This window comes from Pipistrellus kuhlii, unplaced genomic scaffold (assembly GCF_014108245.1).
Source record: "Pipistrellus kuhlii isolate mPipKuh1 unplaced genomic scaffold, mPipKuh1.p scaffold_m20_p_1, whole genome shotgun sequence".
Taxonomy (NCBI): domain Eukaryota; kingdom Metazoa; phylum Chordata; class Mammalia; order Chiroptera; family Vespertilionidae; genus Pipistrellus; species Pipistrellus kuhlii.
In genome coordinates this window covers 9,320,444-9,555,081 of record NW_023425404.1, presented here as the reverse complement: position 1 = coordinate 9,555,081, position 234,638 = coordinate 9,320,444, and the positions used below count along the sequence as shown (strand labels likewise).

At 44.9% G+C, this 234,638-nt stretch overlaps 5 protein-coding genes and 3 pseudogenes across 11 annotated transcripts; 7 read left to right on the top strand and 1 right to left on the bottom strand.

Annotated features, from left to right (window-relative positions):
- The first annotated feature begins 7,623 nt into the window (after window positions 1–7,623).
- On the top strand, window positions 7,624–8,940 carry LOC118709243 (F-box only protein 31-like). The gene has a single exon (XM_036421193.2). It carries the CDS (start codon window positions 7,651–7,653, stop codon window positions 8,923–8,925), a length of 1,275 nt encoding a protein of 424 aa, XP_036277086.1. The 5' UTR covers window positions 7,624–7,650; the 3' UTR covers window positions 8,926–8,940.
- A 5,152-nt stretch (window positions 8,941–14,092) lies between these two features.
- LOC118709237 lies at window positions 14,093–15,450 on the top strand (annotated as a pseudogene).
- Window positions 15,451–20,424: 4,974 nt separating this feature from the next.
- On the top strand, window positions 20,425–21,220 carry LOC118714802 (annotated as a pseudogene).
- Window positions 21,221–27,513: 6,293 nt separating this feature from the next.
- Window positions 27,514–35,191, top strand: LOC123651566 (F-box only protein 31-like). Its single transcript, XM_045574796.1, has 2 exons — window positions 27,514–28,995; window positions 34,406–35,191. Exons 1-2 carry the CDS (start codon window positions 27,514–27,516, stop codon window positions 35,189–35,191), a joined length of 2,268 nt encoding a protein of 755 aa, XP_045430752.1.
- A 3,015-nt stretch (window positions 35,192–38,206) lies between these two features.
- Window positions 38,207–38,965, top strand: LOC118709231 (F-box only protein 31-like). Its single transcript, XM_036421169.2, has one exon. It carries the CDS (start codon window positions 38,207–38,209, stop codon window positions 38,936–38,938), a length of 732 nt encoding a protein of 243 aa, XP_036277062.2. The 3' UTR covers window positions 38,939–38,965.
- Window positions 38,966–53,413: 14,448 nt separating this feature from the next.
- ADCK1 (aarF domain containing kinase 1) lies at window positions 53,414–163,057 on the top strand. Of its 7 annotated transcripts, none has more exons than XM_036430162.1 (10): window positions 53,414–53,594; window positions 62,744–62,827; window positions 88,418–88,621; window positions 120,848–121,006; window positions 130,604–130,762; window positions 137,115–137,231; window positions 148,769–148,918; window positions 150,023–150,220; window positions 159,417–159,610; window positions 161,307–163,057. In XM_036430162.1, the coding sequence occupies exons 3-10, from the start codon at window positions 88,577–88,579 to the stop codon at window positions 161,476–161,478; spliced, it is 1,194 nt and encodes a 397-aa protein (XP_036286055.1). In that variant the 5' UTR covers window positions 53,414–53,594; window positions 62,744–62,827; window positions 88,418–88,576; the 3' UTR covers window positions 161,479–163,057. The 7 variants fall into 7 exon arrangements, with proteins under 7 accessions (XP_036286055.1, XP_036286020.1, XP_045432661.1 ...); XM_036430127.2 differs by lacking the exon at window positions 53,414–53,594 and adding an exon at window positions 59,868–60,002 and having other exon boundaries at window positions 88,418–88,585; XM_045576705.1 differs by lacking the exon at window positions 53,414–53,594 and adding an exon at window positions 59,868–60,002.
- Window positions 93,243–93,607, top strand: LOC118714767 (ATP synthase membrane subunit K, mitochondrial-like). Its single transcript, XM_036430172.2, has one exon. It carries the CDS (start codon window positions 93,328–93,330, stop codon window positions 93,502–93,504), a length of 177 nt encoding a protein of 58 aa, XP_036286065.1. The 5' UTR covers window positions 93,243–93,327; the 3' UTR covers window positions 93,505–93,607.
- A 56,355-nt stretch (window positions 163,058–219,412) lies between the features above and the next one.
- LOC118709224 lies at window positions 219,413–222,950 on the bottom strand (annotated as a pseudogene).
- Between the last annotated feature and the right edge of the window lie 11,688 nt (window positions 222,951–234,638).

Genomic DNA, 234,638 nt, shown 5'->3' with positions numbered 1-234,638 from the left:
ACACTCTGAAAATATTTACACTCAAATTTTTCTTTAAATTTTATCCCTTACCACAAGACTCCTCTCCCGCCCACCCCCCCCTCCATTCTCCTGAGGAGGTATTGTGTAATCCTTATTAAGTTACCTTTCTCTAACCTGAGAAAGAAGACACCAACTAAAAAGGGCTCCCATTGGTTAACTGGGCTCAAATTTAAAAACAAATAAAGAAACCAATTTAGCCTCCATTTCTACCCAGGGGGCTCTCACGAAAGTGCACTTCAGGAAGATGGTTTCTTATCCTGAGATAGCCCTTAAAAAGGAGTTTCTGGAATTCTGTTTGAACCAATAGGTCTGAGGCTTCTCCCATCTAATCAGAGCTGCACAGTTCTGACCAACCAGAGTGACTCTATTCTGACTAATCAGAACAGTGACTTTCAGACCAATCAAGCTTCGAGAATTTGGAGTCCTCATTTGCATGAGGACAGACCAATCAGAGCCCAGATCCAGGGACTTCTGTCCATATAAGTTAGCTCACCTTGGCAGTAGAGAAAGGGCAAAGCAGACCTACAAGGAACAAAGCTGATGAGTCTAATGGGAGAGGGACCTAACACCAGGGCTGTCTCACAGCTGTGCTCTTTGCATAGGGGTGCTGTATCGCAATTTAGTTGTCTTACACTTAATAATTTCCCTTTTAACTGCACCCCAAGTTAGGCATTCTTGCTGGCATTGAATTGATGCCAATGGCAATCCATTAACATTCATGTATTATTTATGTATGTTTTTATGTATGAATGTATGTGTTTTAGATAGTGTTTTACATAGATAATGGGTCAAACATAATCTTTGATGAAGTGATAGGATAAATGGCATCTGCTTCAAAATATTGGGAAGAGGAAAGTGGGTGAAGTATGGATGAAATGAGAATTTTGATCACTGTTGAAGCTGGATAATAGGAACATGGATGTCAACTGTAGTGTTCTATTTTTGCATACGTTTGAAATTCTCTATGATAAAAAATAGAAACAAACTTTTAATTGCAGCATAGCACACATATCGATAGAAAGGTGCATACACACTAAGAGTATCGCTCTTTGAATTTTCCTAAACCAAACACTAGTCTGCGCAGAAGCAGCACCTCCTTTACACCCACTGGGATGATTCCATTTCTGGTGTGATAAGATTGTTCTAGGCCAGTGGTGGGCAAACCGCGGCTCGAGAGCCACATGTGGCTCTTTGGCTCCTTGAGTGTTCTAATGCCCAGGCTGAAAACTGACTTCTGTGTATGGGCCATGAAGTTTCAACTGCACTGTATGTACGCGTCCTCACATGGTATTTTGTGGAAGAGACACACTCAAGGGACCAAAGAGCTGAGGTTTGCCGACCACTGTTCTAGGCTCATCTAGTACTTTTTTCTGCCCCAGAACTGCAATCAGTCACTCCTCCAAGGAGTTCTCCTTAAAGTGGTAAAGTGATATTTAGAGGAAACAATCTGGATGCTGCAACTGCTCGTCATGTTACTGAGTTGATTGTTGTTTGTAAGGCTTTTCAGTGGACAGAGCTAAAAAATTCACACACACATGTTTTTGAGAAAATGCATCATTTTTTCATACCAACATTTCCCAAAATGCAGATTTAGGATTACACAGATTTTACTTAACTTTGATTTTATGTGTATCTCTTCTGAAAATCTTGGTATTTAATGGCATAATTGTGAATATAAAACCCTGGATAAGGGGAGACTACTGTAACATAAACACAGTTTGGGGATTGATATTCCATCCTGTTCACATCCCCAGGGATTATGAAGGACATATAAACAGGAAGTAGGGGGTTGAAAGGAGGGAGGGGAGGGAAGAGATCTTGGGAGAGATCTTAGAATCCTGACTGCCACAGATTTAAACCAAAAAAAATATATACTTTTTTGTTGTTTTGTTTTCTGTTTTTTTTTTTTTTTTTTTTTTTTTTTTTTTTTTTTTTTTTGGTAAATGCAGAATTGTTGATCACATTGTGTAGGGTAATGAGCATGATCTTGGAGTCTGAAGATACATAGTCAAGCTATCTATAATAATAAAAGTATAATATGCTAATTAGACCTGGCAGCTGAACAACCGTCCAGACATCATTCCTGAAGAAGCCACAGTGGTGGGGGCCAAAGCAGAGCCAGTTAGGGGTAATCAGGAAGGCAGGCGAGTGGTTTGGAGAATCAGGTAGACAGTCAGACTAGCAGTGAGGATTGCCAGAGGGATATCTGAAGGGTTCCCGGATTGAGAGGATGCAGGCCTGGCTAAGGGATTCCTGACTCCTGCCCTGCCCTGTGTACAAATTTCATGCATCAGGCCTCTAGTAGCTTCATAATAAGCTTTGCTATCAGGGTCTAGACACTTAACTTCTTTGGCGTCAATTTTTTCTTTTTTCTTTTTTTTCCTTTTTTAAAAAATATATCTTACTGATTTTTTACAGGGAGGAAGGGAGAGGGATAGAGATCTAGAAACAACTATAAGAGAGAAACATTGATCAGCTGCCTCTTGCATCTCCCCCCCCCATTCCCCCCCACAGTACCTGCAACCAATGTACATGCCCTTGACCGGAATCGAACCTGGGACCTTTCAGTCCGCAGGCCGATGCTCTATACACTGAGCCAAAACAGTTTTGGCATTGGCTTCAATTTTTTTTTTTTATCAAACTAAATGCTTATCCCGTTAACTGCTTGATATGTATATTATAGCATGATTATGACAATCAATTCTAAAATACTATGTAAATATACTAGTTATCACAGTTAATATTATGGTTGACAGTGATCTGTCTTAATTCTGCTCCAGGAGCTTAATATTTCCAAAAAGAGAATAAAAGAGGAGCAAATTAGATAAGATCCCAGAAGCCAAGATTAAGGAGCTTAGATTTAATTCAGCAGGTATTTTGAAGCAGAAGGAGGACTTAACTGGAGCCAAGAAACTGGCATGAAAGATGATTCTTAAGACAGATGGGTTTCTATGGTGATGAGAGACAAAAAAGGCCACTGAGGACAAGGTTAAAATAATTAAGATGGGAAGTCAGTCAGATATAGACCAAGACCTAGAATTAGATTGAAAGAAGGTGAAAACGGGCTTTTATTTATTTTTGATTCTTTATTGTTTAAAGTATTACATATTATCTCCTTTTCCCCCCATTGACCTCTCCCTAGTCATTCTCACTTTCCCAGCACATGCCCTCATCCCCTTACTGTTTGTGTCCATAATTATTCTTATATGCAGAGCTTTTATTATTTTTAAAATTAATTTTATTGTTGAGAGTATTACAGATGTCCCCTGTTTTCCCCCCTTTGCTCCCCTCTACCCATCAACCCTCACCCCCATCCCAGGCCTTCACTTGTCTATTGTCTGTGTCCATGGGCTATTACTCATTTGTGCTTCTAAACTCATTCACTTTTTTTAACACCCCCCTCCCCCAAGAAAAAAAAAAATCTTGCAACCGTCAAAATGTTCTCTTTTCCACGAGTCTGTTTCTGTTTTGCTTGTTCATCTATTTTGATTTTTAGATTCAATTGTTGATAAATATGTATTTATTGCCATTTTATTGTTCCTCTTCTTGATCTCTCCTCCTCCTTCGCCTTCTCCTCCTCCTCTTTCTTCAAGAATACCCTTTAACATTTCATTTAATACTGGTTTGGTGGTGATGAATTCATTTAGCTTTTTCTTGTCTGTGAAGCTCTTTATCTGATCTTCAATTCTAATTGATAGCTTTTCTGGACAGAATAATCTTTGTTGTAGGTTCTTGCTTTTCATCACTTTAAATATTTCTTGCCACTCCTGTCTGGTCTGCACATTTTCTGTTGAGAAATAAGCTGACAGTCATATGGGGGCTCCCTTGTAGGTAACTAACTGCCTTTCTCTTGGAATTTTAAGATTCCCTCTTTGTCTTTAACTTTTGGCATTTTAATTATGATGTGTCTTGATGTGGGCCTCTTTGTGTTCCTCTTGTTTGTGTTTTTCTATGCTTCCTGGACATGTATGCTTGTTTCTTTAACCAGGTGAGGGAAAGTTATGGTTCATTTTTTCAAGTAAGTTCTCAATTTCTTGCTTCCTTGCTGGAGAAGAGCTTTTAAAATCCACTCTCATTTTTCACAGAGGCACATCCATGTGAAGCATTTCTACCAGTCCTGGTCCCTCACTGTCCTTGGGGCATATAGAGAAAAGCAACTGACTTTAATAGCAATCTTAGCAAAACATAAGTAAGAAAGCAAATCTATTGCAAAAGTAGATGCTATTTTACCCCAAGGCTAAGTTCTTTATTAATGTTTGTGGGGATGGGGTTTTTCTTGTGACTGGCCACTGCCATCTTGTGGCTCTGGGCTCCACCATCTTTGAGGGCGTGACAGTTTATTAGCATATTCCCTCCTTATTGGCTGTGGCCATTGGCAACTTTGAGGGTATGATAATCAATTAGCATATTCCCTCCTTGTTGGCTGCAGGTGCTGCCAGATTTGCAGTGGTGTGAGGGTCAATATATCTTCTTTTTATTAGATAGGATTACTGTACTAGAGGCCTGGTGCACAAATTCATGATTTGGTTGGGTCTGGCCAGCAAATCCTGAGGGGACCGATTTGGCCAGGCGAGCCAGGGGAAGGGGTCATTGGAGGTTGGCCAGCCAATCCGGCCCCTGATCAAGCCAAGATTCAGAGTGTGAAGAAGCTGGACCCACAGGTGACCAGTCTGTGCCCCCTTCCCTGATTCTCAGTTTTGCTCAAGTGGATTGAGCCAAAGCCTGCTACCCGAGACTGGCGCCACATGGAGAGGGTTACAGTGGGGAGAGAGGTGTCCTGACCTGCCAGCCTTGGTGATGATCATCTCGGTGCCCAACTGATTGAATTTGTCCCATAGAGCCTTCATCTCAAGCTGCACACTCATGCTGATCACCTTTGTGTTCTGCTTTACTGGTGTCTCGGCGGAGGACATGCAATTGGCCGAGGGCCCTTGGGCTCAGCAGCAGCAGTGCTGATGGCAGCCCCTGCAGCCAGCGCATCATGGGGACCAATTGTTCTGGTTGTTCCTCCATAAATAGTCGCTGAGCTTTTGTTATATAGACCAAAGGCTTGGTGCAAAAAATTTGTGCCCTGAGGGGGGTGTCCTTCAGCACAGCCTACACCTTTTCCAATCTGGTACCCCAGACTTCTGACTGCCTTTTTAGGCCCAATCCTGCAGTTGAATATCCCTCTCACAATTCATGACTGCTGGTTCCTAATTGCTCGCCTGCCTGATTGCCCCTAATCGCTCTGCCTTTCAGGCTGATCACCCCCTAACCCATCCCCTGCCAGCCTGATTGATGCCTAACTGCTCCCCTGCAAGCCCAGTCACCCCCAACTGCTCTCCCCTGCTGGCCTGGTTGCCCACAATTGCCCTCCTTTGCCAGCCATCTTGTGACGACATGGGGGCAGTCATCTTGTGATGATGTGAGGGTGGCCATCTCCTGATAACACGGGATTGGCCATCTTGTGGTGGCCATCTTGTGATGACATGGGGGTCGCCATATTGTAATGACAGGAGATGCCACCTAGGCTTTTATTATATAGATCAGTAGTTGCCAAAATCACTAGTCAACAGAGCCAAATATCAATAGTACAACAATTAAAATTCCTTTTGAGGGCCAATTTTAAAAATATATATTCCATTGAGTTTTTACAGAGAGGAAGAGAGAGAGGGATAGAAAGCTAGAAACATCCATGAGAGAGAAACATTGATCAGCTGCCTCTTGCACACCCCTACTGGGGAATCTTTGAGATCCTGGGTAGACGGCCCTAAAAGACGACATGGTCTCAGCTGGAAGTAGTTACCTAAGATAGACCTCCACTCCCTAACCCCCTGCCTGGACTCTCAATTTTTCAAATACAATATATCAAAGAATCTGGAATTTGAGATTCCCTCTCCCTGAAGCCCCATGCTTTCCATGGACCCCAATTCTAAAATATTCCTAAGCCTGCCTATGTTCTCCTAAAATTCCTGCTTCTTAGAGACTGAGAATATTTTAGTGTTAAAATGACCAAAGTCAGTGTCTGTGGTAGATGGAATTTACACCCCTGTACCAAATAAACCACCCTAAATGTCTATTCCTCACAAAAGGCAAATCCAATTCCTCCCAGGGCACGAAGAGGACCCTCTAAAGGTGAGAGCGTTTCTCTGGTAGGAATCTAGAAAAGAGGAGAGAAGGAATCTAGCTGCTCTCAAAAAGCCTGTCTGACTGGGCAGGGCCATCCCAGCCCATAGTGGGCAGATCCTGTGAACTTTTCCTTTTGAAGGCATCCATTCACCCAAGGAACTAGCAAGGCTAGTCACTTGAATGTGAAGAACTAAGGTCAACTGAAATTTAAGAACTCGAGTCCATCCATGCTCATATGTAGGAGCCCATTCCTACCAGGGGCCTGAGAGTTTTGGCAGAGGGTGAAGGCTGGGTGAAGGCTGAGGATAGAAGAGATTTATTTCCCTTATGGAGTTCAAGGTCAAGTCGATCTACAGTCAAGAACTCTGCTCTAAATTACAATAAAATACCACTCAACACTCACCAGGATGGCTATAATATATATTTGTAAAAAGCATTCATGAGAATGTTTAAAAATTGGCTCCCTTGTACATTGCTGGTTGAAAACGTTTTTGGCAGTTTCTCTACATGCTAAGCATAGAGTTATCATATGACCCAGAAGGTCCACTTCTAGGTCCATACCCAAAAGAAATGGAAACACGTTCACACAAAACCGAGTACATCATTGGTTGTGGGCACATCCCCGGTGAGGGGTGTGCAAGAGGCAGCTGGTCAATATTTCTCTCTCATTGATGTTTCTAGCTTTCTATCCCTCTCCCTTCCTCTCTGTAAAAAAAAAAAAAAAAAAAAAATCAATAAAATATATATTATAAAACCAAAACTGTACACAATGTTCTTAGCAGTGTTATTCATAAGAGCCTCAAACTGGAAACAATCCAAAATTCATCCATCAACTGATGAATGGGTAAACAAAAGGTGGTATGCCCATACACTAGGTCCTAGTGTATGGGAATATCACATTTTGTTTATATATACATACATAAGATATAACATATAAAACTTGAAAATGTTATGCTAAGTGAAAGAAGCCAGTCACAAAAGACCAGATGTTATAATTGCATTTACAAGAAATGTCCCCATAGGCATACCCCTGGAGGCATAACCTTACAGAAAGCAGATTAGTGACTGCTTGGGGTTAGGGTGGGATGACAGGGAGGGGGCACTGGGAAAGGGTGGCTATTGTTAATTGGTTGTGGGTTTCTTTGGGAAGTGTTGCTGCTTAAGTCCTACAATTGGATCATCTGAGGGGGCGTGGCTAGGCCTTGGGGGGCGTGGCGGGACTCTTGGGCGGGACAGTGCCAATATAAAGCCAGGCTGCTGCAGTTCAGGATACCTTTGGCTGTCACTCTGTTACTGGACCAGATGGAACAGAGCGCTTTCTTCAGCGACATGTGCTCTTCCTTGCGAAGCCAGTGTCATCAGCCGCGCCTAGTTCCAGGTGAGATGGCAGGGGCCAATAACATTCAGCCCCAGGCCCCTGCCCCTGCCCTGTCCCCCGCCCCTGTCCAGGCAGAGGAGCAGGTCAAGGCAGCTGGGGCCACCCAATCCTGTGCTGGGAGTGGAGGGATCGCGAGCCCCATGCAGCCCTCGTTGCCTCCACGCTGCTCGCTGCAGGACCTGCCTCCAGAGATGCTGTTGGAGATCTTCGCCTTCCTTCCCTGCACGGACCTGGCCAGCCTGGCCCAGGCTTGCACCCAATTCCGCAGCATCCTGCACACCGACAGCATCTGGAGACAGCGCTGCAGGGAGGAGTATGGCGTTTGTGAAAACTTTCAGGACTTGGAGGCCATGGGTATGTCTTGCCGAGAATTCTATACGAAGTTGCTCCACCCATACAGAAACATTTTGGGATTGTGGCTGCTCGATGTCCGGAGAGACCTGCTGAAGGTAGCGGTGGACGGCTTCTGCATTACTGGTTGGAGGTACATGCCTCCTTACTATTACCTCTATGTGGATGTCCCAAAGCCATGGAAGCCCTCGTTTAGAATTCGCCTGACGAGGAAATCTGCCCAGGTGGAATGCATGGAAGACTACTGTAGGGTCCATGACGGGCACTACAGAAGGCCCCACATATGCCACCTGAAGATTCAGAAGGATTGGTTCACCATCACAGATGAGATTATCCAAAAGTATTTCCCAAAGTCTGTGAGTTACCGTAATCCTGACTGCCTAACCTACAGCCGCGTCTACCTCCCACCCAGCCACCCTGATGACCTCATCAGGCCAGGCATCTTCCAATGCAACTGTAATGCCTACAGTCTAAAGATTGCCCTGCTCAGCTTCCATGGGAACTATGCCAGGGCCACAAATTTCGCGGGAGACCCCCTCAATTCTGCCCGGAAGGAGACTTTAAAGATCCACCTCCTGCACCGCATCCAGGTGCTAAATGTGGAGATCCTCCGCAACTTCGACATGCTCTCCTCCATCGTCCAGGAGATTCGGGAGCAGGTGATCCAGGAGCAGCTTGAGAACAGCGAGGGCCATGGCTGGCAGAGCCCTGCCCAGCCCAGCGCCAGGGAGTCCAGGGCTGCAGCTTTGGAGGAGCAGCCTGCCCACAGCTTTGTTCTGCCTGTGGGTGTGGACTCAATAGACCAGAACTACCCCCGAACCTACAGGATGTGTTTCTATGGCGAAGACATTGTTTACTATCCTGACTCCTTCCACCCTCAGCGTTTCCTTGGAATCTTCATCCTGTTTGATGAGAACCAATTTGGGTTCCTCTGTGTGGAGCGGAGATTCTTCACCCTGTACAGCAGAATCCGGGACACCTTCAAGAATGTGGAGGCACCTTCGCCACAGGCCTTCCTGGAGATGCTCAGAAACATTGAGGCCCTACCCCCGGGAGAAATATGATTTTCACTTTGAAGATTTAACCTGATCAGATCACATTATCCACTTTCTTATGTTTTTTTTTTCTGACCCCCTTTTTTCCCCCTCCCTCCCTTCCCTCTTTTTTTTTCTCCCTCCCTCTTTCCTCCTTCACCTCCTCTTTTCTTCTTCTTCTTCTTCTTCTTCTTCTTCTTCTTCTTCTTCTTCTTCTTCTTCTTCAATCCTCACCTGAGGATATTTTTCTCATTGAATTTTAGAGAGTGCAAGAGAGAGGAATACACATAAATATACCGTAGTCCTTTCAATTTGTAGATCCAGGCTCTATCCACTGAGCCAAACCAGCTAGGGCTGAGCATGTCTTTGAAAAAATCCTAAAATTAGATAGTGGTAATTGTTATGTCTTACATGACTCTGAATATAATAAAACCATTGAAGTGTACATTTTCAAATGGATTTTATAGTATGTGAATTGTATCTCAATAAAGCTGTTATTAAATATAAATGTCTGGTCCAAATTTCTGTTTAAAACAAATATTTTATTTTTTACAGAGAAGAAGGGAGAGGGATAGAGTTAGAAACAGTGATTAAGTGCCTCCTGGACTGCCCCTGGATGTGCCCACGAGCAAGATACATGCTCTTTGACTGGAATCAAACCTGGAACCCTTCAGTCTGCAGGCCAATGCTCTACTGAGCCAGATTGGTTAGGGCTGCTCCAACTTTCTTAAGCCTCCCTCTGAGATAACTGGAAGCCACACTGCACTTGGGGGGGGGCCTGCCTCCCCACTTTCTCTCTCTCATTCTTTAATTCCACATCTTATTTACTCCTTATCTGTTTGTTTTTCTTAAGGTTCCATCTTAGACCCATATATAGTGCTTTTGCTTCATAAAGGCAGGCTCCCACCTTTACAACTAACTAGTTCTGTGATATTGAGAAAGTGACCTAACTTCTTGACCTCAATTTCTTCCCATTTGGAAATTGGGGATAGTAATTGTACCTCTTCATAGGTCAATTGTGAAGACAAAAATGACATTATTAAGCCTGCTTAGAATGGTACCTAGTATAGTACATGTATAGTAAAATCTGTATTAGTATTTGTGATAATTGCATATTAAAAACTTAGAAGAGTATTTGGCATATAATAAGTGTTCTATAAGTATTCCATATTTTTATTTATATATTATTATTTGTCCAAGACATGATCTGTTCTGCTGTTGAAGGTTTAGACTTTCCAATTTGGGATTATTCTATTAAATAATAATGCCAGCAGTATTGGAGAACAGAAGGTCATCCACAAAAATCTGCTCTGCAGCCACCTATAAGCCAGCTGCTTATTTGTGGGAAGACAAAGGTTACATGGGGATGTAGGGATTACAGGCATGGAGAAGTAGGAGGAAGGGTGGGATTCCATTGTTTGGGCAACAGCTTTGTTAATCTTTCCATGATAATAGGCTCTTCTTTTTTTTTTTCTTTATTGATTAAGGAATTACATATGTGTCCTTATTGCCCCCCTCACACCTCTACTCATGCCCTGATACCCCTGTTGTGTCCATTGATTTGGCTTATATGCATGCATACAAGTCATTTGGTTGATATCTCCTATACCCCCACCCTCTCCTACCTTCTTTCTGAGGTTTGATGGTCTGAACAATGCTTCCCTGTCTCTGGATCTGTTTTGTTCATCAGGTTTTGTTGCTCCTTACATTCCACAAATGAGTGAGATCACGTGATATTTATCTTTCTCTGACTAGCTTATTTACATTAGCATAATGCTCTCCAGTTTTATCCACAATGTTGCCAATGGTCTGAATTCTTTCATTTTTAGTATTCCAGTGTGGAGAGGCATCTCTTTTTTTAATCCACTCATCTGTTGATTGGCACTTAGGCTCTTTCCAAATCTTAATTTTGGTGAATTGTGCCGCTATGAGCATAGGGGTGCATATATTCTTTCTGACTGGTGTTTCTAGTTTCTTGGGATATATTAGGTGAGGATGTAGAGAATAAGGAACCCTGGTACACTGCTGGTGGGAATGCAGACTGGTACAGCCACTGTGGAGAACGGAATGGAGTTTCCTCAAAAACTGAAAATGGAACTCCCATTTGATCCAGTGATTCCATTTCTAGGAATATATCTCAATAGGCTGTTCTTGAATGAGAATGGACCACATTCCAAGGTTGATTCCCTGGTCCAAGATTGACTCCCAGGTCCCAGGGGCATACAACTCCTAGCCAGGTCAGAATGGTCCTTTCTTTAACCAACACAAGGCAATCATGGTTAACAGAGCACAGTTAATATTTCCAATAAACATAACTAATCCCCAATATATTTTTTGGCCTTTAACCATAGCAGCAGCCTCTATCTCTCTTTGATATATTGACTTGTCTTTGTCCTTCCTACACAGATTTCTTCCTAGGGCAGTGATATCTCTGATTTTCTCAATCCTGGAAGAGAAAAAATGATGGAACCTCTTCACTAGCTGATCAAGCCCTTCTAGAGTCATAGAATATCTCTACTCACATTCCTAGGTTCTTCACCCACCAGAGACACAAGTACCTTGGAGAACATCCCTCAAAATCTCATCAATACAGGCTTCTAAAAGAGTCTTTACATCCATTACCCAGTTACGTACCAATAATAATATAGGTTTTTCTTCAGAGGAAGTGAAACTGAATTTTGGACTAGAACACGAATTCTTTGCTGGGAACTAAGAATGAACCCAATGGTATAGCAAAGGTGGAGATTTATTGAAGAACAAGTACAGACTCCAACGTGGGGAGGGGAAGAGTCCCACAATGGACTCCCACATGGGGAGTGGGAGAAGGGTCCCTCTGAGTCCCTCTTCCCTACAGTTTATAAAGGCTGCAAATCCTGGTGCCTTGATATCCCCTCAGATTGGTCACTATTCCTCTTTAAGTTGGTTACTATAGTAACTCCTGGGCTCAAAGGTGAAACCTCACATGGGACATGGGAGGTTCTTCCCCACTCCTTTTTTCTGAATAAAGGGCTTCTTTCTCTTTATTTTCTAAATGTGACCTGTTTTTTTGGCTATTTCCAGTTCCCTCATCTTCTGTAAATATATCTGTTGCTGCTTCCTTGTCTTATGTAAATATAAAATATAATATCCTGGCATCCTTGTGATATAAAGATGTAACTGTACCTGGCTTTCATGTTATGAAAATGTCTCCCAGTCTGCAGCCCTGTGTTTCCCAAGGACCCCAATTCTCAAAAATCCCTAAGCCTGCTTATGTTCTCATAAAATTCCTGCTTCTTAGAGACTGAGAATATTTTAGTGTTAAAATGATCAAAGTCAGTGTCTGTGGTAGGTAGAATTTATACCACTCTACCACATAAACCACCCTAAATGTCTATTCCTCACAAAAGGCAAATCAAATTCCTCCCAGGGCACGAAGAGGACCCTCTAAAGGTGAGAGCGTTTTTCTGGTAGGAATCCAGAAAAGAGGAGAGAAGGAATCTAGCTGCTCTCAAAAAGCCTGTCTGACTGGGCAGGGCCATCCCAGCCCATAGTGGGCAGATCCTGTGAACTTTTCCTTTTGAAGGCATCCTTTCACCCAAGGAACTAGCAAGGCTAGTCACTTGAATGTGAAGAACTAAGGTCAACTAAAATGGAAGAACTCAAGTCCATCCTTGCTCATGTGAAGGAGCCCATTCCTACCAGAGGCCTGAGAGTTTTGGCAGAGGCTGAGTGAAGGCTGAGGATAAAAGAGATTTACTTCCCTTATGGAGTTCAAGGTCAAGTCAACCTATAGTTAAGAACTCTGCTCTAAATTACAACAAAATACCACTCAAGGCCTGTCCAGTTTGGCTCATGAATGGAGCATCTGCCTGCAGACTCAGGGGTCTCAGGTTCGATTACGGTCAAGGGCATGTACATTGGTTGTGAACACATACCCATTAGGGAGTGCACAGAAGGCAGCTGATCTATGTTTCTTTCTCATTGATGTTTTTAACTCTCTATCCCTCTCGTTCTCTAAAATACATATAATTTTAAAAATATTAATACCACTCAACACTCAGGAGAATGGCTATAATATATATTTGTAAAAAGCATTCATGAGGATGTTTAAAAATTGGCTCCCGCCTACATTGCTGGTGGAAATATAAAATATTGGGGCCACTATGGTAAACTTTTTTGGCAGTTCCTCCACATGCTAAGCACAGAGTTACTATATGACCCAGAAGCTCCTCTTCTAGGTCCATACCCAAAAGAAATGGAAACATATTCACACAAAACGTGTACACAATGTTCATAGCAGTGTTATTCATAAGAGCTTCAAACTGGAAACAACCCAAAATTCATCCATCAACTGAGGAATGGGTAAACAAAAGGTGGTATGCCCATACACTAGAATATAACATACATAAAACTTGAAAATGTTATGATAAATGAAAGAAGCCAGTCACAAAAGCTGAAACTGTTTTGGCTCAGTGGATAGAGGGTGGGTCTGTGGACTGAAGGGTCCCAGGTTTGACTCTGACTAAGGGCATGTACATTGCTTGGCACACATTCCAGGTGTGGGGAGTGCGGGAGGCAGCTGGTCCAAGTTTCTCTCTGATGGGTGTTTCTGGCTCTCTATCCCTCTTTCTCCCTTTCTGTAAAAAAATCAATAAAACATATTTTTTTTAAAAAAAAGAGAGACCAAATATTATCATTATTTTTATGGGAAATGCTCCCGATAGGCATACCCCTGGAGGCATAACCTTACAGAAAGCTGATTAGTGACTGCCTTGGGCTAGGGTGGGAGGACAGGGAGCGGGCACTGGGAAAGGGAGGGACTGTTAATGGGTGTGGGTTTCTTTGGAAAGTGTTGCTAAAGTCCTACAATTGGCTCCTTTCTGAGGGGGTGTGGCTAGGCCCTGGGGGGCATAGCTGGACTCCTGGGTGGGACCATGCCAGTTTAAAGCCAAGCTCCTGCTTTTCAGGATACCAGGATACCCTTGGCTGTTCCTGGACCAGATGGAGCAGAGCGCTTTCCTCAGCTGTGTGTACTCTACCTGGGGATGGCAGTGTCATCAGCCATGCCAGGGTCCAGGTGAGAAGGCAGCAGCTGACAGCATGCAGCCCCCTGGACCCTCCTATAGCCTCCACCCCATCCCCTTTCCAGGCAGAGAAGCAGATGGAGGCGGCAGCCACCACCCTGTCCTGCCCGGGGAGTTGAGGGATCTAGATCCCCATGCCGCCCTGGTCGCCCTCAAGCTTCTCGCTGCAGGACCTGCCTCCAGAGCTGCTGGTGGAAATCTTCGCCTCGCTCCCTGGCAGTGACCTGGCTAGCCTGGCCCAGGCTTGCACCAAATTCCGCAGCATCCTGCGCACCAACAGCATCTGGAGAAGGCGCTGCCAGGAGGAGTTTGGCATTTGTGAAAACTTTCAAGATCTGGAGGTGATGGGTATGTCTTGCCGAGAATTCTATATGAAGCTGCTCCACCCATACAGAAACATTTTGGGATTATGGCAGGTCTATGCTGAAGGCCTGTAAAGAAATCTTGAAGGTAGTGGTGGACGGCTTATGCATTACTGGTTGGAGGTTGGAGCCTCCTCCCTATTACCTCAATGTGGATGCCTCAATGCAATGGAAGCCCTCGTTTAGAATTCGCCTGAAGAGGAAATCAGCCAAGGCGGAGTGCGTGGAACACTACACTAGGCACCACAAATGTTATCTGAAGATTCAGAAGGATGGGTTCACCACCAAATGTAACCATTGGATGTCCGCGTGGAACCAAAAGCATCTACCACAGTGGGTGAGTGAAGCAGGGGGTTCTCTGGTGCTTCAGGACACACAGTTGTTAAACTACAGTTTAACAACTGTCTGCCTGACGAACCAAGGCATCTACCTCCCGCCGAGCCACCCTGATGACCTCATCAGGCCTGTCATCTTCCAAGGCACCTATGATGACTATAGCCTAAAGATTGTCCTCCTCAGCTTCCATGGGAAGTTAGCCAGGGCCTCGAAGATCGCGGTAGACCCCATCATTTCTGCCTGGAAGGAGACTTTAGAGGGTACCTCAAGCACCACACCCAGCTGCCAAATGTGGAGATTCTCCAGGACTTCGAAGTGCTCTCCCGCATCGTCCAGGAGATTCATGAGCAGGTGTTCCAGGAGCAGCAGGAGGAAGAAGGCGGGCTTGAAGACAGTGAGGGCAATGGCTGGCAGAGCCCTGCCCAGCCAAGCACCAGGGAGTCCAGGGCTGCAACTTTGGAGGAGCAGCCTGCCCACAGCTTTGTTCTGCCTGTGTGTATGGACTCAATAGATCAGAACAATCCCTGAACCTACAGGATTTGTTTCTATGGTGTGGACATTGTTCCCTTCTATGACCCCATCCACCCCCAGCGCTTCCCTGGAATCTTCATCCTGTTTGATGAGGACCACTACGGGTTCCTCTGTGTGGAGCGGAGATTCTTCACCCTGTACAGCAGAATCCGGGACACCTTCAAGAATGTGGAGGCATCTTCCCCACAGGCCTTCCTGGAGATGCTCAGAAACATTGAGGCCCTACCCCTGAGTGGAGCGGTATGACTTTCGCTTTGAAGATTTAACCTGACCAGATTACATCACCCATTTTCTTTTCTTTAAAAAAAAAATATATATTTTATTGATTATTTTACAGAGAAGAAGCGAGAGGGATAGAGAGCTAGAAACATCTATAAGAGAGAACCATCAATCAGCTGCCTCCTGCACCCCCTTTCCCCACTGTGCCCGCAACCAATGTACATGCCCTTGACCGGAATCGAACCTGGGACCTTTCAGTCCGCAGGCCGATGCTCTATACACTGAGCCAAAACAGTTTTGGCATTGGCTTCAAATTTTTTTTTAATCAAACTAAATGCTTATCCTGTTAACTGCTATATATATATATATATATATATATATATATATATATATATATATTATAGCGTGATTATGATAATCAATTCTAAAATACTATGTAAATATACTAGTTATCACAGTTAATATTATGGTTGATAGTGATCTGCCTTAATTCTGCTCCAGGAGCTTAATATTTCCAAAAAGAGAATAAAAGAGGAGCAAATTAGATAAGATCCCAGAAGCCAAGATTAAGGAGCTTAGATTTAATTCAGCAGGTATTTTGAAGCAGAAGGAGGACTTAACTGGATCCAAGAAACTGGCATGAGAGATGATTCTTTTTAAAAAAACAAACATATTTTATTGATTTTTTACAGAGGAGGAGAGAGGGATAGAGAGCTAGAAAAGTCGATGAAAAAGAAACTTCGACCAGCAGCTTCTTGCAAACCCTTCACTAGGGATGTGCCCGCAACCAATGTACATGCCCTTGACTGGAATCGAAACTGGGACCTTTCAGTCTGCAGACCCGACGCTCTACCACTGAGCCAAGTAGGTTTTGGCGAAAGATGATTCTCAAGACAGATGGGTTTCTATGGTGATGAGAGATAAAAAAGGCCACTAAGGACAAGGTTAAAATAAGTAAGATGGGAAATCAGTCAGATATAGACCAAGACCTAGAATGTAGGATTGAAAGAAAAATGTGAAAAGGGGCTTTTATTTATTTATTTTTGATTCTTTATTGTTTAAAGTATTACATATTGTCTCCTTTTCCCCCCATTGACCTCTCCCTAGTCATTCTTACTTTCACAGCCCATGCCCTCATCCCCTTACTGTTTGTGTCCATAATTATTCTTATATGCAGAGCTTTTATTATTTTAAAAATTAATTTTATTGTTGAGAGTATTACAGATGTCTCCTATTTTTCCCCCTTTGCTCCCCTCTACCCATCAACCCTCACCCCCATCCCAGGCCTTCACTTGTCTATTGTCTGTGTCCATGGGCTATTACTTATTTGTGCTTCTAAACTCCTTGACTTTTTTTTTAACATCTCCCCCCCTCCCCCAAGGAAAAAAAAATCTGGCAACCATCAAAATGTTCTCTTATCCACGAGTCTGTTTCTGTTTTGCTTGTTCATCTATTTTGATTTTTAGATTCAATTGTTGATAAATATGTATTTATTGCCATTTTATTGTTCCTCTTCTTGATCTCTCCTCCTCCTTCTTCGCCTTCTCCTTCTCCTCTTTCTTCAAGAATACCCTTTAACATTTCATTTAATACTGGTTTGGTGGTGATGAATTCATTTAGCTTTTTGTTGTCTGTGAAGCTCTTTATCTGATCTTCAATTCTAATTGATAGCTTTTCTGGACAGAATAATCTTTGTTGTAGGTCCATGCTTTTCATCACTTTAAATTTCTTGCCACTCCTGTCTGGTCTGCACATTTTCTGTTGAGAAATAAGCTGACAGTCATATGGGGACAACCTTGTAGGTAACTAACTGCCTTTCTCTTACAATTTTAAGATTTCCTCATTGTCTATAATTTTTGGCATTTTAATTATGATGTGTCTTGATGTGGGCCTCTTTGTGTTCCTCTTGTTTGTCTTTTTCTATGCTTCCTGGACATGTATGTTTGTTTCTTTCATCAGCTAAGGGAAAGTTATGTGTCATTTTTTCAAGTAGGTTCTCAATTTCTTGCTCCCTTGCTGGAGAAGAGCTTTTAAAATCCACTCTCACCGAAACTGGTTTGGCTCAATGGATAGAGCATCGGTTTGGGGACTGACGGGTCCCAGGTTTGATTCTGGTCAAGGGCATGTACCTTGGTTGCGCGCATATCCCCAGTAGGGGATGTGCAAGAGGCAGCTGATCGATGACTCTCTCTCATCGATGTTTCTAAGTCTCTATCTCTCTCCCTTACTCTCTGTACATAATCAATAAAATATAATTTAAAAAATAATAAATAAATAAATAAATAAATAAATAAATAAATAAAATCCACTCTCATTTTTCACAGAGGCACATCCATGTGAAGCATTTCTACCAGTCCTGGTCCCTCACTGTCCTTGGGGCATACAGAGAAAAGCAACTGACTTTAATAGCAATCTTAGCAAAACATAAGTAAGAAAGCAAATCTATTGCAAAAGTAGATGCTATTTTACCCCAAGGCTAAGTTCTTTATTAATGTTTGTGGGGGTGGGGTTTTCCTTACAGCATTCATCCCTCCTTACCACAGTTAGCAGCTGCTTGCTCATAAATAGATAGCCAGTGTAGGCCAGAATTGATGCTGCTCCATGTTGCTTTTAGCAATCCACTGATTCTACTTTCAGTAGTCCAGAAAAAGGGTGAAATTTGCCCTCAAAGAGCCTGGGGTATAACTTGAATCCTAACTAGTTGTGACTCTGTACCCATAAGTGAGTTTTAGTAGTAGTGTTACTGGGAGGCACAAAACCTCTGTTTTTATCTTCTTGAAGGAAATATTTCAATCAAGAGACAAAATGCAACAAAGCAGTAAGAATTTATTGGCTGCAGCAAAAACACACTTAGGCCAGTGAAACAAGAAAGGGCATAGAAGAAGCAACAGGAGAGCCTAGGAGGAGCTGCTCTGGCTCACTGAGAAGTCAGAGAAAAGGGGCCTTGGAGTCAGGTTCAGGGGGTTAACATAGGACAAGCTGCCACTGACCACTGCTCTCCTGGTTGCAAGTCTTGTGAGCTCCTTTAGTGGGAAGAAGAGGAGAAGGAAATGGCGTGTGCATGCTCCCCTAGGGGAGACTGAGGTCCTTTGTGTTGAGGGTATTTATCTCTCTCTTTTGGGTGAGAATCTTAGCGCGGGGGGGAGTGTTAGGGGAGAGCCTCAATAGAATATTCATCAGCTGTCTGTGTGTGTTCTTTCAGGGTCTTGATCTCCACTGACTGGTTTGCATCAGGGCAGGTGGTCATTAATGCACCTGGTCCTAGGGCAGCCATACATTTTGCTGCTTTTTGTGTGGTGTAGAGTTGAAATATAACTGAGGCCTAGATGTTATCTTTAGGGAGAAAAAGAACAGGAGGTCAAAATTGCATGACCAGCCGAAACGGGTTTGGCTCAGTGAATAGAGTGTCAGCCTATGGGTTGAAAAGTCCCAGGTTCGATTCCAGTCAAGGGCATGTACCTTGGTTGCAGGCACATCCCCAGTGGGGGGCGTGCAAGAGGCAGCTGATTGATGATTCTCTCTCATCAATGTTTCTAACTCTCTATCCCTCTCTTCCTCTCTGTAAGAAATCAATAAAATATATTTTTAAAAATTAATTAATTAATTAAAAAATTAAAAAAAATAAATTGCATGACCAGCGACGTGCTAACGGAAGGAAAGTTACCTTTGGCATGAGGTTCTTATTTTGCCAGTTTTGCCCCTAGATAGGCATCTGGGGCTCTCTGCCCTGGTCAGTTTCTGTACCTGGCCCATGGTCCTTGCTCAGCTTATGTCTATCTAACTGCCTATAACAGTACTAGTAGGGTGGAGTAATTTTACACACACATTCCGGAGTCAGTGTTTCTGGGTTCCCTTCCCAGCACCCTAATCTGCTAAGTGTGCATCCTGAGCAAATCACTTAACTTTTCTCTCAAAAAAGTCACTTAACTTTTCTCTCTGGCCAAATAAATCAATAAATAAAAATTTTAAAAACGGCTAAAGTAATTATAATCTATTCCCACAAAGTTGTTGGAATAATTAAATGAGTTAGTCATGTAAAGTGATTAAAACAGGCCAGTATAGAGTAAGCATTCAAAAAGTAATTATTTTCTGGCCTTAATTTAATTGGCCTTAACAACATTTATTAAGCTTCTTGGACTTCAGATTTTGTAGTAAAGTAAAGCAATTACACTCAATTTTATTTGTAGGTTACCTTCCAACCTACATTCTTTTCTCCTGTATGATTGTATGTTTTTATTTACTGTAATGTCAGTATTTTATGCTCTGATGCCATTATACTTTACTTATTGCTGCTTTTTTATTTATTACCCATTTATTTATTATATTTTTATTTAAGTTTATTCTCTGGTGAAAAATGGTACTAATCAACTTCACCGTTCCTCCTTATTAGAAGTCTTTCATTGGCCTGTACAATCTTTAAAAAAAAAATGTAGCCGAAACTGGTTTGGCTCAGTGGATATAGTGCTGGCCTGTGGACTGAAAGGTCCCGGGTTTGATCACAGTCAAGGGCATGTACCTTGGTTGAGGGCCCATCCCCAGTAGGGGGTGTGCAAGAGGCAGCTGATCAATGATTCTCTCTCGTCTATGTTTCTAACTCTCTATCCTTCTCTCTTCCTCTCTGTAAAAAATTAATAAAAATATATTTTAAAAATGTAAAAACAACATGTCTGTTTCTATTAGAGGCCTGGTGCATGAAATTCATGCACAGAAGGGAGGGGTTCACCCCAAGCCCAGCCTGCACCCTCTCCAATCCAGGACCCCTTGGATCTTGTGAGGGTCTGAGGGTCAATTTGCATATTACCCTATTATTATATAGGCTGTCTGCCAATACCTGGTTTAGACATGTATCTTCACCTATTTACAATCTTCAAAATAATCTCTGAAGATCAGGCCTAGGTCTGCCACGGGGGGGTGGGGGGGGAGAGAAAGGGGGAGTGCGACCTCCCTTTGGCACACCTTAGATCCGCTGGGGCAGCCCCCAGGCAAGTTCGTCCCAGGAGTGGGTACCCTGGGTCGAGATGCTGCTCTAGGACCTGGTGCTGCTCCGCGGCTTCTGCTGGCCCTCCCTGCTGCTGCACTGCACGCTCCACCCACTCTGGGGCTTTGTGCAGGTGACACAGGGCGAGCCCAGAAGTCCTGCTCCAAGGTACTGGACAGCTGTCAACACATCTGCCAGTGCCGGCCCCCTCCTCCGTTGCCCCCGCCACCCCCACCTTCACCGCCTCCCAGACTCCTCTCTGCCCCAGCTCCCAGCTCCACCGCGTGCTCCGCGGAGGAGAGCTGATGGTCTGGATTGGTGATGGTCATCGCCCGTGTGCTGTGCCTCCCTGCTGTTCCTCACTGTGCTGGTCGTCATTTGTTACCAAAGCCTTCAAACGGAAACCCCTGGGGAAGGAGGAGAAGGGCAGCAAAATGGCAGAGTACCCCATGGCGCACTCGCAGAGCAGCCAGGGCATGGATGTGAACAACGCTGTGGTGTGAGCGCGGCCAGACCCGCGGGCCGGAGGGCGACTTGGTGGCGTTGATGGACAGGAGCTGACACCGCACTTTTCCGGGATGGACTTCATTGCCTTGCCTGCCTTGAGCCACTCAGAAGAGAAAGCATTCTCTTCCAGCCACGCCCCTGGGCAGGGACAGCTGAACCCCCAGGCTCCCCGCACCCTCATCTTGTGTTCCAGCTGCTGTCTCCCAGCTACTGTCTAAAGCACGGTTCTGTCTAAGGTAGAGGGCCTGTCGGTCTGCTGCGTGGGGGGAGGCATCCCCCTTTAGCCCAAAGAAAGGCAATCCAGGGGCCACTTCCCTGCCTCCCTCCCGTCCCCCCCTCCCCCAACCCGCCTGCTGCTGTGGTGACTGTGCCCTTTCCAACAGAAGCCATCAGCATGGCCAGGAGCTGTCCCCTTTCTAAGGTGCTGCCCACTCACCTGTCTGCTGCCCACCCTGCTGTCGTCTTCAGTCTTCAGGGACTGCGTTCTCCCCTGGTCCCCACCCGCACCCTGGGCGCCTGGGTTCTGCCTGACTACCCGGCCCCTTCCACAGAGGGCAGTGGCCTGCAAAGCCCCCTCCCTAGGAATTGATGGATTCCTGGGAGCCAGGCCCTGCCTTCCCTGGCAGGGGCCACCTCCCTGCCAAACCCACCGCAGGTGTCCGGGCTGGGCCCAGTAGCCTGGCTCCGGGTCTCTCCTATGCTTCCTCCCTGCAGCCCTGACCAGGGACTCAGACCCTCTCCCGAGAGCCCAGGCCTCCCAGCACCCAGGAGAGGGTGTGCCTCCAAGGGCTCCCCTGAGTGTCCCTTTCCGAGGCCTCGTGCTCTGAAAGTGTCGAGCCTTCCACAGTGGTTGGTGGGTGAAGGGAAGGAAAGGGGCGACAGGGGAGGGATCCTGCAGGCCTGTTGCCCAGGAGGCCGTCCAGCCCTGTGGGCCCATCACGAAGCCTGGAGACAGTGTCCCTGAGGGTGTGACTCCTCTGGTGGGTTGGGAGGGCGCCCCTGACCGTGGTCCCCTCACTACTACACCCTTGCTAGGAAGGAACCAGACACAGTAAATGGTTCCTTGGTCTTGACTCAGGTGGACCCAGGTGGACTCAGTCTGCCTTCCAAAGCACCCGTGGTTCCGTGGAGGGTTTGGGGCTGTAGGTGAGACCTTCACATGGATGTGAGACGGACAGACTGGATGCCAGTCCCCACTGGGGTGAACCTGGACACCCCACTGTCTGGAGCCCTGTGCCCATTAAGTTGTCTGTTCCGCTCGCTGTCTTTCAGAGAGAAGAGGGCAGAGGTGAGTGTCTCTGACCCTGACCCTGACCCTGTCTTGCTCCAGGCTGGCGGGGTTGGGCTGAGGACAGGCCAGGGATACCCTCCAGAAAGGGTGGTTTCTTCCCTGTGTCCCTTCTGTGTGAGGATTTGTTTGGGGTTTGGATTGGTTCTGCTTTCCCTGCACAGCCCTGCATGGCACGGTGCCACCATGGCCTTCATTCTTACCCCAGCCTAGTGAGCACTTCCCAGTTCTCCCGCTTGATGCCATCACTTTCCCCAGGGATGCACCTCTGGGTGACAGGCCAGAGGATTCGGGTTCTCACCAGGGCAGACCCCATGCCAGCGCACTCTGCCCACCGCCGGCCCGGCCTCTGAGTCCCCTGCCTGGTCCCTGAGCACATGACTAGCAGGATCCCGGCCCTAAGCATGTGCCACCCTAAGTTTAGACGTGATGGAGGGGCAACTTTGGCCAGAGCGGGGATCCTGGCTAAGGGGTCATGGAGAAGATCTAGGAGGGCAGGCAGATGCACTGACCCCAGCTTCCCTGACCTTGACTTATACCTAAGAAGCCCAGATTTTGCGATCAGCCTCATCTGCCGACCCCCTGCGAACCATCCCCCAGGCTCTGGGGCCCGGGTCTCCTTCCCTGGGACACAGCTGGAGCTCTGAAAAGCTAACCTTGGAGAGTAAACTCCTCCAAGTTGGGTTTGTAATGTCTCTTCCCTGAGGTGTACAGGGAAACCAAGAGAAGAGTTGGTGTGTTTTTTTTTAAGGATTTTTTTGAGAATCCCCCAACCCAAGAGCCAATCATTCATGGTCCATTGAGAGAGCCCCGCCAGATATTAAAGTAGGCGATGGAAGCGCCCACCACACTGCACCAGCCTGGCATCGAGCTTAGAGCTTTTACATAAGGCACGTGCCTGTGGTCCCCAAACAGACCCATCCTCAACCTCCTCCAGACATGGAGGCAGAGAAGGAGACACCTTCCTTCTCTGCATTTTCCAAGTAGACCTTCCTCAGCCACCCGCGTGGTGGGGCCCAGCTTCAGAACCGCACGGAGAGCCTCCCAGAGTCCTCAGGTGGTGACAGGAGCTTCTAGGTCCAGGGTGGAGACCCTTCTTCCCACCCAGGGCCATATGGAAATCTACAACATCCTTCACAGGCCATCCAACATGACCAACCTGAACAGGAGCCTGCTCTATGTGGCCAGACATCTAATTCTTTCACCCCTAATGCCTTGGCAGGGCCGGACGGTTTTGCCGGTTTTAATAGCTCGTGGTGGAGACATTCCCCACCCCTGTTCTAAAGCAAGTTTTGGAAGAAAGCTGTAAAAATATAAACATATATAGTTCTATATATTTAACGAGATACCAATATATAAGCAACATTAATGTACTCTAGGACCCCGTGCAGAGTGTGATTTGTGTGGTTCCCAATGCATGAGTGTACTTATTTGCCACCTGCCTTTCTACTGGTGCTACCGGGGCATAGGGGAGCTGGCTCCTGGCCTCATGCCATCTTTGTGGGTGTGTGGGTGCCCATCTGTCTGCTGAGCAGCCCATGATGTCGATCCTGTGCTGAGATTTTGCACGTGAAGTAGGACAGGCAGGTTCAGGGGGGAGGGCAGCTGTTTGTTCATTACATGGAGGAAAGCAAAATGTCTTTTTTATTTTCAATAAAAACATACTTGTAAAAAAAAAAAAAAGATCAGGCCTAAACCATCAATTGGACATCCCTCTCACAATCCTGGTCCGCTGACTCCTACTCACTCATCTGCCTGCCTGCCTGGTTGCCCCAACTGCCCCCACCCTCACCAGCCTGGTTGCCCCTCATGGCCCCCCTGCCAACCTGGTCTCCCCACACAGCCTGCTTGTTCAGTTGTTTAGTTGTCCTTCACTAACCCCCCTGCTGACCTGACCATAGGCAACCAAGATGTGAGAGCCTGAGGGTCAACTTGCATATTATCCTTTTATATAGGACTAGATACCCAGTGCATGAAAATTCATGCACTGGAGGGGGGTCCTTCAGCCCAGCCTTCTCCCTCTCACAGTCCAGGAGTCTTCAGGGGCGGGAGGCAACCCAGTGATCAGGGAAAGGTGATGCCCCCATCATACCTCTGCTGCTACCACTGCTGGAAGTGCAAGCCTCCGCCAGCTCTGGTTACCTGAGCCTCAGGCGGCCCAGGATGGTTGAGCAGCCAACATCCAAGTCTTGCTTGCACCTACCTCAGCTGGCACCTGCCACCCCAACAGGGCTGCTGTGACTGGTCACTGCCATCTTGTGGCTCTGGGCTCCACCATCTTTGAGGGCATGACAGTTTATTAGCATATTCCCTCCTTATTGGCTGTGGCCATTGCCATCTTTGAGGGTATGACAATCAATTAGCATATTCCCTCCTTGTTGGCTGCAGGTGCTGCCAGATTTGGGTCAATTAACATATTCTCTTTCTATTAGATAGGATTACAGTACTAGAGGCCTGGTGCACAAATTCATGATTGGGTGCGGTCTGGCCAGCAAATCGTGATGGGACTGATTTGGCCAGGCGAGCCAGGGGAAGGGGCCACGGGAGGTTGGCCAGCCAATCCTGCCCCTGATCAAGCCAAGATTCAGAGTGTGAAGAAGCTGGACCCACAGGTTACCAGGCTGTGCACCCTTCCCTGATTCTCAGTTTTGCTCACGTGGATTGAGCCAAAGCCTGCTACCCAAGACTGGCACCACATGGAGAGGGCTATAGTGGGGAGAAAGGTGCCTTGACCTGCCAGCCTTGGTGATGATCATCTCGGTGCCCAACTGATTGAATTTATCCCATAGAACCTTCATCTCAAGCTGCACACTCATGGTGATCACCTTTGTGTTCTGCTTTACTGGTGTCTTGGCGGAGGACATGCAATTGGCCCAGGGCCCTTGGGCTCAGCAGCAGCAGTGCTGATGGCGACCCCTGCAGCCAGCGCATCATGGGGACCAATTGTTCTGGTTGTTCCTCCATAATAGTTGCTGAGCTTTTGTTATATAGACAAAAGGCTTGGTGCAAAAAATTTGTGCCCTGAAGGGTGTGTCCTTCAGCACAGCCTACACCTTTTCCAATCTGGTACCCCAGATTTCCGACTGCCTTTTTAGGCCCAATCCTGCAGTTGAATATCCCTCTCACAATTCATGACTGCTGGTTCCTAATTGCTCACCTGCCTGATTGCCCCTAATCGCTCTGCCTTTCAGGCTGATTACCCCCTAACCATCCCCTGCCAGCCTGATTGATGCCTAACTGCTCTCCTGCCAACCCAGTCACCCCCAACTGCTCTCCCCTGCTGGCCTAGTTGCCCACAATTGCCCTCCTTTGCCAGCTGTCTTGTGACGACATGGGGGCAGTCATCTTGTGATGATGTGAGGGTGGCCATCTCCTGACAACATGGGATTGGCCATCTTGTGGTGGCCATATTGTGATGACACAGGGGTCGCCATCTTGTAATGACAGGAGATGCCACTTAGGCTTTTATTAGTATAGATCAGTAGTTGCCAAACTCACTAGTCAACAGAGCCAAATGTCAATAGTACAACAATTAAAATTCCTTTTGAGGGCCAATTTAAAAAATATATATTCCATTGAGTTTTTACAGAGAGGAAGAGAGAGGGATAGAAAGCTAGAAACATCCATGAGAGAGAAACATTGATCAGCTGCCTCTTGCACACCCTACTGGGGAATCTTTGAGATCCTGAGTAGACGCCCCTAAAAGACGACAAGGTCTCAGCTGGAAGTAGTTACCTAAGATAGACCTCCAGTCCCTAACCCCCTGCCTGGACTCTCACTTTTTCAAATACAATATATCAAAGAATCTGGAATGTGAGATTCTCCCTCCATGAAGCCCCCTGCTTTCCATGGACCCCAATTCTAAAATATTCCTAAGCCTGCCTATATTCTTCTAAAATTCCTGCTTCTTAGAGACTGAGAATATTTTAGTGTTAAAATGATCAAAGCCAGTGTCTGTGGTAGGTAGAATTTACACCCCTCTACCACATAAACCACCCTAAATGTCTATTCCTGACAAAAGGCAAATCCAATTCCTCCCAGGGCACGAAGAGTACCCTCTAAAGGTGAGAGCGTTTCTCTGGAAGAAATCCAGAAAAGAGGAGAGAAGGAATCTAGCTACTCTCAAAAAGCCTGACTGACTGGGCAGGGCCAGTCCCAGCCTATAGTGGGCAGATCCTGTGAACTTTTCCTTTTGAAGGCATCCATTCACCCAAGGAACTAGCAAGGCTAGTCACTTGAATGTGAAGAACTAAGGTCAACTGAAATGGAAGAACTCGAGTCCATCCATGCTCATATGTAGGAGCCCATTCCTACCAGGGGCCTGAGAGTTTTGGCAGAGAGTGAAGGCTGGGTGAAGGCTGAGGATAGAAGAGATTTATTTCCCTTATGGAGTTCAAGATCAAGTCAACCTACAGTCAAGAACTCTGCTCTAAATTACAATAAAATACCACTCAACACTCACCAGGATGGCTATAATATATATTTGTAAAAAGCATTCATGAGAATGTTTAAAAATTGGCTCCCTTGTACATTGCTGGTGGAAAACGTTTTTGGCAGTTCCTTACATGCTAAGCATAGAGTTATCATATGACCCAGAAGGTCCACTTCTAGGTCCATACCCAAAAGACATGGAAACATGTTCACACAAAGTTGAGTACATCATTGGTTGTGGGCACATCCCCGGTGAGGGGTGTGCAAGAGGCAGCTGGTCAATATTTCTCTCTCATCAATGTTTCTAGCTTTCTATCCCTCTCTCTTCCTCTCTGTTAAAAAAAAAAAATCAATAAAATATATTTAAAAAAACCAAAACTGTGTACACAATGTTCATAGCAGTGTTATTCATAAGAGACTCAAACTGGAAACAATACAAAATTCATCCATCAACTGATGAATGGGTAAACAAAAGTGGTATGCCCATACACTATGTTCTAGTGTATGGGCATACCACCTTTCGTTTACATATATATATACATAAGATATAACATACATAAAACTTGAAAATGTTATGCTAAGTGAAAGAAGCCAGTCACAAAAGACCAGATATTATGATTGCATTTACAAGAAATGTCCCCATAGGCATACCCTGGAGGCATAACCTTACAGAAAGCAGATTAGTGACTGCCTGGGGTTAGGGTGGGAGGACAGGGAGGGGGCACTGGGAAAGGGTGGCAACTGTTAATTGGTTGTGGGTTTCTTGGGAAGTGTTGCTGCTTAAGTCCTACAATTGGATTCTCTGAGGGGGCGTGGCTGGAATCTTGGGCTGGACAGTGCCAGTATAAAGCCAGGCTGCTGCAGTTCAGGATACCTTTGGCTGTTATTCTGTTACTGGACCAGATGGAGCAGAGCCCTTTCCTAAGCGAGGTGTGCTCTTCGTTGGGAAGCAAGTGTCATCAGCCTCGCCAAGGTCCAGGTGAGATGACAGCGGCCAGCAACATGCAGCCCCCGGCCCCGTCCCCGACCCCCGACCCTGTCCAGGCAGAGGAGCTGGTCAAGGCAGCCGAGGCCACCCAATCCTGTGCTGGGAGTGGAGGGATCGCGAGCCCCATGCAGCCCTCGTTGCCTCCACGCTGCTCGCTGCAGGACCTGCCTCCAGAGATGCTGTTGGAGATCTTCGCCTTCCTTCCCTGCACGGACCTGGCCAGCCTGGCCCAGGTTTGCACCCAATTCCGCAGCATCCTGCACACCGACAGCATCTGGAGACAGCGCTGCAGGGAGGAGTATGGCGTTTGTGAAAACTTTCAGGACTTGGAGGCCATGGGTATGTCTTGCCGAGAATTCTATACGAAGTTGCTCCACCCATACAGAAACATTTTGGGATTGTGGCTGCTCGATGTCCGGAGAGACCTGCTGAAGGTAGCGGTGGACGGCTTCTGCATTACTGGTTGGAGGTACATGCCTCCTTACTATTACCTCTATGTGGATGTCCCAAAGCCATGGAAGCCCTCGTTTAGAATTCGCCTGACGAGGAAATCTGCCCAGGTGGAATGCATGGAAGACTATTGCAGGGTCCATGACGGGCACTACAGAAGGCCCCACATATGCCACCTGAAGATTCAGAAGGATTGGTTCACCATCACAGATGAGATTATCCAAAAGTATTTCCCAAAGTCTGTGAGTTACCGTAATCCTGACTGCCTAACCTACAGCCGCGTCTACCTCCCACCCAGCCACCCTGATGACCTCATCAGGCCAGGCATCTTCCAATGCAACTATAATGCCTACAGTCTAAAGATTGCCCTGCTCAGCTTCCATGGGAACTATGCCAGGGCCACAAATTTCGCGGGAGACCCCCTCAATTCTGCCTGGAAGGAGACTTTAAAGATCCACCTCCTGCACCGCATCCAGGTGCTAAATGTGGAGATCCTCCGCAACCTCGACATGCTCTCCTGCATCGTCCAGGAGATTCACGAGCAGGTGATCCAGGAGCAGCTTGAGGACAGCGAGGGCCATAGCAGGCAGAGCCCTGCCCAGCCAAGCGCCAGGGAGTCCAGGGCTGCAACTTTGGAGGAGCAGCCTGCCCACAGCTTTGTTCTGCCTGTGGGTGTGGACTCAATAGACCAAAACTACCCCCGAACCTACAGGATGTGTTTCTATGGCGAAGACATTGTTTACTATCCTGACTCCTTCCACCCTCAGCGTTTCCTTGGAATCTTCATCCTGTTTGATGAGAACCAATTCGGGTTCCTCTGTGTGGAGCGGAGATGCTTCACCCTATACAGCAGAATCCGGGACACCATCAAGAATGTGGAGGCACCTTCCCCACAGGCCTTCCTGGAGATGCTCAGAAACATTGAGGCCCTACCCCCGGGAGCGGAAGTATGATTTTCACTTTAAAGAATTAACCTGACCAGATTACATTATCCACTATCTTGTGGATTTTTTTTTTCTTCCCCATTTTTTCCCCCTCCCTCCTTCCTTTTTTTCCCCTCCCTCCCTCTTTCCTCCTCTTTTTTTTTGTTGTTTTTTATGTTTTTTATTTTTATTTTTTATTTATTTTTTTTATCCTCACCTGAGGATATTTTTCTCATTGAATTTTAGAGAGTGCAAGAGAGAGGAAAACACATATATATCCATGTGAGAGAAACACATCAATTGGTTGCCTCTGGACCAGGGCCACACTGGGTAGGAGCCAGCAAGTGAGGTAGAACCTAACCTTAGTCCTTTCAATCTGCAGATCCAGGCTCTGTGCACTGAGCCAAACCAGCTAGGGCTGAGCATGTCTTTGAAAAAATCCTAAAATTAGATAGTGGTAATTGTTATGTTTTACATGACTCTGAATATAATAAAACCATTGAAGTGTACATTTTCAAATGGATTTTATAGTATGTGAATTGTATCTCAATAAAGCTGTTATTAAATATAAATGTCTGGTCCAAATTTCTTTTTAAAACAAATATTTTATTTTTTACAGAGAAGAAGGGAGAGGGATAGAGTTAGAAACAGTGATTAAGTGCCTCCTGGACTGCCCCTGGATGTGCCCACAAGCAAGATACATGCTCTTTGACTGGAATCAAACCTGGAACCCTTCAGTCTGCTGGCCAATGCTCTACTGAGCCAGATTGGTTAGGGCTGCTCCAACTTTCTTAAGCCTTCCTCTGAGATAACTGCAAGCCACACTGCACTTGGGGGGGGCCTGCCTCCCCACTTTCTCTCTCTCATTCTTTAATTCCACATCTTATTTACTCCTTATCTGTTTGTTTTTCTTAAGGTTCCATCTTAGACCCATATATAGTGCTTTTGCTTCATAAAGGCAGGCTCCCACCTTTACAACTAACTAGTTCTGTGATATTGAGAAAGTGACCTAACTTCTTGACCTCAATTTCTTCCCATTTGGAAATTGGGGATAGTAATTGTACCTCTTCATAGGTCAATTGTGAAGACAAAAATGACATTATTAAGCCTGCTTAGAATGGTACCTAGTATAGTACATGTATAGTAAAATCTGTATTAGTATTTGTGATAATTGCATATTAAAAACTTAGAAGAGTATTTGGCATATAATAAGTGTTCTATAAGTATTCCATATTTTTATTTATATATTATTATTTGTCCAAGACATGATCTGTTCTGCTGTTGAAGGTTTAGACTTTCCAATTTGGGATTATTCTATTAAATAATAATGCCAGCAGTATTGGAGAACAGAAGGTCATCCACAAAAATCTGCTCTGCAGCCACCTATAAGCCAGCTGCTTATTTGTGGGAAGACAAAGGTTACATGGGGATGTAGGGATTACAGGCATGGAGAAGTAGGAGGAAGGGTGGGATTCCATTGTTTGGGCAACAGCTTTGTTAATCTTTCCACGAAAATAGGCTCTTTTTTTCTTTTTTCTTTATTGATTAAGGAATTACATATGTGTCCTTATTGCCCCCCTCACACCTCTACTCATGCCCTGATACCCCTGTTGTGTCCATTGATTTGGCTTATATGCATGCATACAAGTCATTTGGTTGATATCTCCTATACCCCCACCCTCTCCTACCTTCTTTCTGAGGTTTGATGGTCTGAACAATGCTTCTCTGTCTCTGGGTCTGTTTTGTTCATCAGGTTTTGTTGCTCCTTACATTCCACAAATGAGTGAGATCACGTGATATTTATCTTTCTCTGACTAGCTGATTTACATTAGCATAATGCTCTCCAGTTTTATCCACAATGTTGCCAATGGTCTGAATTCTTTCATTTTTAGTATTCCAGTGTGGAGAGGCATCTCTTTTTTTAATCCACTCATCTGTTGATTGGCACTTAGGCTCTTTCCAAATCTTAATTTTGGTGAATTGTGCCGCTATGAACATAGGGGTGCATATATTCTTTCTGACTGGTGTTTCTAGTTTCTTGGGATATATTAGGTGAGGATGTAGAGAATAAGGAACCCTGGTACACTGCTGGTGGGAATGCAGACTGGTACAGCCACTGTGGAGAACGGAATGGAGTTTCCTCAAAAACTGAAAATGGAACTCCCATTTGATCCAGTGATTCCATTTCTAGGAATATATCCCAAGAGGCTGTTCTTGAATGAGAATGGACCACATTCCAAGGTTGATTCCCTGGTCCAAGATTGACTCCCAGGTCCCAGGGGCATACAACTCCTAGCCAGGTCAGAATGGTCCTTTCTTTAACCAACACAAGGCAATCATGGTTAACAGAGCACAGTTAATATTTCCAATAAACATAACTAATCCCCAATATATTTTTTGGCCTTTAACCATAGCAGCAGCCTCTATCTCTCTTTGATCTATTGACTTGTCTTTGTCCTTCCTACACAGATTTCTTCCTAGGGCAGTGATATCTCTGATTTTCTCAATCCTGGAAGAGAAAAAATGATGGAACCTCTTCACTAGCTGATCAAGCCCTTCTAGAGTCATAGAATATCTCTACTCACATTCCTAGGTTCTTCACCCACCAGAGACACAAGTACCTTGGAGAACATCCCTCAAAATCTCATCAATACAGGCTTCTAAAAGAGTCTTTACATCCATTACCCAGTTACGTACCAATAATAATATAGGTTTTTCTTCAGAGGAAGTGAAACTGAATTTTGGACTAGAACACGAATTCTTTGCTGGGAACTAAGAATGAACCCAATGGTATAGCAAAGGTGGAGATTTATTGAAGAACAAGTACAGACTCCAACGTGGGGAGGGGGAAGAGTCCCACAATGGACTCCCACATGGGGAGTGGGAGAAGGGTCCCTCTGAGTCCCTCTTCCCTACAGTTTATAAAGGCTGCAAATCCTGGTGCCTTGATATCCCCTCAGATTGGTCACTATTCCTCTTTAAGATGGTTACTATAGTAACTCCTGGGCTCCAAGGTGAAACCTCACATGGGACATGGGAGGTTCTTCCCCACTCCTTTTTTCTGAATAAAGGGCTTCTTTCTCTTTATTTTCTAATTGTGACCTGTTTTTTTGGCTACTTCCAGTTCTCTCATCTTCTGTAAATATACCTGTTGTTGCTTCCTTGTCTTATGTAAATATAAAATATAATATCCTGGCTTCCTTGTGATATAAAGATGTAACTGTACCTGGCTTTCAGGTTATGAAAATGTCTCCCAGTCTGCAGCCCTGTGTTTCCCAAGGACCCCAATTCTCAAAAATCCCTAAGCCTGCTTATGTTCTCATAAAATTCCTTCTACTTAGAGACTGAGAATATTTTAGTGTTAAAATGATCAAAGTCAGTGTCTGTGGTAGGTGGAATTTACACCCCTCTACCACATAAACCACCCTAAATGTCTATTCCTGACAAAAGGCAAATCAAATTCCTCCCAGGGCACGAAGAGGACCCTCTAAAGGTGAGAGCGTTTCTCTGGTAGGAATCCAGAAAAGAGGAGAGAAGGAATCTAGCTGCTCTCAGAAAGCCTGTCTGACTGGGCAGGGCCATCCCATCCCATAGGAATATTATGTTCATAGTGGACAGATCCTGTGAACTTTTCTTTTTGAAGGCATCCATTCACCCAAGGAACTAGCAAGGCTAGTCACTTGAAAGTGAAGAACTGAGGTCAACTGGAAGGGAAGAACTTGAGTCCATCCTTGCTCATATGTAGGAGCGCATTCCTACCAGGGGCCTGAGAATTTTGGCAGAGGGTGAAGGCTGGGTGAAGGCTGAGGATAGAAGAGATTTACTTCCCTTATGGAGTTCAAGGTCAAGTCAACCTATAGTCAAGAACTCTGCTCTAAATTACAATAAAATACAACTCAACACTCATGAGGATGGCTATAATATATACTTGTAAAAAACATTCATAAGAATGTTTAAAAATTGGCTCCCACCTTCATTGCTGGTGGTAATGTAAAATAAGGGGGCCACTTCGGAAAAGGTTTTTGGCTGTTCCTCCACATGCTAAGCATAGAGTTATAATGTTAACCAGAAGGTTCATTTCTAGGTCCATACCCAAAAGAAATGAAAACATGTTCACACAAAAACGTGTACACAATGTTCATAGCAGTGTTATTCATAAAAGTCTCAGACTGGAAACAACCCAAAATTCATCGATCAACTGATGAATGTGTAAACAAAAGGTGGTATGTCCATACACTAGAACAGTGTTTTTCAACCTTTTTTGGGCAAAGGCACACTTGTTTCATGAAAAAAATCACGAGGCACACCACCATTAGAAAATGTTAAAAAATTTAACTCTGTGCCTATATTGACTATATATAAAGTAATTCTCTTGAATAGGAATCAAATAAACACAAAGAAAGTATTTTATAATTACTTTATTATGAAATATTAAGTAAACAAAATAGTGAAAAATTATAAAATTCTTGTCTTGTCTGCACCTACGGCACACCAGGCAACATCTCCTGCGGAACAGCGGTTGAAAAACGCTGCACTAGAATATAACATATACAAAACTTTAAAATATGCTAAGTGAAAGAAGCCAGTCACAAAAGCTGAAACTGGTTTGGCTCAGTGGATAGAGCATGGGTCGGTGGACTGAAGGGTTCCAGGTTAGATTCCTGTCAAGGGCATGTGCATTGCTTGAGGGCACATTCCAGGTAGGGGTAGTGCTAGAGCCAGCTGGTGGATGTTTCTCTCTGATGGATGTTTCTGGCTCTCTATCCCTCTTTATTTCTCTGCCTAAAAAAAGGAAAAAGAAATCAATAAAACATATTAAAAAAAAAAAAGACCAGTTATTATCACTACTTTTATGGGAAATGCTCCCTATAGGCATATCCCTGGAGGCATAACCTTACAGAAAGCAGATTAGTAACTGCCCTACAGAACACAGATTAGTGACTGCCTGGGGCTAGGGTGGGAGGACAGGGATGGGGCACTGTTAAAGGGAGGGACTGTTAATGGGTGTGGGTTTCTTTGGGAAGTGTTGCTAAAGTCTTACAATTGGCTTCTCTGAGGGGCAAGGCTAGGCCCTGGGGGGGGGGGGGGGGGCGTGGCTGGACTCTTGGGCGGGATTGTGCCAGTATAAAGCCAAGCTGCTGCTTTTTAGAATACCATGATCCCTTTGGCTGTACAGGACTAGATAGAGTAGAAAGCTTTCCTCAGCGACAAGTGCTCCACGGTGGGATGCTGGTGTCGTCATCTGTGCCAGGGTCCAGGTGAGACAGCAGAGGCTGACAGCATGCAGCCCCTAGACCCCACTTTAGCCCCCACCCAGGCCCCTGTCCAGGCAGAGGAGCAGATGGAGGCGGCTGAGTCCTCGCTGTGCTGTGCTGGGAGTGGAGGGATCCAGATCCCGATGCCGTCCTCTTGACCCCCACGCTGCTCGCTGCAGGACCTGCCTCCAGAGCTGCTGGTGGAAATCTTCGCCTCGCTCCCAGGCACAGACCTGGCCAGCCTGGCCCAGGCTTGCACCCAATTCCGCAGCATCCTGCACACCGACAGCATCTGGAGAAGGCGCTGCAGGGAGGAGTATGGCGTTTGTGAAAACGTTCAGGACTTGGAGGCCATGGGTATGTCTTGCCGAGAATTCTATACAAAGCTGCTCCACCCATACAGAAAGATTTTGGGATTGTGGCGAGTCGATGCAGATGCCCGTAGTAGAGAGGTACTGAAGGTAGCGATGGACGGATTATGCATTACTGGTAAGAGGTTCGTGCCTCCTTTCTGTTACCTCAATGTGGATGCCTCAAAGCCATGGATGCTCTTGTTTAGAATTCGCCTGAAGAGGAAATCAGCCAATGTGGAGTGCATGAAACACTACACTAGGCCCCACATTTGCCGCCTGAAGATTCAGAAGAAGGGGTTCACCACCAAGAGTAACCACAGGATGTCCGGGTGTATCCAAAAGCATTTACCACAATGGGTGAATGAAGAACGGGGTTCTCTGCTGCTACAGGACACACACGTGTTAATGTACTGTAATCCTGACTGCCTGACTTACCCCATCTGCCGCCGCAGCAGACTCTACTTCCCACGGAGCTATCAAGATGACCTTATCAGGCCAGGAATCTTTGTAGACGTCTATGATGTCTACAGCCTGAAGCTTGCCTTCCTCATCTTCTATGGGAATTACGCCAGGGCCACAAATATCAGGCGAGACCCCATCTTACCTTTCTGAGTCCCTCTTTCCTACAGCTTATAAAGGCTGGAAATCCTGGTGCCTTGATATGCCCTCAGATTGGTCACTATTCCCCTTTGAGTTGGTTACTATAGTAACTCCTGGGCTGTTACTATAGAAACTCCCCCACTGTTTCCTCCTAAATGATGGGCTTCTTTCTCTTTATTTTGTAAATGTGATCTTTTTTTTTTAGCTACTTCCAGTTCCCTCATCTTCTGTAAATATACCTGTTGCTGCCTCCTTGTCTTATGGAAATATAAAATATAATATCCTGGCTTCCTTGTGATATGGAGATGTGACTGTACCTGGCTTTCCTTTTATGAAAATGTACTTTCTCCCAGTCTGAAGCCCTGTGCTTTTCATTGACTCCAATTCTAAAAAATCCCTAAGGCTACCTATGTTCTCCTAAAATTCCTGCTTCTTAGAAACTGAGAATATTTTAGTGTCTGTGGTAGGTGGAATTTACACCCCTCTATCAAATAACCCCCCCTAAATGTCTATTCCTGACAAAAGGCAAATCAAATTCCTCCCAGGGCACGAAGAGGAGCTTCTAAAAGTGAGAGTGTTTTTCCAGTAGGAAGCCAGAAAAGAGAAAAGGAATCCAGCTGCTCTCAAAAAGCCTGTCTGATTGGGCAGGGCCAGTCCCAGCCCATAATAATATGTTCATAGTGGGCAGATCCTGTGAACTTTTCTTTTTGAAGTCTTCCTTTCACCCAAGGAACTAGCAAGGCTAGTCACTTGAATGTGAAGAACTGAGGTCAACTGAAAGCAAAGAGACCATCCTTGCTCATATGTAGCAGCCCATTCCTACCAGGGACCTGAGAGATTTGGCAGAGGCTGGGTTAAGGCTGAGAATAGAAGAGATTTATTTCCCTTATGGAGTTCAAAGTCTAGTCAACCTACAGTCAAGGACTCTGCTCTAAATTACAATAAAATACCACTCAATACTCATGAGGATGGCTATAATATATATTTGTAAAAAACATTCATGAGAATGTTTAAAAATTGGCTCCCTCCTTCATTGCTGGTGGAAATTTAAAATAAGGGGTCCACTTTGGAAAAGGTTTTTGGCTGTTCCTCCACATGCTAAGCATAGAGTTATGTTAACCAGAAGGTCCATTTCTAGGTCCATACCCAAAAGAAATGGAAACACGTTCACACAAAAACGTGTACACAATGTTCATAGCAGTGTTATTCATAAGATCCTCAAAGTGGAAACAACCCAAATTTTATCCATCAACTGATGAATGTGTAAACAAAAGGTGGTATGCCCATACACTAGAATATAACATACATCAAATTTGAAGTTGTTATGTTAAGTGAAAGAAGCCAGTCACAAAAGCTGAAAGTGGTTTGGCTTGGTGGATCGAGCATGGGTCTGTGGACTGAAGGTTCCCAGGGTCGATTCCGGTCAAGGGCATGTACATTGCTTGGAGGCATATCCCTGGAGGGAGGGTGTGGGAGGCAGCTGGTGAATGTTTCTCTCTGATGGATGTTTCTGGCTCTCTATCCCTCTTTCTTCCTCTCCGTAAAAAAAAAAAAAAAAAAAAAAAAAAAAAATCAATAAAACATATTTTTAAAAAAAGCCAAGACCGGTTTGCTTCAATGGATAGAGCGTTGGCTTGGGGACTGAAGGGACCTGGGTTCGATTCCGGTCAAGGACATGTACCTTGGTTGTGGGCATATTCCCTGTAGGGGGTGTGCAAGAGGCAGCTGATCAATGACTCTCTCTCATCGATGTTTCTAGCTCTCTATCCCTTCCTCTCTGTACAAAATCAATAGAATATATTAAAAAAAAAGACCAAATATTATGACAGTATTTATATGAAAGGTCCCCGATAGGCATTTCCCTGAAGGTATATCCTCACAGAAAGCAGATTAGTGACTGCCTGGGGCTAGGGTAGGAGGACTTGGAGGGGACATTGATAAAGGGAGGCGACTGACAGTTAATAAGTGTGGGTTTTTTTTGAAAGTGATGTTGCTGAAGCCTGTTTGGCTCAGTGGTAGCTGGTCGATGTTTCTCTCTCATCGACATTTTTATCTCTGTATCTCTCTCCCTTCCTCTCTGTAAAAAATCAATAAAATATATATACTTTAAAAAAAAAAGAGAAAGTGTTGCTAAAGTCCTACAATTGGCTTCTCTCTGTGGGGGCTTGGGTAAGCCATGGGGGGAGTGGCTAGACTCTTGGCCAGGACTGTGCCAGTTTAAATAAAGCCAGTCTGCAGCTTTTGAGGATACCAGGATACCCTTGGCTGTTACAGGATGAGATGGAGCAGAACGCTTTCCTCAGCTGTGTGTGCTCTTGGGGATGCTGGTGTAGTCAGCCACGCCAAAGTACAGGTGAGAAGTCAGCGCCAACAGCATGCATCCCTAGGCCTCAGCCTTAGCCCAGCCCTTGTCCAGGCAGAGGAGCAGGTGGAGGAGGCCACAGCCACCCTGTGCCGTGCAAGGAGTGGAGGGATCGCGAGCCCCATGCAGCCCTCATCGCCCCCACGCTGCTCGTTGCAGGACCTGCCTCCAGAGCTGCTGTTGGAGATCTTCGCCTCCCTCCCCTGCACTGACCTGGCCAGCCTGGCCTAGGCTTGCACCCAATTCCGCAGCATCCTGTACACTGACAGCATCTGGAGAAGGCACTGCAGGGATGAGTATGGCGTTTGTGAAAACTTTCAGGACCTGGAGGCCATAGGTATGTCTTGCTGAGAATTCTAAACAAAGCTTCTCTACCCATACAGAAAGATTTTGGGATTGTGGCGGCTCGACGCCCGTAGTAGAGACCTGCTGAAGGTAGCGGTGGACGGCTTATGCATTACTGTTTGGAGGTTGGTGCCTCCTCCTTGTTACCTCAATGTGGATGCGTCAATGCAATGGAAGCCCTCGTTTAGAATTCGCCTGACGAGAAAATCAGCCAAGGTGGAGTGTGTGGAAGACTACACTAGGCCCCACATATGTCACCTGAAGATTCAGAAGGATTATTTCACCATGAAGTATGCGTTTATCCTAACTTATTTCCCCAAATGGTGAGTTACTATAATCCTGACTGCCTGACCTACAGCCGCGTCTACCTCCCACTGAGTTACCCTGATGACCTCATCAGGCCAGGCATCTTCCAAGGCATCTATGATGCCTACAGTGTAAAGATTGTCCTGCTCAGCTTCCTTGGGAACTATGCCAGGGCCTCGAGGATCCCAAGATACCCCATCATCCCTGCCTGGAAGGAGACATTAGAGATCCACCTCCTGCACCGCATCCAACTGCCAAATATGGAGATCCTCCTTGACTTCCACGTGCTCTCCGGCATCGTCCAGGAGATTCAGGAGCAGGTGATGCAGGAGCAGCAGGAGGAAGAAGGCGGGCCTGAGGACAGCGAGGGCCATGGCTGGCAGAGCCCTGCCCAGCCCAGCGTCAGGGAGTCCAGGGCTGCAGCTTTGGAGGAGCAGCCTGCCCACAGCTTTGTTCTGCCTGCGGGTGTGGACTCAATAGACCAGAACTACCCTCGAACCTACAGGATGTATTTCTATGGTGTGGACATTGTTCCCTTCTATGACCCCATCCACCCCCAGCGCTTCTCTGGAATCTTCATCCTTTTCGATGAGGACCACTTCGGTTTCCTCTGTGTGGAGCGGAGATGCTTCACCTTGTACAGCAGAATGCAGGAGACCTTCAAGAATGTGGAGGCACCTTCCCCACAGGCCTTCCTGGAGATGCTCAAGAACATTGAGGCCCTACCCCTGAGAGGAGCAGTTTGATTTTCAATTTAAAGATTTAACCTGACTAGATTAGATTACCTACTTTCCTGTGTTTTTTGTCTTCTTCTTTTTTTTGTTGTCTTCTTTTCCTCCCTCTCTCTCTCTCCCTTTCTTCTTTCTTCCTACCCTCTTTTTTTTTTTTTTTTTTTTTTTTTTTTTTTTTTTTTTTTAATCCTCATCCAGGGATATTTTTCCCATTTAATTTTAGAGAGAGTGGAAGAGAGGGAAACACAGAAATATCGACATGAGAGAAACACATCAATTGGTTGCCTCTGGACCAGCGCCAGGCTGGGTAGGAGCCAGTATGTGAGGTAGAACCAAACCTTAGTCCTTTTAATCTGCAGATCCAGGCTCTATCCATTGAGCCAAACCAGCTAGGGCTGAACATGTCTTTTTAAAGAAAAAAAGAAAAAATCCTAAAATGAAATAGTGGTAATTGTTATATTTTATACAACTCTGAATATAATAAAAACCGTTGAATTGTACATTTTCAAATGGATTTTATAGTATGTGAATTCTATCTCAATAAAGCTGTTATTAAATATAAATGTCTGCTCCAAGTTTCTTTTTAAAATAAATATTTTATTTTTTACAGTTATGAAGGGAGAGGGATACAATTAGAAACATTGATTAACTCCCTCCTGCACCGCACCTGGATGTACCCACTTCGAAGATACATGCTCTTTGACCGGAATTGAACCTGGAACCCATCAGTCTGCAGGCCAATGCTCTATCTACTGAGCCAAATCGGGTAGGGTTGCTCCAATTTCTTAAGCCTCTCTCTGAGATAAATGGACTTTTGTGTGCCTGCCTCCCCTGCTTCTATCTCTCATTCTTTAGTTCCATAGCCTTATTAACTCCTTATCTGTTTTTTTAAAATAAATCTTTATTGTTCATATTATTACAAATGTTCCTCATTTTTTCCCCCCTCCATTGCTCCCCTCTACCAGGTTCCCACCCCACCCTCTGCCCTTTCCCCAGCCCCCATTGTCCTCATCCATAGGTGCAGAGTTTATGTTCAGTCTCTTCCCACACCCCTACTCCTGATTCCCCCGAGAATCATCAGTTCATTCCCCTTCCATACCTCTGATTCTATTATATTCACCAGTTAATATTGTTCATCAGATTTTTTAATTCCTTTGGTTTTTAGATTCACTTGTTGATAGTTATGTATTTGTTGTTCATAAGTTTTATCTTTATTTTCTTCCTCTTCCTAAAGAACCCCCTTCAGCAATTCATGTAATTCTGATTTGGCAGTGATGAACTCCTTTAGTTTTTTCTTATTTGTGAAGCTCTTTATCTGGACTTTGATTCTGAGTGATAGCTTTATTTGGTAGAGTATTTTTGACTGTAGGTTCTTGCTATTCATCACTTTGAATATTTCTTGCCATTCCAGTCTGGCCTGCATGATTTCTGTTGAGAAATCAGCTGACAATTGTATGGGTGCTCCTTTATAGATAACTACCTGCTTTGCTCTTGCTGCTTTTAATATTCTCTCTTTGTCTTTTTCTCTTAGAATTTTAATTATGATGTGTCTTGCTGTGGTCCTCTTTGGATTCCTTTTGTATGGGGTTCTGTGCTCTTCCTGGACTTGTAAGTCTGTTTCTTTCCCCAGGTGGGGGAAGTTTTCTGTCACTATTTTTTCCAATATGTTTTTGGTATCTTGCTCTTTCTCATCTTCTGGGACCCCCATAATTCTGATGTTGGTTCTCTTGAAGTTGTCCCAGAGGTTTCTTATATTATCTTCAACTTTCTGGATTCTCTTGTCTTCTTCCTTCTGCAGAGGAGTGTCCCCTGGCTCTTTATGTTCCAAATCTTTGACTTGATTCTTGCTATCTTCCATTCTGTTTTTAGGACTCTGTATAATATTTTTTATTTCAGACAATGTATTCTTCATTTTTAGTTGAGTCCTTTTCACATCCTCATAGGTGTCGTTTATTTTATTGGCCTTTTCTACGAAATTCTTGAAAAATTTTATAAGCGTGGTTTTGAACTCTATATCCAGTCGCTTGTCTTCCATTTCTTTCATTTGTAATCTGTTTCCTTGTCTCGGCACTTTCGCTGCTTCCCTGAGTTGGTAGGGTGTCTTTATGTGCTAAGATGTTGGCTGTGAGGATCAGCTGTGTCTATGCTGGGAGACAGCCTTATTCAACTAGACTTGAAAAATTGCAAAGGCCTCTATGCTCAGCTTGGATGGGCCAGAGTTTCAGGGTGGAGCCTACAGTCTTGGCTTCCCATCAGTCCAGCCCTATGAGGTTCCTGAGTCTCAGTGTTCCTCATTGTCCTTTGGTATTCACTGCAAGCACCTCTGAGAGAAAGGTACCCTCAAGTTTTGCCCACTACCAGACAGTCTAGTCTCTCCCTCAATGAACCCGGAATTGGGGTTCAGTGCAGTTGGAAGTGGGGTTGGAATTGGGGTAAGAGCTGTCCGCAGCTTTTGTCTCTTTCCCGCTAGGGCAATCCAGTGGCATAGTCAACAGTTCGTCCTCTGCACACATCGCGAGTGCCTTCGGAGCTCTGACTTTCACTGCTCCCCTGAGTTTCCGCCTTACACCCCAGATTTCCTCTGTATGAGTCTGAGCCCAGAATTGGGGCTCAGCACTGTCTGGAGCTTTTGTCTCCTTCCAGCTAGGGCAATCTAGCAGCACAGTCAACAGTCCATCCTCTGTGCTCACCGTGTGCACCTTTGAGACTCTGCCTTTCGCTGCTCCCCTGAATTTCTGCCTAATAGCCTAGATTCCCTCTGTATAAGGCTGGGTCCCTAGGGTCTCGCTCAGAACTGGGGTTCAGTGCAGTCAGAACTTGGGTTCAGTGCAGTCCGGAGCTTTTATCTCCTTCCCGCTAGGGAACGCCAGTCAGGCACTCAGCTGCCCCCTCCTCTCCAGCTCTGTCCTCTTCCCACATGTGTACCATGTCTCCATACCTTAGGCTTTTACAGCTCCTCTGATTTTTCTTCTGGTTTTCTCTTTCCTTCTAGTTGTAGAATTTCCAGTCAGTCAACTTTCCTATAGTTCTGGATGTCCACTTTGTATTTTAGTTGTATTTTTTGAAATTGTTGTGCGAGGCTGCAGTTAGGCGTTTACCTATGCCAACATCTTGATTTCTCCTCTACAGCAAGTATCTTTTGATGAATAGAACATTTTAAATTCCTAAGTAAGCAGATTTATGAATCATTTCTATTATGATTAAGTGCTCTTTGTTTCTTGATTAAGAAATTCTTTCCTATTCCAAGGTCTTGACTATGCTTTCCTATTGTAAACATTTTATAGTTTTTCCTTTTATATTTAGGTCAATTTCACTTGGAATTGACTATTGTGTATGATATGAGATAGGTGTGCAATTTTAATTTTCCTACATAGATGCTTGATTTTATCAGCACCATTCATGAACAAGATTGTTCTTTTCTTACTGATTTGCAGGCCACCTCTGTTGTGTAGCAAGTGTCCATATGTGTAGATCTGTTTGGGGCCTCTTCATTCTATTCCTCTTACAGCAACTCTTATCTTACCTTTATTTATTCAATAATGTGTTTTGTCTTGGCCCTTTACTTTGAAAATCAGTAAAAAATTGTAACTAAATAAATAAAACACTTTTCTGAATTAGTATACATCTCAGGATCTAATTGAAGGATAGTGGGTAGGGACTCTTTTCTTTTTCACCTGGAAGTGAAGGAAGAAGAATGTAGATTTAGTTGCTTTTGAAAGTTGCCTTATTCTGGGGACATCAGTATAAGTTTGAAAACAGAAGTCAGAGAAGGACAGAGCCCCAGGAATCACTAAGGACAGAGTCAGACCATGTCTTTTGAGTTCCTTTTATCTCTGAGTGCTGCAGCTCTGTCAATTTGACTTGGAATTTCTGTTACTTGCAACCAAAAGCATCCTTAAATACAGACTCAAATGAACAAGCAAGTAAAAAGGCCTCTTCATGAAAAGGAAAACAGTTGTCCTCAAAACTATAAATTTAATTTTATAGGAAGGCAATATGTAATAATAATGATAATGAAGATGGTTGAGGCTAACATTTACTAAGCCATGCACTGTGCTAAGCAATGTACAGATAATATATCATTATATTTATTATCTTACCCAATGGTAGTGACCTCCCAATATTGTTTTTTTTTCCAGACCCAGAGATGTTAAGTAACTCACAATGTCACACAGCTAACAGGGTTCAGATATACTAGTAGGTCTGTGATTCCACCACATGTCAATTTTTTTTAACATAATATTCTTTATTAAATAGGGAAAATTAAATGCTTTCAAAAGGGTAAGAGTAAGGTTTTGGGAAAAGGAATCCTATTTCACTACTGGTAGGAACATAAATGAATATAAGCTTTCTAGCAGTTTGGCGTATGTAATAAAATGTTTATATTCTGAAAATATACTATTTTAACGACTAACTCTACTTTTGAAAAAAATGAATAGTACCCCAAAATATTTTCAAGGACATTTATAGTAGCAAATTTTTTAGTAGCAAAAATAGAGTTTTGATTAAATATATGTTAGGAACTAAAATACTAATGCAACTATTAGAATAATATTTTAGAATTTTTAATGACAAAGAAAAATATACGATTTAAGTGAAAAAAGCAGATACAAAACAATAATGACAGCAGGACTTCTTTTACGTATTTAAAAGGCTAGACAGATGTAGTGTAAAATGATAATGATTATCTCTGCAGGGTGGGTTTATGGATAATTTACATTTTTTTTCTTTACTTTTCTGAAATCTTGAAGTTTTAATCATGAATTTGCAGAATACTTTATTTATGGAAATTTCAAACATATTCTAAAGCAGAGAGAATAGAAAAACCTGAATGAATTCATCACCAGTTTTAACAATTTTCAACTCTGAGCCAGTCTTGTCCATCTTACCCTCTCTTACTCTCTCTGTCGGATTATTTTGAAACAAATCTCAAACATCATATTTCATATTGCATGTGTCTCTAGAAAATAAAAACTTCTTTTAAAAAACCACAGTACTGTTATCACACCGAAATTTAAAAATAATTCCTTAAAATCATAATATCATCACATATCCAATCAGTGTTGCATTTCCGTTTCTCAACATTTTAATGTTTTACGTGTTCTTGGTTTTGCTTTTTGCATATATACAGTTGGCTTATTTAAATTGAGATCCAAATAAGTTTTGTCTATTGTGATTGGTTGATATGTCTCTTATATATCTTTTTTAAAAAATATATATATTTTATTGATGTTTTACAGAGAGGAAAGGAGAGGGATAGAGAGTTAGAAACATTGATGAGAGAGAATCATCAATCAGCTGCCTCTTGCACACCCCCTACTGGGGACATGCCCGCAACCAAGGTACATGCCCTTGACTGGAATCGAACCCAGGACCTTTCAGTCCGCAGACCGACGCTCTATCCACTGGGCCAAACCGGTTTCGGCTCTTATATATCTTTTCTTAAAGGTTCCTTCTATTTTTTTTTCAGGCAATAATTTATTGAAAAAATTAGATCATTTGCCTTGTAGAGTTTTTCATAGCCTTGATTTTATCTTTGTGATGTTTTCCCCTTCTCTTTCATTTCTTGTAATTTTCTCCATTAGATCTAGAAGCTTGATCAGATTCAGAGTTTTGTTTTGCTTTGTTTATGAGGTGGGGTATGGGAAGGATAAAGAAACTTCAGAGATGGTGGTATTGCTATAAAAGATTCTAAGTCTGGTGGTCTTTCTTTTCTTTTTTAAGATATTTTATTGATTTTTTTTTTACAGAGAGGTAGGGAGAGGGATAGAGTTAGAAACATCAATGAGAGAGAAACATCGACCATCTGCCTCCTACACACTCCCACCAATGGGAACGTGCTTGCAACCAAGGTACAAGCCTTCGACCGGAATTGAACCTGGGAACCTTCATTCTGCAGGCCAATGCTCTATTCACTGAACCAAACCGGTTTAGGCTGGTGGTCTTTCTTATGAGGTTAGCAGCCATTTATGATCATTGCTACACTTATAAATTATTAGGAATTACAAATTAGTGATTCCTATCATTCCTTTTCCATTTATTAGCTGGAATATTTCTGTAAAGGAGAAGTTTTTCTTCATCAACTATTTGATTACTATTTGGGACAGACAACAAAGAGAGAATGAATGCCTGATTTTTTTCTATTTAATGATTATAATTTTAAAAATAATTAGGTCATTTCCTAGCATTCTTCAGAAGTGATTTAATTTTTTCCAGAGTATAATTATAAACTCATGAATTTAAACATACTCGATGTGCTTTAATTCATTGATGTTTTTAGCTGATTGATGAGCAAAATGGTCGATCCCACTTGCTAAAAGGCTCTGCATGTTGACTTCTGAGTTCTTTTGACCCAAGTCCAATAGACTTTGATAACTTTCATGTCTTCTTTTATAACAAGATATTCTAGGATTATTATATTCATTTCTATCTTCAGATCTGGAATGACTCATTTCTTTCTTTTTTTAATATATTGATTTTCCACAGAGAGGAAGGAAGAGGGAGAGAGAGCTAGAAACATTGATGTGAGAGATACATCAATCAGTTGCCTCCTGTGCACCCCCCACTGGGGATGTGCCCAAGACCAAGATACATGCACTTGACTGGAATCGAACCTGGGATCATTAAGTCCACAGGCTGACGCTCTATTCACTGGGCCAAACCGGCCAGGGCTGGAATGACTCATTTTTCTAAATAGCCCCGTTTTCTCTTAGTGGGACAACCTGTATATTAAAAGTAGTAAATAAATGATGTTTTATAAAAGGAATAATAGTAGTGGGCCTTGAGTGACAGGAGGTGAGGGAGGGGTGCTCTCTGAGCTGAGTGGAGGGGTGGTAGGGGGAGAGGAGCACAGGAGCACAGAGAGCGACAGTGCAGGAGGCTCCAAGAGGCAGTGGGCAGGGGAGCAATGAAAAAAAAGATTAAAATAAAAGGAATAACAGACACTGGATAGTTAATAAAAGTAAAAGATAGCCGAAACCGGTTTGGCTCAGTGGATAGAGCTTCGGTCTGCAGACTGAGGGGTCCCAGGTTCGATTCCGTTTAAGGGCATGTACATTGGTTGGGGGCACATCCCCGGTGGTGGTGTGGAGGAGGCAGCTGGTCAATGTTTCTAGCTCTCTGTCCTTCTCACTTCCTCTCTGTAAAAAATCAATTAAAAAAAAAAGTAAAAGATAAACTATAAAAGTGTCATAATCCAGGATCCTTTTAGAGGACATAGTTCTATATAACTCAATAGGAATGCCCACTCCATATCATGGATATGACCTCCAGTCACCAAGAAAACACACTGTTCAGCAAACTTACTTTACAAAAATGTATAAAAATTAAAAAAGGTATACATTAGATAAGTCCTAGTTACCTTGAAAATTAATGTAAATAGAATACTCCACGCACCCTAACAATGGTTCTCAGGCTTATGGTACAGAAAGGAATCATTTAGGGAATTTGTCAAAATACAGATTTCTTCCCCCTCCTCTCCACCTCAATTGTCTGAATCTGGGATGAGAATTTGTATTTTAATAAGACTTTTAAGTGGTTTTGAAGAAGGTGGTCCTATCAACCTTTTGAAGTACACTGCCAGATAGATATATTCAGAGAGACAAAGTATAAGGAGGAAGGATATGCCTCAGAAGATTGAAACTTGGAGCATAGTTCTGAGAATTACACCACATTAAGATAAGAAAATTTAGTGAGTCTCTTTTTCTGGTTTCAAAAGGAAAATTTTTTAAAATAGGAAGGGCAGAATAAATGTTAAAAATAGGAAAGCAAACAGAAGAAAAAACCACCTGCAATCCTCTTACCCAGAAACAATGCCCATTGTGTTGATGTATATCCTTCCAGATTTCTAAAGGGCATTTCAATTGTTCTCTCTTTCTCTTTCTCTCTCTCTCTCTCTCTCTTAATATATTTTATTGATTTTTTTTTTAAAGAGAGGAAGGGAGAGAGATAGAGAGCTAGAAACATCAATGAGTGAGAAACATCTACCAGCTGCCTCCTGCACACCCCCCACCGGGGATGCGCCCGCAACCAATGTACAATACATGCCCTTGACCGGAATCGAACCTGGGACCTTTCAATCCGCAGAACAACGCTCTACCACTGAGCCAAATTGGTTTCGGCTCTCTCTCTCTCTCTCTCTCTCTCTCTCTCTATATATATATATATATATAATCTCCAACAGACACCATGAGTGACTTGCCTGGGGTCTCTCAGCTAGTGAGTGGGAGAAACCACACTGAACCCAGCTGTTGGATCCTGAACTTCATTATGGAGATTTCCCAATCACCCCGCCCCCGGTATTACTGTACACAATATCTATACTAGAAGCTCAGTGCACAAAAATTTGTGCACTCAGGAGGCGGGGCTCAGCCTGGCCTGTGCCTTCTCACAGTCCAGAACACCTCAGGGGTTGTCCACCTGCCAGCGTAGGCTCTCTCTCCAGGGATCTGGCCTAAACTGGCACTCACACATCCATCTGGCAACCCAGGACCTCTCAGGGGATGTCTAACTTAAGCCCACAGGGATTGGGCCTAAGCAGCAATCAGACATCCTTAGTGCTGCAGAGGAGGTGGGAGAGGCTCCCGGCACACCACTGAGCTTGCCAACCATGCGCCTGGCTTTTTGGTTGAGTGGAGCTCTCACTGTGAGAGTGCACTGACCACCAGAGGGCAGCTTCTGTGGTGGTTGGTGCACATCATAGCAATTGGTCATTACACCATTAGGGTCAATTTGCATATTACCCTTTATTATATAGGATAACACTTTAAAATTAATTGTAAACTTTAAAAAAAATTATCTGTGTCTACCACCAGACTATGGATTGCTTAGCAGAACATGAGTATCTTTTTTTTTTTAAATTTCTTTATTGATTAAGGTATCACATATTTGTCCTCATCCCCCCATTCCCATCCCCCACCCCTCCCCACTCATGCCTCCAACCCCTGTTGTCCTTGACCACTGGTTAGGCTCATATGTATGTACACAAGTCCTTTGGTTGATCTTTCCCTTTGAGTATCTTCTTATTTATACTAGTATTAGTATCCTTAAAACAAGGCCTGGTGCTCAATAGTGGCTCAGTACTTGGAACACAGTAGACATCCAATAACTATTCCTTCCAGTTACAGACACAACTAGGTCTCCATGTCCTCTCATGGAACTGAATTGCAGGTGTTCTTTATTTTCCAAGAGTGACCTGGTTTTCTCCCAAAGAAACTGTAACATCCATGTGTTCAAGAAACAGAATATATTCCTAAAAGCATAATGTGGGAATGGGGAGAGTGTGATTACCCAGGCATTTCTTGATGAGACAGTCAATTTTCTGGAGAATGGGGCAGCTGTGAGATGTGAGCTATGAGCTATCAGTAGCCACCACTCACAGCAGTTGAGTGGTGGAGGTACTGGCCTGCTAATGGGGACTGGAGCAGGACACTAACCGTGTGTACCTCACCACTTAAAAGTATCCAGTGTACCACCATGACACTTGTACCAAACTCACCATATAGAGAACAGCATTGTGGATATGTCTTAGGTGGCTCTTTGAGGGATGTATTTGAGGGGATGGGTTCTGGAGGAAGGGGGGCTGGATGGAAGTCTGTGGAAAAGACTAGGCATAAATGTATGGGGAACTTGACAGTGTTTGTGGTAATAGGAATGGGGAGAAAGGGAAAGATGGGAAGGGAATATAGACAGAAGTGTAATAGGCTGAGTTAATTAGCAGTGAGGGACTGAGAAGAATGAAAAGGATGACCCAAAATTGGAACCTGAGGCCCTGGAAGAATAGTGCCTGGGTAGGCACAGAGATTCAAGGCCAGGAAGCTAGCATAGTCCTTCTGGGAAGACCAAGAGGGCAATTCTCTAGCACTAATGTTTGTGGGAATCGTTTCTCCTTTGCTTTTGTCTAGCATATCCATGGTTAAAGATAAGGATTTGCTCTTCAGGTTTTAGCAAAAGAGGTATGATAGGTGGATGACAAAACCTATGTGCCGCCACTTGTAACCGAAATGCTTCCCCTCTCCCACACCTGCCCTATAAGCAGAGTAGGACCTGGGTGTCTGTCAGTAGCTCTCAGGGGAAACCATAAAACCCTTTCCTTTTTCAGGATCAAATTAGCCGCTAACATGAGTCACACTTCCAATTGCTTTTCTTTTCTGATGGGAGGATGCTCAATGCCTCCTCTGCCCTCCTTTCCTGGCAATAGAAGGGTGGTGTGAGATTTAATTTATCAAGAAAACTAAAAAAGGCACAAAAATCCCCTCTCTCCATTTTACATGAGCCAAGACTGTTGGGTGTAAAGGGTCAGTGCAGACAAAGGCACTTTGATCACTTGTGATGGTTTCTCACTCTAATTATAGAAAGTATTTAGCTATTGTTCCCTAATTGCTTGCTGCAGTTGGGTTTGAGCATTGTTGTGTGTGTGTGTGTGTGTGTTTTAAAGAAAAAAAGAAAAGAAAAAAACTCCAATGAGTTGTTCTTTTTTCTTTTTCTCTGCTTTGGTCCATTGCCATTCCAGCTCTTGGCTATTTCATTGGAGAACTGAAGGAGGTGGTATGGTATTTCTGGAGAAAATTTACCTTACCTAATTGTGTTCATGGCTTCCCCTTTCTTCCTCCTAGTTGTCTAATAGAGAGGGAGGGGATGAACATTTCCTGAGCTTCTATTTAGTATGTGCCAGGCTAGTATGTACTAGCCCTCACTTAGGTTGTCTTATTCAATCCTTGCAGCAAACCTGAGAGGCACATACTGTTATCTTCATTTTACAGATGAGGAATCTAAGGCTCAAGAAGGTCTCACAGCCATTAAGTAGCTGACCTAAAATTTAAACCCAGTGAATTGGAGCCAGGGTTGAAACCCAGGTCTCTCTGACTCCATGTGGTCTTTCTCAAGAGAGCTTGAGAGCTTATGTAGACTTTGATTAATAGAACATGGGTATTGATGCTCCTACCACTATGGAAGATTTGGGGAATCCTGCTCCTTTACCCAGAAAGTACCTATTTCTAGGTTCTCTGCTGGAGGTCTGGGATTCCCATGTTGTTTCATGACAGGAGGAGAGATTTTCAATATCATGGTAGCAATTACAAGGAGGAAAGCCACCTCACGATTAGGGGGCTATGGTAGTCAGGGTCCCACAGGAAATAAATAGGGTTTCAATGCAGGGTTGAATGAATGGAGTGTGTGGAAAAGATTTGGGCATTTAAGGAAACAACAGGGGGGTTGGGAAGCAGCTGGAAGGAAGCCATTGCCACCCGTAGGCCTAAAGGGGTACCATATGAGCCCAGCAAGAACTGGGGCTAGGGCAGAGGTACCCCAACAGGAGCTGTGGCAGGAGAGGAACCCAGCTACTATTGCAATGCAGATAGGCAGGGCAGATTATGCAGGAGTCTCTCTCTCTCTCTCTCTCTCTCTCTCTCTCTCTCTCTCTCTCTCTCTCTCTCTGTCTCCAAACATCTAGACTTTTCTCTCCTTTGCCTTCCCTGTCTCCTGGTCATAGACAGCTTTGGGGAAGCAAGCAGTGCCAGTCAGCATCCTGGGCGTAGGGCAGAGCACTCAGGGAGGATAGAGAGGATATTCAGCGGAGAGGATTACTCCCTGTCAGTCCACCCGAGGTAGGATACTGCTTACAGACTAAAAGAATCATGGAATATGAGAATGGGAAGGGCCCTTTGAGTTCTGTCCACAAAGACCCTTTATTTTGCAAAAGAGGATCGTGAGGTCCAGGGAGGGAAAATGACTGATAGGTCAAGGGTTCAAGACTGGCAGCTCACAGTAGCATAGGCAGGGTTGGAACCCAGCTCGCCCAACTCCCAGTCCATTACACCTCTTAATTTGAGAGGTGTGGCCAATAAATGGTTGATAATAAAAGCTTACTGCTGAGCCAGCTTGCCTATTTCCTGTTGCAATTGCTCAAAGACCTCAGGGCATAGTTTACTTTGGTCCCAGATACTTGCCTCAAATGATTCTCTCTCTAAATACATCTATGATTGGAGTGGGCTGCCCAGTCCAGAATCTGGGCTGCCCAATCCAGAATGCCCATATCAGAATCATGGAGTAGAATACCAGCTCTGCCTTTATGGAGTGATCTTGGACAAGTTAACTCTCTGTGCCTCAGTTTGCTCAATTATAAAATGGGGATATGCCGAAACTGGTTTGGCTCAGAGGATAGAGCGTCAGCCTGCAGACTGAAAGATTCCAGGTTTGATTCTGGTCAAGGGCATGTACCTGAGTTGCGGGCACATCCCCATTAGGAGGTGTGCAAGAGGCAGCTGATCGATGATTCTCTCTCATCGATGTTTCTAACTCTCTATCCCTTTCCTTTCCTCTCTGTAAAAAAATCAATAAAATATATAAAAAAACAACAACAAACAACCCCCCCCCAAACAAAAACAAAAACAAAAACAAAAAACACCCCAAAACACAACAACTTAAGGATATGTCAATAATATTTCAATAAAGCTGAAAATGGCCCTTGGGGTAGCAGAACCCTGACCTCCAGCCTGAAGTCTGGGGTGGACTGCCTTGGTCCTGCTGGGACATTCTCTGTCCTGAGCAAGTACTAACACAAGCTTCCTAGTCTCCAATTCATGCTTCCTTCTGCTGCTACTTCTCTGGATGCAACCTCTGCAGGGTTTTTCTCACCTTTGAGACCCTGCTGAACTAAATTCCGCTTTCCTGCTTCCCTTACCACAGGCCTCAGGCTTGTCTCCTACATAGAATACAGTTCCTTTATTATTTCCTCTGCAGGAGCTTTTTCTCCTTGCCTTAAGGAGGAACTGTGCACTTTGGTTTTTGCTTTTCCTCTAGTTGGCTACCTGTTGTTAAAAAAAAATAAATAAATAAATATATATATATATATATATATATATATATATATATATATATATATATATATATTTGATTTTAGAGAGGAAGGAAGAGGAAGAGAGTGATAGAAACATCAATGATGAGAGAGAATCATTAATTGACTGCCTCCTGCACGCCCCCTACTGGGGGATGAAGCCCAAAACCCAGGCATGTGCCCTTGGCCGGAATCAAACCTGGGACCCTTCAGTCAGCAGGCCAATGCTCTATCCACTGAGCCAAACCAGCTAGGACATGTTCTTATTTAAAAAAAAAATATATTTTTTTGATTTCAGAGAGGAAGGGATGGAGAGAGAGATAGAAACATTAATGATGAGACTCATTGATTGGCTGCCTCCTGCATGCCCCTTTTGGGGATTGAGCTCACAACCCTGTTTGTGAAAGTCCTGGCCCTGGCAGTGGATGTTTCTGGACTCTCTAGGCTGTTTCATTCTCCCCCCTTCCATCCCCGCCCCCTACACACACATACACTCTGTCTATTCCTATTCTAATACCACCTGTGTTGATTTTTATAGTTTTATAATAAACTGGAGGCCCGATGCATGAAATTTGTTCCTTCTCCTGGCTGCCAGCACCGGCTTCCCTCTGGCATCCAGGACCCGGGCTGCCCTCCAGCTGTACTTGCTGTTTCCTTTGATGCTTTTATTTTTATTTTTTAATATTCACCTGCTATAAATATATATATTTCAGAGAGGAAGGGAGAGGGAGAGAGAGATAGAAACATCAATAATGAAAGAGGATCATTGATCAGCTGCATTCTGCAGGCCCCCCACTAGGGATCAAGCCTGTAACCCCGGCATATGCCCTTGACCGGAATTGAACTGGGACCCTTCAGTCTATAGGCCAATTGGCTAGGGCATCATTGATGTTCCTATCTCACTCTCCCTCTCCAAAATCAATAAAAATGTATTTACAACACACACACACACACACACACACACACACATACACACACACATCAAAATACATCTTACGAAGCTGTCAGTAAATGAATAAATCGGGGCCAAAGATAATTAAGATTACTGAGCACCTCTGTACTACTTAGCAACTGCCAGTAAATTTCTTCTGCAACTACTTGTTCTAATTTCTTATTAAAAACACAACAGCCCACAACTCCATATTCCACTGAACACTTTCCTATTTGGAAAGCCTCTTGAGAAACAAGTTTTCAGGAAGATTCTGTGTCCGCGGCCCAGGCAAAGAAACAAGGCCACCAACTATCAACAAGTGAATCTAAAAACCAAGGGAATTAAAAAACCTGATGAGCAATATTAACTGGTGAATATAATAGAATCAGAGGTATGGAAGGGGAGTGGACTGACGATTCTCGGGGGGGGGGAAAAGGGGAGTGGGGGATGTGGGAAGAGACTGAACATAAACTGTGCACCAATGGATGAGGACAATGTGGGGTGGGGAAAGGGCAGAGGGTGGGGTGGGAACCTGGTGGAGGGGAGCAATGGAAGGGAGGAAAAAAAGTGAGGAACATTTGTAATAATGTGAACAATAAAGATTTATTTAAAAAAATTTAAAAAAGAGTAAAACAGAACAAAATAATAATAATAATAAAAAAAGAAACAAGGCCATCTAACAGGTACAGTGTCGGTGACCCCTTTGCCTCCTCCAGTTCAGGGGACCTCGGTGGCTCTTGGTCCGGGGTCCATGCGGCTCAGGGAACCAAGAACTACAAGTCCCGGCAGGCCGCGCGGCGCCCGGCTTCACCAAACGCAATCAGGGGTGGAGGAGAGCGACGTTTCCTGACACCTCGGGTTCCCGGCTGCTGCGGGAGGCCGGGCGCCTCGGCTCCGCTTCCTCCCGGGTGAGTAGGGCGGTCCCTCTGAGGCGGGCGCAGAGCCGGGGCCGCCAGGGTCTCAGGGCGCGTGGGGCGCGCGGAAGCCAGCGTGCACGCGCCGTGCGCTCTCCCCAGCTCCGGCTCCCGCAGCTGCCTAGGGGAGCCTGGAGGAAACCCCTGCCGTGACCTTGTCACCCCGGGCGGGCGCGGGCACGTGGCTCGGGTGACTGGCAGTGCCCCACCCCCTCGGCGGTGACGCTCCTGCCCGGCTTACATCAATAGTTATCAATCTATTGAGAAGCGTGGACTGGCTTCTTCGGTGGCGCAGTCTGGCCAGTAGGTACAGCTGGAGCCAGAGGGTTAGCAGGGTGCTCCCCCAGACGTCCTCGGCTCCAGGTGATCTGTGAGCTTGCAAGGCGCAGGCAGCTGGGACTGCAGCGTGTTCTGGACAAAAGCAGGGGCCCAGCAGAAGCCGGCCCTCCCGCACCTTGTTTCTGGCACCTTGCCAAGATTTGCATTTTTGGGTCGCACGATAAATGAGTGCCCGGGACAGCCCGTGTGCGGAGAGCAGCCTTTAGAAGACACCTGGTGCAGCCCTCTCCCCAGTTGAAGTGGCATTTACTTTCGACTGACGAGGAAGTCATTCAATTCAACAAGTATTGATTGATTACTTCCATGACGCTTGGCACTTCGTGGGTGCTCAAGCTGTATTTGCCTGGTTGAAAGTGAATTAGAGTTTTCCTGTGCCTTCCCACATGTTCTTGAAGCATGTTCCTATTGCAGTGATTTTCAAATTTTAGCTCGAATCAGAGTACCTGGAGGGCTGGTACAAAACAATGCTGGATCCCATCCCCCAAAGTTTCTGATTCAGTAGGTCTAAGTGGGAGCGAGAATTTGCATCCCCTAGGACAGTGTTTCCCAAACTTTTGACATATATGTACCCCTTCTATAATTTTCGTAACGATGAGTAACCCTCGTAAAAAGAAAAAAAAAAAAAGAAAAAAGAAAAAAAAAAAGGATGTAATAGGCGCAGCTAAGCACAGTGCAGTGCATATTCCCACTAAACTCCAGTGCAACCCATACCCCCACCAAACTCTTCCCGTACTCCTGGGAGTACGCGTACCACACTTTGGGAAACACTGCCCTAGGACATGGGGATGTTGCTGCTCTGGAGACTTATTTTTTAGTTCTACTGATATATGGGGAAAAAATCCTATGTACTTAAAACTCTTACCCTTTACACCTGGCTATAGGCCTTTGTGTTCTTGTTTGCTGGTTTAATTTTGTAATTATTACATCATTATGTCATTACTGGCTTAGCTATTTCTCAACAGCTTTCATGGATGCCAGATTTGATCTCTGCTGGGAGAGTTTGCATTTCATTTCTTCCTGATATACACATTTTCTTGCAAGAAATATATACACTTTGTCTTGCAAAAAAACAAGACAAGGGATTTGTAAAATAAGAATAGCGCTTGATTCAGATATCCATTTCTTCCCTCTCTTCTCTCCCCCAACTCACTGAGGGACTCCAGTGACCCACCCCAGGGTCCAGCGAACCACTTGTTGGTCTTTTCCCTGTGCTCTCTTAGTTGGAAAGACACACCTGCATTCAAGTTCAGGCTCCATTGCTTACTAGCTTCCCTACTGAGTTTCTTACGTTTTCTAAAACTCAATTCCTTATCTGTAGAATGAAGCCCTAATAGTGTGCACCTCAGAATACATTGTGCAAGTTACATGAGATGTTTAAGCCCTTGGCATTCTACCTCTCACTTAGCCTGCTGCTGACTCTTGGCACTTGGTTTTCCACTGTTCTTCCTGAGGCCCTCTTTCCCAGGAGAATGAAGAACCTCTATTCCTTGCTTGGATGAGATTTATTTTCCCTGTCATCTCTGGGACCTTGGCATCAGTCAGGGATTCCTTTATTTAATCAATATTGACTCAGCCACCTTCTGGGCATCAAACCCTAGGAAGTGGGGTGTGGTTACACTGGGACTGCATCACTCTCTATAGGGCAGAGCAGATGATAAACCTGCCAAGGCCAAACCCTCGGCATTGACTCAACCCTGGGCATCAACTCAAAGACATGATGGAACCCTCCACCTTGTTTGCTTTTTATCCTTGACAGTCACCAGGAAAAATAAAGCTCGTTTGTCTAATAGTCTGTCTAGGAAATGGGAGGAGGCTGTGATCATTTTACAGGCTTTAATGCAAGTAGGGCCCTAAGTGCCTTTCCTCTGTGACCGTTCTCACCTGTGCACCAAGCAGGGTTAGATGATTCCAGGCTTGTTCTCACAGAATGTGATGTGGGGAGGGATGGTAACTGAAAAGATCTAGCCACTTATTGGCCGGTGAACAGTAAGTGTGAGGTTCCCCATTTAGTTCTCTCCAAGGAGTGGATATTTCATTTGCCCATCAACTTCCAGACTTCCCTGTTGCCTCATTTCATCACCCACTTGGTGGTCCAATGAGATGGGCTCTTATTTTTTTATTTTTTATTTTTATTTTTTTATATATATATTTTTTATTGATTTTGTACAGAGAGGAAGGGAGAGAGATAGAGAGTTAGAAACATTGATGAGAGGGAGTCATCGATCAGCTGCCTCTTGCACACCCCCTACTGGGGATATGCCCGCAACCAAGGTACATGCCCTTGACCGGAATTGAACCCGGGACCCTTCAGTCCCCAAGCCGACGCTATATCCATTGAGCCAAACCGGTCCAGGCAATTAAAAAAAAAAATATTTTATTGATTTTTTACAGAGAGGAAGGGAGAGGGATAGAGAGTTAGAAACATCGATGAGAGAGAAACATCCATCAGCTGCCTCCTGCACCCCTCCCACTGGGGATGTGCCCACAACCAGGGTACATGCCCTTGACTGGAAATGAACCTAGGACCCTTGGTGCTCTATCCACTGAGCCAAACCGTTTTTGGTAAGAGGGATGGGTTCTATTCATAGTTTTGACAATAACACAGCTCTCCTAAATGTTTCATAGGCTGGAATCGTTTTCTAGAGAGGCGCTTTGGTTGCTCTTGTGACACATTGATTTCCAGGGCTCCAAGTAGCATCTTCCATATGCCAGGCATTGCTTGCATGTGGTAGAGGGTCCGAAATCATAGTCCCTGCTCAGAGTGGCTGATTCAGTTAACGTGTGAACAGTGGTAAGAATGTTGGTGAACAGAGGTTTGGGAGAGCCTGTCAAAGAGGTCACCTGTCATAGGGCCCACGCTCTTACTTAACCGTTTACTGTCTGAGCCGCCTGGGCTAAATCACTCCCCGTCTGTGCTCCTCGGTTTCCTCACTTAAACATGGGGCTGGTAATACTATTTCTCACCTCCTGGGATGTGTGGAAAATCAAATGAGATAATGAGTGCAAAGGGCTTTGTAAAGGTTAGTTATTGCTAGTGTTATTTACCTAATGATTTGGTTTAGGGTCTTGGTGTCCTCAGCTGCCTCTCCCCCTTCAAGTGTATGTTGTTATGAGAAGTAACTCAGGTGAAAGTAAAAAGTCAAGTAAACAGAAGAGAGCAGGTGATCCGTTAGCAAAGGGTTTAATAATGAGAGGTGTTTTTCATGGACAGACATATTTCATGGCTGACAGGGCTTTTAAAAATACCCCGAGGGAAGCAACTCATTTGCATGTTAAAGGCTCCCTGACACCTTATGGAAAACTCCAGCTTCAGTCTATTTAGACACAGTTTGGCTCCTATATCATCTATTTTATGTTTTTCAATTTCCACTTCTTTCATTACTGCGGACATTTGCATGAAAACCAGGTCTTGGGAGTTGTGTCTATTTTGAAGTTGCTTCCTCACCCAGAGATTGTCTCAACGCAAGGGGTGGCCTCGTCGCCTACAAAGCCCGATGTGGAGGATGGTGCACTAAGAGATGGGGTTCAGAAAAGACGAGGGCTGGGAGCTGGTGCTGGGATGACCAGAGGAGGATGGCTATCCAACTGGCAGCCCTGGTACGTGATTCTCACCTGGGGACATATGTTATTACTGGCTCTGCACAGGCTCATGGGATATTGTTTATTCAGTAAATACTTTTGGAATACCTACAATGAGCTAAGCCAAGGTTTGGCAAATGATAGCTGTTGAACCAAATCTGGTCACATCCATTACTTTACATGTCATTTAGGCTGCTTTTTGCCTTGATCTGCAATGCAGGGCTGAATAGTTCTGATATTGTAGCCTGTAAATAAAAAAAATTTAATGTTTGGCCCTTTATTTATTTAAAAAATATTTTATTGATTTTTTTTTACAGAGAGGAAGGGAGAGGAATAGAGAGTAAGAAACATTGATGAGAGAGAAACATTGATCAGCAGCCTCCTGCACACCCCCTACTAGGGATGTGCCTGCAACCAGGGTACATGCCCTTGACCGGAATCGAACCTGGGACCTTTCAGTCCGCAGGCCGACGCTCTATCCACTGAGCCAAAGCAGTTTCAGCTGTTTGGCCCTTTAGGGAAATAGTTTGTTAACTCCTATTCCAGGCAGGACAACAGCATGTGCAAAGGCTCTGAGGCCAGAATGTGCCTGGCATGTTTGAGGAACAGTAAGGAGATCAGTGCCCTTGGAATGAGGTGGCAAGGGGTAAAGTGCTGAGACCCTGGATGGAATTGGGCAGTCAGGTCAAGTAGGATCTTGTTAGTCATGTCAGGGCCTTCTCTCTTCATCCAAGTGAGGTGAGACCCACTGGGGAGTGCTTTGCTGGTGCACCTCTCCTGGGTTCCCCTCTCCTTTGGGAGCTGCAGCTGTGATCAAAGACTAGTCTGATTAGAATTCCCTGGAGAAGCAACCCACTGAGTGCAGTAGCCCCAGAGAGTGACTGTGTAGCCACGTGGTGGACTGAGTAGGTACAAGTGGGGTGGGAGAAGGTATCATGGAGTCAGGAGCCCACTTGGTCTCACTGACTGTGAGTGTGTGGGTTTGGTTAAACCTCTCAGGTCAGGTGGACATTGAAACCCTAACCGTAAAGCCCCCCTGCATCACTGTGAGTACCAATTAATGGTGTTTGCACTCAAAGAGCTCACAGTCTAGGTAAGGGGCAGTCTAGTCTAATGAAAATCAGCCAAATGTGGGAGGATTACCTGGCTGCTTCTGACCCCTTCTGACCTGGGCATAGAAGCCTGATGATGCCTGTGTGTGCATGGTGGTATATTAATAATTACAAGTAATGATTGTTGACATGCTCTGCCACTTTTCCTATAGAAAAGCCGCCTCTCGTCACATATTCATCATCTTTCCTTTTTCCCTCTTTTTCTTCTTAGCACTTCATACCAGCTGGCATTCTAACATATTACGTCTATTTGCTTAATATCTGTCATCCCATCTAGTATGTAAACGACACATGGGCAAGGGCTATGTCAAGAGTTGACTTGTGCGCTGGGTACTATGCTGAGCTTATTATATACACTAGAGACCTGGTGCATGAAATTCATGCACAGTGGTGGTGGTGGTGGTGTCCCTCAGCTCAGCCTGCACCCTCTCCAATCTGGGACCCCTTGAAGGATGTCTGACTGCCCGTTTAGGCCAGATCCTAAATGGGCAGTCAGACATCACTCTCACAGGACTGCTGGCTCCCAACTGCTTGCCTGCCTGCCTGCCTGATTACCCCTAACTGCTTCTTCCAGGCATGGTCCCCCTAACTGCCCTTCCCTGCTGGCCTGGTCACCCCCAACTGCCCTCCCCTGCAGGCCTGGTTCCCCCAAATTCCCTCCCCTGCAGACCTGGTCCCCCCAACTGCCCTCCCCTCCAGGCCTGATCACCCCCAACTGCCCTCCCCTGCAGGCCTGATCATCCCCAACTGCCTACCTCTGCCAGCCCGGTTACTCCTAACTGCCCTCCCCTGCAGGCCTGGTCCCCCCATGCCCTCCCCTGCAGATCTGGGTCCCCCCAACTGTCCTCCCCTGCAGGCCTGATCACCACCAACTGCCCTCCCCTGCTGGCCTGATTGCCCACAAGTGCCCTCTTCTGCCGGCCATCTTTTGGGGGCCATCTTGTTCCACACGGGGGGAGGCCATCTTTGACCACTTGGGGACAGCCATCTTGTGTGTTGAAGTGATGATCAATATGCATTTTACCTCCTTATTATATAGGATTATATAGGATGATCTCATTTTTTCCCAACAACTTTTGAGTTGGGTATGATAGTGTTTTACAAACAGAAAACAGGAGCAATGAGATTAAGAAAAGGACCCAAGATACAATCTATTAAGAACCTAGATTTGAATCCTGGTCTGTTTATGAAACTCAGTTGTTTCTCTCTCTCTACTTACCTTCTGCAGTTTGGGAACATGGCCAGAAGGGCTCTCAAGCTCGCTTCTTGGACCAGCATGGCTTTTGCTGCCTCTGGCTTCTACCTCTACAGTAACAAGTACTTGGACCCGAATGACTTTGGTGCTGTCAGGGTGGGAAGAGCAGTTGCTACGGTAGGTGTGCTTTTTTCCCCTTCAATTGGGGGTTGAAAGAAACTATCATATTAAATGCAGGCATTCATATATGTAGCAGATGGACATGGTGGTCACACATTTGTGGAGATACACATGTACCTATCTTTACATGTGCAAAGCTCCCTCTACACTGTTATGCAGGCATGGATATATACCTTCTCATTCCGATATCCCTGTATACACAACCTCTGCCATCTTGAAGTTAAGGAGAGTAGGACTGCATAGGATCTTTGTGTTAAAACCTACATTTTAAGTTCCATATCTCATTTTAGTGACAGACTCAGAGGGCAGCACTCCTCAGCGAATACCTGAAAAGAAGGATTTGCCATTTTAAATTATATCAGAAAACTTGGCCTCTCTCTCTCTCTCTCTCTCTCTCTCTCTCTCTCTCTCTCTCTCTTTCTCTCTTTCTCTCTTTCTCTTTCTCATTTCTATCTCTGTTTCTGTCTCTCTCCCTCTTTCCCTCTCTCTGCAATAAGCTAGTGTGAATGGCCCTTGATGCAGGGCTCATACTCAGCATCTAGGCCTCAGAGAACTTTGGGGATTCCTTCCAGTCCCCTAACTGACTGAGAATCTGAGTGTACAATGTGACCATTGATGGTTTTGCCCACTGGCTCAGGACCGTCATTCTATTGTGAGTGTGTCCTCTGTGGAAAGCAGCCTATATCACTGTCCCATTTGCTATGGGTAGATTACTACGTGCTTCATGCTTTCTTTTCTCCTCTGTGTCCTGCAGGATGAGCTCATCCTTACTCCCCCTGGAATAGCTGTATTCTGATGCACAGTCTGTTTGGTTGTTTTCCAGCCATTTCTTTAATACTTGGCGTTATCAAATCTTCTCCCTGGCCTGGCTCAGAGGGGAGGGAGGCTGCTGTAGGGCCTACCTTCTAGGGAAAAGCCAAGTCAGAGAATCACAACAGACAATAGATAAACAGAGCATGGACTATGAAACGATTTCTATGTCTTCTGAGTGTCTTTTTGGGGTCTAGCATTGCCTTATATGCTTTGAGGAGTAGAAGCAAACTGTCCCACTTAGATAAAGCTTTGAAGGAGTTTCTGGTTGAGAAATACTCATCTGAATGGGTCAGAAAACAATCTACAGCCCTGCACAGGCTCAAAGTAGTGTGTTGGACTACCACCACTGTGGGACCTCAGACACAGGAGTCAGGATGAGTGCTATAGGGAGTGCCATAGAACCTTAGGGATTTGAACAGTTGGACAGAAGGGAGGAAGGTCTTTATCAGTGCTTTATAAATCAGCCTCTAGGCTGTGCATTCTTTAAAGCAGTGTTTCCCAAACTTTTGACATGTGTACCCCTTCTATAATTTTCGTAACGCTGAGTACCCCTCATACTCATGAGAACGTAGAATTAGGCGCAGCTAAGCACGGTGCAGTGCATATCCCCACCAAAATTCCAGTGCATCACGTACCCCCACCAAACTCTTCCCGTACCCCTGGGGGTATGCAAACCATACTTTGGTAAACACTGCTTTAAAGGTTAGGGTTCCGTCTTGACTCTTCTGCACTGCTTAGTGACCAGGTCTTGGTTGTGGCTGGCGTTCAACAAGTATATGTCAAATGGAATAAAACTTTGGGGTGCAGACGAAGGAACAAACTCCTCTCAATATCAGCTTTGTAAGCCCCTTTGTTGTGGCAGAATGCACAGGAGAAAGATCAGCTAGCACTCCGAGGGAGGAAAGTTTAACCTTTATTTAGAAGATCTGCTAGTCCAGAGGAATTCTGGATCCAAAGCCTGAACTGAACTCATGGGGAAGCTCTGACCTATATATCTCCTCCTGTGGCGGGCCCCTGAGGGTCCCCCCAGCTCTGCCCAAGTCAGTCTTGGTGGGGACTTAGGGGCATGCTCCACAGCTTCACCCAAGTGGGCTGGGGTGGGGCCCTGGCGTTAGCTCTGCAGCTCCGCCCAAATCAGAGTGGGGAAGTAAGACTACAGTTTTAATCAGATACTGAACTAGATTGCAAGCCCTTCCCGCCTCCCCACCCTCCCCCCCCATTTTCCTTTTCACCTTAATCTCTAGGGGCCTCAGTTGCTCAATTCTAAAAGGGGATGTTTGGGTAAGGCAATCTCAATAGTTCCTCCATGCCTGAGATATCTGGGAGATTGTTGTCTTCTGATTCACCAGAGGTAATGGAGTTTTGGCCAAGGGACTGAGAATCAAAACTTACATTATTAGAGCAAACATAAATATAAAATGATGTTTATTTGTGATTCAGAGAGTGGGATAAGCTTACCCAACAGTCCTCATTCAATTAGTATTTACTGAGCATTTACCTGTATGCCTGACACGGTAAGGACAAGCCCCTGTGCCCAGAGAGCTGAAATTCTAGCACAGGGGAGACAGTCCATGTTCAAGGAAACAAATGAGCACGGTACATTTGGATGGTGGTTTGTTATGACAGACAATTGAGAGTTGGGGGCAGGGGGAGGGTAACTTTAGATTGGAACTCTGCAGAAGTGGCATTTGTGCAAAACTCTGATTGACAGGAAAAAGCCAGCCAGGTTAAGATCTGGGGCAGAATTGGGGGTAAAGGATACATATGTAATTCTCTAAAGAGTAAAAGAAAGAAAAGTCTGGGGGCAGAGCATCTGAGGGGTGGGATTACCTGTTCCCAATGTCAGGGGCCTGCAGCTTTAGTTCTTTGGCAGAGGAGTCATATTTGAGGCCTGGGCACTAAGTTTCTCCTTCCTTGCTTCACAGACAGCTGCCATCAGTTACGACTATCTCACCTCCTTGAGGAGAGTTCCCTATGGCTCGGAGGAGTACGCACAGGTTCGCTCCGAGGTAAGGACCATGGGACCCCTCTGAGCCCTACCAGGACTGAGTAAGTCCCGGTGGCTGCAAAGCCAGCACACTTCCTGTATGCAGGGGCCAGTGTGGGGATCGAGGATGAGGCTGGGGAGGAAAGAGGGAAGGACCACCTCCTCATTGGAGGTGCTGTGGCTGCCCAGGAGGAGCTGGGCTGCCAGGCTGACATCAAGCTGGATCCTGTAGTGCCAAGGCCATGGATCTTCAAGGCACTGCCAGGGGGGTTGGGGTGTGTTTCTGGGATGACTCAGGAGGAAGGATGGCACTGTCTCTGAGATAACTCAGCTGGCTTCCAAACTGCTTTGTCAGGCAAAACCCAGTTGAAAGAGATTAATTGTTTTTTTTGTCCTCTGAGGATGACACTGGGGCCTCTTGTGGGCCTCTGAGTGGAGCTGTCCACCCCTCACATTCTGTTCTCACTTGGAATAGGGTGGTTGATTTTGATGCTGTGACTAGATATCCCAGAGAGAGTTGGGGCATCAAGTAAGAGGGCATCTTTTTTGAATGTAAGTTGAGTTTGGGGTCAAATGTAGATACTTTTGGTTCCTCCAGAAAGATGTCTGCTCAGCCCTTTGCCCTTTAGAAAATTCCTAGTCATCCTTCGAGACTCAGCTCAACCACCTCCCCTAAACAATCATCTTTGGTGGATGGAATAATTAATTTAAAAAAAAATGTATTTGACATTTTTATTATGGAAATTTCAGCCATTCATAGGGGTAGAGAGAATAGTGTTATGAAGTCCTGTGGAACTGTCATTCAACTTCAGAAATGATCAATATTTTGCCAATCTTGTCTGTTCCCCATTTATTCATTCCTTTATTTATTTATTTTTAATAATTATTATTATTTGTAGAAGTATTTAATAGGAATTCTCAGGTTTCATATTATTTCATGTTACATACTTCAGTATGTATTTCTAATAGATAAGGACCTTTAAAGAAACCATGATCATACCTAACAAAATTAACAATAATTCCTTAATAACTTCTAATAGTCCACATTTAAATCTTCCTTGTTGTTGCCAAAATATATTTTTAAAGTTGGTTTGTTCAGATCTGGATCCAAATAAGGTACAAATATTGCATTTGGTTGATGTTTCCTGAATTCTTTCAAATCTCTATTTCCCCTGCCTCTTTTCTTTCATTATTTTTTTGAGCTTTCTTGCTTATTGAAGAACAAGATCATTTATCTCCTAGAATTTTCCACATTCAGGATTTGGTTGATTGCATCCTCAAAGTGTCATTTAATAGGAAATAGTTTTGCATGGCACACAATTCAAAATATATAATATTTGAACATACAAAATGATTCTCAGATCCCCGTTCCTCAGGATCCCAATTTTCCTGCCTGAAGGTGGTCATTATTTCCTGTGTATTATTTTAGAGATAGATTCCTCTTTGAATTTAATCAGTCTACCTTTATTCCTGCCACAAATGATAGTTGGTCTTTTTCTCTCTTAAGACTATAGCTTCTATTCAATCAGGGATTGGGTCTTTTTTTTATATCTTCTACCTCTCGTGATGACGCCTGGGACTGAGTTGATTGAATGTCTGTTTCAATGCCAGGCGGCACCTTGCTAGCCACTTGCCTTGAGAGAGTAAGGTTTGGGAAGAGAGTAAGGTTTGGAATCAGAAGACCTGAGTTTGTGCCTCAGCTTTGGCGAGGTCCTTTTGGGAGCTGCCATTTTCCTTGTCTGTAGGCTGGAGATGGTTATACCCATCACTAAGGGATATTTTGTGAAATGTAAATGTAAATAAGTCAGATGGCTAGTAGAAGGTGTGCTCCATGAGCACAGGGACTTGTCTGTGTTGCGTTTCTCCACGTCTGAAGCACCTACCACAGTACCCCGGGCATAGTAGGTTCTGAATAAAGGTTTGTTGAATGAATGAATGAATAAAAGTTTGTATTGGAAGGTCTCAAAGTCTGTAGCACTTAATGCCCCTCCCCCCCACTACTTTTCTCTGTTCTCCTTTGTTCATCTAACTAATGCTATGGGTCTTGGAACCCATCAGAGCCACATTCTGCAGAGAGGTCCAAGGGCAGAGCAGGCAGGGGTAGGGGTGCCATGGAGACAGTTGCCCTCTATGTGTAAGTTACCAGGAAGGCCGGGGTGCCACAGCACCTGGGGAAATTGAATAAGGAAAGTGAAGCCTGGCATTTGACAAGAGGGTAGCACATGGTAGTTGGCACCAGAAAACAGGGGTGTGGGCTGGTCCCGAAGTTGTGCCTTGGAAGGAGGAGCTGGCTGGCACTGAAGAGAACTAACAGGTAAATACTGCAGGAGTGTGTTCTTCCACCGGAACACTTATCTGTTCTCATCCGAGTGACTGATAAAGGAGTGAGCGGAGGGTAAAACATAATTATCTCACCTGTCAAGCCAGCGTCCTCAGGTCCTGGAATACGCCAGAGCCAGGAGACGAGCTTGGCAGGCACTTTCAAGGTTGGTGCTCAGCTGACATGGATCTCAGTGACTCAGCCCTGAGTCAGGAGGGGGTGGGACCCGATGCAGAGTGTTCCCTCTGTGTGCAGTGGCACTTTGCTAGGCAGCTGAGGGTGTGGGGTGGGGCCCAGGGGCTTTGGAGAATGAGATCCCTGGTGCTCAGGATGCTAGTAAACAGGGAAAACATGTGTGAACTGGCCTGTCCACAGGGCAGAAAAAAGTCATAGCTGATGCAGACGTTCAGACAACGGGCTGGAGGTTGTAGGACAGATTATTCTGAGCGAGGGGTTGGGGTAAAGTGGACATATGTTAATTCAACAGTGCAGGAACCATTCTCATCAAGAACCATTGTCATCCAAACTTTGCTTTGGGGAATTAGTCATATCTTAGGTACTCACCATGAGGTATGAATGGGGCTCATCCCATCCTCAGCTACAAGAGTGGGCATCTGACTTAGTCAGGCCCATTCCTCTGGCGCTAGAGATTGATTCAGGGTGGGCACCTGTGCCAGGCAGGGCAGTGAGCATCAGCTCCAGGACTTTTGGGGGTGTCTCCCATAGGACAATGTTTTTTTCTGCTGGATGAGCAGAGAGTGTAGGATGTTGGCTTAGGGCTTCTGGTAGCCATCTTGCCCCCTTGAGGGGAAAGCCCATCTGTGAATACAGCCAGTATTGTGGAGAGATGTGTCATTTGAGTCCCTGGACCTAAGAGGCTAAAGCCAGATGACTGCTAGACTTTTTAGTTATGTGTGCCAGGAAATCCTCTTTTTGCTTAGCATGGTTTGAGTTCAGTTTTCTGTTCCTTGCAACCAAATGAGTCCTGATACACTCTGGATCTTAAAGCACAATCAGGGTTTTGATAGGTCAGAGAGGAAATTTTCTCTCAGGAAGAAATGAAATTCAGAAATTCCAAGCCAGAATGAGGAGAGGTTTGGGTGGTGCTGGGTAGAGTTTGAGCCATTTTGGCTTCTGGCTCACCACGAAGCACCCCTATCTGTAAAGTGGTAGCAGTGGCCTTTGCCCCAACTGAGTTTGTAAGAACAGAGACGAGAGGCTTTGCTTAATTAAACATGGAGGTTATTTATCCCAGACAGAGAGACGACCCAGAAGCACAGAGTTTGCCTTGTTGGCTCCTTATCATTTTAACAGACAAGTTAATGATTTCTGTTTTCCTTATTTCTACGTTTTTTAATTGGAATTCTACAAGGAAGAAGTGTCCCTTCTCCTTCAGTTCTTTATTGAAGTTTTTTTTTTTAAATCATTATGAACTTATGAACTTTTTATCATTCTGAACTTGTTTTGAAATTCTGAGTTAGAACCCAATACAATTATTATTATTATCATTTTTTCAAAAACAATTATTATTAATTTTATTGCTGAAATTGTTCAAACTGTGGCCATTGGGAACTCATCAGGGTTCTCCTGTCTTTTTTGTAATATGTTTTCATTGATTTAAAAAAATATATATTTTATTGATTTTTCACAGAGAGGAAGGGAGAGAGATAGAGAGCTAGAAACGTCGATGAGAGAGAAACATCGACCAGCTGCCTCTTGCACACCCCCTACTGGGGATGTGCCTGCAACCAACATACATGCCCTTGGCCGGAATCGAACCCAGGACCTTTCAGTCCGCAGACCGATGCTCTACCGCTGAGCCAAACCGGTTTCGGCTTCATTGATTTTTTAGAGAGAGAGGAAGAGAAGGGGAGAGATAGAAACATTGGTTGGGTGCCTCCTTGCATGCCCCCTACTGGAGATTGAGCCCCAAACCTGGGCATGTACCCTGACTGGGAATCTAGCCAGTGACCTCTTTGGTGCATGGGATGATGCTCAATCCACTAAGTCACCCTGGCCGGCTCCTATGTCTTTTTGATATGCCTTATCATTTTTGAACACCATCTCAATTATTGTTTGGTATCACAAGATGCCCCAGGCTCTCCTTATATTTTCCTTGTTCCAGCCTTGTAATCAATAACTTCTCCTTTTATTAGAGAATGATATTTAGAAACCAAGATGTGGATGCATATTACTTTTGGGGTGTTATTGTTTCTAGACTTGCCAAAGAGACAGAGCCAGGAAATATCTGTATGTATACTTATTGATGCATACACATGTCCATCTTTATCTAGCTGTCAATCCATCCACTCACCCATCCATTAAAAACCATGAATTCATACCTATATCTTCAATTTCAATATAACATTACAGATTTCATTTAGCCTTTTCCCTTTCCTTACATTTACCTTATTTCTCTGACAGTGAGATACCTGCCTCTAATTATCTACAATATATTAACTGATTTGTTCAGCCCCAGTGTAGTTAAGACTCCCCCCTCCTCCCTCCCGCCCAAGGAACACAGAAGCAGGAACAGTGGCCTAAGATGGGTGAGACTGAATTAATTAAGGGGTATTTGAGCTGGGTTTGGAAAGGTGGTTAAGATGGAAACCCATGGCACTGGGGACAAGATGATTTTGGTTGATGGGTAAAATTTTAGAGATCATCTGTAAGAAACAGACATTAGTTCTGTGTGTGGAGACTAGGTTAAGGGTGGATGAATAGTCATACTGGCAGATACAATTAGAGCTAGATCATAGAGGGACCAGATGCCAAGTTTTTTGCCATGGAAACTTCTGGAGCGAAGTTTTACTAAATCTTAAATGAATGTGAATGCTTAAAGTTACCAGTTACTGAATATTTTTTGAACTTTTACTCTGTCAGAGGTCAGACAGTGAGTAGAAGAGTGAGCATTAGCATTTGGGCTTGAGGAGGAAATGATTAATGCTCTTTTCCTCCTTACCCGAGTTGCAGAACTCTGCCAGGTAGGGAGCAGACTGTCAGCCTGTTACCGATAAATGCTGGGCTGGAGCATGTGGCCTGGGTCCCTGAGTGAGTGGGCTTTGAATACTCCCCTGAATTTGTTAGACTTACCTACCAGGCATAGACTTGGCAGGGCAAGCCTCTCAGATGGGGGCCTGTGTCCTAGGTCAGGGAGGCGCTGAATACCAGTGCTCTGCAGGTATGAAGGTCCCAAAGAGGAGGAGAGAGGAAAGAGTGAGTCCACCATGCTGTGCTTCTCCCAACTCACCAGCTGCAGTTCCTCCTGCTACAAGGAGTGAGGGAGAGGGCAGAAGTATTACACCTCTATGGCACTCTCTCCACGTGCTTGTGTGAAACTTAGAGATAGGTTAACCTGCAATACATACCCTCAGAATGGGAGATAGTTTTATTTATTTTTTAAAAATATATTTTATTGATTTTTCACAGAGAGGAGGAGAGAGGGATAGAGAGCTAGAAACGTCGATGAGAGAGAAACATTGACCAGCTGCCTCTTGCACACCCCCTACCGGGGATGTGCCCGCAACCAATGTACATGCCCTTGACCGAAATCGAACCTGGGACCTTTCAGTCTGCAGACCGACGCTCTACCACTGAGCCAAACCGGTTTCGGCAAGAGATAGTTTTAAATGTGCTGCAAGGACCTTTTGTGCCTGCTAAATTCAGCTAGCCTTTACACCTGACCGACCTTGTTGAAGGACACAGGTGCTTTGGGCTTGAGTAGGGGATAGCAATTTTGGCATTACTGAAATCTGCATTAAGAGGGAGGGTCAAATGTTGGCACTCTCGAGAACCATGGCGTATGGGAGGGTGTTTACAGGGGAAAGGGACTTAATATGACCAGTGGATGTTGCCCAGAGGAGTAGAGTAAGGGGGTGATGTTTCTGTTTATAATTATTCCATTGAACTTGAGAAAGCCATCTTTGGCATCAGCTAGCTCAAGCCTTTGATGTACAGATGCGGAACCGGAGGTCCAGGGGCTTGATGCCACTCCTTAGGCCCCCGCAGGTTTATGGCAGACCATGGGCTTGGATATCCAGGTCTTGTCCAATCGATTGTTCTTTGCATTTGATAGTCGATTGTCTCCATTTATCAACTTCCAACTTGGGGGAAAGCCAAGTTGGATGGAAAGTGGAACCAAAGAAGCTTGGGTAGCTTTTCTTGCCAATTAGCTGCCTTGGCTGGTGTTGTTTCTCCTTGGGGTCTGTCCCCCCTGGTGTGAGCTCTGAGGCCGACGTGCTGCTTGGGGTAAGATTGGGAAAACAGGGGAAGAGGAAGAAGGGCAATGGAGCCTCCTCCCTGGGATACCTTTAGACATGTGCTTCATCAACCAAACAGTTAATTCAACAAATAATTGGAATTTGTGCTCCTTGGTAGAGGGGAGTGTAGACCCCAAAGGAATTGGTAGATACTACCGTGTTTCCCCGAAAATAAGACATCCTTCAAAAATAAGACCTAGTGCATGGAAAGCTAAGACATCCCCTGAAAGTAAGACCTAGAGCAACTTTGGGAGAAAAATTAATATAAGATACTGTCTTATTTTCGGGGAAACAGGGTAGCTCTGTGGTTTGGGAAAACGCTTCAACTCTTAAAGTTATGGAAAAGCTGCCAGTTTGTAGGATAACCATGCTACCATCTTAATGAAGGCACGGCAATTCAGTTGGCAGTTTAAAGAGCTTGTTGCTCTCTGCAAGGGGAACTGTAGCAGTGTGTGGCTCTTCAGGAATATTCTCTGAAAGCTGGGACTACCCTGGCCAAGTCAGGACATTTCTTTACCATTTTCCATCAATTTTTTAAACATATTTTTATTGATTTTGGAGAGGAAGAGAGAGGGAGAGAAAGAAACATCAATGATGAGAGAGAATCATTTTCGGCTGCCTCCTGCATGCGCCCTACTGGGGATCGCGCTCCCAATCCAGGCATGTGCCCTGACCAGGAAGTGAATCATAACCTCCTGATTCATAGGTCAATACTCAACCATTGAGTAACACTTGCTGGGCTAATTCTTCCATCCATTTTAACCCACATTAATGGAGCGTGCTGTGTGCCAGGTCCTGTGTGAGGCTCAGGCTCAGAAGATATAAAGGAAAATAAGACGTGTCCTCTGCTTTCCAGTTGCTCACAGTCTAGTGGGGAAGTACAAGTGAAATCACAGCTGCAGGAAGGTTGATTTGCCTTCATTCCATCTCTGTCCCTGACAGCAACTAGCTCCTGGGCCATGAAGAGCGGGGACAGGAGCCCTGCAGGAGAGGGTCTCCTCACCCAGCCGGGGGTGGGGTGCATGCCAAGGAAGGCCTCCTCCAGGGCAGTGGTGTCTGTGCCACAACTCTTTTGCGTGCACGGTGTCTGTCAACCTGAGCTTCTGTGCCCTCTGTGCCTCTTTTGCTGGTCATTAGGGAACATTCGCCTGAGAGGGTTCTGCCTAGAGGAGGAGGGGAATTGAATCCTTTCTCTTTTGGTGACTGGCTTTTTCAGAGTTTGTGATAATTCCTGCAGGAACATGAGCTGCATTTAATTTGCTCTGGTTGGGTCATCTCAGAACCAGGCCTCTGGAAGAGGATGAGAGACTGTGATGGAATCTAGCATGTCCTTTTTAGTTTCCTGTGTACCCAAAGCTCTCTGAGTACTGCATTGCAAAGCTGCACAACTTTCTGCAGTGGCCCTGACCCCACGGCCTTCTAAATTAGGGGAACATTCCCTGGGAGTGGGCTTTTGGGCCTTGGTGTGGTCTGGGGAGAGATCTGGGGGTTCATTTCCACCAGTGGGGACGCTGGAGAAAATCTGGCATTATTCAGCTTATTTGTATTTCCTAGCGGACCATTCAAAGCCCTTGATTGCTGTGGACTTGTCGGTGACCTGTAGACCATGGTGAATAGCAATGTCCCATCTTGCCAGGTTTGCATATCTCTTGTCTTTTTAAAAATGTGAAATATATAATACCTAAGAAAAGGTATAAAAATAATGTAGTCATTGCCCCTGTACTCACTATGTCAGAAATAACACCTTACCCTTACAGTTGCAGTCCCCAGGTACTTCTGCCCCTACTTCAGCCTTCCTTTTACTTTACCAGACACAAGCTCAGTGTTGGTTTCGTAGTTTATCATTGCCATGCACTTCCTTGGCACGGCCAGCCATTTTTGTGTTTGTATGATATTCTTCATCCTGTTGACTCTTTTTCCATTACTTGGTTTTGTTCTGGGGGAAAATATCCATGAAATTGCAGATTTGATAGGCTAGCTCTCTCTTTTTAGGGGGTCTAATGCATATGCAAATAAGCATTCTGGGTACCACCCCCATTTGCCTCTTATACCACATTAAAAATAATTTTTTTTTATTGGTATTTTACCAATAAAGGGATAGAGTTAGAAACATCAATGAGAGAGAATCATCGATCAGCTGCCTCTTGCACACTCCCTACTGGGGATGTGCCCGCAACCAAGATACATGCCCTTGACCGGAATCGAACCTGGGACCTTTCAGTCAGCATGCCGACGCTCTATCCACTGAGCCAAACCAGTTTTGGCTTGTACCACATTTTTACACACCATCATTGGTGCCGCTCACCCTGTTTATCTCCTGATGCTGGTCCAGGCTTGATGCTGCCTGTTGGGGTAGTGTTTGCTGCTGCTGTTCAGAGGCAGTGATCACTTTCCAAAGGCCACAGCTGAAATGAAACAGAATAAGCCCCCGGGTTTCAGGTGATGGGAGGCCGTTGTTGTGTGCGGTCTCTCTTCATCCTGTTCAGCACGAGCATCACATTAGCTGATTCCTCCTTTGCATGTGTCTGCAGTCCCCTTGCCTGCACAGGCTGCCTGGACACACAGGGTTACCTCCTCCTGCCGCAGAGCTGCTCTCCAGCTGCCGGGCCACCTGGTTCTTGTACAGTGGGTGGAGGAGGGCAGAGCGCCCTGCTCCCCAGAGACAGTGTTGTGTCGAGGTACTGCATTGACCCACACCTACTAGGGCAAGAGCTGGAGAAACCATAGCTGCTGCCTGTTCTTACTTGTCTCACACTATGTCTCAAAGACTAACCACAGCTGGCTTCCCTGTGCTGATTACATTTCCCACTGGAAAGCTCCCAAGTGGCCTCTATCTCTGCTGAGGGTAGTGAAGGGCAATGGGCTGAAGCTGTGTGATGACGGATTCAGGTGGGCATAAACTGGGACGTCCTTACCACCAAGGTAGGTTATAGTACTGGAATGGCTTACCAAGGACAGTGGTGACATCTGTATCTGGAAGGGCAGCTTTCCCAGAACAGGAGAGATTCCGTCTGTCTGTCTGTCATAGAGGGAAGTGTGACGACTCGCTGGTGGTTCCTAACCTTTAGGCAATTAGAGTCACCAAGGAAGCCTTACAAAGTGCAGACTTCTAGACCATACACTCTAAAGATTTATTTTCCATGATCCTGGGGTGAGGCCTGGAAAACCATATTTTTAATGGCTTCTGTTGCTAAGAATATGTGTTTACATGGACTGAACACTAAAGGACAGGTGCTACACTAGGATCTCTCTCTCTATTATCTTCTTGAACTTAATAGCAACCCTGTGTGGTAGATACAATTGTTATCAACCTTGTTTTTTTTTAAAAATATATTTCTCTTTATAACATATTTTGATATTTTTACAGAGAGGAAGGGAGAGGAATAGAGTTAGAAACAAATATCAGCTGCCTCCTGCACACCCCCAACTGGGGATGTGCTTACAACCAAGGCTCATGCCCTTGATTGGAATCGAACCCGGGACCCTTCAGTCCTCAGGCTGATGCTCTATCCACTGAGGCAAATAGGCCAGGGCTATCATCCCTGTTTTACAGATGAAGAAACTGAGGCAGTTTGCTTGACTTGTCCGAGGGCCCACAGCTAGTAATTAGGTATGTTTCCTGTGATTACTATAACACATGGCCACAAATCAGTGGCTGCTGACAACAGAAATGTGTTCTCTCATAATTTTGGAGCCTGGAAGTCCAAAATCAAGATGCCAGCTGGGACACACTCCTTTTGGAGGCTCATGGGAAGGATCCTTCATTGCTGTGTCTGGCTTCTGGTGGCTCCCAGCACTCCTTGTGTCCGCACCACTCCACTCTCTGCCTCCACCTTCTCTTCTCTTTCTTATAAGGACACTTGTCCTTGGAATTAGGGCCCACCCAGCCAGTGCAGGGTGATCTCTTTAAGATTCTAAATAAGGCCCCGCCAGTGTGGCTCAGTGGTTGAGCATTGACCTATGAACCAGGAGGTTCACGGTTCAATTCCCGTTCAGGGCACATGCCTGGTTTGTAAGGCTCAATCCCTAGTAGGGTGCATGCAGGAGGCAACAGATCAATGATTCTCTCTTGTCATTGATGTTTTTATCTCCCCCTCTCCTTTCCTCTTTGAAACCAATCATTCTAAATAATGTCACAATCACAGGTTAGGATATGGACATGTCTTTTGGGGTGCCAGCATCCAACCCACCACCAGGTCTTGGATTTATCCGCAATAGTGTGGCTCCTGAGCGGGTGCCTGTGACCACTTGACTTCCTGGCTGTCTCTTCTGGCCTGGCTGATCCTGGGTTCCTCCAGGCGAGCTGAGGTGTGGATTTCTTTGCTGTATCAGGGAGTTTGAACCCTTTGTCAAGCCTTGAGAAACCATTGATTTCTGCCATCTCTCTCCCATCCTCTCAGCCCTCGCCAGTTCTCCCAAAGCCCTTTGATCTCCCGAATTCTTACAACTTCCTGTGCTCAGAAGGATGGGCCACAGGGGCCATAAGGCCAGACTCATCTGGGTCTGGCCAAGCTGCATTTCTCTTGCCTTGCTAGTCCTGTCTCCAAGATGGGAATCGCTGGAGTAGCAAGTATGGAGGGAAGGCCATGGTATACCTAATAAAGTTGATGGAAAGCGCTGTGCAGCTGTAAGGGTGAGCGAGGCGCTTGTTAATAACAGTAATAATCGAATAGCCGGTTCTTGATTTCCTGCTTCTTACTGTCTTGGCCCCAAGCAGCTATTTTCTAACAAATTAAAATCTACTCAGCTTCCTTTCTACCCTCAAAGCTCTAGCTGGCGACAGCAAGCCTTTTTAATAGACTTTTCCTTGTAGAACCGTGAGACATATGTCCAATTAGCAGAATAACTTCCCTTAAATATACAAATAAACTGTTGACTGATAGTGGCGGGACATATGTGAGGCTAATTTAAGGCGGCGTGGTTCAGGATCTGGGGTACCGCCTCCTCCCCCAGTCTGTTTCCAGGCCTCTCCTTCCCTGCCGTTTCTTGCTAACGGGACAGAGCTTCATGCCCCACATGCTAGAGGAGGAAGAGGGGCATCTCTGTGCTATGCCCCGTCACAGCACCAAGTACCTAAGCCACTCATTCATGTGGACAATTGTTCAGTTAATATTTAGTGAACACCCACCACACTACTTGTCAGGCACTGTGAGAGATGCTGGGTATGTAATGGCCTTTTTTTTTTTTTTTTTTAATTGAGTTTTTTTTTTACAGAGAGGAAGAGAGAGAGATTGAGAGTTAGAAACATCGACCAGCTGCCTCCTGCATACCCCCCACCGGGTACGTGCCCGCAACCAAAGTACATGCCCCTGACCAGAACCAAACTGGGGACCCTTCAGTCCGCAGGCCGACGCTCCATCCACTGAGCCAAACCGGTTTCGGCTAATGGCCTATTCTTGAGGGGACCAGAGATAACTATCAGTTGATGGAACTCCGAGCGTCCACTCTAGGAGGCCAAGGACTCAATCTGATTGCTTGCTGCTTTATCCACAACACTTGGAACAGCACTGGGCACACATGCCAGGCTCACTAAGTACTTGGTAGAGGATCAGGGAGGTTAGTAAACAAGATAATGTCAGCTCTTGCTGAGCGCCCTAAAAGAGATAAAATGTGGTCATGGGATAAAAAGTGACTGAAGACTGGTTGGGAGAGGGCTCTCTGATGGGGGCTTTTCAGTTGAAATTGGAAAGTGAAGCAAGAACCAGCAAGAAAAGAGTGGAGGGAAGACTGTTAGAGGAAGAGGCAGGGGGGGCTACATAATTTTCAGGGCCCACTGCAAAAGCAAAATGTGGGCCACTGGGGGTAGGTAAATCAGCATCACCTTCCTGTGGCCCTACATCCTAACCTGCAGGGGTCCCTCAGGAGATGGCAACCTCTGTGCTGGGACATGCTTGGAACCAGGATGGGGGTGGGTGAGAGGTTTCTTGCCAAGTTTCTTGTTGAACTTGTGGGGGTGATGAGGGTCTGGAATAGGGAGAATTGCTCAAGGCAATTCCCTAGCCTGATAATCCTTTGACTGTTTACCAAATTTTACCTTTGCTATGTACGTATGCATTGCTAAAGGGAAAAATGTGTATTCAAATAAATAAAGGCGGACCAGGCCAGAGGTTTGTGTGTTTCTTCAAGAAAGAGGCTCCACCTGTCCCCCACCCCCCACCCCCCCATGCCTTCTAAACTCAGATTTCTTGTAGCATTTTCATTTGTTCATTGGCCCCTCCTTCAGATCCTGAATCCTGCCGTGAAGGTCACGGCAACTGGGTCCACCTAGATAATCTGAAATAACCTCTCTATCTCAAGGTCAGCTGATTAGCAACCTTAATTTCATCTGTAACCTTAATTCCCTTTTGCCATGTAAGTAAAATACAGGTTCTGTGTCATGGCCATCTTTGTTGGAGGGGGAAGTTGGCATTATTTGGCCTTCCATATTAAATCACCAGTGTGGGGCTCAGTGTGGCCTCACATGCCCATGAAGCTGGTCCTGGGAAAAGGAAATTGCAAGCCTAAAATCCCTGAGATGGGAATCCTTGGCTTGTTCACAGACCCAAAAGGAGGCCAGCGTGATGGAGTAGGGTGAATGACAGGTCATGTGGTACAAAATGAGATGGGAGAGGCTGACTCAGGTTGAGAACACAGGAACAATGAAGAGTTAGGGACAGCAGGCTGTGATCTACCTTTTAATCTTTTAAAAAATATATTTTTATTGATTTCAGAGAGAAAGGGAGAGAAAGAGAGAGAGAGAAACATCAATGATGAGAGAGAATCATTGATTGGCTGTCTCCTGTATGCCCCCTACTGGGGATTGAGTCCGAAACCCAGGCATGTGCCCTTGACCAGAATCGAGCCTGGGTCCCTTCAGTCCACAGGCTGATGCTCTATCCACTGAGCCAAACAGGGTATGGCTGCCTTTGAATCTTAAAAATATATATATAAATGAAAAATTTCAGATGCAATTAAAAAGTAGAGAGAATAATATAAAAAGCCATATACCTGGCACCTAGATCTAAAAGATGTTGCTATAATTAATGCTGAAGAATTTTAAATAATAGAAATCATGGCTTTTCTCCTGTCGTTTCCCTGTGTATTTCTAACAACGGGTGTTTTCCTAAGTATTCATGTCATAATCACCATGAACAAGAAAGTGGAGGTGACCACATGTCACATAATGAAATTAACAGTTTTTTTTTTTTTTTTTTAACGTCATCTAATTCCTATTCATGTTCAGTTCCCCAAATGCCCTGCCTGTTGATCTTCACATTGCACCTGAGTTTGTACCTATTCCCTCTCAGCATCAGGCCTCTTTCTCTGAATCTTGCTGAGTTTTGTTTTGTGTTCCTTCCCACCAGCCCCCAACATCTCCAGGCTGGGAGGAAGTGAAAGAGACTCCTGTTCCACACCCAGGCCCATGGCCTGGACAGAAATGATGGGGAAGGGAAGAGACGGAGAAGAAAAGGAAGGGATGGAAAAGGAAGGGAAGGGAAGGGAAGAGGACTGACTGCATATTATTCTGCTTATGGACCAACACTGGTTTTTCTTGTCTGTAATTGTCATTCTAGAAGTGCCATCATTCTTCCAACCGCAGAGTAACTGTTGAGAACAAATTAATTATGTATCTTCTCAGTATGTATGATTAAGGGGCACATGGAAGGAAGGGTTCTCTTTAGTTTTTCTGGCAACGAGGCTCCCAAATGGATGCTTTCCAGACTGAAGCGTGCGTGTCCTAGGCTCCTGTAGGCATCTGGGTTTGTCTGTACGGTGGCAAGCAGAGTCACAAGTTGCCAGTAATATTATTAATCTCTTACATTTTCAGCATGTGCGCTGTTTGCTGAGGGCTTGCACACTCACGTCAGCTCACTCGTTGGGATTTCAGGGATGCTGGAATAACTTTCTTTCCTTAATACCTCCCTAAATCATTGCTGATGCTTGTAATTCCATCCATTAGAGATTAATTTCTTTGGCCTAAAACTTGTTCCCTATCAAAATACACGTATTCTTGGCAGCTGTGTGGCATGTTTTATTCATTAAGCTTTCTCAGCCATTAGCAGCTGCCCTCCCCAAATGCCCCCTCCTGCAACTTGCTTTTTGCATGGCCTTCTCTGAAACAGAACCTATATTTTGGAAACTATCCCATTCCACAGAATTCTACAACAAGTTCCTGCGTTACCAGCTCTAGGGAGTATTTGCGTTTGAACTGAAGTTTTCTGGATACCGAGTGCTTAATGCACAGCAACCTGCACCCCTTCATTCTATCATGCCTTACTCTTAGCTCTCTCCTTTATTGGGCTCCCTGATTGAGGCAGAGGCGAGAGAGGGTCCTGGCTGGACCACCTTGAGAGTAGATCCAGTTTTTGTAACTCAGATTGGGCATTGGCTTGGAGTGGTGTTCACTGTGGGTAGCAATGAAAGTGGAGTGGGCCACATGTAACATAATGTCCATTCTGCAGAAGCAAGACTGAGGTGTCAGGACAATCCCAGTTGGAGTGGGGCTAGAATGAAAATGTCTTTAAGAAGCTCAGTAAACACAGTTGTAGATTATTAGGGTCAGAAGACACCCTAGAAACAATCTAACTCCGGGCAAGCAAGCATATTTCATTTGCCAACTCGGATTGATAAGTAGTGGTTATCTTAGTGCAGAGTGGAGAATAAGTGAGTCTTCACCTGGGCTCAGTGACTGCATGTTGTGGTAGATTAGTGATGTCTGATGTGTGGTCATAGAGGAGAGACACAGTGCCTCATGGTCTGTGGTCTTGCCCAGAGTTTGCAGTGAGAGGCCTTAAGCCTCCTGGGCCTTCCTCACTTCCTTCTTCCAGTGGTTCACTGATCTTAGTTTATTTGTGCAACTGGTGCTTTCCAGGCCTCTGTATGTTCATGAATTTGTTCCTAATCTCCATGCTGTTAGCTGGCTTATTGGAACAGCTCCTGGGAGGCCAGACATGGCCAGGCACCATGGTGGCTCTGTGGCCCAGCTATTGGATATAGCTGAGGCTCAGCTGGGGCAGGAGGGGGGTTGTGAGTGTGTGGGGAGGGCAACACAGTGGGCCCATAGCAAGCACTGGCTGCCTGGATTTTGTTTTCTTTTAGTTCATGAGGAATGCTTAACTGTGTTCGGAGGGGCAGCAGATTTTAGTAGAAAGGGACAGGTTTTGGAACAGAAGATAATGACTCAAACCCTGTATCTACTCCTTATTGGCCGAATAACCCTGGCAAGGCCCTAACTTTTTGGAGCCTCAATTCCTGCATCTGTGCAATGGGGAGAACCAACTCAAGGCTCTTACCTGGATCAGGTGAGATAATGTGTGTCCAAGGTTTCATGCACTGTAAGTGACTGTGAATTTACTACTGAGGACCATTATCACAGTGTCTGACGAGCAAGAGTTGTTCCCAGCAGCTTATATCGTATGCTGGTACAGTGAGCCAACAATTCAAATAGAAACTAGTGATTATGGAGAAGAGTATGTGAAAATTACAAATCAGGGACCTATTTATACTTGTATTGTGCTGACAAGTCATTTGGCAACTTAAGTTTGATTCTCATTTTAATATGAAATTATTAACTGAGCTTGAGTGTTAGTAAAACGTAAGATGATAGGAAACACATGTACGTGGGCATTTACAGCCTTTATCATCTATTAATGAACACATAAATTGAATGAAGACAGGAATCTTTTGTTTAAAAGATTCAAGATGGATATTTATATAAAATGTGTCTAAAATAGTATAATTGATTTTAAAATAAATAGTTTATATATTCTGGAATTAGATAGTGGTGTAGTCACACAACTTAGTGAATATAGTAACCACTATTGAATTGTACATTAAAAAGTGGTAAGTTTTATGGTATGTGAATTATATATCCATTTAAAAAACATTTTATTGATTTTTTACAGTGAGGAAGAGAGAGGGATAGAAAGTTAGAAACATCGATGAGAGAAAAACATCAATCAGCTGCCTCTTGCACACCCTCTACTGGGGATGTGCCTGCAGCAAGGTACATGCCCTTGACCTGAATCGAACCTGGTATTTTTCAGTCTGCAGGCCGACACTGTATCCACTGAGCCAAACTGGTTTTGGCTATATATCCATTTTAAAAATAAAAAATAACTAAAGCAATAACTTTATTATAAAAAATTTAGAGTCAAGAAAAAATTACCTAGCCTTTTACCAGTTCAAACAGTATGATTTTTATATACTCTCATCTAACCCTTTTGTATTATATCAATAACTAGAGGCCCAGAGCATGAAATTCATGCATGGGGGGGAAGGGAGGGGGTTATCCCTCAGCCCAGCCTGCACTCTCTCCAATCTGGGATCCCGGTGGGATTGGGCCTAAATGGGCAGTTGAACATTCCTCTCACAATCTAGGACTGCTGGCTCCCAACTGCTCACTTGCCTGCCTGCCTGATTGACCCTAACTGCTTCTGCCTACCAGCCTGATCACCCCCTAACCATTCCCCTGCCAGCCTGATTGATGCCTAACTGCTCCCCTGTCAGCCTGTTTGCCCCTAACTGCCCTCCCCTGCAGGCCAGGTCCCCCCAAATGCTCTCCCCTGCAGTCCTGGGTTCCACCTCTCCCCTCAACTTCCCTTCCCTGAAGGCTAGTCACCCCAACTTCCCTCTTCTGCTGGCCTGGTCTTCCCTATCTGCCCTCCCCTGCAGGCTTGATTGCCACCAACTGCCCTCCCTTGCAGGCCTGGTCCCTTCCAAATACCTTTCCCTGCTGGCCTGATCGCCCACAACTGCCCTCTCTTGGAGGCCTGGTCCCTTTCAACTTCTCTCTCTTGCTGGCCATCTTGTGGTGGCCATCTTGTGTCTACATGGGGGTAGGATCTTTGACCACATGGGGGCAGCCATTTTGAGTGTTGGGAGTGATGGTCAATTTGAATATTACTCTTTTATTAGAAAGGATAGAGGTCTGGTGCATGGGTGGGGACCAGCTGGTTTGCCCTGAAGGGTGTTTCAGATCAGGGTGGGAGTTCCCTTGGAGCTTGGGGTGGCCTGGGCGTGGTTTTTTTCAGGCAGGCCACGCCCCCTGGCAACCCAAATGGAGACCCTGGTATCTGGGGTTTTTATTTGAAACTTTGAAACTTTGTAGCCTGGAGCAGAGCAAGCCGCCTGCTCGCTCTGGCTCTGTGGCTGCTGCCATTTCTGTTGGAATTTATTTATCTTCTATAATTGAAACTTTGTATCCTTGAGTGGAGGCCTGGGCCCACCAGGGTGTGTGGAAAGCTTGGCTTCCTCCATTGCCAGGGAAACCCAAGCCTTCTCCCTGCTCGCTCTGTGGCCACAGCCATCTTGGTTGGGGTTAATTTGCATACTTTTATTGGCTTGTGGGTGTGGCTGGTGGGCATGGCTGGTGGGTATAGCAGAGTGATGGTTAATTTGCATATTACCCTTTTATTAGGTAAGATGTTCTATTAATATAATGAACTGTTTTTCTCATTTACCATATTATTCTTAGCATTTTTACATGTTGTTATATAGTGTTCATTCAAAATGGCTACCTAGCCAAAACCGGTTTGGCTCAGTGGATAGAGCATCAGCCTGCGGACTGAGGGGTCCCAGGTTCGATTCCTGTCAAGGGCATGTACCTTGGTTGCGGGCACATCACCAGTCTGGGGTGTGCAAGAGGCAGTTGATCGATGACTCTCTCTCATTGATATTTCTAACTCTATCTCTCTTCCTTCCTCTCTCTAAAAAATCAATAAAATATATTAAAAAAAAGATAAAATGGCTACCTAATATGCCATTGTATAACTGTTACACAATTTACTTAACTATTCTCTTTTTCATGCCTTGGATTATTTTTTTAGGAGAAATTTCTAAATGATAGATTTTATTTATATATATGAAAAGAAAGACAAACTGCAGACTGGGAGAAAATATTTTCAAGTCATATATTAAATAAAGTACTCGTATATGGAATTTTTAAAGAATTCCTACAACTTAATAATAAGAAACCAAACAACTCATTAAAAAATGGACAAAGGTTTGGGTAGACATTTCACTAAAGAAAATATAAAGATGGCAAATAAGCAGATGAAAATATGCTCAACATCATTACTCTTAGGGAAACATAAGTTTAAACCATAATGAAGTAACATTACACATGCATTAGAATGACTAAAATGAAAAAGACTTACTATATAAACATTGGGAGGATGTGGAGGAACTCGCTACTCTGTTGATTTGAATTTAAAAATGGTACAGCCACTTCACAGAATTATTTAATTTCTTAAAAAGTTAAACATACCTATCAGCCAGGACTGGTTTGGCTCAGTGGATAGAGCGTCAGCCTGCGGATTGAAAGGTCCTGGGTTCGATTCCAGTCAAGGGCATGTACCTTGGTTGTGGGCACAACCCCAGTAGGGGGTGTGCAAGAGGCAGCTGATCGATGATTCTCTCTCATCGATGTTCTAACTCTCTATCCCTCTCTCTTCCTCTCTGTGAAAAATCAATAAAATATATTAAAAAAAAAGTTAAACATACCTATCAAACAGTTTGAACATCACATTCCTAAGTATTTACTCATGAGAAATGAAAGCATATGTTTATGTACATGAATGTTTATAACAGTTTTATTTATACTTAACAGATAAATACATGAATTGTTATAGTCATACAATGGAATACTACTCAGTAAGGAAAAATATTCCATTTTATCTCTTTGTTTTGGCTTATGAGTTATAATTACTTTTGTTATTTTAGTGGTTATGTTAGTTTATAGCATACAGTTTTTACTTGTCACTGTATACATTCAAATGACATTATACTATCAATACATCACAGAATATAAGAATTTTAGAATATTATACTTTCTTCCAGCCTTTATGATGCAATACATTTTGCTTTTATATGTATTATAAACTCTACATTACATTGTTTTATTTTTGTTTAATTGATTACCTTTAAAGAGACAGAATATTAAAAATAACTCTTGTATAGTTACCCATGTGTGATGTTAGTGGGTAGATGGTATTTACAACTGTTATCCTGAATGAGATCCCTGAAGGAATATACCTAGAATATTGCATTTATCATGTTGTTTTCCCCTGTATTTTTTGGTCCTTTGACATCTGGGGCCTTGTTGACACTGGAGGAACTGATTCATAGAGATAGCAAGCACCTCACCTGGAAGCATGCCTTTCAGAGGCACACCCATCAGTTCAGAGCCCATGCCACCAACCACCTCCTTTTTTGAGCAGTTATTCTCTGGGACACTGTTCACCTGCCCCTCTTACGCCAGGACCAGGTACCGAACAATGAGGGACATGCCCTGTCCTCTAGGCCTACTGCAGTTATTTAATCTTGTCAATCCTAATCTTGCTTACTCTCCCTCACCTATTCTTTCCCATGGCATCTACAATAAAAGCTCTTGCCCACATTTTCTCCTCCCTCCCGGTACTCTCAGCCAACCCTATTGCTTCCTGTGTTGCCCTGCATGGCCTGCTGCTGGGAACTGTGAGTGAAACTTCTTCCTTTGTGACTGTGTCTGTCTTGCAGTATCTCATTAAAACAAGTCCTCAGTGCCCTTACAACAGTACAGCAGTGCCAACCCTGGCTGCCTGGAGTACCTCATTTAACCTTCCCAGGAACACTATGAATATAGCTGAGAAGAGAGATAGAGGACACTCTGAGGAGTGGTCAAGTCTCCTTCAAAACATTTAGAAACTGCAACCTATTCCTCCTTTCCTCTAAGACATGATGAATTTTATTTTGTTTTCTAAATGACAATTTAAAGCAAAGGGTGACTTCAGAAAGGAGACCTTCCAGGCAATCCTGTACTGATTTCTTGGCATGAGGGGAGAGTTGCAATTCCATGTTCATGATGAAAACACACATGTGGATCACAGTGTCCTATAATATTAGGGAGGAGGTGCTGGAGTCCTCCCTCGGCACCAAAGTTTGTGCGGCAGAGTCTTGTACATTTAAGGCTGAAGGGAAAAAAAATCAGATGGACTTTTCTGTTTCCAGAAGGTGTTGAAGAAGGAATGATTAAAAAAAATGGTCTCCCTCATTATTGATATAATATATATTAATTTAAAGAAATTTGGAAAATACTGAAAAAGCTATAAAGAAGGAAAAATACTCATGTAATCTCACAGCCCAGAGATGCCACTGTTAATATATCAAGTGTATTTCCTTTGGGTCTTGAGTTTTTGACTAGAAGAATGAATTAAAGGTCCTTGTCTGTTTTGGGATCTGTCTGTCACCTTCTCCTTCACTGACTCTTCCTGTGTTTGTATATATGTGTGTCTGACTGTCTCTTTCCACTCCGTTCACACTCACCCCTAAATCCCATTGGGGATATCACCCCATTCTGATGGGGAGCCCCGTTGATTCATTCTGACTTTGGTAACTTTCTGCCAAGGTTGGGGGCCGAGACCCTTGCTCTTGGGATTTAGACACAAGTCAAGAATTGCCCTCCTTAGGCCTTGGCTCTATCCCTCCCAATCAATAACTAATCAACAGTGAGTTGATTTTATTAGCTATTCACTGCCCCCTCCCAAACCCCAAACCAAGTTGACTAATGAGAGTGTTTTTAATTAATGTAAGGCAGATTAAAACTCATTACAGCAAGGTTATTGGTAATGAGATAATCATAAGGCAAGTTATTGAGCTGGGAGTAAAAATGAAGCTGGAGGAGGGGCAGAGAGACCATACCAGCTGTTTCTGCCATTTTTGGGGCAGAGATGGGTGGGGGAGTGGGAGGATACACTGCAGTGACACACCCAAACCAGTCAGTGAAGCCAGGTGCTGGGTAAGGGCAGCACTCAGTTCTAATGAGCAAAGGGTGGTCAGTATTAGGGTAGTAGCAGAAGTAGGGAGATCTTTGGGGAAGAGAACCTGAAATTGGTGTATTTAGAATAGGCCTTAATAGCTACTCTTATGCACGGATGCTTTACAATTTAGATGACACAGCTTGAAATTAACTATTATTTCTGTCTATTAGATTGTGGTCCAGACTTGTTCAACTGAATAAAGTATAGAGAATAGATGGGCCTCAAGTTATTATTTTTTTAAATTTCATCTTTCAAGGAAGATTGATTCCTTTCCTCGCTGCGCCACCCCCCCCCCCCCCCCCCGGTCTCTTTTCTTTATTCATCTATTGAGCACTGATTATATATACATGAGGCCTGTGTTAAGCTTTTTAAAAAAAAATATATATATATATTTTTATGGATTTTTTTACAGAGGAGGAGAGAGGGATAGAGAGCTAGAAACGTCGATGAGAGAGAAACATCGACCAGCTGCCTCTTGCACACCCCCCACCGGGGATGTGCCTGCAACGAATGTACATGCCCTTGACCGGAATCGAACCTGGGACCTTTCAGTCCGCAGACCAATGCTCTACCACTGAACCAAACCGGTTTCGGCTGTGTTAAGCTTTTAATTCATTGCTCCATTTGGTCAAACCAGTTATCACGTTTCTTTTATTGATGAGAAAACTGAGGCTCCAAAGTTTAGTAACTTGGCCCTGGTATATTGCAAGTCAGTAGGAAATCAGGATTTGAACCCAGGACTTTTTTATTCCATAGCCAAAACTATTAATCATTATGTTTTATGATCCCCCTCTTCTTGTATTTAAGACCAGCTCCTGCTTGCATTGGACTTTTATACCGCCTGTACTTGATTCAAGTTCCACGGCCACCTTGGTGACCTCTCCAGCACCCATCAGACCTGGGAGAGCTCGGCAGTACCTTTCCTGCCTGCCCTTGGTGATTTAGTTTCATGGGTGCATGTGCATCTCTTGGTCTACATTGTAAACCCTTGGCCCATGAGGACCCTGGTTGTACTTCTTGCCTCCCCACAATGCTTGTACACAGAGAAATTCAATTGATGCCTCTTCTTGGCGCCTGGGTGAGCACACCAAATGATTCACCAACTACTGGCTCTGGGACCTGGGGAATGTCCCTGAACCTCTCTGGGATTATTTTTTCATCCTTAAAGATACACATTAAGGTCATTTTACAGAGATATTATACAGATTTAAAAATGATAACCACCACCACAACCTACATTTGAATGTTTACTGTGGGCCAGAAATAGTACTTAGAAGGGGCACTAAATAAATGATTATCCCAGTGTTGGTGAGGATGTGGAGAAAAGGGAAATTTTGTGCACTGTTGGTAGGAATGTAAATTGGTGCAACTGCTATGGAAAACATTATGGAGGTTCCTAAAAAAAATTTAAAATAGAACTACCTATGACCCAGCAATTTTATTTCTTGGTATTTATATGAAGAAAATGAAAACTCTAATTTGAAAAGATGTAGGCATCCTCATGTTCATTGCAAGATTATTTGTAATAGCCAAGATATAGAAACCACCTAAGTGTCCATGGATGGATAAATGGTTAAAGAAAATGTGGTACATAAACACAATGGAATATTACTCAGCCATAAAAAAGAATGAAATCTTGCCATTTGCACTAACATGGATAGTGAGGGCATTAAATTTAGTGAAATAAGTCAGACACAGAGAGACAAATTCTTTCTTTTATGTGTAGAACCAAACCAAACCAAACCAAAACAAAACAAAACAAAACAAAACCAAGCTTACAGATACAGAGAACAACTTGGAAGTTGCAAGAGGCAATGATAGGAGAAATGGGTAACTTTTTTTTTTTTTTTTTTTTTAGTTTAAACGAATAATAATTTTAAAAATGATTATTTATTTACTATAGTTGTTACTAATTTATAAACCTGAGCTGTTCAATATGGTAGCCACTAGCCACGTGTGGCAATTTTAATGTAAATGATTTAAATTTCAATAAAATGAAAAATTCAGTTCCTCAGTTGTACTAGCCACATTATAAGTGCTCAGTGGCCACTGAGGCCATGGAGCTACTGGCCGCATATTGGACAGTGCAGGCACAGAACACCTGCATCACTGCAGAAAGTTCTGTTGGACAGAACTGTTATAAACTGACTTTTGTTTACCTGCATGTCCTTCCTGGTATGAATGCCTGTGTAAGTGCTCAGAGAGATGCATAGTTTGAAGGGTATGCAGAGGTCGGGAGACCCTGGAAGCTGTGCCTCTCACTGAGCACACTTGCATGGTCATGGACCGGATCCTGGGTAGGAGAGAATGCCTGTATGTTTCCTGCTCCCAGCAGGCTTAGCTCTTTAAGGTACCAAATTAAATGATGCCAAAAGGCGGGGGGGTGGGGGGGAATGGGTTTGCACTGAGCCAGTAGTTTCTTAAAATGCTGAGTGGTACCTGCCTTCTGATTCCAAAAGGACAGTGAAGCTGCAGGAGCCGGAGCTGGAAAAGACCCTGGAGAGCAGAGGGCCTGCTCTGGTTCTCTCTGGTGTCATTTGGCCTTAAAAGAGCATTTTAATTTTTTGGCGAGTGGCAGTGTCCCTCACCCTCATGTGACTGTGTGTGTTTATTTAGAAGCTGGCTGAAGGTGATTTTGGGGCCTCTTTAGTTGAAATATGAGTAGCAAGTAGATGCTGACTCATTTTCCACGGATGATGGCTTTATGTGTGTTTGACCTATAGTCACCATCAACCCACACTATGACACATGCAGGGCTTGCCCTGAGGTACACAGAGCGCACAGGGGACACACATGATTTACCTTAATGGCGGATGTGCCAAGTATCTGGTGAGTCAGTAGACTGGCCTTCCTGGGCTTGTGTCACAAAGATGGCAGAGATGGCCCACGCAGAGCATTACCTAGACACTGTCCTGAAGGTGACCATCACTTTGTGCCAAGAGACACCCTACCTGAGACTCTTATGCCACAGATGAGGGGCAGCAGAACCCTGGTTCTGTTCCCTGGTGGGAAGGCTTGCAGGGTGACACTGATGCTTTCTGAGGGTTACCAAAGGCAGACAAATGCAGATGTGCATTGTCAAAAGAAAATGGTAAAAGTGTTCAATATACATGCACATGTACACAAACACACATACATGCCTGCACACAAATACACATGCACACACATACACATGCATGCACTCACTTCCTTACATACAAACCCACACACATGCACACAAATGCCCACACCATACACATGAATACACACACACACATGCATGTGGTTATGTTCTCTCATTCTGAAATGCCCTTCTTTTTTACCCTAATCTATTCAAATTCAATTTCAGGGGCTAACCTTTTATATACGCCAGAGTGTAGTCATGCCAATAATTTGAATGGGAAAAATTTAATAAAAAGGATCATTAACTAGTGAGAGGCAATTTACTCCTAAAAGGAGTAAACGGAGATTCTAAGGGTACAGAAGTAGCAAACGCACAGAGCAGCTGCTCCCGCTAGGGTCAAGGGTAGTGAACCAGGACAAAACTGAAGACTCAGCCCAGGGCTTCCCACCTGCAAGATTGCACTGCCTGGGTGGTGAGGAGATGTGGTGGGGGAAGCCTGCCTGGTGGTGGAGAAATATATTTTATTGATTTTTTACAGAGAGGAAGAGAGAAGGATAGAGAGTTAGAATCATTGATGAGAGAGAATCATCGATCAGCTGCCTCTTGCACACCCCCCACTGGGGATGTGTCCGCAACCAAGGTATATGCCCTTGACTGGAATCAAACCTGGGATCTTTCAGTCCGCAGGACGATGATCTATCCATTGAGCCAAACCAGTTTCAGCAGTGATTATGTTTTATAAATTGTAGGCCCCCATATGGATAGTATTATTAATATGTCTGAGGGTTGGGTGGCAATGCACCTTTGAATGAATCATTAGTAGATGAGATTTGGTTAAAAGCCTCGAACAAACACTCGTTTCTGAGGCAGTGGGGTCCAGACCAGGTAAGTTTGATGGAAAGGAGATCGGAAGCATCCGGCCATATGCGAAGGCCAGCCTTGGTATGAGATTGCAACTGAGTGCTCTGGGTACCATGACTGAAGGAGAACACTGCTAGAAGAAGTGAATGAAGGTGTGTGTGTGTGTGTGTGTGTGTGTGTGTGTGTATGTTCTGAGGGTAAATTAGGGTTCCCAAGCAGAGGGACAAGAGGGTCAGTGTCCACTGGACAGGGTCCACTCACACCTCTCTGGTCTTGGCCTGCCTCCCTGCAGGTGCACCTCCGTTCTGCCCGGCGTCTCTGTGAGCTCTGCTGTGCCAACCGGGGCACCTTCATCAAGGTGGGCCAGCACCTGGCAGCCTTGGACTACCTGCTGCCTCAGGAGTACACCAGCACACTGAAGGTGCTGCACAGCCAGGCCCCGAAGAGCAGCATGCAAGAGGTCAGCCAGGTCATCCGCGAGGACCTGGGCAAGGAGGTACCCGCCGCTGCCAGGAGGGCTGGGCCCTGGGACGGTATGCTTTGGAAAAGGCCCTGGCAGATTCTCGCTGCCAGGTGCTGAGGACCCACTACTAGTGTGGAACCACACTTCACACAGCTTTCAGTGCTCAGATCAAAGAGGTTAGAAGGAACCAGTGTTTCTCAGTAAAAAATATCAGTTGGACCATATGAAAGAAGTGATACTCTACTGCAGCCTAATATGTTTGGTTCAACCTAATATCTATCAACTATTGAGGGTTTCTCATGTGCTGTGTTCATCCCATGCACTATCTCACTTAATTCTCTCGCAAACATAAGAGTAGGTACTGCTATTGACCCCATTTGGCAGGAGACGGATGAAGGCTTAGGTGCTAAGGTAAAATGCCCAAGGGCACTTTAATACGTGATGCCAGCATACTGCTCTGTAATCCTGTCAGTGGGCTGGCCACATCATTAGGTGGATTGGCTTTCCCGGAACATTTCTGGCAGGCAGCCATCAGCCCCTGCTTGATTACTTTCAGCGATGGGAAGCTCATGCTCTCATCTGCTGCCCTTAATGGTCTCTTCTTTTGTTAGTCATCTCTCATTATAAACGTTCTTCCTCCTAAGGAAGAACCTACCTCCTCCAACCTCACTTTTCTGATCTTTATTCTGATGCTTAGCGCAACAGAGAAGGGGCCTGGGGTCCTTCTGTCCACAGCCCAGATCACATTTTGTTGGACTCCTGCTAGTGATCTGCAGGATGTGTGGACCCTGAACTGGGCGCAGTGGCACGGGCCCTCGCTGGCCTGTTCTGGTCGTCTTGCTTCTGGGGACAGGGAGGGGCTTGAGCAGCTGTCTTCAGGTTGCTGAGCTGTGGGTTAGGCCCAGCCCTACAAATTGTGTAGGCTACCTCAGATATATCTACTAAAAAGACTTCCTCTCCGCCCTCACCTATTACTCTCTTTGCAATTCTCCTCTTTGATAGAGAATCCTTTGGGTCTTCTAGAATTTTTTTTCTGAGCAAAATAATTTTAAAGTCAAGCCCCGAGCAGCTAATACCTTTGCTGAGATGAGTTTACAGCCTTTGATGCCTCCCATTTGCCAGGTCCACCTCATCCACTTTCAACTTGCCCATCCATTTCATGACTATGTCTGGGTCAGGCACAGTGGCTTTAGAGTTTAGGCTCTGGAGCCATGGGTGTGGACCATGCACAAATTATTTATCTGGCTCCTCACTTTTCTCATCTGCAAGATGGGAGAGTATGTTCTCCTCATAGGGTTGTTGTGAAGATTAGACGTGGTAATGAATATAAAGTGCTGTAGAGCCATCCCTGACCTGGAGCAAGTGCTCGACAAATGCTAGTTATTACTCAGACCCAACGTGTACCCTTAGCCCTCTGCCTATTCATGGTCTTCCTTCGGCCTGCAATGTCTTACCCCATCCTCTCCCTGTCAAGGGAGTCCTTGTGTTTCTTGATCATTCATCCATCTATCCTCCCTTCTACCAAATGCCAGTACAGTGCTGAGTATCCTGACCAAACCCAGCTCTCCTGTGAAATCGTCTATGATCTCTGCACAACTTTGCTTCCTCTACTTGTGCACCTTGTGGCTTGGTTAATTATATTTAGGAGGTTCCACTGCAGGCACTAAAGTTTTTGGGGAGAAGATTCTTATGGTCCTTTTACTCTGTATCTACAGAACAGGATCTGGTGTCAGTGAGTGCCAGCGTTTGTGTAATGCACCATTGGAGGGACAGCTTCCTCAGGCTACTCCAGATGGAGAGTCGGGGCAGAGGCTTCATAAAGACCAACTGTTCCATTTCTTTGGTCTGCATGGAGCTGGCCTGGATATTTGTCTCTGAATGTAGAGCTGGTATCGGATGCCTAGCATCCAGCCAGAGATGTCCCACTGGCCTAGAGGAGGCCTAGATCACACAGGAGGGGGAGCATAGAAACCTTTTGGATTTCTTTCCCATTGAGGAAAATGGGGGAGATTGAGCGAAGAGCTGGAGTCAGGAGCAGGCTGCAGGCTGGGAGGAGCAGGGTTAGGGTGGAGGGACCCCAGGGAGAGGGGAAAGGATTAGCACTGCGGAGGCTCATGCAAGGCTTTGCTTCTTGCAAAGATTCTTGGCTTCCCGCTTCCAATAGCACGAGATTCACCCCCAAATTAAAACTAAATAAATCACTGTAATCACAGTGTGAAGAGCATCATTGCTGGCATGTGGCAGCTCAGAGAGGGTGGCTGCGAGGGAGGAAAGCTAGCAGATTAACCCTTGGAGGTCGACTTGCCTGTGGATAAAGACCCTTTACCGTGTACCTACAGCACCAGAACAGTATCTGGTGTATAGTAGGTGCTAGTGTTTGTTTAATAAAGCAATGGATGAATAAGGGACAAGAGGGAGGCTAGAGCAGGTCAGTGGCTCTCTCTAAGCCATGATGGAGTGAGATGAGAAGAAGTTTAGGGTGTCAGTCATGGTGGTCCCACCCAGCCGGCCAAAGGATGCTTGGGGTTGGAAGATGTCACTTGCATCTTTGGGGCCTCTTCTCCAGGCCACCTGGCCAAGTAGTCCTGAGTGTGGTGGCCTGTGACTCTGCCCATGGGTTGTCTTGAGCCCTCTGAGAAAGGGCAGCTGATGACAAGGTCACGGTTCTGAGGGGGCATCCCTCACAGCTGGGAAGCTCAGAAACCTCTGGTTTCTTACCCTGGCCTCCACAGGCACACAATCAAAGCCTTTCCTCCCATTCCTCCTCCTCCTCCCACCCGGGAAGATGGCATTTGTTCCCTGTGACACACTTTCTCAGTCTGTGGGTGGAGGGAGGGGAAAGGGGCTGGGCGGGGAGCAGGGTGGGTGGGTGTGGGGGTGGAGGGCGGGGAAAGTCACTCACTTCGCACTTCCCTCCTCCTCAGCCCCTCCTGTGACACTTCTCAGGGAGCAGCTCTTCCCCCAGGAAGATGTTGGAGCGGCCCCACTGACCCTGGGCTCCAGGACTGCCCTGGGACCCTCAGTGGGAAGGTCCATTTCCTCCCTGGTTTCAGGAGCATGGTTAATGGAAGCTGATCCAGAGTTCTTGGATGAGCTTTGAGGTTACCTGGAACTCAAAGACGACGTAGCATCCTTAGATCTCAGACTGGAAAGAAGAGCGGGTGGCTCTAGGCTGGTATGTTCCAGCCTGGGCTGGTTGGTCACAGCTATGCCTCTTGGGGACTCTCCCATTAGCAGCGATCTTAAAGAGTCAATAGTGCCCTCAGGCCAATCCCTGTCCAAGGTGGATATGGCTGGCCCTGAGAAGTGTCCAGACTTGGGAGTGGGGGGTGAGAGTGAGGTTGCATGATTTAGAGTCAGCTCTGGATCAGTCCAAGTCCCTAGGCTGCAGCCAGTGCCCGCAGTGTAGAGGTGCGGGCAAGTGAGGGGATGAGGGAATACCATCCTGGCACAAGGATTGGCGTGGACAGGAAGTATACAGCTGGGAGGCAGGAACCATAATAAGATCTCAGATCTTCTGATACCCAGGCCAGTGCTCTGTCTTTTATGTAACAAAACTGTTCGGCAGAAATCCTTTTGGAAATCAGTTTTCTATGTGTTTGCATGTGTGTGTCTTAGAAGTTTCTCAGCTAATGTTACTAGAAATAATCTTACTCTTTTTCTTTTTCTTTTGAATATTAGGCTTACATTTGGATGGACAGGTTCTGGGAAGCAATCAGGAACCCAAACTCTAGGAGGTGGGGTTGTTTCTGCAGCCTCAAAAGTGACCTGGGTCTGGAGTGGGTTGGGGATGGCCTCAGGCTTGGTGCCCTGACTGCCCTTGGGGCTGCGGGTCCAGATGTGGTGCTGACCTTGGCCAGCAGATGGCGCCTGAGCCTGAGAATCAAGGAGGGGTGTTTAGGATCTGGCCTTCCCTGCTGAGGGGAGCCCTGACCAGTGGATGAGACTCAGGTTCCTTCTACTCCTGGGCATGGTCCATGCTGTGGAAGGAGCCCAGGCCAATGCCTCTGCACCATGAGTGGGAAAGACACAGGCCTAAGTCATGAGGCCTTTGGCTCTGAGCTGGAAGGCCTGGTAGAGTTCTAGCCATCCTTACACCTTCCCTCTCTGGATTAGGCATCTTCTGAGGTCCCCATCCAGACTCAGCCTGTAGTTCTGTGGTTTAACACCATTCCCTTGGTTCTTCCATTTCTTGTCTCTCTTTGTTATACAAGCAACTGGCATTTAGTGAGAAGAGCACATTGCTGAAAGCTGTGGGTACAGCCAGGACCTACTTATGTCCCCTGTAGTCTGGGGTCATTGAGAAGTACGTTCATCTCTGTAATACTTGGCCATATAAGTACCCATGGAGTTTACAGGAGAGAGAGAGGGAGGGTGTGTGTGTGGAGGGGGAATAGGAATGGGACAAGAAGAGGGAGAAAGATTACGTTTGGGTGGATAGGGGCTTTCTAGAGCAGGTGGCATCTGACCCAGGCTCTCAAGGATGGGTGAGATTAGAGGAGATGGAGTTGGGAGGAGAGGATTGCTGAGTAATGAGATGGGCTAAGCAAAGGTGTAGGCACGAGAAAGCATAAAGCACAGAGAGTGCATGGAGAATGGTCTTGTTGACTAGAATTTGTGGAGCTGAGGTTGCAAAGTTGGGGCTGAAGTCACATTATGAAGGGTCTTAGAATGTTCTTTTCGTGGTACGTTGAAGGACACAGCCTGCGGAGTTCGTGCTTTTGAGCGAGATTGAAATCATGGCAGGTCCAGAAGCTGATGCCCAATTCCAGTTCACTGGTATCAAAAAATATTTCAACTCTTACACTATCATAGGTAGAATGAATTGTGTAATAGCCACATATGGAAGCATTGCTTTGCTGGTTATGTACTTCAAGTTACGGTCCAAGAAAACTCCAGCTGTGAAAGCAACATGAAAAGATTATAAACTGTACCTCATCTATTAATTTCCCATGCCTGGAGAAGCTAATGTCAACTCATCATGTGATACTCAATTTGTACAATAAATTATGAACCTGGGAAAAAAAAAGAAAAAAAAAAAAGAATGTTCTTTTCGTAACGTAAGCCCGAGGAAGAGGAAGACTTGGAGAAGGATCTGAGCTAAGTAGGATGGAATGGGACAGATTTAGTAATATCGGAGATGAGCTCATCCTTCATAGGTGGGGAAGGTGGAGGCAGGAGGTTTGTGGTTTGGTGGAGAGCTAGGGAATAGGAGTCACAGGGGGGATTTAGGAAGAGATGATGGAATTGTTGACTGCGCTGGTACAGTTATCTTTGGTCAGGGGACAACATATCCCTCCTTCTTTCCTTCTTTCCCTACACATACAGAAAGCCCAATATCACTACAGTACATTTTAGTAAACGATTCAGTTTTGTTTATTGTTCTGGAATATTGTTGTATTAGATAAGGTTCTTTCTAGCTTTGAAATTCTATGAAAACACACACACAAGGAAATGAGGTCAGCTACTGGAGTGGAACATAAAAATACCTTTGTTAGGGGCACTGCTTATACTAGTGATGGGATATCAGGGTTTGAGTTGTGTACTCTGAAACATGTTTCCTTAGTCTTTTACCCCTGAGTTTCCATCGGGTGGGGATCTAGAATTGACCTTGTTTGTAACTTCCAGTACTACCCAAGGGCAGTGCTGGGTGTTGTAGGGCTCAGTATTCTTGATGCACCCTTTGACCGGGATGGCTATGAAAATGTAGAAGAGAACTACCACTCATCATACTACACACCCTGTTGTTTCATATGAACCTGTAGGTACAGGTGGAGGCTGACATTTTTGTCTTGTTTCAGTCAAGGTATAAGCAAAAGTTTAGAAAAGACAAAAAGAAGCTCTTCCTCCAAGAACACCAGTAATTTATCAAGCTTGGCAGGGTGGCAGAGAAGACACTCATGGCATCAGGACTAGCAGGAGCAAAGGTGGATGGTGGGAGGTGTCACAGGAGGCTGCCTGGTCTGTTCAAGGGGTTCCTGGTGGTGGGAGCACTGGGTGAGGGCAGTGTAGAGACTGGAGCAGGGACTTTTGTGGAGGCCTCAGGGCCAGGGGCCAGGGTGGCAGAAATAGAACAGGGATGGGGAACCTTTTTTCTGCCAAGGGCCATTTGGATATTTATAACATCATTTGTAGGTCATACAAAATTATCAACTTAAAAATTAGCCTGCTATATTTGGTCAGCCATTTAATTAACTCACTCTTGATGCCTTGGCAGAGCCTGACCAAATGATTTCGAGGGCCAGGCATTCCTCACCCCTGGCATAGATAGTGATGGCAAACCCTGGGATGATACTTATCATCTCTGCAGGTCCAAGCACAGGGTCTTTGATGGAGAACTGTGTGAGAACTAGGAGAAGTTGGCCCCTCTGGGCATCCCTTCCTCTAGGCTCTGGCAGCTCTATCAGAGCTGTATTTCATTCTTTTAGAGAAACAAGAACCAACAAGGGGTGTGTGTGTGTGTGTGTGTGTGTGTGTGTGTGTGTGTGTGATAAATAAGCAAAGGGAGAGAGAGATTGATTAATTGATTTTAAAGAATACACTTATGAAGGCTGGCAAGTCAAGGCTTCAGAGGGGGCCATCAGACTGGAGACTCAGGAAGAGCTCATGTTGCCCTTCAAGTCCGAGGGCTATTGAGAAGGCAGGGTGGGGCGAGGATGGACTCCTGACTCCACTGCAGGGCAGGGCGGAGTTATCCTCCATTCTGTAACTGAACCCTAGCCCTCACCCAACCAATCAGGGTTAGCCGAGGCAGTGACATCACCACCGACCAAGTAAAACCCCTGGACTGGGCGAAATTCGCTCTCTCTTCCGCCATGCTGCTGGTGTGAGTGGGACAGAGCCCATGCTAGCATGGAAAAGGCTCTTTTGTTTATTGCATTGGACTTGGCTCTCTGGTGGTCCTTGGGGATCACGAAGTCTGGGTGTAACATATGGGGGAATTCATCTGGGATCCCCAGCCAGGACCATGAGGGATCCCGATCCAGAGAGCCTGACTGGCCGCGGTAGGTGTGTTTGTCTGTCCTTGTGTGAGCGCTCTGGAGGGACGTAAAACCCCTCGTGGAATTGGTGCCCTAATACGTCTGGTGGACGCACCATAAGACCACGGGCAGGAGGGCTCAGAAGATGTTCTGACCTCCTGGGAGGGCCCTAGAGGGACCTTCACATGAGGAGAGGGATGGTAGCCTCTCCCAGGACGTGGTGAGCAGCATGAGCCATTGCCTCACCTGCAGAAAGTGACGGGAACCTTTCCCAGGTCTGAGTTTGGTATCTGCGGGCGACATGGCACCCCAGGATGGAGCTGGCGAAGTGTGGCCGGCGTGGTGGTGCGGGGCCCCCTGGCGGCGTTGGGTCGGAGGGGGCTCTTCCGCGGGGCTCAGTCTGCGCGTTGGAGCGCAGCTGGGCAGTGGTGGCCTCGCTCAGGGAGCAGGCACCTGGGTTAATTTTGCTGGCTGCCTGGAGAAGGAGAGGCGGAGCCGGGAAGCCGCTGGGGCGACCCATGCTTCCTCCTCGGGGGGCCGCCTGAGCAGGGTGGCTGGGGCCGCGGCTGGCCAAAGCAGCCTTGTTCGGGGGGGGCTGGGCCGGTCTGAGAATTTCTGTGCTCATGTAAAGAGAAAAGGCCAGTTCAAAACGAGTGGGCATAGTTTTGGGCTGTGCTTAAAACTCTTTTCTGTGTACAGAATGAGTTTTAAAAATGGTGGAGATTAACTGGGAGATAAATTAAAACTGGTTTCCCAAGTCATTGTAAGCAGCTTTTGAAATTCCCCACCGTGAGGTGGAAACTAGATGGTAATTGTAACAAGTTTACCTGATTGGCTGGGAATCTTCAGCTAAAGAATGTGTTCATTTGCATTTGAGTGCTGCTCCAGTGATCTGCAGGGAGTGGCAGGTGATTCCGTGGTGAAGCTGCCCAGATGGCCTTGCTTACAATGTTTAGTCTTTGTTATTGGTATCACCTAAGCAGAGTCATATAGCTACTTAAGTATGAATTGTGATTGACCTATGAACAAAATTCATTTCTTCTGACATTGTCTTAAATATTAGTAAAGTGCCTCTGGTGCAGAGAGGTCTAGGGGAGGCTGGAGAGCGCAATACTATTAGCTCTTCTGCAAAGAGATTATTCAGTGCTTTGTTTGAATTTCAGAAACAGTTTGAGATCTGAAAAAAATGTGTGACCAGATCTGTTGCTGAAACTTTACCCTAAGTAAGCAGGATGTATTAGAAATGTAATGTTATTAATCTAAAAAAATGCCAAATATATTTGACTTGCCAGCTTTAAAAGTACAAAGTATAAATTGAATTAGGAAAAGTTAATTACAGTAACTAAATGCCTAGAATATGGCAGGCTAAACTGTATAACATGTGTTAAGAATAAGCAGTATGCAGTATTTTTTGAAGTCAGTTTTTCTGAAGTAATGTTTAATGTAACATATGAAACTTTTATATTTGATCTGTTTTGTTTTGCTTTGCATTGTAAGCTTGAATTTGGGCTTGTACCTGCATCTTGTATTTTGTACATTTGGTTGTTTAAACTTTGGGAATCATTTTTGGTTTCAGTCATGTGTGTCTACTTTATAGATTCATCACAAAGGTTTATAATTTATTTAGAATTGTGTTAAAACAATATGAAAACAATTATTTGTATGATTTAACCCCCCGCGATTGCTTGGACAATTTTCACTGATGTTCTGCGGGGGGGAGTAGAAGAGGGCTTAGAAATGCAGATAAATCTGTATCTGTAGGAAAAATGTGGCTTTTTAAATTTCAAGCGGTTAGAGGTCTGGGAACAGGTACTGGACCTGCTCCCTCCTCCCTTGCCTTTTCTTTAAAATCTGAGGCATGGTTATATATTTTTGGAAGATAAGATTTTTATAAAAGTTATAAAGAGAATGTCCTGACAGGTTAGCTAGGAGAGGCAAGACTGTTAGTTTCCTGATGGGCATTGGGGCAGCCTATTTAATCTTGAGAGAGCCGATAGGACCTGTACATCAGTCCAGGAAGCCACCGGACAAACTGCCTGTTTTCCTTGGACATCAAGAAGGACTGTGGTCCTCAGAAGGAACACATACTGGGGGAATGCAGCTGTTGAACTGGTCCAAAGTGGAACAACGGGCCTTTGAGGAGCTAAAGAAGGCTCTCATCTCAGCAGCTGCCCTAGCCTTGCCAGACGTCGCGAAGCCTTTCCACCTCTACATGAGTGAGGTAAAAGGCATTGCCAAAGGGGTTCTTACTCAGACTCCAGGTCCCTGGAAGAGACCTGTTGCCTATCTGTCTGAGAGACTGGACCCTGTGGCAGCAGGGTGGCCAGCATGCTTCCAGGCAGTGGCCACCACAGCATTGCTGGTGAAGGAGGCAGATAAGCAGACTCTGGGCCAGGAGCTAAGCTTTTCTCCTGGACCAGCCCTGTGTCCGGATTCATAAGACTCTGGCCATCAACCCTGCCAGCCTGCTTCCAGAGGATGATGGAGGAACCCATTCATGACTGCATAGAGGTAACAGACAACAAGGTACTGTTCACGGATGGGAGCAGTTACATTCAGGATGGGACCTGATATGCAAGGGCAGTGGTAGTCACCCTGGACCACACCATTTGGGCACAGTTCCAGAACTTTTGGCCTTAATCCAGGCCCTTTGATGGAGACACTGTGCCATCCACAGAGAAAAGAGGGTTACCAACTGCAGCCAGAAGGAATCGGCTGAATAGAAGCAAGCCACTGAAGGACCAGATGATTGGTGGACCCTCCAGGTGACAAGACTGTTGGTCCCAGAGGCTCTAGGTCAGAGTTGCCCAGTGACACCAGGTTACCCACTTAAGTGTCACCAAGATTTCTGAACTTCTGTGAGGCAGAGTTGCTAGAAGTACTGTCTGTGCACAGGTAAATGCTAAGCAAGGTAAGGGGGTCCCCCTGGGAATTCGGGTCCCAGGGAACTTCCCCAAGAGAGCATTGGTAGGTGGATTTCAGAGATTAAACCACCAGCATTAAGGTCTAATTTTTGTAGACACTTCAGATTAGGTTGAAGTATACCCCACTAGAATGGAAACTACCTCTATAATGGTCAGGAGATTACTCCAGGAGATTATACTTAGATTTGGGCTGTCAGTATCAGATAACAGCCCCACCTTTGTAGCCAAGGTATCTCAAAGTATGGCTCTAGCCTTAGGACAGGCAAAAGTGAGACTCTAGAAAAGGGGTTTAACTAAATGTACCCTAGAATCGGTGAAAATTGGACCAACCCACTGTCCTTTGCCCTTTTAAGGGCCAGGTGTACCCCTTACTGAGACAAGTTTCCCCCTTTTTTTGCGGGGGGGGGGGGGGGGGAGATCATGTATGGTAACCATTCCCTTGCTCAAGTCCTTACAGGCTCTGCAGTTTGCTTGTTCCAGATGCACTGCCAGTGCCTACCGCAGACCCTGTAGCCCAGGAACTCAATGTGGGTAAAGAAATTCACTGCCCAAGGACTCAAAGGGACGCTACACTGTTAATCCTGAGCACGCTCACTGCTGTTGAAGTAGATGGCACCCAGACCTGACTACATGACTCCCAGCTCCTGCATGGCCTGGATCTGGCATCTAGTGGCCTCACCTGTGAGATCCCCAGCCTGGGCTCCACACAGGCCAGGAGGAGAACTGACGCCTGCAGGAGGGGAACTGGACTTCAGTGAGGACAGTACTGGTGGGAACTGTGGTACTAAGGGTCTTGGTAACTGTATTTGTTGTTTATGCTAAAAGGAAGTAGGCTGAGTCAATGATTTGACTCAGGTACATTAGACAAGGGGGGAATGGGAGGGCAGGGTGGGGCGAGGATGGGCTCCTGACTCCACTGTGGGGCAGGGCGGAGTTATCCTCCATTCTGTAACTGAACCCTAGCCCTCACCCAACCAATCAGGGTTAGCCGAGGCAGTGACATCACCACCGACCAGAGTAAAACCCCTGGACTGGGCGAAATTCACTCTCTCTTCCGCCATGCTGCTGGCGTGAGTGGGACAGAGCCCATGCTAGCATGGAAAAGGCTCTTTTGTTTATTGCATCGGACTTGGCTCCCTTGTGGTCCTTGGGGATCACGAAGTCTGGGTGTAACACTATCTGCTGGCAGAATTCCCTCTTGCTCCAGGAGGTCAGTTTTGGGTTCTATTCAGGCCTTCCATCATGAGGCCCATCCACATGATGGAAGGCAATCTGCTTTTTTCAAAGTCCATGGATTTACATGTAAATCACATCCAAAAACATAGAAACAACTGAATAATGTTTGACCAAATATCTGGGCTCTGTGACCCAGCCAAGTCCATACATAACCCACATGGTTCCCCACACAGCCCTTTGTCAGAACTACACATGTGTATCCTTGGTCCCGCGTCCACGTGACATTCAGGCTTCATTCATATTGACCCTCTGAAGTGGGCAGGAGCCAAACTGCTTGTTTCTTTATTAGCTTTGTGACCTTGGGGATGTTTCTTATCTTCTGTCTCAGTTTCCTCATTTGTAAGATTGGGATAATAACCACACCTGCTGCAGGGGTTAAATAATTGATACCCGGCACAGATCATATCAAATGGTGAGCAAATATTAGCCATTATTTCTGTCTTAATGTAGGGTGCTTTTTCTTTGGGAGGAACGAAGGTTCTGAGACTATACACGGTAGAGTTGGGTCTTTAACCAGGTTTCCTGATACCTGGTTTGGTTCTCTGTTCCAGATACTACTATTTTGCCAGAACCATCTTCCTTTCTCTTCCCCTCCCTGATGGGTCCCCAGCGTTCCATCCAGTGGCAGCCCCTTTCCTTCCACTGTTAGAAACCTCCATGGGCTGTCCCCTAACTTCTGGACATCCCCTGCTTCCTTCCCATAATCCTCATCTTGGGGGGCTACTGGCAGCTCCTCCAAGCAGTTTTGACATCTGTGGTTTCCAGAGGTCCATCAGCAGCACCTGCTTTGTGTGCTTGGTTCCCAGGGCTGACTCCATGGAGGAGGGGGTGGAGGAAGAGCACTTGGTGCCCAGGGTGGCTGTGCTATGTCAGGATGGCAGCTGCTCTCAGCTTTCCTTGTCCTGGAGTAGCTAGGTGTGGGGCATAAGCAGGGATGACTAGGGCTAGGGAAGTGCTTAGGGTAGAGGGGTCAGTTCCACCCATGGGGCCTGTGGCTAGCAGAACACTTTCCCTGTCCTGACAACAGGTGCCTCCAAGGCACAATCCTTGCTGCCTTCTCTTATTCACTCACAAATATCTGTTGAGCCCTCCTCTGTGCCAGGCACTGTGCCAGTCCCCCGGGGTCCCCATTCTTCCACACTGGAAAGGGCCTGGTCCAGGCTGGCTCACCCTTTTTATTCTCCCCCTTTCCTCCCCCACCCTCCCCGGGCTGTCCCACTGGCCTGGGCTGAGGACCTCCTCAAGGGCTTCAGCTGTCTGGATTTGCTTCCTTTGATCCTCAGCACACTTGCTTGATCTAGTACCCAGTTTCTTTGTCTCTCTAGGCAGTGTTTCCCAAACTTTTGACATATGTGTACCCCTTCTATAATTTTCGTAACTCTGATTACCCCTCGTACTCATGAGAACGTAGAATTAGACACAGCTAAGCACGGTGCAGTACATATCCCCACCAAACTCTGGTGTAACATGTACCCCCATCAAACTTTTCTGTACCCCTGGGGGTACGCGTACCACACTTTGGGAAACACTGTGAGAGTTTCCAAAAAGGCTACCTTGTGAGTGTTTTGGGAACAGGAGGAGCCTGTGGCCACAAAGCCGTGTGGCCGGCCTGGGGCAGAGGGAGAGAGATGACCCTCCCTCCCGACTTGGCCTCATGTGGCCTTCCCAGCAGTTCTCAATAAAAAATACATTTATATTAAAAACATAATGAAGAATAAAAAAACAGCTTTTCCCCAGTAATGCCAAACATCAAAAGAAGATTTTAATCAATTATGAGAGAGCGATTTTGGCCATAAATGGTAATTTAAGGACTGGAGATGACTGGCAGGAAGCATTAGTCACTGGAGGAGACTGTGGTCCGTGGCCACTGGTTCTTCCCCAGGCCCGCCTGGCCCAGCCCCATGCGGAACGCTGCCCTCCCTCAGGCTCTGCAGCCCCAGTCTCTGAGTCCCCCTCCATCAAGTGCTCTGTGGCTTCTGGATGAATCTGCACAGCTTCAGGAGCATCTCCATCGTGCCTGCAGGATAGACACCCAGAGAGTGACCTGGAGCTGCTCCCACTTTCTTTGCAGCCTCGTACCTTTTCCACTCATCACTCAGTGCCATCCTGGCTGCACAGGACTTCACTCCATGAACCTGCTTTCCTTCTTTGCTCATCAGACATCTTCTCATTAAAAAAAAAATAAAAATAAAAAACATTTATTGATTTAGGAGAGGAAGGTAGAGGGAGAGAGAAATAGAAACACTATGAGAGAGAATCTTTGGTCAGCTGCCTCCTGCATGCCCCCTACTGACCACATGCCCTCCCTGGGAATCTAACTGTGACCTCCTGGTTCATAGGTTAATGCTCAACCACTGAGCCACACTGGCTGGACTCTTTCTCATCTTTTAAACTCCAGGTCTAACAACAACAACACACGCACACTCTGACTGCTTGCCAGGCGTCGGGCCTTGTTTACAAGTTGAATCAGCTTCTCAATAAAACCCTTTGTAATAGGCACTGTTCTCTTACAAATGGGAAACTGAGGGACCATTTCTGATAACTTTGTCTCTCCTGGCCCCTCACGACCCCAGGGAGGATTAATGGCTCTTTCGTGTCCCGGGCACTTCTGTCTCCTGCTGCAGCTCTCACGCACTGAGGTTGGTTGCTTCCTCATCTTGAATCTCATGTGGGCTATAGTGTGGACTCTGCACGTGGTAGGTGTTAATAAAAGTGACTGAATTGGATTGATGAGCTCCTTTGAGCTCTTGTCCCCTCGTAGCCTTCCCTGACCTCCTGACCAGGCGGGACTGGAATTCCGAGCACTGGGCTTGACCCACGGGTGGTCCTCTTGCTTCAGCCTGGCTTTCTGGTTCTCTCAATGCTCAGTTTATATTCTTAGGATGGCAAGTCTTCGCCCACCCATCCTGGGTTTCCTCAGAGCACCGCACAGGGCCCGGCATGCAAGTTGCTCAGTTATGGATTGTTACAGGCACCGATGTGGGACATTGTGGTTTTATGGGCCTAAAGTCCTCAGGAGCCAGCTCTGCCCAGGTCTTGGTTGCATTGTTGCCTGGGGCATTTTCATAGGAGCCTGTGGAGGGCCATGTGAGGGTATGACTGGGACTCTCTAAACCCGTGGTTAGCAAACTGTGGCTCGCGAGCCACATGTGGCTCTTTGGCCCTTTGAGTGTGGCTCTTCCACAAAATACCACGGCCTGGGCGAGTCTATTTTGAAGAAGTGGCATTAGAAGAAGTTTAAGTTTAAAAAATTTGGCTCTCAAAAGAAATTTCGATTGTTGTACTGTTGATATTTGGCTCTGCTGACTAATGAGTTTGCCAACCATTAGGAGCTAAGGGATCATTTCTGAGGCAGTATGGCATGAAGGTTATGCAATGGGCTTGGAGTCAGAGAGCCTTGCACCAAACCCAAATGCTACCACATTCTAACTGTATCTTTAGTTCTTTCTTAGCCATAGTTCCCTCATCTCTAAACAGGCACGATAATAGAACCTTCACATTGATAGGACTGACGAGGATGGAAAGGTATAACTCATTGAAAGTGCAGTACCCGGTGGATAGCAAATCCCAGACCTTCAGAGGACACAGGCCTGCCAACATCTTGATTCCACACCTCCAGCACCTAGAACCACGAGACAGTACATTTCTGATGTTTGAAGCCACCCAGTGAATGGCAGTTTGTTATGGCAGCCCTGAGATGTCCATTCTCAGACCAGCGTGAGGAGATGAGACCCCTCTCATGTCATCCCCACAGTCAGAGTTGGGATGTGGTGGGAAGCAGCAAGGCAGACAAAGGCATAAAGATGGGTATGGCTGGAAAAACCATCCGTGTTCATGTCAGTGGATAATAACGTTACAGTTTCTGTTTATTCGGTGCTTGCATGTAGTACACGTTGCTGGATGTTTTACAGATATTGTTTCTAACTCTCACCATAATTCTGCAGGGTTGGGAGATTTTACCATCCCGGTTTTCCAAGTGAGGAAGCAGAGGCCTGAGAGGTTAATTAACAGCCACATTCACGCAGCTAAAAGAAACAGAAACGGTTTTGGGCTCTGGTGCCTAAGTCCCCACCCCTCCCGCCAGGCAGCTGCTAGCTGGGACTGGTCTCTTGGAGGTAGTAGCCTGGCTATAGGCAGTGGGTCAAGGGGGTCACCACAGGCTTTAGGGGGTCACCACAGGATCCAGGCCCAAGAAGTAGTATTAAGTCAGATCAGCTAGCCCTATGAACATGTGTGTACAAGCCCCCACCACTGAAGAATAGACATTTTGGGCACAGTCAGCCAACAGTGCAGGAGGGGCCCAAGGCAGGAGCCATGCGAGGACCCTCTTATTATCATCCATACCTGGCAGATGGAGACTTTTTTTTTAAAGAGAATTTAAAAAAAAATATTTTTATTGATTTCAGAGAGGAAGGGAGAGGGAGATAGAGATAGAAACATCAATGATGATAGAGAATCACTGATTGGCCACCTCCTGCATGCCCCCTACTGGGGATCGAGCCCACAACCTGTGCCCTTGACTGTAATTGAACCTGAGACTCTTCAGATGCTCTATCCACTGAAACAAACCAGCAAGGGCAATGGAGCCTTTTTTTAAAAATTTTTTTTAGCTGTCTCCTGGGTCTGGGCAGGGCCGATTCCCCCACACCCCACTTTCTCTCACCCTCCATGCTCCTGGAGCTAAGAGCAAGTGCCTCAGGCTGGACACAAACCAAAGGACAGAAGGCACAGCACCGCTCTTGAAGGAGCTGCCCTGTCAGCTGACCCCACGCGCTCAGGGACTGTGAGAGGGGCAGCAGGTCCTCCTCTCCTTCAGTGGACTCTCGGCCTTCCTTCCCTAGCACAGGGAGAGGGGAGTGGTCTCCTGCAGGCTGCTCGGGGCTGGGTTGGCAGTGTGGGCAGGTGGATGCGACGGCAGTGGTTTCTGATGCTTCTCCGTGTGAGCCAGAGGGTTGTCTTTACCGGGAGGGCTGGAGTAGGAGCGATAATGGAAGGAGTCCCAGGCCTGCCCTGTTTTACAGTGAACGTGATTACCAACCTTGACTGAGTGCTCATGGCGGGAGAAGTGCTCATCCTCGTTGGGCTCTCCCAGAAGACGGTTCAGACAAGGATTCCAGTGAAAGTGGTTTTGTGGGATGCTCAGGTGCTGCCAGGGGGGGACGGGGAATGTGGTCCAGGGACGGAAGGCTGCTGGTGGCTGTGGTCTTAAACTAGCTGCCAACACTAGGTGGACAATGGGGAAATGGTGCCAAACACTCACCTTAGAATGATCCCACCTAAGGGCCAAGGGTGTTTATACACCAACCTCCTAACTCCTCAAGTAGTGTGTTCCTGAGGGCTGTCCATCCTGCAGCTACAGGGGCAAATACTGGGAACTGCGGTCAGGCTGATGGAGTAGGTGGAAGGGCTAAGGGTTGTGCTCACTGGTGTTACTTTGTAGGCACATCTCCCATGAACCTCACACCTGCCCTGTCTGGGGAAGTCCTATTATTCTTATTTTACAGAGGAGCATCCCATGGCCAGAGAGGCTGAGTCCCAAACTTGAGGTCACACAGATAGGACAAGGCAGAGTCAGGAGCAAAAGCCAGACTGAGTCCAGAACCTGCGCTCCTGACCCCTGCGTTCCATTGCTGTCTGTAAGGAGCCCAGTTTCACTCTTGTAGCTTAGGGCCCCGCTCCACATTCCTGGTGGGAGGCAGATCAGGCAGATGGTCAAGGAACTGAATTGTTACTAAGTGTCCCTAGAACAAGTTAGATGTTTTCAAACACAAGGTCTCATTGAGGCCTCATAACAGCTCAGCGAGGTAGGTATTCCTTTCCCCATTTTTTCCCCCAGATGTAGAAACAAAGATGCTGAGTAACTTATTCAGGATCACACAGCAAGACAGTGCCTCAGCTGGGAACCGGATCTGAGTATTGTCTGACTACAGAGAAAAACATGCTTCAATTACAGAGGCTGCTTTCCGGAGGGGAGGGGCTGGGTTCAAGGCCACGATGATGGGTCCATGAGACCCAACCTGCCTCTGAGGGCCATGTTCTTTCCTCTGGCATCATGCCAGTCGGCCACCTCCCCTTATGCCCGGGGCAGGCCCTGGTCCTCTGTTGCCTAAGAGCCAATGAGATGATGGCTGTGGAAGCGCTGGGTTGCTGGGCTCTCCTCCATCTCACCTCTGGGAAAGGTGCTGCCCCCTGTGGGCGCAGGCTGGGCTGGTGAAGAGGGAGATGGTGGTCTGCTCTCCTGTGTAGCTTCTTAGTGCTGTGCCCTTCTCCAAGGAGGTAAGAGCCCTTCTCTTTGGCTGCCCGCACTCGCTATCTCCCTGATGCAGCCGGGGGAGGCAGGCCCTCCACGTCGGCCTGATTTATGTTCATCGTTGAAACAATAATGTTTAATCTGGAAAGGGCTAATCAATTTTTTATGCTGATTATGAATAGGCCAGCTGTGCCTGCTTCTTTATTCATGGAGCTTCGGGAACAAGCCGGCATCCCAGGCCAGGCTCCCCTGGTGATTTCTGCCTCAGGCGGCCCTGAATCAGGAGAGCCCCTCAGTGGCCTGGCCTGTGCCACTCTGGAGGCGACTTCCGGTGTGTGTACATGTGTGTGAGCATGCATTTGTCACCAGGGAGGGTAAGCTGATGCAGATTTGAGTGTGCATGTATGGGTACACACGTATATAAAGGAAAGTTGGGCTGGGCTAGGGCACAGTTAGGGAGAGTGGTATGAAAGGTAAGAGTTATAGGGTCATAGAGTTAGGAGGGCTGTCAGGGGTCACGTACCCCAGCACCCTCCTGTTACATGTGAGGAATTAAGACCCAAAGAAGCTGGTTGGTGGCAGAGGTGGGACCAGCACCCCGTCCCCTTACTCAGAGTAGTATGAATGGGGTGGGAGAGTATTAGGAAGGTACTATGTGGGCTGCCGTACTCATGACACACTCTGACATCTCCGAAGAGGAGCTTGCATCTTAGGTATAGAATGGGCTGTAGACAACAAGAGGTCAACATCAGGTGAGAGAAAGTCATCTGAGGTTGGGCTATAGCTTTTGGGGATCCACAAGTAGGGCTGCAAGAGGGGTAGTTAGGGCTTCCTGGAGGAGGGGAAACCGGAGCAGGTGCGGGGGCTGTGGTCTGGGGAAGCAGCAGAAGGGAATTCTGGGCAGGTGGAGTGCCTGAACTGAGAGGTGGAGGCAGGCCGAGGATGTCCTTGCTGGCAGGCGGCATCTCAGGGAGGTGTCTGAACTTGAGGGAGACCAGAGGGGCCTGTGCCTTCTGGGCCTGGAACTGGAAGTGGGCCAAGTGGGGGCAGGTGCTCGGCTGGGAGCACAGCTTGGCTAACCTGCAGGCAGGGGCTCCTGTGTGTCTGGGCCTCCGCAGCCTTTCTCCCTTTGGGACCTCACCAACCACTTGTTGATCCATGTGTTGACTCAGGAGATGTTTATTGAGCGTCTGTTGTGTGGCCCTGGGTGTGATGGGGTGGCCAGGCTGCCCTCATGGTGCTTATGGTCTAGTTGTAGGGGATGGCAGATGTTGCACCAGCGATCAGAACAAGGAACATTTAATGACGCGTGTGATAAATGCCATGGGGAAAAGTATATGGTGCTTGAGTTTGGGGCAGCCCGAGTGGCCCTTCTGAGGATGTGGTGATTAAGCTGAGACCAGGGTATAGCTAGGGGAGGAGAGGGTGGGACAGAGGGAAGAGAATCTGGAGGCCTCAGGGTGGGACAGAAAGGGGGCGGTGGTGGCAGGGCAGAGAGACACTGAAAGATGAGGGAGGCTAGAGAGGGCACAGGGCATGTCAGGAGATCCAGGTTGCTGCTACTGTAGGTTCCACACAGAGAACGGCATGTCCAGGCTGCAGTGGCTTATACAGGAATGGGTGAAACCAGGAGACCAATGACCAGGCTTTGTGGTCCTCCAGGCAAGAGATGATGGTGGCTCAGGTGAGGAGTGGACATATGTATTTTGGAGACTTAAGGTTAAAGATGAATTAAATGGGGAGGGGCTGAGGGAGAAGGAGGTGCCATGATCGACTCCCAGGCTTTTGACATGAACAGTGGGGGGCAACCTCAGAAAGGACCACAGCACTAAGGGGAAGTGGGGGCAAGTGTGCTAACAGGTGACCCTGCTAGCAGTCTGGGGAAGGATTTTATTTATTTATTTATTTATTTATTTATTTATTTATTTATTTTTTATAGGGCTGGGGTTTGCACAGTGGCTCCCTCTCTCCTTTCAGTAGGATGGGTGGGTTGGTGGCCCCCACATTGGAGAGTCCATGTGGGACAGAGCAATTTGGGGTTCAACAATGATAGACTGGTGCCCCATTGGGTTCCTGGTTTCCAGTTATTTAAAAAAGTCATCAGGAATGAGTGTGTGTGTGTGTGTGTGTGTGTGTGTGTGTGTCCACTGTCTTTGGAAAAAGAGAGACTGTTGCTTTAATAGCTGAGGCAGCTCATTCGAGTCAGTCACCTGTGTCACCATCTCTGTGGTGAGAAGTCCTTCATTGGCCCTCCTGCACTTCCGTCTTTAGTGTGTGAACGGAGACTGGTGGTTCTGTGAGAAGTTTAAGAGAAAATTGGGCTCCTGGGGAAGAGACGCTAGGGAAGAGGTCATTACAGCCAAGCAGGTTTTTGGATTTGACCTGGGGGCTGGGAAGGAACGCCGGGTAGAGGCAGCCAGGGGACCAAAGACCTCTTACTCTGGAAGGGGAAACAGGGACAGTGCTGGGTTGTCACCTGGCACTGCAGAATGGAAGCCTGGTATACTTTCCTGGTGCCACATCTTGGGGTCCACACTTGTCCTGTGTTCCCCCCAGCTTGTGCATCCCTTGACTTGTTCCTCAGCCTTGTAGCCTCACCACTGCCCTGGGAAATACTGCAAAAGCATAAAAACAGACATACATGAGGAGTGTTACACTAATGCTCTACAGGGGTCAGCCAACGTTTCCTGTAAAGGGCCTGTAATAGGTTCCTATTACTGCTGTTACAATTTACCACAAAATTAGTGCCTTAAAAAAGACACATTTATTATCTTCCCATTCCGTGGGTCAGGAGTTAAAAAATTCAGGTGTTGGCTGGGCGGCGCTCCTTCAAGGCTCTAGCAGAGAATCTCTGCGCTGGCCTTTTCTAGCTTCTAGAACAGTGGTTCTCACCCTTTCTAATGCCGTGACCCTTTAATACAGTTCCTCATGTTGCGATGACCCCCAACCATAAAATTATTTCCATTGCTAATTCATAAGTGTAATGTTGCTACTGTTATGAACTGTAATGTAAATATCTGTGTTTTCCGATGGTCTTAGGCGACCCTGCTAGCAGTTCTCAACCTGTGGAACCGCTGCTGTAGAGCCTAAGACCATCGGAAAACACAGATATTTACATTACAGTTCATAACAGTAGCAACATTACACTTATGAATTAGCAACGGAAATAATTTTATGGTTGGGGGTCACCGCAACATGAGGAACTCTATTACAGGGTCACGGCATTAGAAAGGTTGAGAATCACTGCTCTAGAGGTTGCCTCTGTTCCTTAGCTTGTGGCTCCTCCTTCATCATCAAAGCCAGCAGTGCAATCTTTAAGCTCTCTTTCTGTCCCACTCTTGCTCTCTTCCTTGCTTCCTCCCTCCCTCTTCCTCTCTTTCTCTTCCCCCTCAACTGCCTTTTCATCCCTCTCACCCTTTCACTTTTGCTTCCTTTCTCTTATCTCTGCACTGACCTTCCTGCCTCCGATTGATAAGGACCCTGTGATTACATTGGGCCCACATGCTAATTCAGGGTACTCTCTCCATTTCCAGAGCCTTCCCTTAATCACACCTTTGGGGTTAAGGACATGGACATCGTTGAGGGGGGGCATTTTTCTGCCTCCCACAGGGCCAGATAGTCAGTATTTTAGGTTTTGCAGACCACACACTCCGTCACAACTGCTGAACCCTGCCACTGCAGGATGAGAGCAGGCATGGACCACAGGTGATGAATGAGCGTGCTGTGTCCCAGGAAAACTTCCTTCAAGGATGGGGAAACTGCATTTTGTATAATTTCACATGTCACAAAATGCTATTCTTTTGATTGTTTTAAACACTTAAAAATGTGGAAAGCATTCTTAGCTCTTGGGCTGTACAAAAACAGGTGGTGGCCAGGATTTGGCCCCCAGGCGATGGTGGGCTGCCTTCTGCTCTAGATGCTTCATGTCCTTTAACATGTGCAAGGCCCCTACCAGGTAGGTGTAATTATTAGAGAAGTAGTTTGCCACATGGCTGGACATTGGCAGGTGAGGCCACTGGCACTGGAGTTCTCAACCACTGGTCCTCTTTGCTGGGTCAAGCCAGTAGTATGGCTGCTTCCCCCTAGATGTGGGCATTTTCCCAGTAGACCCAGGAAGTCTGGACTTACCTCTCTTTAAAACCCCTAGGCCCTTGCCAGGCCAGTGTGGCTCAGGGGTTTGAGTATTGACCTATGAACCAGGAAGTCATGATTTGATTCCTGGTGTGGGCACATGCCTGGGTTACGGGCTCGATCCCCAGTGGGGATCCAATCAATGATTCTCATCATTGATGTCTCTCTCTCTCTTCTTCTTCCTTCCTCTCTGAAACCAATTAAAAAATAAAAATCTTTGGGTTCTGCTGTTATCACTTGCAAAGTGCATCTGGAAAACTTCTTACTGAGATAAACCTGTACAGATTTTCCAGAAAGACTGTGGACTTTGTTACCTGAACTCTCGTGTGGGGCTCTGAGCACAGGAACATAGCCGAGGCTCATTTGCTAGGTGGTATCTTGCCACCTCCCAGGACATAAGGAAGTCTGTCCTGATGGCAAAGGATGCTTATGCCTTATTGCCTCTCTTCCTATGTTTTTGAGTGTAGGGACATCTGAAGGTTGTTGCAAAAAGGACTTGTGACGGTGAGCTCATCAGGTTTGAGAATTCCTGGGCCTCACCAGAAATGGCTGTGAGCCTCTGTGGCCGGGCCTTCTCCCTCTGGGCAGAGCTATCTATGCTTGAGGAGCTCTCCCATAGGGGAGCCTGGAGAGCCCAAGCCATCCTGGAATCTGGGTTGGGAGTTGCTGGGCATCTTTTTTCTGATTCTCTCCTGTTGCCCTATCTTACTCCATTCATGTATACTTCACGCAAGCTGTTCCCTCTGCCTGGACGGTGTGTCCTTCATTTCTGCAGTGAGGTAACTGGCTCCTTGCCCTTCAGATCTCAACTCTTTGACACCTCCTCAGGGAAGTCCTCCCTGCCCAGGTTTAATCCTCTGAACACAGGTTCTTCATAGTACCAGCTACCTCTCTGTTCATAGCATTTATCAGAGTTGGCCATTTTATGTTTGTCTGTGGTTATTGATTGATTCCTGTCTTCTCACTGGATTTTATGATCCAGTGGGTGGTGGCTGTACCCAATTTGGACTTGCTCCTCGTTGAGCCCCCAAGAGACTAGCACAGTGCCTGGCACATATTAGTAACTCAGTACACATTTGAATACACAGATGAATAAACAAATGACCTTTAGCAAATATGTTCCTTTCTCTAAAATGGGGGCAGTTATATCTCCTTTATCTAACTTCAAAAGAAAGTTGAGAATCAAATCAGAGTCATCTAAAGGCAACAAACATGCATCTATAAGGAACTATCCATGGTTGACCATTCAGGCTTGGCAGAGCAAAGGTATCCTGACATCCCTCATACCAACCCAAACCGGAGTTCAAGGAGAGGTGATAGGTCCTCACGGGAGCATGCTTACAGGGAGGATATAGAGCTAGCCTGCCCCATTCTGCCCGTTGGCCCTGGCATGGTCTATGAACTTGACCTCTAGGCCTTCATGGCTCCAAGCTCATGACCTCTGTATTCTGCTTTGGCTGCCCCAGCTTCACACTGCACTGTGTGGGGTCTCTGGTTACTTCTACCCCAGAGATCTCTGTCACAGGCAGAGACATAGTCAACGTCACCCTGTGAGATTGCACAAGTTATTAAGATGAGGAATGTTGAAAGATTAGATTTATGACAGCCAACGGTGGATTATGAAGAATAATTTATCAAATGTCAGTGCCCGCAGCCTACAATTTACAGGAGGTTTGCTTAAGCTGAGCACTGCCCCCTCCCCCATCTCTAATGAATGACAGATCTAATGGATGGCTTCCCAGGCTGGCCAGCCACACAGGGTGTTTATCTGCTTTTTATTAATCATTATTATCACAACATTTCCATAGAGTTCTTCCAACCACAGCTGTTGACATGCCCAGCACCAGGGAGGCTCCTTCAGCCACCTTGAAGGAATGCCAGCCACGTCGGGGATCAGCTGGGAGGCCCAAGTTCCCTCGCCAAGAATAGGTTAGGGAAAGTGGAACCTCACCTCCATTTGTTTAATTATGTGTTAGGATGCAATGCTGAGCAAAAATGGAGGTCTACAGTCTAGAAGGGAAGAGGGAGATTAAGCAAATACAAACTGAGGCAAAAGTGCAGCTCTTGAGGACATGTGAACTCTGGGGATGTACACAGGGGGGCTTCCTTGAGGAGGTGACAGTTGAGCTGTGATTTGAAGGATGAGTAGGAGTTACCTGAATGAGTAGGAGGGAGGGGAACCTTCTGGGCAGAGGGGACAGCATGTGCAAAAGTCCTGCAGCAGGCAGGTAGGAAGAGGCAGCGAGAGCTGGGGTCAGAGGGGAGAGATGGGGCAGGAGAGATGGGCAGGGTCATGTAAAGGATTTTGGTCCCTGGGAAGCTGGTGAAGTGGTTTAAGCAGAGAGAAGTGACATAATCAGCTTATGTTTGGAAAACTCACCTTAGCTGTAATGGAGGCTGGGTCAGAGGGGGAAGGAATGCAGGTGGGTGGGTCAGTCAGGAGGCCGGTACAGCCTCTGGCTCAATGAGGATGGTCACTGACCGGGCAGAATCGGGGATCTAGAATTGCTGGCTGTGCAGGATTCTTGTCATTGTTCTGCTCTGCTCTCTTCCTGGGGGGCGTCAGATGGGGCACCACTACTCCTGCTAGTTATTGGGGTCTTCTATAGGCTGTACTCCAGACACTTTATGTATGTTGTCTCATACAACAACTCAGTGAGCTTGGTATTAAAATTCCCATTTTATAGAAGAGAAAACTGAGGTCTGGAGGGGCTATATAACTGCTGGAACTGGTGCATTTTGGAGCCAGCATTTCAGCTTGGGCATTTGACGAAGAGCTTGCATTGGAGTCATGTGCCTTACTGCCTCTCAGGCCCCTTCTCTTTGCCAGCTGGTGGTCTCACAGCTAACGGAGGGCATGGCTGGTCCCGGCTTCTTGTTTCTCCTTTTGTCAGCTGCTTGTCACCTTCTTGTGGGAGGAGAGAAGCTCGGTCTCTCCTGTGATGCCCTGGGCAGAGCCAGGTGGCCCATTAGGTCCTGTACCCGGAGGCTCTTTAGCCAATTGGTAAGAGTTGAGCATTATGCCACTCCCCGTGTTAAATAGGAACGCTGGTGATTTCTGGGGTTCACCATTGTCAAAAAGGCCTCAGGTTCTGCCATTGTCACTTCCTTCTTTCTTCCCAGCTTTGCAGTAGCAATACCTCTTAGTTCTGCAGAACCAACAGTTCGATTTTTCTGAACCTCAGGAAGAACAGATTCCATGGAAGACAAGGCCTATGTGTTCTCAAGCTGTTTCTGTTGTTATTTTTATTGTGGGAAGCTGAGGATAGGAGGCAGGGCAGCTATGGAGCACGGGTGGAGGGTGGGGGGGAGGGAGAGACACTTGGGTGCCTGTCCTCTTCCCGGAACCCCCAGGGTCTACATGGTGATATTGGAGGTCCCCTCTTACCTAGCTAGAGAGCCTCTTTGGGTTTGGGTGTAGCAGCCGTGGGCAGGGGCACTGTCTCTAGCAGGCCCTGCTGAAATGCAGGTGTGTTTTTCAGAGGTAGTTGCCTTTTGCTGGACTGTGGTCTCCTCTTGGCCAGAGACTGTGTCTGTTTTGTTGGCCCACGTACCAGCATGGTTTCTGGCATGTGGTATTTTCTAGCCTGCAGTAAAAATAGTGGGTTAACAGTTGTTTGTATGGAGAAAATACAAGAATTAATAAATAACAGTACAAGAATAAACTCTGTTTCACATGTTCACAACTGTAAAGCTACTTTTGGCCCACCCTGTATTTGTTGACTGGCTGAAGGTAAGGAATGGAACATTGGTTTCATTTTACACATTCACTCTAGTCACTCGATAGTGGCTGCCCAGAGGCATTCTCTGGGTCCAGCAGAAAGGAATGCTGTGATTGTAAGGTCTGGCATGGATATGTTTGGGGTGTATTAATGAGCTATTGCTGCATAACAAATGACCCCAAAACTTAGCATCTTAAAACAACAAACTTTTGACTTCTTAGTTTGTGTGGGTCAGGAAGGCTCCCTGAAAGGTTCTGGCTCAGAGTCTCTCATGAGGGTGCAGTGAGGATGTCGGCTGAGGCGGTGTCATCTGAAGGATTGGGTGGGGAAGGAGGAGCTGCTACCAAGGTGGTTCACTGTTGGCAGGCGGCCTTAGTTTCTGACCACCTGGACTCTCCAGAGGCTGCCTCAGTGTCCTCCTGACAGGGCTGCTGGCTTCCCCTCGAGCAGGCGATCTGAGAGAGAGCAAGGAGGACATCATAGTGACAGTCTCAGGAAGTCAAGCACTATCACTTCCTCCAGATGCTGTTAGTTAGGAGTGTGCCTTGAGGTCCAGTTTACTCTCAAGGCAGGTGAAATAGGCTCCTCCTCTTCTTCTTCTTCTTCTTCTTCTTCTTCTTCTTCTTCTTCTTCTTCTTCTTCTTCTTCTTCTTCATCTTTAAAATATATATATATATATATATATATATATATATATATATATATATATATATTTGACTTTTTACAGACACGAAGAGAGAGCAATAGAGAGTTAGAAACATCGATGAGAGAGAATCATCGACCAGCTGCCTCTTCCACACCTCCTACTGGGGATGTGCCCGCAACCAAGGTACATGCCCTTGACCGGAATCAAACCTGGGACCTTTCAGTTCCCAGGCTGACGCTCTATCCACTGAGCCAAATCAGTTTTGGCTAGGCTCCACTTCTCAAAAACAGGAGTATTTAAAAATGTATGAACATAATTTAAAACCACCAGAGGGGGAATGAGGGCGCATGTGCCACCCATTTGCTGTTACTGTCAGATGTTATCTTGGAAAGTACAGGAATGACTCTGAACAGGTGCGATATAAGCTAGGCATGCTTAAGCTGTAGAAGAAGGAATTGCAGCAAAATGGGTTATCAGCCACTAGGGTGACTGAGAGGAAGGGTGCCTGGGGCAGGCCCCTGGGAAAAGACGCTGAGAGAAAGTGATGACTTTCAAGCAGAGGCAGGTCAGAGGTGGTGGTAGGTTTTCCACCCAAGATGGTAGTGCTTTACAGAACCTTAGCTGGCTGGAGCTGTCTTGTCTGCCTCAGTTGAGGGAGGGGTTGACTGCAGCCACTCTCTTAGCTCAGGGACTAGTCTTTCTCCTTATCAGTCTGTGGTAGATGGCTGTAGCCATGTATGAGGGGGTCCATTTCAGGACCTGGAGAGCCGGATGTCCTTTACTGCTGATGCCATGGTGCCTTGGGCAGTCTCCCAAGCTCCTAAGTGGGAGTGGCCTGGCCTTGCTATCTAGGCCTGGCTTTGCCTGCTTCAAGTAGGCCGATTCTTCTGCAGCCAGCCAGCTCAGGGCTTATTAGACTTGCTAGCATTACCTTACAGCAAGCGATGTGGTTTCTGAACCCAGAGTAGGTGTGATGTGAATGAGTATGAGGACAACAGGATGGAATAGGTGAAACTGGGCCATCTTGGAAAAATCCAGGACATCTCCCATTTTGTAACTGGTGAGTCAGACCCTGCAAGGACTTGAGCGAGGCTGGCTGGGCTCACGTGGAACTCCCAGGAGTCACACTGTGGCTTCTCCAGAAGATTCTGACTTCCTTCACCTTATGCTGGGCAGAATGTGGCCCCTGGCCAGTGTTTGGCTGCTCAATGTGAACATTGCTTAGTCGCCTGGCTTCGTGGAAATCTGCATGCTGGCTTTTCTGGTCTCCCTCTGCCCTGCACTGGGGCACACTGTCGCGTGGTCTCCGATTCCTGGACCCCAGCTGAAGAGATTGCTCAAGTCTTCACTTGAGCCCCAGCCTGCAGGCCCCTGGGGGTGACACATTGTTTCCTGCCCTTCATGTTTTCTGCTCTAAAAAAAACCCCTTAATCTCCCCTCACACCCCTTAAAAAAAAAAAAAAAAAACCCACAAAAACAGACCATACAAATCTAGAGAAACCCTTTTTCCTGATCATTTTTCCTTTTTTAGACAAGGACATCGATATATTTGAATCATGGGCCGACAGTAATTAAAAAGCACATAACTAGTCATTTTAAAATGCAGTTGTTTTACTTAATTGATTTTGCCACCAGACCCAGAGGAAAATAAAAGGTAGTGTGTGTGTGTGTGTGTGTGTGTGTGTGTGTGTGTGTGTGTTGGGGCGGGGGGAGGCTAAGTGGAGTGGGGGGAGAAAGCCTTAAGGGAGAGAGGTTTCTGCACTGACTGGAGGCAGCCGAGGCCCATCTTGAATCTAATTGCTGTCCATGCCGCAGTTGTTTCTGCTAATGGTTTTCTGCTGAAAGGGCTGGGGGACCAGGTCTGAGTGGAGGGGGATTGCATTTGTTTCAGCTGCGTGGGGGGTGTAATTCTGCTTTCAGGACAGGGTCTGTTTTTCCTTCCTATCTATCAGCTTAAAGTACTTCCACTGAACACTTTGAATCAAGGTTCCATTTAGAGATACTTTATTCATATTTAATTATAGGCTGTAGCACCAATCTTTAATTACCTTTATTATAAGCCAGCTAGGAACATCCACTAGCAGTCAGTTATTGTATGCGTGTGTGTGTGTGTGTGTGTGTGTGTGTGTGTGTGTGTGTAAGCATAGGAGGGTATGGGTGTGTAGTTTGCTCTCTGACAGAGAGGGAACAGATGGCTGCTGGGGCACTGGGAGGTGGTGGGCAGGCTGGGGTGGGGTGGGGTACCTGCCTGACAGGCTCCCTGTGCTAAATGAGTGGTGCATCCTCATGTCCCATGCCTGTCTTTGCCTCCACTGGTCAGATTGGGTTTTTAGACAAGTCCTCAGAGCTGGGCCTTTTTCAGGTTGCTGAGTTGACAGTTGGGTTTGGGACTCCTTCCATCCCCTGGTGGGAGCAGGGGATTATGGGAGGCCCCCTTCCTATTCCCCTTCCTGGGGATAGGGTGGACGAGGCTTCCTCTTACCCTGGAGATTGCGATGCTTGCTTCAGCCCTTTCCTTTCTCCACCTCCCCTTGGAGTGCTCTTGGCAGCTGTTTTTTGCACATAGCCCTAGCGATGCAATGACTCTGCAATGTCCCTGCAATGACACTGATTTGAAGATGTGTTGTCCGTCTCAGCGAATGAGCCAGTGTTCCCAGGGAGTGAGGTCAGGTCACTCCTAAGTCCCTTTACAATGGGGAGATTGGGCTATCTCATCTGCCTGGGAGGTGAGGGTGCTAGTTCACAGCTCTGCTCCTGAAAGTGTTCTAGGTGCTCCTGCAGGAACTCCAGAGGGTTCCCAAAAGAACTAATGGTGATCTCATTATATATCAGCCGGGAGCGTTGCTGAAGTTCTCCTATTCCTGGATCCCTTGTCCCAGTAAGAGAATGGAAAGAGGAGGGAACTCATACTTACTGAGCCTTTTAGGGATGCCTGGCACCATACCTGTGTTTCTTCAATTTATCCCAGCTGAGGCAGAGAACACACTGTATCAGTCAGAGCCCTTCTGTTGTGTATGACAGAAAACAGCTCAAACTGACTTAAGCAGGCATTCAGGCATGGCTAGATCAAGGGGCTCAACCACTGTGATTAGGATTTACTCTTTCTGTTTCTTGGCTTTGCTTTCCTCTTTGTTGCTCCTATGTGACCCCAGGCATCTCTAGGCTTCAAGTACAATTTTAGCAGAAAGAAAGAATCCCTTCTTCTACAGTTCAAACAAAAGTAAAATGGTTGAGTCTGATTGGACCAGTTGGGTCATGTGTCTATCTCAGAACCAATCATTGTGGTTCAGAGTATTCAGGGTTCTGATTGGCCAGGCTCATCCTGGAGTAACGTAGTTAAACCTTACATTTGACATGCACTTTTCCACTTGAGACCTTTGGATTAGTAGGAATGTGGGATCTGGAAGACCCAGTCATTTCAAAGGGAAGAGTTCATCCAGTTCTTCTCCAATGGAGAGAATAGTGGATTCAGTTCTTCAACAAATCTTTGTCACCGACTAGTTCCAACCCTATTCTAGGTGCAGGGAATTCAACATTGAACAAAATAGACAAAAGTGTCTGCCCACTGGGAGTTGATGTTCTAATGAGGTGTATATGGTTGGTGGTCTTGCATTGTCTTAATCCAAGTTCCAGGATAAAGGGTCTTGTGCAGAGAGATTCAAGGTGATTCTGGGGGTCGATGATATGGGAAGAATATGGTCTTCAGGGAGCCTAGAACTCACAAAGGAGGGAAAAGATGAGTGCATGGTTGAGGCAGAAGAGGGAAGTGGGCACTGGGAGGGGTACAGATCAAAGCCCAATGAGGAAGGAGGGGGCAGGGAAGCTAATCCGTACCATCTCATGACAGTAAAGTGTATGCCCCTCCCAAGTTGCCTGGACCTTTGGCCTCCACAGGATGTTGATAAATGGGATGGAGTTTAGTGAAAGCTAAAAGATGATGACAGGGCTGGAGGGAGTGATTTATGAGACAAGATTAGCAAAGTGATGGTGCAGCCTAGCAAATGGGATGAGATGGTGGCTGTGGGTCATCTAACTTCTGAAGTCCAAGGAGGGGAGAGGCGCTGAGGGGCTAGGTGTTTGCTGCAGAAGGGGACAGAGGGAGGTGGGGGCACAGCCTGCCAACCTGGATGTGTGAGAAGGAGGGGAGGTGTGTGACTATCCACACATTTGGGTAGCTGTGTGTGTGTAAATGTCTTGACTTTCTGGCATTGTGAGGCTACTGAGGGACTTCAAGAAACAGAGGGGCTGAGTATTTCAGCCTTGGCCGATCTTGCAAAAGATTTTTGGGGACCTCCTTCCCATCTGGTAAGATATTTATATCTGGATCATGTAGGTGTGACCACTCAAGTCAGAAAGACTTTTCCTTCAGGAAAATTGGTCTGGCATTTCTTTTACTTTTTTTTTTTCTTTCTTTTTTTCTTTTTTAAATGTGTTTATTGATTTCAGGGAGAAGAGGGGAGAGATAGAAACATCAGTGAGAATCATTGATCGGCTGACTCCTACAAGCCCCCTACTGGGGATCAAGCCTGCAAGCCAGGCTCTTGCCCTGACCGGGAATAGAACTGTGACCTCCAGGTTCATGAGTTGATGCTCAACCACTGAGCCACGCCAGCTGGGCGGTATGGCATTTCTATTCAGAAAAGAGGGAAGGCAGAAGGAAAGAGAAGATGGAAGAATAAGGGTATATGTTCCATTTCATAGAGAAAGTGAGGCATAGAAAGGGCAGGGGATTCGTCCAAGGCTACCTTTGGGTGACACTGCAGATGAGGGCCAACTGCACGGCTTGGGCCTGTAGCCTTGAGATCTCTGCCAGGTGTCTGAGCTGAGAATGGGCTTGGGGACCCATGTTGAGGCTGCTGTTCAGCAGGAATATGAGGTGGTTATGGGGTGTGCAGTCTCCAGCCAGGGTTCCTTGAACTCTCCAGGTTGGCCTGGTGGGAAGTATTCCATCTGACCCATGTCTCGGGCTTCCCTGAGCCCAGGTTCTGTTAACTGTTAAGTATCTAGACCAGTGGTCGGCAAACTCATTAGTCAACAGAGCCAAATATCAGCAGTACAATGATTGAAATTTCTTTTGAGAGCCAATTTTTTTAAACTTAGACTATATAGGTGGGTACATTGTTATTAACTTAATTAGGGTACTCCTACGCTGGCCTTTGCTAAAAACTCAAGGGGCAAAAGAGCCGCAGTTTGCCAACCACCAATCTAGACTAATAAAAAGATAATATGCTAATTAGATTGGGTCAACTGGCCATCTTACGGACATCTGACTTCTTTTTGGACAAAGCCATGGTGGTGGGAGCCTAGGCAGAGGCAGTTAGGGGCAAGATCAGGCTGGCAGGGGAGAGCAGTTAGGTGCGAGATCAGGCTGGCAGGGGGTTAGGGGCGACCAGGCCAGCAGGGGAGGGCAGTTGGGGGCAATCAGGCTGGCAGTGGGGGGCAGTTGGAGGTGAGATCAGGCTGGCAGGGGAAGGCAGTTGGGGGTGAGGTCAGGCTGGCAGGGGATGGAAGTTGGGGGCAACTGGCCTATAGGGGAGAGAAGTTGGGGGCAACAAGGCCAGCAGGGGAGGGTCATTGGGGGCGACCAGGCCCACAGGGATTGGGCCTAAACCAGCAGTCAGATATCCCCTGAGGTGTCCCAGATTAGAGAGGATGCAGGCTGGGCTGAGGGACCTCCCTTCCCCCCATGCATGCATTTTATGTACTGGGCCTCTAGTATCCGTATGTAAGAGCCTGGGAGATACTGTGGTAGGTAATTACATGGGTTGATTATGCACATTTCTTGAACATTCTAGATCAGCAATCACCAACCTTTTGGACCTCACAACCATTGGTTGACGACCGCTGCTCCAAAGATTTCCTTAAACCAGTGGTTACCTTCCAAGTCTGGTTTGGCTCAGTGGATAGAGCGTTGGCCTGCGGACTAAAGGGTCCCAGGTTCGATTCCGGTCAAGGGCATGTGCCTTGGTTGCGGGCACGTCTTCCTCTTTGTAAAAAATTCAATAAAATATATTAAAAAAACAAACAAAAAAACCAGCGGTTGCCAACCTTTCAGACCTCATGGACCACCAGTGGTCTGTGGACCACCAGTTGGTGACCGCTGTTCTAGATAGCACTTCTTTGGCCTTAAATGGAAGTGCTCAGGGCACCTTTGTACACGTGTGAGAACACATTCTCCAATGTGTTTTCTGTCTCCCACCCTCCATATGCCTGGTGCGAATCTCTGGCAGCAGGAGCTGGGCTGACATACAACTGACAGAAGAAAATCTGTGGTGGGGGCATCAGGCAGCACAGCTCTGGCCTGTCCGCCTGGCCCCTTTCACTGAATTCAGTCATCTTAATTGTTCCACCTTCTCTCTACTCTTGACAGATCCCTGATTTGTTTGTGAGCTTTGATGACACCCCTATGGGGGCCGCTTCCCTGGCCCAGGTCCATAAGGCAGTGCTGCATGACGGCCGGACAGTAGCTGTGAAGGTCCAGCACCCTAAGGTGCAGATGCAGAGCTCAAAGGACATTCTCCTGATGGAGGTGAGAACCTTCCCTTTCACCTGCCTTCCTCCTCATTCTGCGATCCAGGCAGTACCAGGGAAACTGGCCCCAGGCTGGTGGGTAGGTGTGGCCCTTTGAGCAGCAGTGGCAGAGAGGATGTAGCATGGCAGTGCTGTGACCATGCGACCCAGGGCTGGGTTGGTCAGTTTGTTCCTGGGAACAGCATGTGGGTGGTCTCAGAACACTGAACAGCCACTGGGGCCAAGGGGACCTCAGGAGGATGCCGTAAAAATGAGACAAACTAGAGGTGATTTCCTTGGGGGTGGAAACATTACATCTTAATTTGTTAAGTTATAATGAAAGAGAGCATGTGGACAGCCAAGGGATATAAAAATGACAGGAGAGCAAGAGGTGCCAGCTGGGTGGCTTGATGGGAACTGGAGGACCTACTTGAAGGTGGCCCACTCATGTGGCTGGCAAGTGGGTGCTGGCTGTTGGCGGGGAGCTCAGCCAGGGCTATGGGCCACGGCCACATGTCCTCTCCAGGTCATCCCTCCACAGTGCCTTGGGCTTCCCCACAACATGGCTGCTAGGTTCTCAGAATGAATGAAGTTCTGCCTAAGAGAATAAGGCTGAAAGCCCATCCTAGTTTTATGACCTCGCCTTAGCTGTCATTTAAGCTGCTTCTCCTCACTCTATGGTAACAGCAGGAGTCACGGAGGCCCCCTTTGAGAAAGGGGTGGGGAATAGACTTACTTCTGGATGGTTCTAGAGCATTAGAGTGGGAGATATCGTTGCAGCCATTTTGGAAAATACAGCCTGCCAGAATTACACGTCAAAGGGGAGTTGAATGAGTGGCACTCTAAAAAGGGCCTGTTAGATTTGGTGATTTGGAGTGCTTAGGAGGAGCAAGGAGAATGCGATGAGTGGGTGAAGGAGGATTGAGGCCCAGGGAATGGGGGCAAGTTAACATAGATTACTCTTCTCACGTTGCACCATCGGTGGTAGGGGAGTAAGAGGGGAGGTCAGTGCAGAGCCAGGATTAGAGGTCAGTAAAGGCAGCCATGGGACTGACAGCAGCAGAGAGAGGGATTGAAAGTCCAGGAGAGAAAGTCTCTCAAAGGTATGGTCCAGAGGGAGACTCAGGGGACGGATTGTAAGGGTGCAGGTGGAACCACAGCCTTTGTTTGGAGGCTGGAGGAAAGTGGTCAGGCTGGGAACAGACAGGTGTATAGGGCAGAGGGGAAAATGAGGGAAAGGTGGGCAGCTGAGTTGTACCAGCCTGATAGCCTCTATTTTTTCTCTGAGGTGGGAGGCAAGACCATCTGCTGAGAAAGAGAAGGTAGGAGGTGGCTTTGGAGGCTCTAATAGGGGGGAAGGTTTGAGATAGTTGCTGGAAGAGAGCAGGATTGCTGAGTGGCCCTGGGAATCACCCTGGAAACCTAGGTTTTCTGGAACACCTGTCATTGGCTATGGAATGGCTATTGCTGGGAGGGACCGGGGGTCTTGGAGGATCCCCCACCGTCCCGAGACCCAGCAGCTGCTCCTGTGTCAGGTGGGAACCTGCCTCTGGCCAGCCGTGTTGTCAGGAGGACAGTTGACACTTTTTTCTCTGCTCAGAGCCTTGCTGGCTCCCTAAGTAATGGTGGCCGTAGGGTCAATCGCAATAATAGCAGTGATAAAGATTTGGCATCTTCTGGAGATAAGCATCAGATGCTTTTCTCGGGAAGAGCAGCCTAATGGCCATGTGCAGAATACAAAGTGGCTTATTCACACAGCTGAGGCCACGCTGGGGCTGGGATCAGAAGCAGATCAGAGTCTTGTACTCGCAGCCTTCAGCAGAGAGGCTGGAACTGAGGCCTGAGGTCACCGCCTCCGTGAGCCATCAGCATTACTAACAGTACCAGGTAGCACTGCCTTCCCACTGGACACATCTCTGGTGGAAGTATTCGACCTGGGTCACCCTTCTCTGCTGTAAAGCTAAGAAGAGCCTGACTGGAAAGCTCATTTTATTTTATATTTGAAATTAGTGTGTGTTTTTTCTGAGTCCAGATCTAAAATGGGGCTCGGTTTTAGGAATGACAACCCCGGAATGGTGCTGAGGGATGCTTGGCAGGAGAAGAATAATTTCTATGGGATATTAGGGTCACCTAAACCACCAGAAACTTGGAGACAAAGGGCAGGCAAGCCATTCTTTTGCACAGCCTTCTGTTGCTTCCTCTCATGACAGGTCCAGGTGTTGTGATCCCTTATCCTTCCCTCCCACTGCCCACTATTGCTCATCTCTCCTCTCTGACCTAGTGATTGATCACAACATGGCCTTGAGAGGAAGACTATCTGATCAAAGTAATTCATGCTAAGGAGAGTGACTAATAGGATTAACCTATGGATATTTGCAGTTTAAGAAATCCTATATAATACAAGGCTAATAAACAAATTGACCAAACTGCTTAATGACCGGTTGCTATGACGTGCATTGACCACCAGGGGATAGACGTGCAATGCAGGAGCTGCCTTCTGGTGGACAGTGTGTTCCCACAGGGGGAGTGCAGCTCAGCTGGAAGCTGGGCTCATGGCTGGCAATTGCAGCACTGGTGGCTGGAGCCTCTCCCGCCTCTGTCGCAGGTGGGCAGTAAGGAGCAAGGATCCTGGACTGTGAGAGCCCCAGACTGAGAGAGGGATTTCTGATTGCCAACTTAGGCCTTATTCCTGGGGCCTAAGACAGGAATAAGGCCTAAGTTGGTGGACATCTCCTGAGGAGTCCTGGACTGCGAGAGGGTGCAGGGATGAGAGGCCCCCTAACCCCTGCCAGTACATGTATGTTATGCATCGGGCCTCTAGTGAGTTTATAAATCCAAATGCATATCTGCTGTAAAGTCTACAAGAGTTAGGCTTTTGAGCATGAGGAGTGGGGACTACTGGTTGTATCATTAGGATGTTGTTGGCCAAGGTATCAGAAAATTCAACTAAAAGTAGGGTAAATAATAATAACCTATATTATCTCACATTTCAAGACTCTGGTGGTCATGTCAACCTTTTCATTGTTGACTAATCTAGCACTTTGTGTGTTTTTTTAATCTTCACCTGAGGATATTTTTCCATTGTTTTTTAGGGAGAGGGAAGACAGAGTGAAACAGAGAGAGAAATATTGATGTGAGGGAAACACAGCGATTGGTTGTCTCCTGCATGCACCCTGACCAGAACCCATATTGGGGAGAAGCCTGCAATCGAGTTACATGTCCTTGACCGGAATGGAACCTGGAAGCCTTTGGTCTACAGGCTGACTCTCTATCCACTGAGCCAAACCAGTTAAGGCTTTTTGGTTTTTAAGGACCTAGGTTCCTTTGGTCTTCCATCTTCTATTCTGGCTTGTCCTTCCAAGGTAATGAATGCCCTTCATGTTCCCCAAATAGCAGCAGTAGTTTCTGCTATTACAAGTCTATGACATCTGGATGCCGAAAAGGTCCTGTTTCTTTTCTCATATTCCTTACAAAAAGGAGCCTCAGTAGAATCCCCTTCATTTCTCACTGGCCAGAAGTTGGCCATGTGTCCCAGCCTAAATCGGTCTTGGTGAGAGAAAGACCACTCTGATTGGCTTGCTGACCAATCATGGATCACCTTGTCAGGACATGAGAAATGCACATATTTGAGGTTCTGTTAACCAGGATGGTGGGGGACATAGCTTTTGTGTTAGCACTCAATAGTGTGTGCTACCTCTGTGTTTTGTGTCTCTTATGAACGTGCCTCTCCTCTTGGGAGAAGGAGACAGCCTCTGGGGTAGACTGTTGAATGGTGACAGAGAAAGTGAAGGCCAGCTCTCAGTAAATGGTGTTTGATGAACCGGATGATGTGGGTGACTTTGCACAAAAGAGAGAGGCACAGCCAAGGGTGTTTTTTGGCTTTGTCATTATCACCTGATATTGTCCCTTTAGTAGCTGGGGCAACTCTACTTCTAGATGCACGGCCAGTGACTCTTATTGATTTGAATGGCTGTCCAGAGCCAGACTAATTAGGCCCAGAGATTGGAACAATGATTCAGCAGAAAGGGGGAACTGACAAGGCAGAGTCCACCCTTGGCGGGCTCCTGGCAGGCTGGCTTTGCAGCAGCTCCTGCCTGCCCACAATAGCAGGGAGCTCAGTTGCCAGGCGCACTGTGTTCTCATGGTTTGAGAGAGGGCAGGATTTGGATGACCTGGGAACCAGGGGTGAGATCTGATCCCCACATTTCGATGGTGACAGCACCCTGATATGTCTCAAGATTCTGAGTTTGATGCTGACCACCCCCTGGCATTATCACCCCTTAAAGACTCTATAACTCATGGCCAGGCACCCTGCCCTCCATGTACCACCTGTCCCCAAACATGCTCTTCAGTCTTGGGATGGGACTCTGGTCTGAGCACCAGAATCTGACCCCCCATTTGATGCCACTCATCCCATCCCAAGGGTCCCTAAAAAGAAAGGCCTATGATAGTCATGTTTTTGACTTTTTTGGAACCACATTTTCAGGAAATGCTGCTATCATCTCGTTTCTTTTCTGAATGTGTTGATTGAACAGTAGGCTAGGTAATGTTTGTGTGTGGCACAGAGTCCAACGGTTGATTTTATTTTTAAAGATATATATACACCGTATTTTTCGGACCATAAGACGCACCGGACCATAAGACGCACCAGTTTTTAGAGAAGGGAAATGAAGAAAAACAGATTCTGAAACAAATAGTGTCCTAAAATATTTTATGTGCATTAAAACCCAACATCACAGTCATAAACACATGTAATCAACCCTGTAAAGTAAACAGCAGCATTTAGAACCATTTTAGAGCCGGGCAAGCACACAGAGACCACACAGAGCCGGGCAAGTAAAAAACCTTTTTTTTTAAAGTATATGTGTAGGCTATATTTGGACCATAAGACGCAGGGACTTTCCCCCCCCCACTTCTGGGGGAAAAAAAGTGCGTCTTATGGTCCGAAAAATACGGTATATCTTTAAAAACCCAGAGATGTAAACAACCCCATGGAAACTTTTCTTCACCCTGTATTTCTGTTTTCTAAAAAGTGTGCACTTTAACAACTTATCAGAGCAAAGATAAGCCCATGAGCGCCGAGGTATTTACATAGCTTCGAATTGATTTTTGATCCTTGTCAAACACCCATTTTTACCAGTTTGGGTTTGTACAGGTGTTCTATTTTGTGTGCTCTTGCCCATAGAACATTATTTCTTTTATAATATACAATAACTTGATAACAGGAATTCGCATTTCAGCTGCATGTTACAGCCTACAAAGCTCTTTTTATGCCTTATCACAAGCTTCCTATTGTATCAGTTTGTATTGTATTGCATGAGATAGGGCTGCATAAAGAAAGAAGGAAAACAAACAAACAAACAAAAAAAACCCAACAAAACCCCCAAATACCTGGGTCCAAGTCCTGCGTTTGAAATTACAAGCTACTGACCTTGAGAAGGACTTCAACATCCTGGAACTGGTTTCCTTCTCTGTGAAATGGGCACGCAAAGGATGAAATGAGGACCTACTTTATATGTGCCTTGCAGCACAGTGCCTGGCATGTAGTGGGTACTAAATCACAACGCCCCCCCCCCCCTCTTTTGCTATTATCAATAACAGTTAAGTTTTCAAGCTTTTATGTGACTCTTAATTTTTTCATTATATTTCTGTGTGGCCTACAATTGATTTTCCCTTCTGTGAGCCAATGACCCTATAGGAAAATAATTTCATTATTCTATCTTGAAGGAGGTATTAACTGTTGAATATGCCTTATTGATTCATAATGTTCCAATCCAGTAGAAAATTCTCAGGCATTCCAAAACTGTGGTTGCCCCAGATTTGGAGATAATCCCCATTCCCACCAAAATCTCAGAAATAGAACAATTTAATCCATTTGAATAATGCACTTGTGAACATATAATTATTTCTGGGGAGAGGACAAATCCTTTGAAATTTTCATTTGTTCATTCATTTATTCATTCACTGACTTATTCACGTGAATATTCAATAAACATCTGCCGTGTATTGAGTATGTGCTAGACACTGGTGAAAATATTGGCTGTTGGGAGAATTTTATGGAGAAAATACATTTTGGAAGAAAAATAAAAAAGTCAAATTGATAACAACACCTGTTTTATTTTAGTTGATTGCATCTGTTGTCAAAAAAGAAAAACTTAAGTGAATCTACTTAGGGCAGGCTCTTAAGAAGGGAATTGAATGAAAACAGAAGGTGAAACTGAGTTTTATTTATTTTCCTCAGCCAAGAAAAGTTTTAGACTTGGATCAGTGACTTGGACCAGACAATGCTTAAACTGACCCTTCTCCTCATCCCTTGAATTATGTTCAAAATTATGTGGGCATGTACATTCTGCTGGGCTTCATAGCTGGCATCAAAATTTTAAATTGGTGACTTCCTTTAAGGAGGATGGTGTCCTCCTAGAAAACTAAGAATCATTGATTTCCATCCAAACAGACCTTTGTTTTAAAATAACCAAGGGTGCTCTGGCTGGTGTGACTCAGTTGGTTGAGTGCTGCCCCATGAACCAAAACGTCACTGGTTTGATTCCAGGTAAGGACGCTGCCCAGGTTGTGGGTTCGATCCCCAGTAGGGAGTGGGGAGGAAGCAGCCAATTGATGTTTCTCTCTTATATCAATGTTTCTCTTCCTCTTTCTCCTTCCCCTTCCCCCCTTCCTGTCTCTCTTTCAAATCAATAAAAACATATTAAAATAAGAGAGTAGCCCAGGGAGTAACTCACTCACCACCCAGAGAATGCTTTAGAAACCAGTTTAGTGAGTTCTGTACAATTTTTTGGGTTATGAATTATTTTACTAAGAAGTTATTAGCAATTAATATCAGTCAATAAATTCTTTGATTGCTTTTATGATTGACATTAGGTATTAATAAATAACCAATAGTACTACTAATAACTAATTATATAATTGATTAGTAACAGAAAAGTCTTTAAAGTGCCTATCAGTGCTGTTTAGATGTTAATGCTCATGAAAAATTTCACAAATAACAGTGATCGTACAGTAAATGATGAAGATTTATTGTTTGGCCAGAAGACTCATTCCCAAGTATAGACTCAACTCGGTTGCATGTAACTCCCTGTGTATACTCATATCTAGCCCAGGGTCATTACCTAGGACAGTGGTCGGCAAACTTAGTCAACAGAGCTAAATATCAACAGTACAATAACTGAAATTTCTTTTGAGAGTTAAATTTTTTAAACTTAAACTATATAGGTAGGTACATTGTTATTAACTTAATTAGGGTACTCCTAAGCTGGCCTTCGCTAAAAACTCAAGGGGCCAAAGAGCCCCATGTGGCTCATGAGCCGCAGTTTTCTGACCACTGACCTAGGAGGTAATCAGTAAATATTGAATGAACAATTGACCAAGCCTCATTGCAGCTCCTTCCCTCAACCCTACTGGTGAGAAACTCTGGAATTTAGGTCAGAAACAAAGTCCGAAGAGGTTTCTTGCCTGAACTCAGAGCTCAGAGTGGAATTCAGGTGCCTGTGGTGACATGTGTGCCCCTGGTCCAGGCCTGGGCAGGTTCGCCAGTTCTGCCTCCCCTTTGGTGGCTGCTAAGGGCCATCTGAGGGCATGGTGACAAGATGCAGTGCCTGGAGCCTACTGGGCCAGGTGTCTGGGTCTGGCACATGTGGCCTGGGCCTAGCTGTTGCCACTTCTCTTTGCCTTCCAGTTTCATGTGACACCAACAGAAACAAAACATAAACTAAACTGATTATCATAAGGTCACAGGTCTGGCCTGTGAAATTCTAGACAAGACTTAAAAGAAATTAGACTACAGCCGAATGCAATTAAAAAGAGTTTTGAGAGAAATTGAATATAATAACCCTTGTGTGATGATTATTTTAGACCAGTGTCTAAAATAGGACTAGGACTTGTCTTTAAAAGCAAAACCATTAATGCCTTTTAGTTCATGGCTCTGCTTTAGTTTTATTTCTTTTGTACCACTTGTGAGGAACATAGTGTTGGGCATAATATTATATAAACCAGGACAAAAGGAAGCACAAGCCAAGGCTCATAGGTGGGGCTCAGCAAATCCTCCTGGATAGACTGGCTGGTGTCTTAGGCTGTTGGGGCCGCCATAACAAAATACCATTGGCCAAGTGGCTTAAACTGTGACATTTATTTCTCGCAGTGGTGGAAGCTAGAAGTCTGAGATCAAGGTGCCAGACGATTCAGTTCCTGGTATGGACTTTCTTCCTGACTGGAAGACAGCTGCCTTCTCTCTGTGTCCTTGCATGGCAGAGAAAGAGTGAGAACACTAATCCCATCATAGGGCCAACCTCCTTGGCCTCATCTAAACCCAATTAGTCCCCAGAGGCCCCACATCTAAACATCATGCTGGGGTTAGGCTTTCAACTAACAATTTGGGGGAGGGAAGGGGCCACAGGCACTTAGTCCATAACGGTTGGAGAAGGTACCAGCGGGCCCATGGTTTCTTGATTCCTGCTCAGTGTCTTCCTGTTCTAGCCAGGGGTGGAGAGGGGTATCTCAAACTTGGATTGTAATCTCTACCAAGAATTACTGGGAGGGTTGGTCGGTGGTCTCCCCAGGCCCGACTTTGAACACTAACAGAGGGTTTATCGGCGAGCAGGAGGGTTGCTTGCTGTGCTTTCCTCTGGGATTGCTGGACCATCTCCCACATCCCTGGCATCAATCTTGCCCACCCACTGCAGAGCCATGTCTGTGAACTTGAACTTGTGAGACTGTCTCAGCTCCAGAGCTCTAGTGGTGAGGTGGCCTCAGAACTGAGTCCTTGCCCAGGGAGGGGCCGGGCATGCTCTGCAGATGCCACTGGACTCTGGTTCTCTGCCAGTGACATTTAATTTCACATCATTAAACTGACAACGAAATGCCAGACGAGTCTTCTAACCCCTCTCCACTTTTCATCCTGTCCTCAAGAATCCACCGTGAGGCCAAATGGCCCCAAATCTTAGCTTTTCATCCAGGTGGTCAAATCCCTTATCTCTTACTCATCTTATCTAACCTGTTTTCTCTTCCAGTTTGATTTTTTAAAAATCATGAAATAGTTTAGATGTACAAAAAGTACAGAAAGTAACATTATGCATACATGCTCAGGTGCTACGACTGAGCTTAAGAAATAAATAAAAGCACCGTGACAGTGCCAGCACTTCGTAAACTGAACTGTGAAGACCTGAGAGCAGCGAAGACAGCAGTTCAGTGACATGCTTCAGAGCAATGGTTTTGGGGGCTGGGTGGACCCAAGTAGAATTCTGTTTCTGTGCTTCCTTACTTGGCAAGTTCAGGGAAAAAAAAAATCATATAACCTCTCAGAACCTCAATTTCCTTATCTATGAAATGGGGAGATGATAAGAGTGTTCACTGTGTACTTCCCAGATTGTGGAGAAACTCAGTCAAGTGCTGAGCCAGTGCAGGGCACGTGGGGAGCGCTCAGCAAATGGTAGTTGTTGTTACTCCTGGTGGCTTTTTAATCATCCTGCATCTTTGGAGCTGTTTTCCCACTCACCCTTACTCCAGGGGAGACCAAGCAGGTTGTCAACATTTAGACCAGGCAGGAGGAGAGGGTGCCTTGGTGGGGCGTCAAGGGCTGACTGATGGGGTGCCTGGTGGATTTCAGGTGCTCGTCCTAGCTGTCAAACAGCTGTTCCCGGAGTTTGAATTCATGTGGCTGGTGGATGAAGCCAAGAAGAACCTGCCTTTGGAGCTGGATTTCCTCAACGAAGGGAGGAACGCAGAGAAAGTGGCCCAAATGCTCAAGCACTTTGACTTCTTAAAGGTAGGAGGGCAGGGCAATGGGGGCATGGTGGGAGAGTGCAGGGGAGGACTGGTCCTGGCCCTGAGGATCCCCCCTTGCAGGGCATGAGTGGGGGCATCTTCCTGAGTGATGTACATGAAAACCCTTGGAGGCAACATTATAGAGAAATAACAGCTGTTATTGTTGACCTGTCAGTCAATCACACAGATGTTTATTGAATGATCTACAGTTTCAAGACACTGAGTGCTATTGTGGCCTCTGCCTCCATGAAACATGGGGCTATGGCAATAATGATGAGGATGATGGTGATAGTAATAATGATGATGATGGTGGTGGCGATGATGATGATGATAGCTAACACTACTGCACTCTGGCACTGTTCCTAGCACTTCATGTATATTATATTAGCTCATTTACTATACAGTCCATTCTGGTATAACACAATATGTAAAACCATACAACAGACATCACAGGGCTTATAGAGAGGATAGATTATGCTTAAAACACTCAAAAACATGAGCAGTGTCACAGAAAATAAAAGAAGAAAGGAACCTGCCCAGGTGGCATGGCTCAGTGATTGAGGTCACAATTCCATTCCCGGTCAGGGCACATGCCCAGGTTGTGGGCTCGATTGCCAGTAGGGGGTGTGTAGGAGGCAGCCAGTCAGTGATTCTCTCTCATTAATGTTTCATTCTCTCTTCTCTGACATAAATTAAAAACATATTAAAAAAAACAAACAAAAGAATATGGGAACCTAATAAAGAGGGTAGCATAGTTTTACGCGTGTTAAATGGCTATGAAATACTGAAGACCACAGCATCCTGACACCTGCTTTTTATTTAAAAAAAATTTTTTTTAATTGACTTTCAGAGAGTAAGGGAGAGGGAGAGAGAGAGGGAAACATCAATCATGAGAGAGAATCATTGATTGGCAGCCCACCACCTGGGCATATACCCCCGTCTGGAATTGAACCCAGAACCCTTCATTCCGCAGACAGACACTCTAGCCACTGAGCCAAACCAGCCAGGGCAACCCTGTCTCAGCCTTGACATTCAAACTACCAGTTCAGTGAAAACTTGGCTCTCTCTGACAGGTAATAATATTAAGTAACTATATGATGCTATGGAGTCTAAAATAAGCCTCCACTTGCATATCCTATTTCTTTCATTCCTTTTTCCACAGTGATTGAGCATTTCCAGGACCTGTTGCTATTGCTAGGAGCTGGGCATATATAGATGAGTAAGAGATGGTTGGCTCCTGCCTGGGAAAATGACCTATCTAAGTGAGGGACAGACACACAAATGTGTTGCTGGGTACAAGTTGGTGATGCTATGTCAGAGACTTACTTATCCATATATCTGTGGATGTCCAAGAGGAAGGACTTAAATCCACTCTGGATATGCAGAGCAGAGGGGGCTTCCAAGAAGTGCTGGTTATACAAGGTGATAGGCAGTATTTACTGAGTGTTCTTTCGCTGCACTGAGCACTAGGCAGATGTGATGACAGTGAATTCTTCCAGCAACCGGCCTCTCGTTTTGCAGATGGCAGTCTGAGTGGAGATGCTTTTCTGACTTTGACTCTGGTACTTTGCTGAGGACATTCTGTTGCCTCTTACCCGGCAGGGGTACTCTTCAGAGCTAGAACTATGAGCCAGACAAACAGAACCATCTCCTCCACGGTTCCCATGGAAACAGCAAAATTGTCCCCTGGCTGAGACCAACTGGCATCTGCCAGACCAAGACATGTATTAATAATAATAACACAAATTTTTGAGACGAGGATGCCAAATGGGTAAATAATTAACGTAACTATTTGACCTGCTGCTTCTAAAACCCGAACGCCATTCCTAAGACCGTGGTAGCGTTCAGGTTCCTGAGCCATTAATTTTGCCTAAACAAATAACAAGTAGGAAGCAAATTTTGTGTGCTGAACACCCAGTTCAGCTCTTAAAACTGGAGATAGATTGCTTTCACACACTGGCACCCCATCACAACATCTGTGCATAATTAAGTCTCAGCAAAGAGTTTACCTCTCAGTGTGCGTGACACCTTCCAGCGGGGTGTAATAGCCTCAGCCCCAGGCTATAAATCTCCTGGCTTTAGACTCGACCTGAATGCAGATGCCATGGTGGGGAGACGGGAACAGGGTGAGGAAGCAGCCAGGCTGAACGGTCAAGACCAGGGCATTTGTGGATTTGGCATCAGAGTGTGTGTGCTGGGGGCAGGGACAGGACAGGCAGTGAGGCCTATGACTGACCTGGGAGACAGCTAGTGCAGGGAGGAGGGAGGAGCCTGGTAACTGCAGGGTTTGGGACAGGAAGAGATGGGAGTGTATGGGCATCATCTTTTGAGGAGGGCCACTCCAGTTTTTTTTCCTTTTAAAAACATTTTATTGAATGTATTGGGATGACACTGGTTAACAAAATTATAGAGGTTTCAGGGGTCCAATTCTAGAATATACCCTCTGTATATTGCACTGTGTTCACCACCCCAAGGTCACGGTTCCTCAGTGGGAGGCCAGGAGCTGGGCCTCCCCAGACACTGCAGTCAAGCCTTGTTGGGCATCAGTGATTCTTTCTCACGGCTTTCTCAGAATCCAAAGACTCAGAACTGCTGATGGATAACAATCAATATTAGTTAAGCTTTTTACATGCTTATGCTGTTAGCCATTTTTAAAGTGCATTTTATGTGTTTATGTTTTAATATTTATAAAAGCCCCAGAAGGGAGATGCTGGTGTTAGCTCATGTCATCAGTGGGAAAACTGGGCCTCAGAGAGATGAAACCTTTGCCCAAGGCCACACAGCTTCCTGGTAAGGGGCAGAGACAGCCAGCTTCAGAGCCTACACTCTTAACCTCTGTGCTCTTCTGCCCATGTGACAACTTGTGGGGGAAGATCTGAATAATGCTGCACTGCCTGTTCCATGAACCCTGAGCTCTGGTTGTGTATCAGAACCACGGGTGAAACTGCAAGGCTGTCACATGGCAGCTGCTGGTTGTCCAGCCGCTGCAAGTTGAGTGCTTCTGTGTCCAGCACCAGGACTGCACACGTGCTACTTGGCAGTAGGGAGTGTTGCTTCCATTGTGATGGTCATCATGCTCTTACAGGTGGGGAAACTGGCCCTCAGAGAGGTTATAAAACTGGGCCTCAGCCATGCAGCTTGGAGGAGACACAGCTGGGGCTCCGGCCCGATAGACTGGCTCTGAGACTGTGCTCTGCTACGCCGGGTGCAGGTGACGAGGGTTGCAGCCCTGGGTGAGGGGCAATGGTCCGGACGATCCAGGCCTTGCTTCATAGGTGCGTTGATCAAAGCACAGGAACAAAGCGGAAGCCAGACTATGAGACAGGCCCAGGGTCTAGAGCTGGAACTTTCCAGAATCTGGGCTCTCTTCCTAAGGGCAGGATTGGCCCCAGTGTGGAGGCAGGTGGAGACTACAGCAGCGGGACTTCCAAGTAGACCCAGAATACAAAGGTCCTCATGGTCAGTGTGACCCTGCCTGTGGGGTCAACAGGTGCCCTGGTCATGAGCCTCCCAGAGTTTAGTTTTGTTGGGGGATGGAGGGCAATTCTTATTGCCACTTTAAAATTTTCCTCTTTCATCTTTCCTGTCCTTGATAGAAGAAGCAGGGAAAGGGTCAGTGGTGCAACATGGTGTCTGGGTAAAGTGAATTTACCCTTACACCCCAAACCCTCCTGCTCACGTGGTGATTCAGGGGCAAGTCTCCATGTCAAGCCAAGCTTCTCATCACAGAGCAGGGAGCAGGTTTGCATTTTGCGGTCATTTTCATGTCACATCAAGGAGGTTCAGTGTCCTCCATGAGCTCCCAGGACAAATGCCTAGATCTCCCAGGCTTGATATGTCTGCACTTCAGATCTAAACAGCTGAAGCAAGGATGTATTCTGCTGTGAGGCTGGGATGTTTGCACTTTGGGGATGGTGGGGAAAAGGTGGAGAGGGGGGAACCCAGCACACCCATGACCCTGGTTGACAAGTCCAGAAAGTCTCTAGCCTTTAGATTCTCTTTCCATTGGTGGCTCCTTCACGGCTGTTCCATGTTGCCCAGGTGGCTCAGATGGGGGTGTGACCGCCTGTCGGCAGAGCCCCAGGTGCCCACTGCCATGCTTCCGTTCCAGACACACCGAGGGAAGAACTTAACCCCAAACATGTCCCCTGCGCTCAGAAGCCACGAACAACAGCAGCAGACTTGCACTTACATTTTTAAAGATACCTTTTGAAAAATGCCAAGCAAAACTGAATTTTTAGTTCAGAGTAACTGAGAGTCACAGGTTTTCAAATGACAAAAGCTGCAGGAAGGTAGCAAACCAGAATGACACCATGACACCCTGATTGCAGTGGACCCTTTGTTCCAAGGAGCCGGAGCTTTAGGCTTGTGTGCAGGCCCCAATTATGCTCAGAGCTCCTTACCGAGAGGGGCAGGAACAGGCTTCTTTCTAATGAGAACCAGGATGCAGAGGAGCTAAGGGCTGGACTAAGTTACACAGTTATTAGCAGAAGTAGGAACAGAGAACAGTGGGTTTTTTTTTTTTGTTTGTTTGTTTGTTTTGTTTGTTTTTTTTATGTCAAAGCTGCTCTCCTACTGCTAGATGAGTTTTTGGGGTTGGGATAAGGGAAGTACTTATTCCCCAAACACTTGAATTAGCTTTCCTTGTTTCTTTATTTTATTATATATATTTTTTATTTTTAACTCACCGTAGGATATTTTTTTTCAATTATTTCTAGAAAGAGTGTGAAAGCAAGGGAAGAGGGGGGAGAGAGAGAGGAAGAGAGAGGAAGAGAGTGAGAAAGAGAGAAACATGGATGTGAGAGACATATGGATTGGTTTCCTCCCGCATAAGCCCTTACTAGGGCTGGGGAACCTGCAACCAAGGTATGTGTTCTTGACCCGGAATGGAACCTGCAACCCTTCGGTCCATGGGCTGATGCTTTAACCACTGAGAAAACCAGTCAGGACCCTTGTTTCTTTATTTGTAAGTAGAAATAAACCCATCAACTTGTTGGGGAGACGTAGTGTGCCGATAGCTGGTAATCCTTCCTTCCCAACTGTGGTGGGACTGATGGGGGTCGCTCACTCACATTGCAGTCCAGCAGCCCTTGGTGCAGTCCAGTCTCTTGCCTCTTCTTGGAAATCTCTTCTCTTTTTGGCTATTAGGTGTTTTTAGAGTCAGAGAGGATAGAAGAGCATATCAGTTGAGAATGCATTTGTCTAGCAGGCGTCTTCAAACTACGGCCCGCGGGCCACATGCGGCCCGCAGAGGAGTCTGATCCGGCCCGCCAGGTTTTTTGGGCAGTGAGCGCAGTCGAGGTGTTACAGTAGGAATTAGTAGTTCAAATAGTCCAGCCCTCCAGCTCTCTGAGGGACCGTGATCTGGCCCCCAAAAGTTTGAGGACCCCTGGTCTACAGGTAATTGACAGCTCCTCTAAAGGATCTTAGACAGAAAGGATTTCTTTTCCTCACATAGCAAGAAGACTCGCAGAAGTTGCCTGGTGGTTTAACAATATCAGGGCTGGCACCTCTGATTTCCTTGAACTTTTCCTCATGTTGAAGGGGGCTGCTGCAGCTCCTAGTACCACACTCACAGTAAGGTAGGAAGAGAAGTGTTTAAGAATCGTTGCATCATCTGCAAACATCCCTTTTTTTGTCTAGAAAATAAAAATCTTTCCAGACTCCCTACCTGACCTCTAATGTGTCTCATAGCCAGTACTGTGTCACATGGCCATACCTATTGCGAGGCTGGCCAGGAAGTAGTTCGTATTTCCTGTCTCTGGGAAAGAGGAGGATTGGGAATAGGTGTTGAGTTAGGGTCTTGTAGGAAAGAGCAGGAGAAAACTCGTAACTTCCTGACCGAAAAATTGATCATCCAATAAACATGCATTTGTTCATACATTTATACATTCATGCATAGGTACAATACACCAGTTGCACAGGCAGAGGGTTGAGATTCATGTCAGGAGCCTGAAATGAGCCTGGAGAGAGAGGGAAACAGCTTTTAATGCCAACTCTTGCTCAGGTATAAGAGGTTCCCCACATTTTCCCCTGAGTCCCAATTTTAGTTTTGGCTGTTAAATGTGCCTGGAAGGCACTAAAGAGGACAGGGAAGTCTTCTCTGGTTCCCAAGTGAGAGGGGTCTCTAGAGGAGGGGGCTGGGGCTTGGCTGGCGGAGAAAGGCAGCCTGGCCTTCTCTCTTGTCCTGTCTTTCCCACCTGCCACTGCTGACGCCCCTCTTAGGCCTTCTCTCCTGTTCCTGGGAGGAGTGTTGGCTATTGTCTGGTTCTCTGGGACTCTTGGTGGTCCTCGTCCCCTCCCCCTGACTCCCAGCCCCTCAGACTTTTCTGACCCACCCTTTCCTTTTCCAGGTGCCCCAAATCTACTGGGAGCTGTCCACCAAGCGGGTCCTTCTGATGGAGTTTTTGGATGGCGGTCAGGTCAATGACAGAGATTACATGGAGAGGAACAAGATCGATGTCAACGAGGTGAGGCTGAGTGCTCATGGCTTCTCTCACACAGCTAGCAGAAGCAGAGTTGGGATTAGAACCCAGGTCTGCATGACTTTAGAGTCCTTCCTTGTCTGTCTTCCCATCTTCCTCCTAAGGATTTGCCTTGGATTGCAGTGGAATCTGGGTCACTTCGGTAACTCCTGAAGCAGGAGTTGGAGCACTGACCGAGAACTTTTCCTGTCCACGCACTATCTGATTGCAGCCCTTCTTTCTCTAGCTTATATCCAGGGTCATTCATCCATTCCATATGGACATGGTTCCATCTGATAGAGAGGTGAGGGCTGAGTTAGTGTACAAGCCATGCTTAGCATAGCGCCTGGCCTGTGGTTAGTGCTCCAGATTGGGAGCTAGTTGATAATTGTTGTTTTCATTCTTAGTATCCTTTACCACGAATGTTTACTGACGGCCTGGCTCCCTGTGCCAGGCCCTTTCTGCCCTGGAGCCATAGGAGGGAGACCTTACTGTTTCTATTTTGCAGATGAAAAATCAGAGACTTAGACCTAACTTATGTAAGGTCCCAGATCTTAATTGTATTACATAATCACTAGCCAGATAAAGATTCAAGTCATTTCTCGCACCCCAGAAGGCTTCCTCACGCCCCTTCCAGTCTGTACTCTCACCCTGCAAAGAACAGTTTTGCTCACTCCTGAACTTTATATAAATGGAATCATACAGTCTAGGCTTTTGAGTCTGGCAAAACCTCTGTTCTCTTCCATTGGTCTATGCGTCTACCCTTATAATAATACTATTTAAAATATTTTTATTGATTTCAGAGAGGAAGGGAAAGAGAAAGAGAGGTAGAAACATCAATGATGAGAGAGAATCATCCATTGGCAGCCTCTTGCAGGCCCCCTATTGGGGATAGAGCCTGCAGCCTGGGCATGTGCCCCAACCGGGAATCGAACCATGATCTCCTAATTCATAGGTCAATGCTCAACCACTGAGCCACACTGGCTGGGTTACCATCTGTCTTAATTGCTTAAGCATTCCTAAGGAATCAATTACTTAATTCCTTAATCTCTGGCCCCTGGCTTCTAGTGTTTGTATGACCTAGAAAGCTCTTTAGTATTCTAAAATGATGTCATTAAGTACAATACTTTCACAGAAACTTTAGGCTGGACAGGGGGCTCTGGGCCAAGGGCTCCACTGTGTTGTAGCAGACCAATGGTGATGTTCAGAGTAGACCAGCAATAGGTCCTAATTTCTAGAAATCAATCTACTATGTCTCTTATTAGCTAATATCAAAGCCACAGGTCTCATGGAAGACTGGTGGTATGTGTGTGTATGTGTGTGTATGTATGTGTATATGCAAGTGCACACACACACACAGAATATGAAACACCCTGAAAGTTTCTCACAGGTTCTAGGATTGTGGGACTCAGGGAGCCCATCCCTGAAGTGACTCTTTGACCTGAGGATGGCCTGGCTGTGTGTTTTCCTTGGGGAGGGAAGCATAAGGGACAGATAAAGGTGACAAGGGCCAAATCCTGGGGTGTAGGGTGGTTAGTGGCATCTTGGCTGCTATGAGCTGGTGACTCAACCAGAAGGTGGGGCTCGGTAGGGGCTGGCTCTAGAAGGAATCTCGAGTTGGGTGGGGGTGGCTCTAAACCCCTCCAACCACTTGTGAAGCCATCCCCCTGCACTTCGAAGAGGCCCTCTCACCCTGCAACATCCCAGCCCCACTGGGCCTAGCATGTGAGGACCTTAAGACCAGCCTAAGTAACCAGTTCACAGTAGACTTGGGTAGGGAAACACCAGGTTAGGAAGCAAGAGACTTGGGTTCAAACTCCAGTTCTGCCAGTGGCTCACTGTATGACCTTGGACAAATCACTCTCCTTTTCTGGATCTCAGTTTTCTTTTTCTTTTTCTTTTTATCAAAGGTATGTTAACTTCTTTTTTTTTTTTTTTTTTAAATATCAGCTTTTGCATTTAAAAAAAATATATTTTATTGATTTTTTTTTTTTTTTTTACAGAGAGGAAGAGAGAGGGATAGAGAGTTAGAAACATCGATGAGAGAGAATCATCGATCAGCTGCCTCTTGCACAACCCCTACTGGGGATGTGCCCACAACCAAGGTACATGCCCTTGACCGGAATCGGACCTGGGACCTTCCAGTCTGCAGGCCGACGCTGTATCCACTGAGCCAAACCGGTCCCGGCTCTGTTTTCTTATTCAAGGTTTTGGATTAGTTGGACTCTAAGGGTATGTCCTGCTTGGATATTTGAGAGAGCAATGATTCTCAGTTTGCTGGGAGCTAGGATTTGAGCCAGCTATTTCAGAATCACTGAGGAGCTTATTAACAATGCAGATTCCTGGGGCCCACCCCAAATTTACTAATCAGAATCTGGGAGGGGGGAAGGATTGAAGGATATGCATTTTAAACAAACTCTCTAAGTGATTTCTGATACTCACTGAAGTTCAAGAACCACCTTCCCCAAGCCCAGATGGCCTGAGCACCTAGGTTGATTTGCACCTCTGGGAACAAGGCAGCCCTGCCCAGCTGTTCTCATCTGCCAGGGAACATGGGGCTGTGAGGAGCCAGCAGCCCGCAGGAGCCCTTGCTTGCTTGTATCTCTGAGCCTAGCAGCAGATATTACAGAGGGCCTGACCCATGATCATATTTGCCAGTCACTTTAAGAGCTGGTGACAGTGACTGCCGTTGATTTCATTAAAAGTAAAGGTCGCGAGGGAGCGCGTTCCCAGGCTGGATGGAGCCTCCTCAAGCCATCGGATGACTATTGATTGCACGACCTTTATCGAGGGTTAATTGGATTTCAGTGAGTATGTATTTAAGACCCAGCCTGGCTGAGGCCCAATTGAATTAGCATGAAATCAGCCGAGAGAAAGGTGACAGAGTCTCAAGTGTGGAGTTGGCAGAACGGGGACTGGAGGCACGATGGGCAGACATTTGCAGTCTGGGAAGAAGGGGTTGGGTGTAGGGTTGGGGGGCTCACAGAGACTCCAGCATCTCTGTTCTGGAGGCCTGGGAGCCAGTAGAGAGAAGAGGGCTGGAACTCCCCGTGGTCATCGTGTGGACTTGGATTCAGTCCTCTGTCCTCGGATGGACCTCCTGGTGTGCAGTATGGCCTCCAGAGCTTGTGGTCTTTTCCCTTTTGTCAGGGTCAGGAGGGGAGCTGGGGTTTAGCTCTGACTTTGAAAGTCTCCCCACTAACCCTCCTTTTTTAGGCCCCAACTCCTGTTTTCTGAGGTGCCCTCAGTTGCAGCTTCTCTGGTCAGAGTCCCTCATCTATATTGTTGGAGTGGCAACAATACATACTTCACAGGGCCATTGTGCAGACTTTGCAAGCTGTGAAGTTCTAAAAAAAAAAAAAAATCATTTATAATTCATGGGGTTATTCTTCATAGGAGCTTATTCTCCATAGAATCTTTGAGAATCTTCTTTGCTTCCCTCCTGTCCACCTACCTCTATTGTCTGTGAGTGATGATCATCAGTTGAATATGGTGACTGCCTTCCCCATCCCCTTGTCCCCTCATGCCACCAAGGACTGAATGAGACATTTATGTTTTGCTCACCATCGCCCACTGGGCCTCTCTGGCTCTGTGGTGGGAGGTGCCTAGGAGACCAGGGAGGAGAAGCTGCAGAGACATGCAGACCCTGGTGACCAAAACCACTAAAGAAGACACGTCCCATCATCCTCCCCTCTAAAACTTCTTGGACCAAATCTTGAGAGGTCCAGGGATATTGGAGGGGTCCAGGGCACAGATGAGTTCCTGGAGATTCATTTGCCCAGTGGCAGGGGTGTCAGGAGTGGGCTCAGTGCCACTCTGGACTTGACCTTCCTGGATTTGGTGCTGCCTCTGCCACTTGCCAGCCATGCCTCCTTGGTGGAACTGGTTACCCTTTGGAAGCTTCAGCTTCTTGTCAAGTGGGGTACACAGCCAACTGGGGGGACTGTTTGATGATTGACATACTAAGCAATGGCAGAATGCCAATAGTCCCTGCTTGCCAGGTTATTATCCTGGAATTCCGACCCTCTGCCCACTTTGTGGGGAACACGTAGGGGAGAAATCTTTCTCTGTGTTTCATATTGGCCCAGGGAAGGTGGAAGAGGTGGAAATAATTTCTTTAGAGTAAGTTGTTCCCCGAGGCCGGGAATGTCAGATGTCCATAGCTCTTGCTCCCTCCACCGTGTCTTCCAGTAGTTATGGCTCTGGTCCCTCAGATAGCCATGTCCCTTTAAGTCTCTCAGGCGATGTCCGTGTTCAAGCCTAATCTAGAGAGACTTACACTGAGCTCCCAGAAGCTCCAAAATTAGAATAATCCTTCAAGTTTCCTGTAATTAGCTCAGCACCTCTCCTTCTTTCCAACACTATGTGTGGTTGAAGAGGTTCCCAGTGCCTTCACATTCAGGGATTTCACTCCAAGTTTGCTAGCCCAAGACTGAAGCACTCCGTGAATAGATGTGTCCTCATGCTGGGCAGCAGTGAGTAATTGGAGGTTTATATGTCCCAGGGGTGGTTCCTGGGGGAAAGGTGGGTGTAGAGAGAGGAAAATGCTCTAGGCTGTGATCTGGTCTTTCAGGCTATTCTGCCTGAAGAAGCCTTGGCAGATAAGAAACCGGGGATAGGCAAAGAGAGTCTGAATTATTATTAACCTCTTTGTACTTAATATTAGGCAATTTGTGTCATTATTAATATCTTGCACTCCCAATCTCCTGTTTCTTTCAGAGAGCTTGGCCTTGCTTCCATGACACCCCCCAAAACATACATAGACTTTCCCTTTGAGGGCGGGAATAAATTAACCCATGCAATTATCAAATAATTGAAGTACTTTCAGCCAATTCAAATTTTAAGAAAAATCTAAAAATAACTCCCTAATTTACATATTATTTACTAAATTAATTCTTTACTCATACATTTTACATGCCCCCTCCTTACTGTTATAGAATAAAGGCATTGTGTAATTACTGAAATCACTTAACGTGAGTGGCACATCCTTTTTACATGGAGCAATTAAAGGACTCGACACTGACTTTTCCTCTAAAGATTGCTTTACTATGTCTTTAATTAGCCGTGTGTTTTTGGTAAGACAAACAGCCCTGGATTTCCTTGAGGCTCTTGTCCACATGGAATGACTTCTTGGATGCTGTGTGTGACCTTTGGAAGTTTTTGGTGCAGCCTCGGACTCTAGGCAGGAGCTTCCTGTGAGTGGAAAGGCAGGGGGCCTTGTGATGGAGAGCTTGTTTCCTGGAGTCAGGTCTTATGGGTTTGGATCCTGGTTTTTCTAACTGCTGGCCACCAAGCTGCTCCCTCTTTGGAATCTTGCTTCCTTTGCATATCTACTGCAGAAGGTGGCTGGAAGTCCATGCAAAGTGCCTGGCACAGAATGTTAACTGTTAATCATTCTAAAGTAATGTCACTTCTTGTCTTTATTGCAGCCACCACCATTAACAGGGCCAGGGAAAGCCTTAGAGGAATCGAGTAGACATTTGTCCAAGGAAGACATACTAATGGCCAACAGGTACCTGAGAAGGTCCTCAACATGACTAATCAAGGAATGAAAATCAAAACCACAATGAGAGATTACCACAAACCTGCTACGGCTGTTATAAAAAGATAGGAGATAACAAGTGTGAGGATGTGGACAAAGGGAACCCTTTTACACTGTTTTGTGGGAATGTAAATTGGTGCAGCCAGTATGGAAAACAGTATGGAGGTTCCTCTAAAAACTAATAGTAGAACTACCATGTGACTCAGCAATCCCTACTTCTGGGTGTATGTACCCAAAGGAAATGAAATCAATATCTCGAAGAGATATCTGCACCCCCATGTTCATTACAGCATTATTTTGAATTGTTTGTTCTTAATCATGAGGCTGAGGCATGGCTAAAGTATTACGGAAGGAGTGGAAGAGAGGGTTGTGTGCCCAGTGATGGCCTTAGGTGTCTCCTAGAACCTTGATATCTTTCTGAGTCGGAGAAGGCTGGAATTACTAGAGTTAAAAATTGGTTTCCAGAGACAATGTAGTACAACTTTGACAGATGTAAAGAAAAATTTCCCCAAATTTAGAAATAAGGCCATGAGTGCACAGTTTTTTTTTTGGTCATTTTGAGCATTGTTCAACTAGCTCACCAGAGGATTCTTTAATATTTAGGGTAATGCACTTTTGTTAGACTTTGCTATTGAAAAATTAACTACTCAGGCTGAAGTTATATATCAACCTGTAGATTTTATCTGGTAGAGGTGCAAATCATTTCTGCCCAGTAGAAAAGATAACCCAAAGGTTGTGATTTCCTTATGCCTTAGGAAAATAACCAGTTTTGCCTCTAACTCAGGAATCATGTGTAAATGCCTATAAACACCCAGACCCTCAAAATTCTCCTTGAACCACTCTGCCTTCATATTTGGTTCTTTATTGATGAATTAAATAAGTGTCAACATGTGTTCATTCTATATTTGTACGAGGGTCATGTTTTTAATTTTTTGAAAATTATACTTTGATGGTGATAATGGGTATATATTTTAACAAGTTAAAATAATAAGCTAGCCCATTACAAACAAACATGTTTGTGTGTCTTATAGTGAAGTGCAGCAATTTTTAAATGGTGTGCCTGGAGAGTTTTTAAAACATGTAATACCTGACTAATCTCTTTTCCCTTAGATTGTCAAATAAAAAAGTGACAACAGCCAACACAACAATAGCCATCTGGTATAAATGCTCAGTATTGAACCATAAATATATAGGTTATATAACAGAGTTGCATCTTATATCATGTCACATAATAAGTTTGTGTTTGATTGTTTAATTCCTGATACTAGAAATCCTTATATCCAGTACAAATACATGATTTTAATAAAAAGTTACTTTGGAGCAAAAAGGGTAGGTAATTACTCTTATTATATTTTTGTAAATAAGTCAAAATTATACCTATTTCTTTTTATCAGGCCTATAAAAAATATAATATATTTTTTGGTGTGCCTCAGAATTTTAATTATTAGTTTATGTATGCCATAAGATGAAAAGAGTTGAAAATCGCTGGTGTGTAAAGCACTTGCCCATATATGTGATCACATTTTGATCTTAAATCTTGTGGTTTCCCAGTGAGGAAGACTGTCAGATAGGGTTAGTCCCACTTACCAGCTAAGGGAACTTTAGGCTCAGATTGGGAAGGGAGGCAACTTGGCCCCCAGGTCACCCATACCTTAAATGCCAAAACCAAGATGGCTCTAGAGTGGAGCTGGGTGCAGAGGATGGTCCTCCCTGCTTTCTCTGCCTACCATGCCTGCCTGTCCTGGTGAAATCTGGTTAAAATGAACATCAAGAGCAGCTCCTAAATGGAGACACCTAGGCAGGGCAGGCAGATGAGGTGTTGAGATGGGGAGGATAGCTCTGAGGCTTTGCTCGTGTGTGTACATGAGCTGCAAGGGGCAGCATCTCTCCCTTCTCCTCCAGAAGCTCACTCTCTTGGGCAAGGACTCTCCCATCCTGAGTTCCTAGACCCAGGGGGCCATCTTTCAGTGTAGTAATAGGAGCCCCAGAGCGATTAGCAATATTTCAGAAATCTTAAGGGAGATCATACATCTCCCCATGACAGGCCTGCCCAGACTAAATGAAATGTCATTTCTCTGCTTTGGCTGGAATTCCGTCAGCTCAGTCTGGCTGCACTGCTTATCTTGGGCTGATCAGGAGCCCTGATTGGACCTTATATGCATCACTGACAAATAAAAATGAATTATTAGTTTAAAAATGCAATTGATTTGGCAAACGCAGCCTTTCAGAGTGTGGTTCCATGGAGTGCCAGAGTACCTAACAGAAAGGGTTCTCAGGGCACAGTGGTGGGGACTTGCTGGTTTTCCCAGGACCGGCTCAGGCTGGGCCCCTTGCCGAGGTGATGGGAAGTAATGGCTCTGGGACACCTGACATATCAACCTGAGTCCGAGAACTTGATGCGGGGCAAAGTTCTGCCCCAGACGCCAATAGACACTGCGTACTGGGTATTTATTTCACCCAAGGAAAACGTTGGGAGCTGGAGAGCTGGCGTAGTGGCAGGACACAGTGTGACATAGGATAAGTGTCAGGGCTCTAGACAACCTCTTTAACCCCAGTATCTCCATCTTTTAAAAAGGTGCAATGATGCCCAGTCTGCTGCCCTCCCAGGAGTGTTATGAGAAACAAGTAACAACAGGGACACTGACAAGAGGTCACTAGGTTCCAAGCACTGGGAAGTTGTCATTAACCCCTGCAGAGTGTTACTGGTATCCTTTCCATTTACTGAAGCTGAGAGTATAAAGTTACGGAGTTCAGTTGAGGAGTGTGGAAATCATAGGGAGCAAGTATTCTATCTAATAAAAAGGTAATATGCAAATTAACCATCATTCTGTCACAAAGATGGCAATGCCCATAGCCACAAGATGGCGGTGCCCAGTCCTCTCAGCCCTACTAGAGTCCCCCAGTCTGAGGGGAGGGTGGCTGCTGAGAATGGGCAGCATGAGTGGTCTTGGGAATGCCTTTGAGCTGCAGAGAGCCTTTGGGCAGCAGGCGTGGTATGGCTACTGGCACACGGCTTCTGCCAGGGTTTCCATGGCCCAACATGCCCAGAGGTGGGGCATCGGAGCGGCATTCCAGGACTTGAGGTTGTCCCTCGGTGCACTGGCCTCGAGGGGTGGGACTCCAGACTCAGACCGGAAGGGCAGAGCCTGGAACTATGGGAAGGAGTGCAGGTGCTGGCCCTGAGGGTAGGGGCATGGCTTTGGCCTAGCCCAGAGATTGTGGGAGGAGTAAACTCAGGTACAGGAATTACTAGAGTTAAAAGCAGGGACATGGGCACAAGGGACAGATATGGAGTCAGCAGAATGAGAGTGAACACCAATAGAGAGGAGGGACTATGGAGTAGTGCATGCAAGGACGTACCCTGAACGTGAGGGCGCACTGGGTCCATAGGGTGTAGTTTTGCTGCCCTCAGAGGCATCAGAAAAAAAGTCTTGCTAGAGGAGGTTTGAATTCAGATGGAGGGCAGGGGCAGGGCCAAGTTACCATGCAGGCGCTCAAGACCATGGAAGAGGCTCTGAGCAAAGCTGAGTTGCTCTCAGGGGGCATGGCCAGGGCGTGGCTTAAGGTGTTGTTGGGCGGATGGGGAGTGTAATGTGAATAAGCAAAATGACGTGACCAGTATGAGGGGTATAGCGAGGTTTAAGGGGCGTAGGCAAGATGGCCACCCACATGAGCCTTATCCCAGTAGCAAGTGCAGCTATTTGTGCTCAGAGCATTCGGTTAAGGTCCGTTGGTGCAGAGGGCAGGGGTGAGGGGTCCTGGGACTTGTATGATATTGCATGTTGGGCTACTAGTCCTATATAATAAAACCCTAATATCAAATTGACTGAACTCCTGAACGACTGATTGCTTTGATGTGCACTGACCACCAGGGGGCAGACACTCAATGCAGGGGCAGCGCACTCCTATAGGGGCAGCGCCACTCAGCCAGCAGTCGGGTTCATGGCTGGCGAGTGCAGCAGCGGTGGCAGGAGCCTCTCGCCACTCCACTGCAGGCAGGCAGTAAGGAGCTAGGGGTCCCAGACTGTGCAAAGGGGGGGATAGTGCCTAAGTTGGCAGGTGGACATCCCCCGAGGAGTCCTGGATTGCTAGAGGGTGCAAGCCAGGCTGAGGAACTCCCCCTGCCCTCAGTGCACGAATGTCATGCACCGGGCCTCTAGTAGAAATAATATAATAGTTATGAGAAGACTGTGGGCTCACACCTGGTTTGAATCCTGGCTCTATTCTTTTCTAGCCATGTAGGTCTGGGAAAGTTAAACCTCGATGTGTCTCTATTCTTCATCTGTAAAATGGGGGTCATAATTGTACCTTCTTTTGTGAATTTTTAATAAGGATAGTAGCTATGGTTATTAAAGTAAGGTTATTCTTGATTTATTTTGGGCCTGATTGCAATTGATTTGGATTCTGAGGTGATCAATGGGGTCAGGATGAGCCTCAGAGGTAGGAACCATGGCATCTCAAAAAAACCAGAGAAACAAAGGTCTCATTTATGTTGAAGACAGAGTCCTATATTCACATGTTTGGCCTGTTACAGGCAAGTGGATGCATAATAGAACCAGTGTATCATATGTAAATTACACCGCAATAAAGCTGTTTAACAAAATAGAGCCAGTCCCTGCCACCTTTGGAGCTTACCATAGAGCACTAGATGGTCAGCAATTAAATAATGACATAAATAGTGCTGTGAAAGTAAAGTACACCATTCTGTGAGAATATATGGTAGGAGAACATCATCGAGTCTGGGAGATCAGGGAAGTTTTCCCCAGGGAGGTGATGCTGAGCTGGGAAGAAAGAGAGGAGTGAACCAGGTGAAGGGGAGAGGGGAAGGATGCTTCTGGCGGAGGGACTATCATGTGCAAAGGCCCTGAGGTAGGAAGGCACGGGGACCTTTGGAGAGGAGGAAGAAAGCAAATATGGCTGGAGTGTCAATGTGCTAGATGAGATCAGGGAAGGAGGCTGGACTTGATCATGCAAGACTTTGTAGGCCAAGGAAAGCAGTTGAGTCTTTATCTTAAAACCCTAATCCTGTGTTCACCACCCAATGAGCCCAGCTCCTCTCCTCTGGCTAGGATATGTTTGTTAGTGACCATGGGTCTAGCTGAGGCTGAGAGAAATATCAAGGGCAGTGTGTCCTGGGACGTCAGGTGTCTGGGTTGAGCATCTCTTTGTCCATGGAAACCCACCAGCACACATTCCATGGGCCCAGGTCTGGCTCTATTCAGCAGCTGTTTTCTAGCTGGGAAGAGGCTTTTAGCTTTAATAAAAAGGGAGTAGAGATAAGAAGATGGCCTCGGCAGGGAAAGCAGCAGTGACAGGATGATTTAAACACCCTCTCCAGTGTCATTTCTTCTGTGCAGACATCATAAATCAGATCAGCATTGGGCTCTGACAGGGAGGGGTGTGATGAAAGGGGCCTGCAGGGAGAGGGTAGAAGGGCATGTGATTCTGGGTCCTGGCCAGGAACGGGTGGGGTCTGGCCAGGAACGGGTGGGATCACCTATTTCCTGGTCCTCAGTCCCTTAGCCTTACTCTTTGCAGGAGGGCAGGTGGACTGACTCCTTCAAACCAGCTTTCCAGCCCATATTCAACTTTGGGGAGAAAAGAGAAGAGACTAAAAAAAGAAATAGGAAGGAGTTGAAGGGCTGGTGTAAGAGGTGGGTTTTACATCCATCAGAAAAACTAGACGCAGTGGTTCTTCTACTTTGCCATGTATTAAAATCACCAGGGGAACTTCAAATAAAATACTGATGCCTGGGTACCACTCCCAACATTTCTGGGTTCCAGGTGACTCTGATGTGCAGTTAATGTTAAAAAGAACTGCATGAGAATTTAGCTTCTAGCTTACACTCAAGAACTTTGCAGTGTTGAGCCATCACTTTCACCATGACCACTCAGACCCACTTGTCCCCCTGGTTTTCCTCTTGAAAGTGGCCAGACTGAGGGGCCAGGGTAGATGTCTCTGAGACAGGTGTTAATGCCTGCCCAACGCCCTTCCTTCCAGATCTCGCGCCACCTGGGCAAGATATACAGTGAAATGATCTTTGTCAACGGCTTTGTGCACTGCGACCCCCACCCGGGCAACGTGCTGGTGCGCAAGGGCCCGGACACGGGAAAGGTGGAGATTGTCCTGTTGGATCACGGGCTCTACCAGGTAGGACCGGCCTTTCCCACCCAGCCAGCCCCAGGGTCTAGTCCTGCCTGGGATGAGAGTCCTCTGAAGGTCCCTATGGGCCACAGAAACAGGAGGCAGATGGCTGAGGTAATGGAGAGGCCCCGTCATAGCCCTATAACTGTCATTTGTGCAAGTCCCAGTCATATAATCTGAGCCTCAGCTACGTTCTTGGTGAAGTGAGGCTGGAAATGCCTTCTTTATGGGATGCTGTTAGGAGTACATGGGAATGTGCCCAGATAGGTGAAATTGTTTTGTCTGCTGTACAACAACCTTGCTTCCCAGGGAAGTCCAGGCCAGCCTAGACCCTGGTATGGGAGCTGGGACTTGCTAGGGAGGGTAATTCAGCCCTAGTGACGAGGTGCTGTGAAGCATGAAAGGGGCCTCAGAACTGATAGAAGCCTCTGGACTTGGGATGCAGAGCTGGCTCAGATGAGTCACAAGTCCCGCCTGGAAGTTGAGAAGTTCACTGCCAATCCTGGGACCCGGGGCCAGGTTTTATTCTAGGAGACAGATGGTTCTTGGAGAGGCAGTCTCTAAAGTCTCCTGGTCCTCAGTCCATTCCCTCAGGGTCTTAATTCCACATCCCAAAACCTTGGCCCCCTTTGAAAGGCTCTGTGGGTATGTTAGTTTAAGGTAGGCCAGCTGCTGTCCTACACAGCAGGTATCTAATGCTTGCTCATGTGTTGGTCTTGGGTGGGTGGAGGAGGCTGAAGGCAGGGGCAGGCTGAGGCTCTGCCCCCCAGCCCTCCCTCGGGTATTCTCACCATCTGTACCCAGAGGGATAAGGGCTTGGAGGAGAACGCATTGGCCAAGCTGGGAGTGGAGTTTCTGCCACATTCTGCGGGTCAGAGCCCAGGCCCAAGACCACAGTTAACTAGGAGGGAGCCGGGGAATGTAATTTCTGCTACTTAGGACCAGGTTCGCCCAATAGTAGCTTTGAACTTGGATTGACTCTTGGGGGGAAGCAGATGTGCAAGAGCCACAGTCTTTATCCATCCCCCCTCATAGTGGCCACTCTAGCCCGGGACTAGGTCTGGATAGAGAGAAGAGGCTCAAGTGTGGCCACGGTTGCCCCCATTGTAGATGCTCACAGAGGAGTTTCGCCTGGATTACTGCAACCTCTGGCAGTCGCTGATCTGGACTGACATGGAGAAGGTGAAGAAGTATTGCCACCGTCTGGGAGCTGGTGACTTTTACCCCTTGCTTGCCTGCATGCTGACAGCCCGCTCTTGGAATTCAGTCAACAGGGGCATCAGCCAAGCTCCAGTCACCGCCACTGAGGTAGGTGTTCCCTCCTGGCCCTGCCCTCTCCTGCATACAAGGGTCCAGACCAGAATGGCCTTTGGACCTCTTCCTATCCAAGGTCTGAGGTTCTGTCTGCTGGGCTGTGAAGGTTGAGAGGGTGAACAGAATTGGAGATACATTGGATAAGAAGGAGGGAGAGGAGGAGGAATAGAATCCCTGAATGGAAAGAAGGCAAGGGAACTACATTCCACTCTTTTTTTTTTAATTTTTAAATTTTATTTTATTGATTTTTTACAGAGAGGAAGGGAGAGAGCTAGAGAGCTAGAAACTTCGATGAGAGAGAAACATCGACCAGTTGCCTCTTGCACACCCCCTACCGGGGATGTGCCCGCAACCAAGGTACATGCCCTCGACCGGAATCAAACCTGGGACCTTTCAGTCCGCAGACTGATGCTCTACCACTGAGCCAAACTGGTTTCGGCTACATTCCACTCTTGACCTTAACCACCCAGAGTACGAAACAGGCCATGTTAACCATGAGACTAGAGTTCTGCAGCTTTTTCTCCAACCTACTCACATAAGATTTCAGGCTTCCACAAAGTCCTCCCCAGGACTTCTGGGAATCCCCAGGGACTATGTGATAAATAAGTCTGCTGTCTCCTCCTAGGTACTGTCTCCCATTGTGTGGTCCCTCTGGGGCAGCCTATTGGGGAGAGCGCGTTAGTTCTCATGTGGTGCTGCTTCTCCCATTGCTCATGTGTCATTCTTAGGTGGGTGGAGGAGGCTCTGCTCTCTCCTCTTCCCTAACACCTCCCTCGTGGTGGTCTGTGTCTGCAACCTGAGGGTAAGGACTTGGAGGAACACAGAGTTTTTAATGAAATAGCTTTTTGGTCTTTCTTTGTAGTTCATTTCTTCATTGGATCTAGACAGTAGTCCCATGGTGTCTGGGCTGAGACCAATCCAAGTAGCACCTCCTCCCTGCACCCATTTTCCCTTCTGCCCCCATCACAGGGACTTATGTGGCCACTCCTTCTTCCTGGTTCAGAGCTCCCTCCATCCCTAGTTTCTCAATCTGTCATGGAGTGGACTTCTGTATCTCCTGTCTGTCAGTTTGCCAGGTTTATGCAGTCTTGTCCATATCCATGTGGGGATTCGCTCGGGCTCACCACAAGGGGCAGGGTCCTGCTTGTGCAGTTAGAAAGACCTGGGTTCTAATTCCAGCACCTGCTCTTCCTGGTGGCATGACCTTGGATAGTTTTTGTCACCTCTTGGAGCCTCGGGTAGGGGTGGGGGAGGGGTCCCCTATAAGCTGCCTTGTGGTAGGTGGTTTTAGGAATGGCTGGATCCAATGTGTCAAACAATGTCACCAAGGAGGCCACCCATTGTTATCTCTTGGTTCTGTTTTCTTCTAAGTTGACATCATCCCCTGCAAGTGTGGTGGCAGAGATGACCACTGGCTGCCCTAGGTCTACACAGCTTTAAAGCTGGTCATTTCAGAAGAGGAGAGATAGTCTCCCTTCTCGATTGAATAGGGAGGATAATTTCTGCTTTACTGATAATGCCTGGAGAGTGCCTCTCTGTAGCTCCTGAAGTGCCTTCATTGAGCAAACATAGGTTTTCGCTGGGTCCTGGACTAGGTGCTGTGCATCCAGTGATGAGCAGTCTGTCTTTGTAATTTGTACTGTGGTTGAGGGAGACAGACAGTAAACATGTGAACAAGCAGGTAAATGGAATAATGGCAGATGGGAGGAATCAGGAAGAAACAAGCTTGTGATGGGATGCTGTCAATTGGGTGCTCAAAGAAGAGATCTCTGAGGACTTGACTTTTAAACTGAGCCCGAAGGACAAGGAAGGCCCTGGCCACAGGAAGAGCTTGGAGAAAGCATCCCTGGCAGAGGGCATATTCTGTGCTACGATGGTTTGGGGGAAAGGAAATCTTGGTGTAGTTTGGAGTGTGGTGAGTGGATGATGGAATGAGAAGAATTTGGAGCATTGGACAGAGGGAGCATTGCTCAGGGCCCATAAGCCATGGGAAAAGTTCAGATTAATTCTTAGTACAGAGCAAAGCCTTTGACAGGTTTTAAGCAAGAGAAGGAGATGCTTAAATTTGCTATTTTAAGTATCTCTCTGGAGTGGGGCAAGATGAACAATGGGGAGATTAATTAGGAGGCTGGGGCAGGACTTCACATTGGAGAGGTCCTGGGGCTCAGACTGCGCTCATGGCAATGGAGGTGAAGAGAAGCAGAGGCAACCAGGAAGCATTTGGACTCAAGACTGAGCGGCTTTTCTGTTGGCTTGGATATAGAGAGGATGAAAAGTGGCCTCATAGTTTCGTTTCGTTTCGTTTCTTTTCTTTTCTTTTTTCTTTTCTTTTCTTTTCTTTTCTTTTCTTTTCTTTTCTTTTCTTTTCTTTTCTTTTCTTTTCTTTTCTTTTCTTTTCTTTCTTCCTTCCTTCCTTCCTTCCTTCCTTCCTTCCTTCCTTCCTTCCTTCCTTCCTTCCTTCCTTCCTTCCTTTCTTTCTTTCTTTCTTTCTTTCTTTCTTTCTTTCTTTCTTTCTTTTTCTTTCTTTCTTTTTAAATATATTTTATTGATTTTTAAAAAATATATCTTTATTTTTCAGATTATTACAAATGTGATCCTCTTTCTCACCTCAATTGCTCCCCTCCACCAGGTTCCCACCCCACCCTCTGTTCTTTCCCCATCCCCCCCATTGTCCTCATCCATAGGTGCACAGTTTTTGTTCAGTCTCTTCCCACACCCCCACTCCCCTTTTCCCCAAGAATCATCAGTTCACTCCCCTTCCATACCTCTGATTCTATTATATTCACCAGTTAATATTGTTCATCAGATTTTTTAATTCCCTTGGTTTTTAGATTCACTTGTTGGTAGTTACGTATTTGTTGATCATAATTTTTATCTTTACCTTCTTCCTCTTCCTAAATAACTCCCTTCAGCAATTCATATAATTCTGGTTTGGTGGTGATGAACTCTTTTAGGTTTTTTTTTTTTTTTTTTTTTTTTTTTTTTTGTGAAGCTCTTTATCTGTCCTTTGATTCTGAGTGATAGCTTTGCTGGGTAGATTATTTTTGGCTGTAGGTTCTTACTATTCATCACCTTGAATATTTCTTGCCATTCCTGTTTGGCCTGCATGGTTTCTGTTGAGAAATCAGCTGACAATCATATGGGTGCTCCTTTATAGGTAACTACCTGCTTTTCTCTTGCTGCTTTTAATATTCTCTCTTTGTCTTTTGCTCTTAGAATTTTAATTATGATGTGTCTTGGTGTGGTCCTCCTTGGATTCCTTTTGTTTGGGGTTCTGTGCTCTTCCTGGACTTGTAAGTCTATTTCTTTCCCCACGTGGGGGAAGTTTTCTGTCACTATTTCTTCCAGTATTCTTTCGGTATCTTGCTCTCTCTCTTCTTCTGGAATCCCCATAATTCTGATGTTGGTTTGCTTGAAATTGTCCCAGAGGTTTCCTACACTATCTTCAACTTTCTGGATTCTCTTATCTTCTCCCTTCTGCAGAGGAGTGTCCTCTGGCTCTTTGTGTTCTAAATCTTTGTCTTGATTCTTGCTATCTTCCAGTCTGTTTTTAGGACTCTGTATAATATTTTTTATTTCAGACAATGTTTTCTTCATTTCTAGTTGATCCCTTATTATTTCTAGTTGCTCCCTTTTCATAGCCTCATAGGTCTCATTTATATCGGCCTTTTTTAGGATATTGTTGAATAACCTTATAACTGTAGTTTTGAACTCAATGTCCAATCTTTTCTTTTCCTCCATCTCCTTCCTTTGTGTCTTTCCTCTTGTCTGCATTTTAGTAGTTTCCCTGATTTGATGAAATAGCTTTGTGTGCAAGGTGTTCTGGTAGACCCCAGTAGCACAGCTTTGCGTTACCTGCGGTGGACAGTCTTAGTGTAGCCCTTTGTGGGCTGTGTGTGCAGTCTTGTTGTTAAGCCTTGCTTATTGTTGGTATTACTGGGAAGCGTTGATCTCCAAGCCAATTGGCTGTGAGGATCAGCAGTGTCTCAGCTAGGAGGGCTTCTGTACTCCACTTGGATAGGGCGGGGTCTCGAGGTGGTGCAGACAATCTTTGGTTCCCTGTCAGTTTCGTCTTAGAAAAGTCCTGTTCGTGGAGAGTTTCGGAAGATTGGTTGCAGCACGTGCACCTCTCAGACAAGCTTTGGATTCTGGCCAGTCCCTCCTTAGAGAAAGCCAGATTCTGGGAGAGTTTCTGTGCTCAGCCACAGATGGGGTGGAGTCTTGGGTTGGTGCAGACAAACTTTGTTTTCCCTTCGGCTCCTCCCCAAGTCTCGCAGTAATGGCCTCTGGCTTCACACACCTCCGAGAGATCTCTGCCCGCTGCCTGACAGTCTGGCCTCTCACTGTCTGGGGCGGTCTATCAGAGCAATAGGGTGATTCTGTTTTCCTTTCAAACAAGAAAGCCGGCCGCGTTAGCTGTCCGCCCTTTCTGCGCGCCGGGAGTACGCCAGCAGCAGTCTCGGTCTGGCCCTTCCTCTCCGCGCCCCGGGAGTAAGCCAGCACCTTTTCGCGAACACAGTTCTCCATACCTTCACAGTTCCTGAGGGTCAGCGTGCCTTCTCTCTCCTTCCCAGATGGCAGAGCCTCCTCTCAGCTAGCAGTCCGGTGCTTCAGGGCAATGCCTCCCCTGTTTTTCAGTTCTAAATTCAAATTTGTTGTGGTAGGCTGCATTCGGGTGTCTACCCTATGCCGCCATCTTGGTTTTTTCTATTTTATTTTATTTTTTTACAGAGAGGAAGAGAGAGGGATAGAGAGTTAGAAACATCAATGAGAGAGAATTATCGATCAGCTGCCTCTTGCACACCCCCCACTGGGGATGTGCCCGCAACCAAGGTACATGACCTTGACCGGAATTGAACCTGGGACCTTTCAGTCCGCAGACCGATGCTCTATCCACTGAGTCAAACTGGTTTTGGCAAAAAGTGGCCTCATAGTTTCTTGGGGGTAAATTACAGGATGGGGAGGGTGGTACCACTTCCTGACATAGGGAAGATGTTGGGAAGGACATATTTGGGGTGAGGGTACCAGCAGTCTATCAGTAATTCTCTTGAGCATTCAGATAGAGGTGGGCAGTTAAACCTGAGCTCAAAGAGGCCCAACCTCAAGATATACATCTGTGAGTCCTTAGCACATAGATGGCATTTAATGCCACAGAGTGTCAAGATCACATGGCACAAGCAGGTACTCAGTAAATGATATCTGTTTTTATTAACTAAGTTTGAATTTTATTTTTTCATTTGTTACTCATTCATAAAGGCCCAGCATAAATGCTAGTGTACTAGTTGGCTTGGGTTGCCATAATAGAATACCACCAACCAGATGTCTTAATAGCAGACATTTATTTTCTCACAGTTCTGGAGCTCAAACTCCAATATCAAGGTATCGTCAGGATTAGTTTCTGGTGAGGGCTCTCTTCCTTGCTTGCAGATGGCTGCCTTCTCATTGTGTCCTCACATGGCCTTTCTTTTGTGTGTACACACTCCTGATCTCTCTTCCTCTTTTGGAAAGGACATCAGTCCTATCGAATTAGGACCCTCCTTATGAATTCACTTAACTTTACCTCCTTTAAGGCCCTGGCTCTAAGTAATCACACTGACATTAGAACTTCATTGTAGTGATTTGGTGGAGGGCACAATTCAGTCCATAGCACCAGCCCTGGAGGCCTCTCCTCATGCTTTTGCCAAAAGCGATCCCTTAATACTTGGATCACTCATGTGCCAGCAGCTTATACTGAGTCTCAGAGTTAGTTATTTGTATGTTTATATGGACTCTGACTAGTTGGTAAGTACCTGGAAGGCAGGCATCCTGTCTGGTACCTCTCTCTCTTAAAAAAAAAATTTGTATTGATTTCAGAGAGGAAGAGAGATGGGGAGAAATAGAAACATCAATGATGAGAGAGAATCATTGATCGGCTGCCTCCTGCATGCCCCACTTTGGTGATCAAGCCTGAAACCTGGGCTTGTGCCGTGACTGAGAATCGAACCTTGACCTCCTGGTTCATAGGTCGATGCTCAACCACTTGGCCATGCCCAGCCAGGCTGGTGCATCTGTTTATAAAGTCTCTGCGGTTTTGGGACCAGGTCCAGTAGAGAGACGTTTGTGTAGGTTCTGGAGATGTGTACTCCATTTGCTCACTTTGGAAATAACCCTGATAGAGAATAAACATAGCAACTCTAGGCCAGCCCAGACTCTGAGATGTGAGGGCTCAGTTTTCTGAGTCCTAGTCTGACTTAGAATTAGGGATCCTCCAACATTGTATCAAGTAGGATGTTTTCCCAACCAGAAGTGGCTTAAACAGTTAGGCATTTGCTCTCTCCATGACAAGCAGCCTGGAGGTGGGTGGGTCCAGCTTGGTTGATTGAGCAGGTCAACAGTCTCAGGACTCTGGGCTGACTCCTCTGCGATTCTCTTGGTTTTCCTCTCATTATTCTGAGATGACTGTGGTAGGTCCAAGCTGTGCATCTTATTTCCTTGGTGTCTAGAAGTGGGAATGAGGGCTATTTCTTCTCACATATTGTTTTGTTTTTTTAATCTTAAAAAATACTTTATTAATCCAAAGGAAAACGAAAACATGAGACAAATAGAAGTGAAATACCAAGATAGCGGATTTAAACCAAATCATGTAAATAATAACATTAAATGTAAATGATCTAAACACCCCAATTAAAAGACAGAAATTGTTATATCAGATTTAATAAGCAAGATACAGCCATATGCTGCTACAAGAAACCATTTTAAATATCCTATATAATAAAAGCCTAATATGCTAAGTGTTATCTGGTCAGCCATTCAAAGAATCAAAGCATAATATAATTATATGCTAAAGCAGCTCAACTGCTCGCTATGACGTGCACTGACCAACAGGGGGCAGGCGCTCCAACTGGTAGGTTAGCTTGCTGCTGGGTCACATATTGTTTCTTAAGAGCAAGGAAACTTTTCCCAGAAGTCCTTCAAAAGACTCCTCCTTGTGTCTCATTGGCCAAAATCATGTCACCTATCACATGCCCCTTGACAGGGAGGGCATTGAGTTCAGAGCTGGTATTTGCTGAGATCAGCCAATAATTTGGGGCTAGGGAGGGGCTCTGCCTTCCTGAGGAGCAATGCCCCAAGGGGTCAAATGAACAAAAATGGGGTCCTTTTAACAAAGGGGAATGGGATATGGGTGGCTGTCGGATAGGTACCCATTGGGGCCGTCTGCAGACACGCGCCATCAGGATGTGTCCTGGCTTGAAGCTATGACCCCCTCCCCCCCCACCCCCCCACTGCAAGGTACTTTGGATGGACGCAGGTGCCTTTACGTGGCCTGAGAGGGGCTGTCGTGGGGCCAGTCCCTTCTTTGCTGAAAGGGGGATCCCTGTGGTGAGCAGGCTTTGATGAGGCCTTAGCCCTCCTGGGTGACCTGCAGCTGTGGTGGGAGGGGCAGCAGGCAGACAGCCTCTTGGTTTCTGGCAGTGCGGTGCGATGTTCCAGTCTGATAGCTCCTGCCTGAGGGACATTTCGAGTTTCACAGCAGCTTGGTTATCAGCAGTGCACACGTGTTCCTGAAAGGGCAGAGAGTCCCGCTTCTGCTGCAGAGAGCGGCCAGGCGGGAAGGTTTTTGGCAGCACTGCTGGGCCCCTCGTGACTGCGGTTGGCACCGAACACCTCCCCGTGCCTTATCTCTGATGCCCTCTTGGTATTGCTGAGAGGCAGGCACAGAGGATATGAGCAACCCAGCATTTAGGTGGGGACACTGCTTGGAAGAGGTGAAAGGACATGCTCAGGCTCACAGAGTCCGCAGTGAGTGAGAGGCAGTATAGCCTGGTGGTGAGAGCGTGGGCTGGGAGCTGGACTGCCTGAGTTTGAATCCCGACTCACCACTTACTAGCTGTGGACCTTGTTACTTAATTTCTCAGTGTCTCAGTTTCCCCTCTCAAAGTGGGTAATCCCCTTGCCTGATGGGGATGTTGTGAGGATTTAATGAGTTAATAATACATGTAAACATTTTCTTTAAAAAATATATATATATTATTGATTTTTTTACAGAGAGGAAGGGAGAGGGATAGAGAGTTAGAAACATTGATGAGAGAGAAACATCAATCAGCTGCCTCCTGCACACCCCCTACTGGGGATGTGCCCACAACCAAGGTACATGCCCTTGACCAGAATCAAACCCAGGACCCTTGAGTCCGAAGGCTGATACTCTATCCACTGAGCCAAACCAATCAGGGCTACATGTAAACATTTTCAAAGTGCCCAGCTCACTGGACAAATGCACTGTATGTGTTGGCTCTTGTCATTGTCACCATCATTATTGTCATCGTTGTTTCTCTGGAGACTGAGGAGGGGTCAGAGGCTCACTGTCATACTCAGGACTCTGGTTGGGGGCTCTTATATGCCAAGTGCCATGTGAAACTTGGGACAGGGAAGGGTGGGAAGTCAGATCCCAAATTACACACCAGAATGGGGTAAGGGCTAGCGAGCCCTGGATCCTGTTCTGGGGCATCAGGACCTTGGGCACTGGATGGGCTGAGACTGGCTCCCGAGTGGAAGACAGTGATAGGCATGGCTGTGTGGGTGGCAGGGGCTCTGGCTGGGGTGCAGAGTCATGCAGGGCATGGGTACAACTTGGGAGCTGGGTTGGAGTCAGGACCTCAGACCAATGAACTGCACCAGCTTGGGCTGGGCTAAGGGATGGGGGACATGACTCAGTGGTACCAGCATCCAGGGCTCCTTCGAGGCCTGACCTGAAGTTGGTGGCCAGTGAAGAAGCCTTGGAGAGTAAGTCCAGGATGGACTCCTGGGCTGAGAGGCTGGCACACTCTACCCTCATCAAATGGTTGGTGAGGAGGTGGATTTTCAGTTGGTACTGGTTTGGAGGCTTGGGGGATGGGTACGGTGACCTTGGCTATGGGGAGCTGGGACAGCAGAGGCAGCAGAAGTACCTGTAGTCCCCATTGATGTGCTCCAGTACTGGGTCCAGTACTTGGCCAGAAATTGGGGTAAGATGTCCCATCATGGTCTGTCAAAGCTTCTTGTGCTAAGCTTCCCTTTAGGGGGGGCGAGGGGCGGGTTTCTAGTGGTACCAAGGCATGCTTGAAGCTCCCTCCTGGAGCTTCCTTGCAAGCCCTCAGGTCATGGACTTGGAGACCCCCCATTCTGGGCTCCACTTCCCACACCAACCACTGCTGCTTCCCCATTGCTGCTTTAGAACACCGAGATCCGCAACAACGCGGCCACCTACCTCCCCCAGATCAGCCAGCTCCTCAACCGCGTGCCACGCCAGATGCTGCTTATCTTCAAGACCAATGACCTACTGCGAGGCATCGAGGCCACCTTGGGCACCCGCGCCAGTGCCAGCTCCTTCCTCAACATGTCACGCTGCTGCGTCAGAGCGCTGGCCACGTGAGTGTGGGCTCCGGCCTCTCCGCCCCTCCAGTTCCTTGGCCTGCCCAGGAGTCCTGCTCACTTCCACTTTCTCCCAGAAACTCCCAGAGCCTTGCCCCAGTGTCTCAATCTCTAGGTCTCCCTGCAGGGAGTTAGGGGCTGAGAATAGCTCCAGTGAACTGGCTGATGCCTCAGGGTAGTGTTTTGGGTAGTCCAGAGAGCCACCTGCACTTGCTACAATGGTGGTTTTTGGAACCTCACCCCCTCGGTCAAGCTTTACAGATGATTCTTACCCTCAGCAGTTTTAGTCCTATCCAGGTGTCCCCTGGGCTTGGGATCAGGTGCACATCCCATCTCGGTCTGGTTCCAGGACCTGCCTCCCCAGGATGTGCTGTGACTCAGGAAAGTGTCACCAGCAGGCTCTAGGCCCTCTCAGGATCTCAGATTCATTTATTCATTCATTTAATCCTCATCAGAGGATATTTGATTTTTAGAGAGTGGAAGGGCAGGGGAGACCCAGAGAGAAAGAAAAATAGATAAGAGAGAAACACATCGATTGGTTGCCTCCCGCACACACCCAGATCTGGACCAGGGATGTGCCCTTGACCAGGAATTGAATCACGACCCTTTGGTGCATGGGCTGACACTTTAACCTAGGGGTGTCGAACTCAATCAGAGAAGGGGCCAAAATCTAAAATCCAGCCTAAATCGAGGGCCGAATGGTTTACTGAACAGTCATAAACTGTCATTGTGATGGAAATGCAGCGGAGTGCAGTGATGACAGCGCGGTGCGGGCCACATTGCAAGGCCTGGCGGGACGGATTTGGCCCGCGGGCCTTGTGTTTGACACATGTGCACCCCTGAGAAACACTGGTTAGGGTGATATCAGACCTTTTTAGATGTCTCATAATCCTTGGGGTGTTGATGAGGAAGAGAAGGGTACTTCCTCAGGGAGGTAGATAGCAGAGGAACAAGAGTCTTGGGCCCCTCTATCTGAGGGTGGCAAATACACCGGGAGACCCGTGTGTGTGTGTAATGTACTCACCTGAGAGGGGAGGCCTTGACTGTGGTCAACTCCCAGCCCATCCACCTCAGGCAGAGGAAGGGTCTATTTGGTGAAGGGAGAGTTGACCACATACATCATGTATCCACTATCAAATATCACAGAAGATTATAGCAACATAGACTGTACACGGAAAGGGCTGAACATGATTCATTCTTCCTTCGAGGGTCCAGAAAATGAAGTTGTGAATAGGGCATCATCAGAAACTCCAGTTTTCATCATGTCCTTTTGCTGGTGCAGAGGGTTTGAGCTGGGCTGCATCCACAATGGCTTCAGCCTCTTAGGACCACCTGACCAGGTTTTCAGGTGACCCTGAAACTTTCAGAAAGTTTGGGAGAGCTTTTCTATTTGAGTTTGGGGGATTATGGTTTGATAAATATTAACTCTATTTTTGGAAAAATTGGAACATTGAAACATTGTACTTAGTGGGTCCACATGGGGCTTTTCTTATCTTAGCTGGAAAATTCCTAGGAATAGTTGAGTTCCTCTAGTCTCTGACTGGGCAATGGTCTGATCCACGACCAGGACTGGTCCATTGGGGCAGGGAGCTGGTGAGTTGGCAAAGCCATTATCTTATGTTTTTCTGAATGATCCTGAGTGTCTTTTTCCTCTTTAACTCTTTTTTCTCCTTTCTTCTTGCCCCTCCTGCAGGCACAACAAGAAGAACACCTATTCATACTTCAGAAGGACCCAGATCTCCTTTAGTGAGACCTTCAGCCTGTGGCAGATCAGCTTCCATGAACTCATTCTGCGTGCGAAGGCGCTGAGGCTGGCCAGCTGGGTCTTGGCCCTGCTTTGCTGGCTGTTGCCTGCTCCACACTGAGTGGACTTTCTATCCCCTTCCCTTTTTCATTGTGACTCTATGGCAGGCACAGGGTCTTTCCACTCATCCTTTACTCCTGTCTCTACCAGTTGCCCTGTTTCTGTCACACGGTGGCCTGGAGTCCTCAGGTCACTGTCTGTGGCACCACCTTACTCCACCTCTGGAATTCCTGTCCCACCATAGTCCTGTTGGAACCACAAGCTGACCATGCAGTAATTTCTCTCCTTATCCAGGGAGATGGCACACAGTCTGCTTTCTGACTCGTGGCATGTGCTGTTGGGTGGGTTATCCCCCCACTTCCATTAGTCCTTCCTGTGTCAGGGTGGCCCATGAATCCCACAGAGGGGACATTAACTTGTAGGAAGTTTGAGTCTGCTGGAGGGGAGCAGGATCTCTGAACTTGATTGAGACAGGTTCCCTCTCCTTGCCCTCACACTCCTTAGCGAGTGCCTTGGCCTCCAAGGCAGGCTATGCCACAGCCATGGGTTCATTGCTGTGCTGGGGACTCCCTTGGGTAAGGAAACCCCTCTGGTCTTGCTCGGTGGGTTTTTTAGTCTAGGTTGGGAGTGAATCCACTTTGGCCATTAGGCAGAAGCGAACCTGGACACCACGTGCCATTGTGTTCTGCCTGGCTTCTTGCCTCTGCATTGCCAGGTTGCCACTGTGGGGCCACTTCATGCTTTTTGTAGGCTTCTCTCATTTTATAAGACTTAGATCTCATTGGAGCTGTTAAGACGCCCAAGGCCCGGAATTCAGAGGCTCAGCTGAAATCCCTGGTTCTCACCGGGCACCTGCCTTGTTCTAATAATCACTTCCTGACTTAGCCCTTTGGTTTATTGTGTGATGCCCCCAGTCCTGGAGACTGTTGTCTGAACCTCACTTACTGTGGCTAGGGTTCCACTCTGAAACCCCTTGTTACCTGTCTGGACCCTGTGCTTTACCTTATTGCCTGAGGCCAGTCTGCCCCGCTCCCAGCACGAACATCTGTTCCTATTTCTGGGACACCCCAAACTCCTGCTTTAACTGCTGTCCCTGTGTGTTCTCCAGGTGTTATTGGGTCAGATGTCTCCCCACTTCCGTTAATTCCTCCTGTGTCAGGGTGGACCATGAATCCCACCCACACTGACACATTTAACTTGCAGGAAGTTTGAATTTGCTGGAGGGGAGCATGGTCTCTGAGCTGGCTGGAGACAGGTTCCCTCTCTTTGCCCTATCACTGTTCACAGTGATCACACCCAGATTCAGTAGGCCCTAGCTCTTACTGAGCACCCTTGCTCAAGGACAGTAATTGTATATGAGTCTCCGTGATTTAATTCACCCCATTCATGGGGCAGAGAATCCCCAAATTTGCTTCTTATTTTCTGTTAATACAACAAGCAGATTTTCCACTGACCACAGATGAGTCACAATCCTTTTATTTCCTGAAAGAATTAATTGTTCTTAGTGACTGGTTGGATGTGCCCAGGGGCCTGAGAGAACAATTTGCAGAATATGTTACTCATCATGAGGATACACATTGGATATTATATTTTATGATGTCTTTTATAACCACTGAAGTAAATATGTTTTTGTTGTTCAAGGTAATGGTTACTTACTTTTTATTTTTGGTTTAATGGTTGGCTTCCTGCTGGCCTGGGATGTAAAACATCAGCATGTTGCCAGTGGATCCAGCACCCAGAACAGATATCTGCAGGAGGGGAGCAGGGTCTCTGAACTTGCTTGAGACAGGTTCACAGTAGAGAGTAGAGAGGTTGGGAGAGTTTGAAAATAGAAGAGGAGCAGGTTGGTGGTTATTAAGTGCCTTCCATGTGTAAATAAGTTCCATCATTGAATTGTCCCATCAACTCTGAAAGGAAGAGGGATCATGGCTTCATCTTCCAGAGATTGGGACTGAGCTCAGAGAGGTTTAATAATTTGCCTGAAGTCACACAGCTGCTAAAGGGTAGTCCATTCTCTGTTTCTATCCTACAGTAGATACAGATAGCATCTGTAGATACGGTCACACTTGCCCCTTGGGCCTCAAATCCCTGATTTTTGGAGAATATTGGGTTTTCACTGGAAGTGGGGGAGTGGATGAGTAAGGGAGACAAAGAGTCCCGGAAAATGCAGACTTGAGTTCAGCATGTCCCCCAGGGCCTAAGACAGGATGAACCTGGACTACTACACTTCACAGTGCAAACCTGACACTGAGTTACTGCAGACCCCACAGGCTTAAGGTCACGGTTCCCCATGAGACTCAAGCTGCAGGTTTGGAGGTCCCCAGGCCACCTGTGGTTCTGACCAACTGACTACAAATTTGGAGGCTTCCCCAGCCCTTCAGATTGAACAGTTTGCTAGAATGACTCACAGAACTCAGGAAGTTACTACACTTGTGATTACAGTTTTATTATAAAGGATACAAATCAGCACCAGCCAAATGAACAGCTGCATAAGGGGGTGTCTGGAGGGTCCTGATGCAGAGCTTCCCTGTAATCTCCTGTGGACTCAGCACACAGCTCCCTCTCGGCACAGCAGTGTGTGCAGGGGCGTCAGTATTCAGTTTCTGTCAGGGGTTGTTACACTGGCAGGATTGATTGAATCATTGACCACATGACTGAACTTAACCTCCAGCCCCCACTCTTCTCCCCAGACAGATGAGGTGGGTATTGCCTCCATCCTGAGTCACTCAGTACAAACTCCAAAAGTGTGATTCAAGGGGCACAGCATGAAGATCAAAGATAACCCTGTCATTGGGAAATTCCAAGGAGGTAGAGGTTCTCTCCCAGCAACCAGGGACAAAGACCAGATAAATTCTTTTTTTTTTTTTTTTTTAAATACGTTTTAATTAATTTTAGAAAGAGTGGAAGGGAGAGGGAGAGATAAAAACATTGATGAAAGAGAAATATCAACATGCATCAGCTGCCTCCTTCATTCCCTCTACTGGGGATCAAGCCTGTAACCTGGACATATACCCTGAATGGGAATTGAACCAATGACCTCTTGGTGCATGGGTTGATGCTCAACCACTGAGCGACATGGGCTGGGCCAGACAAATTCTTTATTGGATGCAATCACTCTGGCATCTTTTCATCATGTTTGGAGGACGTGGAGAGCCTAGAAGAAGTCTGAAGGAGAATAGTAAAGATATCTACAGGGATGAAAAATAAAGAGTCAATTATAGACTGGACAAGAGAGCTGCACAAGAGAAAACAGGTTAAACTACTTGCTGTTATTATTGGTTGGCTATTTTATATGCTGTTCTTTGGTCAAAACCATCACAGAGGCCATGCCATTCTGGCTAGATGCCCGTTGTATGGATATGCTTTTTTGAAATAGTTATGCAAGTGCATTTGACTTAAATTTATATTTCTAAAAGTTTATTGAACAGGCAGTTTTTACAAAAATTATTTTGTATTCCTACAGACTCTTTTCTTAGATATCCTACACTCATTAACTTTAAAGCTAACCAGTATTTAGCCATTTTGTCTAGACACTTTCCTCAAAATATAGCTGTCCTGGCAAGAAATATTCATGGTCCTAATTATAATCAATTGTTATGCATTGTATCATCTCGATCCCTTAACTAATAGCACATAGATTCCAGATAGAAACTGGTATGTATTAATTGTTTTGTATGATGTATATCATTTTATGAATTAGGGACCTTGAAAAAGGATGATCGTTATAAATAATATGCCAGATTTGCCAGTGATTGGAATATAACATCCTCAACTCGTACTAAGATTCTGAGATGAGGTCCTGGTACCACCACTTGTAGCAAAATAATATATCTCATGCTTGAACTGCATTAACCATTAGGAAGGAGACATTTGACTCAAAGTTTAAACAAGGAGACTGGCTAGTGTGGCTCAGTTGGTTGAGGGTGGTCCCCTGCACCAGGAAGCCTTTTTGATTCCTGGTTTGGACACCCATTTATGTTCCCAGCTCAATCCCCCGTAGTGGGTATGTAGGAAGCAGCTGATTGATATTTTTCTCCCATCAATGTTTCTATCTCTCTTCCCCACTCTCTGAAATCAATATAAACATATTTTTTAAAATTTTAAACAAAAAAAACCTCCCACTGGAATGAAATAGACTGTTATTGGTAAAACCGATGAACTTTGACCTAGGAAAGTAGATCGGATTTGTCTGGGGTTCTAAAACAGACATGGCAAATATCTGACATAGGGCTGCCACCCCCTACTATGGCCAATGCAAATTCCACAAATTGAACACTGAAACCTTTTGGGTTGAGCTGGAATATGGCTCCAGAATCCTTAACACAGCATACTGGTCAATGAGCAGAGTTGGCATGTTGCTAATTTTGCTCTCAAAATAGGATCCTTTCTTGGGATAGTAAAGGCTCTCCTTGATGAACATAGGAGGAAGAATAAGTTAACATGACAAAACTTTCCTTACTTTCTGGTGATGGAGAGGAGACATCTTGGGCTCACTTGGGCAGATTGATTTAAAGGCATTATGATGTCATTCCCTGGCTTAGAAGACTTTATGGACATTATTTGGCCATGTTTTCTTTTGCAAGGAGTTTGAACTTCTGGGCTGTGGGAATCTGTATATTGGAACCAAAGGTGTTCAAGGCAAGAGCCTGATTTTCAGCAGTGTTCAGTGTGGGAAGCTGCAGCATCTAGGAGAGATCCTGGCAGGGGTAAGGGGGTACTGGGAGGGAAGGTGGGAATCCAGAGACCTATAGATCACTTAAGGCAAATCTCTTCCTCCCTACCCTCTGATTTCTCACCTGCAAAGTCAGGACATTGAGTTAAATCAGTGGTTCTCAGTAGGGTGCTATTATCCCCAGGCACTTCCTGGAAATGTGTGGGCACATTTTTTATTCTCTGGTACCAGGTGGGTGGTACCAGGGATGCTAGGTATCTTCCTATGGGCAGCACAGCTTCATTCAATGAAGAATTTTCTTGTGACCTGTGTGATTTCCAAATGTCACACAGGATATTTGTGTGATGAAAATCCTGTTTATAATGAACTGAATCAACAACCTAATTGTTTTACATGTAAAGTCAAAGCTTTTTTTTTTTTTTTTTTTTTTTTTTTTTTTTTTTTTTTTTTTTTTTTTTTTTTTTTTTTTTTTTTTTTTTTTTTTTTTTTTTTTTTTTGCATGGGTTTAAAATCTGTTGAATTTCCAGGAATGCAATTACCATGAGAGCTGAAGGATGATTTGTTCCTCTAGGAATTATTGTTCACCATCTTGGAAAAGCACATAACCAATGGCAATAAAGAGTCCTCATATGAATAGCCAGTGCAACCCACCTGGGTCAGTGTGAGTTTTAAAAATTAAAATATGTAGTTAGATTCTAGTTTCTATGGATTTCATTTCAGGATGGTAAGGGACAATATAAAATAATTATTGTGAAAGGGTATATTAGGTTTGATTGGGCTAAAAACTACTGATCTGGATTCTCCAAAGAGCCCTGGTTGGTTGGCTCAGTTGGTTGGAGTGTCATTCTGTGCACCAAAAGGTTGCAGGTTGATTCCTGGTCAGGGCTCAGTTCAAGGATGCGGGTTCAATACTTGGTGTATTGTACAGGAGGCAACTAATCGATGTTCTTTTTCACATCCATGTCCCTCCCTCCCTCCCTCTCTTCCTCCCTCCCTCCCTCTCTCCTTCCCTCCTCTTCCTTTCTTGGTAAAAATAAATGAAAAAATATCCTTGGGTGAGGATTAAAGAAAAAGATTCTGCAAAGTCCTTTCTTTAGCTTCATTGTCTGAGTCTGTGCGAGTAGGAAAGAGATTCACATGGCATGGAGAGCAGTAGTAGAAATGGATCAAGACAAATCGATGTTCCCAAATTGAGCAGAGCCACTGTTGAGAACAACCACTCCTGCATAACCCAACCCTGGTTCTGTAGTGAAATCTTTGATTTTGAACTTCGTGTCCAAATGGGATTCGAATGAGAAACCCCTAGTTAGGCAGTCACATGAATCTTTTACTATTGGTAACTCATGTGCACCTACTGTATATCGAAGCTTTACTCATGGTTCCTTTCCTTCTATCGGTAATCCTTCCTCCTGCCCTGTTTTCACTATGTAATTTTAGGAGAATTAAACTTGAACAGCCCCAAATTATATAATTAATTACATTCAGTTTCAATTACAATCATTAATTGATCTAAGCCTGCTAGCACAACACTTTCATTATTTGGCACACAATTATTGAGTGCCTACTTTGTGCTGGGAATGAAGCAGGAAATGGTCAGTTTCTACCAAGGAGGGAGGATGGGGGGTAGTGTTTGTAGTTGTCAAGGATTTGGTGGGGGAAGTGGCAGGTGAGTAAGCCCCACTGTCCTAGTTTACCTGTGAACGACTGTGCGCTCAAAATCCCACATGGCCACACTCTGGCATCAGGCAGGCTGGTTTTAGCACCACATATCGCACATTGTACTCTAGGGCTCGCTGGTTTTCTATTTTTTTGACTTTGGAATAATAATTAGTTTAGAAATTAATAGATACAATAAACACCTGCCATGTAAGGTGCTCTTAGTCACCTCATGAGTCCTCCTAATCCTAACCCTCTCCCAGGGCTCTTTCCTTTCTCTCTGTAATAGAAGGTCTTGCTACCCAAACTTGAATATGCATTCTTGTTACATGAAGAGTCCAAATTGCAGGTTGGGTGGGGCCTGGGATTCTGCATTTCCAACAAGACCCCAGATATCACTGCTGCTGCTGGTCTATAGACCACACTTTGAATAGCAAGGCGCTAGGGCCACTACATCAACTTTCTTTCCAGTGCTGTCATTCATCGAGGGGGAAGCCAAAGCAAAGTTATTCAGCTAACTTTAGGATATTGTCTAGTCATGGTTCTCCTAGAGAAGGACGACTATTGCTCAGTTGCGTTGGGGTTACATCCTCTCAGTCCTCCCGTGTTTTATGGGGCAGGGTATGCTTTCTTACTTCTCCCGGTATTAAGTGGCTCACCAAGTGAGTTCAGATGTAGTAATGAAAGTGAAATGTCCCTGAGGTAGGTTAGGTATTTGTTAAAGTGATTTATTCATGTAGTACCTCCTGTCCACCTAGGACAAATATGTCAATCTTGCAGCCTGCGGGCTGCACGCCTTGTTAGGATGAGCTGGGTCCTATAAAAGAGGAAAAAGAGAGAGAGAGAGAGAGAGAGAGAGAGAGAGAGAGAGAGAGAGAGAGAGAGAGAGAGAATGCCAGCAGTCACCAAAAACTGGGAATCGGTCTTTGCCTCTCCTTGACCTTCAAAGCAGTCCGCATAGACTCTGCTTCTTCATATGTCTTGTATTCACCATCTCTGCCTTTCAACCAACACCTTCCTGGTTCAAATCTTATGCCCTCAGGAGAATTGCCTAGAGGTCAATTCTCCTAAAGACCAGTTTGTTCCTACTCCCTGCAGTGGGAAGGGCAGGCCTGGATGACCAGGTGACCAGCACCCTATGTAGAGCAACCTGTCTTCGCTCTGTTTCAGGGACACTAAGGACCAGCAGAACCCTGGCATCAGGGTAGTTGAATGCCCACTTTCCCAGAGATGTGGGCAGGATGGTCCACTTGGGAGCTTGACTCAGAATCCTCTGGGAACCAGCCATCAAAATGGAAAGGACCTGCTCCCATACTGCCTCCACCTTGCCTCCTTCCTCGTTTGCCTCTGCTGTTTCCTTGTTCCCTGCAGGTCCTCAGCTTCCAGGAACACGGATGTAGCTGCTGGGCAAAGGAAAGTGGTGTTGGCGATTGGGTTGTTTCTCAGAGAGGAAAGTAAGAGAGCTGCAATCACATCTGTTGTCATCACAGCAGGTCATCAGGCTGAGAATCATGGAGATGGGACCCTTCTCCTCTGACCTGTCCCTTCCTGCTCACACTCTGCTGCACAGAGCACTTTTCTGCTTTTGTGCACCTCTGTCTCTGCCTGCTTCTCCCTGTCTGCCCCCACTTCAGACTCAGCCCCTTCAGCCAGGAGGGACAGGTTTCATCCTAGTCATTTCTCCCCTCTCTCCTGAGTCCTGACTATTTTTTGTGGGGACAGGGAGGGGCTATCCTGCCTTGGATGTTGTCCAGCTGTGTGGGCATCTGCTGGGCTGAACTGATCCATAGTCAGTTTCAGCCCTGCTTACTTTTCCTGGGGATAGTGAGCAAGTCTGCCTGCTTCCTCTCTGTGTCCACCTGTCAGAGAGGGCAGCTGTGTGGTGACTTCTGTGCAGCAGTCACAGGAGGCTTCTCCTAAACCGTGCTGGGACACAGGGCCTCAGAGGTTGTAAACTAGGCCTTGCCTCCAGCCCAGAGGGGCTTTTCCTAGGAAATGGTCACAGGTGTCCTGTGACATCACACCACTCTAGACTCCTGAGACTTAAAATAGGTACAAGGAAAGGGGATCGGGTGATGGGTGATGTCTCAGCTTTCATCATTTCCCCTGACTCTTTCCCTTCCCACCAGGCTGGAGGGTTCTGGGTCTTATTCCTAATGTTTGCTTACGTTTTGAGTCTATTCCATTCTCTGAAAGAAGATCCAAATAGTTAGCATTTTGAAATCAAAAGTTAACAAGTAGGTGCTTAGTAAATATTTGCTGAATGAATAGTAATCCATATTTTCAATTATAATCCAAAAATAGTGGGGACATATTTTTTATCTAAAAAAAAATATATTTTATTGATTTTTTACAGGGAGGAAGAGAGAGGGATAGAGTTAGAAACACCAATGAGAGAGAAACACTGATCAGCTGCCTCCTGCACACCCCCTACTGGGGATGTGCCCGCAACCAAGGTACATTTCTTGACCGGAATCGAACCCAGGACCCTTCAGTCAGCAGGCTGACGCTCTATCCACTGAGCCAAACCAGTTTTGGCGGGGGCCATATTTTTTAAAAATATATATTTTTATTGATTTCAGAGAGCAAGAGGGAGAGATATAGAGATAGAAACATCAATGATAAGAGAGAATCACTGATCAGCTGCCTCCCGCATGCCCCCTAACGGAGATCAAGCCTGCAAAGTGGACATGTGCCCTTGACTGGAATTGAACCCAGTACCCTTCAGTCCCCAGGCCGATGCTCTATCTCCTGAGCCAAACCAGCTAGGGCTGGGGCCATGTTTTAAATTTTGCCCTCCCCCATTCCCTTCCTCTCAATTCCTGACACTAAATGCTTGGTTACTCAAAGACACAGTAACAGGATGTTAAGGAAACAGCGCCCTTTTCTCCCACAAGACTGACAAAATGGAAGAGAACATCAGATGAGATAGCTGCTACTCATATGTTGAATAGTATGAGTTCAATTCTATTACTATTCCTCATTTACAGACAACTACATGAATAGAGAGGGTGTAAAAATTTGCTAGGGCCATTTGGCAAAGCTGGCATCAGAAGCCAAACTTTAGTTTTCATGTTTTCACTGCTGTGCTGTAACTGCTTTGATAAGAGCCAATCAAGACTGTTCCAAAGTGGTAGAGGATCCCATCCCCAGTTCCCTCCATGCTCACCACAAAATGCAGGAAGAGCACACTTAGAGTGCAGCCAAGTAAACGAGGGGGCTCCTAAGGGGATTGAAACGCCCTACCAGAAAGCGCTTCAGACAGAGGGCCAGGAGTCATGGGTTCTCATCCTGCCTCAACTAGCCTTGGACTAGGTGATACCCAATCTGGACATCCCCTTCCTCATTGTGCAGAGCGGGAGCCAGCTCCCATAACCTCACAAGTTCTTCCTCCTTGGAAATTCCAGTCTACAATGAAGGCACCACTTCCACTTACACAGGAGATTAGCACATACCTGTTACACCAAGTACAAGGCCTTAGGGAAACATCAACAAACAACTGGTGCCCGCTGGGTAGACTTTCTCTGATGGTGACTAGGAACTAGGGATTTGGAAAAGGGAGTTACTGAAATGTCCCTATAGGTTGGTGCATTTTCTTCTGCCACCTATCCCTTGTTCCTTTTGCCCTGAGGCAGCATTCAGCTGTTCAGAATTCTCTATCTGGTGGAATGTCCCAAGCCTTCCTTCCTAAAGATGTGCTCTCCTGGGGGTCCTGCCTGTGTTAGGTTACTGTGCTAAGTCTCCCACCAACTTTTAAAATGGGGCTAGCAGGCATCCTCTGGGTTGCAGACAAATGCCTCTCAGGGCCCCACAGAGTAGCATCGGTCTTATTTTCCCTTAACAAATCAATCAGAACTGAATAAAAGTTAGAACAACTTTGGTGAGGTTCCAGATGGGAGGTAGCCTGCCGACACCTTGATTTTATTTTTGTGATACCCTGAGCAGAGAACCTAGCATGACTTCTGGCTATGGAGCTGTGAGCTATTAAGTAGGTGTTGCTGCCCAGTTCCTAGTAATTTGTTGCACTGCATAGAAAATATACACATTCAGAGATAAGAAAGCTACAGAAACCCAGTGTTCAAAATCAGTATCATTAAGAGTTGGACAACTAGATATTATGCATTTGCAAATGTGATAGGAAATTCAGTAGGAAGTTCACAGCATCACTTTAAAGTATTTTGACATATCATCTTAATCTGAATCAGACCAAGCTGTTAGATTGCGTGACTGTTTGCATTTGTCAAAATGCATAAAACTGTAAAGTAAAAAGGATGGTGTTTACTATATATAAATTATACCTCAATAAATCTTGCTTAACAAAAGCACCAACCTTTTAGATCTACTTAATTTTGCAGGAAATAATAGTGATAATTAAATGACAGCATAAGGAAATAGACATGTTTAGAATTTGGACCAGTTTACATGATAGCTGGCTGGGCCTCTTCAGAGTCATTGTCAGGAGGTGGACTAGATAAGACTTAAGAAGCATTATAAACAAATTAATTGCATGAAAATTTCTGGACTCTGATTTCAAAGAAATGGCTCTAAAATAAAATTTTAGGACAATTATAGAAATTGGAAGTGAGTTTTAGGTGATATTAGGGATTACTGCTATTATTGTTAAGTATAATATTGGTACTATTATTAATTGGAGAAATATCTCCTGCTCTTTGGAAATGTATGTCGCAATATTTGTGGGTGAAGTGTCATGATATTTTATTATTATTTTATTTTATTTTATTTTTTTGTCATGATATATATATATATTTTTTAAGAGGTTCGATATTACCTCATGGTTGTGCAATTAAATAGCCATATATATATATAATTGATTTTCTACAGAGAGGAAGGGAGAGAGATAGAGAGCTAGAAACGTTGATGAGAGAGAAACATCAACCAGCTGCCTCTTGCACACCCCCTACCAGGGATGTGTCTGCAACCAACGTACATGCCCCTGACCAGAATCAAACCTGGGACCTTTCAGTTGGCAGACCGATGCTCTACCACTGAGCCAAACCGGTTTTGGCAATTTTTTTTGTCATGATATTTTAAATTTACTGTGGAATGGCTCAGTGATGAGGCAAAAAATGGCACAGTTATTAATGATGGTCGAAACTAGATAGATGGTTCTTGGGTATTCATTGCACGCTTTTCCTGCATGTTTGAAATTAGGATGGAAATTACATGGAAGCAAACAAACAAAAAATAGGAGACAGTTGCTGCTGACCCACATAGCGGCCCTCCACTGCCCATAACTCCAAGGTGGGTGATGGACTGTAGAATATGGAGCCTAATAACCAATGCAAAAACTCATGCCTCAGCAACCACCACTGGCAAAGAAGAGGGCTGTGGCCTCTCTCCCACCTTCCCAATCCTGCGTGTGTGCTTGACCAGACCTCATCCAGAACCCTGCAGGCCAGGGACATTATATTATACAGGTAATGGAGTTAAACATCTCCCAAAGCCCTGGGAGGCCCTAGTAATGTGTTCACATGGTCATGTGCTCTTGTAACCATCTTTGCAGAAGTGAGATATTTCAATTGCAGATCTTAAGGCTGCTGTCTATTTCTACTCTGATTTTCCCTGGGACACTTTTCCCTCAATGGGATGGTATTGGAATGGCCGTGGGAGTTTTTGGGATCCAGCTAAGAGGTAGTTGGACTGGGGATGCATTTAGTTGGTGTTTAGTAGGATATGCGTCTGCAGTTTGCAGGCATTTGCTGGTTGTCTTATTGCAGGAATGGCCTGATAAATACTGCTCCCTGTGTCAGCTCTCCTGGGTGCAAGGCCCCAAAGGTCAAAGCATAATGCGATTGTGTCCTATGTCCAGCACAAGAAATATTTAGTAGTGAAGGAGAAAAAAGACTAAAATGTAAAGAGCCAGAAGCTGGTCTGTGTAATGTTCTTCCACTTACCAGATGTATAAAATTATAAGTGGAAAATTTGGCACTCAATGATGCCTGGTAAAATGGAAGCTTTCTGTTATCAGAAAAATGCTTAATAACTTAGCTTCTACATTTATAAACACACCAAACACTTTTCTGATGGGCATTATGAATCACAGAGTTTATCAGAATTCCTACAGTTATAAGGCAAAACCTGTAGTACTACAAATAGTATCTCTCACATGTTTTATACATATCAACTATCAACAATATACATAAATTTTAATGAGCCACGCTACAGGAAAAATTCAATTTTATTTTTATCCTTCAGAAGATATATAAATCTTGTTCTTTGAAAAACTAATCAAAGCTAAAAAAAAGTTGGGATTATGTATTTTTGTCTGCCAAAAACATCTCCTCCTGATAAAAAAGGCTCCCCTTCATTTAAGCAACCTATCTTATATAATTTATCTATGCTACTAAAAGGGTAATATACTAATTAGATCAGGTCAACTGGCCATCTTTCAGATGTCCGACTTCCTTTCAGACAAAGCCATGCTGGTGGGGCCAAGGCAGAGGTCATTAGGGGTGATCAGGCTGGCAGGGGAGTACAGCTGGGGGTGAGATCAGGCTGCCAGGGGAGGGCAGTTGGGGGTGAGATCAGGCCAGCAAGGGCAGTTAGGGGTGATCAGGCAGACAGAGACAGTTGGGGGCAAGTTCAGGCTGGCAGGAGAGAGCAGTTGGGGGCAAGATCAAGCTGGCAGGGGAGGGCAGTTAGGAGTGATCAGGCAGGCAGGCAGAGAGGTTAGGGGCAATCAGGCAGACAGGCAGAGAGGTTAGGGGCGATCAGGCAGGCAGGCAGAGGGATTAGAGACAATCAGGCAGGCAGGCAGAAGGGTTAGGGGCAATCAGGCAGGCAGACAGGCAGGCAGGCAGGCAGGTAGAGGTAGTTACAACAAATCAGGCAGGCAGGCAGGTGAGCGGTTAGGAGCCAGTGGTACCAGTTTGTGAGAGGGATGTCCAACCGCCAGTTTAGGCCTGATCCCACAGCCTAAACCAGTGGTCGGATATCCCCAAGGGGTCTCCAATTGGAGAGGATGCAGGCTGGGCTGAGGGATTGCCCCCCACCCCCGTGCATGGATTTCATGCACTGGGCCACTAGTGTGTGTGTGTGTGTGTGTGTGTGTGTGTGTGTGTGTGTGTGTATGTATATTTAATTCTTCAACTAAGAGGCTGAGAAAAGGAATGAGGAATGTGCTCTTTTTGAATAGTCATGTGAGCTTTAATCTATAGAGTGGGGCAAAAGTACATTTACATTTGTGAATATGTGAAACAGTGTTATTCCTGTTTTATTTACTAAAGGCCCAGTGCATGAAATTCATGGGTGTGTGTGTGTGTCCTGCAGCCCAACCTGCATCCTCTCCAATCTGGGACATCCATCTCACAATCTGGGATTGCTGACTCCTAACCACTCACTTGCCTGCCTGCCTGATTGCCCCTAACCAGCTCTGCCTGGCAGCCTGATCATCCCCTAACCGCTCTCCTGCTGGCCTGATTGATGCCTAACTGCTTCCCTGCTGACCTGATCACCCCCAATTGCCCTCCCCTGCTGACCTGTTTGCCTGCAACTTCCCTCCCCTGCTTGCCTGATTGCCCACAACTGCCCTCTCCTGCCTGCCATCTTGTGACGACATGGGGCTGGCCATCTTATGATGATGTGAGGGTGCAAGACGCAAGGGCCACCTAGGCTTTTATTAGTATACATTACTTATTGTATTATTTTTCACACAAACAACTAAACCTACTTTTGCCCCACCTGTATTTTAAAATAAGTAAAATTAATACTAGAAAAGATTCTTGTATTTTAATGCCTATGTAACAAATATATTATTTAAAAATCTCTTTTCAGATAAATAAATAAAAATCCCTTAAGTCACCTGTAAATAGAGATGCCATATGCCCAGCTTGCCCAGAATGGTCTCAGTTTATGCCTCTTTTTCTGGTGTAATTATCACTATCACCTCATTTCACTCTCATTGGTGTCCTGGTTTGGATGATAAACTGTCTGATCCCATCCACAAAGTGTATTCTAGTTCATAAGTTTAACCTAGCCTGTGATGGAACTGAGCCCACTTCTTTGGCTGATGACCACATGAAGTAGTTGATTTGAGTTTAGGAACTTTAAGTGAAGAAAAATGTGTGTTTGTAATAATAAATGCATGTCAGTGAGGTGAGCAGTGATCAAACCACTCGAGGTATTGGGAAGTAAACAATCTGGAGATATACTAGACTCACTTTCCTATCTAATGCCAGCACTGGAGCATTGCTCTTTGAGAGGAATGGTGGATGAACCACTGTGATATTTATCTGATTTCTCTCTCTCTCTCTCTCTCTCTCTCTCTCTCTCTCTCTCTCTCTCTCTCTCTCTCTCTCTCTCTCTCCTCTGTATAGTTACATCTACAAATGTTACATGCACATACATCATGACTTAACTTTATAGAACATACCATGTTGTATTTACAATCTACCTCTACCTTCTGAACTGTAAGCTCTTTGAGGACAAGGTCATGTCTGATTTCTCTGCACATAAACTCTCTAAATGTTTGTTGAGTAAATGAATGAATGAACTCTCTGGAGACCTACACTCATAGCTGGTGCTCTTTTCTCCACAGATTATGGTTGTCAATCTTGAAGACTGTAATCCTTATGAAGGCAGGAATTAGATTTACTAAAATCAACACTTGGATTACAAAGCAGAACACTGATATATGGTAGGTACTAATCCTTAACAATTTGATGAATGGATGAGTGAATGAATGGATGGGTGAACTTTTCAGCTTTTGGGTCAGTTACCTGAGGATCAGTTTCATATATTGATCATTGCCATTATGGACTGAATGTTCCTGTCCCCACACCCCACAAAATTTTATATATTGAAGCCCTAATCCCCAATGTGATGGTGTTTAGAGATGGAGCCTTTGGGAGGTAATTAGAGTTAGATAGATCATGAGGACAGGGCCCTCATGACATGACTGGTGGCTTTATAAGAAGAGGAAGCTTGCACACACCAAGGAAAGCCATATGGACATAGGAAGAAGGTGGCCTGCTATAAGATAGGAAGAGAGCGCTCAGAGGAATCCAATTTGCTGCCACCTTGATCTTGTATTTTTGACTCTAGAACTATGAGCATCTATTGTTTAAGCCATTCAGTCTATGGTATTTTATATGGAAGCTGAGCAGACTAAGACAGGTGGCCTACCTGGCCTTGGCATGGATGGGAGAGTTCTCTCACTGGTGAGGGTGGAGTTCATGGAGGAAGCATGGTTTGGAGATCTTGAATGAAGATCGGAAGCACCTTACAAGCTGTCAGCACTTCTATGTGTCTTGGCAAAGTGCCCTCTGTGCCTGCAGTTTCTTTAAAGCATTTCTCCCCAGCTGCTGTCCTCATGATGTTTGATATTCCCATACCAGGGAATATGTTCCCTGGGGATGCTCAGGTTTTGATAAAGTCTAAAAAAAATTGGGTGGGAGAAAGCAAAGTGAAATAATTGATAAATGGCACAATTACGAAGAATACACCAGTGCTGATGATTAACTTTGATTGTGCTGCATTTGAAATGTGTTGTGAGTTATTCAGGTGCCATGGAGCCAGCTGCCATGTCATCTTGTCTTCTACTCAAGAACATAAATCAGATTCAAGTGACTGTGGTGTTATTTTAGGGGAGATATTGAATTTACTCTAATTTTCTGAAAAGTAGCTAATTCACAACTTTTAGCATTCTCACTATTAATAGGAACAAAATACCTCACAACTGACTGAGACACTCTAAGGTGGAGAACAACTATTTCTTTGTTTTAGTATTACCTTCTCCATCTCTTAAAATGGTAAATGTTCTTGAAGGATAACATGTTACCCCTTATCCACTTGTGTACATGATGGAGTGGTATCAGGTATGATATGGAGGTATGAGTGTGTGTGTGTGTGTGTGTGTGTGTGTGTGTGTGTGTACAGAGAGAGTTGGGTAGAAGGTGAGAGGGTAGGGCTGTTAGAAAAGGAGTGGGAGGCCGAAACCGGTTTGGTTCAGTGGATAGAGTATTGGCCTGCGGACTGAGAGGTCCCAGGTTCATTTCCGGTCAAGGGCATGTACCTTGGTTGCGGGCACATCTCTAGATGTTTCTAACTCTCTGTCCCTCTCTCTTCCTCTCTGTAAAAAATCAATAAAATATATTAAAAAAAATAAAAAAAGAAAAAAAAAGAAAAAGAAAAGAAAAGAAAAGGGGTGGGTGAAGAAGGGGACTGAATGCTCCAAAGCCTCACAATTTTTGCTTTGGGCCCCACAGAAAACACCCTACCCCAAATATCAAGCATGATTGTATCTTTTTAAAAATTGTTTTTATAGAAAAATTTTCTTACAGCCAATTCATTATGGGATAAAGATGTTTGTGGCAATAATGCTTCTGGCAAAGATGCTGCTGTGAAAATACTGGACATGCCCGGAGATACCTTCCATCACTGACACTTTATGGCTGGAAGATCGTGAAAGAGGATGGAATGGTTAGTTTTTGGTGGCTTGCCCTTTCTCATCTCAATGCTTTTCCGCCTTGCCTCTGGATCTGGGCTCAGGACATTCTTGCTGCTAGCTATTGGATGGTTTGAAGGTGCTGAGGTCCAGAGAGTGGAGTTGCCCTGGGCTGGGGGAGCAGTGATTCGGATTTGGTGTGAAACAAAACAAACCCACCCCAACACTCAGTTAGTTAGTGATTAGCCCCTCTCTTTCTGTGGCTTCCTGGTGGATACAGAAACAAAGTGGTGGGAGGGCTGGAAGACCTTTGGAAGCCCAGCTCTTGTCTACGGCAAGAAATAAGAACCGTGCTAACTCCTAACACAAGTGTATGCAAGGCAAAGACAGTTCTCACTTTTGGTGGTGGGGCGGGGTGAGGTGGGGTGGGGCAGGATGGGTGAGTGCTGTTTTGCCTCTCGCCAGAGCTCTTGAACAGCCTGGACTTCTGGGTTCCTCTTCCTTTCCCTTCCCTGGCTTCGGAGGTTGGCTGCAGAGATCTCTGAGACTTTCTAGAGTTGTAGCATTTACCAAGTGAAAGTGCAGCATAATCAGTTAAATGTGAATTTCAGATAAATGAACTTTTTTTTTTTTTTTTTTTTTTTTTTTTTTTTTTTTTTTAGGATAAGTATGTCTCATGTATTTTGGAAACAGTCATATATACTTATACTAAAATATTTCATTTTCTGAAATTCAACAAATTAGAATAACACATGGGACATACTTATCCTCCAAAATCAGTCATTTATCTGAAATTCACATTTAACTGGCATTCTGGATTTTATCTGAAAAATGATTTGAGAGCCATGTTTCCTTTAGCATATCTTGTCCAGGAAGGGAAAGTGCTCTTTGAGCTGCATTTGAGTCCAGGCTCCTGTTCAGAGGTAGGTACTTTGGTCTTCTTCTTCCCCTGGTCCTGGAAGTCAGAAGAGATGGAGGAAGCTGGAGTTTAAGGACATCTTTCCTGGTTTCTGCTAGCCCAGGATGTTAGCAGTGGATTGGAGTGAGCCCATAGTGATAGATTGCTGTGTAGTAGGGAGAAGTAAATATAAATATTTGCTCCTCACAGTGGGATATATACCCTATCCCACTGTGAGGAGCAAAGAGTAATGGTGGTGAAAGCTCATGGCAAGAGAAGGGAGGTGGTAGAGGAAGTCTGAAGAGCTTCAGGTACATAGGGTGTGTTCCTCATGGGGGACATCAGCACCTTAGTGGTTTGCTCTGCATCCTTTCCTTTGGAAAACTCTTGTGCCCTCATACCTGTGTTTCAGGTTAGGCTATTTATTACCCATGGAGCTCTGCCCATTTCTGCCCATCAGTGGGCATATGACCAAAGCTGGGGCTTATGAGTCATTCTCAGGGACCAGTATGCACGATGAGGGTGTGGGTGGGAGAGAGTGCAGGCTTCCTTCTCTGGCTTCACCAGCTACGTGAATGAGGTAAGCCTGGAGAGAACCTGCCTGAAAATGGAGCAAACTCAAGGAAAAGTAAGAGAAACAGAAGGCCTCAGTGACATAATTTGAATTCCTGGATGTGGCCATGCCTAAAGCCATCCCCACCCTTATACTTTCCATTTATTTATACCAATAAATTCCTCCTTTTGATTATTCCAATTTGATTGGATTTCTGTTGATCACAGTGACAGAGTCTTGGCAATTATGGTGCCTAACAAGTGTGGCAGCACTTTGGGATGGTATGTTATATATTTTCTGCTCTAAGTGCTCCAAGACCAGTAGCTTTTAGAAATGCCAACTCTGAGCCCCATCTCAGACCTATGGAGTCAGAATCTACATTCTAGCAAGGTCCCAGGCTGCTCAGGTGCATATTGGAGTTTGAGAAGTATTGCTATAGACCAGTGGTTCTCAGTTCTAGCTGTACACTTGACAATCCTGGTACCCAAGCCACACCCCAGACCAATTAAATCAGAATCTCTGGGGTGGACCCAGGCATTGGCATTTTAAAAAGATTCCCAGATGATAACAATAGCCAAAGCTCAACATACAGCCAAAGCTCAGAACCACTGCTCTGGTGTCATTTGTTCGGTGGGAGCTAAAAAGTCTAATGTTTTGTGATTAGAAGCTTAGAGTAGAAGCTTTCTTTTGTGGGAGGCATGACAAGGGGACTCCTTGGTAGTAGTGGGGATCCTTTAGGAATGAAGTGGGAGCTGCCCCCGCTGGGCAGAGGTACAGACTGGACTGTGTCCCATAGATAGAACCCACTGGCACCACAGGGGCCTTTGATCAAATCCTAGAATACCTTTGTTTCTAATCACCATGTCTTCTTCCCCAGAATTCATAACCCAGGACCACATGGAAATCTCTCAAGCTTTATTTTTTTTATTTTTATTTTTTAAATTTTATTTATTTATTTATTTATTTATTTATTTTTAAATATATTTTATTGATTTTTTTTTGCCCCCCTCCCTCCCTCCGATACATACCCTCCCTCCCCAGAGTTTTATGTCCATTGGTTGTACTTATATGCATGTATGCAAGTCCTTCGGTTGATCTATTATCTCCCCCAGATCTTCCTCCCCTCCCCACTGTAATTTTTTTTTATAATATATTTTTATTGATTTTGTACAGAGAGGAAGGGAGAGAGATAGAGAGTTAGAAACATCGATGAGAGAGTCATCGATCAGCTGCCTCTTGCACACCCCCTACTGGGGATGTGCCCGCAACCAAGGCACATGCCCTTGACCGGAATCAAACCCGAGACCCTTCAGTCCCCAAGCCGACGCTCTATCCATTGAGCCAAACCGGTCTCGGCCCCACTGTAATTTGACAGTCTGCCTGTTGCTTTACTTTCTCTATATCTGTCTCTTGGTTCATCAGTTTATAATGTTCTTTATCATCTACAAATGAGTGAGGTCATGTGGTGTTTCTCTTTCATTGATTGGCTTATTTCACTCAGCATAATGTTCTCCAATTCCATCCAGGTTGCTGCAAATGATGAGAATTCCTTCTTTTTTATGGCAGCATAGTATTCCATTGTGTAGATGTACCTTAGTTTTTGGATCCAATCATCTGCTGATGGGCACCTAGGCTGTTTCCAAATTCTGGCTTTTTGTAGATTGTGCTTCTATGAACATAGGGGTGCATATATTCTTTCTGATTGGTGTTTCTAGTTTCTTGGGATATATTCCTAGAAGTGGGATTAGTGGGTCAAATGGGAGTTCCATTTTCAGTTTTTTGAGGAAACTCCACACTGTTCTCCACAGTGGTTGCACCAGTCTGCATTCCCACCAGCAGTGCACGAGGGATCTTTTTTCTCCACAACCTCGCCAACACTTGTCTTTTGTTGATTTGTTGATGTTGGCCATTCTGACAGGTGTGAGATGGTACCGCATTGTTGTTTTGATTTGCACCTCTCGGACAATTAGTGACTTTGAGCATGTTTTCATGTGCCTTTTGGCCTTCCTTCTGTCTTCTTTTGAAAATATTCTATTTAGGTCCATTGCTCATTTTTTAATTGGATCATTCATCTTCCTTTTATTTATTAGTATAAGCTGTCTGTAAATGTTGGAGATTAAACCTTTATCAGTGGTATTATTTGCAAATATGTTCTCCCACACTGTGAGCTTTCTTGTTGTTTTGTTGATGGTTTCTTTTGCTGTAAAAAAGCTTTTTATTTTGATGTAGTCCCATTTGTTTATTTTCTCTTTTGCTTCCATTGCCCTAGGGGCAGTATCAGTGAAGAAGTTCTTTTGGCATACGTCTGAGATTTTGCTGCCTGTGGATGCTTCTAGTATTTTTATGGTTTCCCGTCTGATGTTTAAGTCCTGTATTCATTTTGAGTTTATTTTTGTGAATGGTATAAGTTGGTGATCTAGTTTCATTCTTTTGCATGTGTCTGTCCAATTTTCCCAACACCATTTATTGAAGAAACTGTCTTGATTCCATTGTATATTCGTGCCTCCTTTGTCAAATATTAATTGAGCATAGTGATTTGGGTTGATATCTGGGTTCTTGATTCTATTCCATTGATCTATATTTCTGTTCTTGTGCCAGTTCCAGGCTGTTTTGAGAACAGTGGCTTTGTAATATAGTTTGAAGTATGGTATTGAGATCCCTCCTACTTTACTCTTCTTTCTCAGGATTGCTGTGGCTATTCGGGGTCTTTTATTGTTTCAAATGAACTTTTGGAGAGTTCTTTCTAGGTCAGTGAAATATGTTGTTGGTATTTTAATGGGGAATGCATTGAACCTATAGATTGCTTTAGGAAGTATGGACATTTTGGAAATCTCTCAAGCTTTAAACAATCTCAAGTCCCTTTGACCCAGGGACTTGAACACAACCCAAATCACAAACTGAACCCAAATATTGTTTTTATTAAACCATGAACTACCCCCAAAATATATTGTGAGTTTTCATTTTCCTTCTAAAAGTCATCATTGTGGTGAATCAATTCACTCTGTAATGAACCCAGATGTTTTCTGAAACCAGCTAACTGGAAGAAAATGGGGATGTCAAACTATTATTTAAATCAAACCTGAGTAAAATAGGAGATGTTGCTCTGACTTGTCGCTATGGGAATTTGGCTTGTGGTCGAGTGTTTCCAATGGCTGATCAGACCTGTGTTCTCCCATCTTCCCATCTCTGACTGCGGACCTCACCAGGACCCACAGGATACCTGTGACCAATTATGGCTAGGTCCTGGTGGCATCATTAGGATGTTAGCAGGTGGCCACAGTGCATGTGCATGGAAAAATGAACAAGATGGAGATGTCCTCTGAGGAAGAAGGAGGAGAGTGATGGACAGGGAGTTTCTGGGGCTTCTTTGTGTTTGTTCTTTATGGTTTTAACTGCTAGCCAAGAACCCTTTCCTGTCTAGGGCTTTGTTTGGGAACAGGGAGAAGTGTGGGAGGGGCTGGGGAGAGAGCTGGAAGCTGGCCTTTACCTGCTCACCATAGTCAGCAGCTCATTAGGGATTCTAATCAGGCAGAAATATTTTCCCGTCAGCTCATTACAAACTCTAACAAGGTCCCAGCTCCAGGTCGTGGCTGCTTTTCTCCTGCTGGGGATAACGATGAGCAGCTTGTTGGAGCCTTTGGTAACTCATTTGTTACAACATGCAGTTCACAGCAGCAGGAGAGCTTTGGGGTGGAGGAAGAGAGATCAGGGGAGGAAATGGAGGAAGAGTCCTCTTTGCAGAGGACAGGCAGGTAAACATGCCTGATGCTTTAGGGAAGTCACGCCCATCCCCTAATGGGCACCTAGAATCTTCTGGGAATCTGGGACCCACTCTGTGTGAGGTGCAGACCAGCTCCAACTATGTGTGGAAATAGGTGAATCATGGCAACTTGCAGGTTGGAGACACGTTTTTTTATCCTGTGAGGCTAGTCTTCAGGATCTCTGCTTTGCATGCTTACATGTCCCCAGAGGCTAATACTTTTTTTCTTTTTTTACATTTAAAATATTTTTATTGATTTTAAAGAGGAAGAAAGAGGGATAGAGATATATATAGATACATCCATGATGAGAGAGAATCATCGGTCAGCTACCCCCTGCATGGCCCCCACTGAGGATTGAGGCTGCAATCCAGGCATGTGCACTTGCACAGGAATGGAATCATGACCTCCTGATTCATAGGTCAATGCTAAACCACTGAGCCACACCATCTGGCCCAAAGGCTAATCTTTGAACTTAGTGATTAGAAAAATATTTGCATTCCATAATTTTCCAATTCAGAAACTATCAATGTGTTCCTAATCCCTATTCTCTTCCATGTGAATGTCTTTATTGTCTACCAAGGCCCTCCACACAATAACCCTACTAAAACTAGCCAAATTTCAACTACTTTCTCCATCTGAAACCCTCTATTTGGTGAAATGCTTAAAGCCTCCATCTCTTTAATATCTCAAAAAAAATTGTGTGTGTGTGTGTGTGTGTGTGTGTGTGTGTGTTGTTTTTTAAACTTTTTTCTTGATTGTCTATCCACTCACCAAAGCCTAACCAAAGCATGACATTATAAATCCTTTCATGGTTATGCTAACTTCCAAGGGATGCCTACAGAGTGGCTTAAAACAGGGATCAACCAATACAACCTGTGGGCTACATCTGACTCACCACCTATTTTTGTAACTGAATTTTCTTTGGAATGAAGATATGTTCACACACGTTCTATCTATGGCTGCTTTTGCCTCGCAACAGAAGAGCTGAATGGTTGCAACAGAGACCACATGACACACAAAACCTAAAATATTTACTACCTGCCCCTCTGCAGAAGAAGTCTGCCTAGTCCAGCTTAAACTATAAAATGCATAACGTTTCCTTCAATTCATCTAAAAAGCCTTCCCAGATTTTTCTTTTTTCTCACCTCTCTTGTGCGCACTTCCCATCTCTTCATGCTCTGAACTTCCATCATATTTTATCTGTTTGTTTCTCATGATGTTTTCTCTTTTTAGAAACTTAGACATGCATGTTCCTGTTTTGTATAATTCTCTAGTTCAGGGGTGGGGAATCTTATTTTTCTGCCAAGGGCCATTTGGGTATTTATAATATCATTTGAGAGCCATACAAAATTATTAGCTTAAGAACTAGCCTGTTATATTTAATTAACTCACCCCTAATGCCTTGGCAGGGCCAGAACAAATGATTCTGTGGGCCATATGGCCTTCGGGCTGGATTCTCCACGTCCCTGCTCTAGTTTGTTACCTCTTTGTGGACAGAATCTCTTTAGATCTCTATCTCTGCACAAAAAGTTGTGTAAGGGGTGGAAAAAATCTTGTTGGTTTCAGTCTGCCATGGTCCTGAATGATCTCCTTGGAATTGTCACCAGGATGTTACCCAGCTTTGGGAAGCTCTGTGCAGGGTATGACACCATGAAGGGCTGTGTTCCTGTGTACTAAGGCTAAACAACCCTGCCCTTGAATTGGGAGCCAGATCCTGCTTTCCTCTTGGTCAGAAAAAGGTAGTATTGTTCAGTGGTATTCCTCATAGAGGGCAGGATGCCCTGCAGCTCCGTGGGGGGAATTATGGGATGCTACTGACCTGTTCATTTCCATCCTTCCCTTCTTCTCTAGCCCCAGCCCTTTGTATTGATACAGGGGGTAAGTTCATCTATGGAGATACCCAGAAAAAAAGAAAAGCTTCCTGTCTTTTAATCCTTGATATACAGAAACACAGTGAAACTGTGGTAGGTAGAATAATAGCCTCCACATATGTGTAGGTCCTAACACTCTCCCCCCCACCCTCCGCAAATGATGACTATGCTGCTTTATAATGCAAATGGGAGTGTGAAGATATGATTAAGGTTAAGGACTTTGAGATGGCAGGTTGTCTGGAATTGTCTGATTGGGTTCACTGTAATTGCCTGAAATAGGGAGGCAGAAGAGCAGGTCAGAGAGCCATTGCTGCTGGCTCTGAAGGTGGAGGAAGGGACCGGGAACCCAGGAATAAGGGCAGCCTCTACTAGCTGCCAAGGCAAGGAACAGCCTCTTCCCTAGAGCACCTTCATATCAGCTCAGTGAGACCCATATCAGACTTGTTACCTCTAGAACAGTCAATTAATACATTTGTGTTAAGACACTACATTTGTGGTAATTTGTTAAAATAGCAGTAGAAAACTAAACTAGCACATATTACCCTCCCCCCTCTCATTTCAGTCTGAAGTGGCTGACCCTGCCACAGATTTTTACATGGTTAAGTGACTCATAAAGGCAGAGGGAGGTAGGTGGAGGCCCGATGGGCATTGCCCATGCATTTCAGAAGAAAGTGGTATTGTTCAGATTCCTGGAGCTGGGCTGGTTGTCTTGGAAATCAGGTGACCTTGCCCCTATGAATAAGTTGAATTGGGTGAACATGAGTGGTCTTTTGCAGGCAGTCTATTTGGGAAGGGATGGACTGGCCTTGTGGGTTGTTGTTCTTGCATGTGTATAGTGTACACATTTCAGGTATTTGGAACGCTGGCCCTCAGAGTATCAGGAACTAGGGTGCAGGGCCTGGGGTGATTTCCCCTGGGCATTGCTTCGTTTACTAAAACATAATACTACATAAACACCATATCCCCAAACCTCACTGATTTAAAACAATAGCCACTTACATTGCTCACAGATTAGTGGATCAGTTGGCTGCCTCTGCTGATCTGGGCTGTGCTCAGCTGGGCTTGTGTACTCATCTGCGGTCAGTTGGTAGGTTGGCTGGAGGCTGATTAGTCTCAGATGACCTCAGCTGGGGAGACTCAGCTCTTCTCCAGGTGCTATCTCATCTTCCAGAAGGCTGCATGATCTTGTTTTCATGATGATGGAGGGAGGGAGGGAGAGAAGAAGAAAAGAGAGAGAAAGGGGGGGGGGAGATGGTATATCTTTGATGCTTAGGCTTAGAACTGATGTGCCATCACTCCTACTGCTGCATTCATTTTTAAAAAAATAAAGGCATTTATTTATTTATTTTTAATTCTTTATTGTTTAAAGTATTACATATGTCTTATTTTGCTTCTGTAAGTTACAAGGCAGCCTCGAGTAAAAGGACAGACAGTAAGAGAGACAAAGAGACTAACCCCTTGATGGGAAGAACTACCAAGTCACACTGCCCATGGTATGGGAGGGATGGTGAATTAGGGCCATTTTTGAAGTCTATCTGCCACAGACTCCCTGAGAAGAAAAATATCCTTTGCTCCAATAGCTCTTGAAGGCTGAAGTGAATGAGGCTGCTTCCCACATCTGGCTCCTCTCCTGGCTGTGGGAGCCATCTGAGCCTCCAGGCCCTTTTCCCTTTTCACTTCCTATACCCCTCACCCTCCCATCATAATTCTTCCTATGAATTTCCAGCCTCCCGCCCCTCCTTCCTCTGTCTCTCTGCTCCAAGCCTGAAGATGTCGTGGGTGACCGGCTGGCTTGATGGATGCTGCTCCTGTAAACCTTCCCCTGGCCTCTGCAGCAGCATCAGCGTGAAATGAACTTGCTAATACTCTGAGAGCCACAGACCTTTTCCTCTTCCCCAGCACGACGCATCAAATCGATCTGGCTGGGTGAGCCGCGACAAACCCCGCAGAAAAAAGCATCAGCAAATTTAAAGCTTCGTCCGAGGTCTTGATTCACCATAAACTAAGTCGCCGGCAGCAGGCATTGACACCTCCTCCCTGCTGCTGATACTGGATTTATCGACTTGCCTTTACGAGGCTGGTATTGACCAAGACCGAGCTCCAAATGAAAAGGCCCCTGGCAGTATATCTTTATTGCTCAAGTAATCCGAGGACTTGCTAATCCTTCCCTGTCCCACTCAATAATGTTGCAGAAATTCTTTTGGAACGGAGAGACCATCACTCAGGCACAACAAGATGCTCTTTCCCCACTAGGCCTCCTGCAATGGGGAGGGAGGGAGGGACAGCAGTGTGTTGAGAACATGACTAAAGGGTTGAAAAATCTATTCATGCTCACACCCCAAACCATAGTTCCTTTAACTTTTTAGAGATTTCATTCTCTCCTCTTAGGAAACAGCCCAGAAATAAATATGACAGGATTTTGCATGGGACTTGCTTGTGTGAGTAGCGAGTGTCCCTTCCCTTCTCTACTGGTCCGCAGCCTGCCTACCTCCAACCCAGGCTAATGAACCCCAGTCTCTGGGAACACTGTAATGCCACCCTTACAGCTGGTCCCGACAATGAAATTAAAGTGACATTTGGTTCTTGCTAATTTCAAGGCCCACTAGGAACACAGAGAAAGAAGGGAACATTTATTATCTGCAAATTAATTTTCTCATTGAAATAAGTCTGCAGCCCTCACTTGAGCGAGAATATGTTTGCAGTAGGATCACATATGGTGGCTTTTGAGTTATTTGGGGAGGGGGTCAGGGTCCTTGGGAACACCAGCCAGGAATAGATGAGCAGACAGAACGGGGCCGAGGGAGGGGCCCAGAGTGGCAGGGTTGGGGAGCAAGGCAAAGGGGTGATTTCCAGCCCAGCTTCCTCACCCGACTATGCTTGACAGTCTCTAAAAGGCCTTTTCAAGGAGGAAGATGGAGGCTGGTAGGGAGAAGCCAGGGAAGGCAGAAGCACAGGAAGATGGGGCTGTCACAGACTTGCTCTCCTGCTGGTAGGTAGGCAGGTGCAGGGTGTCCCCGGTGCTCACCCGCAGCAGGACTCTTGCTCTGTTCTTTCTTCTGAGACCTGGGTCATCTTTAACAGTGTGATCTCTACTAGGCCTCCTGACTGCTCCAGGGAGGAAAGGAGCTGATGACAGCATCAACCACATCCTAGAGGCACTAACAGAGATTCAGAGCACAGGCCTAGCTCTGTTTGGGGATGGAAATCTGGCTTCAGCACTTTCCCAACTGGGTAACCTTGGGCAAGCCTCTTATCGTTGTTTGCTAGGCCACAGCTTTCTCACCTGTAAAAAGGAGGAATAAGGGCAATCCCATGGTAGACACTATTTATTGCCTCCCTTTCTTCTTTGCCAACAGAATATCAATTTTGCTTGGGTATCATGTCCTCTGATTTCTAGGGAGGTGGGCTCAGTTCCTGATCCCAGAGTGAGCATGTGATCAGTTCTGGCCAATGAGATGGAAAGGGACCAATTCTGGGGTGCTTTTAGAAAATGTCCCCACTTGATAAGAGAAGGAGGACAAGGAGTGTTTCTCTGATCTGATACCTGCTTCTGTCTTTTTATTATTATTATTTTTTATTTTTAAAAAAATCTTTATTGTTCATATTATTACAAATGTTCCTCATCCCCCCCCCCCCTTCCCCAACCTCCATTGCTCCCCTCCACCAGGTTCCCACCCCACCCTCTGCCCTTTCCCCACTTCCCATTGTCCTCATCCATAGGTGCACAGTTTTTGTTCAGGCTCTTCCCACACCCCCACTCCTCTTTTCCCTGAGAACCGTCAGTTCACTCCCCTTCCATACTTCTGATTCTATTATATTCACCAGTTAATATTGTTCATCAGGTTTTCTAATTTCCTTGGCTTTTAGTTTCCCTTGTTGATAGTTACGTATTTGTTGATCATAATTTTTATCTATATCTTCTTCCTCTTCCTAAAGAACCCCTTTCAGCAATTCATATAATTCTGGTTTGGCGGTGATGAATCCTTTAGCTTTTTTTTTTTTATTTGTGAAGCTCTTTATCTGTCCTTTGATTCTGAGTGATAGCTTTGCTGGGTAGAGTATTTTTGGCTGTAGGTTCTTGCTGTTCATCACCTTGAATATTTCTTGCCATTCCCGTTTGGCCTGCATGATTTCTGTTGAGAAACCAGCTGACAATTGTATGGGTGCTCCTTTATAGGTAACTACCTGCTTTGCTCTTGCTGCTTTTAATATTCTCTCTTTGTCTTTTTCTCTTGGAATTTTAATTATGATGTGTCTTGGTGTGGTCTTCCTTGGATTCCTTTTGTTTGGGGTTCTGTGTGCTTCCTGGACTTGTAAGTCTATTTCTTTCCCCACATGGGGGAAGTTTTCTGTCACGATTTATTCCAGTATGTTTTTGATATCTTGCTCTCTCTCTTCTTCTGGGACCCCCATAATTCTGATGTTTGTTCATTTGAAGTTGTCCCAGAGGTTTCTTACACTATCTTCCACTTTCTGGGTTCTCTTATCTTCTTGCTTCTGTGGAGGCGTGTCCTCTGGCTCTTTGTGTTCCAAATCTTTGACTTGATTCTTGCGATCTTCCGTTCTGTTTTTAGGACTCTGTATAATATTTTTTATTTCCGACAATGTATTCTTTATTTCTGGTTGATCCCTTTTCATATTCTCATAGGTCTCATTTATTTTATCGGCCTTTTCTAGGAAATTCTTGAAAAACCTTATAAGCATAGTTTTAAACTCTATATCCAGTTGCTTCTTGTCCTCCATTTCTTTTGTTTGTGACCTGTTTCCTTGTCAGCATTTTCGCTGCTTCCCTGAGTTGGTAGGGTGGCTTTGTGTGCTAAGGTTTCCTATAAGGGGAGGGCAGTTAAGAGTGACCAGGCCGGCAGAGGAGGGAAGTTGGGGGCGATGGAGCTGGCAGGAAAGGGCAGTTATGGGGGACCCAGACCAGCCCCCATGTGGACACAAGATGGCCACCACAATATGCCTCCCAGTTACCTGGGGTAAATAGTCTTGGTGTAGCCCTTTGTGGGCTGTGTGTGCAGTCTTGTAGTTAAGCCTTGCTTGTTGTTGGTATCACTGGGAAGCATTGATCTCCAAGCCAATTGGCTATGAGGATCAGAAGTGTCTCAGCTAGAGGGTTTCTGTATTCCGCTTGGATGGGGCGGGGTCTCAGGGTGGCATAGCCAAGCTTTGGTGAATCCTGCAAGATTGGTTGCAGGCGCGCGCACCTCTTTGGTATAGGCGTAGATAAGCTTTGGATTGCTGTCTGTCCCTCCCTAGGAGAATTCTATTCACGGTGAACAAGAAAGCTAGCCATTGGAAGGGCTTCTGTGCTCCACTTGGATGGGGCGGAGTCTCGGGGTGGTGCAGACAAGGTTTATTCAGCCCCTCCTTATGAGGGTCTGGTTTCTGAGTCTCACAATAATGGCTGCTGGCTTCACACACCTCCGAGAGATCTCTGCCCACTGCCTAACAGTTTGGCCTCTCCTTGTCTGGGGCCGTCTATCAGAGCAATAGGATGGTTCTGTTTTCCTCTTGAACAATAAAGCCAGCCGCGCATTAGCTGTCCGCCCTCTCCATGCGCAGGGAGTAAGCCAGCAATGAACTCGGCCTGCCCTTTCCAAACTCTTCAAGCAAGCCAGCAGCAAAGTAGGGTGGCCACCTTTTCACACGCACAGTTCACCGCACCTTCACAGTTCCTGAGGTTCAGCGTGCCTTCTCTCTCCTTCCCAGATGGTAGAGCCTCCTCTCAGCCAGCTGCCCGGCGCTTCAGGGCAATGTTTCCCCTGTTTTCCAGTTCTAAATTCAAAATTGTTGTGGTAGGCTGCATTCAGGTGTCTACCCTATGCCGCCATTTTGGTTTTCCTTGCTTTTGTCTTGATATGAATTCAGTGAATGGGGAAAATCCTCTCTGTGTATGCGATCCCCTGCTTCCCAGGTGGAAGGAAATTTGTTGGGTAATACTGAGGATTTGGCAGCCATTCTAATACCAAGAGAATATGCAGACACCTCTTCAGGGTCCTGAAATCATGGGACAAATAAACCAAGGCGTTAACTGCCCTCGTTTCATCTGGGAAACACAAACCTTTCTTGTTAAGGCTGCTGTGAATTGGTTATTCTGTCCCTTATAGCCAAAACATTCCTAAACAAGTACCTACTCCATGTGTTTGATGAAAGAGTTAAGCGAGATAGTCAGAAGGTCTTCTTGATAGAGACTTGAACTTTCCTTTCTCCAGTCTCTGCAAAGTCCTTGACAGTTTGTGAGATTTGCTCCCTGGGATAATGATGAAAGAGAGAGGCTGGGAAAGGGAATGGAAGAATGGGAGCGCTCTGCTTTTCTTTTTCCATTTTGGGGAGAAGGCAATTCAGGTCTTAGCTGGATGGTTCTCGGACCCCCGGCATGTGGGTCAAGCACCATCCATTTTGTAGGCAGTGACTGAAACGTCATTATGTGGCGCATGACTGTATATTTTGAAGATTTTACATCTATGTTCATGAGGGCTATTTGTCTCCAGTTTACTTTTCTTTTCTTTTGAAGGGGGAGTACTGTCTTTGGTTTTGGTACCAGGGTAGTGATTACTTTAAAACATTGAGACAAAATATACCCTTCTCTTCTATTTTCAGGGAAAAAATGATCTAGACGTATATTATTTCTTCTTTAAATATTTGGTACAATGTGCCAGCAAAATCATCTAGTTATTGTGGATTACTTTTTTTTTTTTAAATGTTAAACTATAATATTTCTTTAATAATTATAGTACTATTTGGGTTATCTATTTCATTTTGGGTGAGTTTGGGTAGTTTGTGGTTTTTGGGAGGTTCACATCATTTTCTTGAGGCCATAGTTCCATCAGTCACAAAGACACTCTTCTCTCTGAGTTTTAGTTCCTATGTGATTCTATGAGAGAATGTGGGGGAAAAAATCTGGGAAAATTTATGTACTCTCTCTGAAAATTAGGCCTTCCCTTTCTTTTTCTTTAAAAAAAAAATATATTTTATTGATTTTTTACAGAGAGGAAGGGAGAGGGACAGAGAGCTAGAAACATCAATGAGAGAGAAACATCGACCAGCTGCCTCCTGCACACCCCCTACCGGGGGTGTGCCCGCAACCAATGTACATGCCCTTGACTGGAATCAAACGTGGGATCTTTCAGTCCACAGACTGACGCTCTATCCACTGAGTCACATCGGTTTTGGCTGGCCTTCCCTTTCTTTTTTTTTAAAAAAAATCTTTATTGTTCAGATTATTACAGATGTCCCTCTCCCCCCACCCCCCCATCCCATAGCTCCCCTCCACCTGGTTCCCACTCCACCCCAGGCCCTCGCCCCCCTCCTATCCCCACTGTCCTTGTCCATAGGTGTAAGCTCTTTGTCCAATCTCTTCCTGCACCCTACATCCCCTTCCACTCGAGAATTGTCAGTCCACTCCCTTTCCATGCCCCTGATTCTATTACATTCACCAGTTTGTTCTGTGCATCAGATTTTTATTAATTTGATTTTTAGATTCACTTGTTGATAGATATGTATTTGTTGATAGATATGTATTTGTTGTCGCTTTGTTTTAAATATATATATATACACACACACACACACACACACACATATATATATATATATATATATATATATATATATATCTTTTAAATATATATCTATATATATCTTTACCTTTTTCTTCTTCCTCGTAAAGAATATCCTTCAGCATTTCATATAACACTGATTTGGTTTTGATGAACTCCTTTAGCTTTTTCTTGTCTGTGAAATTCTTTATCTGACCTTCAATTCTAAATGATAGCTTTGCTGGGTAGAGTAATCTTGGCTGTAGGTTCTTGCTATTCATTGCTTAGAATATATCTTGCCACTCCCTTCTGGCCTACATAGTTTCTGTTAAGAAATCAGCTGACAGTTGTAAGGATACTCCCTTGTAGGTAACTAACTGTTTTTCTCTTGCTGCTTTTAAGATCTTCTCTTTGTCCCTTGCCCTTGGCATTTTAATTATGATGTGTCTTGGTGTGGTCCTCTTTGGATTCCTCTGGTTTGGCGTTCTCTTTGCTTCCTGAACTTGTAAGTCTATTTCTTTCACCAGGTGGGGGAAGTTTTCTGACATTATTTTTTCAAATAGTTTTCAGTATCTTGCTTTCTCTCTTCTTCTGGCACCCCCATAATTTGAATGTTGGTATGCTTAAAGTTATCCCAGAGGCTCCTTACACTATCTTCATATTTTTGTATTATTTTTTCTTTTTGCTCTTCTGGTTGGGTGTTTTTGCTTCTTTGTATTTCAAATCTTTGACTTGATTCTTATGATCCTCTAGTCTGCTATTGAATCTCTGTATATTAATATTATTCTTTATTTTAGTCAGTGTATGATTAATTTCTGTTTGGACCTTTTTTTTAATTTTTTTTATTTTTACTAAGATCCTTGAAGGTCTCACTAAGTTCCTCGGAGGTTTCTAGAAGATTCTTGAGTAATCTTATAACTATGGTTTTGAACTCTATATCCAGTATTTTCCTTTCATCCATTTCTTATATTGCTTTGTCTCCAAATTTGACTGCTTCCCTGTGTTTGTTTCTATGTATTGGGTAGAGCTGTTAAGTCTCCTTGTGTTTATAGAGTGGCCTTGTGTGGTAGGTGTCCTATAGGGCCCAGTGGTTCAGCCTCCCCAGTTACTTGAGGCGAGCACTCTTGGTGCACCCCTTTGTGGGCTGTGTTCACAGTCTTGTTGTAGTTAACCGTTAATTGCTGTTGGTGTCACTGGGAGGAATTGACCTCCAGGCCAATTGGCTGTGAGGACCCACTGTGTCTATAATGGAAGAGCTGCTGTGCAGGAGATACCATTATGGGGCAGGACTTGCTTCAGTGGGGCTTTGGTGCTCACTGAGTCTGTCACTTGAGTGTGTCACTTATGGATGTGAAGGGTTATAATCCAGTATGGTCTCACACTGACCACTGGGTACAATGGCTCTTGGATCTCCAATGAGGTACAAAGTCAGCCACTGCCTGGGGTTGCCCAGCAGGAGGTACAGAGATATCTGGTTGCCCAGCAGGAGGTACAGAGATATCTGCAGATTTCTCTTCTTTATATCAGGTTTGGAAGTGCCCAGATGAGGCCCAGCTATATAGCAAGGAAGGCTGCTGCTGCTGGATTGATTGTTTTGGGCCTCCCTGACCCAGCCTTTTTGACAGGTTTTAGGCTGAGAAAAGACAGGCCATTCATATGCAAAAGCTGCTGCTCACAGCTTGGCTTGGGTTGTAAATTGGGTGGGGCAGAATCTCAAGGAATTACCAGGGCGGAGCAAATAGTGATGGCTGCCAGTAAGCCCTACACTGGAGAGGTCCCAGGCACAGGAACAATGAATGCTGTGAGCACCTTTGCCTGAAAGAAAGTTGCCCTCACATTCCTGTCCTGATGCCAGACAGTCCAGTTTCTCCCTGTATGTGTCTGGGTCTCCCAGAGTCTCTCCTGGAACTGGAGTTCAGAGCAAAGCAGGAGCTTGTATCTCCATCCTGATTAAAAAGGCGGCACACCCGAGTGCCAGCCCATCCCACACCTCTACACCTCCTACCAGTTTCAATGGACTTTCTTCTTTACCTCTTTAGTTGTAGTGCTTTTACTCAGCCAGCTTTCCCACATTTTTAGATGATAGTTGTTCTGTCTTTTAGTTGTAATTTTGATGTGGTTGTGAGAGGCAGCAAGTATATGTGTTTACCTATGCTGCTATCTTGGTCCTTTTTAGGCTTTTGCTTTCTTGATCCCCAAGTAGAGCTAGAGGCTTCTCCTTGGACCCACTCTCTGTGCTTAGTGACTTTCCTGAGTTTCAAACTGAGCGCTACCAAGTGGAAAATGTGATAAACTCACTATTTCCTTTTTAAAAAGAATATATTTTATCGATTTATTTTTATTTTTATTTTTATTTTTTTTACACAGAGAAAGAGAGAGGGATAAAGAATTAGAAACATCGATGAGAGAGAATCATCGATCAGCTGCCTCTTGTACACTTTCTACTAGGGATGTGCCCGCAACCAAGGTACATGCCCTTGACTGGAATCGAATCTGGGACCTTTCAGTCTGCAGGCTGATGCTCTATCCACTGAGCCAAACTGGTTTCGGCACTATTTCCTTTTGAAAGCACTCACATAGCTGCTCCATGCATTCTGTTCAATGAGAGAAGTAGGGTGAAGCACTCTTGCTCTACCTTACCTGGACCTGGAATACCAGGATTCTATCAGATTTAGTATTAATCACCAATTGTACACACCATGCTAAACACTTTAGGTGACTTTTGTGTTTTCACAACCTGACTAATATGTGGCTTCCATTTAAAGGAAAAGTATTCTCTCATGGACTCCTAGAGTTGATTTAAGTTATTTTTAAAAATCATGCTGTTCTTTAGTATGTTTTGACACACAACCAGGTCTCAGCTTCCCATGCTTATAGTGTTTAAAAAACTCTAAAACTAAATGAGATTTATAAAGTAAATGCAAACAAAAGTACAATACAAAATAATTCAAATCAGTATCATTTATTTAATGTGATGGATGACCATGTTTACTGAAACCAAATAGCTCTTCATCCTGTAAATTGTAGTGGATGACAGTGGTACAGGTTCTTTTATCATATCACTGTCCCCTCATGCTGAGTGATGACTCAATTCTCCCACTAATTTTCCTGTTTAACCATGGCACTCCCCTGAAGCTTCCACTTGTACAGTATGAGGTGATATCATTGGGCCTATCTTTAATTCAAAGCAGCATTTACATATGTCAGCTCCCCGCCCTCACATACTCTTTATCAGCCTAAGGCCATTAAAATAATAGCCACCGGTGACATTGCTTGCACAAATGGCATTAAAAACTTTGATACTGAAATCTTCCAGCAGGACTTAGTATGAGGCAGTCAGCTGGTGATCTGGACTATATTAATATTTGAATTTTAAACCTGGCATCCAATTGAAAAATCTTACATTAGAAAATGTAGTTTTAGAGAATTATTAAGACTCAGAAAATATATTTGTGGATTCCCATTTTAGAAATATTACAATATTATTTAATTCTTTCAACACAAATTATGATCTTGTGGTCAGTACAGAGTTCTTTCAGTGAATGAAAGTGATACCCATTCTGTAATGCATGTAGTGAAATATTTAGGAGGACTTGTAATGAAGATGTCTCCAACAAGCTTAAAAATTTATTTCTCCACTTTATAATGAGAAAATTGAGGCTTAGAAAGATTAAGTAGTTTAGCCAAGTTCTTATAGATGATAAATGACAGGATAGGGGTACACTGTAAGCAGCCAATGCTATCTATATCCACATTCTCCATTCATAACTGTGACACAGTCCAAGTTATTGTTTTCTTCATAAAAACTCATGCCTTTATCTGTTTTTCAAATGTGGGGAGAGACTACACGGAACCCTCTAAACTGCTTTGTACAGTCTTCCTTCATTCCTTGATATAACTCCTTTATGTTCCCCTAGATCAGTGGTTGGCAAACTCATTAGTCAACAGAGCCAAATATCAATGCTACAATGATTGAAATTTCTTTTGAGAGCCAAATTTTTAAAACTTAAACTTCTTCTAATGCCATTTCTTCAAAATAGACTTGCCCAGGCCATGGTATTTTGTGGAAGAGCCACACTCAAGGGGCCAAAGTGCTGCATGTGGCCTCGAAACCGCAGCTTGCAGACCACGGGCCTAGATTAAAGAAAAACTGTTTTATTATGCCTCTAAGACAGGGGTGAGGAACCTCTTCCTGCCAAGGGCCATTTGGATACTTATAATATTCTTGGGCCATACAAAATTATCAATTTAAAAACTAGCCTGCTGTATTTGGTCAACCATTTAATTAATTCACCCATAATGCCTTGGCAGAGCCAGACCAAATGATTTCTTGGGCCTTATATGGCCCATGGGCTGATATTTCCCATCCCCTGCTCTAAGACAAGAAAGAATAAGAGGAACGTAGAATTGTTGAACAATGATGGGAACTCGGAGTCCACTGCTTTCATGTCGATGGAGGTGGGGGAGGAAGGACGAGTATGCTGGTTTGTCAGCTGTGGATAACCACTAGGTGTTCAATGTAGATGTCCTGGCCTCCAGGGTCTATAATCACTCTTGTTGCTTTTCCTAACTCCCTAACATTGACTTATACTGCACTCCCAGATGCACAAGAGTTCTCTTGATTTCCTGGAAGGTTCCCAGAAAGAGAAATGGAGACCGTTGCCTTGAAGTTGCAGTATAAGTCACTGCCTTTGAAAAAGTTGGCATGTCCACACCAGGCTGGGGTTTCTCATGCCAAAGGAGTGAAGAAGAGGAGGCAGGGTTCAGAGAAGTGCATCCTTTTGAAACATCTTGGGTGGAGACCCTTTTCCCTTCTGTGTGCCAGACTCAAAGAATGTGCCTCATCCCAAGAGCACGATTTTTCACAAGCTAACTGACAGCTTTATTGATTCTAAGACTATTGAGACATTCTGTATTAAGCTTGGGGCACTTAGAGTACTTTGTTTTTGGCCCTGTTCTTCCCTAGCCTAATGTTTCCACTCAGCTATGGTGATTATATCCTAGAAGGGAATCCTTGGAAATGCCATTCTGGGAAGGCAGGGATCGGGGAAATCCATGAAATCTATCTCTTGGGCATAGTTAGATTGTAGGCTAGCAAACTGCAGGTTTTGTCTCTCTTGCCCTAGAGTTGCATTGTGTTGTCTCTTGCCCAGACACTGTATTGGGTGCTAGAGATTGTGACGATGCATAGGGTGGGCTCCCTATACTCAACAGCTCATAGTAGCATAGTCAAGGTCCTGGGGATCCTTTCTTTTATTTATTTACTTTTAAATTAAGGTAAAATTCACATAACATACAATTAACCATTTTAAAGTATACAATTCAGTATTATTTGGTTCATTTACAATGTAGTGCAATAACATTTTTCTCTAGTTTCAAAACTTTTCTCCAAGGAGAACGCCTCTTGCTATTTATGTAATAACTCCCCATTCCTAACCCTTACCCCCTATCTCTGGCAACCATTAATCAATCTGCTTTCTGTCTCTCTGGATTTTCCTATTCTGGAAATTTCATATAAAAGGAATCCTATAATATGCGTCCTTTAGTGTTTGATTTCTTTCATTTAACGTATTTCCAAAGTTACCCAACTTGTAGCATGTATCAGTACCCCATTCTTTTTCATGTCTGCTTTCTTTTCATTGAAGTACCATGTTTACCTGAAAATAAGACATCCTCTGAAAATAAGACCTAGCACAACTTTGGGAGAAAAATTAATATAAGACACTGTCTTATTTTTGGGGAAACAGGGTAGTTGAACTCAGATTTTGCACAATGTAATATAACTCTCCCAAATATCTTCTCTGTTTCCTTTAAACTTTCTCTCTTCTTAAAACAAAACAAAACAAAACATTTTATTGATTTTTTTACAGAGAGGAAGAGAGAGGGATAGAGAGTTAGAAATATTGATCAGCTGCCTCTTGCAGCCCCCCCTCCCCCTCACTGGGGATGTGTCTGCAACCAAAGTACATGCCCCTGATCAGAATCAAACCTGGGACCTTTCAGTCTGCAGGCCAATGCTCTATCCACTGAGCCAAATCGGTTTTGGCTACTTTCCCTTTTCTTAAGAAGGTCGGAAGAAAGTGGAACATGGAAAGTTTTGATTGTTGATCTTGATCAAGATTAGTTTTTGATCTAGATCATATGGCAAGATTATGGTCAACACAGCGTATTTGAAGTTTTTTCACTAGGGATGTTAGAGGGTAAAGGTCCTCATTTGATTATGCAGCATTTATTGAACACTTACTATGTGTTGCTAGAGGTAGAAGACCATGTTGGTTGGAACACTGAGTGAAATAAGATACTAGTCCTACCCTCACAGAACATGCACCTCAGAGGGACAACAAAGATGTCAGTTGGCCATGACAATGCAGTGCAGTACATGTTTCTGTTAGATGTTCATTCAGGATGCTTTGGAAGCATAGAGCCAGGGTATTAATTGAATCAGGCTTCCAGAAGGGACTGATGTTTGAGCTAAACCCTGGAGCCAAAAAAGAATTGCCCAGAAGGAAAAGACCAGGTTTGGGGGAGGAGGGGTCTAAACATCATGGTGAGCCCTGTTTGCCCATGGAGGCACCAAATAGAACACAGTAAAAAACAACAAGAAAGATGCCAAGACATCCTGACTTCTTTGAAGTGAGACAATATAAGGAGGTTCATTCATTGGCTGGTGACCTTACTTGCACCAGATGTGTCCTCTGAGATTGGAATATGGGACATCTATCAATGTAACTCTGAAAGCACAAGTTGGTGTATTTCATTAGAGATAGTGGACTGTGAGGTGAGGAGCTGGATCAAGCCAGATGACCTGACCTTGAATCCTGTCTAACTATGTCACTTATGACTTGTGTGACCTTTATGAAAGTATTTAACATCACAATGACTTGGTTTTGTCATCTATAAAAAGGGAATCATAATAGTATCTACTTCTTAAGATTACATCAGTCAACACAATATATGTAAAGCACCTGAATAGTGCCTGGTATAGATCAGTGCTGTCATTGATGTAAATACTTAGTAGTCTCAGCATTTATTGTTCCCCTAGACTGGCCACAAAAACCACTCTTCAGAGGTGAGAGCCATACTGGCTTCTTTTGCCAGGTACTGGATGATTTATAAGTTGTCTCATTTACTTTTTCTGTCAACTTGGTGAGGGAACTTGAAAAGAGACTTGACAGGTGAGTAATCAGGCTTAGAGAAATCTTCTCCCACAATCTATAGCTAATAAAGGATGGAGTCAGAATTTGGACCTGAGTTTGCCCAATTCCAGAGGCCTGCTCTTAACCTCTCCTCTATGCTGCCTCTCTTAAGTGGGGGTTTCAAAATGATAGTGATGCACATGCCTCAGGGCTGTGTGTTGGGGGGCGGGATGATTCTGAGGCCACTTGTATTTCAGCACATAGTTGTGACACTTGGAATGTATCCCCTTCCCTTATGACTCAAGCAAAAATCCTCCAGTTTAAACATAGCCCCTCATCTGTGCTCTACTACCTGTGTGTATATGATTAATTTCGTTTGTCCCATAAACCAAAATACAGGGGTGTGTCTTTCTTGGGACAAAATCTAACTGAACATAGGGGCCATGTTTAGATTTTGGGGAAAGTGGTGGGGCATGCAGAGTAGATTGAAACATATCTTTAGGTTCTAATCATATTTTAAGTAGAACCTGAACTTTAACTTGTGGTCATGAAATTGGCCTGAGGAGGAATGGCTTCAGACAGGATGCCAGAGTCAGTCACCTACCTGAAGGGCACACAGCTCTCCTATGAGGGTGCAGGAGCATCCTCTTGGGTGAGGGCCTGAGCACCTCTCAGGACCCTGTGGTATTTTTAAAAATTTCTATATTAAGGTGTTACATATGTGTCCTTATTCCCCCATTACCCGCCCCCCCATCCTCCTCACTCATGCCCTCACCCCCCTGTTGTCTGTATATATTGGTTAGGCTTATATGTATGCATAAGAATCCTTTGGCTGATCTCTCCCCCTTACCCCCACCCTCCCCTACCTTACCTCTGAGGTTTGATGGTCTTGACCCTGTCATTTTCTAACTGTTAAAGGTCTGAGTAAAGGTCTATGGACCTCCAAGGTCCAACTCCTTCAGGCCACGTGCTGTAGGACTTGGCATACACGTGTGGCTGTTATTTCTGTCTTCATCATGATGGAGAGGTAATTTTTGCTAAGAGCAGTTGGAGTGCCTGAGCTAGTAATTGGCTGGAGAGCGTGGCCATAATCACATCTCCTGCTTCTATTAGGGCCTTGGATCCTATAAGACATCAAAGCATCCGGCTTCCCAAGTGGGAGCTTTCAAGAAAGGGCCAGAAACTTAGCTATGGGGACTTTGTGGATTACACAATGTGGGGCAAGAAAGCTCTTTAGAAATTTGGAGGTTGAATACTGTCCATTGTGTTACTGTTGATTTTGGGATTGGAGGAGGCAGAGATACGTGAAGGAAGCTTATATTCTTTGAGATTGTTCACTCTGGTGGAGTGTGAGACCAGTAGGCAGTGGGCTCCTTGAGATGTTCAATGTAAGCAGTGAGAGATAAAAAGCTTCTGGGACCTCTAAGGATATAGGTAATACCTTGTAACTCTCTCTGCAATTAGAAGGGAGGAAGGAAGCATCTGCTTTTTTATTCTTTCCTCCCTCCCTTTCTCTCCAGTGATTTATTGAGCATTTACTATGTGTTAGAGTTGAGGGATATACATGTGGAGAAAACACACCCTAAGGAATTCTCTATTTAGCAGGGGAGGTAGCCAATAATTACAATGTAGAATATAATGAGGCCTATTCAAGGAGCTAGGGGAGCAGAGGAAGGAGCAACTGAGTACTTAGAATGAGAGGTGGTTGCCAAGGATGAGAAGATACAGGGAGGATCAGGGCATGGTTCATAATTGAGCTGGCATGGAAGATGAACACTGGAGAAGTTTGCCAGGTGGTGAAGTGGGGAAGGGTACATAAGAAGAGGAAATAATACAAAGAAAGGCTTGGAGTTACAATAAAGAATTAGATAGTTGTTCAGGAAATGGGGTTTATGGTGTTCTAATAAAATGTATGCATTAACAACACAAAATAAATGCTGCTTGTTAGCAACACACTAATGTTGGTCTTGGACTTTTGGAATATTTGTGACTTTAAGGAAACAAAAACAGATATTAGCTAACATCTGATAAAATGTGTGTTAATAAATTATGAATGTATTTTATTAGACAATAGAGTTTTAGTGTATCTGGAACATAATGTGTCATGAGAGTAAGAGAGAAAAGAATGAGATGAAGATAGGACTGACTTCATGGTTGACTTGCTATGTGTTATGATTTTTCCTTTTCTTTTTACTTTTTATAATGGAAAAATCTCTACCACACATTAGAGAGTCTAGCATAATGAAGGCTTATACTGTATACCCATAACCCAACTTTAATAACCAAAAACTTTCTTCCATTTTTGTTTTATGATTCCTTCAACTAGCTTTTTTAGTTTCTGGAGTGTCTTGAAGCAAATCCAGTACCCATATATACTTAAGTATAATTTCTTTAAAAAAAAAGTAGAACCAGAAAAATATAACAGATACGTAATTTCTTTTAAAAATATAAGTATAATATCATTTTCACACTCAACAAAATAAAAATTCTCACATATCATTTAAAATCCAGTCCATGCCGAAACCGGTTTGGCTCAGTGGTAGAGCGTCAGTCTGCGGACTGAAAGGTTCCAGGTTCGATTCTAGTCAGGGGCATGTACGTTGGTTGCGGGCACATCCCCGGTAGGGGGTGTGCAAGAGGCAGCTGGTCAATGTTTCTCTCTCATTGATGTTTCTAGCTCTCTATCTCTCTCCTTTTCAGGCCATGGGAGAAGGGTGTGTTTATAAAAAATAAAATAAAATAAAATAAAATAAAATAAAATCCAGTCCATGTTTAGTTTTTACTAATTATTTCAGGTTTTTTTTTTTTTTTTTTTTTTTTTTTAACAATTGTTTGTTTAAATCATAATCCAAACACAGCCACATACAGCATATGAATGATTTGTCTCTAAAAATAAGTATTTTAATTTATATTAGTTCTCCACTCCCCCAACTTAAAATTTTTTGAAAAGAGCTAGATACTTGATATAACTCTCTCTCTCTCTCTCTCTCTCTCTCTCTCTCTCTCTCTCTCTCTCCCCCCACCCCCCATAATCCTCACCTGAGGATATTTTTTCCCATTGATTTTTAGTGAGTGAAAGGGAGTATAGGGTCTTTTACAAGCTTTGTCCTAGCTCATTTTGCTCTGGCGACCTTGACCTTTTTGCTTAGATTCAAATTCCCAAGTTTGGTCCTCAGTGCCTTTGTATTTGCCATTTCCTCTGCCTAAAATGCTTACCTTCCAGACATCTGCATGTATCATGTCCTTGCTTCAGTGTGATCTGGGTTCAAATGTCAGTTCCTCACAGAGGCCTATCCTGACCATTTTATATCTAAGACCAACTCTTTCCTATGCTTCATTGCTCATCTCTCACTACCTTCTTGATCTACTTAGCTTTCATATTAGCATTACATAAAAGTAATATTACACTAGAGGCCAGGAATTTGTGCACTCGCAGGGAGGGGGGGAGGCAGGGAAGAGGGGTTTTCCTCAGCCCAGCCTATACCCTCTTGCAGTCCAGGATCCCTCAGGGGATGTCCAGCTGACGGTTTAGACCTGCTCCCCACTAAGCCAGTAGTCAGACATCCTTAGTGCTGCTGCAGAGGTGGGAGAGGTTCCTGCCACCACCACTGTGCTCAACAGCCATGAACCTGGCTTCTGGCTGAGTGGTACTTCACCTGTGGGAGCACACTGACCACCAGGGGGCAGCTCCTACATTGAGCATCTGCCCCCTGGTGGTAAGAGTGCATTATAGTGACCGGTTGTCCAGCTGTTTGGTTCATTTGCATATTAGCCTTTTATTATACAGGACTAGAGGCCTGATGCATGAAATTCGTGGAAGAGTAGGCCTTCCTTCCCCTGGCTACTAGCACTGGCTTTCCTCTGGCACCCGGGACCTGCGCTTCCCTTATAGCCCCAGGTCCCGGGTGCCAGAAGGTCATTTGGAAGGATGCCTGGCCTAATTAGCATATTATGCTTTTATTGTTATAGATACTTATCCCTCATCTACCTCTTCCATCTACTTTTTTACTGTAGTATCCCAGCTTCTTGAAGAGTGCCTGACACACCTATGATGCTCAATCAATGCTTGTGCAATGCATGGGCTCTACAAATGCTTATTGAGTCCTTGCTATGTAATGGGCACTGTGGATTTAGTTTTGGTGTCTGTGTGGAAGATTATACTCTTGATTGAAACAAGATATGGAGGACTGGGGACAGTTAAGTTGTTTAGAGGAGCTGGATTTGAGGTACCTTGGGATTAACAGGTAGAGATGCACAAAGGCAATTGTAAGCCATGGCATGGAAGTTAGGACCACTGAGAGATTGAATGAATATCTTCTGGAACATACAGAATTCTACATCAGGACTTATATTTGTCCAATCTGGAGTTATATTTCTGATGGGCACAAAGGAGTATTGGTGAAAGAATGGGCGTGATGGTCCATAATATCAACAGTAAGGCCCATCCTAAATGCTGCCTTCAGTGATGTGTCTTCAGGAATGAAGAGGCCATGTCTGTCCCCAGAGTCACAGGCTTCCCTGATTTTGAAAATTCCCTTAGATAGTCAAGTTGTTCATTAGGCCACCAGAGAGAAGCTAGAAAGGCAAACACTTCTATGAGAAGGTCCCCTCTACTTCAAGTTACAGAGGCATATAGGTGACTTATATTGGGACTTTCTAAAAAACAGGTTTGGGGAATTGGGCAGAGAGAGAATCTGAGGTCTAGGGCAAAGAGAAAGAAAAGCAGAAAGATGGGCCCAGAAACTTCACATACTGAATATTCCTTGAAAGGGAATGCCTCCCTTTAAAGTCATTGTTCACAAATTTCCTAGATAACAACCACCCTTATATTTGTATAGCACTATATTTGTATAGCACTATATTTGTATAGTTTATAAAAGATTGCATCATAAAGTCAAGTGTTCTAAATTTGAATTCCATTTACCACTTGTGAACTGTGAAACCTTTGGAAAATTTACTTCACCTCTCCAGATGGCCTTACTTGTAAACTTCAGGTAATAGCAGATTCCTCATGGGATTACACAAGTTGAAGTATGTGAACAGCACATTCATTTTCTCTACTTTATCTCATTTGTCTTACACCAACTCTAGGAGGCAGGTTTGATGTATATTACTCTTATCCCATTTTATAGATGGCAAACCAAGACCAGAGAGATTTATTCTGTAAAGCCTTAGATCTTTCCAATAGGAAAGTTGGGTTGGAGTTCAGGCCTTGAGTTCCTTTCTGATTGTGCTACACGGATGGTATCAGAAGGCACCAACAGTGGGGAAATGGCCTAAACATTCACTGCATTGTCTGTACCATGGCCAGGAGGGTGCTGCCACCTTTGTTTTGTTATACATTTGAAAACATTTAGAAGATGGTCTGAGAGCCAAACAATAGACTTACAAGGTACTCTGATCAAATTATATAATCCCTAATTATATATTGCCTTTTAGATGTAACCTTTGTTGCTCTATTTTTAGCACCCCAGAGTGTCTGTCATTATCGTTTTTCCCTTCGTGGTTGAACACAGACGTGTCTGGCTGGGAGATGCTGGGTGCCAGTCAAGGCTCATGATGCACCTGTGTCCCCATAGTCTTTTTTTTGTGTTTTGTGTAAAAAACATTTTTTTGAAAGAGTTCTTTTTTTGTATGTTTTGTTTTTAATAGATTTTTTTTTATTGATTTCAGAGAGAAAGGAAGAGGGAGAGAGAGATAAAAACATCAATGATGAGAAAGAATCAAGGATGATTTATCCACAGCCTCCTGCATGCCCCTTCCTGGGGATTGAGTCCACAAAACGGGCACATGCCCTTGATTAGAACTGAACCTGGGACCCTTCAGTCCATGGGCTGATGCTCTTATCCACTAAGCCAAACTTGCTAGGGCCCCACTCTTTTATGTTGATGAGACTTTTCACTTTCACTCTAGTATCAACACGTTCCTATTTCCTTTTCCAGTTATTAAAAACAAACGGCAAATTCAACTCAATATTAAGGCAATTGTTCAGCTAAACATGACTGGACTGATAAGGGTAGTGGTCTTGCTAACCCTAACTGTCAAATGGAGGTAGCAACATTTTGCCATGGCTCAGTGGAGTCTGCTAATTTCCAATAGGAGCCATTGGTGACCATATGTAAGGCACTGATGATTGTGCTAAGGTTGTACTTCAGAAGGTGTGATTGGGTTGTCAACTGTCTGTATTGGTCCTAAACTTGTGTATAACCAGGAGGTGGCACCCTTTCTCTGCCCAGCTGGTAGTGGCTGGTCATCACTGTGGGGAGGGAAAAAGATGCGCTTCCATGGCTGGACTGTCATTTCAGGGGCTTTGAGATACACATTTGCCTCTTCTAAACAGACACACTGTTCTCATGAAGGAATCTGCATGGGCTGCCGGAGCCACTCCTCTCTTCCCTCTGAGGTGCCACTATCACCTCTGTTTCTTTGGGTTTCTCTCCCCTCACAATGAGCAGTGGGTTTGGGAGAGTGGTCAGAGCAGGATTGTGATGAGGGTTGAGGGAAAATGAAAAATAAGACAAGATAGTTGTGGGGCTGCTTCTCCCAATGGTGGTTTCTCTTTCTCCCAATTATGAGCAGCCTCATGCCTGGAATAACACAGTTGTCCTATATTTCTGCACAGAGGACTCAGTCCCAGTCCTGTTGCTCACCTGGGCTGCTATTTGCTCTGAGCCCTTTCTTTCATATTAGATGGATTGTGGGGAATCTAGAAGAAAGAAGAAAGTGGTAGGAGAAATGAATACGAGAGAAGAAAATGTGAGGAAAGAGACAGCTAAACAGACATCAGATAGAGAAACACAAAAGACAGAGAAAGACGCAAAGAGAGAGTTACAATGACACATACCCAAGGCAGGGGGTGTCAATTTGGAGGTAGAAGAATGGATTTGCATCCCAGCTCATCTACTGCAAGCTCTGTGAGGTTGGGAAAGTCACTAGATTGCTCTGAGCCTCAGTCTTCCCATATGAAATGGGAACAATTACACTTTACCTCCTCCACTGTGATGAGAACTGAATGGAAATTCCTTTTGTAAGTGACAACACTCTAGATAAAATGGATGTTACCTAAGGTCAGTCAGACCTTAAGAGAGAGGATGTTATTCTGGTCCATGCTGAATCCTAGGGCTGGGGCATAGGTGAAATCTTAGCCCCCTGCTCAGCAATTCCATTTTCTCAGAGCATTTTATGAGGGGGGAAATATCCCTGCCTGGGATGGCATTTTCTAGATTACTCTCAGAATTAACACTCATAGCTAACATTTTATTGAACGTACTATGTCCTAAGTGCTTTTCTATGTGCACTTCATGAACTAACATTTAATCCTCATAACTCCCTTATGAAGTAGGTACTACTATTAACTTCATTTTACAGATGTTGACATCAAAGCACAGATAGATGAAAAGAAATTGCCTGAGTCACACAGAAAGTGGAAGAGGATGTAAAACCCAAGCCATCTTGTGCCAAGATTCTCCCCTCTCCATTCTGTTATACTGCCTCTCGAGTTAGGTCCATGTCCCTCACTGTCATCTGGCAGGAAGCCGGAGGCTGCCTCAGAGACTTTAACTGGCAGGCACATCTCATTCCAGGAGTATACTCTGGGGGTCTGTTTCTGCACTCAGGGTGTTGGGGTGGTGGTTTTGCTGGAAATACTTCCCTAGAAGGCCAGATGTGCCATAATTCCCTTTCTCTGCAGTGAGGTAGCAATTTCAGCACTTTAAGAGAGAGAGGTGGAGAGAAGGGTTTCATGTGCCCTTTATTCCTGTTCAAACGCAGCACCCAGATAGTGACTACTAGCCATCCTGTTTCCAGCCTTGTTTCTGGAGGTGAGAATACCTGCTGTCTGAAGGTCCGGGGCTCTAGAGCTGGGCTTGGTTAGCAGCAGCTGCAAGCTGGGTTTGAGTGAAATTGTTCTCATTAAAGGAAGAGTACCATCTGATTTTAGTTACTTGCTTTTGGGCAGAAATTGTGGGCCCAGAGTGAAATCCGATGACAGCTTCATTTTGCCTTGTTTTATACCAGAAAGTGACACGCAAGTGATTAGGTGAGCAAGATTCCAAAAAAAGAGGCATCAGGGAGGCCTTTGCAGGTAGCCTCATGTTGCTTCCATGCAGATGCACTTGGTACCAATTGTCTGAAAACCAGGCTCACAGTCTGTGGGTCTCAGTTTTGCTCCAGAGAAGGGAACATCTCCACATGGGCTCCTTGGCCAGAGATCTAAGGCTCCATTTAGGGGAATCATCCTGAGGGTGTTTTCTAATGCACTCATTGCTCTTGTCTTTTCTCCTTGTTTCATTGAGTAGTTTTTAAAAAGAAGGGGTTGGGGTGCTCTATTGTCTGTGTTCTATCATGTTGGAAAACATTGGATTAGGACCTTGCATTTGAACAACAATATGTTGTAACTTGCAATTATGTCAAACTTGCTTTCCCTCAGACCTTTTGTGGCCTGACTCCCTGAAGGCACTGAATGTTGCTGTTTGAAGTCTGAAGCCAGTCTGATGTTTTACTTCTAGTTTATTCTGTTTATTCTTTCTTGATCTCTGAGATCTAATACTTTAACTAGGATGTGTCTTCATGATGTCTATCATGACTTATATATTTTGATTATTCTTTTTCTTTGATGTTCAATAACTTAACTAGGCTATATATTGATGTCTTTATTGTAGAAAAACTATTCTTATATGGGCCACCATTTGAAATATTCCAGTTTTATGTTTGAGAATTTTTATGATTTTATTTTTTTAAAGCTTACTGGCACCAATTTCATTATGTTTGTCAATCTTTGTCTGCTACCTCTATCATTTCCTATCTAATTGCTTTAATCTCTTAGTCTTATTTTCTCCCTATTCACTGTGACTATGTCAAGTTTTCCCCAATCCTATCCATTCTATTTTTTCAGCTGGATCTATTTCATTTCATTTAGCTGTTTCAAATTTATTTATTAGATGAATAATAAGTTATATTTGTTCATAATTTGTTTCTTTAGCTCTGTGAAATTTCTTTTTTTGTTCTATCTTCTCCTGTTTATTTGATTTTTAAATATTTTTTCTTTATTTTAATTTCCCCCATCTCCATTTATCCCTCCTATTATACCCTCTTCCACCTTCCCCCATTGCCTCCCCTTACCACCACCATACTGTTGTTTGTGTCCATAAGTTATTTCTTTTCTTTTTTTCTCAATTCCTCCACCCCACCTTCAAACCCCCCCCCCCCCCCAACAGAGCTCTCTATCTATGAGTCTCTCTATTTTGCTTGTTAGTTCAGTTTGTTCATTAAATTCCACATATGAGTAAAATCATCTGGTACTTGTCTTTTTCTGACTGGCTTATTTCACTTAGCATAATGTTATCCAGGTCCATCCATGCTGTCACAAAGAGTAAAATTTTCTTCCTTTTTATGGCCAAGTAGTAGTCCATTATGTAAATATATCATAGCTGTTTTATCCACTCATCTACTGATGGACACTTAGGCTGCTTCCTAATCCTGGCTATCTACATATATAAAAGGCTAATATGCAAACTGTCCCCACAGGAGTTTGGCCAGGAGACCAGGAGTTCTATTGCTTGCTATGACAGGCACTGACCACCAGGGGACAGCACAGAACAATGGAAGGCCATGCTAGCAGCTGGAAGGCCCCAATCTGCCCTGGTCTCTGGCCAGGCCTAGGGACCCTAACTGTGCATGACTTTTGTGCACCTGGCCTCTGGTTGTAAATAATGCTGCAATGAACATAGAAGTGCATATATTCTTTCAAATTAGTGTTTTGGGTTGCATTGCATAGATCTTGGCTAACATTTCTCTTCTTTGGGTGCAGAAACTTTGGAGTTCTCTTCTTTCTTGGGGAAACTTCAGTTTTGCTCTTAAGGCCTTTCAACTGATTGGATGAGGCTCACCCACACCTTTGAGGATAATCTTTACTTAAAGTCATCTGACTGTAGATGTTAACTACATTACAGCACACTTTCAACACAACATCTAGATTAGGATTGGATTGGATAAGTGGGTATGATCACCTAGACACATTGGTCCATAAACTAACCATTACAAATGTGGAATGGAGAGGGAGAAAAGGGCAAAATGACAGAGGGTTGCTTTGGCATATTATCCCCTCCAGAATTTAAATGGTTAAAAACATGTTTCTGTAGGACCAACAATGAGAACATCACATTTACATAACTCAGCAAGTGAGTTCCTTGGAAATGCTCCACCATCCAACTGTCCATAGGAAGATGTACAGTTTGAGATTTATAGTACATATCATCACACTGAAAACCTCCAGAAATCACACAGCAAAGAAACTTGTTTAACTTTTTTTTTTTTTAATTCAACTTTCCCAAACTCATTTGACCATGAAACTTTTCCTTTCTTTCCCCCATGTGGCATCCACCAACAGAGAACATGCTTAGGGAAAGGCTGGCTTGATCTCCTCTCTAGGTTCACTTGGATACTGCTGAAGTTCCCATGGTAACACGAAAAGAAAACTTTTTCAGTCACTCGCTGTGCACAATCATTTCCTGCTTTCCTGGTGTTCATAAAGTTCAAGGTTGACTGACATAAAAAAAGTGAAATTTTGCTGTTTGTGTCTTGTTTATATGAGTAAACCTTTTAAGAAATAAACAATGCAAAAACCCTTTTCACTAAATCTTTGAGCAAAATGGTCTCTAGGAAAGTGCTGCTTTGCATATCAGAACCCAGTGGGAAAGCTTGATCTTATATGCTCTTGTGAGCTGGTACCCCAGGCAAAGGAAGCTGTGATGCAGTAATGTGCAATTAACCTCATCCAACGATTTATTCAGTTAGTTCTTGGATCTCTCCTGAGGGCTAGGTCACTGTGTATGTGTGTATACTCACATGAGGAAATTAGTGAAGAGCTAGTGTATGTTAATCAACTTTTTGGGGTTTAGTAGCAGAGACTCCTCAAATAATAGTGTCTTAGACAAGACTAGAGTTTATTTTTCTCTCATGTAATAGTCTGTTACTAGATGGACCAGAGCTGAAATGTGGTTCCAAGGTGCAAAGGACCCAAGTTATGTCATTTTAAAGATGTTTCTCTCATTTAATCATCTAAAAATAGCTAAATATCACATCCTCATTCTGGCAAGAAAGGAGGCAAAAGTGGTACTAAGAAGGGACCTTTCCCTCCCTTGAAGGGTACAACTCAGAACTTTCCTACATCACCTACTATATATCCTAGCTTCAAAGAGGGGGAGTCAGAGAACCATAATCCCAATTCCAGGTGGTCATGAAACTCAGCAAACAAACAAACAAACAAACAAAAAAAGCTGTTATTCTAGAGTCTGGGAGAGTGGATTTTGAGGAATAACATTCTGTTTCACAGGATTATATAAAATAAGAAATACTTTAATCAACCCTTGGCTTTTCCTAAGCAAGATGCATCACAGGCCTTTTATTCCAAGGACTGGACTAAGGGATTTGGATGCCAAGAGCTGAGGACCTCAAGGTGAGAAACATTTATACCTACATGGATAGGAACCATCTCAGGATAGAAAATGTTTTAGGCTGACGTTACTGTTTCCAAAGAACTCCCAAAGTACTTTATTTTTAATAGCAACTTAACTCATTGCATTGTAATTACTTCTCAGTGTAGATGTGTCTGCTTCCCCAATTATACCTGCTCCTCTAGGGCGGGGACTCTGTTCTGTGTCTGACTCATGGTAGATACTTAGTAAACACTGGCTGTCTCCAATGTGGGAAGTTGACACCCACTCACATTCCCACTTCTGCCTCCAAAACAACCTGAACTCTGACATTCTCTTAATTGGAAGTATTGGAGGTGAATCTACATTCTAGCTGAGGACTTTGATGCATGGCATCAACTCTATTCTTGGGATCCCTGTCTGGCGGTTGGTTGCTTAATGAAATCTAACTTCATATGGAGCATATGTACTTCTGCTTCTGGATACTCCTATTCTGACTATCTACCCATGTTTCCCCCAAAATAAGTCATCCTCTGAAAATAAGACCTAGCGCATGGAAAGATAAAACATCCCCTGAAAATAAGACCTAGCGCAACTTTGGGAGAAAAAATTAATATAAGACACTGTCTTATTTTTGGGGAAACAGGGTATTGCCATGTATCAAAATACCCCAAAACTTAGTGGCATGAAATCATCATTTGTTGGTCAGGAATTTGGATGGGGATGGTTTGTTTCTGTTTCACAATATCGGGGCCTTGACTAGAAAGCTCAGAGGCTGGGAGTGACTCAGCATTGGGGAGTGGTTGGCTGGGATTATCTGAAGTTCCCCTCATTCTTATGTCTGACAGTTGATACTAGCTGTTGGTTGGGACCATCGCAGGGCTGTTGCTGGAACATCTACATGTGGCTTGGGCTTCCTCATAGCATGGAGGCTGGGTTCCAATGGTGAACTTCCCCAAAATGACAGCAAGTGGAAACTGCGTTGCCTTAGTTCTAAATTAACTCAGGAAGTCACACACTGTCACTTCCACTATATTTTGTTCTTTGTGGCCATCACAAAGGCCCTTTCAGCCTCAAGAGGAGAAGGGATAGATTCTATCTCTTGATGGGATGGTGGTGGTGGGGGTGGCTCATCCAGAGGGCGAGGAGTGAGAAGTCCTAGATTCACTGAGAACACTGGCAGAATGATGCCATCGGCCACATCCCCCTCATTCCAGAGGCCCAGGAAGAGCCAGGAGTTTTGGCAAAATCCCTGGCATTTCCAGCACCTTGAACAGTACCATAGGGCAGTGGAAATCTCCCTGGACGGGAGTGAAGAGGCCTGTGATCTGATGGTCATATGTTATAGGACAGGCCATTTGATCTATCTGAGCTCAGTTCCCCTATCTGATAGGTGAGAAGTTTGAACTAAATCAGTTGTTTCCTAATCCTTTGCAGCAGGAGATTCTTCTCCTTTTTAATTTGTATTATTTTCAAACAAAGTTTAGGTGAAACCCAACATATGAATTGACTAAAGGTCAATGAAAAGGGTTTTGACTATATACACTCCCACTTGTCCGTTCCTGCTCCCTGGGGATTCTCCAAGATTTATCAGTGCTCCTCAGAGTATGATGGAAAACCCATGGGCCAGGATCTTTCCCAAGGGTCTGTAGGATGGGATTGGGGTGAGAGAGGAAAGACTCACCACCCATTTCTCAGATTTCCCTCATCAGAGCAGTTTCTGCTTCCTTCTTGCTCCCAACTTGAGCTCCCACCCCTACCTCTCAGCCATCTCACATCACAGCATCTTCTGGATGAGTCCAAGTCCCACAACCCCCCAGGGAGAGCAATATTTAAGGAGCATGAATATCTGCTGGTATTGCTTGAATTTGGTGCCCTTTCATTCTCCAGTAATTTGTGCCAAACCAGCCAGGTCTGGGAAGAAGTTGGGACTTCCTTGGAGGACTAAGGGCTATAGGGACTGTGGTCTTCACAGGATTACAGTTCAGGCCTCTGCTGGTGGAGAGGAGTGTCCTGCTTTCCCAGTTCGTTCCCTTCACTGACACCCTCATCCGCTTTCCCACCCCCTCCCTCTATGGAACTCTTCCCCACCCCCTCCCAGCACACTCCCACCCCACTTTTCTCTCCCACAATTTTTGCTCCATCTCTTTGTCTCTTCATAGCATCTCTCTTTTTAAAAAAAATCAATCCAGAGAGCGATTAGGTTTGCAAATGAGCGGGCAGAAAACTGGGAACAAAGGGAGCCAGAGCCCAAGAGGGAGCAGGTATAATTACTGTAATTAACTCAAGCAGCAGGGACGTATCCCCTTGGCAGAGGCTGCTGCAAGGTACTGTTCAGGCACAGCAGGGGACGCTGAGGGGAGTGGCACCCACCAGAAACTCAGTCCTTCCCCAGGACTAGGGTATCCTTCCCAGGGGCCCTGGCTCTGGAAGCTCCTCAAGGAGCAGGTGCCTATGTGAGGATCCACCTGGTCTCTTGTCATGGTCTCTGCAGGAGCCAGGAGGAGGGTATCCAGGCTCAGAGGACAAGATCTGGTCTTCTGCCTGGCAGAGTGGGGGCCAGAGAACAAAGTTACCTCTCTCATCATTTCTGTACACACTTAGCTCTTTCTGGCTTTATGACATCCAGAGAGCCTGCTCTGGTGTCCCTGGGAGCCAAACACTTCAAGAGGCCTTGGGGAGAAAACAAGTCTGATACCATAAAACTGTCACATCTGTATCCTCTAGTGTCCCCAAATACTGGTATACTTGTCCTGCTCCTGAGGCCTTCCATGTACCTTTGCAACTTTCCCTTTCACAGCTGCCCTCAGCACATCTAGCCAGAACTGACTATGGGCTGCCCCCCGAGCAAGACCTACATTCTTCCATTCTCTGCTCTCATACGTTAGGCTGGCCTTTTTCTCCTGTGTGCACTTTCCCAAATGCAGTTGGTAAAATGTTACCCACCTTTTGAGATACATTTGAAATTAAAGACATGCCTGTGAAGTCTATACTGATCTCACCTTCCAGAAAAGCCCATAGCCCTTGTCTCTTTTATGGACCTTAGCTCACTATTCCCCTCCCACCTCCTATCCTTTGGAAAAGACAGACTGATCCTGGCTTTGGATCCCTGGAGTTTAACTGCCACTTTTGGGGCTCTGGGCCAGTCAGATCCTTTGTCATTGTTAATGACAGGAACCCCAACTCAAACTGGGGGAAATAATGAAGGGACTTTATTAGTAACAAAGACTGGGGATGTTTGTAGTCAGGCATGCTGATCCAGGGGCCCAAACATTATCACCAGCTCTCTCCCCTTTCCTTGTTGTGGGTTTCCTTCCCAGCAGACCTCTCTACAACATGGCCCCTGGCATCTCCAGACCAACATTATTCCTAAGCCATGATCCCAGGGAGAGAGTTTCTCCATCCTGCTGCTCCAGAAGAAACCTGAGATTGCCTCAGTAGGTTGAATTGGGTCTAGAGCCAACCACTGGTTTGCAGACGTAAAACCCAGTGCTGGCCAGGCTGGCATCGAGTGATTCCTGCTACAACCTAAGGGAGGACTGAGGCCAGCCCTATCCAACCAATGTGGGCTCCCAAGAGGGAAGAGTGGTTCTTCAATGGGAAGTAGAAGAATATGCAGAGATGCTGCACAGGTGAAGACAGCAGATGCCCACCACTGGTTCAGAGCTCCCAGGTGAGAGCCCAGCCCCTGGAAATGTTTCATATCTTCCCATTTTTATACTCGACCCATCATTTAATACCCAGCCCATGTCCATCAGCTCTGTGATGCCTCCTCACCTGCTCTAGGTGCCCAGAGTCTGTACCACTTACACAGGTGCAGACCTTTATGACGCCTTATCAAGATTATTATATTTTCATTTGTTAAAGCCTCATTGAGCAACACAATTATAGGCCCACTGGGAGCAGGGATGTGATCACCCTTGTATTTCCCCCTCCCTAATACAGCCCTGGGTGCCTGGAGAGTGCTACAGTGAACCATGCATGGATTACAGATCATATCTGGGCCTGATCTTGGGAGTCCCCTGACTCCTTTGCACTTTAGTTTTCACATCTAGATGTTGGGGTTATGAAAACATCTATTTTACAGAACCATAAGAGAATAAAGGAGATAATAAGTGTGGTATCTCCCACTGTCAGCTAAGCCTGGCCTGTTTTCCTTCAGCTACAGTTGACCCTTGAACAATATGGAGGATTAGGGGCACCGACCCCCACACACTGAAAAATCCACATGTAATTTTTGACTCCCCCCAAATTTAACTACAGTTGGCTATTTGTACCTGTGTATTCAACCAACCATGAATCAAACACAATATTTTTATTTATTTATTTATTTTTAATTTTTTAAATTAAATTATTATCTGTGTACACACAATATTTTAAAAGATAGGCTTAGGGAAAGGGAGAGGAAGTGGGAGTTAGTGCTTAATGGACACAGAATTTCAGTTTGGGAAGATGTAAAATTTTAAAAATAAATAGTGGCGATGATGACAACATTATGAATGTAATTAATGTTGCTGAGTTTTACACTAAAAATAGTTAAAATATAAAATTTTATTCTATTACCATAATAAAAAATTTTTAAGTTAAGAAAAAAAGTTTTTAATCCTCAGGAGACTGCAGTTGAGAATATGAAAATACTATTTTCTGTCAGGCTGATCCTGGATGTGAAACCTGCAGATTTCAAAGGGCTGACTGTATTTATTAAAACAAACAAACAAACAAACAAACATCTGAGCATAAGTAAACTCACACAGTTCAAACCATATTGTTCAGGGTGAACTGTATACGATTGAGTATTTATTTAGTTACAACTGAGGTAAGAAACAGGTGTTGGCCCTCCTTATTTCTGTCATACTGTGGCCTCTAGGCTGTCTTCTGCCTCCTTAGTCATTTGTTTTGTTTTCCTTGCCCAGCTCCTCTTATTTTTTTCTCTACCTTTTAAACAATGTGCGTGTGCAGCGCAGCAAAGTGGAGTGGTCAAGAGCAGAGACAGGCTCTGGTCCTCGGTTGCCTCCATGTGGGTTATAGTTATACCACTTGCTGGAGAGTAACCTCAGGCAAGTTAGCTAACCTCTGAATGGCCCAGTTCCTCACCTGTAAAGAGAGAAATCACTATAGCATGTATCCCATGCCACTGGACTGAATGAGTTTTGTGTAAAGCTCTTAGAACAGTAGTAGGTGGGTAACAAATGCAATAGAAATGTTAACTATTACTCCCATTTTAATGTTCCAAACTGAAATATGTTACCCTCCAGCATCAGGTTCAGGTTCTTTAAACTTCTATTCTTCACTCCTCTCCTTATTTTTTAATTCAGTCCCTCATAGTTTCAAGTATGGATTACTCCCACACCTTTCCAACTGGTCTCCCCTCCCTGTCTTGCCTTCTGATCTATTCTTCACACAAAAAGCTAATCATTTGTCTTTGAGTGGCAATCCAGAGTGATGAGGACAGAGTTCAAACTCTAGGGCAGGACATGCAAATGATTTTCCTTGCTTCTATAGCCTCATCCCTACCCACTGCTACTATCACCAGTTTTTAATGAATCCTTCCACGGATATGCTATACATAAAAAAGCTTACTGGTATATCCCCTCTTCTTCGTACATATGATGCCCATCGCTACACAGTTTTGCACCTTACTTTTGTCACTGATTAGCCTACAAATTGTTCCTTATAGATTGACCTCATTCTTTTAAAGGCAGAACCTACTCTATTCTAGCCTCTACTGTATTCTACCCCAGCGAACGACAGCCGAGTGATTTTTGGCTCTAACTGATGCTCAACAAATAGTTGAGGAACTGAATATATTACGTTAAAACTGTGCCCAGATGTCTGGACTCCCCTGTTCTGATGACTGGAGAAACAGGATGCTCCCTCCATATTCATTTTGGGGTCTTGTGTAATCCTGGTGGTTCTGTCCTCTCCTTACACATCTCTGAAGAGGTTTTTCTTGCCTCCTGCTTTAATTTTGACATAGCCCAATTTATCAATGTTTTTTTCTTCTATAATATATGCTTTTTTGGATACTAAGAATTCTTTGTGTATTCTATGGTCATAACATTTTCCTCCTGTGTTTCCTATTAGAAATTTTTAGTGCAGCATTTACAAATTAAGCCAACAATCAATTTTAAGTTAAATTTTGTTTGTAGTGTAAGTCAATGTGTAAGGTTTATTTTCTTTCTGTGATAGTCAATTGTGCTAGAAACATTTGTTGAAAATCTTTTCTGTATTGATTACTTTGGCATTTTTACCCAAAATTAATTGACCATATATGAGTAGGTCTATTTCTGGGCTCTTTATTCTGTTTCATTGACTTCTGTGTCTATCCTATGTTAATAGCATACTGTATTATTGTAGCTTTATGGTAAATCTTAAAATAGTGCCATTTTTATACTATTTTAGGGTGTAGTGTAGGAGATGGTCTAAGTCCTTCAACTTTGGTCTTCTTTTTCAAAAATTTTTTTTTCTATTTTAAGTCCTTAACATTTACGTATAACTTTTATTGTCAGTTTGTCAATTTCTATTAAAAAATGCAAGGACATTATGATTGAGATTATATTGAATACCTATATCTTAACAATATTGAGTCTTTCAGTCCATAAACATTATATACATTCTCATTTATTTAGATTTTCTTTAAAATTTTTAGTGATTATTTTATCATTTTCAGTGTGGAGATTTCAAATATGCTTTGTTAAATTTATCCATAAGTGTTTTATGTCTTTTGATGTTATTATAAATGGTATTTGTGGTAGCGATACCATTCGCTCCCAGTGATCCTTCCCTTCTGATATTAACGCGTTCATATAATACCCAGCCCCCTTCTCCAACCCTCATACACACATTATACCAGAGTTGTTCTGGGTGACCAATAGAATATGGCATAGTGGAATGCCATGTCTGAGACTTTACTAACATTGACTTGTTAGTAAAAGACATCATGGCTACTTTTTTGCTCTCTTGGGCATTGCTTGCTCTGGAAGACATGGTAACCTCTCTGTTGGAAGGTCCAATGTGGTGAAGAACAGAGACCTCCTAAATGAGGAACTGAGGCCTCCACCAGCAAGTCGAGAATGAGTGAGTGATCTTGGAAATGGATCCTCCAGCCAGGTCAGACCTTCAGATGACAACAGTCTGAGTCGACATCTTGACTGCAATATCCTGAGAGACCCCTGAGTTGAAGGACCATCCAGTGCAGCTGTTTCCAGATTTATGACTCTCAGAAATTGTGTAGTATAATAAATGCTTGTTGTTTTAAACTGGTAGGTTGTTATGTAGCAATTGAGAACTAATAGAGTATAGTGGTTTTTAAATTGACGATATTTATCTTATTTCAATTTCCAGTTCTTCAATATCCAAATAGTATATAAAAAATCTATTAAAAAAATAAAGATCTTGTGTCCTGTGTCCTTGCTAAAAAAAAAGCTCTTTTTGCAGATATTTTAGGATTTTCTATATAGGTAATCATGTCATCTTTGACAAAGATAGTTTTACTCCCCTCCCCCCCAAAAAACCAAAAAAACCAAAAAACCAAAACAAAACAAAACTGGATGCCTTTTATTTATTCTGCTGCCTTATTAAGTTAGTTAGGACTTTCAGTATTATGTTGAATAAAGTGGTGAGGGCAGATATTATTGCCTTGTTCTTGATCTTAGGGAAAACAATTTAGTTGTAGATTTTCCATAGATAATCTATATTGGGTTGAGGAAGTTTTCTTCTGTTCTTAAGAAAATTTCCCAATTCCTGGCATCAATATTAGATATAGTTTTATTATAGTAATAGATAGTTGTTATAATGAGACCTACGCACATATATTTAAATTCAAATAGAATAATATTTACATGTTTAAATCAGAAGCTTAAGTTTTATAAATAAAGAGAAGAAAAATACACAGGACAAAAATATAATTAATAGTAAAAATATCACTATCTGATCTTTATACAACATGTAGAAACTTTTTGTCAGAAAGCTATATTTTGGAGAAAACCAAGATGGCGGCATAGGTAAATACCTATACTTGCTGCCTCTCACAACCACATCAAAATTACAATGAAAAGACAGAACAGCTATCATCTAGAACCTGGGGAAAGCTGGCTGAGCAGAAGTACTACAACTAAAGAGGTAAAGAAGAAAGTGCATTGAGAGTGGTAGGAGGTGCAGAGGCACAGAATGGGCTGGCACCAGGTGTGCCACTTTTTTAATTGGGAGGGAGATACAAGCTCCTGCTTGCTCTGAACTCCAGTTTCAGGTGAGACTTGGGGGGACCCAGACACATATGGGGAGAAACTGGACTATCTGGCTTAGGGACAGGAATATGAGGGTAGCTGGTATAAGGCTGACTGGCAGTCATTGCTGTTTGCTCTTCCCTGGTGATTCCCAGAGACCCTGCCCCACCCAATTTACAACTCCACCCAAGCTGTGCACCTTGGCTTTTGCATGTGAATGGTAAGTCCTCTCTTCGCCTAAAACCTGTCTGTCAAACTGCAGCTGGGTCAGAGAGCCCAAGAGCTTCCAAAAGAAGGCCCAAGGCCCAGAAACAGCAGCAGCTAGCCTTGCTTCACAGTTGGGCATCATCTGGGCACTTCCAAACCCCATACAAAGAGAAGGAATCTGCAGATGTCTCTAGCTCCTGCTGGGTGGCCCAGACAGTGGCTGACCTTGTACCTCTTTGGAGATCCAAGAGCCAGTGTACCCAGTGATCAGAGTCAGGCCATACTAGATTACAGCTCTTCACATCCATAAGTCACACATTCAAGGGGCAGACTCAATGAGCACCAAAGTCCCACTGAAGCAAGTTCTTCCCCATAAGGGTGTCTCCTGCACAGCAGATCTTCCGGTGCAGAGATAGCTGATCATCACAGCCAACTGGCCTGGAGGTCAATTCCTCCCAGTGACACCAACAGCAATTAAGGTTTAACTACAACAAGACTGTGCAAACAGCCCACAAAGGGATGCACCAAGAGTGTCCACCTCAGGTGACTGGGGAGGCTGGGCTACTGGGCACTATAGGACACTGACCACACAAGGCCACTTTATCAACTCAAGGAGACTTAGCAGCTACCCAGTACATAGAAACAAACAGAGGGAAGCAGCCGAAGTGCAGAGACAAAGAAGTCACAAATGAAAGAAATGGAAGAAAGCAAAATACTGGATATAGAGTTCAAAACCACTGTTATAAGGTTACTCAAGAATCTTCTAAAAACTTCTGAGAAATGTAGTAAGACACTCAAGGATATGAAAAAGGACCAATCAGAAATTAAGCATACACTGACTGAAATAAAGAATAACATACAGAAATCCAACAACAGAGTAGAAGATTCCAAGAATAAAGTCAAAGATCTTGTGGAGGAAACCAGGTGGAGGAAAGCTATGGGGAGAAAAAAGGGGAACATCTATAATAATCTGAACAATAAAGATTAAAAAAAAGAGAGAAAGAGAAAGCTACATTTTAATGTAACAAAAAAACACCCAACCAGAAAAACAAAAAGAAAAAATAATAAAAAATATGAAGATAGTGTAAGGAGCATCTGGGACAACTTAAAGAGTACCAACATCCAAATTATGGGGATACCAGAAGAGGAGAGAGAGCAAGATATTGAAAACCTATTTGAAGAAATAATGACAGAAAAATTCCCCTACCTGGTGAAAGAAATAGACTTACAAGTCCAGGAAATTACAAGCACAGAGAACCGCAAACAAGAGGAATCCACAGAGGACCACACCAAGACACATCATAATTAAAATGCCAAGGGCAAAAGACAAAGAGAGAATCTTGAAATCAGCAAGAGAAAAAACAGTTAAGTTACCTACAAGGGATTACCCATATGACAGTCAGCTGATTTCTCAACAGAAACTATGCAGGCCAGAAGGGAGTGGCAAGAAATATATTATGTGATGAATAGCAAGAACCTATCACAAAGATTACTCTACCCAACAAAGCTATCATTTAGAATTGAAGGTCAGATAAAGAGCTTCACAGATGAGAAAAAGCTAAAGGAGTTCATCACCACCAAACCAGTATTACATGAAATGTTGAAGTGTATTTTTTTTTAAGTGTATTCTTTAAGAAGAGGAAGAAGAAGAAAAAGGTGAGGATAAAAAATTATGAACAACAAAGTGACAACAAATACATATCTATCATCAAGTGAACCTAAAAATCAAATGAATAAAAAACCTGATGAACAGAATAGACTGGTGATTGTAATAGAATCAGGGGCATGAAAAGGGAGAAGACTGACAATTCTCAGAGGAAAGAGTTGTGGGGGGTGCAGGAAGAGATTGGACAAAGAGCTTATACATATGGATGAGATCAGTGGAGGTTGGGGGTTGGGAAGGCCTGGAGTGGGGTAGAAACCAAGTGGAGGAAAGCTATGGCAAGAAAAAAGGGGAACATCTGTAATAATCTGAACAATAAAGATTAAAAAAAAGAGAGAAAGCCACATTTTAATCTGATTGTCCAAACCATGAAAATATGAATGGCTCAGTGCGATTTTGCTAGAAACTTGTTAGGTTGAATCATAAAGTAACATTTTTGAAAGCAAACCTAAGGTATTTTCAACCAAGTTTTTCAATAGGATGCTAGGTTTCCTGGTTTCCACTTGGGAAATGTATTCTTATAGTCCTGTAAAGATTCTACTTCTGGCACACTTTATTTTTAGGGGTGCCCCAAAACTTTGAAAATCCCAAAGAGTTGACTAATTTCTCAATCCCAAGTTGGTTTATTGTTGTTAATACTGCAGGTATGGTTTCTGTCCTCTAGAGGTCAGCTAGCTTAGTTGTGAGCTGACCAAGCCATACTTCTAGAGATCTATAGCATACCAGTGTACTGCTACCTCACATATGTTTCCTCTGATTGGTATTCCAAAAGCTCTGACAAGGCCCAAGCCAGCTGGTTTAATTGTTCCTTTGTTATCAATGGACTTTGAGGTTTTAAGTCTCTATAAGAGCTCTTCTAGAGTGACAGAACACAACCCCTTGCATGGTTTTGTATGTTTCTCTCTTTCCCCCCGCTCTCTCCTGCCTCTAAAATCAATAAGCATACCCTTGAGTGAAGTTTAGAAAGAAAGAAAAAATGTGCTTATGAACAAGTGAAGAATCTATGAACTGACCAGAAGGGATAGAATCCAAGTATTTCTGGGGATTCAAGGTATTCAGAGATGGAATATAACCTAGAGTCCTTCATAAGCACATATTTTTTCTTTTTTCCTAATCTTCACTCAAGGATAATGCTTATTGACTTTAGAGACAGGAATGGGGGTTGGGAAATGGAGAGAGACAGAGAGAGAAACACTGATGAGAGAGAGAGAGACCATCAACTGGTAGCCTTCCATATGCGCCCTAATCTGGGATCAAACCTGCAACCTTTTGGTATATTGGACAATGCTCCAACTAACTGAGCAACACTGGCCAGAGCTATAAACACCTCTTGAAGACTGTATTTGAATGACCAAGTTCTTTTAATAGAGAAATTCCCAGAATTACAGTACTAGAAACCTCTTCCTCGTCTGATTTTCTTCATGGCTACCACTTGACCTGTATTTTTGTGTCTACCCTGATGCATAACTCCATAGATACTTTCTCCAATTTCTTCTGTTTTGATGTAATATTCCATAGTTATTCAGTAGGTATGGTAAATACCAGCTTATTATTCTGTGATGGTGAAGGTGGGGTAGGGTGGTTGAGTGGGTGGTGAAGACAGCAGTGGCTGGCACCATGTCTGTGTTGCTCTTTCCTAAACTTCCAAGATTCCTGAGACTTTTTACTATGAATTGTTTTCCAATAATTTTTCTGAGTCTATTGAGATAATTGTATTTTTGTCTTTTTTTTGTTGAGTTAATATGCTGAATTGCGTGGTTGATATTTGAATGTTAAACCAGCTTTGCATTTCTGAGAAAACCTCCATTTAGTCATCACATATAAATTGTTTTAGAAAATACTCAGTGAATATTTGTTCTATTATTTCAGGCACATCTTCATTTTATGCATATGAGCGAAGCCAGGAGATGTTGCTCCTAATTGGCTGCTGCATGGGAGAACAGTGGCCCTTGGAGCCTGAAATGTGCACAGTTAGGCTTTTGTAATCCTATCAGATCCTTGGGAGTTGTGCCCAGACTGAGAAGAGAGAGAGGGAGAGAGAAATTGATTTGTACCACTTTTTATACATTCATTGATTGATTCTTGTAGATGCCTTGGCTGGGGATTGAACCCACAACCTTGGTATATCAGGACAATGCTATAACCAACTGTGCTACCCAGCTGAGGCCAGAATCTTGATTAATTGTTGATAATTTTCTGCTGCCTTAAATCAATATAGTTATTCAAATCAAACTTTAATTTGGAGAAGAACCTGAAAACTGGGATAGTAAGTGGAAAAATAGAGAAGGAGGACTGCTGGTAGAAACCTCAAAATAGGGAGGCTATTTAGACACTGGCTACCCTAAAATGACAAATATTTTTTGTTGAAAGCCATATCTCTAGGATCATCTTGCAGTATCCAACCACACACTCTACTTTTTCAGAGAAGAGTCTTAAAAATACACCTACTCTTCCCTCCCCAGCCCTCTCTCCCCCCACTTAAGTTTCCAATGGTACACCTTTCCTGATGTGTCAGTGCATCTGCAGCTGTGTGGGAGACCCACCCTTCACTCTGACTCTGGCCTGCCTATTTCTTCTTTGTGCTTTGTACTCAGTAGAAGTTTAATCAGTATCCCTGAGAGCTTAGTGTCACTTTCTTCGTGAATCCAAGAAGATAGGTATGAGATAGCATGAAAATTTAATTTTACTCAAGAGCATTAAGACCAGAAGAAACCTCTCTTTGCCGGCCTCAGAGGCTGGAGTCAGTGTGTATATGATGTGAGTAGGGAAACAGAGACACGGGATTCTGAAAAGGAAACTTTCAATGGATAATAGGAAAGAGTCTGAGTAGCTCCACTGAGTCCCCAACAGTTGTCAACTTCTCAAGGTTAATATATCCAGAGAAGGGCTAGACCCTCTTAGCTTTCTCCTGCATCCAGTCAGCTATGGATCCTGGAATATTTGAAAATAGCTGGTGAGCAGAGTAGAGCAATGCAGCCTCTCCTTCTCTCTCCTTTATACCATTAAAAAATTTTCTTTCCCCTGTTCTCCAATCTAGACTGGGACATACAGATGACAAAAGAGTTCTACTTTAAAACAAGTGCACACAGGTATTTATAGTTAGAAATTGGACTGAATGAACCAGCTACTAAAAATAGGTTTGATATAATCCAGTCAGGAAGATTGTGGCCCAATGCATTTAGAGATAAAATAAAAATAAATTCAGATCTAATATTTAGAAAACAAATCCCAGACTGGGATGGTAGACCTCTCATGAGAAATGCTATAGATCTTTTCAAAGTGGCAGGAAAATGGGAATTGGCTTTTCAGGCAAAAGACTTAACTCTTAGAACATCAGAATATTATTTATTTATTTATTTATTTTTTAAATTGATTTTTTACAAAGAGGAAGGGAGAGGTTATGATGATGGTTTTCTAGAAACATCGACCAGCTGCCTCCTGCACATCTCCCACTGGGGATGTGCCCCAACCAAGGTACATGCCCTTGACCAGAATCAAACCTGGGACATTTCAGTCTGCAGACTGACACTCTATCACTGAGCCAAACCGGTTAGGGCTATTTATTTATTTTTTTAAATTGATTTTTACAGAGAGAGGAACAGAGAGGGAGAGGAGAGGTCTTGTATACTCCTTACTGGGGAAGGATCCTGAAAACCAGGCATATGCCCTGACTGGAAATCACACTGTCAACATTTTGGTGCATGCGACGATGCCCAACCAACAGCCATACTGGCCAGGACACATCAGGTCTTTTAAAGTCTGTTCTAATTTTCCTCCAGGAAAATTGGTCTAAGTCATCTAAGCTTTGCACTACATAAATATCAGTAAAGTACTGAGCCCTTATGGAAGGTTTGGGGCTCTAATTTATGTTTGAGAAATACTGACTCTCTGTCAAATTTTATATTATAGTTTATGCTCATTTGATTTTCCCTAGTGCGTAAGTTCTTCGAATAAATGAACCAATGCACAACATTTACTGAGCTCTTACTGAGTGCCATTCAGCATGCCAGCCCCATCCCATGCTATCTTATTTAAGTTTCACCATGACCTTCGCATGTGCTCTCCATTTTGCTGATTTACAAACTGAAATTTAGCTAGGATTTTCCAAAGCCATGTTCCTTATGAGTGGAAGGTGACATTTGAACTCATATCTAGCATTGGGGTGAACACCAGTATTTCTGCAATTCTCTTGGCATTTTATTCTGGTTTGCGCACTTCTAGGCCCTCAGTCAGTATGAAGGTTTTCTTAACTACTTTTAGTATTTTTTCCTCCTCTGAGTTCAACAGCATAATTATATTGTTCATCTTCATGTCTTCTCTATGTCATCTTATTATCATCCATTATATCAATTGGGACTGTGTTAAGTTGCAAGGAGAAAACCTCAACTAATGTGCTGTTTTTTAAAAAAATGGTTGTAGTCGTGGCTGGTGTAGCTAAGTGATTAGAGTGTTGGCCTAAACATGAAAGGGTCATGAGTTCGTACCCAGGTTGCAGGTTTGATCCTCAGCCCCAGACAGAGCCTGTGTGTGAGGCAACCAATAGATGTGCCTCTCTCACATTGATGTTTCTCTCTCTCTTTCTTCTCTCCTTTCCACTTTGAAAAATCAATGGAAAAATATTGTCAGGTGAGGATTAACAACAACAAAAATGGTCATAAACTCTTTGATACTCATCCCATGAGTGTTGGGGTCTGTATCACCTCTCCTTGAATATGGTGACTGTTTTTTATCAACTGAATAGTGCAGAAATGACATTGCAAGACTCCAGCACTAGGCACAGTCATAAAGAGTTGTGCAACTTTGACTTCAGTTTCTCAGGATGCTCATTTTCTCAAGATGCTTATGCTTAGAATGCAGCCACTATGCTGTGAAAAGCCCAGGCCGTATCAAGGGACCACCTGTGTAGGGACTCTGGTCAACAGTCTCATCGAGTCCAGTCTGTAGTCCTTCCAGTTCAAGCACGAGACACATGAGTGGAGAAGTCATCCTGGAAGTGGATTCTTCAGGCCCAAGCTGTTCTTATTCTTGGTGTTTGAGTCACTTCCAGTTACCTGGGTGTTTTCAGTGAAGGCCTTGGGCATCAAGGAGTAGAGACAAGCTGTTGCAAATGCACCCTGTCTGAATTTCTAACCCACAGAATCTGTGAGCCTAATAAAGAGACTTCTTTATGTCACCAACTTCTAAAGAAGCTTGTTACATAGTAAAAGTAACTGAGATATATAACTAGCAAGGATTCATAGCAATAGAAAAGTGTGTGTGTGTGTGTGTGTGTGTGTGTGTAGTTATATTTAATATAGTGAGATTTCTTGTTGGCATTAGGTCACTTCTCAACAAGGCCATCAGGGACCCAGGATCTTTTCTTATGTCCATATCACCATCCTTAGTATGGATTTGCTTAGCAAGAATACAGGAGAACATGAGCACCATGTGGGTAAGGCCATTGTCCACCACATGTCTTGGTTGTTTTACATGTTTGTTTTTTTCCTGGTTGGCTCACTTAGATGGTGAGTCTTTGAAAATAGAGATGAGGCCCGTTAATTCTCTGCAAAACTCCTAGCTTTCAATAGAGCACTGTAAAGGCCATATGTTCATTTATTGATGAGAGAGAAGAATGTGAATGCTGTTTTCCATAGCAGAGATCTTTTTACTTTGCCTATCTCTTGAAAGAATTTTGAGAGACAGTGTTACCCCTTGAACATTTTTAAGTTGCTACCTGCAGTTTTCATTATAACTTTACAATGAATATAATTTTTGGCATATTGTGAATACTGACATAAAAAATAAACCTTTACATTGATTTTTAAAAAGTTCCCAATGAAATCTAACTATGATGGTGATTTGATATTACTACCTTCTGTTTAAAACTACAAAATAAGCTTTGCTTTAGTGGTCAGAATTTTTATATCATTATTTTTCTCCTTGAACTTATATTTTTATCCCACATTCCTCACAAAAATTTATCCTAATGCTATATATATTATATTGATATATTATATATCCATTATATTAATATATCCTAATATTTATATGTTATAATAATATATTTTATTGATTTTTTTACAGAGAGGAAGGGAGAGGGAGAGTTAAAAACATCAATGAGAGAGAAACATCTATCAGCTGCCTCCTCCACACCTCCTGCTGCATGTGCCTGCAACCAAGATACATGCCCTTGCGAATCTGGGACCTTGTAGTCTGTAGGCCAACGCTTTATCCACTGAGCCAAACCGGTTAGGGCACAATATATTTTTATGCTTGGAAGTTTTGTTTTTTTTTAAATTGATTTCTGTATTATACTTTTCTGCAACAAAAACGTACATATAAATAAAAATAGCATTTTAAAACATTCACATGACTAAAGGGCTTTAAGTATTGAAACATTTCTTCTGGATTGAATTATCATTAAAATTATTATTATTATTATACAATTGAGAAAAACAACATAAATATATTATACATTTTGACATATAATGATTAAACATAAAAGTAAAATTTATTGGAAATGCATCTGCTAGAAGATGGATGGGATTTAAAAAAAATTAGTTCATATATCTGTAGATGAATATCACTTATTGCTAGAATGAGACTAAGTTTGGCATCAATTGCAAGCCTATTTTTTGTTTATTAAGACATAAGGGCTGACGGATGTTAGCTAGACTTATTGTGGTGATCATTTTGCAATATATAGGAATATTAAATCATTACATTGAAATGAAACTAATGTAATGTTATATCTCAATTATACCTCAATTTAAAAAGACGTAAGTGCTGAAAACATTGTTCATATAAGTAAATCAAAATGTAGGAAATATTGTCAATTTTGAATTATTTGAGGTACTTCCAAGTCATATATTAAAAATCACATAATGATCTATCATCAAAATTATTTTCAATGCTCCATTGGCTGGCAGCTCAGTTAGGTCCTCCTTCAATTACTGGAAAACACCTGATCTGGAAAAGAGCTTGTAACCAGTCATTTGAGGTGTTCAGTTGCAAGTGGAATTTTTACCTGCTCATTAGAGAAAAGCCCAACCTCAACATTTCTATTGACTCCCTTGTTTAGAACCTTGGAAGCTTGTACTCCAGGACACATCACATTAAGATTTGGGATGAGCGAAATCTGTGTCTTTCTTTGGTTTCAGTGGGAGGAAGAAAAAAAGAAGATGGGGAAAGAGAGCTTGCCTGATGCCCCAACTGCAGGCAGATCAAGCTTGGGAGAATCTGAAGGAAAACTAAGGTTTCAGAAATTGACCCTCATAAATCTATCTATGCTCTCGAACCAAGTTGCTTGTACCCCCAAGAGCCTGTGTACCCCAATTTGAAAACCGCTGTTCCAAAGGCTGCTAGAACTCATAAAGATGGAATTGTTTTCCTTCCAGCCTATCAGGTCTCAGGGAACTGCTCTGTGCTAAGGGCCTTATAGGTACCATCTCACTAAGTCCTGAGATAAACTTAAGAGGGAGGAAACATCCCTATTTTGCAAACGAGGTTGCATGGGTTAAGGGAAGCCAAAGCTGGGGTTCAAACCCAGAGCTATGGATTTACAGAGCCTGAGCTCTTTACTAGTAGCTGCTGTTTTAGATGGTGCTGAGCTGTTGCCTGCACCACTGTTACTTCTATCTTTGTTTTCTCCTTGGGAAATTTCTCAAATACAGATACCTGGGCCCCACCTCCAGAATTTTTGATTCAATAGCTCCAGGTGAGGCCAAAAATCTGCATTTCTAACAAATTCCCAGGCCTGAGAACCACACTTTGAGAACCACTTCTCTTAAGCATGCCCAGCCTGATGAGAGAGAGTCCCATTTCTAATGCATTTAGGGACTGACTCCCCCACCCCCCCGCACGCCTTTAAGTTTCTTTTAAGGCTGAAGTTTTTTATCTGCCTAGAAATGAGTCGGTATAAAATTCACGTTGCATGCATGGTTTAAACTTAGGAAAAACTTGTGCTACTGGAAGGTTTTGCTGGAGACTTTTTGAGTGACATTGTCCACTGGGCTTGCCTGCATAAGGAGAAACTATGTTGACATGTTTTTATTTATTTCTGTGCACTTTGCATATGAAGGTCCTCTGTTTCTTTGCCAAGTTGTTCACTCTGTGCAGATGGGACATCCTTTTCTCCCTTCTTCACCTGTTGGTTCAATATTCAAGACTCATCTTGGGATAACGTCTTTTTTCTGAAGTTTCCTGCAGAGTGCAGTTTCTCTTCCCTGGACTCCTCTACCTGGCACAGCATTCAAAGGCATGATTTTGCCTACATGGTTTCTCCCACTGGATGATAAAGTTGATATTACTAAGTACTCAGAAATAATAATAATCAGCCAACATTTAATAGCACTTAGTATATATGAGGCATTGGCTGAACACCTTATACATATTATTTCATTCTTATGAGGTAGATACTGTTGTCATCTTATTTTATATTTGAGGAAAGTGAGGCACAGAAAGATAACTTAGCCAAGGGCCCATTGCTATTCAGGGGCATTTCGTCGTTGAAGTCCCTATGGCCCAGGACTGACCCTTAGCTAGAAGCCACAATGACCTGTCAGTACATGAAGCTCCTTGCCATTGAGGCACTGATTTTATATCAAGAGAATGCCAGTCAATTTATTTGTGTGGTGAGAAGTGCCAAGAGGAATGGACACTCTAGGCAGCACAGTCTCTCCTATAGCAGGTTTCTCAGGAAGCCAGAATATAAGCCTCCATTTGATTAACTGACACCATAAATTTAGACCAGGGGAATTAGTAACCTGGGTCCATATTGTAGTGCTCTTGGATTAAGATGATCCATTGCTGTAACAAGGATCTCTCTGGAGTAAGAGGGCAAGTCCTTGGCCACTATTGCTTAATGGATGATAGCAGGGACTCTATGTCTCTGCCTGTGGTCCATGTGACCTCTAGTCATCTTTGTGTAAACATTTAAAGTCTAAATGCTAACGCTAACAATGGTAATTTAGGGCTCTTGTTTTTTTCTAGCATAGGAGAGTGGCTACCTCTACCTGTTCCCCCCATTCTCTTATTCCCTCTGTTCTCCATCACTTTTCAAAAGTGTTAGTGTTAGTGTATTCCCCCCAAAGACTCAGAAATGCAGAGTCTTACAATTTGCTGATTTTGTATGTGTTAACATTTTCCAAGTATTCCCTAGCCTATTTACTGTCAATAGATATTTTTGCAAACTCTTCATTACTGTCTAATTGTTTACCTGTGTTTCTTGGCCTCCTTCCTCCTTCTTTTCCTGTACTTTCTCTATTTAAGCAGTGGGGCATGGATTTTTGGATTTCTCAGAACAAAAGTTACAAAAACATACAGCCGAGACCAGTTTGGCTCAGTGGATAGAGCATCGGCCTGCGGACTGAAAAGTACCAGGTTCGATTCCGGTCAAGGGCATGTACCTTGGTTGCGGGCACATCCCCAGTAAGAGGTGTGCAAGAGGCAACTGATCAATGATTCTCTCTCATCGATGTTTCTAACTCTCTATCCCTCTCTCTTCCTCTCTGTAAAAAATCCATAAAATATATTTAAAAAAAATACAAAAGGCAGGGTAACTTACAAAGGGTTGTTATCTTTTTTATTTTTCCAAATCATGATGGTTACTATATATTTTCCCATCACGACATAAAAAAAGTTGTCCAGTGGAGATGTGCTCTCCTAGAAGCTCAGCTTCCTTTCTGATGCCAGTTCAATGCAATCTCTTGGGCATCTACTGTGAGCTCAGCACTGTGGTGGGCACCAAAGAAGGACAATTTTTGCCTGTAGCCTCAGGGATCCCACAGAGAAGAAGAGACAAGTAGCTGTATGCAGCTGTAACTTTTTGATCTTCCCATTCCTCCCTACTCCCTCCATCCCCTCTGAGATCAGTTATTCTGTTCCATGCATCTATGCTTCTGGACCTATTTTGCTTGTCATTTTATTTTGCTCATTATATTCAACTGTAAGTGAGATTATGTGATATTTGTCTTTCTCTGTCTGACTTATTTCACTTAGCATAATACTCTCCAGGTCTCCAGGTCCATCCATGTTGTCTCAAAGGGTAAGAGATACTTTTTTTTTTTTTTTTTTTTACAGCTACATAGTTTATTTTGACTTGCCTCACAAGCCTCTTACAGAGTCCCAGTGCAAGTGAGTGAGCCCATTCCTGCTTTTCTTGGTCAATGATAGACAGCTAATGAAGGCATGAAGTTTATAAAGCTAACAAATGATTATCTTTCCCTGTAGAAAGGTTAGCAGAATGCTAAATTTGCTAATTACTCTTCTCTGCTTCTCCCAAGCAGTGGTTTTGAGAGATGAGACAAATCTATTGTAAATGTTGTGACCCAGGAACTGGGGAAGAAGAGGGAGGGGATGATACTTAACCAAGAATGATGTGGAGGCAGGAGGCAGTTGCAGCTCGAAAGTGGTTTAAAGGGAAAGAGCTAAGAGGGGATTCCTTGCGAGTTTGGTCTTTGGGACTGATGGACATTTCTCAGTCTGTGCTATTCATCAGCATTTCTTCTGGATTACTGTATGCGCCTTTGCTGATGGGGGTTGACAAGAAATGTTTATTCTGGGACAGTTGGTGGAAAGAAAGACTGTTTGGAACCTCTCCGACCTTTTGTTCCCGACTTACTGCCATTAGCCTGTAAATCAGGCTTTTGCCAGTCTTGGTTTTTCTGTTGCTAACATCCAGAGTTGATGGTGTGTGTCCAAGTCGGCCATGAACTAGCTGTGTGAACTTTGATCTCTCATTTCCTCATCTATAAAATGATGTGTTCATTTGAGCCAGAAAGTGAAAGTACAGCCACTAGTGATGCTTGACCCCTTTTCAGATTTTTGGCAGATATTGCTAATTGATATGTGGTCTTAGGATCTTTCTCAACATAGTGCTCTAGGAATTAACTACATCTCAGTTTCGGTGAGCAAGCAAGGAAATGATCTGTCATCTCTGGACTTGATGCTGCCTTAGGGCTTCTTTAATGCTACAATTCTAAGATTTTAAGACTCAGGTTTGCTCAATTCATCCATTATTCAATCAACAAATATTTCTATGTAACTCCAGGTGTCAGGCTCTGTGCTACATACTGGGTATATACTAGTATTGGTGAATATAAGAGAGATGGTCCTGCCCTGGCAGGTGGCTCAGTTAGTTAGAGCATCATCCTATGTACCAAAAGATTTTGTGTTTGATTTCCAGTCAGGACACATAACTATGTTTCAGGGTCAGTCCCTGATTGGGCACCTAAGGGAGGCAACCAATTGATGTTTCTCTCTTATATCCATGTTTCTCTATCTTTCTCTCCCCTTCCTATCTCTAAAATAAATAGAAACATATCCTCAGGCAAGGATTAAGAAAAGAAAAAAGAGGGAGATATGGGCTCTGTCTTTGTGGAGTTTCAGGTTTTAAGTACTTTGGTCCATGTCCTGTGTTGAATAGAGTAGCTTTTAGTAGAGGTTAGGGCAGTGGTCGACAAACTGCGGTTCGAGAGCCACATGCAGCTCTTTGGCCCCTTGAGTGTGGCTCTTCCACAAAATACCACGGCCTGGGCGAGATTATTTTGAAGAAGTGGCATTAGAAGAAGTTTAAGTTTAAAAAAGTTGGCTCTCAAAAAAAATTTCAATTGTTGCACTGTTGATATTTGGCTCTGTTGACTAATGAGTTTGCTGACCACTGGGTTAGGGCAATGAGAGTCATCTGACTGTGGGAGGGGTAGGAAGTAGATTTTATTAAGTACCTTGGGCAAGTTTCAACCCTATTATTTCATTTAATCCTCACAGCCAGCTTATAAATTAGGAAGTAGTTACAATTTACAAATGAGAAAAGTAAGGCACACAGAATTTGCCCGAGGGCCCAGAGGGGTAATGAGGAGAGTAGACCTTTGGTGAGTCTGATGCTAATGGCAATGGTTTTTATACCATTCTTCATTCATATTCCAGCCCATCTGTTCATTAATACAAAGAGAAAGTGGCTTCAGTAAAAGAGGAGGGCAGGTTAGAGTCCATTTAGGGGAGAAAGGAGAGGAGGTGCCCATGTAGATGCTCACCTGTAGCTGCTGGAGGCTTTGGCTGAGGATGCTGAGTGGGGCTGATGCAGCCAGCCCACCTGATGGAGGGGCTCTGGCTAGTACTATGCTATAAATGAGGCCATTCCAGAAAATGTACCTCTTCCGGCCTCCTAATAATTTGTCTCATTATATCAGTCTGATTTCCTCCTACGCTTGCCTTGGACTTGCAATGTAATCAATTCTTTCCTGGTTTCCAAGTTGCTTAAAGCTCTAGGATTCCTCCACATGCTCTTATATGGCCTCCAGATAGGTTGCATTCTGGAAAGATGTGTTTAGTAAAGAAGAGGAAGGAGACAAATACTGGGTACAGCTGAGTTGAACTTTCTCTCCCTGATGTGGCTGTGCTCCAAGCCCAGACCTCTGTCAGGACCTGATCACCCACCCCACTCCTGCTTCGTTCTCACACTTAGCACCATGCTTTCCAGAAGGACTTTGTGATTCACTGTTGAATGCCCAGAGTTTTTGCTCACAGAGATTGATGACGTTCAGTGTTTGGGGGCCCAGAAAGTCCTCCCTGAATAGTAGGTTCAAGCTGGGTGAAATAAAGGACTTTCTGGAAAAGAAAGAGAAGAGAATCACTAAGACTTCATTCAGATATCTCCAAAAATAGGAAGGCTTTTTTTTTCTTCCCCTCCTCATAGAAGCTTTTTTTTTTTTCTTTTCATTTTTTAAATTAAGGTATTATATGTGTTAGAAGCTCTTTTTTTCTTCATTTCCTAAATTATGACTTAGTGGACAATGGGAATCTTCCCTTTCTTATGAGTGAACTAACTGTTCCAAATGGTCATAGTTGTTTTTGCCTCAGTTTCCCTGAGAGTAAAGCCTGAAGCAGGACTTGGGTGCAATTAGTTTATTTGAGAGGGTGGTGGATGCTGGATGCATGTCCCTCAGGAGTGAAAGGCTGATTTGCCATCTGCTGGGAGTGCTGTGGCTGAGAGCTGTCACACATCAGTCAGCCGTCATGCAATGGCCTTGGTTGAAAAGAGCTGCCCAGTTCAAGGCCACACTCACGTTGGGTGGCTTCCACCCAAGGACTGATGGAAAACAGATCCAAAGCTCTGGCCCCTTGTCCCATTATCGGATAACTGGGAAATGTCATCTCAGCCTCACGGCTCCTCCCATGTCAGTGGAGCTCATCTGTTGCTTTGTGCCTTTCCCTCCACAGGTGTTCA

Excerpts from the sequence above, each read along its gene's own strand:
- LOC118709231 (XM_036421169.2), top strand. The coding sequence starts at position 38,207 with ATGGTGAGTTACTATAATCCTGACTGCCTGACCTACAGCCGCGTCTAC.
- ADCK1 (XM_045576705.1), top strand. The coding sequence starts at position 59,868 with ATGGCCAGAAGGGCTCTCAAGCTCGCTTCTTGGACCAGCATGGCTTTT. Across the intron at positions 88,622-120,847 it reads GCGAGGACCTGGGCAAGGAG|ATCCCTGATTTGTTTGTGAG; the intron begins GTACCCGCCGCT and ends TACTCTTGACAG. Across the intron at positions 137,232-148,768 it reads ACAAGATCGATGTCAACGAG|ATCTCGCGCCACCTGGGCAA; the intron begins GTGAGGCTGAGT and ends CCTTCCTTCCAG.
- LOC123651566 (XM_045574796.1), top strand. The coding sequence starts at position 27,514 with ATGGAGCAGAGCCCTTTCCTAAGCGAGGTGTGCTCTTCGTTGGGAAGC. Across the intron at positions 28,996-34,405 it reads CCCTACCCCCGGGAGCGGAA|GACCTGCCTCCAGAGCTGCT; the intron begins GTATGATTTTCA and ends TGCTCGCTGCAG.
- LOC118709243 (XM_036421193.2), top strand. The coding sequence starts at position 7,651 with ATGCAGCCCTCGTTGCCTCCACGCTGCTCGCTGCAGGACCTGCCTCCA.
- LOC118714767 (XM_036430172.2), top strand. The coding sequence starts at position 93,328 with ATGGCAGGTCCAGAAGCTGATGCCCAATTCCAGTTCACTGGTATCAAA.